This window comes from Ananas comosus, linkage group 12, assembly GCF_001540865.1.
Source record: "Ananas comosus cultivar F153 linkage group 12, ASM154086v1, whole genome shotgun sequence".
Classification (NCBI taxonomy): domain Eukaryota; kingdom Viridiplantae; phylum Streptophyta; class Magnoliopsida; order Poales; family Bromeliaceae; genus Ananas; species Ananas comosus.
Genome location: NC_033632.1, coordinates 4,109,923 through 4,390,551, shown reverse-complemented (window position 1 = coordinate 4,390,551; position 280,629 = coordinate 4,109,923). Strand labels below are relative to the sequence as shown.

At 35.7% G+C, this 280,629-nt stretch overlaps 31 protein-coding genes, 1 long non-coding RNA gene, 1 other non-coding gene and 1 pseudogene across 52 annotated transcripts; 19 read left to right on the top strand and 15 right to left on the bottom strand.

Annotated features, from left to right (window-relative positions):
* Nucleotides 399-13,261, top strand: LOC109718379 (F-box/LRR-repeat protein 15-like). Of its 3 annotated transcripts, none has more exons than XR_002218458.1 (17): nt 399-783; nt 1,337-1,598; nt 2,001-2,133; nt 3,144-3,243; nt 3,343-3,558; nt 4,188-4,458; nt 5,630-5,728; nt 5,821-5,909; nt 6,006-6,105; nt 6,382-6,552; nt 7,813-7,965; nt 8,471-8,631; nt 8,983-9,181; nt 10,389-10,500; nt 12,076-12,139; nt 12,591-12,680; nt 12,807-12,858. XR_002218458.1 is itself a non-coding variant. In XM_020244588.1 (17 exons), the coding sequence occupies exons 1-17, from the start codon at nt 545-547 to the stop codon at nt 12,915-12,917; spliced, it is 2,901 nt and encodes a 966-aa protein (XP_020100177.1). In that variant the 5' UTR covers nt 402-544; the 3' UTR covers nt 12,918-13,261. The 3 variants fall into 3 exon arrangements, 2 of the variants coding, with proteins under 2 accessions (XP_020100178.1, XP_020100177.1); XM_020244588.1 differs by having other exon boundaries at nt 402-783; nt 10,389-10,831; nt 12,807-13,261; XM_020244589.1 differs by lacking the exon at nt 7,813-7,965 and having other exon boundaries at nt 401-783; nt 10,389-10,831; nt 12,807-13,261.
* On the top strand, nt 17,871-21,625 carry LOC109718943 (MOB kinase activator-like 1A). The gene is made up of 7 exons (XM_020245437.1): nt 17,871-18,117; nt 19,043-19,091; nt 19,743-19,851; nt 20,203-20,296; nt 20,535-20,668; nt 20,783-20,946; nt 21,288-21,625. The coding sequence occupies exons 1-7, from the start codon at nt 18,092-18,094 to the stop codon at nt 21,360-21,362; spliced, it is 651 nt and encodes a 216-aa protein (XP_020101026.1). The 5' UTR covers nt 17,871-18,091; the 3' UTR covers nt 21,363-21,625.
* Nucleotides 22,294-25,328, top strand: LOC109718944 (stress enhanced protein 1, chloroplastic). The gene is made up of 4 exons (XM_020245438.1): nt 22,294-22,400; nt 22,517-22,615; nt 23,719-23,897; nt 24,997-25,328. The coding sequence occupies exons 1-4, from the start codon at nt 22,361-22,363 to the stop codon at nt 25,099-25,101; spliced, it is 423 nt and encodes a 140-aa protein (XP_020101027.1). The 5' UTR covers nt 22,294-22,360; the 3' UTR covers nt 25,102-25,328.
* On the bottom strand, nt 25,478-27,526 carry LOC109718083 (pentatricopeptide repeat-containing protein At3g12770-like). The gene has a single exon (XM_020244098.1). The coding sequence runs from the start codon at nt 27,512-27,514 to the stop codon at nt 25,775-25,777; it is 1,740 nt and encodes a 579-aa protein (XP_020099687.1). The 5' UTR covers nt 27,515-27,526; the 3' UTR covers nt 25,478-25,774.
* On the bottom strand, nt 27,799-41,159 carry LOC109718085 (2-hydroxy-6-oxononadienedioate/2-hydroxy-6-oxononatrienedioate hydrolase-like). The gene is made up of 4 exons (XM_020244099.1): nt 40,288-41,159; nt 29,497-29,592; nt 28,437-28,504; nt 27,799-28,108 (listed from the first exon to the last, which is right to left on the bottom strand). The coding sequence occupies exons 1-4, from the start codon at nt 41,014-41,016 to the stop codon at nt 27,976-27,978; spliced, it is 1,026 nt and encodes a 341-aa protein (XP_020099688.1). The 5' UTR covers nt 41,017-41,159; the 3' UTR covers nt 27,799-27,975.
* On the top strand, nt 58,511-64,609 carry LOC109718176 (polyadenylate-binding protein-interacting protein 7-like). 2 transcript variants are annotated; one of them, XM_020244219.1, is made up of 6 exons: nt 58,511-58,770; nt 60,128-60,930; nt 62,073-62,382; nt 62,853-62,926; nt 63,112-63,236; nt 64,049-64,609. In XM_020244219.1, exons 2-6 carry the CDS (start codon nt 60,211-60,213, stop codon nt 64,341-64,343), a joined length of 1,524 nt encoding a protein of 507 aa, XP_020099808.1. In that variant the 5' UTR covers nt 58,511-58,770; nt 60,128-60,210; the 3' UTR covers nt 64,344-64,609. The 2 variants fall into 2 exon arrangements, with proteins under 2 accessions (XP_020099808.1, XP_020099809.1); XM_020244220.1 differs by having other exon boundaries at nt 62,856-62,926; nt 64,049-64,595.
* LOC109718179 (protein LAZ1 homolog 2) lies at nt 65,563-71,605 on the bottom strand. 2 transcript variants are annotated; one of them, XM_020244228.1, is made up of 9 exons: nt 71,451-71,605; nt 70,766-70,930; nt 70,299-70,355; nt 69,643-69,751; nt 69,258-69,442; nt 68,628-68,716; nt 67,477-67,726; nt 67,125-67,361; nt 65,563-65,894 (listed from the first exon to the last, which is right to left on the bottom strand). In XM_020244228.1, exons 2-9 carry the CDS (start codon nt 70,913-70,915, stop codon nt 65,673-65,675), a joined length of 1,299 nt encoding a protein of 432 aa, XP_020099817.1. In that variant the 5' UTR covers nt 70,916-70,930; nt 71,451-71,605; the 3' UTR covers nt 65,563-65,672. The 2 variants fall into 2 exon arrangements, with proteins under 2 accessions (XP_020099817.1, XP_020099818.1); XM_020244229.1 differs by lacking the exons at nt 65,563-65,894; nt 71,451-71,605 and adding an exon at nt 65,904-66,048 and having other exon boundaries at nt 70,766-71,271.
* On the bottom strand, nt 74,937-81,270 carry LOC109718177 (UDP-glycosyltransferase TURAN). Of its 3 annotated transcripts, none has more exons than XM_020244221.1 (16): nt 81,093-81,264; nt 80,526-80,559; nt 80,363-80,418; nt 80,128-80,262; nt 79,512-79,660; nt 79,288-79,377; nt 79,136-79,202; nt 78,991-79,051; nt 78,557-78,680; nt 77,738-77,904; nt 77,181-77,291; nt 77,032-77,093; nt 76,733-76,785; nt 76,549-76,624; nt 76,024-76,152; nt 74,937-75,421 (listed from the first exon to the last, which is right to left on the bottom strand). In XM_020244221.1, exons 1-16 carry the CDS (start codon nt 81,207-81,209, stop codon nt 75,398-75,400), a joined length of 1,455 nt encoding a protein of 484 aa, XP_020099810.1. In that variant the 5' UTR covers nt 81,210-81,264; the 3' UTR covers nt 74,937-75,397. The 3 variants fall into 3 exon arrangements, with proteins under 3 accessions (XP_020099810.1, XP_020099813.1, XP_020099812.1); XM_020244224.1 differs by having other exon boundaries at nt 80,526-80,555; nt 81,093-81,162; XM_020244223.1 differs by lacking the exons at nt 74,937-75,421; nt 76,024-76,152 and adding an exon at nt 76,232-76,446 and having other exon boundaries at nt 81,093-81,270.
* On the bottom strand, nt 81,841-89,973 carry LOC109718178 (oligouridylate-binding protein 1-like). Of its 3 annotated transcripts, none has more exons than XM_020244225.1 (12): nt 89,625-89,973; nt 87,464-87,525; nt 87,004-87,106; nt 86,663-86,739; nt 86,515-86,576; nt 86,070-86,157; nt 85,827-85,902; nt 85,704-85,734; nt 84,737-84,859; nt 83,821-83,945; nt 82,842-83,015; nt 81,841-82,469 (listed from the first exon to the last, which is right to left on the bottom strand). In XM_020244225.1, the coding sequence occupies exons 1-12, from the start codon at nt 89,760-89,762 to the stop codon at nt 82,158-82,160; spliced, it is 1,371 nt and encodes a 456-aa protein (XP_020099814.1). In that variant the 5' UTR covers nt 89,763-89,973; the 3' UTR covers nt 81,841-82,157. The 3 variants fall into 3 exon arrangements, with proteins under 3 accessions (XP_020099814.1, XP_020099815.1, XP_020099816.1); XM_020244226.1 differs by having other exon boundaries at nt 83,821-83,906; nt 89,625-89,971; XM_020244227.1 differs by having other exon boundaries at nt 83,821-83,903; nt 89,625-89,971.
* Nucleotides 91,647-93,158, top strand: LOC109718489 (pollen receptor-like kinase 3). The gene has a single exon (XM_020244743.1). The coding sequence runs from the start codon at nt 91,692-91,694 to the stop codon at nt 93,156-93,158; it is 1,467 nt and encodes a 488-aa protein (XP_020100332.1). The 5' UTR covers nt 91,647-91,691.
* LOC109718175 (pollen receptor-like kinase 3) lies at nt 93,946-97,039 on the top strand. Its single transcript, XM_020244218.1, has 3 exons — nt 93,946-95,322; nt 95,940-96,561; nt 96,821-97,039. Coding segments are annotated over exons 1-3 (1,959 nt in total). The 5' UTR covers nt 93,946-93,986; the 3' UTR covers nt 96,822-97,039.
* LOC109718705 lies at nt 97,823-106,464 on the bottom strand. Its single transcript, XM_020245078.1, has 8 exons — nt 105,964-106,464; nt 104,137-104,284; nt 103,690-103,840; nt 102,819-102,944; nt 102,655-102,735; nt 102,325-102,517; nt 101,370-101,631; nt 97,823-98,342 (listed from the first exon to the last, which is right to left on the bottom strand). Exons 1-8 carry the CDS (start codon nt 106,213-106,215, stop codon nt 98,101-98,103), a joined length of 1,455 nt encoding a protein of 484 aa, XP_020100667.1. The 5' UTR covers nt 106,216-106,464; the 3' UTR covers nt 97,823-98,100.
* LOC109718563 (40S ribosomal protein Sa-2-like) lies at nt 108,791-113,351 on the bottom strand. Of its 2 annotated transcripts, none has more exons than XM_020244852.1 (5): nt 113,131-113,351; nt 111,116-111,378; nt 110,635-110,832; nt 110,080-110,287; nt 108,791-109,232 (listed from the first exon to the last, which is right to left on the bottom strand). In XM_020244852.1, the coding sequence occupies exons 1-5, from the start codon at nt 113,258-113,260 to the stop codon at nt 109,105-109,107; spliced, it is 927 nt and encodes a 308-aa protein (XP_020100441.1). In that variant the 5' UTR covers nt 113,261-113,351; the 3' UTR covers nt 108,791-109,104. The 2 variants fall into 2 exon arrangements, with proteins under 2 accessions (XP_020100441.1, XP_020100442.1); XM_020244853.1 differs by having other exon boundaries at nt 108,791-109,226.
* On the top strand, nt 114,830-117,705 carry LOC109718975 (mitochondrial inner membrane protease subunit 1). Of its 2 annotated transcripts, XM_020245491.1 has the most exons (5): nt 114,832-115,077; nt 115,156-115,380; nt 115,485-115,595; nt 116,926-116,982; nt 117,069-117,705. In XM_020245491.1, exons 1-4 carry the CDS (start codon nt 114,973-114,975, stop codon nt 116,968-116,970), a joined length of 486 nt encoding a protein of 161 aa, XP_020101080.1. In that variant the 5' UTR covers nt 114,832-114,972; the 3' UTR covers nt 116,971-116,982; nt 117,069-117,705. The 2 variants fall into 2 exon arrangements, with proteins under 2 accessions (XP_020101081.1, XP_020101080.1); XM_020245492.1 differs by having other exon boundaries at nt 114,830-115,077; nt 116,926-117,705.
* Nucleotides 120,170-120,241, bottom strand: TRNAP-AGG. Its single transcript has one exon. It is a non-coding gene; the product is annotated as a tRNA-Pro (tRNA).
* On the top strand, nt 122,275-125,451 carry LOC109718370. Its single transcript, XM_020244571.1, has 2 exons — nt 122,275-122,593; nt 124,919-125,451. The coding sequence occupies exons 1-2, from the start codon at nt 122,348-122,350 to the stop codon at nt 125,300-125,302; spliced, it is 630 nt and encodes a 209-aa protein (XP_020100160.1). The 5' UTR covers nt 122,275-122,347; the 3' UTR covers nt 125,303-125,451.
* Nucleotides 126,564-137,452, top strand: LOC109718369 (1-phosphatidylinositol-3-phosphate 5-kinase FAB1B-like). Its single transcript, XM_020244570.1, has 11 exons — nt 126,564-127,665; nt 128,128-128,871; nt 129,277-129,430; nt 130,062-130,406; nt 131,216-132,004; nt 132,341-132,672; nt 132,892-133,015; nt 133,398-133,556; nt 133,930-135,384; nt 136,055-136,321; nt 136,828-137,452. Exons 1-11 carry the CDS (start codon nt 127,097-127,099, stop codon nt 137,152-137,154), a joined length of 5,265 nt encoding a protein of 1,754 aa, XP_020100159.1. The 5' UTR covers nt 126,564-127,096; the 3' UTR covers nt 137,155-137,452.
* LOC109718693 lies at nt 137,783-138,943 on the bottom strand. Of its 2 annotated transcripts, none has more exons than XM_020245060.1 (3): nt 138,703-138,943; nt 138,444-138,568; nt 137,783-138,148 (listed from the first exon to the last, which is right to left on the bottom strand). In XM_020245060.1, exons 1-3 carry the CDS (start codon nt 138,844-138,846, stop codon nt 138,049-138,051), a joined length of 369 nt encoding a protein of 122 aa, XP_020100649.1. In that variant the 5' UTR covers nt 138,847-138,943; the 3' UTR covers nt 137,783-138,048. The 2 variants fall into 2 exon arrangements, with proteins under 2 accessions (XP_020100649.1, XP_020100648.1); XM_020245059.1 differs by having other exon boundaries at nt 137,783-138,012.
* On the bottom strand, nt 146,214-149,938 carry LOC109718146. Of its 2 annotated transcripts, XM_020244174.1 has the most exons (6): nt 149,750-149,938; nt 149,473-149,659; nt 148,827-149,358; nt 148,159-148,654; nt 147,973-148,054; nt 146,214-146,642 (listed from the first exon to the last, which is right to left on the bottom strand). In XM_020244174.1, exons 2-6 carry the CDS (start codon nt 149,599-149,601, stop codon nt 146,415-146,417), a joined length of 1,467 nt encoding a protein of 488 aa, XP_020099763.1. In that variant the 5' UTR covers nt 149,602-149,659; nt 149,750-149,938; the 3' UTR covers nt 146,214-146,414. The 2 variants fall into 2 exon arrangements, with proteins under 2 accessions (XP_020099763.1, XP_020099762.1); XM_020244173.1 differs by having other exon boundaries at nt 149,473-149,938.
* Nucleotides 153,431-158,497, bottom strand: LOC109718663 (DNA repair protein RAD51 homolog B-like). The gene is made up of 9 exons (XM_020245004.1): nt 158,305-158,497; nt 157,219-157,363; nt 157,010-157,120; nt 156,796-156,887; nt 155,461-155,555; nt 155,265-155,378; nt 154,496-154,625; nt 154,060-154,181; nt 153,431-153,771 (listed from the first exon to the last, which is right to left on the bottom strand). Exons 1-9 carry the CDS (start codon nt 158,407-158,409, stop codon nt 153,648-153,650), a joined length of 1,038 nt encoding a protein of 345 aa, XP_020100593.1. The 5' UTR covers nt 158,410-158,497; the 3' UTR covers nt 153,431-153,647.
* Nucleotides 160,057-165,302, top strand: LOC109718890 (proteasome subunit alpha type-5). Its single transcript, XM_020245358.1, has 9 exons — nt 160,057-160,215; nt 160,299-160,380; nt 160,505-160,585; nt 162,251-162,364; nt 162,452-162,553; nt 163,176-163,234; nt 163,932-164,034; nt 164,463-164,528; nt 164,982-165,302. The coding sequence occupies exons 1-9, from the start codon at nt 160,202-160,204 to the stop codon at nt 165,072-165,074; spliced, it is 714 nt and encodes a 237-aa protein (XP_020100947.1). The 5' UTR covers nt 160,057-160,201; the 3' UTR covers nt 165,075-165,302.
* On the top strand, nt 172,302-177,548 carry LOC109718698 (GRF1-interacting factor 3-like). 2 transcript variants are annotated; one of them, XM_020245066.1, is made up of 5 exons: nt 172,439-172,535; nt 173,070-173,226; nt 174,091-174,167; nt 175,921-176,005; nt 176,792-177,548. In XM_020245066.1, the coding sequence occupies exons 2-5, from the start codon at nt 173,176-173,178 to the stop codon at nt 177,179-177,181; spliced, it is 603 nt and encodes a 200-aa protein (XP_020100655.1). In that variant the 5' UTR covers nt 172,439-172,535; nt 173,070-173,175; the 3' UTR covers nt 177,182-177,548. The 2 variants fall into 2 exon arrangements, with proteins under 2 accessions (XP_020100654.1, XP_020100655.1); XM_020245065.1 differs by lacking the exon at nt 173,070-173,226 and having other exon boundaries at nt 172,302-172,535.
* LOC109718883 (DNA-directed RNA polymerase I subunit rpa49) lies at nt 178,168-182,288 on the bottom strand. The gene is made up of 4 exons (XM_020245351.1): nt 181,826-182,288; nt 180,417-180,569; nt 179,534-179,851; nt 178,168-178,810 (listed from the first exon to the last, which is right to left on the bottom strand). Exons 1-4 carry the CDS (start codon nt 182,213-182,215, stop codon nt 178,379-178,381), a joined length of 1,293 nt encoding a protein of 430 aa, XP_020100940.1. The 5' UTR covers nt 182,216-182,288; the 3' UTR covers nt 178,168-178,378.
* Nucleotides 184,174-186,949, top strand: LOC109718029 (pentatricopeptide repeat-containing protein At4g33990). The gene has a single exon (XM_020244019.1). The coding sequence runs from the start codon at nt 184,261-184,263 to the stop codon at nt 186,610-186,612; it is 2,352 nt and encodes a 783-aa protein (XP_020099608.1). The 5' UTR covers nt 184,174-184,260; the 3' UTR covers nt 186,613-186,949.
* LOC109718897 (glycoprotein 3-alpha-L-fucosyltransferase A-like) lies at nt 187,448-193,610 on the top strand. 2 transcript variants are annotated; one of them, XM_020245370.1, is made up of 7 exons: nt 187,448-187,842; nt 188,641-188,801; nt 189,481-189,722; nt 190,010-190,114; nt 191,794-191,950; nt 192,638-192,901; nt 193,202-193,610. In XM_020245370.1, the coding sequence occupies exons 1-6, from the start codon at nt 187,468-187,470 to the stop codon at nt 192,897-192,899; spliced, it is 1,302 nt and encodes a 433-aa protein (XP_020100959.1). In that variant the 5' UTR covers nt 187,448-187,467; the 3' UTR covers nt 192,900-192,901; nt 193,202-193,610. The 2 variants fall into 2 exon arrangements, with proteins under 2 accessions (XP_020100959.1, XP_020100958.1); XM_020245369.1 differs by having other exon boundaries at nt 192,638-192,865; nt 193,202-193,571.
* On the top strand, nt 205,784-213,097 carry LOC109718874 (UDP-glucuronate:xylan alpha-glucuronosyltransferase 2-like). 2 transcript variants are annotated; one of them, XM_020245338.1, is made up of 4 exons: nt 205,784-206,119; nt 206,498-206,920; nt 207,145-207,379; nt 212,003-213,097. In XM_020245338.1, the coding sequence occupies exons 1-4, from the start codon at nt 205,928-205,930 to the stop codon at nt 212,932-212,934; spliced, it is 1,782 nt and encodes a 593-aa protein (XP_020100927.1). In that variant the 5' UTR covers nt 205,784-205,927; the 3' UTR covers nt 212,935-213,097. The 2 variants fall into 2 exon arrangements, with proteins under 2 accessions (XP_020100927.1, XP_020100928.1); XM_020245339.1 differs by having other exon boundaries at nt 205,988-206,124.
* Nucleotides 213,942-220,125, bottom strand: LOC109718875 (protein NAR1). The gene is made up of 11 exons (XM_020245340.1): nt 219,744-220,125; nt 219,147-219,229; nt 218,577-218,730; nt 218,035-218,221; nt 217,347-217,473; nt 216,630-216,807; nt 216,477-216,526; nt 215,839-216,010; nt 215,335-215,461; nt 214,886-214,977; nt 213,942-214,456 (listed from the first exon to the last, which is right to left on the bottom strand). Exons 1-11 carry the CDS (start codon nt 219,858-219,860, stop codon nt 214,304-214,306), a joined length of 1,440 nt encoding a protein of 479 aa, XP_020100929.1. The 5' UTR covers nt 219,861-220,125; the 3' UTR covers nt 213,942-214,303.
* On the top strand, nt 221,375-227,657 carry LOC109718877 (uroporphyrinogen-III synthase, chloroplastic). Its single transcript, XM_020245341.1, has 10 exons — nt 221,375-221,643; nt 223,022-223,109; nt 224,121-224,187; nt 224,632-224,750; nt 225,600-225,695; nt 226,026-226,081; nt 226,315-226,400; nt 226,992-227,126; nt 227,291-227,342; nt 227,446-227,657. Exons 1-10 carry the CDS (start codon nt 221,443-221,445, stop codon nt 227,458-227,460), a joined length of 915 nt encoding a protein of 304 aa, XP_020100930.1. The 5' UTR covers nt 221,375-221,442; the 3' UTR covers nt 227,461-227,657.
* LOC109718665 (serine--tRNA ligase, chloroplastic/mitochondrial) lies at nt 228,008-232,885 on the bottom strand. 2 transcript variants are annotated; one of them, XM_020245005.1, is made up of 10 exons: nt 232,576-232,885; nt 231,991-232,145; nt 231,365-231,458; nt 231,140-231,288; nt 230,942-231,034; nt 230,218-230,397; nt 229,450-229,616; nt 228,862-228,996; nt 228,684-228,777; nt 228,008-228,567 (listed from the first exon to the last, which is right to left on the bottom strand). In XM_020245005.1, the coding sequence occupies exons 1-10, from the start codon at nt 232,793-232,795 to the stop codon at nt 228,283-228,285; spliced, it is 1,572 nt and encodes a 523-aa protein (XP_020100594.1). In that variant the 5' UTR covers nt 232,796-232,885; the 3' UTR covers nt 228,008-228,282. The 2 variants fall into 2 exon arrangements, with proteins under 2 accessions (XP_020100594.1, XP_020100595.1); XM_020245006.1 differs by lacking the exon at nt 232,576-232,885 and having other exon boundaries at nt 231,365-231,465; nt 231,991-232,140.
* LOC109718536 (dolichyl-diphosphooligosaccharide--protein glycosyltransferase subunit 4A) lies at nt 234,171-237,397 on the top strand. Its single transcript, XM_020244801.1, has 2 exons — nt 234,171-234,308; nt 237,112-237,397. Exon 2 carries the CDS (start codon nt 237,112-237,114, stop codon nt 237,223-237,225), a length of 114 nt encoding a protein of 37 aa, XP_020100390.1. The 5' UTR covers nt 234,171-234,308; the 3' UTR covers nt 237,226-237,397.
* On the top strand, nt 237,669-242,689 carry LOC109718535 (SEC12-like protein 2). Of its 2 annotated transcripts, none has more exons than XM_020244799.1 (10): nt 237,669-238,492; nt 238,602-238,696; nt 239,091-239,241; nt 240,028-240,119; nt 240,240-240,339; nt 240,422-240,497; nt 240,904-241,008; nt 241,133-241,268; nt 241,770-241,837; nt 241,936-242,689. In XM_020244799.1, the coding sequence occupies exons 1-10, from the start codon at nt 238,184-238,186 to the stop codon at nt 242,013-242,015; spliced, it is 1,212 nt and encodes a 403-aa protein (XP_020100388.1). In that variant the 5' UTR covers nt 237,669-238,183; the 3' UTR covers nt 242,016-242,689. The 2 variants fall into 2 exon arrangements, with proteins under 2 accessions (XP_020100388.1, XP_020100389.1); XM_020244800.1 differs by having other exon boundaries at nt 237,692-238,492; nt 240,904-241,024; nt 241,152-241,268.
* On the top strand, nt 244,761-252,053 carry LOC109718695 (pyridoxine/pyridoxamine 5'-phosphate oxidase 1, chloroplastic). The gene is made up of 14 exons (XM_020245062.1): nt 244,761-245,124; nt 245,212-245,250; nt 246,046-246,213; nt 246,314-246,419; nt 247,053-247,219; nt 247,637-247,879; nt 248,213-248,301; nt 248,434-248,484; nt 248,914-249,004; nt 249,708-249,812; nt 249,889-249,959; nt 250,593-250,688; nt 251,012-251,065; nt 251,807-252,053. The coding sequence occupies exons 1-14, from the start codon at nt 244,777-244,779 to the stop codon at nt 251,850-251,852; spliced, it is 1,674 nt and encodes a 557-aa protein (XP_020100651.1). The 5' UTR covers nt 244,761-244,776; the 3' UTR covers nt 251,853-252,053.
* On the top strand, nt 268,566-269,287 carry LOC109718488 (annotated as a pseudogene).
* On the bottom strand, nt 273,429-275,638 carry LOC109718066. Of its 3 annotated transcripts, none has more exons than XR_002218363.1 (3): nt 275,289-275,638; nt 275,014-275,192; nt 273,429-273,443 (listed from the first exon to the last, which is right to left on the bottom strand). It is a non-coding gene; the product is annotated as an uncharacterized LOC109718066 (long non-coding RNA). The 3 variants fall into 3 exon arrangements; XR_002218362.1 differs by lacking the exon at nt 273,429-273,443 and adding an exon at nt 273,450-273,820; XR_002218361.1 differs by lacking the exon at nt 273,429-273,443 and having other exon boundaries at nt 274,897-275,192.

The following is a 280,629-nucleotide window of genomic DNA, read 5'->3' as shown; positions in this document are numbered from 1 at the left end:
ATTAATAAAAACAAAATAGAGGTAAATAGGCCTGGTTTATTATTCTTTACAATTTCTTTTCCTAACTACCATGCCAAATTGAAAAAATAATAGGCTTTGAAGAACTATAGTGTAAGGACTAATATATGAAAAGAAATAAAATTGAGGGGGTCTATTTGAAAATCGATGAATATAAGGGAGGGGGCCTCATACGTTTTTCATATATCATCCTATTTTATTACCGCATCTTTTGTAAAAATTCTAATGTTCTCTATCGTTTGGTTCGGATATAAATAAGAATTAACTATTATAGAAATAAATATAAATATGAGATAAAAAAAAATAATATTTGAATAAAAATTAAATTATTTTTAGAAATAAAAATAATTTTAGATAGTTTTATATAGAAAATGTTATTCATATCCCTATCCCTGAACAAACGCTGCGGCGAATAACAGAAACCTCACTGAAGCCCCGGGCGATTAGGGTTTATTCGAGATCAATTTGGGCGGAATCCTCGATCGCCGGCTAGGGTTTAGGGTTAGAGCTAGGGCTTCTTCTTCCCATGGCGGATGGGCGCATGAAGGCGATCGTGGAGGAGGAGGAGGAGGAGGAGGAAGAGGCGTTCGCGCGATTCCCGGGGGTGCGGCTCTCGTCGCGCACGTGCGCAGGCGAGGAGGGGGCTCCTTCGCGAAAGGTGGTTGCGAAAGGTGAGATTTTTACGTTTGGGGAGAGGAGAGAGTCTGACGAGGCTACGGCTTGGGATTTGAAGCGCAAGCGGTTTGAAATGTTCAACCTTGGCCGGTGAGCGTCCGCAAAGATCACACTTTTGTTGTCTCTGTTATGGTTGTTTAGTAATTGTTTTGATTTTGCCCTGTTCATTTTGTGTTGGCTAATTTTGATGTATGATATTGTTTTATTGCATGACTTGTCGTCTTTAATGTCTCTGCTATTTTTCACAAGTTGAAAACTTGATGATGCATTACTTGAAACATATCAGTTTTGTTTCGGTTGTGTGTGAAATATATCAATTACAATGCAATTATTGCACTTTTCTTGCTTTTATTATGGCTATTTTGTTACTATATTTGATTTTCCACTCTTCTTTTGTGTTGCCGGTTTTTAGGTTGCTTAATTTTGATGTTTGATATTGTTTTATGCATGTATTTGTGATAACTTTTAATAATTTTTCACAAGTTGGAAAACTTGATGCTGCATTATTTGAACTTAGATTATTTTAGATTTATCTGTGTATGAAACATCTCAATTAGGATAATACTAATTTAGTCGGGGCCTGCTGTGTTCCTTTTTCCGATTTGTGAAGTATTTTTTTTCCATATTGTGTTTCTCCACACAGAGCATGCGAGAATACAGCTGCATCCTCCTCAGCTGCTGAAGAATCTCCTTTGCCAGTGGCTAGCGAATACAATTCTCAGAGCTCATCAACTTTATCAGAAAACGAGGCGACGTATATTTTGAGTCAATTTTCAAGACACTTTTGTCATGGAAATACTCAGGACTCTAAGGATAGAGGAGGTGTTGGTAAAGACAAGTCTGATAATAGAGATGTTGAGGATGTTAAGATTCACACTTATATGATGGATGATATACTACACAAGGTACGAGCACAATCAGTCTAGATTTCACTACTGGTCCTCAATCTGTTGATTGTTACCTCTGCATTTTCCTGTCCATTAAATTCCTTGGCGAAATTGGATAGCAGTTTCCACATAATTGCCGTATGAGAAGTCCATAATACACGTTTGTGCTAATTAGATGACAATTACGTGGATATTTTTGGTCAATTTAATTGAGTAGTTTAGCCAAAAGGATAAGATAACAAATTTTACAAAGTGGGGGCCCAAATGTAACAGTCAAAAGATTTGGGACGAAAATGAAACAATTTTGATTCCTGCTGCAGTTTATCCTATTTACTTCAATCAATATTTTTCCAATGTTCTTCTTAATCAGTTGTTTGATTGAACTAGAATCCCAAATTGATATAACATATGTTTCTGTAGATCTTTTCTTTTTTGGATCAAAAAAATCTATGTAGAGTTGGTGCAACCTGCAAAGAATGGCGAGCAGTTAGTACCCACGAGTATTTTTGGAGGCGTTTGAAGTTTGAGAACACAAGAATATCTCAAAAGAATTGTATGTTCTCTACCTGTTGCTTTTTTTATTTTGTTCTTTTACTTAAAGTAGAACTATGTATTATGTGTAGGACAACGGGTAACTGATTGGATTTGCGCATGGAAATTTAATTAGCATGCACCAATTTCTAGCCATATTAGAGTACAACATGTGTTGATTCTTGCCTTTAGAGTGTATCCACTACAAGTTGAGAAGAAATGATGTATTATCTATTACATTGCCCTCTTAATTACCTCTTAGAGACACCATGTAAAATGAATCTAGAGGTGGCTTCATTACCAATTTGAATTTGTCCGTGACATTCACCCAGGCATAATTGTGATAATAATTGTGAATGTTGATCCTTCAGTTACGCTAGGCTTGTCTATTTTTTGTTGTATGGTTTTGTCTGTAATATAAAGATCATGTGGATAATTAGAACTACTTGTATTTTGTATATACTTCTTGGAGATTCTGTTGCTTCTTAGCTGTCAATCAAATGAACAAGCCATAAACAAGAAGTTTCTCTTGGCTTGAAAATTTTCTTTGTTTGTTTTGGTGGATTGCTTTGTTAAATAATATCTTTCTTGCTTATTGGTGAATGACGTGATTATGCTTTAGCACATAAGAAATGCATATCGTAAGTTTATTATGTGTTAGTTTACTTTGATTTTAGTAAATTTTTATTATAAGTAATGTTTTCCAATTTTTTTCATAGTAAGAAAATATATACATGCATGTGAAACATACCTAGTCAGGTTATAAACAAAGTGATTTGCTGTGACGAAACTGATTATTTTTAGTCAATGCTTAGAATTTGAGCTAAGGTTTATATTAGGTTGTTCACTGTGGCATCTTTATCTATCTTATTTTCATCATTGTTACTTTCTGAATTGGTAGCTGGGAAACACGTCCTATTTTCTTTTTTCTAGCCAGAACCTTTATAGCCTTTTGACAACTGAACTTGCTTATTCCTTTCATGTAATTTTGTACTTTGAGATATCTTCATTTTACCTGATTGCCTATTGTAGTTGCTATCATTTGCCACCGCTACCGCAATGCCACAGAATTGAATTTGTCAAATGTTCCAAATACCTGCATGCTTGCAAGGGAAGCAATGGCTTCTTTGAGGTTATTCTCCTCTCCTTGCCCTTGTTTTTCTTTTCTTTGTTCATCTTGCACTCAATCAACTTGGTGCCTTTGACATATGGCTTTTAAATTTCCTTTCAGGCATCTTGAAACATTAATCTTGGAGAGAGGAGTATTGAGTTACAAATTTTTTCATGCCTTGTCGGCATGTCCTGCATTGTCCACTTTGAGTATTAGCGAGGCGACTATTTATGATGAGGACAAAGGGATAGGCGACTACGAAAATATATTCATACATCATGATAGATTGCGTGACCTTCGGATTCTGAAGTGCTATCTGGTCTGCGTTTCTCTCAGGTGATGATATTTCCTACTCATTCTAAAAGAAGAGATGTATAGATATACCCCTGCAAAATCGCACATACATATATACATATATACATGAATACATGCATGGATATGTTCATGCTGAAGCTGATCTTTCACGTCTCACTTAGAATAACTTAATCTTAAATTGTCCTTTAGTCTAGAAAGTGCCCCTCTTTAGAAACCTACTTCTCTATGGAAAACCTATTTCTCCCTTGAATTGGTTGACTACCCAACTAAAGATATGGGGCTCTTTTTTCATTTGGAACTACATTGTCGAGACTCGAGAGTCTATATGGAGAGATGGATTTTACATTGTTGAATATTTGATAAATTGTTTTCAAGGGATATATATGTATATCAAGAATTTAAGTGCCGCGGCACGCGGTCGTGCCGAAACTTGCCGGCACGGTACGACACGATGCATGTCGGGCCGTGCCCATCAGCATGTGGCAGGGTGAATACTGCCCATATTGATGGGCACTTAAATCCTTGGTGTCTAAGTATGGGTGTGGGAGTGGGGGTGTGTGTGTACCCCATCGTAAAATGTAGTCCTCTTTAAGGCAATAAGAAATATAGTCCTCTTTCGAACCTTATTGATTATTAATATATTTGTACAGGTGTTGTCGGCTTCAAACATTATCTCTGAAACATAGCACTATGATGCGACTAAAGCTACATTGTCCTCAACTACATGTGTTGGATTTATCATCCTGCCGCGACCTTGGTGATTTTCTCATTCGATCGGCAGTTATGACTTGTCCATTGTTGGCATCTTTAGATATGTCGTCTTGCACTTATGTTAGTGACGAAACATTGCGTGAAATAGCTTCTGCGTGCCCCAATCTCTCCGCTCTTGATGTGTCATATTGCCCTAATGTTTCATTTGAGGTCAGTCTTGTTATAATGTTGTTCTTTTTGGCTGCATAATTATATATTTGTGTAAAATGTATTCTAATAACAAGATGATTCATTAATTTCATGTTGCTAATGTAACAGTAGCTTGTTTTAAAATCAATATGGTGACGAAAAGTTTTTCTTTTAATTGGGGGGCATAGAGAGGTGCTCGCAGGGCATTCGACTGAAATACGAAAATTTAGAACTATGCGTTTTTATTTTATTCTATCATTAAACAGATGTTGATCACATGGTATAATATGGCTGAATAATTATATGATGCTACATGGTGATGGTACTTTTAATGTCACCAAAGACATTGGATTTCTTCTCAAAAACCTATAATTTTGAATATTTAGATAAATATTGTGGGAATGAAAGGTCGGGTTGAAAATGCCAGTTTTCACGAACTAGTGCTTTTCCATGAAATATTTATGACGCGCATTGAGCACACCTTTTGACTAGTATGTATATGCTCTACAACACAATTTTGATGATGGAATTGAAATCACCGTCGAACTTCATGTGCATTTGAAAATGTTTTACATAATAATTGAACTGTAACAATTTAGTCCTGAAGTTTGTTATACATAACAATTGAGACGTTTGTTAGGTCCATCGTCTAAAAGTATGCTGTCTTCGGACTATAATTAGATTTTTGTTTGTTAAATTGAAACTCTTAATTCTAAATCGAAACAGGGGTCAAACTTCATGGGCGAAAATCAATTTCACAATTTTGGGTTAACATTGAAACTCTAAGGGTGCAACGAGAATCAGGGTCAAAATTCAATGTGCTATTGTAACAATCAAAGTTTTGAGGACAAACTTGAAACCCTGGTTAAATTTTAGTGACCAAATTTCTGATTAACCCGTATCCCTGCAGGACCTGAACTGTCATATAGGCCTTTTGAAAACTTAGTCTCTTGCATGCATGCATTATACTTGCAAATGATGCGCTTCTTGAAAAACTTTAATAAAATACCTACTCTCTCTTGTGGAATGGATCTCTCTTCTGGTAAGAACTGCATGAATATATGTGAAATTTCAATTTTACAGTGATATATATGTAACAGATGATTTTGCAAGGATATGTGTGTGAAAGCCCCTATCTTGTTTTGCATTATTTTCTACTTGATTCTAACATATTTCTTATTTTTGTTTGTAGTCTGTGAGACTTCCAATGTTGACAGAGTTGAAACTTCACACTTGTGACTCCATAACTTCTGCTTCAATTGGCGCAATATCTCATAGTCATATGCTAGAGGTTGGATCCTTTTCTAATTTTTCTCTTGTTTAAAAGGATTTAAATTTATAATTTTTCTAAAAAGTTAAATTGCACTTCTATAACCTTTGCAGGTACTGCAATTTCATAATTGCGGTCAGTTATCATCTATATCGCTTGATTTGCCACACCTCAGGGATATTAGTCTGGTACACTTACCCAAGTACAAACTAACCACCTTTGTTTCCTCTTGCTTTTACAAGGCTTATTCTCATCTGCGTCATCTCATGCTCGTTTTTTTTTTTTTTTTTTAAAATAGATTTGTTTATTTAAATTTGCGGAGTCCAAAGCTTGCATCCATTAAGGCTTCCAGATGTTCGGCTCTCCAACATGTCACCATTATATCGAATGCACTTCAGGTCAGTTTTTTTTTCCCTTTATTCTTTTTGTTCAATAACATTTTAGATTTTAGTGCTAATTACAAACTTACACTTGAAACGCATCAATATGTAGCGTATACCCCTTAAAATGATTTAGTTTTTTTGCATAGCGAATTTTTTGTTCCGAACTTTTGAATGGCATCCATTGAATCATATGTTCTTTGGGGAGCACTTGTGTAAATTTTGCCATGGTTTTCTTTTTTCTTTTTTCTTTTTTTTAATGTTTTTGAAGGATGGTTATAATTGATTGTACAGAAACTGGTACTGGAAAAGCAAGAAAGTTTGGCTACTCTGTCATTGCAATGCCAGAACTTGATAGACGTGGACCTTGATAATTGTGTGTCTTTGACAAATTCAATTTGTCAAGTTTTTAGTGAGGGGGGTGGTTGCCCAATTCTCAGATCACTGGTTCTTAATAATTGCAAGGTTTGTGGATCGAACTTCATTAATCTTTTGTGTTCTTAAATATTAATGTTTTGTTGACACTATTCAGATTTCTTTGATAGATGCCAACTAGAAATTATGATGTGTTCATCATAAAAGCATCACAAAACATCGCTTTAGTAGATCAAAATGTTGTAAACAATGTTGTAAAACCACGTTTTTATGATTATTTACCTTTTTGTATTTGTTTTGATCTGTTCATGAAGTTGGTAGCTATAGAAATTGACTTCTTAAACTGAAACAAAAACAATCGAAATTACCAAAACTGAAACTGTTCGAGATCAAGAGGGAACCCAAAACAAAATCGATATTTCAAACCTTGAGAAGCCCAACTAAATTGACCAATAAATCATTTGTAGCATTAATTGTTCTTTGATCTCTCTGATAGATTTCTCACCTAGCATTAGAAACTGAAGCCCATAACTGAAATTCTAAGAGCGTTAAGCGGAGTTGAAGCTGAAACCGGTACTTCATACTTATTCATCAAAAGTACTAATCTGCAAAAGCTATTTTTAAATATACATCTTATTTTTGAGTGTATAATTTATGTCCTCCTGTAAATATCATTTGTGGTCCAGTTACTTGCAGAAAATAACTTTCCATACCTTTTAGTCTCTTATTTTTGTTCTTGTATGCTTATGGGTGTTGTGTATTTTTGCATGTTCCTGCTCATGCAGGCAGTGTATTGGTGTGGGCTTTCATCCTTCTCTTTGATGGATCGATTTTTTGTTTAGTGGATTTGACTACAACGATTGGAAACTTTTGCCCTTTTTATTATTTTTTTTTCTTTTTACCTAGTTAGAAGCATCAATTTTATGCATTGCATAAAAGGTTTTAAGTATCCATTGGCATGGACCGTGCCCACTGTGCCAACAAGATATCGGTATGATACGAACCCCATGCCAATGGCACGGCTCAACATCCTCTTTTCTTTAATATTAGCAAGTAATTATATTAATAAAGTACAAAAGATTTGATAAAGATATATAGTAAGCAACTAAAATAAATTTGTGCTAAAGAAAATAAATATTTCTTGTTAATAATGTGTCAGTACATATGTATTTTTGAGACAGGCACACATCGGCACGATATGACACGCAGCGTGTTGTACCGTGCTAGCAATCTCTCGGCATGATCTCGCCCACGGCACTTAAATTTTCGTTGCCTATCCTTTCAATGTGCTATGTTATAGTGTTTGAAGTATTGTGAGATTTCTTGCTAATTATTTATCATGTATCTCAGAGCTTAAGCATGGTGGAACTCAACAGTCATTCTTTGGTCAGTCTTTCGCTTGTCGGTTGCTCTTCCATGTCTGTGCTTCAGTTGTCATGCCCAAATCTTCAAAAACTAAATCTCGATGGCTGTGATCTTCTTAAAAGAGCTTCTTTTTGCCATGTAAGTAGCTAAAGTCATTTTATATATGCCATTAAAAATTTTGTTTTCATTCTTTATTTCTAAGTGCAGTTAGTTATTGGAAAGAATTTTTGGTGGTTGCTTTGTGAAACATGTAATTTTGGCACGCAAGTCCTGAAGACTAGCTATTCTATTTTTATCTCAGTTTGGAAGTCTCTTGTGCTTTAGCAGCTAAACTTTTTTATTTTGTGTGCTATTTCAAGTTTGTTGGGACATATATTTGTTTCTCTCTGTCTGTTCTTGCCTTTCAATCACTGAGTAATCCCACCCACTACTATCTATAGTTACAGACCATAGTTGGAATAGAAGGAAAAACTAGTTTGTTGCATTTAACACAACTAGTTATCTGGTGCTTTAATTGGGCCCCTTAAAATTTTCCTTGTAAAATTATTATTTTTGCTTTTTACTATGATTCTGTCTAATTTCTTTATGTAAGAAGTTACTCTAGCTTCTTGTTCAGTTCAGTGATGAGCATCTTGCTTTGTAGGTTGGTCTTGAATCACTTAATCTTGGAATTTGCCCAATGTTAACTTTTCTACAAATTGAAGCTCAACAACTGCTGATACTGGAGCTTACGGGCTGTGGCATGCTTTCTCAGGCTTTGGTTAATTGCCCTCGTTTGACATCATTGGATGCCCGTTTCTGCAGGTTGGGTTCTTTCTACATAATTTTACACACATATCCCTGCAAATTTCTCTGTTAATTTATATACCCTTTCAAAGTCTTATATATAAACTCTGAATGTTTACTTTCTACAAAAATTCCCTTATTTCAAGTTGGGGGATCATCCAGTGTATGTGGAAAGTTGGTTTTGTATTAGGAGAAGTTTCTCCAATGAGGGAACTTTTCTAGGTACAAGGGTATGCATGTAAGAAAGCAAGTTTTTGGAGGGCACATACGGAAATATTCAGATTTTGCAGGGACATCTATGAAATTAGATGATTAGTATGTAAATATCTCTTTGCATTTAGGCTGATTTTTTTCTCTGTGCTTGTACAGGGAGATTAAGGATGGTTCATTCTCCAGAACAGCAGCTTCATGCCCTAATATCCAGTCCCTAATCCTCTCATCATGCACATCCATAGGGGCTGATGGCTTATCTTCTTTGTGTTGGCTCCAGCAGCTGACTCTGCTTGATCTATCTTACACACATTTGATGAGTTTGCAACCAGTTTTTGATAACTGTTTGCAGTTGAAGGTACACGGCTTGCTCAATTTTTAAAGTTCGGCTCCTCTTTGCTAATAGAAACCTAATGTTCCTATAATTCTCTTGGTGTAAGAGTAAAATGAAGAAGGTGTCAATAAGGATTTAAGTGTCCATCGGCACGGCCGTATTCACTGTGCCGTATCGTGCCAACAAGATATCGGCACGATACAGCCCTTCTGCCGATTGCATAGCTCAAAACCCTCTTTTCTTTAAATTATTAAATAAGTTTCTCATAAAGTTCAAAAGATTTGATGAAGATACACAATTAGCAATTAAAATATTTTGTTGCTAAAGAAAATAAATATTTCATGCCATTATGTGTCGGCACACATGTATTTTTTGTGATCAACACGCATTGGCACAGCCGAGCACAACCATGCATACCATGCCATCAAGTTTTCGGTATGACTCCATTCCACAACACTTAAATCCTTGGGTATCAGTTAAATATTCATGTTGGTACTTTGTGTAGTCCCTCCTTTGGTTGCTCAATCTAATTTGCAATTTATGTTTTACTGTTCAATAATCACCCAAATACCGATAAAAATATTGCCTTCCACCAAAGAGGAAACATACTGGACGTAATTGGGAATCATATAGTCTTAGTGAAATGGAAACTTAAATTGCATCAACTGTGTATTTATTGAGTGTGTATGTATTGCTTGCATGTGAATTGCATTTATTGTTTGTGAACTATCATTATCACCTTATGCGTTTGATGGTGATTGTGGGTTAGTTATCCCGGTAAAATTGTATAATTGTGCGTGCTTCTATCTAATTTTTGTCAAGAATCGCTCATTTGTATTGTTTCTTTAATCATGGCCATTTTTATGTTCTCAAAGATACTTTTCCCTCTGTGTCAAATCTTTGTGCTGATTTACGAACTACAAAAGCCCTTTAACTGTAGATAAATTGGAAGCAGTTCACTTTAATTTTAACTGCTCAACTTATGTTCTTTGATTTGAGAAAATCAAACAACACATTACTTGAATACAATTTTTCTGAGCAACACCTTTCTCGAGGGTGCAAATTTTTAGATAGCTGAGCACCAGGGAAGTGCTTTTAAACGAATAAACTTTGCCTTTTAATTTATGTAGTTTAATGCACGGAAATGTGTACAATTAGACATGTGTTTAGTTGTGGAAATGGAAGTTCAAAAGTTGCGTATGTTGTGACATCCACTTTTTCCCACTTGCAGATCTTAAATCTTTCGGCTTGCAAGAACCTTGCTGATTCATGCTTAGACGCTCTATACAAAGAACATGCCCTTCCGTCTCTTCGCGAGTTGGATTTATCGTATTCATCTGTTGGTCAAACTGCTATATCCCATCTTCTTTCTTGCTGCACGAACTTAGTTCATTTAAACTTAAACGGTTGTACAAATTTGCGTGATCTGGTTTGGGGCTCGAGCAATTCTCACTCTTGTGAGGATCTTGTCGAAATTTGTCCGTCTAATTCGATAACTAAGGAAAATGAACACTTGCTTGAAGTTCTTAATTGTACTGGTTGCTCGAAGTTGGAGAAAGTATTCATACCTTCAATGTCGAATTGTTTCCATTTATCCAAACTAAGTCTTAAATTATCCGTAAATCTGAGGGAAGTGGATCTCACATGTTGCGCTCTCCGCACTCTAAATTTGAGGTTAGAATTCTTTAGAACCTTTTTTTATCTATATCTTGGTAGTTGAGGCTTTTGCATTTATATACATATGTGCAAAATCATCTGTTTACATATAAATCCCTGTTGAATCTGAAATTTCCATATGTTCCCATCAGAGTGTACTTTCTTATGAAATTGTCCTTATTGCAAGTTGGTGTGCCATTTAATTGATGGGCTTTAAAAAGAAGGTAATATTTCTAAGTACAAGGGTTTATATGTATTAAGATGTTTAACTTTTCGAAAAGAACTATCTGTCACAGACACTTCTATAAGTCTCGCGTGTCCGTGTCGGATATGTGTCTGATGTGGACGCTCCTTGGACGCTCGTTCAATGCCGATCCATAACGTATACAACTAAAAATATATATACATATTTTTATTTCACTTTTTGTATGCATATATAATATAAGATGATAAATATTTTAGCTTTTCGATGAATGCATACTTTTTTTTTTTGACGATATGAATAAGTTAGGTATGGTAGAGAATTTCTTTTCTTAAAATATATAAACTATTAATGAAAATTTTACCAACTTTCATTCGTATGAGAAATATAACAATATTTTACCAAAATTAATTTTTTATATTTAATAAAAAAATATTATTATATTAATAATATTATATTTTATTAGCGGTGTCCATGTCGTGTCTGCGTCCTAATGTTTTGAAAGCTGCCGAGTCACGGTGTTCAAGTCGTGGCGTGTTCTGTGTCATTCAAGGTTTTAAGTGCCCGTCGGCACGGGCCGTATCTACCTTGCCGTACCGTGCCAACAAGATACCGATACGATACAGACCCCGTGCCGATGGCATAGCTCACAACCCTCTATTCTTTAAATTAGTAAGTAATTTTCTCAATAAAGTTCAAAAGATGTGATAAAAAGACATAATAAATAGTTAGAATATTTTGTTGCTAAAGAAAATAAATATTGCATGCTATTATGTGTCGGCACACAAGAATTTTTTTGACCGGCACACCAGCACGGCTCGGCACGCACCTTGCCGTACCGTGCCGGCAAGTTTCCGGCACGATCCCGTGCCACGGCACTTAAATCCTTTACTGTCAATGTCCGTGATGCCTAGGAAAAGAATGAATGAAAGTTCAGATTTTGCAGGGATATATATATGTAAAAAGATATTTTGAAAGGGTATTGATATAAATATCCTCTAGTGGATTTATAGCTGATTCTCTGTTTTTTTATTTTTTTATTTTGACTTTTGTTATGTAGTAAGTGTAGCTCCTTGGAGATTTTGAAGCTTGATTGTCCAAGACTGATCAACCTTCAGCTTCAGGTAATAATTTCTGATTTCAGTAACAAGAAATGTCTTCAAACATTAGAAACTTACATACAACTGGGTATATTCTCTATTTATATACATTAAAAGAATTTAGATTAAGATAAGATTAGACTAGTATTATGAGGGTTCAATTGCTGTTAAATCTAATTTAATTCTAATGGAGTTTGAAAATGAGAGCGAGTTCAATATTTTCAGATGGATCTAATCCAAATCATTCAAACTCTTTAGATATCTAACTGATGGTGCAGAGGTAGGAATCATGGGAAAGGAGCTCTAGCGTAGTTTATTTATTGTTATTTTGTTCTTCGTTTTTTACCGTTGGCACTTCATCAGTTTTAAAAACCCATTTGTTACCTAACAAGAGCATTCATTTAAAGTATTAACAGCGCTTTTTCGCATTTTGTAATTTTATTCAGTTTCCCTTTTGTTTAAATATAATTTGCAGGGTTGTAGCATGTTGACCGAAGAGAATTTAGAATCGGCAATTTTGCGCTGTAATATGCTGGTGATCCTTAATGTCAACTGCTGCCCAAAGGTAAAGATTACTGAGGCAATGTTTATAGCCTGGATATTTGTTAGAATTGCGGTTCCTCGCGTTACCCCTTGTGTTTTTGTTTCTACTTTTCAATCTCTACAAATAAGGTTCCTTATCATTTTACAGATAAAAGCCGCGGATTTCGGTCGATTATGTGCGGCGTGCCCCAGTCTGAAGCACATCTACGCCGGCGGAATGGGATCATCATACCAGCGAATAATTCATTATTTGACTTAAAAAAAAAGTCTTGTGAATCTTGTGTCTCCTTCCTATTTGAATGCAATAACAAAAAATTTTCGTGGGTTTCGCAGAATGAGAACCCTTTCAATGCATTCTTATTTTCGAGTTTGTATTTGTATGCAATGGTGTTATGTGAATTTTAGTAGGTGTCAAATGCAGATGTTCGTTTTGCAACTTTGCATGATTACCCGGTCGGCTCTTTATTTTATTTTTAAGAAATAAACTTAGCTGGAAATGTAAAGCAATTAAGTTTTGAACTTGAGCTTCGGGTATCAACAATCAAATCCTTTGCGACCTGTATTATGGACGGTTGGTATATTTATGTAATTTTGTTGGTGTTATATTCATTAGTAATATATGAGAAATTAATCAAATTTTTTGTGGTTAAACACCAGAATAATTTATTGGTCTCTGCTTCAACCTTTTAATGGAGAACATCTTATTTACTCTTTCTTTTTTTGGTTGACACGTTTTTGAAAAAAAAAAAAAATGTTGGTGCTATTGTAGTTATGTTGGCCCCTTTTCTCTGCTTTTCTTAATAAGGGTCTGTTCGGCTTAACGTAAAAATTATAAAAAATAATTTTTCATGAAAAAAAAAAATTGGTAAAAAAAAAGTTTTACGATTTATAATGTTTGGTTTATAGAAAAAAAAAAAAAATTTCATCAATATTTGTTTAGTTGAAGGAAAAAAAGTTCACACTTATTTGATTCGGCAAAAAAAAAAATGACTGAAAAAAATTTTATGCAGCTTAGTTTTCGTTTTTCGCGGAGAAACAACTGAATATGAAAAGTTCAATTATTTTTTCAAATCCAAAAAAATATTTTTACATTAAATCAAACAGACAAACCCCCCTAAACTGCACCATATTTCGTTAAATATTTGGAAATGTAAAAAATTTTGAAACTTTTTCCGAATAGAAAATATGAGTTTCTAAAATCTAAAAAGAGAAAAAAAGAAAAAAAAAAAAAAAAAAGCTCTTAACTATATTTTGATACCTATAAGCATTTTATAGACAACATTTTATTACACAATACTACATGTAATTTACAACATATATCTACAAAATGTTTCTGAACTGCTGTGTCTAAATATATATATATTTTTTTTTGAGAGATAGGTAGCACGCTGTCCGTTTCGTTTATTTCATTTAAAAATAAATTTAGCTGGAAATGTGAATCAACTAAAATTCGAACTTCGGACCTCCGCTACCAACCACCAAGCCTTTTGCCACTTGCTCTAACGACTCGTATATCGGATTTGGCAATATGCTATCTCAATACGCCATTTAAGACTAGAGATGTCACATCGTAGAAATAATAATATAATTTTAAATAATAATGTACGTAACTTATCTTGAGTTGACTATCCAACCTCTCAGAAATTTTTGTTGATAAGTAACCTAATATTTTTAATAAATTTAGATTTATTTCTGTCAGGTTTATCTTTTAATATTTTATTAGTTAGACATAAGATATAAGTTTAAATCTTGTTCAATTATTGCTATTAGGATTTTGATTTATGCCTATATATAGACCGCTGTAAATGTGCGAAAAATTATTCATCGTCAAAATTTAGTCCAAAAAATATTTAATAAAGTTTTTAGTTTAAGTCGCTACAATACTCTTCTCCTGTTATCCAATCTTTTAATATACTTGATTTAAGTCCGTCAACAATACCTGACTTCAAAAAATTGAATACGTCGTTAATTCAAATTTTTGAAAGCTTAGGTAGCCGACCTAAAATAGTTCATAGTTCTGATAAGTTATGTATATATTTACCAAATTTTTATCCTCAATTTTATGAATCACCACAAAAAACCCCCTAAAAATAGATAAATTATTACCCACCCCTAATATATCAGGTGAAATTCAGAGTACTGAGAATGTGAATAGATATGGAAGGCTAATTTAATGCAGTGCATGAGATATATATGTATGAATGTCATTATCCTTTTTTAAGAACCAAACACTTCCTTAGCTTCATTTTCTTTGTATGAACTCAAAAGTTATCTAATTCCACACATTAATTTCTCTCCATTATAAGAAGAAGAAGAGACAACATCAATTAATTCCTAAGGATTGGGTTGGCATGCACATAAATTAAAGTTCATGTACATTAATTGGAGCTCATCATCATATATTTGTGTCTCAAAGATGCATGTGTGGACCTCATATTAAGGTGGCATTGCAAGTGTGATAGTGACCTAGCATCATCTCAACCAATGGGGAGGGAGGGACCAAATTGGCCCACATTGATCTTATGTTTGATTTTTTTTTGTGTGTGTGTGTGTGTGTGTGTGTGTGTGTGTGTGTGTGTACAAGTATTTGTTTGAGCATAAATTAAAGTTGCTACAAGTTTCAAATCACAACTCACAGCTCACAAAAGGCTTTTGCTCCAGTCAAAAGAAATGGATAATACTTTGGCTGAAATCCAGAAGGCATATGATCTGTAAATGCAGTCTAGAAGTTGTTTCTGATTTGAATAATAATGTAAGGTTATTTTTCGACTCCGTTACAAAATGTAGTGCAATTTGATGAAATAGCGTTGCAGTAGCATCATTGGGAAAAAAAAAGAAACACTTTATTAAATTCTGTTAACACTTAAGGGGCCGTTTGGTTGGATATAGTTACAAAAATAGTGTAGTTGGAAGTATATGCAGTTGTAAATGCTGCAGTCATAACTACATCTAGTCTGTTTGGTTTTATGCAATTGTAATTGCTGCAGTTGGACCTTATCGTGTATATGCAACTGCAGCAGTTGTGTCTAACTGCACCAAATCGAACAAAAAATTAATAGATGCATGCATTTTCAACTGCAATGCAGTTGGAAATGCATGCAACCAAACAGCCCCTTAGTGCAGTTTGATGAAATGCTAAAACGCTTTGTTAGCTTTATGATTTCACCAGAAAAATGATCAAATCAAAGTTTTTGCTTTCGGAGCTTAATTAGAATCTCATTTTTTTTCCCATGCTTATTGGGTGTAGCTCTTCGAAAAAGTAGATGCAACGCAGAATAAATATTCCTAAGTCCATAAAACTAATTTGCTAATAGATTTGGCTGCGAAGTTGATTTATCACCTACATTTTCAGACTCATTCTAAGTTGACTTTCGAGGTCTTCAAATAACCAAACATTTCGCCTTCTCAAATGTTACTTGTTTGCGTTACTTATTCAATCAAATTTGAGATGCATGTTTCTTACATAACTTAATAGGTCCATTTTATATACCTCTTATCTTTTGGTTTTTGGCTTCTTAGAAAATTGTGAACAACTATTTTTTCAGAAAAAAAAATCATAGAAAACATTCTTTCCATATTTTTTTTTATTTCTCGGATAAAAAAAATTAAAAAAGGAAAAAGAGACCTTTTTTATAAAATTTTAAAAAATTTGAAAAAATTGTGAGAATAAAACGGCCGTAAAATATAAAATATTTTATGAAATCTTTTTTGGAAACCAAATAATAATAAATATCCACTTTATTTGCTAACATTAATTAAAAAAATTGGTTCTTTTTTTTTTTTACATTTAAGTCGTACAATCCAAGTTGCCATTTTGCATCCAGACCCATGTATCACAAAACATTAAAAATAAGGACAAATGAATAAACATAAAATTTAACCAGTAGATTCTACCTACAAATTAAAATATAGTTTCAGAATATAAATAATTCATAGAACCATGTTTTTTAATCTTATAATTGACTTTTAAAACCTAATCATATGTAATACATGGCACACATATTTTTAAGAATAATTGAGTAGAGCTCCCTGCAAAAATATTAAATAGTAAACAAATCCTTATAAAACTTAAATGATCAGATTTGTCCAATCATAAAAAAAAAGTATATAATTTATATTATATGATTTGTAAATATATATTAGAGAAATATATTTACAAATCATAGAATTTTAGAAAGAGTAAATCTTGATAATTTAAATTATGCAGGAATTTATCTGCTATTTGATACTTTTGCATAGAGTCGTATAAAATTAATCCTACTTTTTAAGACCAGTGGGATCTTATTGCAGATTATAAAAATATTTTTAAAAAATAATATTTAAATAATTTTATCCGACGAAATGCTGCATAGAAAAATATTGTTAATAACTTTTTTCTACAGCAAAAATAAAAGCTCTGATTAGAGTTTTTATTTATATGGATTTTAATTTTTTTTAATTTCTCACAACACTAAAAATTACAGTGTTTTTAGATATTTTATAAAAAAAACAACAATCCATCACAAAATATTAAAAAAATCAGGACAAATAAACCAAATAACTTCATAAATAATAAATAACACAAGTAAATCATTTTACATTGAAAAATATAAAATTAGCTGGCAATGGATGGAGAACAACCATGTTTTTTGAGGAGAGAGAAAGAAGAGAGAGAAATTGGCAGGGATTTGAACTTTTCTCTCTCTTCATTTCCAAGTTCCAACCTGGCATTTTCTCTCTCTTCCCCATTTTTCTCTCTCCACCTCTTCCAACTAGGAATTGCCAATTGTTCAGATTCCGAGCGAATTTTCAAAATCCGAATCCGAAACACCGAACTCGAATACAACGTATTTTAAAAATTCATATTCAAACTCAATAACTAAACGAAAAGTCGAAATCCAATCTGAGCTTAAAACAACCACTTCTCTGAATTTTTCAAATATCATATCAAATATTTATTATAAATATTATATATAATAATATAACATCTATTCGTGTTCGGATCATATTTTAATTCGGATCAAATATAGATAAAATTTATATCCGAACCCAATTCAATTTGAAATTTTTATTTTCATATCCGTACTGAAAATTATACCGGTTAGTGTAAATCCGCCTCATTCGGATTCGGATTCGAATTCGAATAAAATTTTAGATATTCGTACCATTAACATCCCTACTTCCAACAATAAAATGTATATAAGTGGAGAGAGAGAGATAAAACCTTAAAAAGGGAGAGAAAGAAACAGAGGCATAATCCAAAGCAAGAGGGAGAATAAAATCTCCCACTCTCTCTCTCTTTTTCTCTCTCTCTCTTTTTTAAAAAAATTCTTTGTTTATTCATTCATTCAATCATTCTCAGGAACAAGAGAATAATTCGAAAAAAAAGAAGAAAAAAAACCCACCTTATTCTCCTCCTCTTATTCCCCCTCCTCTTATTCAATTCACAGAGACATGAGCCTATTCGGCCTCGGAAACAGGTTGGTTTTTGTTTTTTATTTTGAAATTTGCATTAATTTCTCTTCTTCTTTTTTTTTTACAAGAATTTTTATTCATTTTATGGTAATTTGGTTGTGTTTTTATTGGTGGGGTTTTTTGGGAGGGTAATTAATGGTAATTTTGATTTGGGTAATTGAGAGAATTGAGCTACGCTACAAAATTTGGGAATTTTTTTTTAATGAAAATTGGGCATTTCGTTGGTTCTTTTCCGGTTTTAAATAATTATTCGATTTGGTTTAGTTGAGAGAATTAAACTATGAAATGAAAATTGGATTTTTTTTTTTTTTCTATGCAAGGTGGTAGAAAATAAAATGATGCTTTTTAAAAAAAAAAAAATTATATTTAGGTTGGAAATAATTATTTGATTTGAGTTTGTGCGAGAATTAAACTCTGAAATTTAAATTGGATATTTTTAATGAAAGGTGGTTTTAAAAAGACGATTTTTTTTCTTTATTTCCTTCATAAATTGTATGATTTTTTTTTATTCGGACATTTTACTGATTTGATTTTGGTATTTTAATAATTATTTCGATTTGGGTCGTTGAGAGAATTGAGCTATGCCATAAAAATTGGATTTTTATACGAAAATAGGATTTTAAAAAGATGTTCTTTTTTTCAACTTTTATGTTTTATTTTAATTTTAATTTGGACATTTCATTGATTTTATTTTGCTATATAATAAGTTTTTATTCAGGTACTCGGGAGAATTAAACGATGTCATTGAAATTGGATGTGAAAAAGAGATTTCTTTTTTCTTGATTTTATGTTGAAATTTGAAATTTGGTTTATTTGGGCAGTTCATAGAATTAATTTATCCTATATAGGTCATCAAAAAATTGCATCTTTTTTTTGGTTTCATGTTTTTGGTCTTTTATATGTTAATATATATGTATAAATTTTGAACAGAAACCAGAAGACATTTAGGCCTAAGAAGAATGCTCCATCAGGAAATAAGGTAATTTATTTTCCTCAGAAATAGTATCTATTGTTCTAATTTTATTAAAAAAATAATTTATGCATTTAATTTTTGTTGTTGAATTTGAAATCTGTTTGTATGCCAAGAAATTTAGAGTAATTGGGACAGAAAATTATAATAGTCGAACTTTAGCAATGATATTGCGATAATTTAAATGGGTTGTCGAAGTTTTACATCGTATGGTTTTAGAAATTACTGTTAATTTGAGAAGTAGGAGTCAGATGTCTGGCAAACAAAATCCAAGAGCTTTTGCTGAGGCCAGTAGCCGAACTGCGTTTCTGTGCTTCTTCTACTACTGCGATAAAAAGTTGTTAGTGCTTATTCGAGCAACTCTATTTAAAATGCACTCTTCGAAGAGCGTCGTTCGAAAACACCAAAATTCAGAAGAATTTAGTTTTCAGAGATTTACTACTTTGCAAAAGCTAGAGAAACATAGTAATCTCTTAACAAATTTTCCTTTCGAGGGGAAATCCAATGAGCTATAATATGATAAACGACATTACCTTTCGACTTTACGACAAGAGTAGTAGCTTAATGTTTGTTGTTTTTTTTTCCTGCTAGTTTCATATGGAACTTAATGCAATTCTGTTGCTTCTTTTGCTGATATTATTTCTGTTCGTCGTCGCGCAGGGCGCGCAACTTAAAAGGCATATCGACGCTACGTTGGGCAGCGGGAACTTGAGGGAGGCGGTGCGGCTGCCGACTGGAGAAGATCTTAATGAATGGCTTGCTGTTAATAGTAAAATCTCTGACCCTTATTTGTCCGTCAGAAGAATCTCTTTTTACGGAATTCTACGTATTTATCATGCAAAATTATTTATTTGCATATACAATCCTGTAAAGTTTTGTTCAAGAGCTGCGTTTCTATTTTTCCTTTGTATATACAAGGGCGTAAATATGGAAGAAATTAAATCGTCATTTATGTAAATATCGAAGAAATTAAGAAATATACGAACTAGGATGTTGCTGTCCTTGTGACAGGGATGTTTGTAAGAAGACTCATCATGTTTCCTCTTAGTTGCTATTATAAACAATAAAAAGAATCATGTTTTTCATAAATTAATTGAATTCGGGTTTAATTGTTCCTCAGCTGTCGATTTCTTCAATCAAGTGAACATGTTGTACGGCACTCTGATGGAGTTTTGCACCCCAACTACTTGCCCTACAATGTCGGCAGGACCGAAGTACGTCATCTAACCTCTACAATCTCCTGATGTTTAAAATGAAAATTATAGATTTAGGTTTTATTTGTTGTTTTATGTGCAATCGTAGACATTCGGAGCTTCTTTTCACAGTTATAGGAGATTTTACTTTTCTACGTGTGTGTATCCTTGCAAATTCATTGATTTAAAGAAGTTTTTTTTAAAAAAAATAGGGGCTTTTTTTGGTATTTTATATGAATATTGATGTGAATGTCGACAGGTTCGAGTATAGATGGGCTGACGGAGTTCAGATCAAGAAACCTATTGAGGTTTCTGCACCAAAATACGTCGAATACTTAATGGATTGGATCGAAGCTCAGCTCGATGACGAATCCATATTTCCTCAAAAACTTGGTACTAGAAAATTAGATCATTTTGACATTTCGTAACAAACAAATCATCTTGCATATACTCTTCTTTTTTCTTTTATTTTTTTCTTTTTTACTCGACAAAGTTTTCTGTTTTCAGGGACGCCTTTTCCTCCGAATTTCCGGGACGTCGTGAAAACGATCTTTAAGCGTCTCTTTCGGGTTTACGCTCACATCTATCACTCGCATTTTCAGAAGATCGTGAGCCTCAAGGAAGAAGCTCACCTCAATACTTGCTTCAAGCACTTCACCTTCTTCACATGGGTAGGATTCGCGATCTTATTTTGTGTTACGCTTTCGTACTAAGCTTTCAGAAAATTTCCTCGTGAATTACTTGACCTAATTCAGAAATTTCGGCCCTATCTTTTTGTCTCTGTCGTTTCCGATTAGATTTGAAACTTATAATTACTATTCAATATGCATCTCATTGATTCTTAATGATGTTTCAGTGCCAACGATTATTAATAAGACCCTTCATACCAGTGACCTTTTTTTTTTTTTAATCATGCTAAATTTTGATCTTTTTTGCGCCTTGAATCAATAGTATTTAATGTTTCAGGATCTGACTTTCTGCGGATTTTTCTTTTTTGATTGTTTTTGTGCAGGAATTCCGATTGATCGATAAGGCGGAGCTCGCTCCTCTTAATGATTTGATCGAATCGATAATTCTCGCATGTTGAGGATACCGACTTATTCAGAGGGCAGGGCGGGGCGAATGCAGTACACAATCTTTTGGATGTAGAAGAGTGTTTTAGTCGGAAATCGAAGCCTGAATAGTGCAGAGTGGTTTTTTTTTCTTTCTTTCTTTTGTTGTTGTATTTTTTTTATTTTTTTTTTCATTCTTTAAGGTTTGTGGGGGTGTGAATTATTCCTTGCTTTGATCCTCAATTGATTTGATTCATACTCGAAAACATTAATTAACTGTTGGCCATTTTGCTGCTTCTGTTTGACTCTCTTATCTTAACTGTTTCATCAAGGAAAATTTTTCTTGGTTTGCCTTTAATTGCTTGAAAAGTCTGATAAATACATTTAAGTGGAATTGCTCTGCAAAGAAGAACTGCATCTTAAAGAAATGCTTTTTTTTTCAGAAAAAAAAAAAAAAAAAAAAAAAAAAAAAAAAAAAAAAAAAAAAAAAAAAAAAAAAAAACTTTGTTGGAGCAGAGCTAGACAGCATGAGAATCACAATCCTGAACCAAAGGCCTGTGCTGCTACTGCACAGGTCTTGTGTGAATGGATTAGTGACTGACAGCCATTGAGAAAAGAGCAATGGCTTGGCTACCACTTACTGCCTACTGATGCCATGTCAGATAGTAATTGATTTAGCTTTTTAATAAATTAATGACTCATCAACAAATTTTATTTATGAATTGCATTGCATTCTTGTGTTGGATGAAAGGGGCCTACGATGGTAACTGTTCTCGTGAAATTTTTGTTTACTATTGTTGGTGAGTAAGCTGAGAATATCAGAATATCCATCACTCACCACCCAGTCTCAATCTTTCTCCTAGAGAGAGAGAGCCTTTTCTTCTAGAGAGAGAGAGAGAGAGAGAGAGAGAGGGTTAAGGATAAGAAATAAACTCACGTGCGTCTCCTCCCATTTCTCCCACAAAATTCGAAGCATCAAACAAACCCACAAATCTGAAGCTTCTGCTGCTGCTGCTGCTGCTGCTTCTTCTCCATGGCCCAACAAGCTCTCCTCCGCCCCTTCTCTCTCCCAAGTATCTCTCTCTCTCTCTCTCTCTCTCTCTCTCTCTCTCCACTCCCATTAACTCCTTTCTCTCTCTTCTCTCTCTCTCTCTCTCTCTCTCTCTCTTCTCTCTCTCTTTGATTGTAGCGAACGCTGTGGCGAAACCCACCAAGCATGGCGCTTCTCCAAGGCCCCGCCCCACGTTTTCCACTCTCGCTGGGACCTTTAAGAGTGGCTCTCCCCATGGTAATCCTCTTCCCTAATTTTTTTTTTCTTCTTTTTGTTCTCATTTTCTTCAATTTTAACTGGAATTCTTAGTAATTTCAGTTAAAAATGTTACCTTTATGTTGTGTAATTACGTTTTTCAAGCTAAAAACTCGATTTTTTTAAATTTTTTTGTAGCGTTTTTGTGGTTTGGGTGTCGATTTGATACCTAAGATAGCTGATTTTGCTGTTTTATTATTTTATTTTTGCTGTTCTTCAGGTGAAAATTGTACTTTTTCTGTCGTGTAATTTAAGTTTTCCGAGCTGAAAAACTCAATTTTTGCTGAGAATTTTGGTGTTTTGGATGTGATCTGGTACTGTGCTTAGCTGTTTTAGGTTCTTTTTTTTTTTTTTTTCCTTCTGAATTTTCCCATTATATTTGGGGGTATCTGTTCTAACTATGAATGATATTAAAGATATTTAGTTAAGGAATTATAAAAGCGGTTTTATTAGCTAAATTTTGATACCATTAATAGTGTTCTTTGTAGAATCTTTAGTCTTAAATTAGGCGAGTAGCTGTGTGTTTGGGATTGAGGACCATCTAGCGCTATTAGGCAAAACGGAGTTGGGGCGAAAGAGACATGCTTCTCTATTTTCCGATGGGACCATAAAAAATATATCATAACCAACTTATTTTGGTATGCATAACATAACATTACGTATGGAAACAAACGGTACTATGTTGTACCTCATTACTGCATGTAATATACTTTTTTCGCAATCCCAAACTGAGCCTCTGTGTGACCTTGACTATCGAATAAATAGTGCGACTAGAGGTAGAGTTTATTTAGCACGAAGTTCATGCTTTTGTTCATAACAATTGATAATTGAATATTGTAGTAGCTATACCGAGAATTTATTGTTGTCAATCTAATTAAACCATGAAATACTCTAGTTTGAAATAATATGCAGGTTCTTTATACTTCTTTCTTGTACTTTCGCAAGTGAATTAAACACTCATCCTAAAACTTTGGACCCTTTTATCTTTGTTTCCACCTTAGGTGGTTCCGCTGTAATCTTTACCCTTTTTATATCGTTCTACTTTGTTTTGATCTGTAGTGATTCTTCTGTATGTTTATATGCAGTCTTTTGGATTACTTTGACCAAAAGGAAAATTGAATCTCGGGCGGCATCTATTTCCATAAGGTGTGAGCAGGGCGCGAAGCAGGATAATGGTTTGGATGTGTGGCTTGGTCGTCTCGCAATGGTTGGGTTCGCGACTGCAATAACTGTCGAAATAAGCACCGGGAAAGGTCTACTAGAGGTACATCTCTTTGAGATACTACTGTTTTTTTTTTTTTTTTTCCCTTCTGATTCAGCGAATGGCCATTTCGAGCGTTGAATCCTTTGGATGCATATTATGAAATGGAATAAAAAATGGAAGAACTTAAATCCTTTATTTACAAAACAACTGGTGAGTTTTCATTATCCTTCATTTACTTGACCGCCCCATCTAACTATGGAAAAGAAGATTCACATTGTTTGATATATAATCGTTCAGCGCATCTCGACATACTTACCATGTTTGTTCAGTTGCCAAATGGTGCATTTGAATACAGCATCTTATTTTTGCGCAGAAGCTTTGTTCACATATTATCAGACTAAAGACATTTCAAGCATAACTCCTTATTGAGTATTGATTCCCAAATATGTTTCCTAAGTGAGTGAAATCTAGGACCTCACCATAACTGAGTTATAAAGTTGTTGCACCTACAAGTGTCTTGACATTTTTTTTTTTATTTTGCATTGAAACGAAAGTTCTCGACAATTTTGGGCCCAGGGGAACCTTTGAGTTGAGTAGCCTTTCTAGGCTTTCTAGTATGTTCGCTGCTGTCGAAACAAGTTCGAGATCCACTTTTGCTTTCACTTTTGCAGCGGGAAAGAACTAAGTTTACTCGCTGCACTTTTCACGAAGCTGTTTCTATTCAGTTAAAAGTAGAGCAAAAGTAAAAAAACGGAGAAGGATTAGCATTCTCATTACCTTACAATCCTCGATAGTAGTTTCTCACTGCCAGAGATTTTCTTCCGTGCGAACCATCACTTAATTACTAGTCTCTTGCTTTCCACTGTTGGAGTGATTCTTATACCTGTTACTTGATTAGTCATGTTTTCCATCTCGAGCAATATCTGGTGATTTCATTTTGTTCTGTTCTTGTGAGGTTAAGCATTTCTCGATCACTCATTTTAGCGTATCTAATAGTCGATTCGAACTTACAGTTTAATCAATTCATCACGATTTGATACTTCTCTCCAATATTATATCGGTACCCCAAAGTTTTCCTCGCTGCAGTATCTTTAATTTCTTAATCGCTACACCGATGCTTCCGCCATCGGCTCGTGAGTTAATCAAATGTGTTCTACAGAATTTCGGGTTCACGGCACCGTTACCTACTCTAGCGTTGGCGGTTACGGCGTTGGTCGGAGTTCTCGCAGCATTCTTCATCTTCCAATCTGCTTCTCGAGAATGAGCAACTCTTTAAAGTGTCATGTATGTGTTTCATTCTCAAAGGTATTATTCTACACACACTTCAACTGGAGTTTTTGGTTTTCTTTTCTTTTTTAGTGTCTTGTGTTGGAAGGAGCATGTTTATTTGGAAACAGATGCAAAATTACTAATCTCTCAATCTGTGCTGTTACAAACTGTAATTCTAGTTTTATGTATAATCGGTAATTACGAATTCAGTTCCTTTGGTTTCGATTTCGTACTTATAGTTTAATTAAGATGATGACTTAAGTCCCTAAAATCTGCTCTGCATAACATTTAAGTTTGGAATGGTAAGGATAATAATATGGAAAAGATGAAACTTTGTGGGTGAAATTAAAATCCCATCAAAAATTTTGAAATTTGTTTTCAAGTTCAGGGACTAAATTTATATATATCACACTAAAAGCTAAGAGCTTCGGAACTTATCACTACAAAAAGAGAGACCTCTATCTTAACAGCGACTCCGAAAAGGCGAACCTTAGCCATGAAGCACTTGGTAGAACAGGAATTCCAGGACTTCTGTTGATACACAAAGGTGAATGAGCTTCTGAGCCTCAAAAGTAGTATCTTCGATCTAAACCTTTTGCTCCTGCTTCTGCTGTAGCGTGAAGCTATCAAGAGGATTTTAATCAATACTTTCTCAAACAACTCTTCTGTTATCTTGTAATCGGAGCATTTTGAGGCTTCCTCTCTATACCAACCAAGCTACATCCCGCGATCTTCTTCAACTCCATTTCCTCCATCATCTTCCTCAACTTCTCTGCATCTTCCCACCTGCCATTCTCCGCGTACATGTTCGACAAAATTACATAAAAGGTCACGTCATTATAACCCGACCGGAAGAGCTCTTTTGCCACGGAATCGGCCATCTCGAGCTCCCCATGGATTCTACAAGCACCCAGAAATGCCCCCCAAACACCCGTGTCGGGCTCGATAGGCATACATTTTACGAACTCGTAGGCTTCGACCAATCTCGCTGCGCGGCCCAACATGTCCACAATGCAAGTACAGTGCTCCATTGTTGGAGTGATACCATACTCCTTTCTCATGCTATAGAAATGCTTTAGGCCTTCTTCTACGAGACCCGAGTGGCTACAAGCCGCTAACACCGAAGTGAAAGTGAACGTGTTCGGCCTCACCCCTTCCGCTTTCATCTGTGAGAAGAGTTTCAGTGCTTCCCGCGGAAGCCCATGAGAAGCATAGGCTCTTACCATAGCACTATACGAGACCACGCTTCTCGATCTAAGGTTATCGAAGGCCTCTCTAGCTAAGTCCAACTTCCCACATTTCGAATACATGTCGATTAACACATTACCGACTCTCACATCGGCTTCTAGCCCATTTTTCCTCGCGAGCTCGTGAAGCCATTTTCCAGTGTCGAGAGCTCCCGAAGAAGCGCAAGCGGAAAGCACGCTAACCAATGTCACGGAGTTGAACTTCACCTTCTCCGTAAGCATCGTTCGGAAGAGCTTGATCGCCCTAGTCCCATCGCCGCTTTGCTCGTACAATGCTACCATGGTGTTCCACGAAACCAAACTTCTCACAGACATTCCGTCGAACAGGGACCGTGCAATCTCAATACTCCCGCATTTGCCATGCATTGCGATCAACGCATTCATCATGGAAACATAAGAATCTAATCCCAATTTAATTGCAAACCCATGAATCGATTCCCCTGAATACAATCCTTCCAATCCTTTCAACACAGGGAGAAAACTCACAAGCGTGACCTCGTTAGGCCGTGTGCCCGAAGCAACCATAGACCGAAACAAGCCTGACGCCTTCCCAAAAAGGCAGTTTTGAGCGTACGCGGCAATCATGGCGGTCCAAGAAACGACATTTTTAAACCCCATCTCGCCGAAAACCAGCTCCGAATCGGGAACCTCTCCACTCTGAGAGTACATAGTGACCAAACCGCTCTGCACGAAGTGGTTCCGATCGAACCCGTGCTTAATCGCGTTGCAATGCGCCTCCTTCCCCTCTCGAACCGCCGAGAGCACCGCGCAGGCGCGGATCACAAAGGGGAAAGTGAAGCAATCGGGCGAGAGGCCGATGCCGTGCATGGTTTTATAGAGCAGGGGGACCTGGTCGCAGGGGCCGACGTCGGTGTAGCCGCGGATGAGGGTGTTGTACATGAAGGAGTCTCTGTGGGGGGAATCGTCGAACAGTTGGCGGGCGTAGCGCATGGTGGGGGAGAGGAGGGCGGCGAGAGAGAGGAGTTTGGTGGTTAGGGAGAGGCGGCGGGAGAGGCCGTCGGTGAGGATGCGAGCGTGGAGGAGTTTGAGGGAATGGAGGGAGGAGATGGAGTTTAGGAGGGAGGTGTAGTAGAAGGGGAGGGAGTGGGAGGAGGAGGAGGGGGTTTGGCGGGAGAAATGTGGCGGGAGGGGTTGGGGCATGAGTCGACCGTTGGAGGGTTTCAAATTTGAAAGTTGGGTTAGGGTTTTTGGACCAATTGGATTTGGATTTGAGGGTGGTGGGAATTGGAGATTTTTTATCTATTATTCGCAAGAAAAAAATTGAAACCTACGCTGCAACATTTTTTGATGAAACTTTTCATTGATCTTCTCAAATTACATGTGAATAGCTAATAAAATCTACATGCATAATTGACACTGCTACATTGCGGGGCGGATACACTTAATGGTCCTTTCCCCGCTAAATTCTAATAAACCCCAACAAATATGTGAAATTGCATAAATATCATTTCAGAAAAGGCATGCAGATACCAATTTCATAGGGATTTTTACACAAATTCGTGTATTTGCAGGGGTGTACATGCAGAAGAGAAAAGAGCTTCTCTAATTTTGATAAATATTAATGTATTGCACAGGTTAGATAAAAAAAAAGTACTGCAGGATTAAGCTGATCTGCAATTGTTCGCATCCAGAAGGAACTGCTCGATAAGGCGGTTAACTTGAGCAGCTTTTTCCAACTGCAGCGCGTGTCCGGCGTCTTTGATTATCTCTAACCTCGACTTCTCCCCCAAATGCCTGTTTGAAGAGTAAGAATCGATGAGTTTAAGGTTTTTTAAAAAAATGGCTTTTTTATGGACTGAATTGCAAAAATCCTCTGACATTTTCGCAATTATGATTCTTTTCCCTCCTAGTTTTAAAAATATGTACACTAAACCCCCTCAATATTGATGTAGTTTGTCATTGATAATTAAACAAGTATCTACTAAAGCTCAATAATCTTACAATAAATCTAACTGATTAAGTAGTAAGATTTTTTCAAAAAAGAAAAGAAAAAAAACACTAACAGTGGGCATTTTTGTGAGTTAGGAGATTAGTTCAAGAGAACAGAGAGAACAACACATACTTTTGTAATTTGTGAGCGAGATTGAGTGGAAACACGCGATCTTGATCACCCCAAAGGATCAAAGTTTCCTGGAGAAACAAAGCAGATAACTGCTATTCAGCATTCTAAATATGAGAATTGAGGTGCTCCGAGAAAAAGCAAAATAGATAGTTTTCTCTTTTTCATTTAAATTTCTTTTTTTGTTGGTTTTTGAATACAAGAGTTCATTTAGAATTCGAACAAAATGTGATATCCCAAGAAGCAGTATAATTACACTGCAGCAACTTTCTTGGTAGTAAATGGATATATTTTCTTCCTGAAGTGCAATTAAAATCAAGAAATATAGAAAAGATAGCGGAAATTTCTCTAAGCTGAGTCTTGATTCTCTAATAGTAAAGTTTCTAGTATCATACAATCCTAAAACACAGAATATATAACAAAGATAGTTAAACTCCTTGTAGCTGCTCACTTATCTAATATGAAGTCCTTTTTCGAGTCAAATATCATACGAATGTATGCATGTAATTAAGATTAGGATGAGTAACAACCACAACAAAACATTAGTAAGTCATAATTTATGAAGTTAATTTTTATGCCTCTTTGGCTTCTTTTTTTTAAAAAAAAACTAGAGTAGGTTCTTTGCCCTAAAAACCAAAAGGAAGAAAAAGCAATGATGCATTCGGAAAAAAAAAATTATCTGGAGCTTTTGGCTCTAAAAGCGAAGTCACCAATTTGAATTTCTTGCTTCTATCTCAGCAGAATGCTGTTGGGATATTTCAATAATAAAAGCTGCTATTGCTTATTCGAATTACTCTACTCAGATAGTACTTTTATAGGCGCTCTAGCTAGGCAAAACAAGAACGTAACTAAAGATTGACAGCCGTTTAACCGAAAAAAAGATTATGAAGCAAGAATTGCAACATGGTTAACTAACAAGATGAAGGTGCATGCAACAGAATTGAAATTTTTGGCTCATACCAGAGTAGTTGATCTAAGAATTAGGAATTAATCTTTTCTATTTCTTTGGTTCTTTAGTATGTAAAATATTCACTTGAAAAAGCAAATATATATAAACTGTTACCTGAGTAAGAACTGGGAGGGGGTCCATGCCGGTTCCTTTTTCAAGCAATTCTTTCAATAGTTCCACCCTCTCCTTCCTCTGATCCAAATACATTACCTGCAACATCGTAGTAATTATTATTATTATTATTTTTTTTGAGAAATAGGTAGCGAGTTACCTGCTTCATTCATTAAGCAAAATGAACTAGGCATACAAAGTGGAAGCAGCTTCGGCCTTCGAAAACAAGTAAAAATATATATATATAGTAAGAGGAAGCGAAAAAAGAAAGGGGAAGAGGGAGAAAGCAGAGAAAAGAGAAAAGTAAAAAGTAGAAAACTAAAAATAGATCATAGTAGCTCGTTCTAAGCCTTCGTTAATAGATTAACACGAGTCAGAGACCGGGTAGCGTCAAGGGGTGCTGCTCGGAAAGTGGAGTTGTTTCTATCCGTCCAGACGACCCACCAAATTGCCGACAAAAGGGACAACGTAGCAATTATTGCATCAGCATTCAACATCCAAATAGGAAACTAACACGATCGTCATACTTAAAAAGGTAATATTGCATGGACTTTTAGCTTTTCAGATTTCCTAATTTGTTTTCTATTTTAAATTGAAATGGTCTAATGTAAATTTTACAAAATTCCATTAAGTATCTACCTGCTTTTAATTTTCTCTTATTTATTTCAAGTATAGACGTAAAGTCTCAAAACTAGACGTGAAGAAAAAAGTTGAATATAGATATAAAAATATCATTCTCTGATAGCTTAAACTTTTAAAGACAAATAGTTGTTCATGAAATTTGTTGCAAGATCATGGGTTAAATTTGAAACCTTGCGCAAGATTGTTCCTATAGATTAGCAATCTAATGACTCTGACATCGCCAAAGTTGGCTTGATGCTTGGTTTGTCGCCTTATAATTATTTGCCAGGCTAAGGCCATTAAGAAAAACGTGTATCAACTATAAAACATATAATGTTGGATAATGATTAAAACTTATTGAAAAAAAAAACATATTTTTTATTTTTTCTGCATTATAACTAAAGTGAATTATAAATGTGCACTATGCCACCATGACAGAAACCTAAATGGGGAATCTTAGCACCACTGCTGCTCCCATCCATATACTTAGAGCTTGTTCAAATAATCAAATGGCTAAACCACTGCTATTTAGAGCAGTTGATTGGTATTCTTTTTGCCGGGTTATGAGGTAGTAGGTCCAAACCCTGCTTCAAAAAGGGAAAAAAAAAAATGCATGCAAACTATTTTAAAAATAAAAAATATATATGCATATACTTGAATATGGGCTGTAGGGAATCAAAATACAATCTCATGAAGCCCGAGTAGACTTAGAAATACAGTAGGAAAAGCCCCGATAAGAAGTGTTCAGAACCTTTTTGCTCAGCTCTAATACATAGTATTATTTGATAAAGTACTATTTGAATAATTTCATTAACAAGATATGTTACGTCAAAAATTACTATAATAAATTCTCTTTACAAATACCATTACAGATCTCCCATAATATTGCCTTATGTATTATTAATGTATGGTAATTTTGTATAGTAGTTTGGAGTGCGAATACGAGTCTATCAAAAACCTCCATCACAGATGTCAACACTTCAATAATATATAAAAACAATAAAACTAAGCTACTGTACTATTAATAGCATGATGTCATTGGTACTATTAGATTTTTGACTCTTGGATGAAGGGATGTACAGTTAGGATGATAGTAGTTCCTTAGGATTTGGTGGGTGAGTGAGTGGGTGGTAAAATAGTATGATCTAAGAGATAAAAATGATCAAAGAATAAATTTAACAGTTGAAAATTTAGTAGCACCAAATGCTTGGTAGTATTGATAGCATAGTAGCCGAACTCATATATATATATATATATATATATATAGAATTGTGCTGGTATGCTTATGGAAGCACGGAGGCTCTCCGTGCTTCTAAGTCGTTTTTGATGTTCGCACTTTCGAATCGACGATCGCTCCGTTAGAGTTGATCTAAGAGTATTTGAAGTACCTAGAAAATAATTTTGCGATTTTTCGATATCATTTGCCTAATAATCGAAGGGCTCAAAATCAATAATTTTAACGGCCGTGGTGAGCCGTTGCAAGTTTAACGATGTAGAAATATCCAAATCATATGAATATTTTGATAGAAAATTCTTATATACCATATAAAACAAAGATGAATAACTTTGATCTAAAATTTTAATGCCATATCATCATATTTTATAAGATTTTTATTTTCAGCCGTTGATTTTGAGCACTTCGATCACTACGTAAATGATATTCGAAAAATCGCAAATTTTTATTTTCAAATACTTCAAATACTCTAGATCAAAGTCTAACGGAGCCGATCGTCGATTCGAAATCCGAACATCGAAAACAAAGTGAAAGTACGGAGCCCTCCGTGCTTCTAATAACATCCTAGCCGCTCTCTTCTCTCTCTCTCCCTCTCTTCTCTCTAAATATATATATATATATATATATATAATATAAAGTATATATATATTATATATAATAGAGAGAGAGAGAGGAAAAATGTTTAGTGTGCTATTGAAGCATAGCAGCCACGGACTCTCTACATATATAAAGCATAGGAAAAAAGCTCTCTCTCTGAAGCTTCATAGTAGAAACTTCCAAATTTTTACTAATAATCTACCATTGAATTTGCATAAAAATAGAGGTAGCATTGAATCTATTTCTCTCGAAAGCCACGTCACGTGACGTGTTCACGCTCTATTTATGAATGAAAATTTCTTGGGTACTTCTACTTAAAAAAGGCAAAAAAAAAAAAAAAAAAAAAAAAAGTAAGCAAAATGGGCACTCAATTTTAATGGTACATCCCATCCCATTCCAAAAATCGTGCCAGCGCAGAACAGTGTTGATGCTTTTTCCTCCTACCCGACAGATACTAACGGCCGCTTCACTACATGCATGATGCAACATCCACACACATAAGGATGCAAAAAAGGGTGGGTCTGTTTCTCAAAAAAAAGAAAAAAAAAAAGAGAAAGGGTGGGTCTGGGTGCAGGAGAGTTCCTGCATCTGTCTCTCCGTTTTTTGTGTCGGCATGAATTCAGGACGTGTTAATTTTATTTTTAGGAAAAACTTCAAATATCTTTATTGTGGTTTTATTTTTTTCACTTTAGTATTTTGTGGTTTAAAGTGTATTAAATTAGTATCCTGTGGTTTCTCACTTTATCACTTTAGTAATTTATGATTTAAAGTGTATCAAGTTAGTACTCTGTAGTTTCGCACTTTATCACTTTAGTATCCTATGGTTTAAAACCACAGAGTACTAACTTGATATAAAAATAAAACCACAACGTACTAACTTGATACAAAAATAAAACCACAGAGTACTAACTTGATACATTTTAAACCACTGGGTACTAAAATGATAAAGTGAGAAACTACATGGTACTAACTTGATATATTTTAAACCACAGGATACTAAAATAAAAAAGTGCGAAACCACACGAGGGTTTTTTGAAGTTTTCCTTTATTTTCATTTTTGATTCCTAGTTATTGCTTCATTTAGGGTGGATCGGGACGAAAGCAAATCAAAAAAAAGAAAAAATTTTCTGTCTCCTACCTCCTGCTCCAGTTACATGGTGGATCAGAACAGTTTCAGGATGAATTATTTTTCTACTTATTTTTCTACTATTTTTTTTAACTTACCGTTTACGGATCGGGACGAAAACTCAATGATTCCCTGATATGAAAACGAGAAAGCGAGACGAAACGAGAAGGCCTACAATGTGGCACTTATGTAAGTGGTCCCCTGTTGTATCAATCGACACATAGGGGCTTCTCAGTAAAAACAAAAAAAAACAAAAAAACCACAAAACAAACAAAAACAAAAATATTTTAAAAAATAATAAATAACTAAATAAATAAATAAATAAAAAGTGCACTTGGCCTTCGTTGGGGCAGCAGCATGCGATCCAAAAGCCGGGCCTAAACATAAAAACTCAAATAAACCGAGTCAATGAGCCAATTTGATTTTACGCTATACATATAGTTTAAAGGTAAAAATATATATAATTTATTTGAACTATAGACTTGGTTTGGCTATTCAACCTTTCACAATTTTGATTTCACCGTCTAACTTTTCAGTTTGTTTGATTTCAGCCAATCAACGGTACTTTGAGTTTAAAATTTGAATGTGGCATTTATTTTTACAGATAAGTTAATATATTTTATACAATTCTCATAATTATAAATTTATTGAAACAAATAATTATCTTGCATTTTGAAGTCAAAATATTATTACCTTATTTAAAATCAAATAAATTGAAAAGTTACGTAATAAAATCTTTAAGGGTTAATTTCATACAGATCCCTACAAATATAGTGAATTACAAATATATTCCTATAAAGTTCAACTTTTATATATTGTCATTGTAAAAATTTTAATGATTTCAAATATATTTTTCTAATTTGTTACCGTTAAAGTATTGTTTATTTTATAAGTACCATCTTACTATCACAAATATATTCCAACTGTTAATTCAAGAGGAGTAAAAAAGTTAATTCACCTTATTAATTAACAATGTTTAAGTATTTAACCTATCGTTAACTAAATTTTTCTAACGGATTCTAACGACAGGGACATATTTAAAAACATTAAGATTTTTATAGGGATAACATGTAAAAGTTAAACTTATAGAAATATATTCGCAATTTACTACATTTTATGCAATTAACCCATTGATTTTGTTAATATTAGCGTAAAATCAAGACCCAATTTTCAATTGGATCCAAATCCGAATACAATACGTTGTTTGTACGTAATTCACATCCGAATCAGATCCGGACATAATAAATATATTTATTCCTAATGATCGTGCGAAAGAATTTCCAACGTGCAAATTATAAATTGTAATAAAAATATATTTTTTAATATGATTATTATTTAGATAGTACTGGATTAAATAAAATCCCTATTTCGGAAACGGTTGAATATTATTCTTAATGAGAACTTTATTTATTTATTTATTTTCTACTAGTTCTACTGTGTTTGGCTGGGCTAGACTTAGTTAAAGTAAAATTTATTATTATTATTTTTATTCTACTTTTCAACCATAATGGTCAAACAGTAGGAATGCCGATGAGTGCGGATACCCAAAATATATACGAATTCAAATCTAAATCCAAATCTAATCAAGCTAAATATACTGAATGCTAAACAGATATAATTTAGAATATGAATATAAAAAAAAAAAATCTAACATATTCAAGTTCGAATATAAATTTTGCATATATCTAATCCAAACCTGAACTTGACGCAAATCCGAATAGATTTTATATTATATAATATATATGAACATTTAATACAGTACTCAAATTTCTATTTTAAAATTTTAACTTTTAATATGATATATTTTAAAATATAGTAAAGCAAAAATAATTATTTTAAATTTAAATTTTGAATTTTTGGTCGGATTCGGATTAGGATATAAATGTTTAAAATTTATCAATTTCGGGTTCAAGTTTGAATTTCGGGTTCAGATTCAGATTTTGCACCGAATCCGAGCGTTGACATCCCTACTAAATTAAGCGAGGGGGACAACAAAAATAAATAAGAAATATAATATTATTTCCATCTAGCAACTTACGTTAGATTGCAAATAATATATAAAAAAATAGTAGTTTAAGATCATTGATCCGAATCTTAAAGCCACAGCTGGCGGACAACTCCCACAGTTGTCGTGGCAACCCATACGTCCAACCAAACACTTATTTTTTTATTATTTAAAACTATATCATATTAAAATATAAAATATTATTAGTATAAACTATAATATAAAATAGTTAAAAATGTATAGAACTAATAAAAATTGTAAATCATTTTGAATCTGTTATCCAACTTTTGAAAATTTTATTTTTGCTATCCAATCTTTTAATTTGTTTGATTTGAGTTAATTGATAATACTTTGACATCAAAATATAAAGTTTAATATAAACAAACTACTTACTTTAATAAATTAATTAATAATTACGAGAATTGGATGAAATATATTAACTAAACTTGTAAAAATAAACAACGTATTTAAATTTTAAAATAAAGGTATTATCGGCCGACTCAAATCAAAAAATTAAAATATTATATAGTAAAATTTAAAATTTTAAAAATTTGAATAGTCGATTCAAAATGATCTGCACTTTAAATAAATGTCCCACTTTTTTATCTATAAAATAATGATAGTACTAAATATAATAGTGAAGTTGATACCACCATCCACCGCCAAAAATAAAATTTTTTATATGTTGGGAGTGGTCGTCCAAGACAATATATTTATAAATAAAATTTCAATTATATAAAATCAAATAAATTATTATTTATAAAATAAATTATTTGTAACTATAATGCAAAGTATTATATTTAATTAAATAAAATATATAAAATAATAATTGTAAATATTTTTACCTATATTATTACTAGGGATTCAAATGGATCCGGATTGGTGAAGCTTCCGCCCTAATCCGTCCCGAATGAGACAGTAAGTAGGAACAAAAAAATATAAAAAAATATAACTCGTCCTGAATCCGTCCCGTTCCGCTAAGTAAATAGAGCGGGAGGCGGGAGACTCTTTTCTTCCTTCAATCCGTTCCAATCCGTCAAAAATACGCTCCCGCCCTGAGGAGATAAGTAAGAGCAAAATAAAATAAAAAATAATCCGTTTTGAATATGTGCCGTTCCGACAAAAAATGAACCCTTCCGCCTCCGAATCTGTCGGGTTTGCATCCCTAATTACTATGTATATATTTATTTATAATTTATATCTAATCAATCAGTGAATAGAAAATCAGCACTTTGCTTTGTGGAGGGACCTGGACCTGCCAAGTGCCAACATTACTCTCTAGTCGCTTACAAGCGTGGCTACTGGAAATGAAATTATAACCAAACCTTTATTAATAATGTAACGCGTGAAATTGACCCTCTTGTGACTTGTGAGTCGTATATTTTATTATTATTTAATAGTAAATAAATAATATAATATATTGGCTAAAATAGTGATTTAAACCCACAAACTCCCAATATAATTCTAGGTCTACTATATATAACCAGGTGATTTCGATATAAGTAATCAAAGAAAAGTGAGCTTGCACATTTTTTTAGGATAAAAAATATATAAAATTTGTCAGAATTATAAATTATTTTAATTTAACTATTCATTATTTTAAAATTTTAATATTAGAATTCAATCATTTAATTTGTTTGATTTAAGTTATTTCGTAATTTGTTTAATATAAAATTTAAGCCGATTATTTTTTTTATATAAATTACATAAAATATATTAATTAAATTTATAAAAAAATAAATAACATATTTTAATTTTAAAATTAAATAGTCACAAACTAACTCAAATTAAATAAATTAAAATATTAAATGGTAAAAAAAAAAAAAAGATAGTTAAACTAAACAGTAAGTTGTAACGCCCTACTTACCGAAACTAGTTATTTCAGGAATAGGGTTAAGTTCAGAATTAAGATGGGGTTAGAATATTTTTTGTGTTTGATTGGGAGTTGGAGTTAGTTCAGCATAGTAAAAAATAGAGTTTAGTTGGAGTAGGTGGGATCATAGTTAGTTATTTCGGATTCGGCAAAAATTCGGTACGGGTATAATTCGGATAAAATTCGTCTTCTAATTTTTAAATTCGTTGAAAAATACGGCTAAAAAACGGATTTGTCAATTATTCGGATACGTGATTTATACGGATATTATACGTTCACCAATTAAAAATTCGGGATCAACAATTCGGCTATATATTGAACATATAATAATTAATATACTACATATATTATTATTATAATTTTTATATATAGATTAAACATATTCATATATTAATAATAAACATATATTAATAATATATAAGATTTATATATTTAAAAATATAAATATATAATTACCAAATTTATAAATAAAATATTATATAAATATTTCTATATAAAAATAAAATAATCTATAAAATAAATAAATATATATTTATAAATAAAAATATATATATATAATGCTATATATAATACATAAATATATTATATAAATAAAATTATATATATATATATNGGATCCGCCGCCGCGGCCCTTGCTCCCGACGCCGGCGAGGGCTGCGGAGGACGATGACGACGCGAGCGGCGAACGACGCGAGCGGTGACGAGAGTGGCGAACGACGGGAGCGGCGACGACACTACACTCGGCCACGAGTCCGCGACCGCCGTCTCCGATTTTTTGGGCGAATTATTGGCGAATCGCGAATAATTATTTTTAACGAAGAAATCGCGTTTTTTTTGAATTTTTCGAAAAAATACGGGACGCCCCGTTTAATTCGTATATTAAAGAGTACGCGAATAATTCGCGTATTAAACGCGAATTAACTAACTAAGGGTGGGATAAGAATAATAGTGGGCTATTATGAATAAAAAATAATATTTGGTTGGGGTTTGGTGGGTTAGTTAATCCCACCCAAAATGGACTATCTCAGGTTAGGTGGGGTTAGCTAACCCCACCTATTTTTGAGGATGTTCGGAAATAATATGGGGGTTAAGAGATTATTCCACCCCCTTAATCCCCATCCAAACAAAAAAGAATCACTCATCTTAGAACTGTTCTAGCCTTAGAGCGCTTAGTTTTTGGGCCTAACCACTGCTCAAAATATTATAATCGGATTAAGAGTTTTACTTCTATTATATCTTAATATATAACTATTTTGGATCCCACATTCTCTCCTCTTTAAGTCTTGACGTCCTCGCTTCACAAATATCAGGTGACACTCGTCTTGTTGGCTTTAACCAACCTTGTGGGGTCCTAGATGTGAGACTTGTCTCCCTACCTATAATCGATCTTGTGAGAGAGCCGTACTTTACCCACAATAGTCATCCGAATGAAAGTATTGCTCTTTCCGCTGTTATAAGCTGACCCGAGACTTATCTCACACTTTCGACAGGTAATTGACTCATATACCATCCGTGACGTCTCTTTTTAAGAAATCATTCATCCTAAAACTACTTTAATTTTATCACGCACTCTCTCAAATTTTTGAATCTAATCATCATCTAAAATATTATAGCCAAATTAAAAATTTTAATCATAATATATCTTATATATAAAACTATCTGCAGTCTCACAAAAATCCTGCGCCGGTGAAACAAAGCATGCTGCAGAAGAGAACAAAACAACAAGCTCGTGAACGTGGGAGAAAGTGGCAGAGAAAGTGTTGAGGGGACAAAAACAAAAGACACTATAATTTTGTGAGAGACAAAAATCTGAAGAAAATTTGTTCCCTTCACCCTGGAAAGAAAAATGCTACATATAAATTTTCCATCTTACTGATTTTAAGATACGTAATTTTTTTTAAAAAAAAATACTTACTTATTAAAAATTTAGTATTAAAAAAAATTAATAAGACGTAAATATATGGTATTTGGATGCAAAATTTACGGTTACTCTACAGAAATGCAAGAGTGAAAAAAAAAAACCAGTATTTGGATGTAAAATTTACGGTTACTCTACAGAAATGAACGAATGGAAAAACAGAAAAGGAATCCTCACATGCTCTTCGATCACTCTTTTACGGTTTATTCCATTTTTAAAAAAATTTTAGTATTAAATAAAAGGATAAACTTCAATTTATTTTTGTGTTTTAGAAAATTTTTAAGTTTGCCGTTTTAATATTTTGTATTTTTATTTTTATTTTTACTTAAAATATTTACTATCAAATAGTATTATAAATAAATTTTTAATAATCATTTATAGTTAAATATTATTTTTTAAACTAAAATATGATAAAATAAAAATAAGTTAAATCACATGATAATCAAGTATAATTTTTTAAGCAGTCAAACCAAAGCGAATTAAAGTTTACCCTCAAACAAAAACATAATAAAACTAATATAATATTGTGTAGAGCTTTTATACTTCCAAACGCATTAAAAAAATTGGCGTTTTTGACCTTTGAATAAAAAGTTGTAAGATTAAAATAATAGTTGTTCCTATGGTTTAGTGATCTTTTTAGGAAATTAATATTAATACTAAAAATTAGAAATTCTTAAAAAAAAGGTTAATTTCAAATACCACTATTGTGGTTTTGCACGTTCTCACCTTAGTATCCTATGATCTAAAATATATTAATTTAGTATCCTGTAATTTTATTTTTTTCTCTTTTCGTCAACTGCTCCATTAAAATTTCGTTAAATTATATACAAAAAAACTCCAGATATCTTACTTAGGTTTATCGAATATTCGGTTTAGTATTTTTTAGTTTTAATTTTGTCACTAATTTAACGAAAAAATTTTAGTAAAAAATAACAATTTAAATCAGAGGATAAAAATTAAAAAAGTACAAAACTATAGTAATGGTATTTTAAATTTTTCTAAAAAGAGAAAAAAAAAATTCTATAGTTGGACTCTATTCAATAGTGTTTAGAAGAAGGTCCCGTAAGATTACGATGAAAAGGTGACACTAAAAATAGGAGTCGCTCAAAAGTAAAAAATTTTTTAAAAATTAAAAGAAATAGAACAGGTTTGAGCGTGAGATTTTTTTTTTGAGAAATAGATAGCACGCTATCTGCTTCGTTTATTTTATTTAGAAATAAACTTAGCTGAAAATGTGAATCAACTAGAATTCAAACTTGGATCTCGAATACCAACCACCAAGCACTTTGCCGTTTGAACGTGAGATCGTTCTATGGATGATGCAGTTCGGTTCACTTTCAGTTCGCTTTAATATTCGCGCGTAAGATTCAGAAGATGTACTGCGGCGAGAATGGAAGGGAGAGAGGGTAACGATAGGAACCTGGATGAAGTCGCGGAGGAGGAAGTCGGGGACCCACTTGGGGGGGCGGTGCATGGACCGGCGGAGGAGCGTGCGCAGGTCCTCGGGGCGCTGAGGGAGCAGCACCTCGCTCACGTCCCTCCCCTCCCTCCGGGCGAGCTCCCCCCTCTCCTCCGCCCCCGCGCACACCCCCGCCGACAAAATCACCACCCTCTCCACCGCCCCCTCCCCCGCCAACCTGTACGCCACGAACCCCCCGTAGCTGATCCCCACCACCGCGTATCGCCCCACCCCGAGCCGCGCCATCGCCTCCGCCACGCACCTCGCTTGCTCCGCCACCGATCGAGAATCAGGGGTTTCCGATTCCGATTCAGATCCGGGTTTGGATCGGCCGAAGAAGAGGAGATCGGGGACGTAGAGGTCGAAGGAGCGGGAGAGGGGCCCGATCTGGCGCTCCCACTGCCACTTGGCGTTGCCGCCGAAGCCGTGGACGAGGACGAGCGCGGGGCGGGGGGGGCGGAGGCGGCGGAGGAGCGGGGAGGGGATCCAGAGGTGGAGCGACGGGGCGGAGGGGCCGGCGCCGAGGGGGACGGAGCGGGGGACGAGGTGGTGGCGGAGGAAGAGGAGGGAGAGGAGCGCGTCGCGGAGCGCCACGAGCGAGAGGAGGCGCCGCGCTCGGCGGAGGAGGAGGTGGCGGAGGCGGAGGAGGAGCAGGGCCACGACCACGCGCCCCGATCGGAGGATCTCCATCCCCCAACCCCCCACCCAAATGCCGAGGTACGCGCACTACAAATTAGGGTTAGGGTTAGGGTTTGGGGATTCGATCCTCTGAGCGTCGGGGGTGAAGTGGGGGAACACGCGCGATCGGGGGAAGCGGCGGAGTGCTTTTCCCTTCCGACGCGCCGTGTTTTCGTTTGTGTGTGTGGAGGCGCTTATAAATAGGGCGAAATGTAAGCTTAGCCCCCCGACCGATTCCAATTTCGCAATTTGGTCCCATCGCTTCACGCGTAAAACATTACATATAAAACCCTTTCCTTAATTTCCAACTCTCACGTGCACGTTAAACAAGCAGAGTACATAGTGTCATTTTATTAGAAATTAACTTTTCTAATTTTTTAAATTTTAAAATTAATAATTTTTATGAACTACTATAAAGTGAATTTTAAACTACGTGATCACTATGAATTTTAGATTTTATTTTATGGTACCGATCACCTGTGGTTCTAATACATTATCATTTAAAATGACGATTAAATGGACAATTTTATGAACCGCCAAATATATTTAAACTTTATATGAAACTTCACTCACGAAATATTAAGAGGAAAAAAAAAATCAACTTGTGTCATAAAATAATATTATTAGCCCTCACCAATTACAAAACTTACTTTAGTTTGTGTTAAATATAATTAAATTTTAAATAATAATATAATTAAAATGTTCTTTCGTAGTGAAATTAAGTTTTTTTCTTTTTTCTTTTCATGGTTAAGAATTAAGAGAAAATAAAGTGCTCGAATTTTTAATTTTTCTTTTTTCTTTTTTTTTTTCTATAATTTTGTTTTGTCACCCTCTCTGCCAACAGCCACAGTGTCAGCGACGACGCCGCTAAGGACCTCCGCTCCGAGCCTGTAGCGCCGCAGTGACTTCCACGGTGTCGACGTCGGCACCGGCGAAAATGCATCGTCGTCGGAGGCGACAGAGAATGAGAGAGAGGGAGAGATGAGAAGGGTGGGGAAGGACGAGAGAGGCGTCGTCGTCGGAGATGGTGGAGAAGAGTCGGAGAAGAAAAAAAAAGAAAAAAGCAAAAAAAAAAAAAAGTCGCGGCGCGGCTTTGGCGGGGTTGGAGGCAAGGAAGGTGAGGGGTGCGTGGACGAGGGCAAGGGCGAGGGCGAGGGCGAGAGAATGAGGGTGAGAGACGAGACGGACCGTTTCTGCCTCCGCTCCGCCTCCACTCTGCCGGCGAGAAAAAAAAAAGAACGAGAAAAACGAAGAAGAGAGAGAAAAAAGAAAGAGAAAAAGTAATAAGGGTATTTTAGTCAGTTTGCTGAAAAAGCGGACCGAATTTGCAAAAACGAAAAAGATGGCCCGGTTTTGCAAAAGCCCAAAATAAGTGAATTTTTTATGCAAATTGGCCTTAAAAAAAAAAGTTAAACCACATAGGGCAAATTGTAGTTTACTCCATAAACAATTTTAAATACATAAGGAACAAACTGCAATTTACGGATAGTGCAGGGACTACTCACATATTTTACTTGATTAAATGGAAAATGATATCCATTTAAACTACATGATCACTATAAATTTTAAATTGTTTAGATTTTATTTTATGATACTCATCACCATTGGTTCTAATACATAATCATTTAAAATTACCAGTAAATGGACAATTTTATGAACCGCCAAATGTATTTAAACTTTATATGAAACTTTACTCACCAAATATTAAGAAAAAAAAAAAAGTTGACTAACGTACTAATTACGTACGAAAATAAATAAAATATTTTTTTGTCGTTATTTTTTTTTTTATCGTCCACGTAGTACAATCTAACTGTAATTCCAAAGGGTCATATCAATATGAGTGGCATAAAAATCACGTTCATTTGATGGAATGTGCGCAAATTAAATGATCATGTTATAAAAAAATAATAAAAGTTTTATATAGTTGAAAAATATAGAGTCAGTTTTAATTAATGCTTTCAATAGCGCACGAATAGAACATATAACCAACTTTTTAGTATTTAGATACAATAATACTACTGCACCCACCGCGAAATGCATATCCAAGAGTTGAAAATTTGGTATTAAGTACTATTAATGTGCTATTAGAAATAGTCCGACTAGATTTTAAAATATATATTTTTGATAAAAATGTATAAAATTTATCTGAATTATGGATTGTGGATGATTTTAAGTCAGTTATTTGGCCTTTCAAAATTTTAATTTTACTGTTCCACCTTTCTACTTCTAGCTACTATAAATTTATTAAATTAGTAATCAGTTTAAATTTTGAAACTAAACTGTCGTTGACTAACTTAAATTAAGCAAATAGAAAGGTGGGATAATAAAGCCAAAATTTTAAAATATTTGATATATAGTCGACTCAAAAGGATTTATAATTTATAGGAAAAACTTCAAATATTATTACTGTGATTTCGTATTTTTTTATTTTAGTATCCTATGGTTTAAAGTATATCAATTCAGTACTTCGTAGTTTCTTTTTCTCTTTTTATTATTTCCCCCACTATTTTTTTTATTAAATTAGTGACAAAGCTAAAACTAAATGATATTAAAATAAATATTCGATAAACTTAGGTGGGATATCTGAAGTTTTTTATATATAATTTAACAAAATATTAACGGAGGGAGCTGACGAAAGAAGAAAAATAAAACTACAGGATACTAAATTGATACAATTAAAACTATAAAAATGATATTTGAATTTTATCCTAATTTATATAAGGCCAATAACTTAATGCACGTTTCCACCTATATTTGTGTTTTCAAAAGATTTATTAATTAAAATATTCTCGTTTTGAGACCACAACAATGTCTTTCTCAGTGAGAGATGATGGAATAGAGGTCGTGATATAAATGCCATGCACGCCCGTGTTGAATAAGTCATGCAAAGTTGATGATAGTTAGGCTCAGAGCGAGAGGAGGAATTCTATACTGTCACATTTATACCATGTCAACAATAACAAATTAATTATATTTTTTTTCTTTTTAAATAAAAATATAATAAAAATATTTTTTTTATAATCATGATGGAATATATACCTCTAAAAAAAATATTTAATTAGCTTGTTACACTATGTCACCAATATACCAGTTGCATTCTAAAATTTTTTTTTTAAGAGAGAGAGAGAGAGAGCACTTAAACTTCGCCAACGCAGTGAATCAATCACATCCTATTAATTAAAGAGCTCCAATCATCCAAATATTATATTACATGTTATCACTCATATATAATATATATATATATATATATATATATATATATATATATATATATATATATATATATTATATATATATATATATATATATAATGAGGCTACTATGCTATCGAAAGTACAGAGCCTTCCATACTTCCAGCTCATTTTCATGTGCGACTTTCGAATCGTCGATCGGCTCGTTAAACTTGATTTAGAGTATTTGAAATATCTAGAAATAAAGTTTTTGATTTTACGATATCATTTGCCTATGAAGCGAAAGGAGCCTCAAAATCAAACGACTGAAATAAAAATCTTACAAAATGTGATAATATGATATTAAAATTTTTAAATCAAGATTATTGATCTTTTTTTATATAGTTAAAGATTTTCTATCAAAATTTCACGTGATTTGGATGTTTTACAGCCGTTAAACTTCGCAAAACGGCTCACTGAACGAACCATTAAATTTGTTGATTTAAGCCCATTCGATTTCACTGCAAATTGATATCGAAAAATAAATTCATTTTCTAGTATACTCACACATACTCTAGATTCTAAGATTTAACGAAAGCCACGACGATTGAAAGTCCACAAATCGAAAACGAGCTGGAAGCACGAATATAAGAGTGAGGCTACTATGCTATCGGAAGCACGGAGCCTTCCACTGCTTCCGCTCGTTTTCATGTTCGACTTTCGGAGATCGTGATCGCTCCGTTAAATCTGATCTAGAGTATTTTGAGTATCTAGAAAATGAATTTTATTATTTTTCGATATCATTTGCCTAGTAATCGAATGGGCTTAAAATCAACAAATTTCAATGGCCGTAGTGAGCCGTTTGCAAGTTTAACGGTGTAGAAACATCCAAATCACGTGAAATTTTGATAGAAAATTCTTTATACTATATAAAAAAAGATCAATATCTTTGATTTAAAATTTTAATATCATATTATCACATTTTGTAAGATTTTTATTTTCAGCCGTTGATTTTGAGCCCCTTCGTTCACTAGGCAAATGATATGGTAAAATCAAAAAATTTATTTTCTAGATATTTCAAATACTCTAAATCAAGTTTAACGGAGCCGATCGACGATTCGAAAGTCGCAACATGAAAAATGAGCTGGTACTCTAAATCAAGTTTAACGGAGCCGATCGATGATTCGAAAATCGCAACATCGAAAATGAGCTGGAAGCACGGAAGGCTCCGTGCTTCCGATAAACCCTAAACCCTAAACCCTAAACCCTAAACCCTAAAGCACGGAAGGCTCCGTGCTTCCGATAGCATAGTAGCCTCACTCATATATATATATATATATATATATACACACTCACTCATTCATATAAAAAAAAATTAAGAAAAATTAAGAGTCTAGTTGAATTTTTTGACTTGAGTGCTTCAATCAAATCAATTCTGATATAACGCTAGCTTTAATTAAGAAATCGAAACCAATTCAACAAAAAATTAAGTTATAAGAAAAGAAAATGATGCGCATGTGACTGCTTATTCGAAATCCTAGTTTTGTGATACGGCGTTAGAGAACTCGATTTAGCTAAAAAAACTAAAGCTTTATCACCTCAACTATATATGTGCTAGATTTATCATCATCGTTTTTAAACTAGTTCCAACCAATACTTTTTTTTTTTCTCTATATAGCTAGTGGTACGTACAAATTAAGTGTTGGATATTATTAATTAGGCCCATGTGGGAGTTTGAAGTGAATCTCATTAATAATGTTGATGCTACTTAATACCAAAATTAATTAGGTCTTTGGCTTTTGGATCTATGATTGATGTAAACCCAAGATTGTTGCCTAGTTTTTATAGAGACATAAGATTTAGCAAGTTTAATGCTAATATATAATATTGTCCCAGTGTAATCCTAGCATTTATTGGGCATGCACCAATTTTATGAGCCAAATAAACAAGATAAATTCGATTAACCCATTGTCACCTGTGACTATATATATATATATATATATATATATATATATATATATATATATATATATATATATATGGGAATAAATACTGATGAAGCAGCTAATTACCGACCGTCCCTAGAGCAAGTGACAAAGGGTTTGGTGGTTGGCATCCGAGATCTAAGTTCGAATCCTAGTTGATTCACATTTACAGTTAAGTTTATTTCTAAATGAAATAAACGAAGCGGGTAGCGTGCTACCTATCTCTAAAAAAAAAAAAAAAAAGACGATTACAATTAGGGGTGAAAAACTCGGATTTTTAATAAAATTATTTTCGCAGCCATATTTTTCTTCATATACAAATTTGGGTCCGAATGTATGTCGGTACTAAATTTTCATTACCATACCTGTTTAAAACATATTCGAATTCAGATGTGAGTTGGATTTGTATCTGAATAATGATATATTCTATATGCATATGTAAAAATATACTAAGATTAATTAGAGTAAACGTGACACTCCAGAATTTCGAATAATTCTATATATAAGATATAATATGATTAAACCTCTTAATCCGACTATAAATTTTGAGTGGCAGCCATGTCCAAGAAGTTAAGATGGGTTAAGCATGCTAGAAATAGAATAGTTTTCGATTAGATGACCCCCTAAAAAATGGGGCGCCGCCACAGCAAATAAGAAATACAATGTAATTAAAAGTTTACACCCATGTTCAAATTTCGCATACTTATATTTTGTTTAATAAATTTTAATATTTTAACAAATATAAAAATAATTTTAAAATAAAATTCATAGTAAAATTAATAAAAAATATTTAGAAAACTATTTTATCCTCCTAAGATGTAGTATTCTTGGTTTGAGTTCGTGAAGGTAGGATGGTCATTTTTGTGGTAGATAAGGATTCTACCTACCCCTATGCTTATCAACTCTATTTATGAGTACACATATCAACTTAATTAGCTGAAGAATTTCACTTCTCTAATTTTCTCTCTCTCTAGCTTGAGCCATACATGGCGGAGGTCACGGTTGGAGTTTGGATCGACGTTGACTTCGCGCCGGAGAGGCGGTTCAGCCTACGTGTGTCGTGTAGCGTCGTTGGAGGCCGGGAGAGCGCAGAATTTCTTCTCCTATCGACTTTTGCCGTTGGGGATTAGCATTCGAGGTGGATTAATGTTATACTTACCGGATTATACGGATTTTCTTCTAATTCTATCCATTGACAGCATGTGTTTTTAGCTCTGTTTAGTATATTTAGTAGCTCGATTTTTGGATTTGCATGCTTTTAAATCTGAATTGGAGTTTAAAATATTAGCTAAATTATACATGTTGGACTTAGAATTGAATTAGGAGAAAACTATCGATTCTATACCGTCATATTCTGAAACTACCAGATTTAGCTCTAGGAGCCGTAGTTTATTTGTATCGCCGCAGTTTGTAGGCGGTGGATATCCAGAATAGTGTAGAATGCATTTACGCTCCTGCTGGGATGTCGAGCTTATTTTTACAGTAGTGTTTAGCTTGTTCCGGACTGTCGGGTGCCATGGAGATTGACGGTGGACCCAGTTTGCTGTTTTTGCATCAGATTGTGCCGAGAGCACGTGAGTTTTGATAGTTTGACCATTTTGTTTTGACTATAGCCTGTGAAAGTCTGATTGAGCTCGATAGAGACACACTTGCATACTCGGTTGGGTAGCGCCCACGAGTGCCACTCCGGAGTTTGGCTTAGTGTTTTTGCGTTGATGTCGGTTTGTCCTGTTTGAACTTGCTTTCCACTGACGACCTAGCGTAGTGGCAGACGACCTAGCGTGGTGGCAGTTATTGTAGTTTCGACAGGCAGGACGGGTGTATTCACAGTTCCTAGTGAGATTAGGTCAGATATTGCATTATTCTGCAAATAGTTAGTGTTGAATTATGATAGTATAGTGACATATACCTATAGATTGTTTCCAGTTTCTTTACTATCAGTAAAATTTCATTCTGTAGAGTTAGTGGGCGAGCCGTTGAGGTCAATAATGGTACCCACTGAGGACTACTTCTTTTTGCAGTAATTCTCACACCCAGTTGGTGACTTTTTGCTGAGCCTTCTGTTACGGCTGCTGCTACTGCTGAGACTGATCGTGGAAAGGGTATTGCGAGTTAGAGCTCTTCCAGTTTTGCTGCAGAGCTAGAGGAGTACCAGCTACAGATAGTTGTAATTTTTGGGTTCTTTTACTTACAGATATTATAACATGCTGGAGCGAGTATTTTTGTATCTGGATACTATATATGTATGTATGTTGAACCGGTGTTATTTATATATGCTTTAGTTTTAGCAGCTCTATACTACTTGTTGTAATGTTGTATGATTACAGCTACAGATACATCTTTCGCTTCGTATACAGAAAAAATTTCTATATATACGACGGGTCTGTTAACGTGCCAGGAAAAATAAGTAATCCGGGGCGTGACATAAGATATAAATTATCATTCCTCTTATCTCGATAAAAATAGTCAAGTTTTTAAGAAATCATATTCGCATCCACATTCTTTTTTATTTTTTCTCGAATTTGAATTTGGATACAAATATCGGTCTAATGCTAAATTTTTGACATTCATACTCGCTTCCTATCGAATCTGGTGTCGGATTCGAACAGAGTTTATCCTAACCACTTTCACCCCTAATTATAATCCAACTAATCAAAAGAATAATTTACCTTCATATATGATAAACCGAGCAAAGCAGGATCATTTAAGTAAATTACTAATTATAGCTAGTAGCATATAGTTGAGTCTTTACATTTATTTATGAAGGGGCAATTGCTTATATACTCCTGAAAAATTTTTCACTTTTCAATTTACCCCTCTTAGAAGGCTAATATTGAAAATATTCTTTCTACGTTCCAACCTATTTCTAATATACATCTAGAGTTAAAATCTGTTAATGAACTATGTTATCTCTGTAAAATTACTATTTTGCCCTTTCAAATTTACTCCTCCACCATCACTGACTTTCTTATTTGCAAAGTCAGAGACACAAAAAGTATTTTGACTTTTGATTTTTTCAAATATACCCTTCTACTGTCACCAACATTTTTTATTTGCCCTTAAATTAAGGGAAAAATTGGCATTTTAATTTTTTTTAACTGTGGTTGATATTTAACTCACGTTTAACCTAAGTTAACTTAACAGTTAACAGGAGATAACTGCGAGAGTATTTTGCAATAACGGTAGAACATATGAGGAGTATTTTAGAAAGAAAAAAAAAAGTTGGAGTAAATCGGATATTTTCAAACATATGAAGGGTATATAGGCAATTATCCTAATTTATGAAAAGGCATTTAAGATTGACCGATAAAATAAGAGATGAGGATTTAACCTAGTTAGATTATAATGCAAAATACTCTCGCGATTCCATATAAAAAAGCTTGAGTAGAACCCAAAAAAGTAAGTTGGTATATAGGCAGAGAAACCCTCCTCATTATATAAAAAAGTTAATAATAAAATCAGGATTCTAATTTGCATTCAATAATAAGTCTAAATCAACTTGAAAGATTATGAAAGAACTGAAAAGAAAAAGTTGAAAATCAAGCAAAAACTAAATTTGAATAGGGGTAAATCAAAAAGAAACTGAGTCATAAATTAGTAGGAACAAAACTCTCATACTATATTATCCAAAAGATTAATAGTTTTGATCCATAAAAGATATTGAAACTTGGTGTGGACTAATGTGAGGATTTATAAAGGTTTAAATTGAAACTTTGACATGTCACTTTCATTTGAATAAAAACTTAGTAGCTTAGTTCTAAAATAACTCATGCTGCGTTGAAAAAGGTGCATAATTATCATATGATATTTTTCATTTGCATCAGTTTGTGTGTTAAACTCTCCACCTTATTTAGTGCCCTACAATTTTGAGGCAAAATTGTGATCCACAGTGACTAGTGGATAGAGTTACTTAGTCAAAATTGTGATCTACAGTGATTTATGGATAGAGTTATTTAGTGCCCTGAAAATCCTGTCGCGATCTGTCTCAAATAAGGCCGTAAGTATAAGCCAAAAATAAGAAAAAAATAATCTGTTTTAAATCTACTCCAATCTGTTAAAAAATAGAGCGGGCTGTCACGGTCTGAGCATTTTTGTTCGCAAAGCCCGTGCGGTGCTCGCCTTCCTGCTCGAAGATGAGCAGGCCTTCGTCCCTGTTGCTAGTCCAGACCTTCGCGTCCTACGACTAAATATGCAAAAGAAAGACACAAGAGAGAGAGGCAGAGGTTTACTAAAAAAAAAAACTAAATACTTCACTACTTAGAAAAAGAGATTATAGCATACATAGACACTCCCTCTCGTGTGTTTTGGTCTTAGCCAAACCCCACTATTTATAAGCCTATGGATACAATAAATCTAGCCACATAATTCATTCACTAACCTACTCATAATGAGCCCTCATAATAGCCAAAAGCCCAAAAGTCACACCATAACTCATGACAGTTTTGCAACCCTTGAATTTTTCACAGCATGTTGGGTATGGATCTTCTTGACAATCTGATTCAACCAATTTTCGCTAACAGAGTTTGGCCAGGGACCGGACTGCCATAGAATTTTTCTAAGTTCTTGACGGGGCGTTGAAAAACTCCTTGTTACTAATATGTTGGACAAAAATATAATAAAATTCAACTCGCACTGAATCTATTCCCAGAAGCCAAAAAAAAGGGCGGGGTGGGGTGGGGTGGGGAAGAACTCAAACAATCATTTCAACTCACAAAATAGGCTTTGAAAGTAGATTTTTCACAATCATTCTTTTTCTTTTTGTTTTTATTTTTGTGTCTATACTCTATAGTGCTATTGCAACTTAATAAGTGATAAGAATTATACTAGGAATTTCTTGGAGCACACCAAAATAAAGTCAAAAGGTTAACTTCTATAGTATGACATTTAGTTACTGATTTAATTTTTCAAAATTGATGATCGTATCTTTCGATGCATCTGAGATACTCACCGTAGCAGGCCGGATCATCAAGGCTTGCAGCCGAGCTGGCCGGGCCCACGTGCCGGCAGTGCTAGGGATGTCAACGGATCGGATTTGGGACGGATTTTCAAAAACCTGAACCCGAAAATCCAAATCCGAAACAATTATTTCTCTTTCAAATATTTCAAAATATGTTACATTAAATCTAAATTTTTAAGATACAAATTCGAATATAATATCAAATTTTTATATACATGTTATATATAATGTAAAATTCAGATTCGATTCGAGTCAAGTTCGGGTTCGGGTTCGGGTTTGGGTTTGGGTCGGGTACAATCAAAATTCATATCCGTATCCATATCCGTCTAGTTTTTATTTTTTATATTTTTATTCGAAACCATATTCATTTAGTATCGAGTAAATTCCCTCTGTTTGGATTCGGGTTCGAATAAAATTTCGGGTATCCATACCTATTGACAGCCCTAAACAGGGCCAGGCCGGGCCCCCACGCCCGCTGCCCAACGGGCCGGACCAACCCACCCACAGGGAAGGGGCGTTCCCCACGCCCACAACGCAGCGGGCCGGGCCTGCAGGCCTGCACTCAAACGGACCGGGTTTCGCCTGCATCCAAGCGTTGTGTGTGCGTGCGTGTGTGTGTGTGTGTGTGTATTGATGCACAACAAATAAAAAAAGGATTAATTGCAAATAGCTCCCTATAAACATAGCGAATTATAAGTATATTCATGCAAAACTCAACTTTTTTATGTTCTTCTTGCAAAGGTCTTAATGTTTTCAAATATACCCCTGCCGTTAGCGGGCTACATATTAACAAATTAATGATATAGATAGAAGCGATCTACTTCAATGATTTGTAGATGTTTAACCTAATCATGGGACTTGATTGTAACAATTCAGAAAGTTCGAGTAAAAAATTATAACGAATTAAAATCTACGGACCGCAATATCACCGGCCTTATAGTTTGAGGGCCAAAAGTATAATTTACTCTTAACAGTATATTTACAGAAGCTCCAGTTAAGCCACACAGATGTACTGATTCAATGAAGCGGGAAATATAATTTGGTAGCTAGCAAATAGTCCAGCTGATGGGCTGGGCGATGTTGCAGTGCCGTTTGGCCTGACTTCTAAAATAGACTTTCTTCAAAGCAAGAAGATTTCGATAATGTCCAGAAGTTGAAGAGAAATAAACTTTTGAGATCTAAAAGTAGGAGCTTTGCTGTATCGAGATTTTATCAAAGGAGAAGTTGTGAGTGCTTTTTTTTAACTAGTCCTGCTTATGAATAAGTCTAAAGCATAAAAATACACTTTTGCTCCTGAAACTATGAGGTCTACGACATTTTGGTTCTCAAACTTTAATTTATTATAATTTTTGACTTAAACTTTCTAAATTATTACATTAAATCTTATCATATAATTTAGTTTACTAAAAGCTGATGCTTCGCCAATGTGGGAGTAATTTGGCAGTGTTCTAATTGATAAGATGACAATAATTAAGATAACACCTTATTTTTAATTTAAATGTTGGAATAGATATAAAATTTACAAAAATATATATATTTTTTAGTGTTTTAAAATTTTTTTTTTTTGAAAATAAAAATACTAAGGGATGAGGTATGTTTTTAAATTCTATGGTTTAAGAGGTTATAAAATTCTATTTAAATTTTTAATTTCTACCATGTTTGATTTATACAATAAAATAAGAGTAATGCTTCTATACTTTTTTTTTTTGGTTATCGTTCATTCACGCGTATTCAACGACTCAGATTTAGTTTTTTTTTAAATTGTGACCTACAATAGCAGGTCACTTTGGGAGAGGTACCGGTTACCAGGTACCTCAAAAAAGGATATTTTTGTCTTTTAATACATGGGCAATTTAGTCATTTTACATCTACTATATTTTCAAAATTTTTATTTTTTCTTTGTTTCCTTTTGCTCTCTCTATCTTTCCTTTCATAATTTGGCATTTCATATAAGGAAAATTTCAAATGATTTGACAATATGATCATTGAATTTAAACTTTAAATAGTAATATAAAATTTCTCTAATTTAAATTTCACTTTTAAATTTAAAATTTAATATTATATTCAAATTTATATTTTAAAAATTTAAGTTTCATATAAATACTTTGAAATATGGTAAACAGAAATAATTGTTTGAATTCTAGTCTTCTGGTTTAGGTTTGATTTTGGGTTTCGAAAAATTGGTCAGTTTTGAATTTGGATATGGATTTTTGAAATCCGTCGAGTTCGGAAATAAGTTTTGTGATTGTTAGTCAGATTCGAATTCAAATTCCTAACTATTTTTTTTCTCACCAATAATTCTAATCTTTTTAATTTATATGTTTAAAATTATATTTAAAATATTTATTAGCTCTAACAGTTAAATTATCATTCTGTTTAAAATATTTATTATCTTTACCGGTTCCAAATTGTTCTTAATGTTATTCGGTTCAATAGGTTAAAATCAGATTCTTGATAGAATAGGTCAAAGTCTGATCAGTCAAATCAATCGGTTCAATCTAGTTTTTAAATCATTGAATTTAAAATTTAAATAGTAATATGAAATTCCTCTAGAGAAATCTAGTTGTAGAAATCTTACTCTCTAAGTTTTTTATGCATTACGTTTTAAACTGGTGCGAATAAACTGTATTTTAAATCTTGGTAGAAATTTAGTTTTTAAATAGTAATATGAAATTCCTCTAATTTAAATTTCACTTTTAAATTTTAAGTATTTAATTTTTAAAATTTAAATTCATCGTATTTAGAAATAAAACTATTTCTAAAATTTCTATAATTTAAATTAATGCATAATTTGAGAAACACTAAAACATTTAAAGTAGATTCCTAAATTAATGCCTAATAATTTCATAAATTTGGTTAATCAATTAATTTCCTAAATTAGTACTAATTAATGCATAAATTTAGGATCTCAATTAAAAGTTTCTTTAAATATTGTATTATTTAATTACCAAACTAACCTTGAATAAAATAATCCTTTTACCTGCTAAGTATTAAAGTTACATTTTTACCCTCTATTAATCAACGGTTAAGATCTTTTTTATTTTTTTTTAAAAAAAAGTACCGAATCATTTCTCATAAAATAAATATAAAATTTTATAATTCCGATGTCCTATTCATAGACATCTTAAAAATAACATCCATATATTTACGAATGATTTCATATTTTTAGAAGCATACCAGTCTCACTCCCAGAAAAATAACATCCATATATTTTAAGACCTGACCCAATGCAGTAAAGTAGGCCTAATCTAACTCGGGTTGGGAAATCAATAAACCGAACCAATTCTATTGGAGTGAATAAACTAAGATAAGCTAGGTTCTAGTTTCGGACCCGTTTGGTATTGAAGGCTATTTAATGTTATTAAGCGAGCGAAAAATAAAATCTAATAAAAGCAAATTCCTTCTCCACAATTGGTTTGTAATTTATAATATTTTTTTAATTACACTTTCTCATGACATATAAAGCACTCTTTTTGCAATCTCAACCAGAGCCTTATATTTTTGTGTTTGGTTAGAGGATAGAAATAGGGCTAGGCTTTTATCCCCCTTTATATCCAAACACTAAGTTTTTAGTCGAGAACAGTAGTTCTCGGTTACCTATAATAATCGATTAGAACTATCCCCACTAACACCTCCATTTTCTATATAAAACTACCTAATATTTTTTTTATTTCATATTATCTATCCAAACGCTATTTTTTTTATCCTCGGAAATAATCCAATTTTCATCCAAACGCTATTTTTCTTATCCCCATACTTGTACATATCCCTGTAATAGCTAGTTCTTGCTTATACCTGAACCAAACGGTAGAGATTATAAATCACAAATCACTCATTCTCCTTAAAAAAAAAGAAGAAAAAAGAAAAAATATATATGGAGACTTCCTCTATTTTAATTTTTTTGCAAATAGGAGCATGAAATGTCAATTTTGACACAAAAAAACTATTAAACTTTATCAAATTGTTCAATAAACCCCTCTTCTCACGTGAGTATACTAATTGCACAGCTGTTTTGATCGAATATCATGCACTTAATTCTATAAAACTTGAATATATAAAAAATTATTTTTTTTATTTTGATAATTAAGCATAACGATCAAGGAATAAGTTGAACCGAATTTTAATTTTCTATTACTTTTTTATATGTTAGAATGCAAAAAATAATTTTTTAAATATTTTTAAGCTTTATAGAAACTATATGCAATATATAAAATCAAAACGATTGTGTAATTAATAACTTTAATTGAAGAGATGGGTCAATTAAACTGTTTGATAAAATTGAAAAGATTTTTTTGACTAAAATTGAAAATTCATACGTCTATTTTGCAAATGAGCTTCAGAGATTTTTCTATATTTTACCAAAAAAAAAATATATATATATATATAACTTATCTTAACTATGAGCCATTTTATTTCGGCTACTAAATTTCAAAATTTTGATTCTAACATCTAGTTTTGAGCTTGTTTGATGCTAGGTAGGCTTAGTTTGGTATTGAGGCCTATCTGTCGCTATTAGATAAAGTGAAGTTAGAGTAAAAGCATATAAGGATATATTTATGCGTTCTCCGGTGGGACTACAAAAAATATATCGTAACCAACTAATCATGATATACAGAACACAATATCACGTAAAGAAACAAACAGCATATTTTTTTATCGTAATTTCTCGCTGCACGTAACATAATCTTCCTCCAATCCCAAACAAATTTGAATATGTCTTTTATCTTTACGGAGTACATAAATTTATTAATATAAATAATTATGTTAAATCTTAGGTTTCATTTGGAATTAGGAGGAGATTGCGTTACGTGCAGTGAGAAAGTACAATAAAAAAATATGCTGTTTGTTTTCTTATGTACTATTGCGTTCTGTATATCACGATGAGTCGATTACGATATATTTTCTGCGGTCTCATCGGAGAATGCAAAGCATATCTTTATATGCTTTTACCCTAACTTTATTTTATCTAATAACGTAAGATACTATTAATTATTATAAATTAAACAAATTAGAAGGTAAAATCGTAAAATAAAAATTTTGAACGGTTGAAAAAGCTGATTTAAAATAATTCATAGTTTCAATAAAATTTGTAAATTTTTATCAAAAAAAAAAAAAATCCAGGGTCCACTCATCACCTTGGTGGCTTGGTGGCACCCACAACGCAATCACCGCACACAACCCTTCCAATCACGTGACACTCACGTGCGTAATCTTTCGGAGGGGGGGCATCAGGGCACGGGACCCAGCTTTTGATCTCGACCGTCCATCTCGCGGAGTCGCTCACGCCTATCATCAAAGTACAGCTCTCATGTTCCCTGGACCAGTCCCTTTCGCTCTTAAGAGGCGGGGCCCACATGTACTTCCAAAACTGTTCGCGCCCCAACCAAAGCTTCCACCTAGGTGTGGTGTACCACGTCAGCACGTACACCGCCGTGTTAGCCAAATCTATTGGAAAATTGAGGAAAAAGCTTTAAATACCACCTCTGCAGTTCACACTTTCTCACTGTAGTATTTTATAATTTAAAGTGTATCACTCTCATACACTCTATAATTTTATTTTTCTCTTTTTGTTATCTCTCCATTAAATTTTTTCGTTAAATCAATAACAATATTAAAACTAAATGATATTAAAATAAATATTCAATAAACTATAGGTGGAGTATCTGAATTTTTTTGCATGTGATTTAACACTGACGAAAAGAGAAAAATAAAATCATAGGGTACTAAATTGATACACTTTAAATTATAGGGTACTAAAGTGAGAAAATGCGAAATCATAGGGTGGTATTTGAAGTTTATCCGAAAATTTATGTATGGATCATTGGCTTTTAAAATAAGAACAATTGCTTATATATCTCTGAAAAATTTTCCTGTTTAGAAGATTAATATAAGAAGTATTTTTTTCAACATTCTAAATTCTTTCAAAGATACTTCTAAGTTAGATTCTATTAGTTAACTATATTAGAAATAACCTTAATTTTTATAAAATTACTATTTTGCTCTTTTAAATATACTCTTCTATAGTTACCAATTTTTTATATTATCTTTAAGTTAGAGACTAAAAAAATATTTTGACCTTTTACCCGTTCAAATATATATTATACCATCACTAATTTTTCTTATTTATCCTTGAGTTAGGGTCAAAAAAGATATTTTGACTTATTTTTAATTCTGATAATAATTTTATCTCAGATTTAACCGAAGATAACTTAACGGATACTAACAGCGGAGTTATTTTTGAATAATATAGAAATATACGAGGAGTATATTTGAAACAAAAAGAATGTAGGGGTATATAAAATATTTTAGAAGTTTTGAGGGATATATAGGTAATTATATCTTAAAGATAATTGCAAAATTAATTTCTTTTTTTTTTTTCATATTCTAATAATTAAGGGTTTGTTTGGCTTCATTGTTTTTTCTCTTTTTTTAAAGCTGTGTAGGCGTCAGTAAAAATTTTATATAATATAAAAGAAAATACAAAATTATTTATAATTCTTAAACATTTATAAAGTATTTGTTTGATAACAAGATATACGAACTCAGAAATAATATTTTTTTGCTTTTAGTATTTTTTTTGAAAAAAAATTGCCATAGATTACTTGATGAGAATACATTGCAAGCTAACCAACCATGAAAATCTAATTTGAACATCATTTAATAGAATTTTAAAATATTTTATTAGTAAGTTTTTGTCTTTTGAATTTGATACGTATATTAAATTCATCAAAATTTATTAGGCAAGAAAGAATGAAATTATAGTAAAAAACAAAATGTATATGGTGCTTGCAAAGTAATCAGTAAATAAAAAAAGAATAAATTTAAAAATGTTGATATTATATTTTTGAAATTTCTTAGAAAGATGCTTACCAAGATATCAAAAGATAAAATAATTACGAACTCTTGTAAAAATATCTAAAATGTTTGGGACCTTTACATAAATATACACTGCAGAGTTCAGATTATTTGTTGCGTGACGGTGCAGGAGATGGCGTGGTACACCATGTCGAGCCAAAGTTTTTTCTAACTCCAACAGGGACCGCATAAAAGTATCATGCGCAACTACAAATCCACCGTCCACGACACCCTCCCCACTCCATCTCGTCCGCTTAAATCGCACGTATCCGTACGGAAAAATAAAAAACATATATACCTCTTTTTGTGCACCCGACGTACGGACGGTGGGATTCGCCCCGCCAGTTTGATCGGACGGTGGATGCGCGTTGTGTGTCCGATCAACTAGCCAATTATATAAGGCCAAGGGTCAACCAAGAAGTAGAGAGAGAAAGAAGAGATAGAGAGAGAGAGGAGAGAGAAAGAAGAGAGAGAGAGAGAGAGGAGAGAGAGAGAGACAAAGGTGATCGCAATCGAGAGGAGAGGAGAGGCGAAGAGGGGGTTGAGATCTTCTTCTTCTTCTACTTCTCTCTCTCTCTCTCTCTATCTCTATGGAGCTCCTCATCGTCGTCTTCGTGATCGCCGAAGCGATCGTGGAGGAAGCGATTAGGGTTTGATCTCTCGGTCTTTGGAAGCGGGAGGAGTGGGAGACGATCGGAGGAGGCGAAGGAGAGGTGCTCCGATTCCCCTTTCTATCGCGCTCTCTCCCGCTGTATGGATCGGGTCTCCTCCATCTACGCTCTTATCGATCTCCGGAAAGGTTCGGATCTTCGAATCCCGTTGCTTCTCTCTCCGGATCTTGTGATTTCCCCCCGTTTTTGGGGGTTTTGATAGGTGAATTTGGGGATTTTCTTTTCTTTTTTGTAGAATCTTGCGTTCTCATCCTTTTTACGTGTTTATGGTTGTTCAATGTGTAGATCTGATGAAGTAGATGCCTTTTTTTTCTTCTTTTTTTTTTGATATCTGTGGACACAGGATAATCAGAAGTAAATAAAATAAGTGGTGAAATGAGATTTGTTCCTTGTATCGGCAAGGGTTTCAGTGTTTTTGAGTAGTTCTACTCGGTCATCTCGTTGCAATTTGTAGTTTGATTATTGGGAGATACTTCGAATGATTGCTTTGAAAGCAGAATACGAGAACAGCTATAGAGTATTAGGATGTGATTTGAGAAAAAGAAAAAACTAGTGAATTCTTGATTTTGGTTGCCGAATTATGTCTCTTGTTAGTTGCACTCTGTGCTACCAATTAGGAATCTCTAGTGGTCATTATCATCGTACATGCAGAGATACCTGGGCAAAAAGTATTTTGTTTGATCGGTATAGGATTGATGTACTTTTTTATTCTTCTTTTATCAATATATATGAAGGAAGTTAATTTCATTGTTGTCAAATGAAGTTGGCAGTTGAGCCAGTTGTGGGAGAACTATTTGAGCATGATTACCTCTATTGTCTTAGTTTAAACGTGGTCATATATGTTGAGTGATGGGCCGTAGGAAGAAATGAAAATAAAAGCTTGGTAATCCCTAAAGCCAAAACATGCGCATGAGCTTGACACTGACAACAATTGGGCATGTAATTGCATTTCAACATTTATGTTCGGTCTGAGTTGCTAAAATATTTTGTAATTGTTAGAAAATGGAAACTAGGCTGGAATAATACCACTTCTTGTGACAAAACGACATTTCTGTTGCTAGTACAAAATGCTGTTTTACTTAGCTTCTAAAACTGTTTCTCTCCATGAGAAGAAAAAGTCCGAACTCTTGTACACCCCAAATGTGGAAGCTCCAATTTTAATTTAAAGTTTTGGTTGAGGCTTCTCAAAGAGCAGTCAAACAACACTTATCTTGGAGCGCCTTTATCAACTAATATGAAGAAGAGAAAGCAGGACAAACTGTGTTTCCTCTCCTCTTTTCCTACTATATTTGCATGTCCTATATCACCTCATTTTTCATACTGTGTCATTTTTTACGAGAAGGGAAGTTGTAGAAGGGAAGTTGTAGAGATACAGGTCACTTCAAAAGGTCATGCGAAGAACAGTTTGTACTTCTGGAGTTTGTTGTACCTCCCATTAGTTTTCAAGCTCTAATTTGTTTTACATTCTATGGATATGGTTTGCAGGATTGGGGTGAATATCCTCTCTACAATGTTCTTTTTGCTGGAAGGCATTGTGTGTAGCAAACGTCATTTTACGTAAGATAAATATGAATCTATCTGTCAACAGCGCTCCTAACAAGGAGTTAAAGTTAGATTTACCTAGCAAAGCTACTAAATTGAATCCGAATGCAGCAGAGTTTGTTCCTTCGTCTCTTAGATCTACCCAAGGAAATGCCAAAAGCCCAAGTGCAACCAAATTTGATTTTCTAGCAACTTCAAAGAAAGCAATCGTAGATCGATCGGAGTCCAGTATCTCAAATGGTTCTGAAACATTTCAACTCCCTGATGACATTACTCCAGACTTCAGAATTATGGTGGAAGAGTCAGATGGAAAGGGGAATCTTTCACTGAAAGGATTGTCAATACATGAAGGCACTAATGCATCAAATCACTTGCTTTCCACTGCTGACAAAGCATTGACTTTTCTTAATGACAATCTCAGCTTTAGGGATAAGATCGGATTTTCTCAATCTACCTATGGAGAAGAGCAATTGTCAGCATCTATGATGAACTGGGACGAACCATTAAAAAATGGTGGACTGCATAGCATGAATGGAACAAAGGTGAATCATTATAATGGAGACTCTGTAGCTGATTCTGTAAATGACTTGATAGGTGGAAGTTCACTTGTTGAGGACGCTGCTATCAATCCACTAAAGTTTTTGTCATCAAAGTTTCCTGGTTTTCCCGTTCAGAGCATTGCAGATGTTTATTACAAAAATGGACGTGATTTGAGAATAACTGTAGGAGTTCTTTCCTATTTGGAGGTATATTCTGTTCTATCTGAGTTGTTGCGCGTATTGCAGTATTTGTCTATTGAATGTCTGATACATTAAAATGTGGTTATTTTTCCAAACATGTCGTAATCTAACTTGTGTCCTGCACTTTATGAACAAATACTAAATGTAGTTTGACTAAAACAGTTAAGGGTGTGTACAGAATTTGTTTATGTTTAGCATGAATTGGACAAACGCACATAGAAAGCTCAAATTATGTGGAGTTTGCCAGCTGGTATGTGCAATCTTTTGTTTTCCCATGCAAAGTGTTATTACAAGAATCATGCAGTTACCAACCGTCCCTAGTGTGGGTGGCAAAGTGCTTGATGGTTAGTACCCGAGGCCTTAAGTTCGGAGCCTAGTTGCTTAACATTTTCAGCTAAGTTTATTTCTAAAAAGAAAATGAAGGAAGCAGGTGACATGCTACCTTTTTCTCTCCAAAAAAAAAAAAAAAAAAAAACAANTTTTTTTTTTTTTTTTTTTTTTTTTTTTTTTTTTTTTTTTTTTTTTTTTTTTTTTTTTTTTTTTTTTTTTTTTTTTTTTTTTTTTTTTTTTTTTTTTTTTTTTTTTTTTTTTTTTTTTTTTTTTTTTTTTTTTTTTTTTTTTTTTTTTTTTTTTTTTTTTTTTTTTTTTTTTTTTTTTTTTTTTTTTTTTTTTTTTTTTTTTTTTTTTTTTTTTTTTTTTTTTTTTTTTTTTTTTTTTTTTTTTTTTTTTTTTTTTTTTTTTTTTTTTTTTTTGGTTATTGGCTCGATTTATAGTTGCTAAAGTGATGACTCATTTTCGTACGGCCAATCAGCCCTCATTCATAGCAAGAATTCTTTTATAGTTAAATTGACAAATGGTAAAATTTCTACATATTTAGATTAGAAAAGAATGTCAAGGTTAGTCTGACTTCCAACTTGAACTATTACAAAAATAGGGAATAAAATTGTTACGAAGCACATCACCTGTTTCTCATTTAACATTTCTTTTCAAGAGTTTGATAGATTGCATTTGGTTTCTTCTAGAGAATTTCCTTTTTTCCTGATTACAGAATGTAAATTCTTTGTTGTCTTGTTTACATCATCGCATTATAAATGTCTTCTAATTGTATTAAATGAATAATAATTACATTATTTTAACAATAATAGCAGAATCAAGTTGGTGGCACTTTTGTTCAGAGCCCGCAATCGAAGTCCTTTGCATCTCCAAGCCTTGGCATGCCGGATTTTCCTGCACTTGCAATGACAAATACCCAACATGGTCTCGCGAAGTACAGTAAAGAAGATGTTACATATAAATCTCCAAATATAACAAGAGGTGATTTTAATTTGGTTTCGTCCTTGGGAGAATTGGCATCTCCACGGGCTACTCAATGGAGGTATAAGAGAGATGGTTCAAATGATAATGGTGTCGGCTCGAGTAGAAGCTCTCAGCTTTTGGCTAGCACATATGGCGGTAATGGTAAGATAGTTTCTGGTGATAAATGACAAAACTTCAGCAAACTCAGGTGCCTTCTTTGTAGCTCAAGCTAAAGAAGCAGTGGATCATACCCTTGAAACACCAGTTTCATTAATTTAATATCAACCTGTTCTTTATTTAGAAATATGCATTATGCCCTTGAAAATTTATGTAGTTATAAGTGTGTAATAAAATCTTAATTTTCATATATGCCCTGTAAGAAATTGTTTTATATTATAACCTTGTATTAATAAAAAATACGTAGGTAAAAGTTACATGACAGAACTGAATGAAATCAACTGAGTACCCAACTTAAGATAAAGGTGTATTTTTTTTTTTCCGGCTAATAATCTGCACTCTCAGGTATATGAATGGAAGTTTAGATTTTACAAGGGTTTGTATGTAGGGATATGTATGTAAAAGAGCGCTGTTTTTCAGCTACGACTTATGTTCACTGTTGGTTTTGAGTTTAGCAGCAAACCTGTACTTAGAATCAAGGGAGGACGCCCGTGATTTCTCACACCTTCGAAATGCATCTACTGAGCAGGTACAAAGGATCGTCCGAGTGTAATGACCTAATAAATGCATTTCTTTCAGGGGGAAAAAACCTATGCGATATTTCGTAGGGAAATGAATTTATAATTGGAAATGTAACTGATGATATATGAAGAAATTGAATAGAGATAATCAAATTTCTTTTAAAGAATTTATTTGAAGCAATATTGTTGACAGGCGAGGCAGGCGTATTTGATTGGCAACAAAGCATTGGCCAAAGAACTGAATCTGAAGGACCAGTTGTACAATCTTCAAATGAAAGCAACTCATGATAAAGCTAGAGAAGCAACTACATGGCAAAGGTGAGTCATTTTTGTTTGCTTATCTTCATTTACCACGTGTATGTATGTCGGATCTTATTGACTTGCTCCTGGAAAATATAATTTCTGTATTTTCCTACCAATCACATGGTTTGCTCTCTTTCTCTGTGTGTGTGTGTGTGTGTGTGTGTGTGTGAGAGAGAGAGAGAGAGAGAGAGAGAGAGATCATGCGCTTACCTTTTTGAAGTGATACTGAAGAATTCAAGACTTCCTTCTGAGTAATTACTAACATATTCTGAAAAATATTGATTTTTTCCAACAATGATAGCATAGTTCATCTATCCACTTCACCCACTTGGTCTTTTACACTGTTGGTTATGAATTGATAACACACATAAACATGTGTCTTGTCAAAGTTTGCGCAAATAACAAGGCATATTATTTGTGTTTGCATATTTGCTTTTTCTTGGGCATCCATCTGGATTCTTAAAGTGGCCTCTCTCTCTCTCTCTCTCTCTCTCGTGCGCGTTTGCGTACATTGATACTGGATTTTTGATAATTCTGTGTTAGGAACTCAAGTTGATTACTCAACCGAAGAGTGATGCTACGAGTACTTTAGAATGTACCTAGAGTGTTGTTTATTAGTTGACTTCGCGTATGTTGCAATTAGGGAGTGATTTAGCTTTTTGGAGGTGACATCCGCATCATGTGCTGTCTCCAAAATTCAAAAACTAAATTACTCCATACGTGACACCTGTCCAAATCGAACCCATGAACAACATTCTATGGTACATTCCAAGGCCATGCGAAGCATCAATTCTTAAGTGAATGCATGCTTGTTCTATATTTCGTAGGAACCTGCTCTTGCCCGACCTGCACGTCTACAGCAAGAGCGTGGAGGAACCATCGGATCCCTTCATCGATCTCCGCGGCCTTCATGCAGGCGAAGCAATCCACGCCCTGAACCACGAGCTCAGAAACCTCAAGAGAGCCGCACGATTAGCCCCCAGGAAGCTGGAGGTGATGATATTGGTTGGATCGGCAGCAGGGGGTCGCGCCCTCTCTGCGGCCGTGGAGCAGTGCCTCTCCGAGCACGGGCTTCACCACACACCTGTGCAACCGGGTGTTCTACGTGTGGTGATGTATTAACAATCCATCGAAGGGATTTACGACACCAAAAAAAGAAAAAAAAATGAAAGAAGAGGGGGAAGGAAAATGTGGAAAAGTTAGGTAGCACACTTTGGAACTTTGGAATATAGTTTGTATTTTTTGTGTATATTGAGGGGAGGAGGAAGATTTAACAGGTAGTAGTCTCCTGTATTAGTATATTACATTTTGTAACATCCCGCGGAATTCCGCATGCTGTTCTTTCATAGTGGCGATATACATTTTGCAGAAATCCGCCTGCCTCTGTGCACACGCCCGCGTATTTGTNGTATTTGTAAGTCTGTGGATTGCATCTCTCTCTCTCTCTCTCTCTCTCTCTCTCTCTCTCTCTCTCTCTCTCTCTCGCAAGTTTGTGATTGCGTCTCTTCCTCTCTCTGTCTCTCTCTCTCTCTCTCTTAAGTTTTGTTAATAAGTTTGCAGATTGCATTGCGTTTGGTCAATGAGGAGTGCGTTTATGCGACGAGCCAAGTTCTGCAGCGGCTCTCTGAATAGTAATTTTGTGTTTTTGTTCTTTATAGTTAGCTGGAGAAATTGCCCTTTTGTTGTTCGTAAATTAAGACAACTAGAGCCTTGTATATGCTTCTATTTCCTTGTTTTTATTTTGCTTTAACCACATATATCTTATCTTTGTTTAGGGGTGGTCAAATGAACTCTCACAAGGAACTATAATGTCTTTGTAATCGGTAGTTTATTAACCCATCTGATATAAGAAGTAAATTCTGTTTTCTGATATTAATAGAGAGGTCCAGAAATGTTCAGCTTCTGATACACGCAATCGCACAGATTTGTTTGTGAAGAAAACGAGCTTGATCTGTCATTATTACTATTTAATGCATCAATTGGCGCAGATGCATTACGAGAAGATTGTGCCATTCACTTGAATCCTTAGTTCGTTCGATCAAGAAACACTCTATGCAACTAATCGAATCAAACAAGAACAACACATGAATCGATCCAACACCGCAGGCCCCGATTAACATTCTATAGTCACACAAGCGAAATATATACAGAATCACATAATTCCCCTATCCTGTTCTAATTGCTTTATCAGATTAAGCAAAAAAAAACTTGGACATATAACACGCCAAACAAAATCTGGCTACCACAACAGCAAATAAGAACAAAGAAAATAATGCAAAATTACTTAACAGTTATCCGTGCTACATTTTTACATTGCACTCATATATACTCTAATATATTATATCAGCATAAAGGTCTAGTCAAAGTCTGCGCGCCGAGCATTTATTCTTTTCTCCTTTTGTCTTCAAATCTGCGCAAAGTCTCCCAGAAGAGAAGGCTCAGCAGCGCTTATCATCTCCTCAAATTTTCAGCTTCAACTCTTGTATCGGAACTGACCATACTACATTTACCGTCCACAACATTCTCCGTAATGTGCTCATCAAACTCAATTTTGGGCTCTTTCTCATTTTCGGGCCCCAAGGAAATGTGATGAAAGGTTTCCTGTATCTTGTTTACGCCCTTCTCTACAGGTTCTATTGCCTGTGATATGGTAAATGCTACATCCTTCACCACCTAGCACAAAATGAAAAAGTGCTTTCAGTAGAGCTATTTATAGAAGCCCTAATAGCATTTTAATTTAGATTTTTTCTTAATTCATAATCAAAATGAAGCTTTTGGTGCTCAGAAGTTCGTTTCAGCTTTTGGTAAATGCTACATCCTTCACCACCTAGCACAAAATGAAAACGAGCTTTCAGTAGAGTAGAGCTGTTTAAAGAAGCCCTAATAGCGTTTCAATTTAGATTTTTTCTAAACTAATAATCAAATTGAAGCTTTTGGTGCTCAGAAGCTCGTTTCAGCTTCCTAAAGCAGGAAAACTCATTGGTTTGTCAAACAACTAGCTTTTGGTTTTTGAGTAAGGAAGCTAATTCCAAAAGCCCGGCAAATATAGAGATTCAATGCTTTATGGAAAAAATGCGAATATTTACAAAAAAGAAAAAACTTTCCACCGTCATGTTTCTACTTCATTTACCGTAGGGCGTCTTGCGAAAACAACTGTAGTTGGGTAAAATGTATGGTCATCCCCTCAACAATAGGCCATTTCGCAACGGGATTCTGAACTTTATTTTTCTGAATTGACACCCATGATTTTCATTTGTTCTAATTCGGGTGAAAGTTTGTTAATGAAATCCAAATCATCTTCAGCTAAAAAGTAGTTAGAGCCAAGAAATTTAATGGAATAGCTAACTGATTTAACGACATCGCCAACTGATTTAACGAAATCGCCATCTCAATTAACTCAAATAACTCAGTTTTTTTTTTTTCAAAAAAACAAAGTAGGTAAGGTGTCAATCAAAGGAAAAAGAAAACATTCAAGGTTTATTCTACGTGGCCTAGGGTGTTTCGATACATTTTCACCTTACAATTAATTAGACTAAAAAAAAGGAAAAGTGGACTTCTACATATTGGCCTTTATCATGCTTGTAACACAAATATCGTGATACTTAATTACCAAACTTGAAATGAGCTTTGGCGTCTCCACGCCCATTTCGCTCTACAAGCTTTGCAACATAATCTATTTGTATATACACCCCTTTTTATGTATACCCCCCAGAAGTGCAATATCTCATAAAATATCCTTCCATGTAAGCTGTATCTATACAAGTCTTTTCACCAAGGGGAACGTTATTTTCATCGGTAGAAGCATATATATGCAAGAAATTAAGCTTATGAAGAGCATACTTTACAGTAGCATGTGTGCGCGCATGCATGAGAGAGAGAAAGAGAGAGAGAGAGAGGTCTTACATGTCCACCACCGCCAATAAAAACATCGTGGACGCTCTCAGTGATACTCGTCCCGGGCGCTTCCATGCGAGTCTTTTTCTGCTCAACAATAGCCTGGTTTTCCTTGTCGTCTTCAGCTTTAACCGTCACGTCAGTTTTAATTTCCTGGGAAGTTACCTTCCCATACTCTGAGATCGGGAGATAGCGATATGGTCCTGCCGAGAAAACATGGACATGGGCTACAGCTGCAACAGCCATCTGTTACAAAAGGTGTAGAACCTTTTACAAAGCCAAAAGTGATAAGCGCGAAAATGTATTCAAATAATTATCTACAAGGTACAAAAAATTGTTTTCAGACCAACAAAGAACTTACTTCGATGCAAATAAGGAAATCCTGAATCCCATTTTGGATCTTTCCCTCCTTAGGTAGGACGCCAAAGTAGCAAATGATCGCAATGCCGACACCTTGCCACCAAGTAGCAAACACAATGGCCTTGAAGCTTATGAATTTCTCCAATGGTCTGATCGGTTGCAGGCGCTCGTGAGTCACATCGTAGAATTGCACTAGGCAGAACAAAGCCCACATCTGGCTAAAATTTATCACCACAGCAATATAAGGGTACCTAAAATGGATAATACAAATTATACTTGAACGAAATAAATACAAGGAATAGTAAACATCCTGAAATAATAAAAAGGCAGAGAACCACTTATAGCTCTTACGAAATAGTTGAGATATTCGTAGGGGAACATAATATCCCTGAAATACACTGAATTTGTATAAAATAGGGCCTTATTAACAAGGGGTCTTTAAATATTTCTCTCGGTATACATGTATTTATATTTGCATGCTCTAAAGATAAATTTTTGGAGTACTTACTGAAGTCGAAGAAGTCGGATGTGAAAAGTGGCATATATGGTACTTATCAATTTAACAAAGGCTGATGGAAGAATTACTGGTGCCGATGCTAGAGAAGAAAGAACCGACTGATAACCTTGTGGATGCAATCAAGGACGTAAATATAACAATGAGGTCGAACTGGATTTTGATATTTTAATTATTAGCTGTTTAGATTTTTCCAAGGCGATGGCAGATGGCTCATGGAATTTTCTGGTGATCCAAATTAATTGACACGTTGGAAATAAAGTTTCTGGGACAAGAAATTCTAAAGAAGTTCCTGAAACAAGCACAAGTATCAAATGCAATTTTAGTGAATATATATATAGAGATGGATGAGCAAGTCACTTGGATCCTCTGATCTCTAACTTAAAAAGAATGAAGATGCATGAGGTTGACACACATTGAAATGGAACAAGATGGTTAAGATTCACCTGTTGGGGTACTAAGAAAAGATATGATATGAAGTAATTACATTTTGAGATTGGTTTCCATAGATGACAAATTGTACACTTCGAGGCGTATATGTATACATACATGTACTTGAGGGAAGGAATATGCAAAACCGAACAAATACTATTAACTGTTAAGCAAGAGCAGCCTCAAGGAGCATGGGTAAGACTTACCCATAGTACCACTTGAACTCCCCGTCTCCATAAACTCCGACAAGTTCCAACAACAATGCTAAGAAGGCGCATACTGTCTTGAGAATCATCTAAATATCTTGAAGAACTCAGAAATAGTACTATCACAGAATGAATGAGTCGCACAGTTGGCTTCTGAACTTTTTTGGAAGTTCATTTTTGGTTAAGCACCTTGAATTTTAATAAAAGATACATCCCAGCCATTTCCATCATCTCTCGTTAAACGAGATTGATGCCCTACTGACATTGGCACTGGATATGCTAGGATGGAAGCCACAGTGGCTTAGGAAAAAACTCAAATTAGATAGCAAAGGCAATAATAATATGGGATGTTTCTCCTCATTGAAAGGGTTGAACTATGGAAGAGAGGGCCTTCAGCGCTAAACTTTTTGCCAACAGAGCGTACTTGGCATCGATGTCAGCAGCACTACCAGTGCCGTTAATGAAAGCTGACAGCAAGGGCCTAGATGGACCACTTATAAAAGTTGTGTGTATGCCATGCCTATTTTTATGGGTTAGGGGCCTAAGTAAAAACTTCTGAAAAAAGTTCGGGAGCCGATAGTGCCATTCATCCATCCCAATAGTAGACTTTGCAGAAGGCAATACACTTACATATTGTACAATGCCGAATTTTATAATTGTATACAAGTCTTTTCCTAGCAAGGTCGGATGGCAAAAGAAATCACGAAATCGCCTCCGTGGATGTTTCTGTCTTGTTCCTCCCTCTTCGAGCAGTTGTTCATTCAGCTGTTTCTCTGCTGCAGCTTCTAGCAGTTCTACAACTCTTCTTTCACCACCTAGAGATATTGACTAGTTTGTTATACTAGAAAGTCTTTAACAGTGAATTTAAGGATAACTAAGTCCCCAAAAAAACAAATAATAATAATGGTTAAAATGCGTGTGGGTAGTCCACATACTATCCTGATATTGCGCTTGGTTCTTGAACTTTTCATTTAAAAGAAAATTTGGATGTCAGGTAAAAAGAAAATTTGCTTACCAACACAGGCAACCAAGTAGCGTCCAAAGCAATACAATGCAAACGCTTCGTAACAATTTCTTAAGATTTCACAGATGATAGAGAATCTTGATTGCCACAGTGAAATTACCTAAAGAAGGGAATATGTTTACTAGATAGTTAGTATCAGAAGAAGAAAATGGATTTAAAAGGTGAGACATGTAAACATTTATTGTAGCATTATTACATTGTACTACCATCTATAACACATACCACGTAACAGATGGTGGAACATTTGCCATCAAATATTCCCAATTGCCTATATAGCGTTCTTTTAGTAACTTTGCACTTGAGATGAATTATCTTTATAAGAATATGATGATAATTAAGTTAAATCAATGTGAAGTTGCAAATATTTCATAAATACTTCAGAAAGAAAAAAAGTCTACTAGCATATATTGTTTATACAACAGAACTGATCTTCTACGCTTTACTGTGTGTGCGTTGTGGAAAACGTTTCTACTTCTTACTTGTTTTCTCTTTTCCTTGTGGGTTTCAGTTAAATTACTCCACAAATTTATCAAGTCACACAATATATTATACCAACTGCTGAACATAAAATCTAGATTTTCTTTTCCTCTGCAATAATTACCGACAAATTAGAAATCTTTCAAAAAAATTGGCTAGCGAGTACTTACAGACTCGGCAGCATAAACAGGAACCATGAACAGCACTCCAATGATCCATTTTTGTTCCTGAGGGGTGGTGGGAAATTGATTCGTTTAAATATTCAAAAACATTTTGTAGCAAAAATTTGCATCCATGAATTGAATTTTCTTTCTTTTGTTTTCCCGGAAACACAATGGAAATGTCACCGTACCCCACTTGGAATTGAGAGGGAAAAATATATCCCCAAAAGAAGTTAATTTCCGGAAATGCCAATTCAATGGGGTATGATGGAATCATGCTATCCGAACTTTCGGATGTTATCTCAGCTTCGACGGAAAAGCTGTCAGAGCTTCGTCAACCAGCTCTACTCAAACAACACTTCTGCAAAAGCTCGAGCTAGACCAAACAGGCCTCAATTTTTTTATTTTTTTTTTTCACTTTTGAGTGATTCAGAAAAAATTGTAAATGAAATGAAACCAATTAATAAAGAACTTACCGCAGGATTACTGTAATGCCTCAGATGTTGCAGTATCAGCAAAACAGATAAGAAAATAGCAATTAGGGCGAAAACTGCGCCGATAATCACTGCCGGCGAGTGCAGATTCTTGTAAATTCCTTGAAAACTCGATATCCGATTGAATGCCATTCGACAAAAATCACACTGTCTCAATTATTCCACAAAACTTGTGCATAAATTCAATTGTAATCATAAGAGATATCTCACAAGTATATCATAAATTGCTAGATCAATAATCTTTTGTGTATACAATTAGCAAAACCCTAATTAATGCACTATATCATGCAATTGCATGATCAAAACCCTAATTCAATAATCACTTCTCTCCAAATTTGAAACATACCTTGAAAAAATTTTACTAAATAATTGGAATAATTCGTAGTTAATTCCTAGTTATGCGATTACAAATGTAACGAACTACAAATTGGAGCCACTGATTTTCTTTTTTCCCCCAAAAAAAGACTTACATTTAGAAAATTATCGTAGGGATTCTTCTTTCTTTCTTTTTTTTTTTTCCTAAAGTTAAAAATTTCACTAAAGTTAATATAGAGTAATAAAACAACTAGATAATTAAAATTTAAAATTTAAATTTAGGAAAAATGAATAAATTTAAATTTAGGAAAAATTTAAAATTTAAATTTAGGAAAAATGAATAAAAATTTACCTCTAAGAGACGTTGCTATCGAAATCCCTTCACGTTTCTTTCACATTTTACAGCCCAATTTCAACGAAGAACTGTGAAACCAAAGGGAGAGACGTCCCTATATTAATTCCTATGCGAGGCGTGAGATCACCGTACACGTGGCTTCTTGGAGCATGCACCGCAAACCGGGCGCGTACGCATAGAGAGTAATGAGCGGTGCTTCGGATGGTTGTGGCGTGGGAAAGGGCGCCGCTGCTCGCCACGTGGCGCGCCGGGTGGTTTACGTGGCAACGATCGAAGAGAGGTGGGTTTCTTCGTACCTCAAGATTAGAGATGGAAGGGTTTTTTTTGCAAATAGTTTCCTGACAAATTTTATTTGCGAAAATAGTTCCGTCCGAAAATTATTTACAAAAATGGCCCTGTCCCTGCCACGCCAGCGCCACATCAGTGCCACGCGGGCAGGGCGGGCCCAGATGTTTAAGTTGAACACGGTGAACCTTCACCGTGTTCAATACAAGATTTTTGTATTGGACACGGTGAATGGTTCACCGTATCCAATACAAATACTCCAACAATGGCTAAATTAGAGGTATTTGTATTAGACACGGTGAACCATTCGCCGTGTCCAATTATTTGTATTGGACACGGTGAATGGTTCACCGTGTCCAATACAAATATTTCGATTTTAGCTATTTTGTATTGGACACGATGAATCATTCACCGTGTCCAATACAAAAACTTTGTATTGAACACGGTGAATGATTCACCGTGTTCAACTTAACCATCTGGCCCAGCCCGGCCCGCGTGGCGCTGATGTGACGCTTGCGTGGCGGGGCCAGGGCCATTTTTGCAAATAAATTTTTGACAGGGCCAAATTTAAAAAAAAATTTTGTAAGGGAGCTATTTGCAAAAAAAGCCCGAGATGGAAAGATAGGAACGTCAACGGTCGAATTTGAGGCCGATTTTTTTAATAATCGGAATCCGACGATCAAATCCAAAACACAAATTCAAATTCGAATTCCGAATTTTATCCATATTCAAAATCATATATGTTCAATATTAATTAAATATGTATTATTTAAATTCATATTCATATAAACTATCGGTTACTCGTATCCATTGACATTTCTAACCTGAACTCGCGCCACCGTAGTTCGACGTCGGCGGAAGTGCGGGCGAGCTGGGGGGAAGGAGTGTCGCGGCGATGTTGGGCCGGTGGAGGAGGAGGAGTACGAAACGGGAGGAGAAAGAGAAAAAAAAAGCGGTGGATGAAAAGAGAGCGAAGAAGAAGATGTGAAAGAGATTTTACAATGCCAAGATGCACGACAACATAGAAACGATGGAGGAGAACAAGGGTTTTTCAAAAGTATTTTCGGTATAATTATAAATTATTAGAAATAGACGAAACAGTAAACGATAGAGGAGGAGAAGGGATCTTCACCAATATTTTCGGTATAGTAAATTACAAATTATTATAAGTAGATGGAATAATGAAGAAATCGTGGAGGGTTTAAAATTTTGAGAGGACAAAATGTAAGTTTTCAAAGTCATGTAGAAAAAATGAAAAGTATATGTAGAAAAATTTTCTAAGAGGGTTTAAAATTTTGAGAGGACAAAATGTAAGTTTTCAAAGTCATGTAGAAAAAATGAAAAGTATATGTAGAAAAATTTTCTATATTTTAACCTATTTTAAAATTAAGAGGCAAATACTTATATACTTCTGAAAAGTTTTCAACTTTCTGATTTACCCCTCTTAGAAGCTAATATTAAAAATATTTTTTTTACATTCCAAGTTATTTCAAATATACACTTAGGGCATGTTTAGTTCGAAGTCGGAATCGGAATCGGAATCGGAATCAAAATAAGCTAAAATCGGAATCAGAATGACTCATTACCTAATTCTGTTTGGTTTATCATCTGAATCAGAATCGAAATAAATCATTCTCATTGTCGGCATTTGATTCAGGTGGATATAAAAAACGTAATCAAATTAATATACTAACATTATCTTTATAATATATTAATTTAAATTCAAATTAAAAATTAAATATTAAAAATTTACATCAAAATTTTGAAATAATGTCAAAATTTTAAATATATTTTTTTAAAAAAAATTAAACTTTGAAGTTGAGTGCATAATTCAAAATATGAAACTAAATTTTGATTTATTCAAATTCAAACTTAAAATTACAATTTAAATTTTAATTTGAATCCATAAATTTAATTTAAGTTTGAAATAAATTTGAATAAAACTTTATATAAATTAAAATTTAATTTAAATTCAAATTCATAAGTTAGATTCGAAATACTTGATTAAATTTTAATTTTTAATTTAGGTTTAAATTAAAATTTAAAATTATATATTTAATTTTTAAATTTTAACTCATATTTTAATTAAAAAAGTTGAAAAAATAAATTTAATCCGAATAAATATCCATTCCGTCCGGATTCAACTTTCAATCTTGCCAATTAGGCCTGATTGAAAAAAAAGGTGAGTGGGGAATTCCCATTCCACTCGGGAATCAGAATGGGACTCCCGCGTACTTAGTGTTAAATTCTGTTAGCGAACTATTAGTAATAGCTCTTATCTCTGTGAAACTATTGTTTTGTCATTTCAAATATACCCTTCTGATCCACCATCACCATTTTCTTATTTGCCCTTAAATTAGGGACAAAATAAGTATTTTGATGTTTAGTCTTTTCTAATATACCCTGCTATCATCATCAATTTTTCTTATTTGCTCTTAAATTAAGGACAAAATAAGTATTTTGATTTTTAGTCTTTTCAAATATACCTAGCTATCATCATCAGATTTTTTTTATTTGCCCTTAAGTTAAGGGCAAAAGAGATATTTTGATTTTTTTTTAACTTTAGTAGATAAATATTTAACTCACGTTTAATCTGAGATAACTTAATGTGATAAATGTAGAGATATTTTTGAATAACGGAAGAATATATAAGAGATATATCCAAAAAAAATAATAATAAATTAAATATTTTCGAAGTTTTGAAGGGTATATAGACAATTATCCCTAAAATGGAAATCTAACTCAATATGTTTTACCATACAACTCTAGTTTGGGTTTTTTCCGCATTCGGATTGAAATTCAGTTTCATGATTTTATCTTGGATTCGGATTTGGATATCCGATATTGTTAATATGTTGCATTGTGTATCTCTTTTCTGACAAAATTTGATATTATTTTCCTAGAATTCGCGATTTTTTTTTTCGTAAACTTGTATAAATTGTAGTCTTGTAGATAGCCAATTTGCATAAAAAGTTTACTGAATTTGTATTTTCACAAAAATATAACTTTTTCAAAATTTTATATATTAGATTTAAATTTTTAATAAACTAATCAAAATATTCTTATGATCAAATGTCTAAACAAAAAACTGTCGTCGTATTACCTCCGAACCATTTTTTGTAAACATAAGACATAGCATATCCAACCGCAAAAATAAATCACCATTGTAAGTTAAAATGTACATCCTAACAAATTATGGCAGTTAAAACTTCATGAGAAAATAAAATCACTCTTACATCCAATCACACAGTAAATCCTCACGACGCTAAAACCAGACTCTTACATCCAAACAAGCCATGAAAAATTGTGTTCTAATATATTCACCAAATTTCAAATATATATGCTGAATTTATGAACTCAAACTAATAACCTCAGAACCATGTATTCTTTTCACAATTCCATCACCGATTTTCACTGTATAAACCGCTTTATATTTTCAATCACACACCACATTTTTTCGGGAAAAAAAAAAAACATCACAACTCCATCGCATTTAATTTATAACTTAAAAGAACTCACAAGTTATTATATCTTTTTAGCTTGTACCTTACAATTTGAGCGCAAAGAACTTAATTTGCTCAAGCATCTTCTTAATTCCCTTCGAATCATCAAATGGCCATTAAACTTCTTCAGAATATTTTCCGAGTTTTCGAAAGTAGTCATTGGTGTTTCCTTGAAATAACCTGCAAGAAAAGTTGAAGGTAAGAGAACAGGATAAGGATTTCATGATAGTTTAGAAAACAAATGAACTATATTAGAAGTAGAATTGAAATATGCAGCTCTTTTCTTGAGAAACCCAGAGGAAGAAATATTGAAGAACCAAGACATGAATTAGAATTAAAATGCAGAAAACGCCCCCATAAATATCATGATATAATGTTAACTCCCTGAAATTTTATATTCTATATTTTACCCCATTGACCTACAAGCAAAAGAGAGAAATACCACCAGATGAAATACTGAGGCAGCCAAATGAAATATTGTAGCTCGGAGTATTATTTAGATTTGAATATTTCAGGGGCACAAAGCAAAAATCGCTTTGTTTATACGGAGGGTTTACTGCAATTTCACCTATAAATTAAGTACTCTCTTTATGAATATCATCACTCCTCACAATATACAATTGCCCCATCTTATGCTGCTCTGGAAAGAGAAAATTTTTGAAGTTCAATTTGTGATTCCTGCATACCGTGCAAGATCAAAAATTTGTACAGAAAAGTGCATCTAACCATGCTATGAATCTAAGAAATTGCATCATCATGTTAAAATTGTGAATTATATTTACTTGGTTTATAAGTGGTAGTGCATGCGTTTCCCACTCAGTAGACCATCTACCGGAGTAACTTGTAGCCAAGGCACCATCTCTCAATGATTTCAAGGCATCACATTTTTCTGGAAAGCCCTTGAAAAGCATCTGCATTACATTCCCAATAACTTTTACATTAAATCAACAAGACAAACCATATAAAAGCAGAGTTGCCAACAACTCAGTAATATAAAATAAAAACACAGATGGCAAATTGTATATACACCACTCATGATATGCAAGGGCTGATTACAAGAGAAACTTAACAGTCGATTTACAGACTGCAGTCTAATTATTTTCTTTTGATGTACCTACACATATACCTCTGCAAAAATCATCTATTTAAGAAATCCTTGCGAAATCCGATTTTTTAACAAATGCCTTCAAAACAAACCTTCGTACCTATATACGTAAAAGATGATTATGCAGGAACATATAGATGTAAAAGCCCCTTGACTTTTTATGCCAGATGAAAATGAATCAAAGAGCCAGTAAGAAGCTTACCAAGAATTCATCAGCAAGCTCAGAAGGTGACGAGAAGAGAAGCCCATTTTTCCCAACTTTTACAAGTTCTTCGATGCTTATACAGAACACACAAAAATAAGACTTGGACAATTATTAAAAACCATAATAAAGAATAGTTATACCGACTAAAAATTTCATAATACAAATCCATGCGACGACATACCAGGAGAATGAAAAAGCACAAACTGGCAACCCACATCCAAACATATCAACAACCTGAAAACAATGTTTCAGGTAAGCCTCTAATTCTTCAAGGGTCAATTAGGGGCCTATATATATATATATATATATATATATATATATATAAGGGCATACGTGTAAGAAATTAAAATTTAAAGGAATTATATGAAAAATCAGATTTTGCAGGGATTTATATGTAAATAGCTAGTATAGCAGTGGAATATGTATAAATATCTGCAAAAGAAAAAACAAAGAAAAAAGATAAAGATAAAGATTGCTCACCTTCATGGGAAGGTCCAGGCCAGATGAGGAAGTATGCAAGGATACGCCTAGATCTGCTGAACCTGGAAAATGTCTTCCAAATTAGATGGTCTCATAGGTAAACATAAAAGGATTACGAAATGCAATTTCTGACAAGTGGGTATGTCTACCTAGTAATAATGGATAATCCTCCGCCGATAGCCACATCGTTCGAAAGGCCACTCTCCTCAATTTTAACTTCTTTATCTGCTCTTCATATTTTCTCCGTTCAGGCCCTTTACCTATAAAAATGACATTATTTAAAAAGCATTGTACTAATGGTAATATTTATACATTAAATTCAACCAAAGCTATCCAGCACAAGCAAGTAAATTGCAATGGGGATCATCAATCACAAAGTGTAGCTTCAGTTCAGTCCCCAACCTTTCAATTATTACAATCAGATCCCTAATCTTTGCAAGCCATTGTAATCTACATCATTTCCCTTAGTTAAATTGGATCAAAATGCTCATGTGATTGTTCAATGAGTTCAAAAAGTCATGTGATAATTAGATAACAATTATGTGGATATCACCATGCAATTTCATGGAGAAACTTAAGAAAAGGAATAAGATTGCAATGAAATGAGAAGGTTAAGGAGACCAAATTGTAAATATTGGAAAAAATAGGGAGAGCGTTATACTAGGACGGTAGGACCCTTGATGCAATCAAATACCAAAAAATACACCTGTGATAATGAACAGTAATCTCGGGTAACAATACTGTTTGCCATTGTTAATATCAATCCAGAGCTTTTCCTCATCGATGGAATCATCTTCATTCAAGGATTTAGCAACACGCCTATCGTACATAACAGCAGCTTCTAGAAGTATACCAAAATTTTCATCTGGAGTCCTGAATTAGATAGAAGAATTTTGGTCAAGCGGTTCAGCAATTATTCCAGGAGCACATACTATAATGTGATTATGTCAAAGATATGCAAAATGGTCCCTGATTGAATAAGCAGAAAATTGTCTACTTTTATTTATTTCTGTTCTTTCGCATAAGATAGATGCAAGAATTGCCTTGTTTCTATTTCTGGGCAAGTTCATCTAGATAATCTTGCTTGCCAGTCAAACATACTTCAATTTTGGTATGCCAGTCCTAATTTTGGTATGCTTAAGCTCCAATGCATACATTAATATTATATACTTGAAAAATAAACTCCAAAATAAATTGTTTAAGTTATTGGTTCTTCACATGTGCTACCTTTCTCTCCACATCTCAAACAAAAAAGAAAAAAGGAAAAAAGAAGTTATTGGCACTTCAATACATGGGTTACTGAAGTGCGCCAAATAATAGAAACCATAATCTGCAGTAGTGAAGTATAAAACCACAAAGAATGCATAATGGCCACCCAACAAGCACAACCTTAGTGAAGAAAAAGAAAAGCAGATCTCATGTAACAGGTTCATATCCAGATTTATATCCATGTATTATTGTAAATAATAAAGCCATATTAGGTATTGCCGATCAAATTATAAGACCTAGATCAGAAATAGCTCACCAACTTGTGCTGCTGACAACAAGAGCAGGCCTGTTTGACTTCATGAAAAAGCCATCACCACTCTGAGCGGTAAAAAGAGTATTGTGTAATTGATTGGAAGAACCACTATCTCGGCCTCTTTGCTCTGTAAAGAAGAGAAGAAGCCACTTAGAAAAGTCACATATCAGTAAATGCTAGTTTGCTTGCTTAAGCTTCTGCACAAGTGCTTCTAGAATAAAATTATTCAAAGCACTAAAAAGCTTTTCAATTAAAATCTCCGACATGGCTCCTTGCAGATAAGCTTTAAATTGGAGCTCGTACAACTGGTGCTTAGAATCTCAATTTAACTTCGAGCGATAAACAGAGCTCCAAATTATTTGTTAGAAAGACCCTCGGTATCTAAAAGCTGCTGCTTAATGAGGTAGAGATACAAAGCAGTTATGACAATGAATTACCAGAGATGCAGTCACGAATTTCTTGTGGATTACAGATATCATTCTCCAACCTAGTAAACAACTATGACATGTCTTAAGGTCACACAATGAAAATAGTAAAAGAGAAGGACCGAAAAGAAAAAAAAAAAAAAAGTCAATGGTTCACCTCATGCTTCTCCTTGAGTGAAGTGGGATGGAAAAATTCAGGGGGCTGATCATAAAGAACTGTTGCGCTGACAATATAAAGGAACACGGTAAAATAAAAACTAACATGAATTTTCTTTCATGAAAAGTAAACGATTGACCAGTCAACATTACTTGATTCCCCAATTTTGAGCAAGTTCATGTTGCATCGCTTTCGTGACACAGAAGGAACCATTTGCCATCCTCCCAAAAAATTTTTCAAACCTACAAATTTTTGGAATTCATAAAGATCCAATATTATTAAATAGCTAAATACCCAATAGTGAAAGAATATATAGATGAATATATTCAGTGAGCCAGAAAATATTAGGAAAAAAGGGAGAAGGACCGCTTACTACCATAGATAGATCTTCACTATAATATGACCTCTTCCAAGAGACAACCCAAGCAATGAAAATCCAAAGTTGTGCCAATCAATGATAAACTCAGATTTCCTTAACCAGCTACATAATTTGACTGCAGCCAATGTGGGAACAGATGGCGGATTCTGAAGATTTAGAAACATTACGTATAAAAATTATATATTCTGAGAGATGACTGCATGGTGAATACACCTAAACATAGGCAAATGCACAAAGATTAAGGACAAGAACATTATTACTCGTATCAACAACTGCTGGCGTATCAATATAAGCTCAATCCTATTTTGCTAGGAATCTATTTTATTTTCATCGGATTTGGATGAAACTCAACAAGTAACCACAACACACCACCAATGCCTACTCAGACTAAGAGTAAGACAAGGAAAATTAAACAAGTTAAAACCAAAATCCATGAGTATCTATTTTTATAGTTTGCTTAATTGAAGTTTCCCGCAAGTTTTGAGCTACCTAGTGCAACCCACTGTAGTCCAAGGTAGGAATTGGTTATTGAACATCATAAAAATACACAAGTAGAGCTAAGATAATGAAATACTAGTAATAAAAACAATGTATTACAGAGAAATAGACTCACCTGAACAAAGAAAAAATCTGGACGAGGAATTTTGAAACACAGAAACCAAACCAATATAACAAACTGGATCGCAGCTTTAAGTATGAGTGCCAAGGCGCCAGAAATTTTCGATATTCCTTCTAGGCGTACTGATTTCTGAAAAGGATCGCATTTTAATAACAAAGGAAGTGCACAGAAATGTGAAGAGGTATGCCAAAAGAAAAAGTTAGATGGTAAACTGGTTAATAACCGATACCATTTCATGAAGATGAATCAATGGGTTGCTTTTTACGGCCATATGAGGATCACTACCTGTTTATTTATACAATGTTACAAGAGAAGGAAAGAAAATTACCAATCAGGTCAATGTCAACTGGAAAATTGACAGTAGACAACTTGATTACTGCTAAAAAAAATACCTCCATTGGCAACAATGTCGACATCTAAATCTGCCTATAAAGATAACCAAGTTAGTAACCAGCAATTATATCAACTAAAAGAAGATACCCTAAACACCAATTTTGCAAGAAGATACCTAAAACATGACGAACACTATAACACGACAAAAAATAGATTTTGCACAAACAAATAGATTCTATAGCCGAAGAGCAAACTTCTTATTTTTAGTTTTTTTTTTCTTTTTTGTTTTTTAACGTCGAGGGCTATAAGTACAATATATATGAAAAATTGAAGTGTTCAAGTCAAATTAGAGGACAAAGTCGCAATATGATGAGAATACAGGAGCTACACCTATTTCCATACATCATATCCAACAACAACAACAACAAAGTTGCCATTTCTCTGATCTCGCCTCAACAATTTACTTTGCACGCCCTCTTCTTAGTAGATTATCACCGCAAAGAGTAAGTAACAAACTAAAACCTAACAAAACGTAATCTACGCACAAATCTCAGAACCCTACACGGAGATCGTGGCACTTTGAATCGGAGATATGAAACTTAAACCCTAATTCTCGGGTAAAGTACCTGCCGGGCGAGGGAAAGGGCGTGGTACTGCATGCGGGGGCTACGGCCGATGTCGCCGAGGACGACCACCGCCACTCTCCCCCTCCTCCTCCCCCCCTCCTCCTCCGCCGCCGCCATTGCCGCCACCGATCAAGCCGAATCGAGGGAGAGGTCGCGAGAGTTTCCGAAGAAGAAGGGGAGGCTGAAGAGGACGACGAGGAGAAACGTAGAGGCAGAGTCAATAATGCGACCCTGTAACGGACTTTCTATTGTACCCGGATCCGGCCCAAATTTGGCTACGGCCCATGGACCGTACAAACTACTAAAACCCAGGCCCTGTCCACCTATAGAATTTGATTTAGCTCATTTATATTTTGTCACCCAGTTGTTTAAAAATTATATTTTAATATTTTATAATTTCATCTCTATTTTTATTTTAAAACTATACTATCAAATAAAATAATAAAGTAAAATTTGTATAATTAAGTAGAACTTTTTAAACTACAGAATAGCTAACACAATTTTTTTGATTTATTGGATGATAAAATTAAACTATGCTAAACCACACGGAGTGAGCACAACTCCGTAGTTGTAGGAAAATGTGTATTACGACAAATTTACAAATGCTCCAAAACAGGCATCAAAACAAGCATTTATAAATACGAACGCTTTTTCAAAAAAAAATAATAATAATAATAAATGCTCTAAAACTATAAATTTACTACAAGTTTCTATGACATCCAAACAGGCCCTTACTCCACCCCACAGAAACATTACAAAGAAAAGCATTTAAAAGTAACAAAGAGTAATACAATTCAAAAGAAACATACATAATGATGGAGAAAATGTAAACATAAACAACATCCCCAACAAGAAGCATATATCTCCTTCGCAGAACACTCCTTGTACGTTGCCGGTACAACAACACTAAGCACGTGCTCGCGCAGCACGTGCGATACAGATAATCGTTCTCGTAATCAAGCGTATGGCAGTAGAAACAAACACAAATACAACTCGACAGAAAGTTTTCGATAGCAAGGGGGGTATATAAGTTAAAAGGGGCACGCAGGGCGATCGCGTGGGCAATTAGTAGTACATGAGTTGCTGCGTGGCGCTGACGTTCTGGAAGCCGCCGTCATAGATGGCCTGGCTGGCAGCTCCGGCGGGCCCTGCCATCCCCATGGCGGCTGCTGCAGCGGCGGCTGCTGCCTGCTTCTGAGCGTGGTGCATCAGAACGGCCTGGCTCGAGCCCATCTTGCTCATCGCGAGAGTGCGCTCGTAGGCTAATAGTTCGGCCGCCGAGAGGCCTCCTGGGAAGGAGGGGCCGGTGGCGGCTGCGGGAGGGGGCAGCGGGTTTGAAGCCGTACCGGGTGGAGTTGGCTTGCTTCCCCATGAACACTGAGAACAACAAAAGGAGTCACGAGATTATCATCAAAAGGTACATCATACTTGGCAAAAGAAACCAATTAGGGAATTTGGAAACTGGCCCCTGAATTGGATCTGTTTTTCGGATTTAAATTGTTATATCAGCATATATGCTTTAATTTCTGAAAATTCAATTTGGTAACTAAATGGTTTGTATATCGATCTTGCTCTTCATCAAGACCATATTGAGTATAAAAAGTTAAAGAACCACAAAACCCGCAACCTTTGAACATAGGCGTCCACGTTCCCCAACCAAATCCTAAATTTCAAACTCAACACTATCATAAACATATAAAGAACATGTCCTATTTTACATTTATGGTAAAGTGAAGGATTTGTCGGTACCTTCATTGCCTTTCCGCCTAGAACTCGGCCGTTCGACATCTGAATAGCCATGGCAGCTTCCGCATGGTTGCTGAATCTCACGAAACCAAACCCCTTGTCACGCTGAATGCGGACCTCCTCGATAACACCAGCGCCAATACTGTGGAAATAGCGGTGTAGATCAAGTTGAGTGACCTGCCATTTGTAAATACTGAAAGGTAAGAATCAATAGAAGTAGAAGAGCGATACTTCCTCATGCACTCCTACAAAATTATCCTTTTACAGATTATTTTCAAAAGTACCCTCAAAAACATCAAAATTTTGTCCATACCCTCGAGAGTTTAAAATTACGCAGCACATACTCTAGAAAGATACATAAATACTTCAAAATATCCTTTATCGAATGACATTTACAAACTCCAAGTGCTCTACAAAGAGACGCTCATAATTCTTTCAAGGATTTTAAGGGCATTTTTATAGCATTTTGATACAAGAAAATTTATGATACTGCCAACTAGTGGAAGGCATATATGGAATTACATTCATCACAGTGCTAATAAACAAGAGACATTTGCATTTATACCCCTAGAAAATTGTCCACCTAACAATTTCGAATTCTTACATATATGGCATTCCAATTACAGAGATGCCCCCATTTGGGTGGGGGAAAAGAAAGTAATTTCCTCCGATGAACTAGATGACTACCCAAATAAGGACAGGTTATTCATGAGGTAATACACTTTAAGTGGCATATATCAAACGACTTTATTAAGGTTTATGCATAGATAGAAGATTTCACAGGAACATATATGTAAAGAGACAGAGCAAGGGAGGTGCATAGTATTGCCAGTTAGCAGTTCATTAACTGTTACATCCTGAAGGAGCAAAAGGGCATCACAAGCAAGATACCCATGTTAAAAAATACATATATTAATAAGCTTGAAGTGTGTATGTGTGTCTGTGTGTGTGTGTGTGTGAGAGAGAGAGAGAGAGAGCTTGCCTCATGAGCAAGGTTGCCGACATAAACAGTTGTATATTGTGGGTTATTTTCTGGGCCATCATCATTCGCATTCTCTTGGCCATCTTCTGCCCAAGAAAGATATTTGGGGGTAAATAACCTTTTGGCTGAAAAAAAATGAAGTTAAAATGATTTATGAATTTATTTAGATATCTCAAATAAGATCAGGAGCTGTATAAACTCGGACAATTCAATTCCAATTTTCAAAGAAGTGCATGCTCAACTAAAGTAATGAAAGAAATTGGAAATGGGGTCGAGTTCCAATTCTTCAATGCTACTTGATTTCGGCTGAGAGTGGCAAGCATCTTCCTAAAGCATAATTTTCTATAAGCATGTCGTTTTTGGGAGGGCAATTTCACGACCAATTATACTAACATACTGTTCAGGCATAGATGAAGCAAATCAAATATCCCTAACTATATACTATATAGGTTTCAAACGTTTTAAAAAAACTGCGACATAACTCAGAAAAAAAAAAGGAGCCAACAAATTTATCCAATCTTTCCTGTATTTAAGCAAGAATTGTTAAGATTCATAGCAATCTGGGCTACAAGCCGAGTAAATCATTAGTACCTAATACCTAAACAACAAAGAAACACAGAAGTACACTATGTACAGGAAGGACTAAACATTAGACGCTAATAAAAACGAAAATCTGCTCCAAAACTATCACTGAGAAAGCATCAAACATGCAGATATGAGGAAATGTAAATGAATCACTATTTTTTTAAAAAAAAAAAGAGAAAATTGAAGACAAGCTATTGATCCACAAATTCTAAATGACTACAAAGAGAAAAGGAAAATATGACAATTTACTGGTAGGTAGATCAGACACAAACAAGTTCTGCTAACTTTGTGTAAATATAACACAAGCTTATTTAAGTCCGCAAAGAAGCACCTGTTGAACCATTAGTCAGCTCCACCACACTCTTGGAGTCTGTACTTTGTTTGTCTTCATTATTAGAGCTAGCACCCTTTGTCGCCCAATTGCAACGGATCTGTCGGCTCCCAAGCCACTTCCCTGTGAGGAACACAAAATGTTGACTGTCGGACTAGGCACCCCTCAAAGATTGAGGCAGTAAAGGAGTAATGAAATGTTGACCAACCGAAGCTTTTACTGAAGTGTTGTTTGAGTAGAGCAGCCCAAACAAAGGAAATTATTGCCTTGACTAACTCCACCATGGAGCAGTATTTTAAATTCAATCTACATTCTTAATTCTAAGCCACTGGATGTATCTACAGTATTAAAAAGGCCTCTACATGATAAACCACAAGTTTCAAGTATCACCTTTCATATGCAATGAGCAATGCTTTCATACATAATGAGAGCATTGAATTTTGAGATTACATGATCCCTGACAATAGATATTTAAAACTTACAATTCTAAAAATATACGACTATTAGATACTGAAGAATCACATCTAGCGGTTTACATTTGAATTTCAACTCCTGTATGATTGATAATGTGGTCGAATAGAAGGTCCATGCTTTTGCAAATTAAAATGCCTTAAAGAGTTTTGCCTCAGTAGAAGCAGGTGCTTCAAGTTACAGCATCAACTTCAGGAGCACAAATGCTCATTTACTGCTTCCAACCATAGTAAATGCTCTAGATATTTTGCTAGTAATTTATGGAAGCTTACACTTTCTAGAGTAGAGAAGGCATTCCATGGACAGGCGAAAGTGGCACGAAGCTAAATTCCTAGTATCGTACTACATTTGGATCGGCAAATTCCATATAACCAAAAATAAGAATCCAAAAGGACGAAGAAAAGGAAGGAAGAGCAAAAGACCAAAAATTATCTAAAAGCACAGATGTATTTTGAATTACAAATTCAGCTTTCCAAGCTAAAGAAATAGAGCTTACCAGTCAAATCATTTATAGCACTTTGTGCATCCTGCCAAAAGAATATACAATTGTATGATATTAGGGAGTGTTTAGATAATTAATTACTAAAATATCAAGTTTGCAGTGCATTCAAAATCTAACCTGCTGATTCCTGAATGAAACAAATCCAAATCCTCTTGAACGCCCTGTTTTTTGGTCCCACATAACCCTAGCATCGCTAAAAAGGGGAGGAGAAAAAAAAATGACTTGAGGGAAAAATCAAGATGACAGATTAGTAATAGTAAATTTTAGAACAAATGAACTTAATCATCATTCTACAAGAATTGATTTAATAGAATAACTCGATTAGCAACATATGGAAGAAGTAGGCCATTTAATGCTTACGAGCAGCTAGGATAAACAGAGAAGCATGCATATAAGGTAGCATCAGTGACTTCAGGGGCAAGATCCCCAACAAAAATGTTGAAATGCCCTGTTTCCAGAAAAAGGCAAAAATGAAAATTTACTAGCCAAAAGACAAAGTCGTGATAATAATACAATGTACGGAAAGTTTCTAAAATTAAAGACCCTTTCACAAAAGCAGTCCATTTCTATTTCATTTCATTCCTGCAATTCGATTTCACATACATCCTTTTTGCAACTTTGGACCAAGATATCTATTGCCCCTAATTGGAATCATCAGTGCATCTTTATATTGGAATGTCGAATGAGGGTTTTCTAGCCCATGAAAAGAAAAGAAATTTTGGCCCAAAGTATCAAGAATGAGAAAGGTCTGAAACTACAAAATTGAAAAAGAAGTGGATCTTTCACCAAAATCCCTAAATTGAACCTGATGTATCCTCTCTCTGCCCACTTGCATATGCCCAGTTAACTTTAATAGGCTGACCAAACCTGCATTTTTGAAATTTTGAAGTGTAATGGAAAAGTTGAGATCATAAGGCAGCGACAGGAAAAAATATATATTATATTCAGCTTACAATTGCCTCCCATTAAGCGTCATAATAGCGAGTGCGGCAGATCTGCGGTCATAATAGTCAACAAAACCAAAAGATGACTGCAATGATACAAGTCAAAAATTATTACAAAATTTATCATGGAAGCAACATAAAGCAAATAGTGCAAGAACAGCAGAATAAGAAAAAAGAGCAGTGAAATAAGGTTGAAGCACATGCAAGGATTCAAATGTACATAACAAACACTAAAATCCCTAATTGAAGCACATGCATATACAGATAATAAATGTAGTCTTTTTCACACTCTATGGTCCAAAGTGTAATGAAATTCAAGTACACAGGAGATTTGAAAAGAATAAATTAACCTTTTCTTTCCTAATGAGCTTGCATCCTTCAACTGGACCAGTACTCTGGAAAACCTCTTGGAGTAGTGCTTCAGTTACTTGAACATGCACATTGCCAACATACCTACATTTACCACAGGATAATAAGCAAAGAATAAACAACTACTGGGAAAACACACACACACACACACACACACACACACACACACACACACACACACAAACAATGCAAAGCCCATCTCCATACATAATATAGCAAATTTATAAATTCTCAGGTGATAAATGGTCGAAGCGACTTGCAACATTATCAATAAGCTTATTGCCATAAAATGGTATTTCAGGCACAGAAAAACATTAAACGTCTAATCATACAAATACTGCATACAGCTATGCATATCCTCGCTATAGGTATACAAGGATTCCAAGCAAAATGATCATTCTCATATCAAAATAGGAAATAAGGTTAAATAACAAGACTTACACACTACGACATGTAGTTGGATCAAAACCAGGAGGCAGATTTCCACTCAGGATTGGCTCTATCTGCAAAATAAAAGTGTAAAAAAACAAGAAAAGGAAAAAATAGCCCCCACATAGCATGCCTACACCACAGAAAAACATAATTCAAAATTTCATAATGGCCTCATGTAAATGAATATAAGACAAGTGGAAGCATTAATATAATTTCATTCTTCCTATATTAGTACAAGCAAAGTTGTACTAACCTACGGTTCACAGTATGCACAGAAGTAGTAAATATATATAGATATGAAACATCTAAAGCCCAAGGAGAAACCAAACAAATAAAAATTGTTAAGGGTGAACACCAAATACCCAAGTAGCAAGAAGACAAAAATGTGATAAAATGGAAGAAGCAAACAAGCAATAGCCATTTAAAGATAAATTGTTTTCAAATGTCGCGAGATTTTCCACCAAACTTCCAACTTAAATTTAAGGAGCTTCAAATGTTGCATATATTAATAATTTTCACCAGCATTACTGTGAAATTCATCTTTCAAAAACGTAATAGAACCTACCAACTCACCAAAAGAAGGAAAAAAAAAAACTCTTGTTTATATTGAATCATATAGTGGCAAAAATTAAAGGAAACTCCAGAACATCAAGCAGTAAAACCAATAAGCAACTTAATGCAACTTCCAAGAGACATAATTCAACAAACCCATCATAAATCCATCCCCAAAAGTCCCTAAGAGTCCTATGCCAAAAGAAAAGGAAAAAAAACAAAACAACAACAACAACAACAAAAACCAAAACAAAAAAGAGAAACTGATAAGATACACCAACTGTAACAAATTGCTCTGCAAAACCAAAGATGATTGCATGCAACAAAAAAAACAACAAAAGACTCAAAGCTGCTACTTGCAAGTTGCCTAATTTCAAAAATGCATAATAAATCCACCCCACTATCCTTATCGCGACCATCAAACATCCACTTAAAACAAACAGGAAATGTAGAGAAAGCATAGCTTTAAGACGATCTAATAAAACCGACAGGTGCATAAAAGCATTTCCTTGACACACAACTTCACAAACACGTCATAAGTTTCACCTCAAAGCCCTTATCGCCACTTCTAAATTCCACTTAAATCACATCGGAGACACCAAGAAATGCGAGAAAATGATCAAAGACACAAAATTGAGAGCAATAGAAAGCAACAAGCGCCTAAAAGCTACTTCCTTGACACCAAACTTCACAAATCCATCAGAAATTCACCACCAAAACCCTAATCGCCACTTTCAGAATCCACTTAAAACATGCTACGGATAGAAAAACCTTGAAAATGTCGATAAAAGGAACTAAATTTAGTAAATCACACCGCAAAATCCAATAACATTAGGGCGATTGAATGCAATAAAAAGCAAAAAGCAGCTAAAAGATACTTCTTTGACACCTGATTTCACAAACCCGTCATAAATCCGCTGCGAAAACCCAAATCGCCACTTTCAAAAATGAAAAACCAACTACAAACACAACTGAAGACCTTACAAATGCAAGAAACTAATTAAAGACACTAAAATTTAATAAACAGACACTCCAAAACTAAGTAACTTTTAAGAAGATTGATTGGAAAGAAAAGCAACATGCAGCTAAAAGCTACTTTCAAACCCATCATAAATCCACAGCATAAAGCCCAGATCGCCACTTTCGAAGCCCACAACAAACACAACAAGATACCCTAGAAACGCAATAAACCGACTAAAGACACCAAATTTAACAAATGACACTGTAATACCAAATAGCTTCAAGAGGATTGAATGCAATGAAAAGCAACGAGCAGCTGAAGTTACTTCCTTGACACCTAATTTCACAAACACTTCATAAACCTGCGGCGAAAACCCTAAACGCCAGTTACAAAATCCACTACAAACACAACTATAAACCCTAAAAACCAATTGGTTTAGGACGATCGAATGCAACAAAAGGCAACAATCGACTAAAAGCCACTTCCTAAATATCTAATCACACCAAAAACCTTCACAACTCCACAGCGAAAACACTAATCCACCCAAAACAATCTACAGGCCAATAAAACAAAAAGGAACCGATTAAAGGAACCAAATTTAACAATTCGCACTGCAAAATCGACAGCTCCTAAGACGATTCCCAACAAGTCTCCCACCTGAGGACCCGCCAGGAGGCTCGGGTGCTGGTAGAGCGACTGCTGCTGCTGCTGCAGAAGCAGCGCCTGCTGCATCAGCGCCTGCTGCTGCTGCTGCTTCAGCCGTTGCTGCTGCTGCTGCTGCTGCTGCTGCTGCATCGTCCCTACAGCTCCAAGCGACAACGATCGAACTCCGATCGCTAAAAGAGGGATACAATTAGGGTTTCGCACGGCTTTCGACGTCGATCCGGAGCCGATCGAGGGAGGCACGAGTCAGGGTTTCGAAGGGAATAGGAGCCGAGGAAGGAGCCCAAAAAAAAAAAAAAAAAAAAAAAAAAAAAAAAAAAAAAAAAAAAAAAAAAAAAAAAAAAAAAAAAAAAAAAAAAAAAACCCTCGAAGCCGAGGGGGGGAAAGGGCGAAACGGGAGGACGAAGAGTGGGGAAGAGAGAGCGACGAGGGACCGAAGCGTCTGGAAAACGAGTATTTATTTTATTTTATAATATGCGTTGAGGAATTTCTCGCGAATTTTCGCGCGATACGTTACATGTGTGTGCCCACCAAAATGTATTGGGCCGTTTATGGGCCGTTGATGGGCCTTGTCTTTGGCCCAAATATATTTTGATAGGATGAGGAGAATTTAATGCTCTGAAGACCGAGAGAGATGTAGTTTCCACGGGGATTGAATTGTAATACGTAGGATTCTATACGTAGAACGAACAGAACTTATTTGAGCTATGAATTATTTTAAATAATTTTATTTAATTTAAAAAAAAATTTAATTTTATCATTTAGTATTTCAATTTGTTTGAATTGAGTCGGTCAATGGTACTTTAACTTTAAAATTTATACCTAATTTGAGATTGTGCATGTAACATCGCTCTTTGAATTTGCTCCCCTATGGTACTGTGCATTTCTATTATGTCCTATCTTGGTTCAAAAAGTTTTTTTTTTTTGAGAGAGAGATAGGTAGCACGTTATCCGTTTCGTTTATTTCATTTAGAAATAAACTTAACTGAAAATATAAATCAACTAGAATTCGAACTTGGGACCACAGCTACCCTGGTTCAAAAAATTGCACTTAGCTTTTATGTGGTTTAGCTCATGTTTACTTTGTTAGACTATGGTTCAAAAGTTGTGCTTCATTATCCTATGGTTTTGTGCATCTTTTACTTTGAAATTCAGTGATTTTTTAAAAACTTTTACTTTGCCGCTTCATTTGACATAAAAATTTTTTTAGTAAAATAAAATTTAAATAAGAGAGGAGCAAAATATAAATTTTTAAATCACGAAATAGTAAAGTAAAAATATGCTGCTATACCAAAAGGGGAGAGGCGGTTAATTTCAAGTTTACCCTAAAATTTAACTTTATGCATGAGTAAAACGGTACGTCACGCAATATTGTTATTAGTGAATAATATTGTCGTATAAAAAACTATTTTGAAAGATTTGAACTTTAGCTAGGCACCGTTTGATTCGGATATAAATAAGAACTAGTTATTAACAGGAATAGTTATAAGTATGTGGATAAGAAAAATAGCGTTTGAATAAAAATAGGGTTGTTCTCGAAGATAAGAAAAATAGTGTTTGAATAGATAATATAGAATAAGAAAAATAGTGGGTTAACTATATATAGAAAATGGAAGAGTTGATGGGAATAGTTATACCAGCTTATTTTAGATATTCAAAAATTACTATTCTCGAAATAAAAAATTAGTGTTTGAGTATAAAGGAGATAAAGGGTTATTCTACCCCTTATCCCCAATCCAAACGGGCCCCTTAGGAGCATATTTAAAAACACACTGTCAAAAACACCAAGTTAGTAAATAATAACCTTCCCCCCTCATTGACCTGGTCAATTGTACCAATAATGCCAATTAACATCCTCTTAGGCCCTGTTTTTCTATTCTTAGCTTTTGTTTCACAGCCACCTCTCTCTCTCTCTCTCTCTCTCTCTCTCTCTCTCTCTCTCTCTCTCTCTCTCTCCTAATTGCATTGTAGCAAATTAAAAAAAAGAAAAAAAAAATTCCAACAAACAGAAAGCTAGAGAAAAAAAAAGGACAAAAGATTGAAATTAAAGAAAGCCCGTCAATGAGCAGCGGCGGCCCCAAGATTCATCCACGAATGGCCGCTGCCGTCTCCTTCATTCTCCTCTCATCTACGCTCCTCCTCCTCCTATCACTGCTGCCGGATCTTCCGACGGCGGCGGCCGCTCCTCCCTCCGACGCGGCAGCCCTCCTCCTCTTCAAGTCCTCCTTCCCCAACGCCGACGCCACCGCCCTCTCCGCCTGGTCGTCCTCCGCCGCCGCCGGCAGCCCTCCCTGCGACCCCTCCTCCCCCTGGCCGGGCCTCGTCTGCTTCCGCGGCATCCTCACCGGCCTCCGCCTCTCCGGCCTCGGCCTCTCCGGCTCCTTCGACCCCGCCGCCCTCGCCCGCTTCCCCGCCCTCCGCTCCATCAGCCTCGCCGGCAACTCCCTCTCCGGCCCCTTCCCCTCCGCCTCCATGTCCCGCCTCTACGCCCTCAAGTCGCTCTACCTCTCCCGCAACTCCCTCTCCGGCCCCCTCCCCACCTCCCTCTTCTCCTCCATGCCCCACCTCAAGAAGCTCTACCTCGACAACAACGCCTTCTCCGGCCCCATCCCCGCCTCCCTCGCCAACGCCACCCGCCTCCTCGAGCTCCGCCTCGACCACAACCGCCTCGACGGGCCCCTCCCGACCACGCTCCCCCCCTCCCTCAAACAGCTCAACGTTTCTTACAACAGCCTCACCGGACCACCCGTGGAACCGTCTCTCGTCGCTCGGTTCAGCGCCTCGGCGTTCCTCGGAAATCCCACCGCTTTGCCGTCGGCGCAGAATGCTACTACTACTACTACTACTACTACTACTACTCATGATGGCAGAAATAATGACAACAACAACAAGGTCGGCGGCGTCGTGATCGCCGTGCTAGCGTTGCTGGCCGTCGCACTCCTGCTGGCGATAATCGTGGCGCGCAACCGCCGCCGCCGCGACCGCGTTTTCGATACTCTCGGCGTCGATACATCCGCCGAGACTGCACAGCTGGAATCCGCTGTCGCTGGCTCCGCTGACGTAAGCCATCAGAAACAACTGCTGCAGCAGCGCGGCTCGTCGACGCAGAAGCGCTCAGGGTCGAGCCGCGGAGGCGGCGGCAATGCAGCAGCGGTGGCAGAGCTGACGATGGTTAATGAAGAGAGAGGTGTCTTTGGCCTTCCGGACCTTATGAAGGCCTCGGCGGAGGTGCTCGGAAACGGCGGCCTTGGCTCCGCGTATAAAGCCGTGATGGCCAGCGGGCTGGCCGTCGCGGTTAAGAGGATGCGTGACATGAATAGAGTCGGCAAGGAAGAGTTCGACGCCGAGATGCATCGGCTCGGGCAGCTCCGGCATCCGAATATCTTAACGCCGTTGGCATACCACTACCGCAAGGAGGAGAAGCTCATAGTTTCCGAGTTTATTCCGAAGGGCAGCCTCCTCTACCTCCTTCATGGTAATTANTACTTTGCCGCCTCATTTGACATAAAAATTTTTTTAGTAAAATAAAATTTAAATAAGAGAGGAGCAAAATATAAATTTTTAAATCACGAAATAGTAAAGTAAAAATATGCTGCTATACCAAAAGGGGAGAGGCGGTTAATTTCAAGTTTACCCTAAAATTTAACTTTATGCATGAGTAAAACGGTACGTCACGCAATATTGTTATTAGTGAATAATATTGTCGTATAAAAAACTATTTTGAAAGATTTGAACTTTAGCTAGGCATCGTTTGGTTCGGATATAAATAAAAACTAGCTATTAACAGGAATAATTACAAGTATGTGAATAAGAAAAATAGCGTTTGAATAAAAATGAGGTTGTTCTCAAGGATAAGAAAAATAGCGTTTGGATAGATAATATAGTATAAGAAAAATAGTGGGTCTATATATAAAAAATGAAGGAGTTGATGGAATAGTTATACCAGCTTATTTTAGATATTCAAAAATTACTATTCTCGAATAAAAAATTAGTGTTTGAGTATAAAGGGGATAAAGGGTTATTCTACCCCTTATCCCCAATCCAAACGGCCCCCTTAGGAGCATATTTAAAAATTCACTGTCAAAAACACCAAGTTAGTAAATAATAACCTTCCCCCCTCATTGACCTGGTCAATTGTACCAATAATGCCAATTAACATCCTCTTAGGCCCTGTTTTTCTATTCTTAGCTTTTGTTTCACAGCCACCTCTCTCTCTCTCTCTCTCTCTCTCTCTCTCTCTCTCTCTCTCTCTCCTAATTGCATTGTAGCAAATTAAAAAAAAGAAAAAAAAAATTCCAACAAACAGAAAGCTAGAGAAAAAAAAGGACAAAAGATTGAAATTAAGAAAGCCCGTCAATGAGCAGCGGCGGCCCCAAGATTCATCCACGAATGGCCGCTGCCGTCTCCGTCATTCTCCTCTCATCTACGCTCCTCCTCCTCCTATCACTGCTGTCGGATCTTCCGACGGCGGCGGCCGCTCCTCCCTCCGACGCGGCAGCCCTCCTCCTCTTCAAGTCCTCCTTCCCCAACGCCGACGCCACCGCCCTCTCCGCCTGGTCGTCCTCCGCCGCCGCCGGCAGCCCTCCCTGCGACCCCTCCTCCCCCTGGCCGGGCCTCGTCTGCTTCCGCGGCATCCTCACCGGCCTCCGCCTCTCCGGCCTCGGCCTCTCCGGCTCCTTCGACCCCGCCGCCCTCGCCCGCTTCCCCGCCCTCCGCTCCATCAGCCTCGCCGGCAACTCCCTCTCCGGCCCCCTCCCCACCTCCCTCTTCTCCTCCATGCCCCACCTCAAGAAGCTCTACCTCGACAACAACGCCTTCTCCGGCCCCATCCCCGCCTCCCTCGCCAACGCCACCCGCCTCCTCGAGCTCCGCCTCGACCACAACCGCCTCGACGGGCCCCTCCCGACCACGCTCCCCCCCTCCCTCAAACAGCTCAACGTTTCTTACAACAGCCTCACCGGACCACCCGTGGAACCGTCTCTCGTCGCTCGGTTCAGCGCCTCGGCGTTTCTCGGAAATCCCACCGCTTTGCCGTCGGCGCAGAATGCCACTACTACTACTACTACTACTCATGATGGCAGAAATAATGACAACAAGGTCGGCGGCGTCGTGATCGCCGTGCTAGCGTTGCTGGCCGTCGCACTCTTGCTGGCGATAATCGTGGCGCGCAACCGCCGCCGCCGCGACCGTGTTTTCGATACTCTCGGCGTCGATACATCAGCCGATACTGCACAGCTGGAATCCGCTGTCGCTGGCTCCGCTGACGTAAGCAATCAGAAACAACTGCTGCAGCAGCGCGGCTCGTCGACGCAGAAGCGCTCAGGGTCGAGCCGCGGCGGCGGCGGCGGTGGCGGAGGCGGCGGCAATGCAGCGGCAGAGCTGACGATGGTTAATGAAGAGAGAGGTGTCTTTGGCCTTCCGGACCTCATGAAGGCCTCGGCGGAGGTGCTCGGAAACGGCGGCCTTGGCTCCGCGTATAAAGCCGTGATGGCCAGCGGGCTGGCCGTCGCGGTTAAGAGGATGCGTGACATGAATAGAGTCGGCAAGGAAGAGTTCGACGCCGAGATGCATCGGCTCGGGCAGCTCCGGCATCCGAATATCTTAACGCCGTTGGCATACCACTACCGCAAGGAGGAGAAGCTCATAGTTTCCGAGTTTATTCCGAAGGGCAGCCTCCTCTACCTCCTTCATGGTAATTAACTAACTAAGCCTACCTTTTTGTCTTCCAAAACTTTGCTAAAACACTGTCATCTATTCATCTTAGAGGGGGCGTTTGATTAGATATACTGCATATAGTTAGAAATATAATAGTTGTAATTAATTATATATATCATATTTGATTGGATGTAATAGAAAGCACTGTAATTATAAATAATTTATTTAGTCGTATGTACTTGAAAAAAAAATTCAAAAAAATTAACATTTTATATATATGATAATAAAATTACCTGAGAACTAGGCTACTATGCTATTAATAGCACCAAGTTATTAGTGCTACCAAGTTTTTGGCCATTGGATTAAGAGATGTGTGGTTAGGATGATGTTGACCCTCTAGAGTTGAGTGGGTGGTTGGTTGAATAGTATGATATAACGGGTGAAAATAATCAAAAGGGTAGATCTAACGGCGGAAAACTTGGTAGCACCAAGTCCTTTGTGCTATTAATAGCATAATAGCCGGACTCGAGAGAACTATATATATATATATATAGCGAGTTAGACTGGTATAGTATCAATAGTACGAAGGCCTACGTCAAGTGTGCTAAAATTTATAAACTATATTGAGGTACTAAAATAATAACTAGTGTTCAGGGGACCGAGGGGCGGATCATAAGGCGCTGAACTGGCCGACGCGGCTGAAGATCGCGCGGGGAATTGCCCGCGCGATGGCGTATCTCCACGCCGAGCTGGCCGACCTGGAAGTCCCCCACGGCAACCTCAAGTCGGGCAACGTCCTCCTCGACGCCGACTTCCAGCCGGCCGTCGCCGACTTCGGCCTCCTCGGCTTAGTCAACCCAGCTCAGGCCCCGCTCGTCATGCTCGCCTACAAGTCCCCGGAAGCCCTGCAGCACCGCAGCCGCGTCTCCGCCAAGTCCGACGTCTACTGCTTCGGCGTCGTGCTCCTCGAGCTCCTCACCGGAAAATTCCCCTCGCAGTACCTGAACAACACCAAGGGCGGCACCGACGTCGTGCAGTGGATGGCGTCGGCGATATCGGAGCGCCGCGAGGCCGAGATGCTGGACGCCGACGTCGCTCAGTCGGCGGCGGCGGCGGCGGCGGGGAGAGCGGAGGCGGCGGTGCGCCTCATGCGGCTCTGCGCGGCGTGCACCGACGCCAGCCCGGAGCAGCGGCCGGAGATGCGGGAGGCCGCCGCGCTCGTCGGGCAGCAAGCCGGCTCCAATGAGCCTCCGGCGGCGGCACCGAGGACAGAATGGTAATTTCACTTATCGGTTTCGCATTTCCGCGCCACTAGTACATTCAAAAATAAGACAAGGTAGAGATTTTTAAATCTTTAATTAATAATATAGTGAAACAAGAATCGATAAAATTTGAAAAAAATATAAAATATTATGTGTATTTTTTGAATGTACAAATAATAGTTCTCTTATTAGAAATTGTCTATTTTTTTTTATTTATTTATTAAGCCATTATCTTCTTCTAACTTGTGTGCATTGCTTTTGTATATTCCGCAGAATGAAATGACAGAAATAGCCTTGCTAACATGGGGGATTTACATTAGTACCAGAGAAAAGGAAAGAGCAAATGGCATGACCGGTGGGTTTGTTAACAATGCAATGTGGTGAGATATGAGTAATCTTTGCATACCAGGGGTTTTCTTTTCTAATCGGAAGATTAAGAGATCCCTCCACCCTCCCTTGTATATGGCATTTTTACACTGTCCATTTCCTTCTTCTTCTTCTTTTTTTCTTTTTATAATTTTTTTTTTTTCTTTTAGGAGGAGATAGTAGTGAACTCTTTTCTTTTATTTTTCTTCGTAATATTTCTCTTAGATTAAGTATAATAACTCATAAATTGCGCTTTGAAATCTGTGAGCCGTGACGACCACTTTAAAAAGGGACTCCAAACTGCTTTATATATTTTTTTATTTTTTACATTTTAATAGTAAACATCACAACATTTTTTTTGTTTTGATTTGAAATCCTTCCCTCAAATGAATTAAATATATTAATAAAATGAGCAATGCTAAAACCTTAGAATTTATTTATCTTATCAATATCTCTTTTCTTAATATGGAAAATCCAAAAGAATTACTTAAACCATAGAATCATGAAATGTAAAATTTATATTTTATAATAGAACATACAGAGCTTTTTCTTTTTGCTATTAAAATAAAAAGTTTCCTCAGCTACCAGCTATTTAGATATTTCAGAGTTTGGCTTCAAATTAATTTCATGCCTACTATACACTCAAATGTTGACACAATTGAAACATTGACCTCCACAAAATAGAACCCAAAGCAAGGAGCTTCCCAGGAGTTGAGTCTCAATCCATCTGTCAGGTGTCACTTTTATTCTATCCAAGAGTTATAATCATTTCCACTAGAATTTAATTTTTTTAAAAAAATTTAGTAGTAAAAAATACCCAGTAATCATTGGACGAAAGCAAAATTAATACACGACAGTACAGTAGATCGAAAGTTTCCCAACAAGACATTGTTAAGTAGCTCTCCACTGAAGTTTTAACCGTTTTGCGTACGTAGAACACCGATAATCTTAATTGTCTGGTAAAAACTGCAAAGGTTCATTACATCAGTACCTATAGGGCATTTCGCTGCATAAAAATACAAATCGATTTGAACTTACAAGTAAAAAAGAAACAAAAGGCAAAATGAAAATGACAAAAAAAGAAGGGGAAAAAAAAAGGAGAAAAGAGTGGGTTATATCTTTACAAAAAGAACCTACCAAATTACACAGAAAACTAAAACCGAGATTCGTCGCAAAGAGATCGTCGGCTAATTGGACCACACATGTATCAACCCATGCTTATTTCCCGTGTAGATCTCGTTCCTGTCCTCGTCGTAGAACAACGCCGTGACGTCTTCCAGGGCTTCTCTTACGGTGCTATGGACCGAAGAACGGCCCCCTTCCCCTCTTCTTCGAGGGCTGATCGTGAGCGTCGGATTGCTGGTGGAGATTTTCGCGATGCATTTCCCCGTCAAAATGTTGCTAATATTGATTGATCCAACAGCTGAAACTGCAGAATGTCAAAAGCGCATTCGTGTTAAAGGATCTTCACAAAGCTATACCATAAATCTACGATGTAAAGAAACAATGATAGGGACCCACACTAAGCTCTAGGCCATTTCTCAAACTTGTTACCAATTATATTAACTTTCGACAATCTCAAACTTGTTCGAACTCACTAGTAACAATGGCTGGATTATTACTTGTCTTCACACGTCGCGAATACCCACAATTAATATAACCACCTAACCAAGTTCTTCAGGGATTTTGTAGAAGTTTTCATAAGCATAGGATGATAGGAATTTTCCAAACAACTTCCCCGGACTAGCGCTTTTTCTCCCAGCTGGTCCGCAAATTTTGATTGCTTGGAACCAAGCAAAAACCAAGAAGGGTGGTGTCAACTAAAAAAGATAAATAAAGTTGGAAGTGGGGGTCTGGCAAGGTTTCCGAGCTAAGTTTATCAGTTTCTGAGGTAAAATGCAATACCCGCTACTGAACTTTTATTTTCAATCCAATGCTGCACAGGATGCTTGAGCACATGATATGAACACCATCATTTAAGACACGAAATGACGAGGGTGCACAGGATTGTATCACTTGAAAGGACTTCGGGCACCTAGTTGCCAAATTTTGAATTTGAAGGAACAAAGAAAAATAGCATGGAAGTTCAAGAACTAGTATCCATAGTGTCTTGCATATCAATGTCTAAAAATATGTGAAATGTATGTATATCCCTGGTATTTTTATAAGTGCCCCTGAAAGCCTTGCTTATTTGCACGTGCCGCTGCTGGGGTATCTACACAAACACTTTTTTTTTTCCATATGTAACTCTGGCAGCAGAGGAATGCAAGTAACTACAATTCTAATGGCACATAAAAAATACCTACTTCACAGGGATATTATGTAGTTCCGTATTATGCGCGCGCGCACACACACACACACACACACACACACACACATATATATATATATATATAATTGGGCTGGAATACTATTGATAGTATTTGGCCCTTTTTGCTATCAAGTTTTTAATCCTTGGATGAGAAATTATAGGGTTAGGATGAAATCAGTCCCTTAGAGTTGAGTGACCCCCCTAGGATTGAGTGGTCCCCACTGGATTATAATATTTAATCCAATAGCTAGAAATGATCAAAGAAATTGATCCAAAGGCTAAAAACTTGATAGCAAGATAGGGCAAATACTATATATATATATATATATAGAGTAGGGCTACTATACTCTTATGAGTATAGAGCCCTTCGTACTCGTAAGTTGTTTTCGATGTTCGGGCTTCCGAATCGACGATCCACACCGTTAAACATGATCTAGAGTATTTGAAACTTCTAGAAAATAAATTTCGTGATTTTTCGAAATCATTATAAAGTCCATCAAGCGGATATAAAATGAACGGTCAAAATCGAACGACGTCCTAAAAATGGATGATCGGATCCTTCAATTTAATATCGGGGTTATTGATCTTTATCCAGGTAATGAAGAGAATTTTCTATCAAAAATTCAAGCTATTCCGATTCTTTTACACCGTTAAACTAGCAAGTATCACATACCGGCCGTTAAAAATTGTTAATTTTGTGAGCTATTGATCGTAAGGTAAATGATATCGAAAAATTATAAAATTTAAATTCTAGAAGTTTTAAATGCTCCAGAAAATGTTTAACGGTATGGATCGTCGATTCAGAAGCTCTATCATCGAAAACGACTTATGAGTACGAAGGCGATCGTACTCATAAGAGTATAGTAGCCGGACTCTATATATATAGAGCTAGTCTTCTATACTATATATAGTACCGGGGCTCCGGTACTATAGTCTCGTTTTCAATCTTAGGGTGTTCAAATCAACGATCCACACTGTTAAAACTGATCTAGAGTATTTAAAGCTTTTAGAAATAAACTTTTACATTTTTTCGACATACTTTACTTTATGATCAAACCATTTCAAAATTGTCAATTTTCAATGGCTACTATGGCGAGTTTGGAGTTTAACGGTGTAGAAGAATCTAAATTTCTTCAAATTTTGATAGAAAATTCTTTAAACTATCTAGATTAAGGTTAGCATTCTTGATCTTGAATTTAAAAGTCCTATGATCAAATTTTAAAGATTATTCAATTTCCACCGTCAATTTTGACATAATTTATTTACTAAGTAAACGATGTCGAAAAAAACTAAAATTTTATTCCTAAGAAATTCATATACCCTAGATCATATTTAACGGTGTGGATCGTTAATTTAAACACCCTAAGATCGAAAACAAGACCATAGTACCGGAGCTCCGGTTCTATAGATAGTATAGTAGCCTAATTCTCTCTCTCTCTCTCTCTCTCTCTCTCTCTCTCTCTCTCTCTCTCTCTATATATATATATATAGAGTCTGGCTACTATACTATTATGAGTATGATCGCCCTCGTACTCATAAGTTGTTTTCGATGATAGAGCTTCCGAATCGACGATCCACACCGTTAAACGTTATCTAGAGCATTTGAAACATCTAGAAATCAAATTTCATAATTTTTCGACATCATTTACCTTACGATCAAAAGCTCACAAAATTGACAATTTTTAACGGCCAGTATGGAATACTTGCTAGTTTAACGGTGCAAAAGAATCCGAATAGGTTGAATTTTTTATAGAAAATTCTATTCACTACCTAGATAAAGATCAATAACTCGATCTTAAATTGAAGGATCCGATCATCCATTTTTAAGACATCGTTCGATTTTGACTGTTCATTTTATGCCGCTTGATGGATTTTATTATGATTTCGAAAATACGAAATTTATTTTCTAGAAGTTTCAAATACTCTAGATCATGTTAACGGGTGGATCGTCGATTCGGAAGCTCATCATCAAAACAACTTATGAGTACGAAGGGCCCAATACTCATAATAGTATAGTAGCCCTACTCTAATATATATATATATATATATATATATATATATATATATATATATATATATATATATATATATATCCAAAGGAAAACAAAATATCTATCTCAAACAAGCAGAGTGTGTCAAATTCACCTTCATCTTCACGCGCTCCTTCAGCTTTGCAGTATGAGATGATCAGATCCTGGTCGCTTGTTATATAGATGTTATTTGTACTACAATCAGGATGCCAAAGCAAATTATCTTCAAAAGAAGTCACGAGCTCCCCGCGGAAATTCCACACCGCGACCGTTCTGTTTCGAAATGTTAAGAAAAGATGGTTCTCGTACAGGAATATAAATGCCGAAGGAGTGGAGAACTCAGTCCTGCTCACCTCAGTCAACTCTGAATTCCTCACCTTTTTTTTGGGTATATAGAGATTGTTAGTAAAACAGAAGTAGATCGTACATATAGATATTTTGCATATTTATATCCTGCACTCATCTATTTACTTATACAGTTTCCATATAGACCCTTGAAAATAGAGTAGCTTAGAGAAAGATACGTTGATTAATCATCCAATTTGTGGGAGTTGGTTTTGTATAAGAACTTTTCAAAGAGGAAAATTTTCCGCAAGTAAAGGCATATATGCAAAACAAAAAAAAAAAAAATTCTAGAGCGCATAAAATTTGTAGAGATATCTATAGATATAGATATAGATACAGAGATAGCGATAATACTCCAAAGAGATACAGGGATCTCTTGGACATCTACCCCAATGAAATTATTTTATCTGCATATATAACCCTCCACAATATAATTTTTTACGCAAGCCCTTCAAAAACTTATTCCATACAATTTAGAAAAATGCACCCATGTAAAACCCTTTTCTGGTAGAGAACCAGCTTCCCTTCATGAATCGGATGACCCTGATTCAACATAAAATATTTTTTGCAAAAGCTGCATTTTGAAGTGGTGAACATAGAAATTTAGTTATTACTGGGGCATATATGTAATAGTTGAATTTGCAGGGACTTTTGTGTGCACGGTCCAAAAAGATCTGGTGTAGAGTTAGGAAAGAGATTAATGGCTAAAAGCTAGAGTTCCATACATCAAGGATCTGGAGGTTTTCATTTTCTTGCTTGACCAGAAGCTTCTCATTGAACTGCTCGATAAAGTCAATCTTTTTGTTACGGTGCAACAAGTGATTGAAAGATTTCAACACTGACCCATCTTCAATCGAGAGTATCTTCAATGGAACATAACTAGGTGATCTATCAAATATTAGCAGCATTATTCCAGGACTGCTCGCCGGCCAAAAGAAAAAGGAAAAAAAAGGTTCAAAAGATGAGGGTTAGGGAAATTTGGAAGAGTCATTTAAGCCAACTCTAGGTTGAAATTACAGCATCAAGAACAGTGGAAGAAATAAAAAAAAGTTAACCTGATTTTTATCTCCTGCACGTTCTTATCAGATATTGCATACAAAAAGGAGTAGTTCTTTAAGTCAAAAACCTTGTAGATGCTGCAAAATATTGAGAAATATAAATTAAATTAACAAAATGAGCTAAATGATGATTAGAACTAGCAGAGCTAAAGTTTGCTCACCCATCCTGGGATGAATAAGTTAGTACTTTTCCATTTACATCGTCAAATTCGACGAAACCAGGCCATTTAAGTGATTCAGTTTCAAAAAGAGGGTATCCAGCATCCAATCTATTCCTCTTGATATACCTGACAAAAATTAATAATAAAATGTCAAAGGCGCATCTCAAACAATTAGTAAGCTAAAGGTTCTGAATGAGCACTCCAATAGCAAGAAAACTATAGATCTTAATCAAAGTTGCTACACAAATACCACAGTAGAGCAGAAACTGAGATATTTAAATACATTGCTGTTAAAGCAAAATAATATAGTTACAATATCCCGGGATTTCAAATTTTTTCTCTTCAAAATCCTAATTTACTACACACATGTGCGCATATGAATATCCATGTACTTCAAAAAAATTTGCCCTCTTGACAAAACTTTCCTATTAAAAATCCAACTGTTTCCCATAACTTGGATTACTTTCCCAACTTCAGATATGAGCATTTTTGGTAAGAAACTGTGCTTCTATAAGGTTTATATATACAAAATTCTGATTTTATTGGAATACAAATGTAAATATATGGTCTTACAAATGTAAATATGTGGTCTTAACAAAATGTAAAGCACCAAAAAGAAAATGAACTTGGGTTCCAAATATGGTTATAAGCCCCTGGCATGTGCCAATCTGCCAAAGGATACTTGGTTGCATATTTCATCTATCTGCTATAAAATGTTTGTGTAAAAATGGCATAGTGAGCAGTGACAAATCAGAGCAACTACATTATACTACAAACTTTAAAGCATAAACAAATATGGATGAAAGAATAAAATTTTGCATAGAGAATTCACTAGCAAAATCAAACTTAACGGATGGATTGAAGTTCTTACTCTATTGGAGTTGTCCTGCACTTTAAAGAACTGAAGTTGTCCGAAGCATAAACTGAGACTGTAATAAGTGAATCATTGTTCTTGTTATAGAAAAGGCTTCTAATCACTTCATCCGGGCTAATATTCAAGAAACATAACCGCTTGTTTGTAGCTGCCAAGAGAAAAAAAAGATACCAATTACAGTGAAAAAAAGGTGCAAGGACACTCAAGTCTCAACTAGAAACACATTCCTAAACTTTGTTTTTTGAAGTCATCCCTCAACTAATATATTGTTTGATCTCACAATAATTTCAAAATATTCCGTTAGAACTCAGAGCATAACAGATTCTGCAATATTCTGAGGGAATATTCTGTAAATTTTCCGACAGAAAGCAAAATGCAGAAGTGATGCCGCAGAATGCTTACTTCGACAAGTTTTTATAGTATTGGTAGGGACATAATGCTTACTTCGACAAAAAGCAGCACATAATCCTGACTGCGCAAGGGCAAAAATAGCATCCTTTGCTGAAACAATCTCAATGATTCTAGATCTTCTTGCAAGAAATTGTAACTGCACAAACAAATGAACACTAGGATCGTAGGTATCGAACTCTTCCTGCATTAAGAAAAGGAAAATAGCACCATTAAAGACCAATCAGTTTAATATACCTATTCGTAAAAGGTAAATAGCAATACCCTTTTCCAAAAGTGATTCGTAAATTACAAGGTGATGTTTTTCACGCTCTCATTCTACCTGTAGAGATTTAAAGACGGTCCATTTTAGATATCCTTCTCTTGCAAGATAGGATTAACAAGGCATGGTTTCGAGCAAGTAAACTTAGCACCCTTTATAAGTAACTTATAATTACTTATTAGTTTAATAGGGAAGAAAAACAAATAAGCCCTCTAAAAACTTTTAATTCAATGTCTACGGAAAAAGAAGCCTGGCATCTACATTATACAAATCTATTAAACTCCATGTAAAACAGCAAATTGTACGACAAATCGTTGGTATGGCTGTGGTAAGTTCCAGGGTAGGGTTTAGGGGAAGGCTCTTCAGTTGTTCAATGTGAGTCCGAGTCAGGAGTTTTCGGGGATAAGGCTAGAGGATGACAAGTTCTCATTTGTTAAAGGAAAAATCTAAGAAAAATTAAAAGGTTGTCGTCACTCCCCCAAAATCTGCTCAAGAAATAAAAACAGATCTGTTTCCCAAGAGAAATTTCAGACGGTTGCTACCCAAGTCCATCTGCCTATGAACCATAAATAGGTCAGCCATTGATCTATCAAATTCTTTTATAGCCTTCTGAGCTTTATGTAAATGTAACCCCATAGTTTGGATAAAAGGGTCTGATATAACAAACAGAATAGAGAAAAACAACTGCACAGGGCCCATTCCTGGGACTTAATCTGTGATTCATCAAAGTATACGGATCTTTACACTAGTCTAATCATTTTTATCCTTCCATCAACTGTAAAAGGGGGCATCTTTAAAAAAACCTGCTCGAAAATACCTATATCAAACTATTACTGATTAATCATAGGTAAGAATGTTGATGACTCGTAGGTAAGAATGTACAGATATTGCATAAAATATAGTGCATACTGTTATAGGTAATGAAATTTCAAAATTTCATTTTACTCCCATATCTATCATAACTTATTTAACTCTTTCAACAAAATATAAGACAACAAAATTGAGTATTCCTTTTACACAACAGCAAAATAGAACTTTTCTGATGGAAATTTGTAATATTCGGACAGACCTTAAAGGTGGCATAATTGTAAATCAAAATAGTAAGAAGTCGAGGCACCTACGTCGAAATGCACCATAATTTAAGTGAAATTCTTTAGCTAGCTAAACAATTTAAGTGATGAATGCTAATTCCTGCCAACCCCTGATTAATCAATCTTTTACATGTATATGTTGCAGGAATATCATTCCTAACACAACAATAAAGCCCTAATGGCCTAATGCCAATACATCATCCAAATGGACCTTGCTAGCCTAATCCAGCCACCAAAATTTTCAGATGAAAACCCAAACCCTAATGTCAATCCCCGCCCCCCAAAATCGTCCCTTCCAATGTAAAATGCCATCAAGAAGCAGAAAAACAAAGCTATGCTACCAAAATTTTTCTCAAAAAAAAAAGAGAAGAAAAACAAGCATAATATCTCAGGATTACGGCGAATTCCGATAATTCGAGAACCCTAACTCCCTAGCATCTCAACCAAAACCCTAATTTCGAGGGAAAAGGAAAGGAGGGGAGACGAGGGAAGGGAGGCGAAGGAAGGTACCTGTAACTGGATGTTGCGGAACCTCTCGGGCGCGTCGGAGGCGGCGATTCGGGCCACGCGCGATCGGCCTCCGATCTCGCGGCAGAAGAGCTTCCTCACGGAGTTGAGGCACCCTCCCTCCCGGCGCTTCCGCCTCCGGGAGGCGGCGCCGCCGCCTACGCCGCCGCTTCCGGAGGCCCCCACGTCCTGGCCCCGCCGCCGCGCCGTCACGCGGAGGCGGGAGCGTAGCAGGGAGCGCTTGTGGCTCTCCATTTCCCCCACAACCCTCCGATGGGAGCGAGAGCGAGAGAGAGTGCGGCGTCAATGGAGAAGGGAGGTTCGTATAAATCTAGGGTTAGGGGGTTAGTGTTAGGGTTAGGGTTTTGGGGATTGCACGGTTGGAGATGAGGTGAGAGAGGAGAGGTGATCGGAAGAAGGAGCTGGTTCGAGACTTCGAGTCGCTCGTCTTCTGAGAAGGACCTTTTCTTGGAAACCCCTCTACTGTAAATCATCTTTGAAATCGGCCTTCAACCTCTCTTTTTAGAGTAAACTTCAAATACCCCCCATGGTTTCGTACTTTTTCACTTTAGTATCCTGTAGTTTAAAGTATATCAAGTTTGTACTCTGTGGTTTCTTTTTTCTCTTTTTATTATCCATTTCACTGATTTTTTTTCGTTAAATCAGTGACAAAGTTAAAATTAAAGGATACTAAAGTGAATATTCGATAAATCTAGATCAGTATTTAAAGTTTTTTATATATAATTTAATAAAATATTAACGAAAAAGCTGTCGAAAAGATAAAAATAAAACCACATAATACTAACTTAATACACTTTAAGCCATAGGACATTCAAGGGAGAAAATGCGAAACTATAAGGGTGGTATTTAAAATTTACTCTTTCGTTTATTAAGATCCTTCCACATCTTTTTTATTTCCATGTTTTCCTTTTCTTTTTTTTTTAACTTAACTCAGTTAAAATTTTCATTAAATTTGAAGAGTTTGTTAGCTATTATCTGTTGATTTGATTATTTGCTAAAATATAATAAAAATTACTAAATTTGATAAAAAGTCAAATTGCATAAAAAATTCACGTATTTTGCCATTTTTTTAGATTTTATATATTAGATCTGAATTTTCAATTTCTGACCAAAATATCCTCTTCGTCTCTCTTTGCGCTTCTCTTTCCTACCTGACTCACACCTTTATATCTTTATTCTTTTTTCTTTCTTCTTTCTTTCTCGTTCGTTCTTTTTTTTTTCTTCTTTTTTTCTCATTCGTTTTTCTCTCTTTCCTCTTCGTCTCCCTTATTCTTTTTTTCTTTCTTTTTTTCTCTCGTTCGTTTTTCTACTTCATCTTCGTCTCCCAGATTCTTTTTTTCTTTCTTTTATTTCTTTCGTTCATTTTTCCACTTCATCTTCGGCTCCCTTTTTCTCATCGTCCCTCCTTTTTCTTCTCCCGCTTCCTCCCCCTTCCTTTCTCTCCTATCTAGTCCACACATTCGCTGCAGTGGAGGGCATGATCATGAATAGTGACAAGAACACCGCAAAATCTGAGAAGGACAGGAAGGGAGAATCTATTCTTTTCTACATTAAAGGAGGGTTTGGGGGGTCCTAAGGTGACACGTGTCACCCCCAAACCCTCCTTTACTCTCCCCTCTCTCTCTCTCTCTCTCTCTATATATATATATATAATTTTTAATTTTTATATCAAAATTTAAAATTTTCATACTTTCAAATTTTAAAGTTTTAAATTTTATATTTTATATTTTAAATTCTAAATTTCAATTTTAACTTATAATATTTATTTCCAATTTTGTAACTTCAAAATTTAAAATTTTAAATCTCTAAACTCTATGATTTAATTAATTTAATTTTATTAATAATACGCGTAATAAATTGCATAATAAAATCTAACATGATAGATTTAATTTAAATCACGTAAAATATTGTTGTATAAAAAATTACATAATTTTAAATTTCAAGTGAAAAATTTAAAAAATATACTGACAATTTCTTCTACAAATTTATTTCCTTCTATCTATTGATTTTTTAAAAATTATTTTGAAGATTTATCTCTTTATAAAATAAAGTGATGTATAAATTACTTGCACATATACCAATTTTAATGACTTTTATTTAAATAGATTTAACTATTACATCTTTTTTATATAACTTTTATTTAATTAATAATTAGACTTATAAAACTATATAAAAATATTAAAAAAATAAAATTTATTGTCAAAATACTTTTAGATCCGCAGCATCGCACGGGTATTTCACTAGTGCGCCATGATAGACGAGGGAGAAGGCACAGTAACAAAAATACAAGAAGTGAAAATAAAAAAAATAAAAAGGATATAAAAATAAAAAAAATAAATAAATTTCTCTTCTCATATAAAGACTACCATTCGGTGACCACTACAGAAAAATCAAAAAAGTAGAAAACACTTATTTGTGATGAAATTTCACTATTTAAGACAAAATTCCACTATTTAAAATTATTTAAAACTACACCACATATCACAAAAATTATATTATTCGACACTACATTATAATATAAAACAAAAATTACACTATTTAATAATAAAATTTTTCAAAAAAGTAAAAATAAAACTATAAGACAGCAAAATATAATTTTTTTTAAATACAAAATGACAAAATAAAAATAAGCTAAACCATAATACTGGTAATTGAAATTTACCCGTCACAAAATGTAAGGATTTGCTAGTCTGTTCAACAAAACAAAATAGCTTCTCTACTCCACAAACAGCAACCGCAGATTCGGCAAAAGAAGAGAAAATTGAAATTTTACTTTGCAGACCTCAAGAACAGAAAAGCTCAGGGTGAGTTATTCTACGATAAGGGCTTTTTTTCCCGAGTAATTTCGGTTTAAAAATAAATAGTTTATCATCATAGTACACTTCAACTGCATGAAAAATCTGGCTACAATCCATGTTTTAAAAGAAAGCTGAAGAAAAATACGAAAACCAGCATAAAATACCAGCACAGATATAGTAGGTATCCTGGTTCTCAGAAATACAATAACAAGACTACTGAACAGAATCTCCAAAAACTCGTTCTCAAAAAGTCTTCTCAGAAAGCAACTGCTCTATATCTCAAGTTAAACTCATCCGTTCCCTACGAAAACAACCCTCCCCCTCCTTACTCCCATCCTGTAGGTGCAGGCGGAGCGGCCTCCCAACCGGATGGAACAATAGGCGCCACAACGCCGTCGGTCGCCACCGGGGCCGCAGAGGTGTCCCATCCATCACCAGCCACCGGAGCTGTTACTTGGGGGAAAAAAAACAAAAAAAAAGGGACAAGATGATTAGGCATATCTGAGGCATTGCTTTCATGTTCGTAGAGAATTTCTTACAAATAACTAAGTTTGAGCCGGCAGTTGATTGCAGCAATTTCCAAACTTTGGGTGGGAATGTGCATTGTGTTTATGGTTCAAGAGGGTACGACATATTTTCCAACAACTTTCGAGTTGCACCAGGAGCAAAAACTTCAAATAAAAGCTCTACTTGTGGGGCCTACAAACATATTTCGGCTTCTCGCAACAGTCAAAGCACTAGACCTTTCCCACTTAACATCTAGCAAAGTTAAAGAAGTTGATCCCAATGTTTCCTGGAACAGGATTTGCAGTGATGTGTGGCACAAGTACGAGAACATGGTTTGCTAATTTCTTAGAAATGCAGTAGGAGGGGAGTAGGATTAGTCGGAACATTATTCTGGAACGTGGTTCATTTAGAACGTCAATACAGATTGGCATTGATAAAAAAGTCAATAACTACCTTCATTACCTAATAATTCTTTATTCATTAAAGAACAGATTGGTTACTCTCTCTTCTAATCAAAGGCGCTTCAACTTTTTTTATATGAGTATGACTCTTTGACATTATTCTATCTAGTAAAACATATTTCTTACAGGTAACTAAAACAATTAGATCTAGAAAAGTTGAAGTACTTATCTACTATTCTGATTCACCACTTGTTGTGATCCGGATTGAGAACCCAGCACAAATCAGTACGTGCGATCCGGATCACGGTAAGACCCCAGCAACTGTGGTTGATCCAAAATAAAAGAGCAAATGCGAGCTTATATAATCAAAGAAATAATTAAGGGATTCTGACCTTGAGCAGCAGCCCATTCAACACCAGCCACAGGAGGAACAGCTGGAGGAACAGCTCCCACTTCGGAAGTCCACTGGTCGGAAGCCCACTGATCAGCAGCCCCCACGCCAGTGTAATCAGCAACTGCGCCGTATTCAGGTGCAACAGGAGCCTCCTCCTCTTCCTGTTCCTTGGCTTCCTCAGGGTCTCTGTAGAAGAACAGATCAACCTGCACATACACCACACAACAAGAGCAACTAGAAAAACTCAGGAACAGCTTCCATCTTTTTATTGAACTTTTTGCAGCCAATAGAAAGAAAACCATTATTTTTGGGTATCACAGCACTTTCTTTTGTTTTTATATGTTAGCGCAAGGCATTGCAGCTCATCAAAAGAAATTTAAGTCCAATCGTCCAAAAAGTGAAATTACAATATCAACTAAAAGGTGGACTGATAAAAAAGTGAAATCAAAATATTTGAAGTTGAGATGCCCATTAAACATACGATAGTTCAGGTAAGGCCCATACATATTTACCAAAAAGGTTTACTAAACCATGTAATATTATCATCACTTACCATCACCTCCCATTTACGTCCAGGAAGAATGGTACCCCTCATCTGCAGAACCATCCTCGCCAACAGCCAGTATAAGCAGCCAATACTGTTCCTTCCTTTATTATTTGCGGGAATTCCGATATCAACATATCGCATTGGAGAATCAGTGTCACAGAAAGCAATGGTGGGAATATTCCCCAAGGCAGATTCCTTGATTGGCTGTTCAAAATTAAATGCTAAAAGCAATTAATAGAGATTCTGCTAAAATTTCTCTACAAAATTGTCTTCTTATGTACATACCCCTGGAAAAGTCTAGCTCTCATATATAACTGTCGAAAGATCACTTGCTTACAAAAATACACTCATCTTACGCGACAGGGAATAGTCCATCTCGTCGGATAAACTTGTAGGGGTAGTGTTTGTGATTTCTCACATTTGCAGGGGCACATATGTGAAAGAAGCATAACCAAAAACAAAAGCTAATAGCAATGATGTCTTTTACCTGATGGTCAGTCCTAGGATCAGTGAGAACAAGAAGGCGAGGCTCGCAAAAGGAAGTTTGCAGCTGATTAGTGAAGGTTCCGGGAGTGTGCCTTCCGGCAATAGGGTGGACGCCAGTGTACTGTGCAAACTTCAAGACAGCTCTTTGACCGTACGGCCTTGCTGATTGGACAATGATATCCTGGGGGTTCTCAATGGCAACAATAACCCTAGCTGCCAGTTGGAGTTTCTCCCAAGTTTTCCCAAGGTTGATAATGTAAATTCCTGAGGTTAGGACCAAGCAATGTAGCTTGTAAGTTTTACATCCATCATCTCATAAAGATATTTCCAAATTGTATAAGCAAGAAGTAGAAGCGAACTACAATCTCCTTTCTTCAAAAATTCAGCATTCAGCTCACCAATCATCCAAAACAATGACTCATACAACAAAAAAAGAGCAAGAGATAAAAAAAATATCACTCGATTTCTAGTATACATCCCTGGTTTTCATTGAATGATTTGGTCAAATACTTTGACACAACTAAAGCACAAACTAATGTATATTTCTTCTCTATTATGGACAAGGCTCAGAATCGAGGCACGTAAATTCTCACATAACAAAGGCATGCAGAAGCTCTCTTTAGTGTAAAAGACCAAAGAACAATAAAAAACAGTTTGATTACATTGCTTGAGCTGGTATTTTAGCAATTTATTAAATTTTAGCATCAAGAGACCATAACTATCTAGACCATGCCTCATGGAAAAGCAGTAAAAATAAAAAGGAATCCCATAATGCAGTCGATGTTCTTCCACTAGTAGTAATCACAGCGGCAATTTCTATCCCTTTGGTAACATTTAACTCTTATTTTTTGGGTTTAAAACTGCCATTTGTGCCAATCAATCACAAGTCTACTTATATATAAAGTTTAAGGTAAAAATGTATGCAGACCCCTCAAGGCCTCAACCATGGACCATTGAAATGGCCCCCTCAACTTTTCCTCTTTCTCTAACTGATCCTCCTAACTTTTGATTTGTTTTTTTCTATTTGAGTGATTTTAGTAAACTACATTGGGGGGATTTATTAAATTTATCGGTGATGCCATCAAATTTAGTGGCTTTAATCACTCTTTAGCTAATAAGATTGAACTACTACATGCTAATAGAGCCATTAAATTTAACAAAATTTTCACATTAATAAACTACAAGAACTCAAATAAAAAATTAGAAGGGGAATCAATTAAAAAAAAATGAAAGAGCATCTTTCAAAACGGCAGATAGTTAAAGGACTCCATACATCTTTAACATAAAACAAGTTGTTCTCAATCTACAACTTCCATCCATCATTATAAACAGGGAGCAACATCACTAGCATGATTCACACAGTAAAGAGGTTGCGCAACATAGGATACTACGTATACAAATTCAAAGCTTTTGCAATCTACAACAACCCTATCCCAGGGAAACCTCAATTATAATCCAAGGCAACTAAATGCCTATCATATGCCCTAGTTCACAAATCAAATTTCCAACATAAAAGCAAAATTACATACAAAGCCAAGCATCAATAGCATGAACTCAAAGGTATAACTTGGCACAGTAAAGAGGTTGAGCAACATAGGAGACTACATATACTTTCAAAGCTTTTGCTATAGACAACAATACTAATCCATGAAAACCTTAATTAAGACCCAAAGCACCTAAATACTAATCACATACCCTGGTCCATGAATCGGTTCTCCAACATAAAAGCGAAATAGCACAAAACACTAAAGATAAAGCATCAATAGCATAACCAAGGGTACATGGAGGCTACGTAGTACGTACACATGCAAAATCGAAGCTTTTGCAATCTAGAACAAACCAAATCCATGGCAACCTCAAGTAAAATCCAAGGCAACTAAACACAAATCACATCTCCTAGTTCACGAATCAATTACGCAACATGGAAGCGAAATAGCACAAGACCCCAAAGATCAAGCATCAATAGCATGAATCCAAGGGTAAAATGATGGGTTAGGATTAGGGTTCGGGGCATACCATCGGTCCTCCGCTTGAAGACGTAGCGCTCCATCTGGTAGTCGCAGTTCTTGGTGCCGAGGTGGACGTCGGCAGCGAGCATCATCTGGATGTCCTGCTCCTTCTGCGAGAGCACCCGCGTCGCCGCCATGGCCGCTCCTCGCCGCCTCGGAAGGAGGACGAGGGATGCGAGGGTTAGGGTTTCTCGTAAGGGGGAGGCGAACGAGAAGGTTCACTGAAACCGTAGGCGTTGGTACTTATCTAGTGCGTTAGCTCGAAAACCCTAGCCTTCGAAGAGATCGGTGGATTAGAAGGGGAATTATCATGGACCAATCTGGTAGACCGGACCAGTAGAAAGACAACACGTGTAAAATAGATGGTAAATTCCAAATAGCCCGCCGTAGTTAGATATATTTCCACATAACCATCTTGTAATTTTAAAAAGGTTATGTTATTACTTTATAATAATATATTATTTCTGTTCTACTGTAAATATATATTATTCACTAAGATAATGAATTATAATTTAATTTTTGGAAATGTGAAGTTAATAAGGATGTGTCTATTAAAAAAGTTAAAATTAAGGGGGTGATTTCAAAATAGCCTATAGTTGAGAATGGTCTCCATACAGTTTTCACCAAAATTAAAGGACCAAATATACAAAAATTCCTTTGATATTTTAGCTTATATTTCAATTATTTCGAATGTTAAAAATTATGCTAATTTGTACTCTATATTTTATCAATGTGTCAAACAAATATTAAGGATAATCATTGAATTTATTTATAAATTTTGCTAAAATAAAGTTTATACAGATAAACTTTAAAATGAGTTAACTAGCACCGCCTGTGAACTTACTTCTGAAAAAATTTATACCAAATTCTATCTTTTTTTTTGTAAATTTTAGACTTATTTAAAATACTAATATAGTGTATACGTATAAAACTTAATCGAACTTTAATTATTTTCCTTTTGACTATCTAATTTTTTAAAATTTTAATTTTATTATTTATTTTTAAATTTTTTTGATTTGAGTCATTCAACGACAAGTAACTTTGAAATTTGAATACATCATTAGTTTTAAAGGTTTAATTAATATATTTTATATAATTCTTGTAACTATAAATTTATTAAAATAAGTAATAATTTAAATTTTAAAGTTAAAGTGTTGTCGCGTAGCTTAAACTAATCAAATTAAAAGATTGGACTGTAAAATAAAAATTTTGAAAATTTGGATAGATAATCAAAGAAAATACTTTAAATATCACCCATGTGGTTTCACAGTTTCTCACTTTAATACTCTGTGGTTTAAAGTATATCAATTTAGTACCCGTTGTTTTATTTTTCTCTTCTTATTATCTATTCCATTAATTTTTTTCGTTAAATCAGTTACAAAGTTAAAACTAAAGAGTACTAAAGTGCATATTAGATAAACCTAGGTGGAGTATCTGAAGTTTTTTGTATATAATTTAACAAAATATTAACGGAGGAGCGGGTGAAAAGAGAAAAATAAAATCACGAGATACTAATTTGATGCACTTTAAATCGTAAGATATTAAAATGAGAATATGCAAAACTACAGTGATGGTATTTAAAGTTTACTCTAAACTAAATGGTCTAGTTTACGTAATTTTTATAAGTTTTTTTACTTATCTATATATATGAGCGCTTCCATCATTCCATGTTCGCAAATCTCTTTCTTGTATCGTCGAAAAATTTGAAATACTAATTACGAGACACTCGAAGGGGTTTCCTGCAATTTTACTTCTCTATAGTACCCGCACTCCGTTCACAACCAAATTCCACCCCCGGCGACATACACCACCACCCGCCCCTCGGCCGCCGCCGCCGCCGCCGCCGCCGATGTCCCTCGGGAGCCGCGCCGCCGCCGTCTTCGGCGGCGCCGCTCTCGCCAAGACCCTCTGCGCCGTCCACGTCGTCAACGCCCACCTCTGCGGCGTCGCCTTCGTACTCTCCCCCTCCCCTTTTCCCTCTCTCTCTCTCTCTCTCTCTCTCTCTCTAAGAGGACGTCATCGTCATATACAGGTGCTGGGCCCAAGCATGCTCCCGACCATGAACCTCACCGGCGACGTGGTGGCCGTGGACCGGATCACCGCGCGGTGGGGCTCCGTCGCCGTGGGGGACGTCGTCCTCCTCCTGTCCCCGGAAAACCCTAGGAAGACCGTCGCCAAGCGGATCATGGGGCTCGAGGGCGACGCCGTGACCTACCTCGTCGATCCCGCCAAGGGCGACGAGTCCAAGACCGCGGTGGTGCGCTATGTTTCAATCGATCGATCGATCTTGTGATTTTTCGGCTAAAAGTTTGGATTTTGACTAGTTTTTTTGGTGATAATTTTGGATTGTTTCTTTTGCAGGTGCCCAAAGGGCATGTTTGGGTGCAGGGGGATAACATTTATGCTTCAAGGGATTCGAGGCAGTTCGGGCCGGTGCCGTATGGATTGATACAGGGCAGGATCTTTTGTAGGGTAAAGAGGACTCCTTTTGAATCGATTATGTTGTTGTTACCAGCTTATTGCTTTTGATTCAGTGTTAATTGGTATTATGTGGGTTTGATAGCTCAATTTGATGTGGAAGAATGAAATTTAAGTTTCGTCGTTCGTTTAGAACATGATTTGATGTGCTGGTCATGATGTAGATAATGTTTAAATCACCCATTTCATTTGATTTAGCCACCATGAGACTAAAAAGGGGTGTTTTTCTTGAATATTGAAGTTGGACGGTAAGCGTAAGGACGGATGTTTAGAAGTGCAAAACAAACTTCCATATTTTGAAGTTTAGAGAAGATGTATTGCTTTTTGGGTAGTGACAGATTTTCTTCATTTACTTGAGAATCTGAAACTAGAGTTTTAAGGAGCGTCAAAGTGTTACTAGTGGGTGTAGAAGAGTTTGGTGGCTAAACAATCCTAGTGACTTAGTTGATTTTAAGTTGGCTCATTGTTAGAGTTCTCTTATATCTGTATGTTGTTGCTTTCATTTCTTATGTCCATAAGACAAGCTTTGCTATTGAGTGTATGTCTGTTATTTGTAATTTAGTCATAGGAGATGATGCTCTCAATGTTGTCCGTATTCTATTGCTACGATATTCCTCTCTTTGATCTCCGTGGATATAATTCTGGTAGCTCGTCTGACTATAATGAGCATTTCAAAAAGCATAACGGGCTTAATCCTTAGAATGTGCTAGACTCCAATTTAATTAGCAAGAATAAGAAACTTAGCAATATTGTGCAGTTCTTTATTTGTTTTCTTAATGAGCATTTTATTGTTCCATCTATTGTCTAAGCCTGTTGCCATTCCACAAGTATTCCTAATGGCTTACATTGTTGTTTTGTCAAGACAAAGCTTGACGCAGTACCGCCAAGTTCTTATAGTCCACCTGGTGAAAAAAGAAGACATAAGTGACTGCTGGCAATTATACCACATCTACCACTTAAAACCTGAATTTGGGATTTGTGGTTAGAATGCATGCTAAAGTGAGTGTACAAAAAGTCATTCTGTTGAACAAGGTTTAGAAGAGCCAATTGAATTTTCTAAGAGAACTTTGAGTCGATTTTAATTCCAAATGCTTGGAATTTCTGTAGCATTTTGCATTGCAGTTGGACTAATTTTATAATGTTTGTTCTTCAATCTTCTTATGCTTATTCCTTGTGCTTGGCATAAGCATTTCAACTTCATTTTCTACTACCACATAGGTCATAGTGTTTCTTGCATATCTGGTTATTTACGGTGTGTCATCTTACGATTTGTGGGTTTTTTTCTTTACCCCTTCTGACATTATTTAGTCGTTGTCTTGTCCAGATCTGGCCACCAGAAAGTTTTGGATTTATCGGTCAAAAGGCGTAGCTCGGTAGAAAGGTAATCCCCAAGTTCTTTAGTGTATTATTAATTTGCTTCAGGCTTCTTGTTGGTCATTATCTATTCTAATTCTTCCATTTGCACAGCTCATTTTGCCAATTTGCTTCTATTAGTGCCATATACAAACATGTATGTTGGTATAATTGCTGCTATCTTACAATCACCGCAGGCAGGACCGACAGACCTTGTTTTTGCAATGAGTCCTGCTTTGACATGAAGTTTCTTTAGTGACTGTAACCTTTTCTTTCTAATTTATGTACGGCAAAGTTGCGATAGCTTGATGCACCTCCCTTCAGCCCAAACAAGCTCTTGTGTTTTTGTTGCGTTTTATTTCAATTGTCTCTTTCGTTACCCCCCGCCAGAATTCGTCTCATCGAACCCAAAGGTCGGGTATCAATCAAGGTTGGGGCTTGGATCTATCCCCTGATCGATTATTTCTCATTGATTCTAATTTTCCGACAAGAATCTTGTGAACAAGAAAATTTTCCAATCGCGGTTTGGTCTTTAATCTAAAGGGCTAAGAGTCTGTGACATGCTTCTATGCTGTACCTTCATCAGGTTAATTTATTTTTTCTCTCTTTTTTTCTGATTGAAACTGTATGATTGTAATGTATAATCTTTACTTTTGCTTCTTCCTTTTTTGTTTTTTGGGGTAACAGTATCAGTTTGGACTTGTTATTCTGAAGTAGAGAGTTTTGGTATTGATTTGTTTTTCCCTGTTAATTTAATTCTTTGTGATTGACTGAAGTGATAGTAAGTTTCAGTTATTTGTTTTGATTGTGAAGAGTATCGCCAACAAAGTAATGATAAATGTTATTCTCTTTTTGGAGAAGGAAAAATTGTCATGAACACAGTGAAATAGCATGATTGTTTGCTACCAATGTGGTTCAAATTCATTATTATTTGTGAGGATGTGATGTTCGAGAAGTGTGAAATAATTATACCTCAAACTTGGAACCTTGGATGCCAACCGTAGAGATGTCAACGGGTTGGGTTTTTAAAAACTCGAACTCGAACCCGACTCCAAACCCGAGACCCGAACCCGAATCCGAACTCGACGGATTTTAAAAATTCATATCCAAACCCAAACCCGACCAAAAATTCAAAACCCGAGCCCAAATCCGAAAATTTGAACCCGAAACAATTATTTTTATTTTCAATATTTTAAAATATATTATATTAAATCCAAATTTTTAAAATATAAATTCAAATATAAAATCAAGTTTATATATATATATATATAGTCCGGCTATGGTGTTTGTAAAAGCACCAAGCACTTGGTGCTTGTGAATTTTTTACCGTTAGATCTATGACTTTGATCATTTTTATCCATTAGATTATACTATTCAAACAACCACCCACTTAACCCAAGGGGGCCCACATCATTCTAACCATATATCTATTAATCCAAGGGCTAAAAACTTACAAGCACCAATGACTTGGTACTTTTAAAAGCATAGGGGCTCAATTCTATATATATATATATATATATATATATATATATATATATATATATNGGGACACCAAAACGTGAAATAGTGAAATCATGGTACACCAAAATTAAAACATAGTTCAATTATGGGACACCAAAAAATTTGGTATCCCATGATTTCACTATTTCACACTTTAGTGTCCCATGATTTCACTATTTCACGTTTTGGTGTCCTATGATTGAACTATGTGAAATTTGGTGTCCCATGATTTCACTATTTCACTCTTTGGTGTTCCATGATTGAACTATGTGAAATTTGATATACCATGATTTTACTTTTTTACACTTTGGTGACCTCCCAAAAACTTCAAAAAGGAAATAAATTAAATTCAGTTGATCGGGGTAAAATTGAAATTTTAAATTTACGCAACAAATAGAAATGTCTAACTTAATCATTTAAAATACATTAAGAACGTTAATATTTAAATAATTAAGTTTATTAGTGGAATTTAAAATTCCAGTTTTCATGACAGCTGATTGAGTTTAGTTTATTTAATTTTTTAATCTATTATTTTAATTTTAAAACTTTCTGGACTATCGACAAAGTTTTATTACGTATAAAATCTATTTAAAACATACAATAATAGAAGAAGAAGAAAAAAAACAGTGAAAATATGAAATAGTTTTCTTATATGGAAGACTGTAGCAGCAGCGTCGGATCGTGACTGACATAGATCGTTTTCGACTGATTATCGAACTACCAACCAATCCCTACAGTTACTCATACCTATAAGCTTTAAAATAGGCTTAGGCTTGGGCTTACTTTGCCTATATAAACTACCTATACTTATACTTAAGCCTATACCTATATTTTTTATCTTTGGGCTGCTTATACCTAAACCTGTACCTAAAACTATACTAAAGTGATAAAGTGAGAAACCACAGGGTACTAACTTGATACATTTTAAACCACAGGGTACTAAAGTGAAAAAAATTAAAACCACAAGGAGGGTTTTTGAAGTTTTCCTTTAAATAAATTGAAAGATTGAATAATAAAATTAAAATTTGGAAAGGTTGGATAGTCGATTCAAAATAATTTACAGATTAGATAAGTTCTATACATTTTTACTAAAAATAATATTTTGAAGTTTTTAATATTTCTTGACAAACTCTAAAATGTATGAACTTCAACTATAACTCTATTATATTTAGAAGCGTAATTAATGTTTAGAAAAAAAAATAGAAACTAATAATGATAATATCAAAGAAGGCCTTATATTTTCTACTCTGTTACCAAATGTCAGGATTCACGATAAAAAAAAAAGGGGGGGAAATGTTTAGAATTATTTAAACTATAAATCATTTTAAATTGACTATCTATTTTTTTAAAATTTTAATTTTGCTATTAAATCTTTCAATTTATTTGATTTCAGTTAGTCAATGATATCTTGACTTCAAAATTTAAATGCATCATTTATCTTTACAAGTTTAGTATATTTTATACTAATTTTGCCATTATAAATTCATAAAAATAAATAAAAAGCTTCAATTTTGAAGTCCAAAATATTAATAACTAACTCCAATAAAAGAAATTAAAAAAATTAGATAATAAAATTAAAATTTTAAACAGTTGCATAACCAATTCAAAATAGTTTGCAATTAAGATAAATTTGGTTTGGTTTATTTCCTCCCAAAACTAACTAATATGAAAAACATAGTAGCTTTACTTATAAAAGTGTAAATAAAAAGATTAGGGGGGCATTCCGAGAATTGAACTCGGGACCTCTCGCACCCTAAGCGAGAATCATACCACTAGACCAAATGCCCTTTTGTTAAAAATTTTACATTATTTAAAATATATTTTAATTTTTTGTAACCCTTCAAGCTTAGTGTAAGAGGATTTATTTTGTGTAGGGATGCAGACGGGGTAGATTTGGAAACGGAAGGGGTCCCTAACTCCTGCTCGGTAATATTATCGTGTCGGGACAGATTTGAGATGTGTTAATTTTAATTTTATTTTTGGTTTCCACTTATCGTTCTACTTCAGACGAATCGAGCGTGGAGCGATTAAAAGAAGAAAGGGTCTTCCACCTGTAACTCCATTTATTTTGTGAATTGAGACGGATTCAGAACGGATTATTTTTTTATATCCTTTTAGTTCTCACTTACAGCCCTATTCAGGACGAATCTGGACGGAAGCTCCACCAATTCAGATCCATTTGTGCCCATAATTTTATGTGTTTACAAATGGGACTAGTGCTCTTGGCTTTTTGGATATTAACATATAGACTTTTTTTTTTGGGCTAAAATACAGGAAATTTTATTATAAATATCTGTTTTTTTTTCATTTTTTTTCTTTTTGACTTTTAAAAATTTATATTTTACTTTTTTAAAATTTTACAAATATTTTTAAAGGGATACGACGTTAATGGAGAGAGCAAAATAACTAAATTACCCTTCTTTATGTAAGAAAATTTTAATATATTTCTATGATTTTGAATGATATTTTTAATATAAATTATAAGAAATAAACAGTATAATGATGGCATCCTGATAGAGGAGGGCTAAATGCAATAACTTGAAATATTGAAAAGATAAAATATAAATTTTTAAAAGTTAGAAAAAAAAAGAAAAATTTCAACCCCTCCCCCCCTAGTTTTGTAGTTTCTCACTTTGCCGCCCTGTGGTTTAAAATGTATCAAATTGTCCCCTGTGGTTTTGTTTTTATCTTTTCGGTAGTTTTTTCGTTAATATTTTATTAAATTATATACAAAAAACTTCAGATACTCATCTAGATTTATCAAATATTCAACTTAGTACCCTTTAATTTTAACTTTATCACTGATTTAAGAAAAAAATAATGAAATTGATAAGAAAAAGAGAAAAAAGAAAGCAAAGGGAAGCAAATTGATACATTGTAAACCACAGGGAAGCAAAGTGAGAAACTACGAAACCACAGGAGAGATTTTTGAAGTTTTCCAAAAAAATATAAAGAATCAAATATTTATAAGATAATTTTCTGTAATTTAGCCATTTTTTGTGTGTGAGTTTTGACATAGGCAACTACAATGAAGCTTAAAGTAAGAATCATAATCTCTCTCTCTCTCTCTCTCTCTTTAATCTTACCATCTTAAATATAAAAAAGACAAAGCACAATTAACAGTATTAGAGAGATTTTAAACTGTCCTTAACACAAAAAGAAAAAGGTTTTATGGTTGGTATTTAAAGTTCTAATTTTGAAGTTTGATTGTTTCACATATTTGACTAAGCTTATTTCTAAAAACATAAAACTGATAGTATACTGATACTCTTTTTTTTAAAAATAAAAACAATATTAGAAAGATTAATCGCACATGCACATGTATATTTTTACACTCGAGTAGATTGAAATAAACGAATTAAACTAATGTTGAAAACCTTTATAGCCTAATAATTAGTTACATGGAGTCAGCAATTAGATCTCGAATTAAAATTCTGTTATAGTGTTAAATTTGGATCGCATGTATCAAGCCCACAACATCATAAAATAAATAAGTCAAATCATACAGTCACACACAAAAAAAGAAAATTTGGTTCCTCAAAAATTTATAAAAAATTATTTTTTAAAACAAAAATACTATATTTTATAAAATTTTAAAAACTTTAAAAATATTTTTTTAGCCAAAAAATTGTTTTCTAAGATAAATATTTCAAAAACTCAAACACCCTGTGAAGGAAAAAAGAGAGAGAGAGAGAGAGAGAGAAAATAAAAGGTACCGAATAGCAATATCGATATATTAGAGGAACTATCCATACATTTTACCCTTGTTATGTCCCTATGAAAGAGTAAAAATGTGGCCTTTTCGACGACGCTCTCTACTGCGCCTTCTCTAACCCCAATTCGCCGCCACCTCGTCCTCGTCCTCGTCCTCCGCACCTTCCCCTTCTCCATTAATGGCGAAAGGCGACGAGGAGGAGGAGGAGGAGGCGGAGGCGATGCGGGGGGAGGGCGCGGAGGAGTACTCGGCCTCGGCCACCGTCGTCCCCTTCGACCCGCCGCTCCCGCTCCTGCGCGGCCCCGTCGCCGCCGCCGCCGACGACGACCCGGCCGCGGGGCCCTTCGTCCTCGCCTTCCGCGACGCCCGGAGCTGGAGATTGGCTTATCGCGCCGCGGAGTCCAAGGTCCGGGAGCAGTGCGAGGTTCGTTCGTTGTCTCCCCCTCTCCCTCTCCAAAACCCTAATCGCTTCAAACCCTAGCTGGAGAAAATGGAAAACCCCGAGTTAAATGCTTCTGTTTTTGGATGAAAAAAGAGTTCAAATCGTGAAAACTTCAACTTTTTTTGGTAATTTACATTTTGACCCACTAGCTTGTCTTTAATCTGATGCAAAGTTAACTCACCAACCTTTTCTCCCTTCCAATTTCTTGCTATGGATCTCACTAACCATACGCCAATTTAAAATTTGTGGGCCAAATTTGTTTTTTTTTTTTTTGCATCAAATTAAACTTGGTAACGTTAGGTAATCAGGGAGTTCTTTTATATATATTTTGATTTCACCATGTATGATATGTTGCCCAAATTTGCAATCGGAGTATAGCTTGTGGGTTCATTTGTGCCAAATTGCAATGGGAAAAATTGGTGGGCTCTTGTGATTTTATCCAGAAAAAAGAAAAACAGAAAAGAAGATTTTTTTTTTTTTTTTGAGTTTTTGATGCATGTGTTCATGTTATAATTGACAAGTTCGGTGCTTGCTATATCCTTTTCATTCCCACTTAGACTATAACTCTAGTTTAGTAACATTGTTGTTTTTTGGTCCTTTTTTTTTAAAAAAAAAGAAAAAGCTTTCCTTTTAAACACAAATTGTATGATCAGAGACATCGGCGCATGAACTTCTGTATCTTGTCTTTGTTTGTTAGCTCGCAGTGTGCCTTGGCCGGATGAGGAAGGGCATGTTCTTCGAAAGAAACACACGGAATGAGAAAATGTACTACATTGTTTCTGTCTCATGTGCCAATTAAACCCTACAGATGTGTAGATTACGAGCAACTCGTCATCCGCCAACGCATGTCCATCGCATAGAATTGTTATTAAAAAGGAGCAAAAAAAAAAAGAAACACCATCGGATGAGGACTAAGCTTTTTGAATTTTCCTTTCCTTAAATTCTTTGTGTTTCAATTTTATTTCTGCAGCTGGCCGAGCTGTGTGGCTCTAGTATTGCCAGTCAGTAAGTTTATCAGCTGCACAGATGAAAAGAGCGCAAAAACCAGCTCTCGGCTGCTGAGCATTAGTAGTCGGGTTTGACAAGTGCGCTACAATCCATTAAATTACTCTGTTTTTCTTGATTTGTCATGTTATGTAAAACAATCAGGAAAATGAATAAAAAGAAGGTGTATATAGGGAGAGTACGAGACTATTCTTATTTGTATGCTGAAGTTACTTCTTCTTAGCTCCAACCCTACTAAATCAAATAACAGATGATCTTGATTCGTTTTTTTTTTTTTTTTTTTTTTTTTTGTCTATGTTGGTATTAATGCAAATCTAAGCATTTTAAGATCTTAATTCACTTGATAAATTGATTTTTTTTTTCGGAGATTTTAGTAATTTAGTCTTCTTCAAAAACTTTATTTTAAAATTAGATATGATAAAATTTTATTTGTAAATATAGTCTCTGTAGGTGGTGAAAGTGGTGAATGGTTCACCGCATTCGTCAATTTTTTTTATGGAGAGAGAAAGCGGTAAATAATTCACCGCTTTTAAAATAACTTTTAATTTTAAGTAGAGTTATGAAAGCGGTGAATGATTCACCGCATTTAAAATAACTTTTGTTTTAAATAGAGTTATGAAAGCGGTGAATGATTCACCGCATTTATAAATTTATTTTTATAATTATTTTTTTTANAATAGAGTTATGAAAGCGGTGAATGATTCACCGCATTTATAAATTTATTTTTATAATTATTTTTTTTAGAAGATTATTTTTATAATTGTAAAAATTGATAGGATTATATATAAAAAAAAAATTCATTTTTTTCTCTGTTTGACGAATGATCTTGTTTAAAACCTGCTGCATACTTCTGTTGAATTAAAACTCCGTTTCTTTTCTAGTCCCTCTCTTTTTCTCTCGTGTACTATGTTGCTCTTTCACCCTTAAGTTCAAAGTTTCAAAATCAAATATAAACACTTGGGTTTTTGGTATAAATCTGTTGAAACAGCTCATAGCTGTGTGCGCGCATGCGCACGCACTAGCCTGCATGCACGAACAGGCGGACCTGCGTGCATGTGTGCATGTCTGTGGACGAGCTCAAAATTGTAATCCTGATTCTTGAATAGTGGAGCTTGCAGTAGCAACACCACCCCTCCTAGACCTACTTCCAAGTTTATCACAATATGCAGGAGAGTTCGATTGACTTGTAAATTCTAATTACTGCATGATTTTTATCATTTTTTTCTCACTTCTTACGACACTCTTGATTATTTCGATAAATTTACACTCTTGTATTACTCAATTTCATCTCTCATTCAACAGGCTGGTGCGCGAGTTGGGTGCTCAATCACTGCCTCCAACAAATGCAGGCCTCCATGGTGGAAGATCCTATTCGGGAATTCAGCGGCAGATTTTGCAGATAGAGAGCGGTGCGAAGAGCGTGAGATGGCTTTATGTCTCGCGGCGTCCAAAGAAGCCTGTATTGAGTTCGCAAAGGAGAAGTGCCTCCCGCCCTTCAGAGATGCGAGGATCGCCTCGGGCAATCTGCTACAAAATTCAGAATTCGTCCTTTGGGGTAGCGAGGATCCAGATATCTCATCGAATTCTGAAACCTTAGAGGGATTTGGTTGCAATCTTGGAGCTACAAGTTATAGAGGAAGTGTTCTAATGATGAGTTCATCTGCTGGAAATAGTGGAAAAACATGAAAAAGCCTATATCCTGATAATGTGATTGTTCTGTGCAGTGTGTAAATTCTAAATTAATCACTTGTAAAATAATTTGTACTTGAGAAAAGGTGAATAATTTTGCTAATTGTTTGAATTCTCGAGCTGCTGATTGTTATGCTTCAGGGGGATTTTTCTTTTTTTTTTTTTTTTCTTTCAAATTCATTCGTGACTCGTGAGCAACTTTTTTGAGTAAATCTATTCTAAGCAATGAATGGTCCTCTCAACCACCTCTAAAGATAGCTAGGATGCCCCTCAACAAGTGTTCAAAATAGTTAAATTTAAAAGAGAATTACTATTGAGACTAAACTAACTCTCATATTAATTGATGATATAATGTAGATCAAAAGACTCCCAAGTTTCAAGTCCTAAAAGCCAAGGCTTCAATTTTATTTAATGTTTCTAATTCTTCAGTTGAAAATTTTTTCAGTAGATTGTAGACTAAATAGAGCAGGAATCTAAATTGTAAACATTCAAAAATTCTACATTCAAAAAACTTTTCTTTTGCAGTAAAATTATCGGTGGTATATAAATTAAAATCGTAAAAGTTCGAATAACAAGGTTTTGAAAATTTTATAAGATTATAAATTTTGCAAAATTACTCACTCGACAAAAAAAGATCACAATAAAATAGAGAAAATTTAAAGTTAAAAGAAGTCAAATTTGATCAAATTATTTTATTCTCATCCTGATCTGATAGGAATAATGCATTTAACAAAAAAGTCTGAGTTAAAAAGAAAAAAAAAATCTTTTTCCTATATTATCAAATTTAGAAAAATAGAGAAAATTTAAAATTCGAAGCACGTGTTTGACCTACTTTGACTTCGGGTACACCAAACATTTAATTTTGCTTTATGAAGAATTTTAAATGACAAAAAACCCCTCAATGTTTAGACACATAACATTTTTAAACCACTCTTTGTGCTCAAAATTTGTTAAATTCTGAAAATATGCCTATAATTGTTGAGTTTTTAGTGAGGATGTATAAATTAAACAGTTTTTAATGAGTTATTAGAGTGTTTCGAGAATCATAGGATGTTTGAACCAACATTATTTAATTTAAAATAGAACTTGAATTTCCCGGGTGCTGATCTTTGTATATGTATAATTCTGGTCCCAAAATTATAAAATATTTCGTAGGGATGACGTTGTAATTATTTTCTTTAGAGAGTAGCGGTGTGAAAAAAATGGAGAAAAAGAGAACGAAAAGGAACCGTTACCGGTGTTGGATCGTTAAGCGTTATTTCCGCTTATTCTGTTCTAAATTCTCATTTCAAGGGTCTTAATTTTTTCCGTAAAAAAAGAGAAAAAAGGGGGAAAAAAAAAGGAGGAAAATTGTGGGATTCTTCAATGGGCACAAATTGAGATTGTTCTAATTTCGCCGAATTGTTCGGATTTTGGTCGAATCGGCGGAACGGAAGGTAATTTGGGTTTTGTTCATGCACATCAACTGTTTGATGCTGGGTCTATATGAATGATGTGCTTATTTTTTATTTTTTGGGTATATTCATCATTTATTATTGAGTTGGTGGAATGTGAAATCAAAGGAAATTGGCCCAAAAGAGTTGATAAAAATTGTAATTTGGTGGAAATATGATGCTGGTTACTAGAAATTTTGGTATAATGTTCATCAAAATGTCGCCTTGTGCAAGTTTCTCAACCTCAAATTGGTGCAATTTGATTCTTGCTTGGGCTTTTGCTGTATCGTCTTCATTTGGTGTGAGGGAGATGATGGGAATTTAAAGTAATGTGTTTTTTTTGAAGGCTCCATCTTTGATGGAAAGCCTTGATAGAGCATTCTCTGTTTTAATTAGTACATTGAGGTCATGGATGCCTCGTCGATCCGAACCGTCCAATGTGTCGACGGACTTCTGGATGCCCGACCACAGCTGCCGGGTTTGCTACGAGTGCGATGCCCAGTTCACTCTCTTCAACCGGAGGCACCATTGCCGCCACTGCGGGCGGATTTTTTGCGGGAAGTGCACGGCAAACTCTGTCCCAGTTTTGTGTTATAAGGATCCAAAGGGTAGGAGGGAAGAGGTGGAGAGGATCAGGGTTTGCAACTTCTGCTTTAAGAGATGGGAGCAAGAGATGTCGGCAATTCAGAAGGGAATTGTGGATTGTGTTAGTCCTTCACTTTCTGCATTGAGTTTGGATAGTACAAAGTCCACCGGCCCTAGCACCATTCTTGGGTCTCACTTAATTAGAGGTTATGAGAATGTGCCACACATTTCTGGCTCTAGTCCTGATCTATCTTGTGAGGTCAAACATTGTCTCGGTAAGCAGGTTGCCATTGAGGGAAAAGATTCTACCTCTTTGGATCAATTCGTCTATTGCATGAACAGGTATGTCTTAAACTTGCTATGTCATTGTGGTAATTGCGAGAAATCTCGAGCTTTTTTTACGCTAGGAAGCTAAAATTAGCTTTTGCGATTTGAAGCTTCTGCTTCTCCTGCTGTAGTGACAGGTTATTGTGGGGACTGTAGTGAAAGAAGCTGTTAGCTCTTCTTCAGACTACATTATTTAAACAACTCTTGTGCAGAGAATCCAACGGTCCCATGTTGACTCTTAAAACATAAGATAAAGTGATGTTCTTTTTGTTTAGTTTCTAAAAGAATGGTTTTGAAGTTTGTGCAATTGCAAACTTGTCTATTGGTGTAAAGCATGTTAACAGTGTTTCTATGCTTGTTTTTGGATTTTTATACATTTAAGATGTATATTCATGCAAAATGAATGTTGTGAATATTATTGTACAACAAGGAAAAGATGAGTTAATTTACTGTGCTTCATTTTTCATTTCAATGCAGGAGTGAATATGATGATAATTATGGAGAGTGTGAAGTGTACAATTCTGATTTCGAAGCACGGTATTTCCAGCAAGTTAATGACTACTATAATCAAGTGGAATTTTATGACCTCGACCCATGTTACGAGACTATCATAAAGCATAGTTCTGAGGAAAATATAGTCTCCAATGAGATTTCCTCTCCATTAAATGACACAGAATTTAGCAGCCCTCTAGCTGATGACAACAAGTTTGAGGATGAAGTTGAATCCGTTAATAACTACTCTTGTGATGCTTCCTCTTCCATATATGGAGCGGAATGTCCGGATCTGGAGCCTATTGACTATGAGAATAATGGACTTATATGGCTTCCTCCCGAGCCGGAAGATGAAGAAGATGAGAGAGAAGTTATTCTATCTGACGATGATGATAATGACGATAATGCAGGAGAGTGGGGTCGTCTTTGTCCAGCAAATAGCTTTGGCAGTGAAGAAATTAGTGATCGAGATCGATCTAGCGAAGAAAATACGAAGGCGATGAAAAATGTTGTATATGGGCATTTTAGGGCTTTGATAGCTCAATTATTACAAGTTGAGAACATGTCCATCGGTGAAGAAGATGAGAAGGGAAGTTGGTTGGAGATTATCTCGTCTTTATCCTGGGAAGCTGCAAATTTCCTCAAGCCAGATATGAGTACGGGTGGCGGAATGGATCCTGGCGGTTATGTTAAAGTCAAGTGCTTAGCTTGTGGACAACGCAATGAAAGGTAAGTTTTTTCTTTATGTTAATTTACTTGTTAAAATTGTTTGGTCTATTTTCAAAGTGCAAGATATCAACACTTCCTCTTCATGATTGGTGTACCAATAAATATCTAACACCCTGTTCATAAATTAATGGGGGTAAAATTAGGTTTAAAATTTTTGGGGTGGGAATGTAAAAATCACAATAGTAGAGTGGTTTCATACATTTCAATTTTCATCGCCTTTTTTCTGTAAGAAAAAGAAGTAGAATTAGGTTCTGTTCTAAATCCTGATTTGGTTTGTCCTCGTTAAAGTTCGAAGTCGATTGGATGATGCTCTATTGTTTTCCATGTTTATTTTTTTTTTCAATTAGTTGCATATAAAATCAATCCGGCTGCATATCTCATATTTGCTAATTTTTCTTGCCTTAGCATGATTGTGAAAGGTGTTGTATGTAAGAAGAATATGGCTAATCGACGTATGGCATCAAGGATAGGGAAACCTCGGTTTCTAGTTCTTGGAGGAGCTCTTGAGTACCAACGTGTGACAAATCTTCTCTCTAGTTTTGATACTTTGCTCCAACAGGTATTTTGACCTATCATCCGCTTTTTTAGTGTTAGTTTGGCCTGGCTTTGTGAAATGCTTCTCTACTTGGAAATGCTATAACTAAACATTTGGCACACAAAAGATATCTGAAGCTTTTCCCATGGAAAGAAGCCGAAATGACCTTCTAAATGCCAAAAGTAAAAGCTTGAATTTGAAGCTTCTGCTTCTGCTGCAGTAGAAAACTTTTGGAAAGGATATCAAGATGCAAGAAACCAACCTTACAGTTTTGACTCTATCCCCATTATCTCCTCTTTCAAATCCAATCTTGCATTTTACTTGTCTCTAGTACACCCAAAAATTTAGGATAATCATTGTTCATGGAGGCAAAACAGCAGGAAAACAAGGTAGTAGATGACATGAGTTGTAGTTATTGGAAAAAAAAGAAAAAAATGTAATGAGTTTGATGAATTGTTCAATAAAGTACCAGTTTATGTAGACGGGGGAAAAATATGTGGGTGTCTTTTGTTATTTAGTTGTGAAAATTTTGTAATCTTCGCAATAGCTGTACTCAACAGCACTTCTGCAGAAGCTCAAGCCAGCCCAAACAAGTCATAGATGATCTTGCGCTTACTTTATTGGCTTACTTAGGACACTATGCATGGTTTTCCAGGAAATGGATCATTTGAAAATGGCAGTTGCAAAGATAGCTGCTTACCAACCTGACATACTTCTTGTAGAGAAAACAGTGTCTCGCTTCGCCCAGGATTTACTTCTTGAAAAGAATATTTCACTTGTTTTGAATATCAAAAGGCCCATATTGGAGCGTATAGCTCGATGCACTGGTGCTCAGATAGTTCCTTCTATTGATCATCTATCAACTCAGAAGCTAGGGCACTGCGAGTTGTTTCATGTGGATAAATTTGCCGAGCATCATGAGATTGGAGGTCAAGGACCCAAGAAAACACTGAAGACTTTGATGTTTTTCGAAGGATGTCCTAAACCGTTGGGTTGCACGGTAAGTGATCAATATGTTATCCTCTGCTGCTATGATTCTTCCTACCTAATATATACGCTTGTGTGTAATCTGCAACATCTGAACTGTCATATTTGCTCTTCAAAAACTGAATTTTGTCAGACATACGCCCGTTTAGTTACAAAAGGCCCTCTTCTGAGTACCTCTTTCTACAAACCTACTTGATGGATAATGTTTTCTTTTTCCTGCCAGACATTGTGACTTAGAGGGGTATATATGAAAAGACAGATTTTACAGGGATATATGTGAAGAGATAATTGCTGGGAAATTTGTGTAGAAGTACCAATTGTGTTTTGGAGGTTAATCTCAAGAACTTTCAAAATGAATAATAGTCTGTTTAGTTCAATCAGTTCTTTGTTTTTATGTTCACAATTTATCCTTATGTGAGAAAATTACTGAGATTGCCATGTATTTACAAGGTGAAAATAATATACTCCATCTTCTCTGGGAAAAAGGAAATGAAACTGCTTTATCTTGTCATCTGCACTGTTTGTTGAACTTTTAAGAATTTTCTATTTCATGTCAGCATGGTGACTTGTCTCTGAATTTTTACGGGTTTTGGCTATGACTCCTTGAAGATTCTTGACATGAAAATCGAATAATTATTTTCAAAAGATTGCATTTCACAGCCATTGTTTTTTAATTTTTCTTATTCACACACTACTTGGTGCAGCTTCTGGAGCTAATTTCATATTTTCCCACTTTTTTTTCTTCATTTATTTTGATTTTTTTTTTCCAGTTGATTGATCCTTCAGCAATTTTACACAATGTTATGCATTTGGTTATTTTAGGTTTTACTTAGGGGCGGTAACATCAACGAGCTGAAAAAAGTCAAACATATAGTCCAGTATGGGATTTTTGCGGCTTATCACTTGGCTTTGGAAACATCGTTTCTTGCTGATGAAGGTGCCTCTTTACCAGAACTTCCATTGAAATCTCCAATAGCCGTTGCACTACCTGATAAGCCTTCGAGCATTGACAGATCCATCTCCACTATACCTGATTTCACTATCCCTACTAAGGAAATTCAGGAAAGTAGTTCTCAAATACCCAATTCATCAAATAACTCCTCAGCATCAAAGTCTGCTAATATAATGGGAAAATCACAGTTATCCTCTGGAAACTGTAGCTCCAATATTAAAGAATCTTCTAATGAGTGTGTTGTGGGACCTCAAAATACACCATCTATATCTTCTTCTTGTACATTAGGGTTAGTCTCCAAGTCCTCCCCTGAATCTCAGGTCATTAAAGAGAAAAGTAAATTAAGATTTGGAGATTCTCAAGAGAATGGAGGCAATTTGATCAATGGAACGCATCTAGAGAGCGACCGTGTGGCAGAGGAGCAAGTTGAATTGACCAATTCACCAACTTCAAGGCAAGAAGTTGATCAAAGGCATGAAAAATCCATAAAGGAAGAGATCCAGCCGCCTTCCGATCATCAGAGCATTTTGGTTTCCTCATCCACACGATGTGTGTGGAAGGGGACGGTCTGCGAACGTTTACAACTCTTTCGAATTAAGTACTATGGCAACTTTGACAAGCCTTTGGGGAGATTTTTGCGTGATCATCTGTTTGATCAGGTTATCATTTTTTTTCCCTTCAAATTTTTCGTACCCATCTAAGGCCAGTTTGTCATCTAGAGCTTCTGCAGAATTGCTATTTCATTAGAGCTTTTTGAAGAATCTCTAACATCAGCTTCTCACTGGAGTAGAAGTAGAAACTTCAAATTGGAGCTCCTACTTTTATATTCAAAAGCTAATTACATGTTCTTGCCACAATAAAATCTCCAAATGTTTTGTTTCCAAATAGTTTCTAGAAACTCCTGTTTTGGGGGTAGAAAAGCAACCTCAAAAGCTAGGCCAAACAGGCACTTACCTGCTTTTTTCCGACTGACGCTAGCTACTTTTCCATGTTAGAGTTATCGGTGCCATTCATGTGAAATGCCATCAGAAGCCCACGTTCATTGCTACACACATCACCAAGGCAGCCTGACAATATCAGTTAGGAAGCTTCCAGATTTTCCATTGCCAGGAGAACGAGATGGAAAAATCTGGATGTGGCACAGGTGTTTACGATGTCGTCGTAGTAATGGATTTCCCCCAGCAACCCGAAGGGTAGTTATGTCCGATGCTGCTTGGGGTTTGTCTTTTGGTAAATTCTTGGAGCTTAGCTTTTCAAATCATGCTGCAGCAAGTAGGGTAGCTAGCTGCGGCCATTCTCTTCACAGAGACTGCCTCCGATTCTATGGGTATTACTTTTCACAATGAGACTTCCTGTGTTCAATTTTCCTCCCAGGATATAGTATTTTGATAGAGACTTTCACGTCTAAAATTATTGTTTATATATGACCCCGGTAATATTGGAATTTTCATATACAATTCATCAATTTTACTGGTATGTGTCGATGCTAATTTTACAGGGTATGCATGTATGTTCTTCTCTAATATTTCCGTTCTTGCATGATCAGGTTTGGGAAAATGGTCGCATGCTTCCGTTATGCACCTATCAATGTTCATTCTGTTTATCTTCCACCTCATAAACTTGATTTTAATTATCAGCATCAGGAGTGGATAGAGAAAGAAGCAAATGAGGTACATTGCCTAAAATAATGCCAAGATAGTCTGAGATTTTGATTTTGCAATTCTGTCCCTTCTTTTTTTTTTTTCATTTTGGATCTTTGGTCTGAAATATATTTTCATGGGTCGAAATGTCCCTCACCGAGATAGTGAATACATAAATTCATCACATTGTCGACCAGCGGCATTAAATCTGGCCATAAAGTTTGCAAAAACAAAAAGAAATGGACCAAAGTTGTAAACTCATGAAGAAGGTGCCTCTTTTAGCAAGAAACCTCATAATGAAAGTAGATCACATTCACTAGAAACGTCTATGCCTCTATGGTTACAGGTGTAAATACTGTATCACTTTTTCTGTAATCCTCCGTAGATTAACTATTTCGACTAATTATAACAGGTTGCTGATAGGGCAAAACTTCTTTTCAATGAAATACAAAATGCTCTGTGCCAAGTTGTGGAAAAACAGACTCTCAATGGTGGCTCAGAAGTTACAGAATTTAGGCAGCATGTTGTTGAACTGGAAGAATTGCTCCGAAAGGAGAAGGCAGAATTTGAGGTTTGTGTCACTTTCATTTTTCTCTCCTTCTATTCCTTCTGGGAGTTTGCAAAGAAATCTACTTTTCATGTATTTGCAATTTCTTCCCCACTTCTTTTTTTTTTCTTTAAATGCTTGCAACTTTCAGTTAAAACCTCATTTCACAGACTGGAATACTCGTAACTAACATTCCGAAGAATCTACCATGGCACCATACTTATCAACATGCGCATTTCGAACCATGAAATGATACTCCTTATTTTAGTCTAAACTTGCAAAAGACATATGTATTAACTGAAATTGTAAAATTGGAAGAGACTTATACTGTTTTCCTCAATATGGCTTTTCCAATTTTGGACCCTCATCTCTCCTGATAATTCTCCTTCATTCTTAGGATTCAATGCACGCAATACTGAAAAAGGAGGAGGGGGAACCAGTCATCGACATTCTGGAGGTTAATAAGTTAAGGAGGCAGTTATTCTTCCATTCATATTTATGGGATCAACGATTAATATTCTCCGCCAGAATTAACAATAGTCTTCAGGATACGCTGAGTAATTTTCCTCACAGAGATAAGGACAAAATGGGGAATGCCGAGAAACTAGTAGAGACAAATATTGCAAGAGAAACACAAAATTGTCTTAATGGTGATGATGTTATTTTTGAGAGTAAGAAAACTGAGGATAATAATGATAATAATCATCGTGATGTAATTTGGTCGAAAGTGACAGAATTCGATTCTTTACAAGGAATAGAAAGGAAAAATAGCCTCGCTACTAGTGTTAGTGTGGGCGAGCAATCAGTTCCTTTAGTATCTGTTCTCCCAGCTCGGCGAACCCTCTCAGATGGGAACTTTCCAATTATGGCAAATTTATCCGATGCCTTCGATGCGAAATGGACAGGTGAAAGTAACATAACTCTGGCCGATGCGATTATTTTGGATTCTTCGTTGTCTGGAGATGCTGCAGCTGCTGGGAAATCACTTTCAGAGAATTTAGAAGAACAAAGTGGTACTGAATTGACTCAGTCGTTCACCTCTGTTTTGCTTTCCAAGCTGGGAGACAGTGCAGAGGACTTCTCTAGTTGGATTGGGATGCCATTTTTTCATTTTAATCGTTTGTTGAACAAGAATTTGGGTACTCTCAGGTTTAATGCTCTCAGTAAATACACTCCTGTGTATTTTTCCTTTTTCCAGGAGTTAGAACACAAAAATGGGCCAAGATTTCTTCTTCCTGTAGGAGTCAATGATACCATTATTGCAATCTATGATGATGAGCCAAGTAGTATAATTTCTTATGCGCTGTCCTCTCATGAATACCATATTCAATTATCGGATGAGAGGGATAGAATGAAAGACGGGGCCGATGCTTTATTATCTGTGGCAAGTAATGATTTGGGGAATTTTCTTCAATCACAATCAGTTGACGAGCTCTCTGAATCTTCCAGAAGTTTCGGGACCATAGAGGGCTCTGTAGGATCGGACCTACTAGGATACACAAAAGCAATGCATGTTCGGGTTTCTTTTATGGACGAAGGAATTCACGGGAAGGTAAAGCATAGTGTGACTTGTTACTACGCGAAGCACTTTGACAATTTGAGGAGGACTTGTTGTCCATCTGAGGTTGATTTTATTAGGTCTCTCAGTCGTTGCAAGAAATGGGGAGCTCAGGGTGGGAAGAGCAATGTGTTCTTTGCGAAATCTTTGGATGATAGGTTTATCATAAAGCAGGTCACAAAAACGGAATTAGAATCTTTTATTAAGTTTGGTCCTGAGTATTTTAAGTACCTCTCCGAGTCGATTGGTACGGGGAGTCCTACATGCTTGGCAAAGATTGTCGGAATATATCAGGTAGCATATGCTTTTAGAATTTTCATCTACCAAACTGCTTTCTCAATTTGTTTCATACCTTTGTCGATTAGTGTTTTGATGTTTGAAGATTCTTTTTGATTAATGGTGTAGAATAACTCTAGATAAACTAATTACATTCTGTTTACCCCCAGAACATGTCTAAGTTGATGACAATAATGCTTTGCGATATACTAATTCTTCAACATTGAATAGGCCTTGATTTTGTCAAGGTTGCTGCATTACCTCAAACTATTATCGAGTTCACTTATAGAGTGGAAATTAATTTAATATAGCACAAAATTTTCTATCTAAGAAGTAAGCGTGTCATCTTAAGTTAGAATTTATAGGAAAAGTAGATCATTACAGTTGAAAACAAAGGACACCAACATGATATAGGAAAAAGTTACTTCTTCGTACTTAGTAGCTGAAATGCTGTATAACTTGATTTCCCTGACTCCTATAAATTTCCATGAAAAAGGGCATTTTAATAGTTTGCATCAGAACAAGTATATGCACAATTCACGTTTCCGACCAAATAATTTATTTATTGTGTTCCTGTTTCATTTTTCTGACTGTTTTCTTCTCACATTTTCAATAACTCTATTGCGCTAAAATGTGCATCTTCAAGTTGACAAAGTCATAACCCATTTTCTTGTTTTCATCATTCCAGGTAACGTCCAAAAACATGAAAGGTGGGAAAGAATCGAGAATGGACGTTCTGGTTATGGAAAACCTTTTGTTTGGGCGGCACGTGACGAGGCTCTACGACTTAAAGGGCTCTTCGAGGTCACGATATAATCCCGACTCAAGCGGTAACAACAAAGTCCTTCTCGATCAGAACTTGATAGAATCAATGCCTACTTCCCCGATCTTTGTAGGGAACAAGGCAAAACGGCTTCTGGAGAGAGCTGTTTGGAACGACACAGCATTCCTTGCAGTAAGAATTGATTTTCTCCGTCATAAACTAGTCACTCTGTCAGACTCAGCAAAATTTCTTAAATGACATTGCTTCTTTGATGTTTCTGCTCAGCTATCTGTTGGCACAATACTTAATATGTGTTTCTGTAGGAGCGGAGTTGTACTGCATTTAAATTTTAAAATGAGTCTTTACATTTGTTTTTCCGTAAAATCATATATCGATGTATATGCCTTTATAAAGTCTGGATATTTACAAAACTTCAAAAAGCTCTGAATATTTGCATATTGCCCTCAATGGTCTAACGTCTTACAAAAATACCCTTATCTTAAGTTGGGGAATCAACAAAGTAATAGTGGGCCATTGGTACATATCTAAGAAATTAAACTTCTGAAAGTAAATTTATACTTCGCAGGGATATTTACATAAATTGATAATTCTGGAAGGTTGCAAATTAAAAATAACGGTTCATAATCTTTTTATGTCTCTAATATTCTTTTTATTTTTTGTGCCAATTGCTATTGCAGTCGGTCGACGTAATGGATTACTCTCTACTGGTTGGAGTCGACGATGAGAAGCACGAACTTGTGTTAGGAATCATCGATTTTATGAGACAATATACATGGGACAAGCATCTCGAAACATGGGTCAAAGCTTCTGGTATTTTAGGAGGCCCCAAAAATGTCTCCCCAACTGTAATTTCTCCAAAACAGTACAAAAAACGGTTCAGAAAAGCCATGTCGGCATATTTTCTCGTGGTCCCGGATCAGTGGTCGCCTCCGTCAATCTTACCTAGCAAATCAGAGACTAAAAGTGACCGAGATAATGAGGAGGACACTGCCATAACATCGTAAGATGCTTCTGTAAATTTTTGATATTTATGGAAAGGCCCACATTTTAGGGGCTTTCTTCATATAGCTCTTTTTTTCCTCTTCAATTTCTCTTTCATTCTTTCAATTTTGTTTCATAGCCCTATCTTTCCATTCTTTTTGCCCTCCTTTATATGTATCTCAATTTTGAAGGTTGAGAAATCCTATTTATGTATGTTTAAAGCATAAGAATAGTGTTAACTAAATGCCATACATACACATGGAAATTTATATCATGAATAAAGTGTAGTAATTATGTGGTATGAACTTCAAATAATCAAAATTCAGCTTCTTACAGTTGCTTATAAGCTGATTGAGCAAGGTAAATGATTCTTTTTCTTTTTTTTTCTTTTTGCTGTAGTCACCAAATCCTTTTGAAATTCAACATTTGTTTCATGAACTTCGGAAAATTTGATACAAATTCATTTGGAGCCAGCAATATCTTCCAAACATATTTGGCTGTCAGTTGTTTTCAATAATTTGCAACACACATGACATTTGTGCATATTTTAATCTAGTTTATGCTTGGAAACAATGAATCAACATATTTTTCATGTGAAATTGGCTTTTATTTTGTAGATATTCTACAAAACCTTGCATACACTTTATGACATGAGAAATGATCAGTTTCATACAATGATTAGGAAAAACATATAACCTTTTTGCTCTCATTATATTACTAGAGACAACTTGGGCTATTCACATACAACACATAGTAATTCAAATTTAAATATTTGGAGTTTTTAATTCTTCCTTTGGACAGCTGCACTCTGTGTAGATTGAAAATCGGCGTCTAATATTTGAGGCAATTTCTCCATCTGGCATTCTGAAATCTGAGGCTCTCCGATCCATCAAAAGCAAAAAAAGAAAAAGGGCCAATTAAATTGAATATCCCTTGCCTTTTTTCAGAGGTTTTGGTTTTGTTCTCAATCTTTCAATTTTTACAGTTCGGTCCCTTCGCCTTCTCATTTCATTGCAACTGTATCATGTATCATGTTCAGAAAGATTCTTAATCAAATTGGATGGAAATATTATGTTCATATTTCTATCCATTTTGCAAAAACAAATTTTAACCAAAAGGATAATATTATGAAATGTGGGGGTGAGGAACTCAATTGTATCTGTAACAATTAAATGGTCGCGGATCAAACTGAAACCACTCTCAAAGGTTGAGCATCCCCAGTGCGAAAAGAAAACAAAATTAAAGTTACATTATGTCCCTAAAATCGATTGATTGTTGCATCTACTTTTATAATATTCGAATGTTGTTTTACCTTTGATGATTATCTCCTCCTGAATTTTCTCTGCTTAATCGAGGACCTTCGTCGAATCCTTCGCAAATTACTTCCCCGTGCTTGTCTCTGTAGCATACTATTCCCATCTGTTGGTTTTCGAAAACCTGTTACAGGCATCGAATTATTTAGAACTTCTATTTTATGATTTTTATCTCTTTTTTTTTTTTTTGTTCGAATCATAATAACATCTCTTTTCTGCTATTAACAAACACACATAGAATAGGAAAAAGAAGCATACCTTGTTAGTCACTGCAAAATGTTTGATCGAATCATTTGCTTTATTGCGTTGTGTATGAACACTGTGGAGCTTGAATGCTTTGATCATAGTTTTTGAATCCTTTCTTGGGGTGAAAGCACTTGGGGTGGAGCATCTAATAGCCATGGAAACAAAGTTCAAAGAGAAACAAAAAAGGAAAATAATTATTTGAGGATATGGAGTGTTTGGAAGGGAGAGTGATTGATTTGTTCTATGATCAAAGATTAAGTATTAGGTTTATAGTAGAAGTGTGTTAAGATAGATACATACATATTTACAAATGTACCCCCATATATTATCTGCAATTAAGTGGTCCCTCTTTGTCTAATGTGTTTTATCCTTTCTCTTAGTTAATATTATTCTTGTAATCTAGTGGTTTCTTTGTTGCATCCCACAACCTATTGTGACATAATACAAAGTGGTGGGATAATGTAAGTGCCCAATATGAAAACATCAAATGATAGAAGCTTGTGGAATAAGAGGCATCTATTTTGATGCACTTTGTTTATGATTATCTTGAAATAAGTTCAGAATCTGCGAACACAAATGTTTGAAATCTTAGCCATGGTGGAAAAAAAAAAAAGTTGTACATGAACCATGGCAATTTAGCATTTTGCTAGTCACATTCTCGATAACACTTATTAGTGTGTCTGTAGACGGTTTGAGTATCTACAAAAGTTTTAGCAGCGTTATTTGAAAGGACATGAATATTTTTTTTTCCTTGTTGAAATACTTGTAGCAACTTTTCGTGGTAGCTAAAGCAGAAGTTTGCCTGTCTTCTTGGGTTGAAAAATTTCTTTAGCTTCTTATTACAGCAAAAATTTTCAACTATTTATTTTTCAAACACCTAAAAGCTATTTTTTGGAAGAAACTATTCCAAAAGTCATTATTGTATAGATGCAATGGACATGATTCTACCAAACTTTTTTTTCTTTTTTTTTTTGTGGGGAATAGCATGATTTTGCCTACTTTCGGCAGTGTAACATCAAACATAGACAACTTATGAAGGGTGGTATTAGATGCTCTCTATATTATAGTGTTCCCATTTGCTTCATTATTATCCATGTAGTGAATTAAGCATATAATTTGGCCCCATTTGTTATTATCCATGTTGTGAATTAAGCATATAATATATAGCCAAGAAAATATTGGCTAAATTACCAAAAACACATTTGCTCTTCTCTCCATGTCTTAATTATCTCTCTATATTTTTTTATAGCATTTGAATCTTACTGTCTCAAGTAAGTCGACATCTCCAAATTTTGAGGTAAACACACATGTCGTGTTTGGCCCAAATATAGGGCACAGTTGTTTGATAAAGTGTTGTTTCAATAATACTGGACTCCCGATAGGTTCTCCTCCTAGCATTGTCAGAAATTTTAAATTAAAGTTTTTTCTTGTAATCTTTGGGATCTCTTTTTTGTTTATCACAAGCTTTAAAGTTTTTATATTTGTATAAGATATTACTAAAAATAATTAGGTTCTGTTTGGATGTCACTTATTCGGTATAAAAAATTTCTAGTATGATATTGAGTGGGAAGTTTAATTTTTTTTTTCTTAAAAGATCTTGCTATACATTATTTGATTGGATAACATATTTCACCTATCAAGTGACTTATCTTATTCTGAAAAAAATGAATTAAGGGTGAAAATAATATTCGTTCTAAAATTTTGATCACACTCCTAATGTAACACTCCAGGACTTGGAATAGTCCCACATTGGATGTTGAGCCCATGGTGCATGGATATGTAAGGCTGGGTTTTTACATAACTAATAACTGTGCTATAATATTTTGGACTAAGTGACAATATTATTGTGCATGCATCCCTTAAAATATGAGGACACTAGAGAATTAGCCTAATTTGCTCTTGAAGAAGAAGGTAAAAATATATAATACTTGAACTATTGACTATTTTAGATTTACTGTCCAACATTTCAATTTGTTTGTTTTAGATTAGTTAACGATATTTTAACTTTAAAATTTAAATATATTATTTATTTTTATAGATATAGTTAAGGGGTTGTTTGATTTTATGTAATTACATATGCAGTGTAATTAGAAATACATGCAATTGAAAATATATACAACAGCTGTATGTATCATATTTTGTTTGATGTAGTAGAAAGCGCTGCAACTATAAATAGTTTGTTTGGTTGCATGCAGTTGAGAAATAATTTTTAAAATTTTATCATTATATATGTATATATGATGGTGAGATTTTCTCCAATATGAAAAAAAAAATTTATTTAAAAAATAATTAAGTTAAATATACCTTTTGTTTAAAGTTACTCTCACCAACTGCTGTAGTTGGAACTGTGGCTAATTTGGGTATAGTTCCAATTATTGTAGTTGAACATTCTCCTACAATCCCTACTGCATTACATACGTCAAATCAAACACCGAATTTATATTTATATGCAGTTACAACTGTATGTAATAAAATGACCCCTAAAATTCTGAATATCTTTTCAAGCAAGTCATTATGTGCGCATAAAGGCGTTTTACAGCAACAGATCGTATATCATGCATGAAACATTTCAAAAACAATTATTCTATTACTTCCCTTGACTATTTCAGTATTGGAAATAAAAAATTCCAATATCAATATTTTTTATTGAATTGAGTCTCCTTTACCCTCTCAAATTTGTTGTTAATCTGCTTATCAAATGATAAAACCACAATGGCTCCGTTCGTTCGAATTTTTCTATTCTTAGAAACTCCACTTTGTCTAAAAATAGTCAATTGTTTATTATGTTTGACTTGGTCATAAATTTTCAGATAATGGAGTGCGTTAAAAATGAATACAGATGGGATCACAAACCATGCAAAAAATTCATAGATAATTGCATAAGGTATGTTAGTGTAGTTTTATCCAAGAGCTTTATAATTAAGGATCATCTTACCATCTACATTTTTAAATGATATTTTGGATTATCATATTGCATATTTGCAATATCCAAATCATCAGTACTTTGTTCATCAAAATCATCATCATATCCCAATTAAAGTTGAGCATTAGCTTGAGATGACTCTCGTGAGGTACTCACAGATATATTAGGAACAAATAAGCTGCAAATATATATTAATAATAAATACTATTCTTTTGCTATTTGCTAATAGATAATCAATATTCTACTATTGGACTATGCAAAAACAAGAAAAATTTAAAAAAAAAAAGAAAGATCTCAAATTCAAACTTTTTTTTTTTTATCCTAATTGTGATGCAGTACTGATGTCAATTGATGATAAGGAAAGCTTTATATTGAAAAATTTAAGCAGTCGGTTGAATCATTATTATAAAACAAAAAGTTCATTATTTAATTTAACACTAGAGATTTGTGGCCAGGGATGTCAATGGGTATGGATACCCGAAATTTTATCCGAATCCAAACCCGAATAAAACGGATATATCCGATGGATATGGATATAGATATGGATTCGGATATTGATATAAAAAATAAAAATCCGACGGATATGGATTCGGATATGGATTTTGATTGTACCCGACCCGAACCCGAACCCGACCCGAATCCGAATTTATTTTATATTATATATAATATATATATATATATATATAAATTTGATGTTATATCTGAATTTGTATTTTAAAATTTTAAATTTAATATAATATATTTTGAAATATTGAAAAAAGAAATAATTGTTTCGGGTTCGGGTTCGGGTTCGGGTTTCGGATTTTTGGTCGGGTTCGGGTTTGGATATTGATTTTTAAAATCCGTCGGGTTCGGATTTCGGGTTTGGAGTCGGGTTTGGGTTCGAGTTTTTAAAAATCCGCCCCGAATCCGACCCGTTGACATCTCTATTTGTAGCCTACAACCACTTTTTATGCGCAAATATTTTAATAAAAATTAATTTTCTTCAAACTGTTAATAAATAGTTTTAAAAGACTAAAAATTAGAAAAAATTATTAGAGCACCTGTAGTGCTATTCTAGCTAATTTAGCAATCATTCAATATGAATGAATCTTCGAAATTCCATAATTTTTTTTTCAAAAAATATTTTTTTTCTAATTTTGTATTTGATATTTTTTAAACAAAAAAGATAAAATTAAAAGAATTTTTAAAATTAATCATTTTTAAATTTCTATTATCTATGAGCTATAGTTATATTTTACTTTATATATAAAGAAACATACCACTATGTTAATTAATGAGTGTATAAGCTATATATTGTTAATATTTATAACTATTTTTTTAAATCTTATAATATTATAAAAATTAATTGGGACCAAAAAAATTAAAATAAGATTGTACTAAACCGCGCCATTAGAGGCCATTCGTACCTATCAGCAGTACACTTGTCAGCACGAAAGCTTGCTTGTATCATACCATATCAGACAAAGACCCGCACACACTGTGCCAAATAATACTTTAATCATTGCGTTAGATAGTTATAAAAAGTGCTAGTGAAGTAGCGGAATCATTACGTACTCCTGATCCCCATAAATATCGTGGAATGGAAAGTATTCTCAATCTCATATTTAATGAAAAACATCAGCAGTGCATTAATAAGAATATATTAATTCTTACCTATTATTCCTAATATAAGTGACAAAGAATTTAATGATTAGTTACCTAAGTTTAACGCCTAATTACTTTACATTTCTAACTAATTTTTTTTTAAAAAAAAGACAATAATTTTTCAATTTCTCACTGTCGTGTCCGAATTTTTATAGGCTCTAATTTGGCCCCTATGGATATGGTCCACACACTTATTATTTAAAATCTTTTTTCTTATTTGTAATATAACTTAAATTGTTGTTTATTGACTAAATAATACTGTATACTTTATAAAATTAATATTAAACTATGAACTAAGTTTAAAAATAGAAAAATAAAAATTTTACCAGCATGCTTGTGCGTTATGATATTGCCCAATTAGGGTCGGGACCAAGAACAGTTCCAGAACACCTGGTTAACTAAAATTAGCCTAATACGATCCAAAAGAACCTTTTCTAATTAAAAAACTATCTTTTAGGATACGGAAAACTTCAAAAACCCTCCCTGTGGTTTCGTCGTTTCTCATTTTGCCCTTCTGTGGTTTAAGATGTATCAAATTGCCTCCTGTGGTTTCGTTTTTATCTTTTCGGTAACTTTTTCGTTAATATTTCATTAAATTATATATAAAAAACTTCAGATGCCCATCTAGATTTATCAAATATTCACTTTAGTACTTTTTAATTTTAACTTTATCACTGATTTAAGAAAAAAAAATAATGAAATTGATAAGAAAAAGAGAAAAAAGAAACCACAGGAGAGCAAATTAATACATTTTAAACCACAGGGAGGCAAAGTAAGAAACTACGAAATTACAGGGGGGGTTTTTGAAAGTTTCCTTTTAGGATATTTTTTAGAAGACCAAACACTGCCAAATGACTTGACAATAAATTTCAAAATACCTTAACTTTTATGCAAAAATTCTTAAAGTATTATAAATTACATCTATCAGATAATTAATTTTTTTATTTTTTCAATTAATTTTAATAAGGTAAAGACACCTTGGCCTTTTTGACAATTTAAAAAAAGTCCTCCAATTTTTATTTTTTTAGTTAAAAAATTATTTATAGGATAACAATCAAAACTATTAAATTTAATTGAACTTTTCAATAAAGTTATTAGAATAATTTAACTCTTCTTATTAATAAAAAAGTTATTTTGTATAATGTACATAAGCCTACTTTATAGATTTTTTTCTTAATTATAATTTTTATAATGCACATATAATTGTATAACAGCTCAATAGTTTCATATCGGATGGAAATAAAATTGTGTTTGGTATATAAGAGGTCATGAACACTAGTAATAATAACTAGGCTTAAACATTTTAGGCCAGTGATTTGGACCCAACAAATGTTATAAATTGGCTGAAACACTATCTAACTGCCGTGAAGCACGGATTCTGCACTAGTATATTTTATTTTATTTGTCAAATACTTTACTGAAAATAAATTATAGCAGAAAATAAAAGCTGAAGCATAATTGACACACAAAGGACAAAGCATACCCTTCCAAAGTTAAGGCCTATCACAAAGAATGACTAGTGATGCTCCCCCTACTATGGACTATCTAACATCTCTCTCTCTCTCTCTCTCTCTCTCTCTCTCTCATTGAAATGTCCACTGTAGAAAATCCCAATTCTACCCCAGCAACTGCAGCAGAGCCTTCCATGGGCTGCAGCAGCAAAAAGCCATTTCCTCCCACCATTTTAATTGGCTTTTCAGGACAAAACCCCCACATGGGTATTTCTGATCACTCCCTGCCTCCCTGCAACCTCCCAACACTAACACTGTTCCTTTCCCTCTACTCACATTCTTTTGTCACCTCCCCTGTTTCATTTCTCCCTCCCAAATTCAAATTCTCATTAAACTCTCTCTCTCTCTCTCTCTCTCTCTCTCTCTCTCTCTATACTTTTATTATAGGAACACCAAAAAGATCCACCCAATGCTGAGTTTTATCGCTCTTCTTTAGCAGCTTAAGTATTATCTGAGAAAAAAAAATAATTTTTCATATAGTAATAGGGCAGAATATACTGAGTTTGAATCTTCCTAAATTTCTAGTCTAATTTTTTTTTAATCTTTTTAGAGTACATGTATTGTGATCGTTTGTCAAAATATACCCATACATGAAAACAGTATTAATGTCTAGTAGGTTAAGATTGTAGAAAAATAAAGAAATCATTTTTCACCAAGTGTAAGCTCAGTTGGTATCAGATGTGATATCTGAAGTGGAAGAAAGTCTTCTCTTTGTTACGTTACGTATAGTATTAAGAACAAGCGAAATCATATACTATCAAAGTAAATCTCTCTTTTTTTTTTTTTTTACTTCAAATTCTTGTAATGCTCTTATTATAATCCCGCTAACATGATACGTGAAAATGTGATTAAGTTCCAATATAATAATAATGTACGGCAATAAGTCTGAAAAAAATTATCGTAGTAGCTCACATTTCCTAAAAGCCGACACATCAGCGACATTTTAGGATACATTTTATGTACCTATAGCATAATCCATCCATAACATGATAGGTGGAAATGTGATTATGAGGCTTGGTACTTTGTGATGCTAATTAGTTGTATAACAAGGAGGACCACAAGGTCTTTTGTGCATTCAGTCAAAGAAGTGCAAAATTTGGTAAAACTAATAATTGTTGCTTCCTTGGTAAGTGGGTCTTTTGAAATTTTGAACTTTGGGCTTTGTTTACATAGTTACTTGGAAGCATTAATAAATGACTTGCATGGTGCACAAAACATGATAATATTATTATTATAAACATACACCCCCAATATAATAATTTGTCCATGTATGTCACAATTCTAATACAAACAAGTCTTAAATTTTCAAGAACTCATTTTCTGCAATTTTCTCCTAATTTTGTTGCTGCTCCTCAAAGAGAGTTTGTTTTTAATAAAGAAATCATCTTCTTGGGTTCATGTATTTAATTGAACAAAACACAGCAAATTGCATCATTTCCTCATCAATCCAACAAATCACATGAATTAAAAGAACCCAACACAGCCATTATGCTTTGAACAACACACAGATAAGCCAAATAAATCACTGTAATGGCAACTGGATCCTTCTTTTGCCTCTTTTGGATTCTACAACAGCAAGAGAACCAAAAAAAAAAAAAAAAGGTTGGGGTTTTTTTTTTATTATTTTGAGTAAATTTTCTTCTTTAGAGGTGGTGGTGGTTGTTGTTGTTGTTGCAGGGAAAGCAACCACAGGAATATTGCACTGAGAGATTAGAGCTCCTAATCTTTTGTGCATAATCTGATGCTTTTTGCAGCTGCTGTGTATGCTGTAACTGCGCCGAAGCTCTCCATTCTTCGGCTTTTCGATGAACAATCGCCATCCTTTTCATCAGCTTCTCCTCCAAATTTGATTTCATTTTCTGTATTTTGACCTATAAATACAGAAAAAACAAATTTAAAAACCAATCTGAATCAATTTAAACTACATAGCTACTAAATATGAACATGAGGCTACATTGCATGATAACTTTGCGGGATTCGTATCGTCAATAGACAATATGTAAACATTAAATAAACAATTTAGAAAGTGATGTTGTCAAAAATGTGAGACTTTTAAGAACGGTCGGCAAAACACTTTAAAATTTGCGTATCCTTTATGACAGTAAATTTTGTCATATGTTCTCTACCAACAATAATCACCACATTGATGAGAATTTTATATTGAGTGTAATGTAATGGCAGGTACCGCAAATTACTTGCTGAAATTTGAATTCCGAGAAATGCCAATCAATTAATATCAACTATTGGGACCTTCGAGGCGAAAGTACCGAAAAAAAAAGTGGGTTATCGGAATGGATTATGTTTATTTTACACGTATCGAAGGCTTTCACATGGCCTACTAACAACAAAAACATCCTTGACTTTTGGGAACACTAATCCAAATTCATGTTTTAAAAAAATAGAATTAAACGTAGCTAAAACAGATTAAAAAGAGTTCAATTGCACATGTCTGTCGCAGAGGGCGTAACTTGTGATAAAGAAAAGATCAAAGGACAGACACTACCCCATTCTATAATCCAAATTCAAAACTTCGAAACAAGAGATCATGTACTTAAAAATAAGCTACTAAACTCACCCACAGCACTTCACATCCCCAGAAACACTAATAATTTACGGAGCATCGTTTGTTGGTTTCGATCTCCATCTGAGAGTTTCAATTAAATCAATTATGCATCGTCACCAATATGAAACATTCAAAAGATCAGTACCAGTATATTCCCCTTAATTTTTCAATACCTAGAAATCTTAGATAACGCGATCAAACACCCCCTTAAAGTAACATTTCCTCTATTACAAGTATGAGATTTTGATACCTAAGTTTTATAGAGGCCATGATATGATGCAATTTAAATGACCCAAAAATACTATCCTTCAAAAAAGAAACCAACTACAACATTATTACATCTCAGTGTTGGGCTCCAACACTGAATGACTATTGTTTAAAGACATGAAGACTTGGAATATGAATCAATTAGGCATTCCTTTGTAATGACGGTCATCGGTCCCTACGTTCTTAAAGAAAGTCACGACCGGTAGAACCATTGTGAAAGCTGGTAAAATCGAAAGTTAAGGAGCTCAGGATGTGCATCCTTGTCTAATTATATCAAAATTTGCAATGAATTCTAGAGTTAGTGTTCATGACTAAAAGCTATAGAAACTTGAAATCTAGAAAGGGAGAAGAAAGCCCACTAAATGAATTACCTCCAGTTTTCTTGACTGTGCTTCAGCCTTCGCATTCTGAAGGTTCACCCAAGCCTGAATCTTCGCCTCTTCCCTTTGATACCTAATCAAGAAAATCACAAAACCACGACACCAAATTGTTACTAAAGAAAAAAAACATAATGCAAATTTTCATGTCAATTAATGTTGTGCTTCTTAATTCATCACCTTATACAACTCTTAGCCCTCTCCTCCTCCTCCCATGCCGAAGCTCTAAACTCGACACCACTCTTCCTCCCACCGCTTATTTCAAAATGCCTCAAACTCTTCGAGATCTCCTCTTCCTCCTCCTCTCTCGTGCTCCAATTTGAGGCCACCGAATCGTATTGCAAACTGAGCTCAAGCTTCGCAAAGTGGCAATCTTTTAGTTCAGAAATATCTAAATTAGGATTGTAAGGCACCAAAAGCCCGGACCGACTAGCCGGAGTGTTATGTCTAGCCGGCGAAGTGCTCATGATAGGAGTGTGGCTTCTCGAATTAGTCGAGCTTCCGAGAGGAGTCATTTCGGTTCCGACTTCTCTACGCTGAACCGGCGCAGAAGCTACTTCCGTCGACGCATCTTTCATCGGTGCACTGTATGGACTTTTGAACAAAAAGCTCATTTTTGCGGGCTCTGAGTATTGGAAACTGGAGGGGATTGGTTCCACATTGTCTGTGAACTTATCTGCAGTAAAGTTTTGAAATTGGGTTCTCAAATTACAAAGATGAGAGACAATAAACAGTTTTAGTTTCATTTAGACCTTAAAACAATAACTTAGGTACTTACATGTAAGCATTTTAACAGGGCAAGAAAGGAGTTATAAAGTGGGAAAAAGTAAAAGTTTTTTAGTTCTAACCTTTCAAAAGCACTTCTGCAGAAGCTCCATGTAAAGCCACACTTGGATCCAAGGGCACAAGTTGCCCATCAAAGCTTGAAACAGAATTTCTGAAACCCTTCTCCTCACAAACCCTAACTTTCTCAGGAAAGCCACCACCTTTCTGATCAAAGCCACCATTTTGCTTAGAAATCTTTGATGGGTCTGAAGATTTAACCAAGTGGTGGGCAGGGGATTCATGGCATGAGCTGCTGATCAGCCACTTCTCTGCATCCTCCCACTTTGATGGCACACCCTTTTTGGAAAGATAAGAAGGGGTGAAGTGGAAAATGGGCCTCCCTGGAGTGGGAGGGGCCTCCAATCTCCTCCCTTCCCCTCTCCTCCTCTGAGCTGAGGACTCATTCAAGCCTCTGCTGTTGCTGTTGCTGCTGCTGCTGCTGCTTCTTGGAGCAGCAGCAGCCATGGGAAAGGCCCTCACAAAATCTGAGGTCTCCTTGAGGTTGAGCTTGCACAGTGGGTCACAGAAGCTTGAGTCAGCTTCTTCTGATGAATCCTGGGGAGAAACAAGTGGGTGCAAAGAGAAATCAGTTACTGCATTGGAAATGTGTAGGGGAAAAAAAAATAACAAACAAATAAAAACAATTTAAAAAAAAGGTGAGATTTTTACCATCTTGGCAGATTGGAAAAGAGATGAGGGTTGCAAATAAGTTGGGGTTTTGAGGTCTAGTGAAGTGATTACTGATTTGGGGCTTGAGGAATCTCTCTTCTCTTCACCTGCTTTTCTGTGTTGAATCATGCTTTCACAAGTAGAAAAAAAGCCTTGCTTTTCTCTCTCTCTCTCTCTCTCTCTCTCTCTCTCTCTCTGAAAAATGGAAAATGTCAGCAATGCAGCAGATAGAAGCAGATAAATGGCTTCTGAATTTAGGAGCTAGTGGCTCTTTCACCTCCTTGGAGTGTCACAGCAATAGCATTGCTTTTGTGGAAGTAATTAATGGAGAAGCACTTTTGGAGGTGTAGTTTTAAAATAAAAAAAATTGGGTTGGGCTCCTATGGTTTCTCCTACTAGAGTTGCTTTGACTAGGTAGAGAGAGAAAAGGAAGGAGAGCAAGAGCTTGTAGTGAGAAAAGGAGAGCCCTCCAGGAACTATTTGTATTTGGTTCCTGGGAAGCTTCTTGGTTTTTAAATCCTTGTTTGGTGGTCATGGGATATGTGGTCCATAGATAATAAAGATCCTAGAAATGAAATGCTATGGACACACCAAATTGGATCCAAAGTTTTTTTTTTTTTCCTTTTTTTCTGAGAGTGTTTCTTCTGCAATAATAGTGAAATGTAGAGCTGGTCACAAATCGAGTTAAGAACATTCAAAGTGATTTCAAATAAAAGAAAGATGGTATAGGAAAAACTTTTCTTCAAAATAGAGTGAAGAGATAAGTTCTACAAACTTGCAATTAATTAACGGTTTCTTTTGATACAAAGAGTTATCTAACGATATTATACGAACAGAAGTTGAGGTGAAAGTATAAAAATATATGCTTTTTCATTGTATGAAACACAATCTCTCTATAATCTCGAACACAACCTACAAATCTAAGCGAGGAAGGAAATGCCATTTGCTCTCATCTAGTTTGTCAACTATGTTTTGGGTACATTTTCAGATGCCTGTAGGATTAGTGAAATAATAATAAGATTAAGGGGCAGCCCTGTTCATGTAAGTGTTGATTTTCTCCCTCCCATGCTCTCTTGCCTCCATTACACACTTGTATCATTACTTCCATCTTATTTTATTAAGGTCATCAATTCCACTGTGCCCCAGCATGCAGAGTATAATGTTATGATGATGTAGAACTCTCTCTTTATTAAAGGGATGGTTTTTGTACTATGTTCCTGTGATAATTTTGTCTCTATACTTTTAATTTAAATAATTTACTCCTTAAACTTTCTTATAATTGTGCTCTTAGTTTCTAACATTTTTTAAAAAAGGTTAGAGTGTTATCATAATGCAACATTTAACTATGTTTAAAATATACTAAAATAAATGAATTATTTACAATAGAAGAATCAAATGATTATTTTATACAAAAGATAGGTTGTGAGAATAGAAAGAGCGGTCGGATCATTCGCGCTAACCATTAATTCCAAAAACTCAAATTATTAAAAATACGCATCCAATTTACTTAAGCGTACGGACATAACCCTTATGGTCGATTATGATTCGGTCCAACCAGTCTCACATCATTTCAAACATAACTCGACCTAATCCAATCTCCTACCATTTCGAACATGACTCGATCCAATCTACCCTACTGTTACAGAAAAAAAATTACTGACTCCTTTAAACCAACAAAAACTATTCATACATTTGTAACTCTTGTTGCATACTTGCATGCCCTACTACATTGAAGTGACCTTTGTTTTGGCTTGGTATGTATATAAATATATATATTTTTTTATATATACATATTTGGCTTGGTGCACACAAGGACAAGGGACAATGTGGTTTCCTGTGCCTAAATATTTCAATGTGCTCACCAAGCCCAAGAATATGATGGACAGTCTGGACTGCTGAACAACACCCCTTTGGAACTGGAGAGAGATTCTTATCCAGACTTTTGTCTAGCTTATTAGTGCTATGCTTCACTAGGCTAGTTAATAAGTTGGCTAGATTATAAAAAACCTATCTCACTTTAATTCTGTCTCAATTATCCTTCTATATTAAAAATTGTAAAAATTACTATCTTATATTTTGTTATAATTTTAAATAGAAAGTTGGCAAATTAGGCTATAAAATTATACTAAAATAAACTAGCCTGCGACGTTATTTCACATATGACCATATATCAAATTTACAACCCAAAAAATATATAAAAAAATTATTTTGCTAATATTATCATAATTGAGAGCTTATTAGGCATTTTATTCAATTTATATGATTTTATTGCGTTATTTATAGATAAATGTACCTGTAAATTTATTTTTACAAAATTTTATAGCTAAATTCAAGAATTATCCCAAAATAACTGGATCTGTTTGAGACAATAAAACAGTGTAGGGAGATAAGTGATGCAATTTTTTATGCAGAGAGTAATTAAGACAAATGCTACAGTGCAAAGGGTGCTTTTTATAATTTATATTAAAAAGTTAGGTGAAAAATGTATAGAGAACCCTCAGCAATAGGTCATTTTTGAAACAGGTCCCCCTACCTCATTTTTTTTTATTTGCTTGTTCTTAATTTTGAAGACTTTTGATTTCATTTATATGAAAAACCCTAGACAGCCCCCTAAAACTTCAGTTAAAGAGCTAAAAACTTCGAACTCGAACCTGAAACCTTCGATTGTGGTCAACGTAAGGCGGTTTCCAGTATTAAAATTAATGACTTCATTAGCTATCAGTCGTTGCTGTTGGTTAATTGAACTTAGAGTTTCATTAGCTAATACAAATTGAGGACTAATTAAATTAGGAATTGTTTGAGTAAGCACAACAAGCATACCCAAAAGAGCTTGAAACCCTAATTTTCTAATAAACACACACTTTGGGGTTCGAACCCCTAACTTACAAACAGTATTTTTTTTATCAGAAACCAACTATTCTATGCAGTGATTGTTAACATGGTATAAGTTGGGCATCTAAAACATTTTCAGGTTCAAGGTGCTTGATTTTCTTTTCTTTTCTTGTACTTTTACAATATTTAAAGGCACATTATTTTATTATTATTTTTTACTGATGTAGTCCATGCCTCCATGGGCAGATGTGGTGGACAATGTGGTACCCCAGGAATAATGGGATGATGATGATCACACTACAATGAGGCAATTCCCCATCAAAATTGCACTGTATTCAGATATAATGAAGTTTGTTCCTCATGTTCTAGAACTTATGTACTTAGCTGCCAAATAATCCCTAAATTGAACAATATCCAAGTTAATATTTTCATTCCTTAACTGACCGTCCGTTCCTAAAGCAAGTGGCAAAAAATATGATGATTGATATTCGAAGTTCTAAATTTGAAACTTAATTGCTTTGTATCTTCAACTAAATTTATTTTTTTTTAAAATAAACGAAGCAAATAACATACTATCTTTCTTACTAACGAACACATATTTTGACAGATGCAGTTCGGAGTATATGATTTTACTATCTACACAATACACTATGGCTTAAATTAGTACTTTTGTAAAAATACTGTTTGAAAAAAGTAATAATAAAATTTTCAATTAGAAGTGCCAACAACTATCAACTAAAGCTTCTCATTTTGGGACGCAAAAAGCTCATTTAAGGTTCCTGCCACAGCAAAAACATCAAACATTTCATTAATTAAACATCCGGTAACCAAACCAACTTACAGTATAAAATCAACCCAAAAAAAAGAACAAAATTTGCAAATTTATAGCATAAAATCAACCAAATCAACTTCTTTTTGAGGCAGCCAGACCCACCTAGGCTCAAGCTAAATGTTTACAAATTTGCAATCCTCACTTACATAACCACCATAGTCATTAAACCATTTAAGGACCAAATGAACATTCAATAAATAGATACACTCTCAAGTCCACAAAGAAATATATATATATATATATATATATATATATATATATATATATATATATATATATATATAAAATAAGCATTAGAATTGATAGATTCACTGTTACATACAGCATTGGAAGGCAAAACATGATAGTTATCAATTTCCATCCATGTAAACCCCACACTTCCACATTCAGGAATCTAAAACTTTTGGCAGGTTATAGGAAAGAAAACCAAGCTTAAAAATTAGAAAAGAAGGCACTAAATTACATTGAAATTGAACATAACCTGGCAAAAAAAGCATCGCGAAGTTATCGATCAGTCCTTTACATCTGTAACACCTTCTGACAAAATTTGAAACCTTGCTTCAGCTTCAGCCAAGCATGGGGAGCTTATCACTTTACAAATTCGCTCCTCCCCTCTTCCTTTTCGAAGAGCAAGCCTGATAATATCAAATAAATTATCAACTTATTCAAACAAACAAAAAAAAAGAAACAACATAATTGTTGAAATGATGACAGAGGGAAAAAGGAAAAAAAAAAAAAAAAAACACTCAGAGAACATTACGATTTGCACTTTGATCACTTAAGCTATCAAAACCTACATGTACCACCTCGATCGATTAGGCATTGATATTTCAAGAGAAGAAAGTGCACTCGTGGTATTATTAAGGGGCTTTCTGCATGTTAGCCAAGTTAGAAGAGGATCATTATCACAGAAAAAGGAGGACCTTGTTGTAGAAGCATGGGCCATTATGTTTCCACCAATAGGCTTTATTTGTGGCCCAGCAAATATTGCCGAACCATCCACTTGAGCGACAACTTGATTTGTGATAACCACAGCTACTCCAAACTACATCAAGCAATACCGCGAGAAGAAGTCATAATAATAGTAGTAGTAATAATAATGATAGTAATAATAGTAATAACAATAATAATAGCAGTAGTAATAGTAGAAATAGCAATAGACACTTGGAAGAACCACAAATTACTGCTTCAAACTAGTACATTTAGTATCCCTGCAAAATAATTTATAGACATTAAGTTCTTGAAAAATTCAGCCTTTTGAAGAGATATATACATAAAATATAACTTTACATGTTTGTTTGTGAGAATATATCTAGATTTTGTTGGGTGAAAAAAATTGGCATGACTGATAGATTATACCTCATCTGCCAATTTCTGCAGACTCCTAAGAAATTTTGCCAAATGCATTTGCCTGGCTGATAATTCTCCCCTTCCCGAAAAGTCGGTTCTGTAAAGAGCTGTAGCACTGTCGACTATCATTAAAGCAAACCTACACAAAAAAAAAGAGGCTCAAATTTAGTTGCACTCAACAACACCAACACACAAAATTAGTCATTATTTAATTTCGCCCATTCTCATAACATTTGACTCTACAGTGAACAGAAAGATAAACCAAATAGGCTTTACAAGGAAAACACACATATCAAGAGCCAAGATATTCCAATATTATTTTGGGGTTAATTACAAATTTATGTCTACTCTCTGACACAACACCACCTCAACATCTTTAGATTTGAAACCTCAAAAGTGAAAATATTGTCATATTGAAAATCTAGTGAGATGATGCCACCACAGCATCTTCTTTCAGATGGTGGACTAACAAATGACTTAAATTTTTTCATACAACAGACATTTAAAGACCAAATCAACCATCGAGATTGAAACTTTTTAGTAACTAATCTCTGGGTTAAACTTTGATGACTAAATTTGCAACAAACCCTGAATAATGAGACAATGTGTTCATGCTTGCTGCACAAAATTCGAATCACGATACAATCATAAGAATAAAAAATGTTAGTGACTCTCTGATTTGATTTCGTGTGATTATGAACAAAAGAGAAAAGTAATATAACCTTTACTACGGATAGACATATGAGCAAGAGATGAATAAAAGTTAAAGACGACATGCCTGGTCTCCACCATCATTGAAGCTGCTTCCAGCAAAAGCCGAGACTGATGATCAGTATTATAAGCTCTAGCGTAAGCTACATTCTCTAGAACATCAGCGCCATTTAATCCAAACCTGTAATTCGCATGAGCTCCTAATGTTAATAATCATATATTAGTTTTTCGTCTCTTAATTTACTCTCATGGTTCCTTAACACCTGTCAGCAATCTGTAGCAGTCTTTGGGGCCTGAACGTTCCCTCAGCATCGATATACATAGCCTTTCCTTCACCACCACCTTGATCTAACGGAAGCTGAAAGGTAAAATTAATAGCAACTTCAGTAGCTTTTTCAGCAAATGAGTTTGAATTCATTTGCAAATTACTGAATTCAAGTGATTGAGATACATAGTTGTCATCTGTTGTTTGCTTACTATCCTATTTTATCAGTAATTTTGTTTAGGTGCCTTGTCAGAGAGAAAATTTTTCTTATCTTTAGAGACTCAAATAACCACAAATTGGACATCAAACTAAAAATCCACCTAAATTAGTGCAAATCAGTACAAATTATGAATAAATGAGCATCCAAATGAGAAAATTGAGAAAAATGAAGTGAAACACAATCCAAACAGGGTATTATGAAAGGAAATTGCAAGGATGGCCAAGAAAGGGCTTTTTTATAAAATGACCCTCTAAAAAATTGTAATTGGCAAAATAACCATGTAAAAATTTTATTTGTAAAACTAACCCTCATTTCGCCACGTAAGCGCCACGTCAAAATTTTCTTATAAAGACGGTAAATCGTTCGCCGTTTTCTCTTATTTCTTTTATTTTAAAGACGGTAAATCGTTCACCGCTTTCTCCCATTTCTTTTAAAGGCGGTAAATCGTTCACCTCTTTCTCCCATTTCTTTTAAAAACGGTAAATCATTCACCGCTTTTCACTTTTTTACTGTTTCTATATCCCATATAATCTTAACAACTTTTAAATCCTAATAATTTATCCATATAATTTCATATAAAAGCAGTTAAGATTATATGAAATTATATAGATAAATTATTAGGATTTAAAGGTTGTTAAGATTATATGTAATTTGTTAGAATTTTTATGTGGTTGTTAGGATTATATATGGAATATAAAAAATAACAGTAAACAAGTTATGGGAGAAAACGGTGAATGATTCACCGCCTTTAAAAGAAATGGGAGAACGCGGTGAACGATTCACCGCCTTTAAAAGAAATAGGAGAACGCGGTGAACGATTCACCGTCTTTAAAAGAAATAGGAGAACGCGGTGAACGATTCACCGCCTTTAAAAGAAATTCTGACGTGGCGCCGACGTGGCGAAAAGAGGGTTAGTTTTACAAATAAAATTTTGAGTGGGTTATTTCGCAAATTTTAAAATTTTAGAGGGTTGTTTTATAAAAAAGTTCCCAAGAAACACACTGTAACAAATTAATACAAAAAAAAAAAAAGAAAAACTGAAATGGCTGAATACATCAAGAAGCACATATTAGCAACTCCACTGACTAGATTTAGTAGGGCTGATAAGCTCACCTGGCAAGTAACACATAGGGTATGGCACAACTGGGTCTTTCCAGATCGGAACTCACCATATATTTCAGTGATGGACCCAGTTTCTATTCCTCCTGTAAAGAACATGAGCTCTTTTTCTTTCAGAAAAAAGGTACAAATACTTTTTACAACTAATAAATTCCAGAGTTTTTATTTCTAGCGGAAAAATCATGTAATTTATCAACCAAAATATTACCTTCCAAGATTTTATCAAGCTCCCTCGATCCGGTTGCAATTTGGATAATCTCGAGCCTCTGTGCGTGGAGTTGACCAGCACTAGTAAAGCCCAAGGGAACAAGCTTTGAAGCTGTGAATTGAAAATTCAAATGTCTAATGAAACAATTCATTAGTAGAAGAGAATTATGCACTCTCAACCAATACAAGGCAAATAACACATTCACTCGCCTGCTTCAATAATTTTATCAACTTTTGCATCACTTATCCCTTTGATTTGCAAGAGATCTTTTCTTGGAGAGTATGCGACGGATTCGACAGTGCAGAGACCAGCATCTTTCAGCTTTTTTACATCCAAAGCAGCTATTCCAGAAGCCTTACCAATTTACGCAACAAAAGAATACGTTATCAACTATAGCACCAACTGCAGTTGAAGAATCACTAATAGTGACCAGATATGTTGTAACCAAATGCAAATGCTAAATGTTCAAAATTGTCGAGTAAGGTAACGGAGACTTAGATTCTGTATTTTTTTTTTTTTTTGAGAGATAGGTAACACGCTACCCGCTTCGTTTATTTCATTTAGAAATAAACTTAGCTGGAAATATGAATCAACTAGGATTCGAACTTGGGACCTCGGGTACCAACCACCAAACCCTTTGCTACTTACTCTAGGATTCGAACTTGAGACTTAGATTCTGTATTGATTTTGACCTTGCTATGAAGTGTTGCCTTAGTAGTGCTTTTAGAAGAAGTATTAAATTAAAATACTCCAGAGATTCTCCAGGTAGCAGAATTAGAAGAACCAAATTAAGGCTTCATCTTCTGGATCTAAGAATCTCATTTCTACTTCATGCTGCAATAGAAGTGCCAGTGTTTTTTTTTTTTTTTTTTCTATTTGCAAAATGCTGCACTAAAAAGGTAACAGTAGCAGAAGCAAAAGCGAGGCCAAATAGGCTCTGAAGAAATACCAACCAGAGTGAAAAACTAAGGGATACCCATTTGCACCTGATGGTTCATATACAAGAAAATGCTACAAACTACCGATTTTGGCGTGATTTGATAAGGAAAGAAACAAAATTTTTAAGGTCGAGAAGGGGGAAAGACTGAGAAACCAATCAAACAGGAAAAATTAAGGGATGCACATTTGAATTGGACCGTCCTGGGATAAGAAAATGCAGGGAAGGCTCGGTTTTGATGAGGTTCGTTGAGGAAGAGGGCGAGCTCTAGGGTTTTAGTATCTGAAAAGGACAAAAAGAAGAAGAAGAAGAAGAAGAAGAAGAAGAAGAAGAAGGGTTTTTTAGGTGGCTGATTCACCTGGAGGTGTTCGATGGGGAAAGGGCCGTGTTGCGTGTCGCCGATCTCCTCTTGCTCCGCCATTGTTTGCTGCTTCTGCTTCTGCTTCTGCGCCGCAGCCGCCATGGCCGGGAATCGGAGAGAGAGAGAGAGAGAGGCGGAGGGAAAGATGAGTATTCAAACAATTGTGGAGCGCCAAAAACAAAAATATAAAATAAAATAAAAGCTAAGGTAAGATGAGTGGCCAGGTGGGTTGAATATATCCGAGGGAAACTTCCTCAGCACACCACCGTGTAATAGTAAGATTTAGTTTTGTATTGAAATTTATCTGACTTATTAGGTAAAACGGAGTTAATGTATCTATATGAAATATAATATTATGTGCGAAAATAAATAGAATATTTTTTTATCGTACTTTCTCACTACACGTAAAGTAATTTTTCCACAATCTCAAACACGAGGCCTTAATTTTTTTTTTTTGGGAAGCTTCAAATAACCCTCTATGGTTTCGCGGTTTGAAGTGTATTAAGTTAGTACCATGTGGTTTCGCACCTTCTCACTTTAGTACCCTGTGATTTCAAGTGTATCAAGTTAGTACTCAATGCTTTCGCACCTTCTCACTTTAGTACCCCGTGGTCTAATATTTCGTTAAATTATATACCCTGAAAACCGACCGTCCCTAGAGCAAGTGGCAAAGGGCTTGGTGGTTGGTACTTAAGACCCAAGTTCGAATCCTAGTTGATGACTTGATTCACATTTCCAGCTAAGTTTATTTCTAAATGAAATAAACGAAGCGGGTAGCGTGCTACCTATCTCTAAAAAAAAAAAAATTATATACCCCGAAATAGATAATAAAAAAAAAATTATATACCCCGAAATAGATAATAAAAAGAGAAAATTAAAACTACAGGTACTAACGTGAACCACAGGGTACTAAGTTGATACACTTGAAACCGCAGGTACTAAAGTGAGAAAGTGCGAAACCACGGGAGTATTTAAAGTTTTTTTTTTTTTTAAAGATAAAGTTTAATTTAAAAGCTAGGGGTAGGGGTTGATCTACGCCGTGCCGGATCATGACGGCCCAGATTTTTTGATCTTATCGGGCCACAAGCCCAGGCACCATTCTTTGGACTATGGCCCAGCACGGCCGACACCGCTGCCCAGGCCCTGTCGTGTTGGGCCGGGAGACAGGCCGTCCTATCTAACTATACTTTTTTATTTGTTATGTTTAAATTTTATTTTTTTAAATTTTTACTAGTGATTTTATAAAATATAGTTCTTTTATTAACTAAATAAGTTTTTGATGACTTTTTCTAAATAATTATTTTGAAACTTGAATAATATAAATTAATATTTTAAAAAATAAAATAAAAATTAAAAATTTTGTTAGGAAAAAGGCACAACAGGGAAGTACGACATTTGGATCCGAATTGGATGGCTACAAGCCATGAAGCATAGAAGCGATGATTTTTTTTTTTTTGAGAGATAGGTAGCACGCTATCCGCATCATTTATTTTATTTAAAAATAAGCTTAGCTGAAAATATGAATCAACTAGAATTTAAATTTAAGACATCGAATACCAACCACCAAATCTTTTGCCACTTGCTCTAGAAATGGTCGGTGTTAATTGTACACCAAAAAAAAGAGTGTAAATCATACACTTTATTCATGTTAGGAACTGAGTGAGGACGGAGTGTGTACAAATAACATTTACCTTTTTTTTTAATTTAATGACGACAATACCCTCAATAAAATTGCTTTTCCCATCCAACTCCCCACCTCTCCTTCCTTGTTTCCCAAGTAGTACTCTGCCGCAGCATTATATTTACTAAAACACCACCAGATCCAAAACACCACAAAACCCCTTCTCCTCCTCCCCCCCCACTCCCCCTCTCTCTCACACACATCGTCTTCGAGATGTTCCTCACGAGGTGAGTTCTCTTCCTCTTTTTTCTCCGATTTAATCCGTGTATTACTCGATTTTTGATCTGGGTTTTGGGGTTTTCGTTCCCAGGACCGAGTACGACCGAGGGGTCAACACCTTCTCCCCCGAGGGGCGTCTTTTCCAGGTCGAGTACGCGATTGAGGCCATCAAGGTGGGATTTTTTTTTCCTGACGTTTTTGTGATTTTTATGGCGAAACACGAATTGGGCCTTTGGATTCTTGCTCTAAAGTTGGTGTTTTTGCGATTGTTTGGTTGTTGTGGCATTGTGGTTCTAGTTGGGTTCTACTGCGATCGGATTGAAGACGAAAGAGGGCGTCGTGCTCGCCGTCGAGAAGCGTGTTACTTCTCCCTTGCTGGTATTTGATCTCTTGATTTGATCAATTTGTTGTTCCATTACCTTATTTTTTGATTCAATTTTTGTACAGGTATGCTTCATATGAAGTTTTCGTTGATCTTTGTACAGCTTGATTGTTTTTTATCTCTGAATAAATTGCACTACTAAGTTCGTATTATTGCGCGAGTTTCCACTTTGTTCCCAATTAATTTGTTGCATTAGGCGGTTCGAACTTGTGAAATGCAATGTTTGCGAATTTTGTGTGTTGAAACTAGGAACTCTCTTTTCTACTAATTTCACATGCTTGGCAATTGATGATGAAGTTGTTTGTTCCTTCTCGAACAAGTGTGACAGAGCTTGGGTTTTAAGACCTTCTGTTGTGCATTCTTAGCTCGCCTTGGTGGTTGATCGGAATGATACGATAATCTCTCCTTTTGCTTTATAGTTCGTAGTCACGAATAGAGTTCAGTTGACGAATGCAAGGGTTGCATCACCGGAACTTTTCTTGTAATATACGGTCTCAATGCCACATCAACTGTGCTAAACCACATCCAATATTCTTGTAAATACAGTCTGAACGACCCAGGAAACTGATATGAACTGCCCTATATTGTGCTGACCTGATCGATTGGTATGACATTTGGTAGGTCAACCATAATATATTTATTTAATACCATTATGTCGTTGGTTGAAGGATTAATTCAGCATTGAGGAGCATTGTTACTCTAAATTTCCACACAACACATGTGAGCATTCATGCACACAGAGATAACTGATCGATTGGTATGACATTTGGTAGGTCAACCATAATATATTTCTTTAATACCATTATGTCGTTGGTTAAAGGATTAATTCAGCATTGAGGAGCATTGTTACTCTAAATTTCCACACAACACATGTGAGCATTGTTACTCTAAATTTTCACACAACACATGCACACATACATGCACACAGAGATAACTCCTTACGAAATGTTGCAATGTTACAGTTGGAGCATACATGCCCTGTTGATTAATTAAGTTGGGAAATTGACTTTTGTGAAATGTTAAATTTAGTAAAGTTTGGACACTGACTAATGAAATTAGTCATGACCAGGTAAAGCCTTTTAAACCTGTGATGCTGCTCTTTTCCAGTTCTTGTAGAATTCATTTTTAAGCAATTCTCTGGGTAACCATCTGTGAGATATTAGGCCCTATCCTTCTATTGATTATTCTATTCTGAAATTTAATGACACTTGGCGTGCCTTCTTTTCTCTTGACGAATTAGTAGAATTTGCAATTATGTTCCGAATTCATATTGAACTCAAAAGAACACACACTCCGTTACAGTCCTCTTACTATCGTAAATTATTAATTTATGAGACATTTCTAATGTTCCTTTACTGTGCATTTGGTTTTATGTTTTTAGGAAGTTTTTTTGCATTTTGTGATTGCCATCCTTATATTTGCTTGATTGCTTGAGTGCTGGGGCGACCTTTGTCACATAGAAACTTAATTGCTGTTTTATTATCTACTTGTTGTAAAGTGATGTTCACTTTGAGAGGGATCAACTTCTCTCTAGAAGTTTTGCTTCCTACTTTTAGACATACTATCAATTTTATTCATTGGGATGTGATTCTTTAATGTGCATTACGGCTGTGAATGTGGAGGTTTAATATTTGTTTCACTTATTTTCATGAAATTATTAGGAACCAAGCAGCGTTGAAAAAATCATGGAGATTGATGAGCACATAGGTTGCGCGATGAGTGGACTGATTGCTGATGCACGGACTCTTGTTGAACATGCCCGTGTTGAAACTCAGGTAATCTTAATGTATTTATATTGTTGGTTATATTTGTTGTTTCTCCAAAATGCTCAATCTATAGCTTACAAAAAAATTATTCATCAGAATCACAGGTTTTCATATGGTGAACCAATGACTGTTGAGTCAACTACACAAGCTCTTTGTGATCTCGCTCTCAGGTTTGGCGAAGGAGATGAAGAGTCCATGGTGAGCGTCATTAACTCGTCATATATAAAAAAATCTTATGTGCAAAAAAGGATTCTAGATGTGGATAATCAGGAGTTTGCTTATCCTTGTCGTCTTACTCTGTAGATATTTTACCATCATCTCTCTCTCTCTCTCTCTCTCTCTCTCTCTCTCTCTCTCTCTGGTTTGTTAACTTTGGCATTTTTTTTCTTTTTTTCTTTTTTTTTTTTTTTAAACCAAATATGCTAAGTTGGATTGGCTGAAGTAATAGACAATAGGTAAGAGGCGGCTCTCAAATTGAGAACTGAAACTCTTCGAGATTGGAATTAAACATTCTTTCTTATTGATAGCATCAAAATCATACTTATATGAACTGTCATTTTATCATTCATTATTTATTATCATTATGTTATTTGAATTTGTAAGTGGTTATATTGATCCAAAGCCTGAGTAATGCTAATAGCTATTTGTCTGGGAGTTCCTTAGGCTAAATGAGTTTGTCTTTTGAATTCTTATTTTCTTCATAGTGGGCATAATATTTTTTATATTACAACACGATAGGCAAAAGTAGTTTTAGATTGTTATTGTTAAATAATGGCCGATTGCTAATTATCCTCTCTTTTTTCTTGTTTTTTTTTGCCAGTCACGACCTTTTGGAGTATCTCTTCTCATTGCTGGTCATGATGAAAATGGTCCCAGCTTGTAAGTAGTGATTCCTTTTGCTGACCTAGAAATAATCATGGTTTGCTACTTTGAATAACTCTGTTCAAATAGTGCTCTAGTGCTTGTGAGCAGCTTCTCTACTCAATGAAGCAGAAGCTAGGTGTTTCTGAAGCAAAATATCTGGAGCTTTTGTTGTGATATAATTTTTAAAAAAAGAGCTTCTAGCATAAGAGTAAAACCTTCGATTTGAAGATTTTGCTTTTGGCTGCAGCTAGAAGTTTTTGGTAGACTTTGACGGAAAACCTATTGGTACTTCTTCGAGCAGCTCTACATATAAAGCACTTCTCCTGGAGCTCGACCCTGGCCAAAGAGGGCACTATAGCATGTTTACTTATTCCATATTAATCTTTTTTTTTTAATCACCTTTTACTAATTTCCTAATGAAGGCTCATCATTTGTTTGGTGGGTAGTGGATGCCGTGGTTTAAGTTCCATTATTTCCCAACACTTAATGGGAAACACACTGTTGTACTTAAAATTTCTCTAGTTAGATGATGATTACTTTTGAATGTTGTTTTTACAGCATGGGATTATGCTATACTCTGGTGTGAGATGTGAAAAGAGTGAAAACCATAAATTTTCTCAGTATCTAATTGATTGATGGTTTGCAAAGGACATAAAGATTGTCTTTGGCGATATCTACACTTTTACATATGGCTAAAGTCTATGTTGCGCAGGTATTACACGGACCCATCTGGCACGTTTTGGCAATGCAATGCAAAAGCAATTGGGTCAGGTTCTGAAGGTGCCGATAGCTCACTCCAGGAGCAGTACAACAAGGTAACAGCAAACTCGATTAACTAGGTTCTAGGTCTCTGCTGTCTGTTAGCTTCCATGTTTTTATTCGACTCTCATGTTGCTAAGATTTAACCTGTTTAGATATGAGTTTTGGGATCGATTACATTTTAGTCCCACAGTTTAATACATATTTAAATCACTATAACTTAGAATTGCAATTACAATGCTTGCCTTAATTTAATTGCACTCACCAACGAACTTGTTCATTACTGCTTGTTTTGGAAGCTCTTTAAAGGAGGTGACAAATCAAGTATGAGAACGGATATAACACAATGTTGGGTTCGAAAATCATGATTTAGATGTCCTATTCCGATCCAAACTTTTAGGATCAGAAATGTGATTTACCTTCTCTCTCTCTCTCTCTCTCTCTCTCTCTGAGGGAGCTTTTGATGTTGTAAGATACTGTGCAGGACTTGACCCTTCAGGAGGCTGAAACAATTGCTCTTTCTATTCTAAAGCAAGTGATGGAGGAAAAGGTATTTACTCTCAATCAAGTCTTGCTTTTTGATTAACGAAAGTTCTTTAACCCAAAATAAAAACTCTCAAAATATGTGTCCTCCTGTTTTTTTCTTTTTCCGTTGTATAGGTGTGTGCGCGCATGTGCGCTCGTGCGTGCACGCACATGTTTGGATGTTAAAATGTACAAACCTTTACCTAAACTACAGTGGGATTTGAAATTCATACCTGTACTTTCGAGTTTTAGTTTTACTTAACCTTATCGAACTGCTGTTTCCATCAGTACTGTTATAAAAAGATTGCATCGGAAAGAATTGTGTCTAAAAAGTTAAAATGTACCTTGTTTGTTAAAAGTTTAGGGACGCATTTGAAAATGAACTATAGTTCAGGTAAGTTCTATAGGAATGTACTTTTATGTTTTTTATATTTGTTTCCTGATTTGTGGCTCAAATAACTTGTGCTTTGCTGTTCAGGTGACCCCAAACAACGTTGATATTGCGAAGGTCGCTCCGACTTATCATCTCTACTCCCCGTCGGAGGTCGAGGCCGTCATTGCCCGACTTTGATCATGTTGTCTTTCTAATCTCTTTCGTCTCCTTTCCTCCTCTTTTTTATAATCCATTTCCATAGACCTTACTTGGTGTGAAACATTTAATCCGCACGGCTATGTGGTGGAAGTGGAATCAATCTTGTTACTCTTGAAAACTTCCAATACACAATGGGCTCAGACATGCAATTTCCTGATTACTATTGTGTGTATGTTATATGAAGACCTTGTGATGGATTTTTTGACATGTGTACTAATCTTGGTAGAGTTGCAATTTTGATTTAATTTGATACAAAGTTTGTTTAGTTTTGGAAAAATTTAAGATTAAACAACATAAAACTAAAATTTTCCCCTTCTTTCTCTGAATTTCATTTTTTGTGATCTCGTCCTGTCAACATATATGCATTAGCAAATTCTTCGAAGATAACATAAATAAAGCAAAAGTATCAGGATTAAAAAGTAAACAAAATATTAAAGAAGTGATTTTATCTTTGAACCCAGTAATAGTTGGATTTAGAGGCTCTAACTAATGTAATGCTTGTTGTTGTTTAGGTCAAGTTGACACCCTGATTCAAAGACTAGTATTAGACTAGTTGGTTCTTTTTCTTTTTGCCTTTTTATTATTTACTAGTTAAGGACCCGTGTTACGCAACGAATTCATTTATTTTCTTCATAAATAATTAATAAATAATTAAATATAATTTTTATAAAGTAAATAACAATATATTTTAATTAACTAAATAAGAAAGTTTTAGATATATTTTCACATGCCATCAATTATATCAAATATGCAAGCTTTGATTACAAATAATAATGTTGATCTTAACACCCGTTTAGGTTTAGATTGTAAATTCATATGTTTATGTTTTAATTATAATAAAACTTTAAAATATATAATTATTTATGCCTAATTTTTAAATATTTTAGATTGTATGTATTAAATATTAATTTTAATTTTATAATTATTTAGATATAAATAATCCATTTTTTTTATAAAACACTACAATTAAGTTTTTTTAAAAATATATTTAATTACAATAATTACATAAAATATACTAACTAAATATATAAAGCTAAGCAATACATTCAAAAATCATTAATAATAAATTTAAATTTAAATTTTAAATTTATATTAAAATTTATTTTTTGTATGTGGCCAATAATACTCTAAAATAAGAAGAGTTAGAAAAGGAAAAAAAAATCAAAAAAGAGAGAGAGATAGGATGGGTCCCACAGGAAAAAGCAAAAAAAAAAAAAAAAAGGGCTTTTTTTGACTGACAAATTTTATTTGTAAAAATAGCCCCGTCCAAAAATTATTTGCAAAAATGGCCCTGCCCCTGCCACGCCAGCCACGTCAGCGCCACGCGGGCAGGGCGGGCCCAGGTGTTTAAGTTGAACACGGTGAACCATTCACCGTGTTCAATACAAAATTTTTGTATTGGATACGGTGAATGGTTCACCGTGTCCNAATATATAATATTTTTTTATTATTATCTGTCTAGAACTTACAAATAAATAAATAAATTAATTAATTAAAGTAAAAATACTATTTTTGTTGATTCTCAAAATAAATTATTATATATTTATAAATAAAATATTAAAAATTATATATATATATATATATATAAAATCTCAAAGAGGGAGAGAGAGGTCCACTGCTCTCTCTCCCTCAGGCGGTCCACGAGGTGATGCTCACCTCGTCGACCGCGTGCAGAAAGGGAAAGTGAGCCCCACCCTTTTTCTTTTTCGGCTCGCGCCCGCCCCCTCGCGCCCCTCGAGCCTGCCGCCATGTATCGACCCGAGAATCCTTAGGTTCCCAATTCATAAATTTATAAATTATTATTATCATTTTTTCTAAATAAGATAAAGCATGTGGGCCACCTGTGACTGTGTAAAATTTGTCCTTTTCCTACAGTATGAGATTCATTGAATATATGAGTTTCCTTTGGAAGAGGCAAATATAATGGTCCTGGTATTCTTTATTAAACACTTTTAGCTAGCTTTTGCTTGTGCTTTTAACTATAGTTATCTCTGTTATAATGTGTGATGGAAAAAAAGAAAAAAGGAAAAAATATTGAAGCTTCTAATATGGCAGAGAACAGAACCAACATTAAAACCTTTAATTAGGAGCTTTTGATTTTATCGTTGTAACGACCCAGCCCACTAGCAATAATATACTTAAGTCCAGTTATTATTACTATGATAACTCCTTTTCCATCCGATGTGGGACTATTGGGGTGTCACAGACTCCCTCCGTTGAAGCCCTGACGTCCTCGTCAGTCCAATCACACACACAGCCTACCCTGTGAAGGCCCTGACGTCCTCGTCAGTCTAATCACACACACAACCCAAGATCACCAGGTAATGTGAGACTCGTCTCGCTAACCCGTCATCCAGACCCTGGCTTAGCCGAGACTCGCCACACATGTCCAGCTGGTAAACCGGCTCTGATACCAAATATAACGACTCAGCCCACTAGCAATAATAACTCGTTGGGCCCAAACACCAGCCTAAAATGCTTAAGTCTAGTTATTATTACTAGTATCTAAGTCTCTTATAAATCCAGTAACAACTCTTTTTCCATTCAATATGAGACTATTGGAGTGTCACAATCATAAAAAAAAGCTTTCGGAGAAATTTTAATATATTATTTTTCATAATAATATAAAATAAATATTTCATCAAACAACACTAAACCCCATAATAAGAGGACAATACTGGCCCTTCATTCCTATCTACTGTTTTTGCTTTTTAGTCAATTCCAATAAAAAGTATAAAAAACACACAAGCCCTTTCTCTTGTACTGTGGCCTGAAGCATAAATTCAAAACCTTAAAAAAGACCCAAAATTAGAAAATTCAATTTGAATTTTTGATTTTGCTGCATTAAAAAAAATCTATCAAGAAGAGAAGTAAATTTTAACACAATATATTTTTCTAATAATACTACTCAAATAACAGTTCATCATATGACGCTAGATAAGTTAAATCCTTATCTCCATACTAGCCCCAGGATTTATCTAAAAAATTGAAAAATAATTTGATCTATCAAATTGAACTCAAATGAAACCCAAATTTATTTTCAAGTTAATTTTCTTGTTTTTTAAATTATTTTTTTCTTTATTCCCAAACCACCCACCTAGACTAGGTTCAAAGATTGAGTATGGTAATAAATACATAGCATAACATAACATGCTATGATGTTCCAGCTCCACACCAGCAATATAATTAGTGTATTCTCAACTTTTTTTGAGAGACCCTACATTATAACACTTATACCATATCATTTATTCCCAGTCAGTCATATCTCTTCTTTTGAAAGCAAAGTATAATATATATATATTTTAATAACTATGATGGGATATGTAAATTTAAGAAGAAAAATTTGATTAATTAAAAATACCACATCTTTAATATAACTGATATATTCTAGATTTTTTTCTCTCATCAACATAACTCCCCACCACCCCACATGTCCCCTCCACATGATCACTCACACTGGTGACAAAAACAATCCCCACCCCACCCAATATCCAGGAATCAGCACTGATTTCAAAGCACACCAATGGGTGCATTTTAATTCCTTGGGTTGGGAATATGTTCATCCCCAAATCCCAATTTCCTTCCTAGTACATCCATAATGTGCATCTATTATGGATAGTTATATGCACATAATGTACATCCATAATGTGCATCTATTATTTTCCTTCCTAGTTATATTCAATAAAAAAAAAGATTTTTTATTGAATTTAAAGATATATATATAATCTCATAAGAGATGACCAAGTTAATATATTTATCATTCGGGTGGCTATTTAAAAAGAACTTTATGGTGGCTAAGAATTTAAAGTTAATTGATTGATTTTACATTACGATGCCTTCTACGTTATCTTTTTTTTAAAGATTTTAATATTAAAATATTTAATAATTATTGAATAGAGATAAAATGAATCGGAAGCGCTCCAACAAGGTTGGGCCTTAAGTTTTATCCGACCCATCAACCAATAGATTCCACTATGTGCCAAGAGCTCGAGGAAGACTAGTATGTCACACTTACATCACATTATAAATAATCAGTCAATTATATTTCACTTTTTAAGAGAAAAATATGTCAAAAATATTTTTCTAATAATCATGATGGGATAGGAAAATCCAAAGAAAATATTCTGATTGACTGAGGACGTCACATCAGTAATATAAACTGGTACATTCTAGGCTTTTTCTAAGGGCTCAGTTATTTTAATCCAAACGTTGTGGGCCCCATCTCTGACACACACACACTGGGCGTGTTTGGTTCGCTTTTTTTTCACCCTGGAATCGGAATCGGAATGGATAAATTCGTTTGTGGGTGTTTGGTACGCGGGAGTCCCATTCCAATTCCGATTCCCGAGTGGAATGGGAATCCCCCAATCACCTCTTTTTCAATCCGGCCTAGGAGGCCGGATTGAAAGTTGAATCCGGACGGAATGGATATTTATTCGGATTAAATTTATTTTTTTAATTTTTTAATTAAAATATGAGTTAAAATTTAAAAATTAAATATATAATTTTAAATTTTAATTTAAACCTAAATTAAAAATTAAAATTTAATCAAGTATTTCGAATCTAACTTATGAATTTGAATTTAAATTAAATTTTAATTTATATAAAGTTTTATTCAAATTTTATTTCAAACTTAAATTAAATTTATGGATTCAAATTAAAATTTAAATTGTAATTTTAAGTTTGAATTTGAATAAATTAAAATTTAGTTTCATATTTTGAATTATCTACTCAACTTCAAAGTTTATTTTTTTTAAAAAAATAGATTTAAAATTTTGACATTATTTCAAAATTTTGATGTAAATTTTTAATATTTAATTTTTAATTTGAATTTAAATTAATATATTATAAAGATAATGTTAGTTTATTAATTTGATTACGTTTTTTATATCCACCTGAACCAAACACTGATAATGGGAATGATTTATTCCGATTCCGATTCAGGTGATGAACCAAACAGAATTAGATAATGAGTCATTCCGATTCCGATTCCAGCTTATTTTGATTCCGATTCCGATTCCGACTTCGACTTCGAACCAAACACGCCCACTCTCCCTGCTCTCAAGTGATGCTATAGGCTTTGTTTGATTTGGACATAAATAAGAACTGCTTATTTTATGTACAAGTAGGGGTGTCAATGGGTATGGATATCCGAAATTTTATCCGAACCTGAACCCGAATGAAACGGATATATCTGATACTAAATGGATATGGATTCGGATATGGATGTCAAAAATAGAAACTTGACGGATATAGATTTGGATATGGATTTTGATTGTACCCGACCCAAACTCGAACCCGACCTGAACCCGAATTTATTTTGTACTTTATATATATATATATATATATATTTGGTGTTATATTTGAATTTGTATTTTAAAAATTTAGATTTAATATAATATATTTTGAAATATTGAAAAAAAAAATAATGGTTTCGAGTTCAAATTTTCGGGTTAGGGTTCGGGTTCGGATTTCGGATTTTTGGTCAGGTTCGGGTTTGGATATGGAATTTTAAAATCCGTCGGGTTCGGATTCGGGTTTGGAGTCGGGTTCGGGTTTGGGTTTTTGCAAATCCGCCCCGAATCCGACCCGTTGACATCTCTATGTACAAATACAAATATAAGCAAGAATTAGACTAATTTTATGTTTGGACGAAAATTAGGTTGTTTTCGGAAATAAGAAGAATAGTATTTGAATAGATAAGATGGACTAAGAAAATTTACATAGGTTCTATCCAAGCAACACTTGGTGAAGTTGATGAGAATATACGCCGAGGAGAAAAACACTAAGAGAAGAGTGCATTTGCACTGGTTATAGAGTCACGGCATTATTTTCATCAAAACATTACACTAAATAGGTTAATGTTATACCATTTACAGCCTCTTTTAAACTACTATATTCGCGGCAACACAAAATACAGATAACAGTTTGCACTTTTTTAGATATGATAATAGTTTGCACTAATTGTTTGGCCGTGTGGTATCTCTTCGTAAATAAACGACTTGTCCTCCTCCTCCACTTCCTAACCCTAAAGCCAGCTCCTTTCTCCACGCTTCTTCTACTTCTCTTCTGTAAATGTCGAATGTGGCGGAGAGTGCTGGAATAAACTGGCAGGCTTGTATGGAGGAGGGCGAGGGGTTTACAAATAGGGTAAGCAGCACGGGACGCCAGTGAAAGGACCGCTTTATGGTTTAGGAAGAAGACTAACTAACGGGGGAGAGGGTGGTAAGGAAAAAGATTGACTGACAGCGTTGCATTATGAGCAGCGGAGGTTGCATTGGTACGTGTCGCATGTTGCACTGTTAGAAGGATTGTTGTATTATCTCTCTTCGCGTTGCACCATTATGCCCGTTGCCGGCCGTGTATTATTTCCAATTTAGCTTATTTTTAAAAAGCCGAATAACAAATATGAGGGCTGGCGAAATAGCAGGGCCAATTCGGTTTGTATTCTGAACTAAGAGGTTGCGTAATGCAGGCGCGGGCACATTTAATGCGCCGACAGCCGTCGTACAATACAGTATACGCATCTGAGCGAATACGACTGAGGCGGAGAGAGACAAAAGATATTTTTGTCAGATGGCAAAAAATTTGGTCCGAATCTACAAAATCGAAAAAGGCACTCCAGTTTTGCAAAAATCACAAAACTAGTGAATTTTTTATGCAAATTGGCCTAATTTTATTTATTTTAATTTTTATTACTACTAAAATAGAGTATATATATTTAAATTTTGTTCAGTAGTTTGATCTCCATTTGTTAATTTTCAATTTAGTAGTACTCTCATAAGAAACAAAATAGAATCTAATTGTAGTTCAATTTGATTAGTTTAGTTTGTAATTTTTATCTCTATTTGTTTACAAATTTATTATTTTTATTAGTAATTTTATTAAATTTGATAAAATTATTGTGAAATTCTGTAGTTATCATCCAAACAGAAATAAAAAGTAAAGTCTGAACTCCTATAAGATTTTATGGAACCGTAGAAATAAAATTTGTAGAATTTTTCAACTGGCTTTTCAAACAGGACCTAAAAGTCATTAAACTACAGTTGGGGGTACATTCTAGGTTACCCATAGCAACACTCCTCTCCATAATTTGGAGTTTTCCACTCATCACCTCTTCCTTAACTTACCCAAATCTACCCCAAATTGTCCACCAGCGATTCCCAAAATCCCCCAAAACCCCCCCAAAAGTGAAGGGTAAGCGCTCTCTCTCTCTCTCTCTCCTCTTCTCCCACCTTTCTCCTTGCTCCCTCCCCAAACCCCTCCTCTTCTAGAGAGAGAAAGAGATTTAGAGAGAGAAAGCTTGAGAGTGAGAGAGAATCTTAGAGAGGGAGAGGGAGAGGGAGAGGGAGAGGGAGGGAGATGCAGCAGCCGCCGCCGCCGCAGGCGCCGTCGCCGGCGATTCCTCCGGCGAACATCACCACAGAGCAGATTCAGAAGGTGCCCCAAAAAAAAATTTACATCTTTTTTGCAACAAAATCCGACCTTTGTTATGCCCAGTTTGGTTACTATGTTCTTGATTTTGCTGTGCCCTAGTGGTTCTAGGGTTTGCTTTCCTGCTCCAAGTTTCGTCGTTTTTGATGTCGTCCCCGTTCGTTAATTGTTGGATTCCTCTGTAAAGATTGAATCTTTGTGAGTTGGTATGCGTGGTATCTAAATTTGCGGAACCCTAATATTCCCGGAATATTAGGCTCTCTATATTTAAGTTAACTTTGATCATTAGATGTAGTAAACATTGGGAAATGTCCTTTTTATGGGGCAATTTGGTTATTATGTTCTTGATTTTGCAGTGCCATAGTGGTGCTAGGGTTTGCTCCTGCTCAAAGTTTCGCCATTTTTGATACCTCTGTTAGTTCATTACTTAATTTCTCCATAAAGATTGAGTCTTGTGAGTTGGTATGTGTAGTATTCAAATTAATTTGGGCAACCCTAATGTTTGCCCTAATATTTGTTTTCCCCCCCCTCTTATTTAAGGATTAAGGAAGCTTTGTTCATTAGATGGAGATAACATTGAACTCAATCCCGTCAGGAGTGTATTGAAGACGACTAAGTTCCTTGTGACACTGAATTGGCTAAAGCAATGTTATGTTGTGAAGAGACTGTTGAGTTGGCGAAAACCCCGCTCGGACTGGTTCAATTTGTTTTTATTTAAAGAACTTTGAAATTAGAAGAGAACTTGTTTACTCTCATTTTGGATTTTCAATATTTATTGGTATGCGGATATAAATATGTAAGCTAATTTGAAATATCGGAGAAGACCCATGCATTCCCCTATTATTATAAGTTTATCTGAGCTAGAATATAGCGGATCATGTCAAAAATAAGATCAGACTCTTAAAAAACACATTGATATGCCCCTTTTCTTTTCTTTTTGAAGCAGAAACAACAAAGAGGCCTCTATGTGTTGATTACTTTGGTCTTGTTACATGAATCATCCTTTTTTAGCTAACTCTATTGTAGCTATTCTTTTCCATATGAAAAGGTCTTATCCTGCTGTCTACATTACTCCCATGTCTTTTTTAAGAATTCCTCACCCCTGCGGTGCCTTCATCTGAATTGATTACTTGTAATTATGTGAGTTTTGTTGTACTTTCTCAAACTATTTTCTGGCATGGATATCTGTTGCTTACATGCACTTTTAATAAAAGGAAGTGGAAATTAAAGTAATTGGTTCAAATGGTTGGCATATGAAGGATTATATAGCCGATAACAAGTAAAGTGCAGTTTTTGGTCTATGGCAGTGATATATCCTTTTCTAGTTTTTTTCTAGTTAGTTGGCTATTCAATAACACCTAGGGCCTGTTTATATTAATTTCTAGGGCAATAATATATCATTTTCCCTTTTTTTTTTTGCCAAATATTAGGATCATATGAAGTCTTCTATCTATTCCCATTGTGGTGGTTCTCTATTTAGTCATTTAATTTTATCATTTTCTTTTATTGTCTGCAATTGGTTATTTGTTGCTGAATTCTATGGTTTCTTTCTGTGATGTAGTATCTGGATGAGAATAAACAACTTATTTTGGCAATCTTGGACAACCAAAATTTGGGAAAGCTATCTGAATGTGCTCAGTAAGTTATTAATTTGGTATTATTTATTCCTGTAATTACTTTTGGCTGTTTTTTTTCGCCCTCAAAATCCATATGTGCTTTTGCTTTCCTTTGTTAGATACTTGCTGTGAATCATTTGATTGTGTTATATGCTAGTCATGAATGATTTATGAAAACATGATGTTGCAATGCCAGTCATTGGTGGATGAAGATCATTAGGAGAGAGGAATGTAAGTGATGTAAATTGACTTCAAGCTTCAGTAAAAGCGATAAAATGCGTTAGAGCTGGATGGATTTTCTTATGCTTCGGAAGTAGGCTTGTGTTTTGCCGAAGTGGTTCAGATATTTTTCAATCAAACGGAGTAGAATTGTTAGTGGTAACTAGTTCTTTAATGTTTTAAGTTAGGTGCAACGAGCATAGAGGAAAAGTATTCTATTTGAGATGGTTTACAACTTGAGGCCATAAAGTATCATGCATCTATGAGTAATCTAATTCAAGTAGAACTTGATTCGACAAAAAATTGCCCTAAACAAACCTGAATGAAGAATAAAGGCCATTTAGCCAGCCACAAATAGTTGGGACACAATATTTGTTTTTCTTGTTGCTCTTAGTACTCTTCTCATTATTCCTTTCTTTTAATTTTTCAGTTCTTGATTTTGTTTCGCTGTAACAAATTTTGTTATAATGGATATCAAATTGAACGTGCTTGTCGTATTTATACAATGCATATTTTACTCTTTCATAGTGCTTTGTATTTTAGTTAAAGCTTCTTATGTTTTGTTTAAACTCCATGGCAAGAATTAAAGTACCGTGGTACGGGTTTCCGGCACGGTGCGTGCTGGTCACAAAAAATACATGTGTGCTGACACATAATTACATGAAATATTTTTTGTCTTTAGCAACAAAATATTCTAACTGTTTATTATGTATCTTTATCAAATCTTTAAAATTTTATTGAGAAAATTATTTACTAATTTAAAAAATAGAGGGTTTTGAGCTGTGCCATCGGCACGGGGGCTGTACCGTGCCGATACCTTGTTGGCACAATACGACACAATGGATACGGCCCGTGCCGATGGGCACTTAAATCCTTGCTCCATGGTATCTGTTAGGTTTAGCTACTTATCCTTGTTTCATACTACTTTTACAAGGAGAAAATCGGCTGATATTTGTTATAATTGAAGATGGATGTTTAAAGTCAATGTATACATTTATGATGATCGTAACTATCATGATATGTAATTTGGGGGAAAATGATGGACAAAATTAATGGAGTGCTTTGTTGGTCTGATTTTCTTATATGGCATAGCAATAAATAATCAAGTAGTGTTAAATGATATGAAACAATTGTTGTTCCCCAACAGTTCAAGCTGTCAGAGAAAGGTGCTTCTAATACATGTATATATATTCAACAGTATTATTTCCATCAGCGGTTTGGTATTCACTAGTGCTACGGGCTTGTTTGGTTGTGATTGAACTTTTAAAGAAGTGCTTTTTGAGTATAGCTTTCAAAAACATCAACAGTGTTTCCATACAGCCCACAAAACTCCGTTTGAAACCAAAGGTAGAGGCTTCAAATCGGAGCTTATGCTTTGGGGACTTTGGAAGCTCATTTTAGTATGCCATTCAAGCCAGAAGCTCCAGACTTCTTTATGCATTACTTTGCTCCGAACTTACAAATTTTAGAAGTGTTATCCCCTAGACTAAATTAGCTTGAAACTCTCTTGGAAATTTCTAAAAGGTGTAGAAATGATTGCTCAAGCAATTCTTCAGGTACCAAGCTCAGCTACAGAAGAATTTACTATACCTTGCGGCAATCGCAGACGCTCAATCGCAGTCACCTTCCGCTCGCCCTCAGGTTAGCTAATCAGTTATTCACCCTTTTATCAAAAGAAATATTTACATCTACACCCTTGCAAATTATCTATATATAAATATATATACATATTAGTTCCTGAAAAAATCTATTGACAAAATACAACCACCGAAATCCATCACGCCTACCTCCAAGTGCAATCTATTACAAAAATAAAATCTCTGAAGAACATAAATGAAAATTCATATTTATAGGATAAATTTACATCACTGGTCATTATACTTGTCGTGAAGTTCCATTTAGGCCACTAAACTTTTAATTTGTTGCAACCAAGTCACTGAAATTCGGTTCTTGTTTCAATCATCTCCCTCCATCAAGCTCCATCTAGTTTTCGTTCCCGATTGATGGCATGGCATCTGATTCAACTATCATATCTTTTCTTGGAGATAAAAGTGGAGACGATGTGGTGCAGGTTCAGTTGTTGTGTCTTCTTAAGGATGTAAATATTCAACAATCATGTCATATTTTATAAACGATGTGGCAGCTAAATAGAGTGCTTCATCGTCGGCATGGTAACTGATTAGAGATGATGTGGCACCTGAATTAGCTCAGCTTTCATATTATTTCTTCAAAACCGATCGATGCTTGCAGCAATCTGATAGAAACGAATATTGAAGTTCTCTTAATTGAAGCAAGTCGAAGTTTAGTGACTTAAATGAAATTCATAGTAAATTCAGTGACCAATAATGCAGACCTTTTTCTTCTTCCTGCTGAAGTTTTCTTTCTTTTTTCTTTTTCTTTTTTTCTTCTTTTCTTTTCACTTTGCAGATGATGCCCCAAGGGCCAATAATGCCGCCACAAGGAAGCGCATACATGCAACAAGCACAAATTTTCCCTCCAAGGGCTCCTTTACAATTTAACCCTCAACAAATTCAAGAACAACAACTTCACCCCCCGCCAAATGTGATGCCTTTCCCGCCCCACATGGCCATGAGACCAAATAATGCCATCAACGGCATACATGCCATGCATGCCGACCCATCCCACGGCGGCAGCAGCGGTAGCGAGCTCCAGCCGCCTGCGGGCATGGGAAATAAGCCAGAAGCCGCGGGGGGAAGCTCGGAGCCTCCGGCTTCTGCTGGCGGGGAAAGCCATCGGAGCTCGGGAGGCGAGAGCGAGAGCGGGAGCGGAGACGCAAAGCTACGCGAGAAGGCGTGAGAAGATGCCGAGTAATTTGTTTTTGATGAAATGGTTGTGTACTTCTACCATGGCCCCAAAAAAATGTATGTGAGGATCATTTATGCCCTTTTATGATCAGTGGCTCCGTACCTCTCGATGCATGATGAATGGTTGTGGTTTTAACCCATTTTAATTATTCAGGATTGATAATCTTTGACTTTGTTTTATTTCGAACAATACTGAAATATTATAGTGGCGAATTTATGTAGTGTGATCTAATCTTAACCCTCCCTAGTTAATGTAGTTTGATTTGTGGAGTGTGACTCGAGTGTAATATATTTTTGTATCCTCCAAAGTGGCTGGTGTTTCAAGAAGCTGCTTCCTATATCTTTGAGTAGTAAAATCATTTCATTGTTGCTATTTTGCTATTTAGCCAGAGTGCTTCAATTTGGGACAAGTAGTTTCTTACACAACTTTGTAAGATATCTTTACTGTGAGTGGCTCTTGGGTTTTGCCTTCTTGAACTGCTCTGAAATGGTTTTATGTTCTTGTCATAAAAGGTCTGCCCTGAAGATTCTAGTAGATTTTGGTGGGACAAACATGTTACTGTTGCTTCTCTGATCAATGATAAGTTCTACTCAAACAACATTTTTCGAGGAGGTTTATTTAGGCCAAATTAGATGAAAGGCCTAAGAATGTGATTATCATCTTACCACACCTCTTAAAATACAAACTGTTTTTAGATATATACCCATGATACCTGTAATATGTTAATTTTGAGGAGTCTCTTGGCCGAAAGAGCTAACAACCGAGTTTTCTGCGTTTTAAACTAACAAGAAGATGAATATTTTTGTAACTATTCCAAAATTTTTAAATTTCCCTTGAAAGGAAAAAGGCCCTTTTGCATAAAAGGACATAAATTATCTCAAGTAAAATTTCCTGCAAAAGAAAGGGCATTGATACAAACACCCTGAATAATTAGTAGTCAAATAATTAGCATGCCAACCAAAAAAGCAGCAGCAACATCCACACCCAAAACAAGCTAATAATTTGGCCTTCATAGTTACAGAAAAGAAATACTCCTATTTGATGCAATCTCACAATAAATTCACACAAAGTTTAACCTCGGAAGGTTCAATTACAAACAGATAGCCATAGGGCATTAAATCTCCTACTACAAAAACTCTCCCCACATTTATAAATTTAATACTCGAAAAATGATGCACAACAAGATGGTCACCTTCTTCTCCTCCTCCGTAACTCGGGGAATTTAAGAGGAACAGGGAGAGTAACAAGACTTTGCTCCGAAAAATTCTCCCTAGAAATCTTGCAGCCTAGCTGCTGATAATATGGCCTAAGAGTTTGAATGGTCATTTTTAGATCCCTCGCAACATCGGTCGGGTCGGTCTTGAAGTTGTCCACAAAGAGCGTGAGCACCAGTATGTAACCAATAAGAAGTTCATTCTTTTGCGTCGAGAGTAAATGGGATTCCGGGTCAACAAACATCCTTTGCAATCTCTGATACGTAATGCGTGGAATCTTGGAATGGTCGGCGGGTTTACTATGATGCTTAGATTTGCATCCAGAAGAGCTTAGCCGTTCCCAGAAAGATTGAAGATGTGTGATGTACGATAACATGCAAGCCAGTTTCTCTTTTTCTTCCTCATCCTGTGAATAAGTACATAATGGTCTTACACAATGAACTTAAGAAATAAGGAGAAGAATCAGCAATACTGAAGATAATCATAGCTCTAGTTAACTAGATATAGTGCTTTGCAATGTGTTAGATAACTATACTGATACAGTAAGGGCATGAACTTCGTTGGGTTCTACTTTTATCCTTAGCTTTTCTTGTTATCTAGATTAATCAACAGGGTCATTTCATTTGCTTTTACACTACACAGAAGATAATCATCAGTCTAGTTTATTAGCTATTGTGCTTTGCAATGTAGTAGATAACTATAAGGATTTGGTATCAGCATGAATTTTGTTGGGTTTTTACTTCTTTTATCCTCAGCTTATCTTGTTATCTAGAATAATGAAGAAGGTCATTTAATTTCCTTTTAGATTATGCAGATACCTGTGAATACAATGGATAACTATAATGATAAAATATTATTTTTACGATTATGGGATACCCAGGAAGATACTGAGGGATAACACAATTTCATGGTTTGAATGGAATAGTAATTCCTGCATTATGCTTTAATAAGCCGGTCTGACTAAAGGTGTGGTCATTTGATAGAATGAAAAGAATAACTAGCACCACTATCCCCCTAAAATCAAATTGAGCCACACATTAAATATATGAGTATATAACCAGATAGTGGCAACATAAGCCAATAAAGAAATAGAAACAAAATTCTTCGCATTACATCATATAAAAATTACCTGAAGCTCCCTTAGTTTGTATAGACGATTGGAAACAAAACTAGGATAAGGTTTCAAATCCAAATCCACCCCAGAATGCAAGGCTTCCAATATGTCCAAAAGATAGGCTCGTTCACCTTTAGGAATAATCTCATCTATTAGATATGCTCTCTCTGGTGTATCCGCAGAAGGATTGTGTGGTGGGATGTTCCGAGGAGTTGATTCTGTCTCCTGATCCGCAGCATTGTTATCCACGTCAGCATCAGTCTTTTCATTTTCGAGATGTTCATAGGCAGAGGGGTCGTTCCTTTGTTGGTTTAATGACATCCATTTCTTATCCTGTTCAGAACAAAACCTCTCATTATATACAGCATTACAAAACTAAATATTTCGATTATGATCTGCAGTATGATATCATGATGATCTAAATGTTGACAAAGTGATGTATCTGGCAGCTTGTCGAGGTGCTGAGACCTTATGGACCGTTTACTCACACATGGGGCAATTTTTGAACAATAAGGAATATAAGTACTTTGGTAAATTCCAGCATAACGTACACTACATGAAGGGAACATCAGCAAATTTCACATGGGAGATATAAAATTGCAACTAAGCACCTTTTCAACGGGTATATATGCAAAAACCCTGGGTATATATCCAAAAGCCTCAGAGGGAGAAACCGTTCTACTTTTTACGTACATCTAAAAGAAACTTGAGCATTCTGAAGAAAAGTACTGCACTGTCCATATAAGTTTCCAGTTATTAAGTAAATATTTTGGTTCAATTCGAATGTACAGTAAGACATATCAAAAATCTAGATGCCTAATAGATCATGAGGGTCTGCGACCTGTACGTATATCCGTAATATAAAATTAAACAATTTAAACAAGATAGCACAGTATACCTTGTCCCTATCTTTCTTTGTTCCATACAAACTTGTAAGATCTTGTATTTTCCGGCCAACCTGTCCTGTAGCCATACTCTCCTCTGTTAATCCCTCGGATGCTTCCATATGAGCAGGTTGGCTCACCGCTAGCCGGGGCTCCAACCTGAAAATCTGTAAGAAACTTGAAAGTAAATGATCCATACTAAAAAGCTATGGAAAAATGTAACAAAGACTGTGCCAGCAACAGGACATGATAAAGGAAAAATATCATCAGCATGCCTAACTAAAAGCAGTTGACTAAGGACTTATTTTGCCAGGCTGAAGCTAGCAGCATTTTTCCAGGTAAAGCTGTTTGAGAAGCCCTAACAGATTTGTACTGATGAAACCTCTAAACAACAACAATCTAAGCAACCAGTATAAACTCCACAATAGAGCTTTTTCCTTCTAGCATCTAAAAGACCTTTTTGGATTCCAACTCCAACAAGAAACTCTAAATGTTTTCATCACCAAACACTTGGCATCTGCTTTTGAGTAAAGAAGTTGCTCAGGAGCCAAGCGAAACAAGCACTAAGAGCAAAGTTTAGCCTGACTGGAAGCTACTTAATGTTTTGATTTAGAAGAGCTGTTTGAAGGAGTCATAACAGATTTTTTTCATTCTGTACCACCAACTTGCTGAAGCTAGAAACAAAAGCTTCAAGATGTAGCTTCTTCTTATCAGATCAAAGAGCCCATACCAGTTGCAAACTAGCTCTAGTTTGTGTCCAAATGCATGGCTTTTGCTTCTCAGGTAGAGATGCTATTAAAAAGTTCAGGATAAACATCCATTAAATACGACAAGAAGACAAAATGAAAAAAATGATGCGTGTGTCTATCAAAAGGACCACTTGATTAACACATGAAATTGATACCTAGCCAGCATAATTATTAGCCTTAAACCACTAAATCCTAAATTCTATACCTTAGATCAGTATCTTCAACTTCGAGAAGCTTTCTCCTATGTATAGATCAAGACATTATAAGGATTTCCATCAACAAAGAGGTTATATGCACTCATTTGTGCATTCAATCATAATACAACAGATAATGCTCCACTATACTTAGCTCATTGGTAAATGAGAGCTAATCCACGAATTATTAGAATAGTTACACAATCGCTAAGTTTCCGAAGAACATGTGACAAATGAAAGTGACTTATACCACAAGGTATAAAATTTAAACCACATAAACCAAGCACCAAGTAAACAATACTACACATTACTAATATCTATATCGTGGATCTCTCGCAAAAAGAAGATCAAACTTTATTCGATTTGCTATTCGTTGCGCCCATTAATCTATAATTCAAGATAAAAATTTTACTAAATATGTTTCCCAAAATAAAAAAAATGACAGCTATTAAAAACGTAAACAATTAATCAAATCCAAACCTTATTGGCGGCAATGGGGACTATCTTGAGCGTCTGCGTCGCCTTATCGAGCACCCCGAGCGCGTACGTACACAGCTGGGGGGCGGCGGCCTCGCCGGCGTAGCTCCTGCCGACGAACTCCACGGCGGAGCCCCGGGGGCTCACGACGAGCTCGAGGCGGTTCGCGCGGCGCTTGTTCCTGAACACACGGACGCTGGGATCATCCGCCGCCGCAGCGGGGGCGGCGGCGCCGCCGCCGAGGGGGTCGTAGCCGGAGGGGAAGTAGCCGACGACGGGGGCGATGCGGTCCCCGGACTCGGCGAGGGCCTCCATGGACACGTCCAATGCCTTCCTCTTCCTCTTCTTCCTCGTCGACGGCTCGGTTAGGGTTTCTACGGCTTCTTCCGCCATTAATGGAGAGGTGACAGCAAGAGAGAGAAAGTGGGCGTCTCTTTGGTTTCGATTCTAGGGTTTTGGAGAGGGCAAAGAATGGTTGGGTTTTTTATGCAGAGATTGGACCGGACTAGACCGGACCGGACCGGTTTATAGTGGTTCGGTCCAATGCGGACATTGGGTCCGGCCGGGTCTACACATGCAAAACAGGCGGATTGGAGAACCTACGAGCGGGCCGTCGGACCCGCGGATCATAAAGACATGAGTAAAATTTATTTATAAATTTTTGGATAAACTTTAAATACCATCTCTGTAATTTCGGACTTTTTCACTTTAGTATTATGTGATTTAAAGCATATCAAATTAGTGTCTAGTGATTTTATTTTTATCTTTTTGTCAACTTTTTTATTAATATTTCATAAAATTATATACAAAATTTCAGATACCTGACCTAAATTTATCGAATATTCATTTTAGTACTATTTAGTTTTAACTTTGTCACTAATTTAACAAAAAAATTTTGAGGAATCGATAATAAAAAAAAAAAACCCATAGGACACTAAATTGATACACTTTAAAAACTATATGATGCAAAAGTGAGAAAGTGTAAAACCATATGGATGATATTTAAAATTTTTTCTAAATTTTTAGATAGTCAATATTTTATCCATATCAGTCCACGGGCGGGCACAAGATTTTCTTTTCCTTTTTTGCTCTTATATTTTTTAAATACAAAATACATATATAAAATTTTTAAAAGTATAACATAATTTATTATTTGAAATATCATAATGTATAATAAATAATATAAAATCTTAAAACATATAAATTATATAGTATAAAAGTATTTTATCATCCCAAATTTTAATAAAATTAATAAATTTTTCATAATTATAGAGTCAATATTATAAAAATTATATATCTTTTAATTAAAAACATATTTACTAATATCCGTAAGTACCGCAGGTTGCCCAAAATACTCGTACCTTAACAGGTATTTATTTGTTTCATTAATAATTTTTTGGATAAAAAAATTAATATCTATACTCATACATTTATAAGTAATCTATGGGTATCTGCGGGTATGTATTAAAATTTACCGGGTCCATGAACTATAAAACGTTTAAAAATTTTTCTATCTAACTTTAGTGTTTTACAATTTTATTGTGTAACTTAAAGCATTTACAAAAAAGTTTTTAAACGAAATATTTTGTAAAGTAATATAAAACTTTACTAAATTTTAAACGATTTTATCAACAGATTACAAAAACTGTTAACCACAGGTAATAATACAATAAAAAATTTTAAAATTTATATAACTATATTAAAAGCATGAAAAACTTAGATAGTAAAATTAAAAATTTTATAAAAGTCTATCTACCTGTCTCAGAATTTGCTTAAGTCCACATAAGGCCTCAATATTTTTTTTTGGGTTAATTTTATATAGATCTCTACAAACATAATAAATTATAAATATATTTCTATAATAAAGTTTAATTTTTATATATTATCTTTATAAAAGTCCTAATATTTTCAAATATATCCCTTTGATTTGTTATCGTTAAAATACTATTTATTTTATAAGTAAAATAATTTTGTTGGCATCATAAATATGTCCCTTCAAGAATCTCAACTATTAATAAAAGATGGATAAAAAGATTGATTCATCTTATTAACTAGTTAGGATTAAGTATTTTATCTATGGCTAACTAATTTTTTTCTAACAAATCCTAACGGTAGAGATATATTTGAAAATATCAGGATTTTTATACGGACAATATATGAATTTGAACTTCGTAACGATATATTTATAATTTATTATATTTGTAGGAACATGTATAAAATTAACTATTTCTTTTGAAAAAAGGGCTTAGGAGTCAATTTTAAAATATCTGTAATATAGGAGTCTCGTTACAATTTTACATTTATTTATTTATTTTTTTAACTTTTTCCCCCTATAAAGGCTCATCATCCTCCCTTCCCGCGCTCTCGTCTTCTTCTTCCTCCCTCTCTCGCTCTCTCCCTCTCTCCCCCAACCCCACCATGCGAAGCTCGGCCCCGCCATGGCCGTTGAGCTCCGCCGCCTCTTCCCCTCGTGTGCGACCACCCTCCGCCGCGCCCGCGCCCTCCACGCCCTCCTCCTCCTCTCCGGCCGCCTCGTCGCCTACCCCTCCCTCACCGCCACCCTCATCACCCTCTACTCCCGCCTCGGCGACCTCCCCTCCTCCCTCCTCTCCTTCCTCCACCACCGCCCTTCCTCCTCCACCACCACCATTGTCTCCTTCAACTCCCTCATCTCCGCCTTCGTCAGCCACCGGCGCCCCTCCTCCGCCCTCTCCGCCTTTCACCGCCTCCTCTCCCACCCCGCCCTTCGCCCCGACGCCTTCACCTTCCCCGTCGTCCTCAAAGCCTGCGGCGATCCGCAGCACGGTGAAAAGATCCACTCTTTGGCCCTAAAGATGGGATTTTGCTCCAACGTCTACGTCGGCGCGTCCCTGCTCCACATGTACTCGCGGTTCGGGCTCCTGGGCTGCGCCCGGAAGGTGTTCGATGAAATGCCCGAGAGGGATTTGGGCGCCTGGAATGCCCTTCTTTCTGGGTTTTGTCAGAATTCGAGGGCGGCCGATGCTGTCGGGCTTTTTGAGGAGATGGTGATCGAGCGAGTGGGAGGGGATAAGGTTACCTTTGCTAGCATTGTTCCGATCATTGCGTTTTTGGAGGATCAGTTGCTGGGGGCGTTGATGCACGTTCGCGCTGTTAAGCTCGGATTGGATTCGTATCTTTTCGTCTCAAATGCTTTGATCGACATGTACGCCAAGTTGGGCTGTTTGGGCGAGGCGAGGCGGGTGTTCGATGAAATGCTTCATAAAGATCTGGTCTCGTGGAATTCTTTGATTTCGGGATACGAGCAATTCGGTAATGTAAGTTTAGCTCTCGAATTATTTCATCTAATGAAAGAAGGCGATTGCCAACCTGATGTTCTGACTCTGGTGAGCCTGGCGTCAGCAACCGCTCAGTGTGGGGACGACAGGGGTGGCAGATCGGTACATTGCTATATCATGAGAAGAGGGTGGGAAATGGATGACATCATTGCCGGGAATGCGATCGTGGACATGTACTCAAAGATGGCGAAGATTGAGGCCGCACGTAACGCGTTCGATAGAATGCCGGTTAAGGACATAATTTCTTGGAATACTTTGATCACATGCTACTCCCAAAATGGGCTTGCGAGTGAGGCGATAGAGGTTTTCGACTACATGGAGAAGTTTGAGGGGCTTAAGACAATCCAAGGAACATTGGCCGGTATTTTACCTGCATACTCTCATCTTGGAGCCTTGAGACAGGGAATGAGAATTCACGGCCGTTCGATTCGCATTGGGTTGGAGTCGGATGTTTTTGTGGCTACTTGTCTTATTGACATGTATGCAAAATGTGGGAAATTGGGTGATGCGTCGCTTTTATTCCAAAAAATACCTAGAAAGAGCAGTGGTCCATGGAATGCCATAATAGCTGGTCATGGAGTTCATGGAGATGGCGAAGAAGCTCTTGAGATTTTCTCACTAATGGAAATAGAAGGAGTTAAGCCAGACCATGTCACCTTTATTTCGTTATTATCGGCATGTAGCCATGCAGGTTTGGTCGATCAAGGCCAAAAATATTTCCAACTAATGCAGACAAGTTACGGTATCCAACCCATAATGAAGCATTATGCGTGCATCGTAGATTTGCTGGGTCGTGCTGGTCGACTAAATGATGCTTACGAATTCATAAAAACAATGCGCGTGAAGCCTGATTCTGGTGTGTGGGGTGCTCTTTTGGGTGCATGCAGGATTCATGGAAATGTCGAGATGGGCTTATTGTCTTCAGAAAAGTTATTCGAAATAGACCCCGAGAATGTTGGGTATTACGTTTTGTTGTCGAATATGTATGCGAAAGTCGGAAAATGGGAAGGGGTTAATAAAGTGAGATCTATGGTTCGACACAGGAACTTGCAGAAAACCCCTGGATGGAGTTCAATTGAGGTGAATAAGAAGGTCAATGTATTTTTCACTGGGAATCAGACCGATCCTCACCCTCAACTGGAAGAGATCCAAAGAGAGATAGAAAACTTGTTAGCCAAGATGAAAGCCCTAGGTTATGTTCCAGATTACAGCTTTGTGCTACAAGATGTTGAAGAGGACGAAAAGGAGCACATTTTGGCGAGCCACAGCGAGAGATTGGCTATTGCATTCGGCATTATAAGTACATCGCCCGAAACCCCCATTCAAATTTACAAAAACTTGAGGGTTTGCGGGGACTGCCACAATGCGACCAAGTATATATCAATTATTACCGAGAGAGAGATCATTGTTAGAGATTCGAACCGATTTCATCATTTCAAAGAAGGGCGTTGCTCGTGTGGCGATTATTGGTGAAACAAGCTAACATTTTGTTCCTTTTGAACAGCTTCAAAAGCGCTTTGTACTCGAGCAAGCTGCAGATAGTATAAGGCTTTGGAGGAGAGGAAATTAAGTATACCAAAATGAAATTTTGTCAACTTTTCATTGTCCAACAGTAAAATTGGATTTCCTGGGGATTAAGAACTTAATCTCCAACCCCTCTTATGTATTTTTTACATTCTTTCGCTCAATTTGTTTGTTAAATTAATGAACTAATGAGAAGTATCTCATTTGCATAGTTTGGAAGGGAAAATTTTGGTGTCATATCATATGATTCGCGTATAATTAAAAACTGTAAATAATATTTTGTGTATTATGGAATATTTAGTGCATGCATTCTTTTGTCTATGTATCTTTTCAAATTATTCCTCATCAAAATCCACCTTTCATCTATCTCATATTTCTAATACAATGGTCTAATTTTCAAATACTGCGTGTCTATGAATGGTAATACTAAAATGTGAGGTTGGATCAAATAGATTTATAATGTATAAATAAACTACTTCAAAAGTTTAAAGGATCATATATCAAACTTAAAAAAGTTTGACGATCAAAATAAAACTTGGGCCAAAAAAAAAAAAAAGAAAGAGAAATTGCTAGCCGATGACAATTTACAATACGTTGAAGTCGGCAAAACTGCTCATCACATAGCCGGTTTAGGATTTAGAAGTCGGCGATCCAGCTTCGACTAGTGCTCAAGATGTTCATAAATTCGGCACCGATACATTAACGTCGCCGACTTTAGTATTATGCGAAGGAAGGTAGTTGCCTATTTAAACTACTCTTTTCTCTCTGTACGCTCAGAAGAGAGAGAGAGAGAGAGAGAGAGAGATGGGGCGCCCTCCTCCGTCTCCTCCAAACCCTAGGCGCCGGCGGTGGGCGCCGGCGCCGACGACGACGGCGGCGACGATCCTCCTCCCCTTCCTCGTCGCCGTCGTCGTCGTCGCCGAGATCGCCTTCCTCTCTCGCCTCGACCTAACAGGGAACGCCGCCGCGGTCCGCCATTGGACCACCTCCTTCTACTTCCCATCCATCGCAAACCCTAACTCCTCGTCGTCCCCCTCCGATCACCTCGCGGGGGCCTCTCTCCTCGACGACGACGACGGCGTAGGTGAATGCGTCGACCGGTTGGAGAGGGAGGACGACGTCCCTTACTCCCGTGACTTCCGAATCAATCCGGTTTTGGTCTCCGGGGCCGAACAGCAGGTTCCTTCTTCTCTCTGCATCGAATCAAATAATCTGATGCTTTTTTTGCTATTTTGTATGCAATAATCCTTTTCGTGTTTGAAAGATTCCTCTTTGGGGTTACATGAGATGAGTCAATTTGGGACATTTGGATAGGCTATTAGCATATAACTGGTGCATATTTAGTGAGTATTTAGTGAGTTGTTGCGATGATCACTTGGTTAACGCTATATTCACCAAAAAAAGTTAGCTATTTTGGGGTATTTTTTCATCTGATATGAACAAGGAATCTGCAGTGTAGATCATGTTTTATTATTTATATTGTTAAGAAATTACTAATTCTACAAATCCAGTCGATAATTGGCTTCTTACTTTTAGTTTGGTTGGTCATCATCTGTCTAGTGCTATGGACATAGTGCCTACTTGGCAAACAAAAACTCTAGAGCTATGCTGCGCCGAGAAGCTGAAATGACCTTCTATGCCCCAAATAAGAAGCTCCAATTTTAAGTTACTGTTTCTGCTGCAGTGAGAAACATTTCTTAGAAGGATTCTGATCGAACAACTGTTTGTGCTCCTTCAAATAATCTACTCGAACTACGGTTTTGCTGAATCTCCATCCTAGCCCGATAGGCTCATTGTACGGTGGAGTATTATGATTTGGTTGTGCATACTATTATGATTTGGTTGTTTGCAAGCCTTGGCATTTTGAACCTTAAAATATTTACTCACACATTTTTAATTCGACAAGAAACAAGATCTTTTTTTGATATTCAAATTCATTTTCTTTTAGTTAAAACATTTTTTGTAATTATTCTTCAGGATTGGGATGCATGCTCTGTTGGCTGTAAATTTGTATTTGCACCAAACAAGATACCTGATGCAACATTCGACCTTCCTCGACATCGTGAAACAGCTAGCATCCTCCGCTCTATGGAGTCATCACAATACTATGCGGAAAACAATATCGATGTGGCACGACGGTAGGTAAGCACACTTCATTACGTAATAGCCTATCTGTGCACTTTAGACGGAATTGCGCTGAATTTCTAATGAACTTTTTAAAATTGAGATGCATTAACTTTGCAATGCTCTGGCTTTTAAATTGATATATGTGTCTAGGAAATATGCGGGTTGCTAAATCAATTAATGTAATGAAATAACAAACACTTTGTGTTAAGTACATAGGATTATTTATCCCAAATCTGCTGCAGCTGACAATTCTGGTTCTCTTGCTAATAAAGAAAGAAAAGCTTGTTTCATTTATTTGTTAATGAAAGTTTTGAAGTTAGGCTTGTCATCACAGATTGCCTACTGAAAATAGTTATTTGATTGAACTTAATTTCCTTATCATCAATTTGGAAGTCAAATTCCTTGTATCGAGTATTTTAATTTCCTTTACTTTTTGTTGTTGCCTTGCTGGTTGAGAGGGCAAAGTCTTGAATAAATAGTTATTTACGTCCTCTTCTGGATACGTATTGTGATAATTGAGTATCTCTGATAAAGAAAGATTTGTAAGAGAGTTCCTGCTCTCTCACTTGATTTGGCCTTCATGGAGATAGATGAATGCTCTTTCTACAATTTGCTGTATAAATGTACACCATATATTCATTTTTCACCTTTTCATTTGACACTAATATTTGTTCTTTTGCTTTGTGACAGGAGAGGTTATAATATCATAATGACGACAAGCCTCTCTTCAGATGTTCCTGTTGGCTACTTTTCTTGGGCTGAATATGATATCATGGCGCCCATGCATCCTAAGACTGAAGATGCCCTAGCTGCTGCTTTCATTTCTAATTGTGGTGCGCGCAATTTTCGTCTACAAGCCCTTGAGATGCTCGAAAAGTTAAATATCAAAATAGATTCTTATGGAAGTTGTCACAGAAACCGAGATGGCAGAGGTATGTACAGAATCCATTTGCCTTTCAGAAATTCTTTATTGGGTTAACTACAGTTTTAATCCTTAAAGTTTGACTCTTATTTCAAAAGATTCTTAGAGATTTGGCTATAAATATTTGATCCCTTCAGTTGTTTTGTATAGCAGTTACGTATTACTACTCTCTCTGAAAAAGGGGGCCACATCAACACCATCATTAGATTTAGTTAATGTTTTACTTGTGTGTTTCTGATTAATATATTGACAAGTTTGTTTTAACAAGTATTAATTTTCGTGTATTAACCATCACAGTCGACAAACTACAAACTTTAAGGCGCTACAAGTTCAGCTTAGCTTTTGAAAATTCTAATGAAGAGGACTATGTTACTGAAAAGTTCTTCCAATCCCTTGTGGCAGGTATGTTCTAACTCTTTTGTATCGGAGTTGTATGCAAGGATAGCAGTGCCGCCCCGTGCCGTGCGGCACGGGGCGTGCCGTGCCGTGCCCCCAAGAAGGGGGCACGGCACAGGGGGGGTCTCGGACCCCCCCCATGTGCCTCGGCACATGCCCCGTGCCGCTCGAGACAGAGCGGCACGGGTGCATGTGCCGCGGCACAGTGCCGCCCGTGCCAGCTTTTTTTTTTTTAGTTTTTTTGGCTTTTTTTTTTTTTGGTTTTGTCTCTTTTTTTTTGGTTCTCTGGGATACAGAGCCTTCGCCCGGCCATCTATATTGCCTTTTGTTCACTTTTCTTTTATTTTTTTGACATTGTGTTGTCTTTTTGTCAACTTTTTTTTTTCTTTTTGGCTGATGCCTTTTTTTTTTTTTCCTTTTGGCTTTTTCTTTTGACTTTTTCTTTTTTCTTTTGTTAAATTAAAAATTATAATTTAACTTCTTATTTAACAATATAAAAGCAAATTTTTAGTTGATAAATCCGATCCATACCGCGGGGGGCTTCGCTTCCACCACAGACATCCATTTTTTCTTCGCAAATCATTTTGTCAAAATTTGTCGCACCGCGAAGTTTTCGATGAATCAGGGGAACAAAAATTGATCTCCTAAACAAATTTTGATTAGATATTTTTTAAAAGAATAAAAAAAATATGGATGTAATTGCGGTACTATTCTCGTTGTTCTAGTTATTATATACTTCCTAATCGAATCAATATATAGATTTTGAAACGTTTTTAGAAAAAATAAAATTTTCTATCATTTTATCTGTTATAATTTTTTAAATTATAAAAAAATTAAAAACAAAAGAATTTTCAATTGTTACAGCAAGTATAGTTGTACTTTTCAAATAAAAAAAAATAAAAACAAAAGAATTTTAATTTATATTCTACATCAGGTATAGTTGTACTTTATATACAAAATGCTTACATGCATGTTAATTGATGAGTATAATAAACTATACATAGCAAAAATTAATAATAACTTGTCTAAATCTTTCAAAATAACATTATAAAAGCTTACTGGAACCAAAAAAACTTAAATAAATTCGTGCCAAAGCGTGCCAGTAGGAGGTCGTGCGTATCTGTCGGCACGCAAGCGTGCCACGTGTCGGCACGCAAGCGTGCCCGTGCCGTACCGTGCCAAGGACGTAGCGGCACGCCCCCGTGCCACGGCACTTTAAACCTTGGTTGTATGTATCTTTATGATCTTTTAAATTTATTTGCTCTTTAATTTTATTTTTGTGTTCGATATTTCTAACATATTCTTCAAATAGTAAAGTTCTTCATTAAACTGAGGCTAGACTTCATTGTTCATTGGCTCAAATTAATGTGCAATATTTATAGAATCTCCAATGACTGTATATTTTCTCTAGAGATAGAGATATTAAAGTATCTGCCCTCTATGATCTGTCTGTGTGTGTGTATGTTTGTTCTCTCCCTGCACGATCTGAATTTTCATATTGACCTTTCAAAACTTAATTTTTTACATACACATCCTCGCACTTACAAACAGACCCACTAATCCCCATCTCTAAGGTTGTTCTTTTAAAAAAGTAACTCCACATAGATTTGAGGAGTATATGTAATATCAATTATTTCGCACAAGTATAAATGTAAAAGCCTTATTCATCTATTGGACTTCTGCAGGAGCTGTGCCTGTTGTGGTTGGTGCTCCAAATATACTAGACTTTGGACCTTCTTCTCGTTCTGTTTTGCATATCAAAGAGCTTAGTGATGTCCCCTCAGTTGCTAAGACCATGAAGTTCCTTGCTTCAAACCCTAATGCTTTCAATCAATCAGTCAGGTACTTCAGCTTCAGTTTGTTTTTTGCTGTGTTAATATAGGGTGCGCTTGGCATTGAAGTGATTGCAATTTGGTTGTAAACCAAGTTTAGTAAGAATAGAAACGTGCGACATGCCAATGAGATTTCCTGAGCAGCGTTGTGCTACATTATCACTCTTTCCATCAAAGTGATTTTTGACCTTTTCAAAGGAAAGTTGGTTTCTAGGAGTTAAGCCCATAGCTAGGTGGATGGATCTCCTCCGCATTTCGCTGTTAATGGCCGGCCAATGTTTTACTCTCAAAGTCTCACCAAACTTGCTTTCAGCTGAATCACGGTTATTTCAACAAAACTTCGGCTTCAAGTTTGTTTGGCCTTGCTAGATGTTTTACAAAATTGTTGTTTAAGTAGAGCTATTCGAAAAAACGCTAACAACTACTTCATTAAAAATTCTCCTATTCACTTTCCATTATGCCTTAACGACATGAAACAATTTCACACCAATTGCACCTTGTATTTGTTTAACTCGTTTCTTTGCCAAGTCACTCTTGATTTTAAGCAAAAACATTACTACTATTTTTTTTTTGTCAAGCCAAAGTATTTCCAAGCATGGTAGGAATTACATTAAATAAATAAATAAAGAAATCTTTGAAGAATAGAAGAACAAGAATGATGCCAAAATTGCCCTTAATTTCTCTTTCGTCTTTTCAGATGGAAGTACGAGGGTCCATCAGATTCTTTCAAGGCACTCGTCGACTTGGCAGCTGTTCACTCATCTTGCCGGCTTTGCATCCATATTGCAACAAGGATCCATGAAAAAGAAGAAAAAACGCCAAAATTCCAAAAACGTCCTTGTAAATGCACGGATAAAAAGGGAACGGTCTACCATCTTTATGTGAGAGAAAGAGGCCGGTTCGAGATGGAGTCCATTTTTCTCAGGTTACTTCAATCCTTCCTGCCTCCACTTATTTAATGGTTAGCTGCAAATTTAGTCCCTAATCTTTGGTTCTATCTTCAATTTGGACCTAGTAGTTTTAAATTGAACCAATTCAGTCCTGTAGTTTGCTCCTGATCTGTATTTTGCCCTCGGAGTCTCGATCTCAAATTCTCAATTCATCCTCAAGTCATAATTGTAGAACTTGATTGTAAACTTGGAAACAACGAGTACAAAGTCGACATCAGGTCAAACTTCCGGGGCTAAATTTATGACTAATCTTTTATTTTATCATGGTTCTACTTACCGAAAGAGATCCAACTCTGTGAACTTTTTCGCAGATCTGAAGAGTTGAGACTAAATGCTTTCGAATCGGCCATTACCGCAAAATTCAAGTCGCTAAATCACACACCCATATGGAAAAACGAAAGACCACAAAGCGTAAGAGGAGATGATGACCTGAGAATATACAGAGTGTACCCAGTAGGCCTCACACAGAGACAAGCACTGTACAGCTTTAAATTCGGCAGTGATGCCGAATTTTCGGAACATGTTGAGAGAAACCCCTGCCCCAAGTTTGAAGTCATCTTTGTATGAACAGCATGTTTCAATTGTTTTGTATCATAGTTTTGTAATTCCTTCTTTTTTTTTTGTTATGATACGAGATATTACTTCACTTTTAAGGTTATTTTTCAGACAATTATTCTCTCTTGTTTTTGTTGACACACTCCAGGCTTTTGATTATATTTCCATTTGATCTATTTTTGTCAGTTAATTTAGTGATTTTTGGTTAAATTTAATGATGATTCTGTTAAACTTAACGGCTTTAATAAGTAAGTACCAGTTAGGAGTTAACAGCTAATAACTAGGGGTACTTTTAAATGCAATAAAATCCCCAAATTAACTAATTGGAATAGCTTTAATAAAACCAACCAAAAGTAAAAAAAATAATAAGTTTAGGGATGTGTTCTCTACCCATGTAAAGTTTCATGGGAATTATTATTATTTAGTAAGGTGGATAAGAAACTCTGAAACTTTTGCAATGGTGATAAACTTCGACATGATAATATAATGTTTGGAAAGCAAATCATCTGCTTGAATCTCAGTGCTTCTGTTGCAGTGGTTAGGTGTCTAAGGGTGCGTATTGGGTGCATCCTTATGCGCCATATGTTCATAATATGGAAATGATCATGGTGGGATCATCTTTCTATATAGAAATTTTTATGCACACAATGTTGTAAAAAATGTGCATATGAGATGATTTAATTTGAAGTTTTTAGTTTTTTTTTTTTTTTTTTTTTTGCAACAGAAAAACCTCTGTCAAAATTCGATTTTTCACTTTCCCTCATATCATTTAAAAATCTACACTTTGTCCTTTTATAAAATGAAAAATGTTCACATGGGGTACGGTGTGAACAGTGATGATAAAATGACCATTTTGCCTTTCACCATTTTGTCCCTCGTCATGTTCACAGGAGAAAAGACCGAGAGTATTTTTTGCATAAAAGATGTATAATAATATTTTATAAACGGAACCCTAACGGATTACTAACGGCAAGGGACGAAGTGAATTCTTTTCATTTTACAAGGAGGCAAAGTGTAGGTTTTTAAATAACAGGAAGAAAAATAAAAAATCAGATTTTGACAGAAGTTTTATGTAATTTAGCTCTTTTTTTAAAGAAAGTTAAGCAGGATCTGTCACGTCCAGAGAGCCTACTTGAAATCAACATGGAGCCACCATGTTGATTATTGCTCGCACACCTTTTACTGTATAATTTATTTTTAAATAATTAATATTATATAATTAAATTTTATATTTAACATATACAATCTAAATTATATATATATATATATTACATTATTAAAATTTTAAAAATTACTGCATCTTTGGTTGCAGGAGAGCTTCATGGTGACAATTTAATTTTTAGTATTTTTTGAAAAATCTCTGCTGAACTGGCATTTTCTTAGAAATTTCAGTGGGCCAAGCAAGTCCTCAAAAGGAGACCACTTTGTGCCCAGCTAAATCAATTGCATTAAATGTGAAAGATCCCTAATACCATACAATTATGAATTGTTGCTGTCACATACATCATGCTTAGATAAGCTAAATCTGCAAAAATAAAAAAACCCTCCACAGCCCAATCTTTCAATAATTAGGTGGGGGAAAAAAAAAAAAAGAAGAAGAGAAAGTGTGTGATTATTTTAGGCTACTCGACCCCTCACTTTGACCAATCCATTTTCCTTTTTTGCTTCTCACTGTTTTTTCTTCTTTTTTTTTCTGAGAAAAAATTAGCAAGCTATTAATTTCATGCATAAAATGGTAAGAAGTTGGAAGAACAGGTGAAACAGCCAAGACCTCGAGAAAATAAAAAGAGAGAGAGGGTAGAGGGGGAGCGTGAGTAAATATATACGGCGAAGAACTTGAGTCAAGCTCAAGCCTCGTCTCCTAAAGATAACATTATTTTTTTCTAGCCAGATTGTCTATCACGTAGCTGAAAGTTTGGTGAGTTTATTCATCCGACTATGGCAGCTAATCTTACTGCAACGTTCCTCCTAAAATCCTGTTACACCATACTCAAGCGATATAATAGGCAAGTCATTTATCGAGCGAAAAAGCAGATACCGAAAGTAGGCCAGCCATTTTTACTTCTCACTGTTACTGATAGAATTCAATGGGCTTTACATATTTGTTCTAATTGATGATCATTTTCATTCATCATCTCAGTGGATAGAATAGGTGGGAATTAGTCTATGTCATATCCCCACAGTAGTTTGAGAGGATAATGAAGCTTATTTATTAGTGATTAAAGTCTAATAAAATAATATTACAAAAAAGATTAAGTAGCCATTCATTGAAGTAACAGGGGAACTAATAGCTTTATCAGTTATCATGATGTTGATAATATATTTCTCTAAAAAGACAGTTTACATAATTTTAAAAAGTTTTTGGAAAAAATGGGAATTGATTTTAGTCTCCCCATTTATCATGTTTTTTTTTTTTTTTGTTTGCTAGCTACTTTGTAAAGTTCATTCACCTTTTCTTTTGTCCACAAAAACCATGAGTGCATAAGGAATTTATAAGAGTTTGCATTGTCATTAGGGCACACACCTATTTATGAACTGTAATATGACTAAAAAAACCTAGCTAATACATCTCATATGCATTGTTACATATTATTTCTTTTATATAATAGATAGATAGTCCATGATTCCTAACCTCTTGGTAGCCAATTTCTTTCAATATCAAAATATATACTTTGAAGAACATTTATGCACCACATGTCAAGAAGGGAATGGAATGATTAGCATTTGGTTTGGTGCACGAACATTTTATTCGGCATATTTTCTTATTGACTAAAAAAAGTTTGTCGTATAATCGTATTTGATAGATTAGGAGTAATGATCAAATGTCTAGAAAATTAACATACTATATTTTGTCTTGAACTTATTATTTTTGAAATAAAATAAGTTATCTCGCAGGTAAAATATCTTAGTTTAAGAGGTTACAACCCGAACTAAAGAAGAAAAAAAGAACCCCTTCAAAATAAATTAGTTTTTGCTAAATAACTTATTTGTCTTTAATATAGTTGTTGCCTCTTAGATATTTCTCTCTCTCTCTCTCTCTCTTGGTTTAAGATATTTCTATGACATCCCTAGTATCTAGAATAGTTTTATATATGATAAATTGGTTATAATATATTGGGCAGTCGCTAGGCTCAAGAACTGTAATTTTAGGATGGATAAATTTCTGAAAAGTAAGGTGTCGCAGTTGGTATCATAGCCAATTATTAGTCGGAAATATGAAATGAGTATCGTTTGAATAAGAATTATACAACGAATAGAGCATGATTTTCAGATGACTGTTGTGGACGGAAGACGGCTCTCATAAGATCGGCTAAGTCTAGTTAGACGAATGTCATATTATTTGGTACTTGTGAATATACTTAAGCCCGACGAGGACACAACTAACAATGTAGAATATCCAATTTTCTTAAAAAAAAGAAGAAAAAAATTCTTATAAACAAAACCATATCCTTATTGGTTGATAAACAAAATCATATCCTTATTGGTTGGATATTCTACTCATAACCGAAGCACATGTGCAGTTGCGAATCTCCACATCCATTGAACCCTTGAATAGTAATTTTTTTTTAAAAAAAATTCTTTTGTTTCTTTCATTAATGAATGAATTAAATAATAGCTCCATGCATGCCATGATTAATTATTTGCTAAACCACCAACTAATTTCAGTTGAGAGATTAATTATTGCTGATCATGCTACTTCCTGTGGCATGATAAACTGATGAGATTCATTAATACAAACACTTTTGCATTAATTGTAGTTATTATGGGAGGCAGGTTTTAGGTGGAATTAATGGAGATGAAATGAATGATTGGAGGTACCTCTTGCACAGATATGATTTATAGTCGTCGGCAAAGTCGCAAAGTTTTTCTCCGCAACATCTCTTCTTTTGTAGAATTTTGCCGTATATTTTTTCTCATTTTTACTAGCACAGATGATAGAGACATTTATTATTTTGAACTAGAGACCGAAATTGTCGCACTTATACTACTCTCGTCGTCGTGAGAAGTCGTTCCGTCAGACATGTCAGATTTAATTTCGCACGAATCTTAAAGCGTTGCAAAGCAGAACCTAATGGCGGAGAAGATTAGGGATGCAAACGGATCCAGGTTGGTGGAGCTCCCACCCCGATCCGCCCGGACGAGGGCAATAAATAGAAGAAAATAAATGGATTCGCGGCGGAAAACGAGATAAATTTTACGATCCGAGACGGATTTAGGGCAGGAAACGGGAAAAATTTTGACCCGTTCCGAATCTGTCCCGAATCTGCCCCGCCATGATTCGCCCCGAATCCACCCTGAAAATCATTTATATTTTTAAAAAATATTTCTAAAAAATAATGTATTTACAAAAAAGTTTAAAATATAAATAAATTAGTATTCTTATTTCTAATGTATTTGAAACTTTTGAATTTTGTTTTGAATTGTGATTGATATTTTTTATTTTTTATAATTAATATTGTTAAATTATATATATAATATTATTAAAAATTATTATTTTATATTTTACAAAATATTAATAATATTATAGTTTTATAAAAAATATTAGTTGGCGAGATGGATTCGGGACGCCGGCAGGAGGCGGGACCGCGGGAGGCGGATTATGGGATGTATTTTTTAACCCGTCACGGATTCGGGGTGGGAGTCCAAGATCCGCCCCGTTTGCATCCCTAGAGATGATTTTCTTTTTTTTTTTGAGAGATAGATAGCACGCTATCCGCTTCGTTTATTTCATTTAGAAATAAACTTAGCTAGAAATGTGAATCAACTAGGATTCGAACTTGGGTCTCGGGTACCAACCACCAAGCCTTTTGCCACTTGCTCTAGGGACGGTTGGTAGAAGATGTTGATATATCAAAATGCTAAGTTGGTATATATTTCTCTCTTTTGTGGTTATGCCAGTTTTTATTGAAGAGACTGATTTACGGTAAAAAATTGATTTGACGTTTTTATTGCAAAGTCCGAAAAATCGATACCGGAGCAAGTACCGAATTTACATCAGTCGGTATTAAAACGAGTTGCAGATCCTTAATATCTGGTATCAGAACAAATACCGGATTTCCAATGCATGCCGATAAGAACCAAAAATATATAAAAGGAAAAAAAAATGCTCTCTCTCTCTCTCTACATATATATTTTCTTTCTACTAAGTTTTCAAGATTTTTTTTTCCATCTTTGCAAAACTCTTTATTTTTTAAAATTTTTTTTTGCTTTTAGTTTGATAAACTAATGAGCTTTTAATGCTAATTTTAATGCTCCATGCTACAAACAAAATGGTAGGTCAGCTGTGCCCCATCCAAATTTATTGGCTTCTTTGAAGAGAAAATTACAAGGAGGAAGGAAAAGAACAAAAACTATCTAATCTTATATACTTTGCTCTAACATTATCATCAAAAAAAGATTCATAATAAAAGTAAAATAAATCAGCTAAAAGAAACCAATTATATATCCACCAACTAATTAATAATAATTAGAAAAATAAAAAAAAAATCCCACTAAACACAACTTTATGGTGGTGATAGGAGACCTACTTACCTACTAAACTTCTTAGTTTTTCAAATAGGATGACAAGTTAAAATTTTTCAAAAAAACATAAAATAACAAAGTTAAAAAAAAAAAAACACACCCAAAAAAAAAAAAAAAAAAACCAAAAACCAAAAACAAAATTAGCTGTCCTCTTTGTACCTCTGAAGTGATAATAATCACTGAGAAGAATTTATTGCATGGACTTGGTCCACTTTGTCAGCCGTGGACCGTCTGAGTTGATCTTAGCATACAACCTATTTTTATTTAAAATTTCGAGATTTGTTTTTTTGTTTTGTTGAATGATTCATTGTTTAAAATCTCGCGACTTCTTTGTTTTTTGGAAAAATTGATTCTACGGGCGATTAGTCACAAATCAATTATATTATACCTATCGAATCAAAATGGTTAAATCGAAAAAATATTGTGGCAATTTTGGACAGAAAAGATAACAAAAATAAGCATGGCATAGGTAAAATTATAATCTATAATCTAGATCATTTTTAATCCTATACAAATTAGCATGTACAAATATATAAATTAAAGATAAACTAAATAGTATAGAGCTACTATGCTATCGAAAGTATAAAGGGATTGGTGCTTCTGATTTTTTAGCCATTGGATCAAGAATTGTACTATTAGGATGATAATGATCTCCCTTAGGGTTGAGTGGTCCTCACTGGATAATAATATTAATCCGATAGTTAAAAATGACCAAAGGGATTGATCCAAGGGCCCAAAATTCGGAAGCACCAACTCTTTTATACTTTCGATAGCATAGTAGTTCTACTCAACTAAATATATACAAACTAAAAGTATCAACATGCTAAAACAAGCATAGCATAATCACATACACATTTTCTTTTTGGAAGCAGGATTCGAATCCTAGTCTTATTTCAAAAAGAAAATGGTAATTATTAACCGACCTAAACAATAGTAGCTGTATCAATTAATTGTCCCGTACGATAGAATTGTACATTACTTAAACGGTACGCGCGCGGCGACCTTGTGGACCAGGTCCATGCAAAAACTTCTCAAATGGGCTACTTATTATTATAAGATTGGTGGATGATGATCAAAACATCATGAAAAAAGGTAAAAGTACCAAAAATACTAATCAATCAATCCACTAATTGTGCTTTTGGATGCTTAATTAATAATTAAGCTGCTTCTTTCAACTTGTATTCACTGAAACTGATCAAACTCATGATCTGGAGATCTATGTCAGATCTGGTGGGAAGTAAAATCCTGATGGCAAAATCAGAATATGGCATTTAAATACGCGTGTTAGATGCAATGGAGTTGCTTTCACGTACGTGTTATGTGTGCAAAGTGGTCGATCGTACACGGTTTTTCCTTTTTCCCTTCCCTTCAAATTAACTTTGTCTACAGAGGATTGAGACTGCGCAACCAACTACAACAGTCCAATACAAGGAAAGCCTATGAATGCGCAACCAACTACAACAGTCCAATACAAGGAAACCCTATGAATTGTCGGTTCATATATATATATATAAGTATATATATATATATATATATATATATATATATATTATATATATATAGAGTCTGGTTACTATACTTTTATGAGTATTAGCTTCCTTATACTCATAAGTTTTTGGCCTTTAAATTTATTCCATTGATCATTTTCACCGTTAGATCATACTATTCAACCAACTACCGACTCAACCCTAGGGACCACTATCATTCTAAGTTGGGACACCATTATTCTAACCACACATCCATCAATCAACAGTTAAAAATTTATGAGTATAAGGGGGTTTATACTCATAATAGTATAGTAGCCTCAGCCTAATATATATATATATATATATATTATATATAATATATATATATATATAAAATTGAGCTCCTATGCTTTTAAAAGTACCAAGTTATTGGTGCTTGTAGATTTTGAGCCCTTAGATTAAGAGATATGCGGTTAGGATGATGTGGGCCCCATAGGGTTGATGGTGGTTGGTTGAATAGTATAATCTAATGGTTGAAAATGATTCGAGAATATATATATATATATATATATATATATATATAATATATAATATAATATATATATATAATATATATATATATATGGAGCTAGAATACTTTTACAAGTATCACCCCATGGTGCTTTAGTGTTTTTAGCCCTTGGATGGAGAGATGTGAGGTTGAGATGATGGTGATAGGTGGTGGTAGGTGAATAGTATTTGATCCAAGGATTATTAGTAATCAAGAAGTAGATCCAATGGCTAAAAACCTAATAGCACCAGGGCAGTGGTACTTGTAAAAGTATCCTAGCTCAACTCTCTCTCTCTCTCCGCCTCTTCCTCTCGGGACTCGTCAACTTCAGGATCAACGAAGGCGAGGTGATTGACAACCAGGCCAATACACCTCATGTCCTATTCATGAGAGAGAACCCAGAATTAAACTAGGACTCACATCATTCTAGTTGCTCGCGGACCTCTGCGTACGTCCCCCTATCGCCCTAAGATAAGAGAAATATTGAGCTACACAGCGATCATCACATCCGACTGATAACTATTACATAATCATATCCGCATCTCCATCTAATATATATATAATATGTATATATATATATATATTATAGAATATAATATATATATGTATAGTATATGTATATATATATATATGTATAGTTAAGCTCATAATAAGTATAGTAGCCTCAGCTATATATATATATATATATATATATTATATTATATATATATATATATATAAAATTGAGCTCCTATGCTTTTAAAAGTACCAAGTTATTGGTGCTTGTAGATTTTGAGCCCTTAGATTAAGAGATATGCGGTTAGGATGATGTGGGCCCCATAGGGTTGATGGTGGTTGGTTGAATAGTATAATCTAATGGTTGAAAATGATTCGAGAATATATATATATATATATATATATATATATATAATATATAATATAATATATATATATAATATATATATATATATGGAGCTAGAATACTTTTACAAGTATCACCCCATGGTGCTTTAGTGTTTTTAGCCCTTGGATGGAGAGATGTGAGGTTGAGATGATGGTGATAGGTGGTGGTAGGTGAATAGTATTTGATCCAAGGATTATTAGTAATCAAGAAGTAGATCCAATGGCTAAAAACCTAATAGCACCAGGGCAGTGGTACTTGTAAAAGTATCCTAGCTCAACTCTCTCTCTCTCTCTCGCCTCTTCCTCTCGGGACTCGTCAACTTCAGGATCAACGAAGGCGAGGTGATTGACAACCAGGCCAATACACCTCATGTCCTATTCATGAGAGAGAACCCAGAATTAAACTAGGACTCACATCATTCTAGTTGCTCGCGGACCTCTGCGTACGTCCCCCTATCGCCCTAAGATAAGAGAAATATTGAGCTACACAGCGATCATCACATCCGACTGATAACTATTACATAATCATATCCGCATCTCCATCTAATATATATATAATATGTATATATATATATATATTATAGAATATAATATATATATGTATAGTATATGTATATATATATATATGTATAGATATATATATATATAGAGCTAGGCTGGTATACTATCGGTAGCACGGAGGCCTCCGTACTACCAAGTTGTTTTCAATGATGCGGCTTTCAAATCGACGATCGGCTCCGTTAGATTTGATCTACACAATTAAAAGTATTTGGAACATAATTTTTTGACATTATTTGACTATTGATCAAAAGGTCTCAAATTTGACAATTTTAATGGTAGATGTGATGTGTTTGTGAATTTAACGGTGTAAAACAATCCAAATTTGATGAAATTTTTATAGAAAATTTTTTTCACTATTTAGAGTATGATCAGTACCTCTGATCTTAAATTTAAGTCTTTTATCATCATTTCGAAAACATAAAGAAGTTAGTGCTTTCGACTTTTTGGCTCTTAAATTAAGAATTGTAGGGTTAAGATAATAGTGAACTCTCTTAGGTTTTAGTAATCCTTAGGAAAGTAATAATAATCCAAAGGCTATAAATGGTCAAAAGAATTGATTAATGGGCCAAAACGTCGAAATTACCAACTCCTTTGTACTTCTAAAAGCACCATAGTCGGACTATATATATATATAGAGAGAGAGAGAGAATTATGCTGAAATACTACTAATAGTATGTGAATAGAATTTACTATCCACATTTTGACAATTGGATTTCTAGAATTCAGTGGTTAGTTGGTAGAATATTAATAATCCAACAGTGAAAAAGTAAATAGTAATTACTATTTATACACTATTAACAACATCTTAAGTTGATCTCTCTCTATATATGTATATAAATATATATAACAATCTTTTTTTTTCGAAAGCTTTAGTTTGTAGAGAACAATATATTTTATGTTTATATTCAACACTCCCTCTTATGTCTGGGCTCGTAAAGCTTTAACTTTCAAAGAATGGTATTTTCTGATATTTATATTTAACACTTCCTCTCACGCTTAAACTTGTGATTTTTTGATAAGCCCCAAACATTGATTTGAATTAAATTAAAGAATATTAATAATATTAGGAGTCTGATGGAATTCGAACTTACAACCTTCTATTATAATACTATGTCAAATTATATGAAACAATCGTTTTTCTTCAAAAGCACAAGTTTTCAAAGAAGGGCGTTTTTAACGCTTAAATTCCACAATAGAATTAAGACTCAAAATTTGCCATTATGTGACGTCCCCTATATAACTATGATCTGACTCCTTCATCGCTTGATACAATGTATCTGTTTTATCAATATTTATTTTAACAATATCGATTCCCAATCATAAAGTTTCTGCAACCATTTGTACATCTTTCAGAAAATAGTAATATGGTTGTCAGTGTGAGAATTGATATAGAACATTTAAGGGTGTACTTAATGTTTTGATGCATGTTATTACTTGGAACAAACATTGCCAAAGCGTATTCACACAATTTCTTTTTTTTAAAGAAAAGCTGCTTATAAGGATAACCTAAGTGACCCAATTTTATGAGGCTTATGTGCAATATTAATTGAAAATATTAGGGACTAAAATGCAAAAATCCCCAAAACTCCATTATGGTTTTGGTCATATTTGTTATAATAAGAAAATAAAGAATCATATCTACTATATCATTCAAAACTTCAAAAATATCAAAAATACTCTTGGTTGACTAAAATGTTTTTATTGATTTTCAAACATACTTTAAACATCCCTAAAATGCTAGAATTTATGGTAATTTTAAAATATATTTTAAAATTTTAAATAGTAATCAGGAGTAAGTAAGTAAAAGTTCCTGTAAATAAACACATATGTTGACCCACATGCATGAACTATATTTTAAGAATCTCCAAATATTCAATAATACTAATAATAATTTATATACGGTATATGTTTTATAAATTGTATTGCATTTATATTTTTACTTACAATTATTTGATTTTAAGTAAAAGAGAAAAAAGTATCATATTTCACCCTATTTATGTTCACTAATGAGAACTTTTTTTATAGAAAATTACGGGACGAAAAATGTAATTACAGGAAAATTGAGGGGCTTCGTTGCACACGGGTCGCTCGCGACTGGAGACACAACCAAGGTGCCCTGAAAATGACATGATCAAATGTCAAGATCATCGTACAAATTATGTTTCGAAACATTTAAAATTATTTCATAAATATTTTTAAAACAATTCTTAAATTAATTATTCTGGGTATTGCGATTGTAGAATACGAACACGACGACCCATAATCACCTAACAAATAAAAAGAGCTAACAAATTAATATAATCCTTCGCATGATCTTATTACAGTTTGTATCTTCTTTTATGTGGAGAAAAAACAACACATTGTGTGGTCCATTAGAGAGCACAACTGAAACATGCTTCCTAATAACTCATTAATTGACACACTGCATCTTTTATATATCTCAAAAAAAAATATTAGGGGGTAATTATTTATATACTTCTAAAAAGTATCCGACTTTCTAATTTATCTATCTTAGAAAGCTAATAATAATGAAAATATCTTTTTTACGTTCCAACCTATTTCAAATATAGTTCTAGAGTTAAATTCTGTTAATGAATTATTAGCAATAGCTGTTATCTTTATGAAATTATTATAATTTTTTTTTAAGAAATAGGTACCTGAGGCCAATGCATGGTAATGATATATACTTTTATTATGTGGAGTGTAAATCTCAGGTTGCTCTGCTCTATCTCTGATCTAAAATCAAATATCTATGATTCTATATATATCATAATAATAATATAATTTTTAAAATTAAAACCTTAAATTGGCATGATAATATGGAACTTCCATGACGTCTCTCCTAGCGGAAAAGAAAAAGAAAAACTTTGGACCCACCGCATTAAAGAGTTCAAACAATATGAGCAAAGGTTAAAGTAAATATATATTTGAAAATATTTGTAAATTTTTATTAATTGCTTTGGACATATTTATGATGCTGAGACTTTATGCAAAAGAAAGGACAAGGGCAACAGGATCCTAAATATTTGAGTGGACCAAAGTTTCAAACAAATAATATTTTTGTGGACCAGAAGCCCTTGGGGAAGAACAGCAGAAAAAGAGTGGAAGATGCACCAACCCCAACAGCAAGGAAAGAAACTTCACATGCCCTAATTTTTTTTTTCTTTTTTTTCCCTTTTTTTAAAAAACATCTCTCTCTCTCTCTCTCTCTCTCTCTCTCTCTCTCTCTTAGTCAAGTGGTAAATCTAATGAACAAGGGAACAAAAATGGACACATGGAACTCTCCAAGTGGTCCTCTCATTTCCCAATCCCTGCAAACATCCCAACCACTACAAATGCCAAAAAGCTTGTATGTCACAACTAAAGAAGGAGACATAGTTAAGAAGGTAGCTAGATAAGCTACACACATTTATATATATATATATAGGCAAATATATATATATAAATATATGCACACATATATGCTAGCTGAGGCCAATGCATGGTAGTTCACAGTTAGCATGGGATTACTGAGAGGGGAGGTGTTTAAGGCCGCGGCGTCGCGAGCCATTGTGATAAAGATCAACATAGCCTTCTTGATCTTCTTCCTCGCCGCTTACTTCGCACTCCTCCTCTTCCAGCCATCGTCGCTCCTCGACAAGAACGTCGCGTCGCTCGTCCGCTGCACCCTCCGCGACTGTCACTTGAGGAAGGTAAGGTAAGGGCCCTGAATTTTGCAATGAGCTTCATGAGGAGATTAAATTTTAGTAGATTTTTACTGTATTTGTTATCTAGCTAGATAGTAATAATTAAGCTACTTTAAAAAGAACAAAAAAAAAAAAAACAAGCTATTGAGAACTAGCGTTAGAATATATATATATCTTTAAGCTTTCTAAGCTTTATTTTGCACTTTAGATGCTCAAAAAGAAAAACTTTTCTAAGCTTTCAAGTTCCTTTTTTTTCTGTCCTCTTCTTGTATTTTCTTGTGCTATGCTTTAGTACTTATGATGACTAACAAGAAAAAAATCAAAATTTTAAAGTGTTTGGTTATGAGGAAATTGAAATTACAAATTTGAATTCAAAATTTACAGGTTGCGACTAGAGGAGAAGTTCCGAACAATGCGATCACGAGCGAGAAGAGAATGGCGAAGGAGATCAACCCCCCGAGCTTCCTCCGAGCCCTCGGGCACGTCGGAGACGCGAAGAGCATCGCGTTGGTGAACATCGGCAACGACGAAGTGATCGCGTGGGGATTTGACGGGGTGGAGAAGAACAAGAGTACTGCAGAGCTGACCGCGGTCAATGTTGACTTCGAGCGGGTCCACCCCAACTTCAAGTGGGCCGACCTGTTCCCGGAGTGGATCGACGAGGAGGAGGAGAACGAGGGCGCGTCGTGCCCCGAAGTCCCCATGCCGGACTTCGATTCCTACCCCGGCTCGGCCGACGCGGTGGTGGCCCGCCTACCGTGTCAGCGGCCAGCCAAGGGTTGGAACCGTGATGTGTTCAGACTACAGGTGCGAAACATTTCTATGGTAAAATTTTGTATTTTTAAAATTATTCTTATTACTGAAAGAACAGATATATTATAAATACTAAAATTATTTTTTGACAGTCAGGATGGACTGTACGAATGCTACTAAAAGCCAGAACTTATTATTGCGATACTGTGCATATGAAACGACTGTCTTTCTCTGAAAACCCTGACGAAGTTTTAGGATTTGATGTCAAAAAACAACAGGTTCATCTGGTGGCCGCGAACTTGGCGGTGAGGAAGGGGAGGCGGGACGAGCGGGGGAGGGTGAAGGTGGTGTTCCTGAGCGAGTGCGAGCCGATGCCGGAGATATTCCGGTGCGACGATCTCACGGCGAGGGAGGGGGAGTGGTGGATGTACGACGCCGATGCCGCGCGGTTGGAGGGGAAGGTGAAGTTGCCCGTTGGATCGTGCGAGTTGGCCCTGCATTTGTGGGGGGAAGGTATGGATGTAAATCTCCAATTAATGCTTCAAAAATTAAGTTCATGATCCTCTAAGTATTAATTGTTAGTGAATCATGCTGATGTTTACTTATGTACGTATTTACGTTGCATGGTATAGATGCTTTAAAAGTGGACGTACATAGGAGCTTCTTGTTTTGTAGTTTTCGATAAAAGTGCTTTTCTGGAAAAAAAATAATATTTTTATTTTATACTATGTGACTAAAAATAGGAAGTTCGATGGAAACTTTTCAATTAAGAAGTTAAATTATTTCAGAAGTCGAGCTAATTAATAAGCCCTAATTTCGATCATGGTATAGTATGAGAGAGGTTAATTTTCAAATTTTAGGAATTCAAATGAATGAAAGGGATGAGTGACTTATTAATCATCATATTGTCAAATATTTGCATCCTCCTATCATTAATTAGAAAGTAAAAGGAAAAGCATTTTTCAGATCATCTTCTCTACTACAGAAACCAGTAATACTCGAATAACAAATTTTGATACAGTATTGTGATTGCGTATGTATTTTATACACAACATCTACTCTATCTTGGCGCGGATCTTAATTTCTTCCTTAGTGGAGAATTAAAGTTTTAATCATGAGTCTTTAATCCTAGTAATAAAATATTTTCTGAATTGTTTAACTGTAGATTCAAACTTAAGCAAAGCACACAAAGTAAATGAGCATGGGCCATGCACACCTAACATAAGATTCCATGTCCTCACAAAATCAAACATGGTTGGTGCATGAGGCCCTCTATTATTTAATAGGAGTGGGAGAGAGGCCACATCTCATTTTTGTGATCACATGCTAACCGTACGTTACAAATTAGCCTTTATTTGAGTCGGTTCATGCTGTTTCTTGTACTGTAGTAAACATATAGGGACCACTAATTTGACTATTGTTGACTGAGCAAGATAATTTTTTCTTTCTTTCTTTTTTTTTTTTTTTTTCTAAATATGTTGTTTGGGGCTGTAGAAATAGTGTATTTTGTGCACGAGAATATTTTCGTAATTCTAAAGGGAGCCTAACGATTACAGGTCTACCCTAAGAGCTGGCAATGCAGCTCGCTGTTGTAAATATGCTCGTGTTTGGCTCAAATGAGCTCGAGATTGAGCGTTCATTTAATAAATGAGTCAAAACACGAGTTGAATTTTTTACGTCGAAATCTTAGCTAGCCAAACATGAGCTGGGATATGCTCGCTAGTGTTCCGCTNATCGAAAACAAATAGGTGGCAACGAAGCCCGTTTGCTACTGATAGTATTTATTCTCTCTCTCTCTCTCTCTCTCTCTCTCTCTCTCTATATATATATATATATATATATATATATATATAGAGAGAGAGAGAGAGAGAGAGAGAGAGAGAGAGAATAAATACTATCAGTAGCAAACGGGCTTCGTTGCCACCTATTTGTTTTCGATGATAGAGCCTCCAAATCGACGATCGACATCGTTGAACATGATCTATATCACTTGAAGTGTTTAAAAATCAAATTTTATACATTTTCAATGTTTTTCTCTTATCCATCGAGTGGACACAAAAATGAATGGGTGAAAATGAATATTCTTTAAAAAATGATGATAGGAGTATTGTAGTCAAGATCAAGAGTATAGATTTTGTTTTAAATAGTTTAAAAAATTTTCTAACAAAAATTCAATTGATTTGGATATCTTTACGCCGTTAAACGAGAAAATGCCTCATATCAACCATTAAAATTACAAATTTTGAAACTCTTTGATCATTAGGCAAATGATGTCGAAAAGATTTGAAATTTGATTTCTAAACACTTCAAGTGGTATAGTCGTATAGATCATGTTTAACGGTGCCGATCGTCGATTTGGAAGCTCTATCATCGAAAACAAATGGGTGGCAACGGAGCTCGTTTGCTATCGATAGTATTCTAGCTCAACTCTCTCTCTCTGATCGTCGATTTGGAGGCTCTATCATCGAAAATAAATGGGTGGCAACGGAGCTCGTTTGCTATCGATAGTATTCTAGCTCAACTCTCTCTCTCTCTCTCTCTCTCTCTATATATATATATATATATATATAGAGAGAGAGAGAGAGAGAGAGAGAGAGAGAGAGAGAGAGAGAGAGAGAGAGAGAGAGAGAGAGAGAGAGAGAGAGAGAGAGAGAGAGAGAGAGAGAGAGAGAGAGAGAGAGAGAGAGAGAGAGAGAGAGAGAGAGAGAGAGAGAGAGAGAGAGAGAGAGAGAGAGAGAGAGAGAGAGAGAGAGAGAGAGAGAGAGAGAGAGAGAGAGAGAGAGAGAGAGAGAGAGAGAGAGAGAGAGAGAGAGAGAGAGAGAGAGAGAGAGAGAGAGAGAGAGAGAGAGAGAGAGAGAGAGAGAGAGAGAGAGAGAGAGAGAGAGAGAGAGAGAGAGAGAGAGAGAGAGAGAGAGAGAGAGAGAGAGAGAGAGAGAGAGAGAGAGAGAGAGAGAGAGAGAGAGAGAGAGAGAGAGAGAGAGAGAGAGAGAGAGAGAGAGAGAGAGAGAGAGAGAGAGAGAGAGAGAGAGAGAGAGAGAGAGAGAGAGAGAGAGAGAAGGTCCCGCGCTTTCGAAAGTACGGAGCCTTCGTACTTGTAAGTTGCTTTTGCTGATGAGACATTCGATTCGGCGATCGATTTCGTTAGACATGATTTACGTTATTGGAACTATCTAGAAGATATTGGTGCTATTAGGCTTTCGGCCCTTGGATAAAAAAATGTACGATTATGATAATGTGGACCTCTTAGGGTTGAGTGAGTTATTGGTTGAATAGTATAATTTAACGGGTGAAAATAGTTGAAGGGTTAAATGTAACGGCGGAAAACTCGATAGTACAAAATACTTTGTGCTATCGATAGTATCCCAGTCGGACTATATATATATATATATATATACTCTTATGAGATAGAGCCTCTTGCACTCATAAATTTTTTACCATTAGATCTACCCTTTAATTATTTTCACCCGTTAGATTATATTATTCAATCAACTACCCACTCAACCCTATGGGGCCCACTATCAACCTAACCGTAACTATTCTCATCCTAATTGCACATTTTTTCATCCGAACAGCCGAAAATTTATGAGTACAAAGGGCTACTATACTCATATGAGTATAGTTGCCCCAGCCTATATATATAACCTATATTTATTTATTGAATTTGGCTACTGTGTTATAGATAGCACTAAGCGTTTGGTGCTATCGAGTTTTTCGCCATTAGATCTATTTCTTTGCTCATTTTTATCTGTTAAATTATACTATTCAACTAACCACCTAGCTCAACTATAAGGAACTATCATTCTAATCAGAGACCACATCCCTTTATCCAAGGGCCGAAAACCTAATAGTACTATGAGCTTGGTACTATTAATAATATGATAGTCTAATTCTCTCTCTCTCTCTCTCTCTCTCTCTATATATATATATATATATATATATATATATATATATATATTATAAATTTCAACAATTTGGATTTTAGGCCAATCTAAATGTAAAGAGACCTCTATTTTGTAGAACCCTAAATTTTAATTATTCGATTAAGATTCTAAGTTTTTAATTTTTTATGTTTTTTAATTTTTCATCTTGTAGTAGGAGTACTAGTAATCTAAATTGTTGTTCGCGAGTCAACTCATATTCGACTTATTAATAAACAAATCAAACAAAAATTGAATTTTTTAGCTCGATATTTCATCGATCGAGCTAATTCATGTTTAGTTCGTTTAATAAATTGCCCCAGCTCACTCACGTTGGACCAGCTGACAGCCCTGCTGCCTACCACCTGACTTTAGGCAGGCAGCGATGGTAACAGATCATAAACATATTCAAAAGACATTGGAAGAATAGGGGAAAGAAAAAGAGAACCTAACCCTAGCTTTTTATAATTAAGCATATATATGTACCTAATTTCACAGAATAAGTTAGCTCAACAAATAGTACGGTCACACGAGAAAATGCTCTTACTTTGTCAGACGCTGCTTTACACCGGTCTTTACGGCTTCGTTTGAAATTACGAAAAAACTATATTACGCGTGGTGAGAAAGTATGATAAAAAATATTTAATTTATTTTCGTACATAATATTGTATTTCGCATATCATAAAGAGTCGGTTATAATATATTTTCTGCAATTCTCCCGGAGAACGTAAAAGTATATCCCTATATATTTTATCCAAATTCTATTTTATCTAATAACGTTAGGTGAACCTCAATATCAAATTAAGCCTAATTTTTTTACCTAAAGAATTTAACAAGATCACACACGTGTGAGGCTCGCATATCTCACTAATTACAGTTTCTTGTTTAATTAGAGAGTGACTGGGGTGGCTGTGCTTATTTTTACTCTTCGCCCCATAAATTAAACAAGAATCAATTTATTTTTCAGTCCAAGCAAAAAGATGCACAATTGAGGGGTTTTCTCAAGGAAAATCATTTAACGCAAAATGTTGAACGTTGTTTGTTTGAGGATTAACATGCAAAAAAAAATGACCCAGATTTTTGTGATTCTCTACCTCAGGGGCTCAGGGCTCAGGCACAAACCGTTTCCCTCCATTTTTTCGAATTCAACTGCCGTTTAAAATTTTGGCGAAATGATGAAGTATGCATCTAATCATCTATCACTCACTCATGAATGCAGGAACAAACCAGGAGTTCGACTCGTCGAAGCTCGCGGCGGCAGCGGTGCCCCAGCGGGAGGCGTACGCGACGGTCCTCCACTCGTCGGACGCGTACCTGTGCGGGGCGATCGCGCTGGCGCAGAGCATCCGGCAAACGGGGTCGACGCGCGACCTCATCCTCCTGCACGACAAGTCCATCAACGGCGCCAAGCTCCGGGCGCTGGTGGCGGCCGGGTGGACCCCGCGCAAGATCAAGCGCATCCGCAACCCGCACGCGGAGAAGAACTCGTACAACGAGTACAACTACAGCAAGTTCCGGCTCTGGCAGCTCACCGAGTACGACAAGATCATCTTCATCGACGCCGACATCGCCGTGTTCCGCAGCCTCGACGTCCTCTTCCGCTTCCCGCAGATCGCCGCGACGGGCAACGACGGCTCCATCTTCAACTCCGGGGTCATGGTCATCGAGCCGTCGAACTGCACCTTCGACATGCTGATCCGGCACCGCCGCGACGTGCGGTCGTACAACGGCGGCGACCAGGGCTTCCTGAACGAGATCTTCGTGTGGTGGCACCGCCTCCCGCGGCGGGTGAACTTCCTCAAGAACTTCTGGTCGAACACCACGGCGGAGACGCGGCTCAAGGAGTACCTGTTCGGCGCGGACCCGCCGCGGCTGTACGCGGTGCACTACCTGGGGCTGAAGCCGTGGATGTGCTACAGGGACTACGACTGCAACTGGAACGTCGACGACCAGCGGGTCTACGCCAGCGACGTCGCGCACCGCAGGTGGTGGCAGCTGCACGACGGCATGGCCGAGGAGCTGCGGGCCTTCTGCGGGCTGTCGCAGAAGAGGAAGGACGACTTGGAGTGGGAGAGGACGGTGGCCAAGAAGATGGCCTTCCCCGACGGACACTGGAGCATCGATGTCACGGATGGGAGGAAGGATGCGTGAGTTTTCTTCAAAATGGACTAATACGATTTTTTTTTTTTTCTTTTCTTAAATAGGTGAAATAGAAAGATTTGTAATATTTTTTGTAATAATTGATTTAATTGTCTCTGTATATGGATTGAGCACTCTGGGATATGAGAGGACAAAATATATGGTTGGTAAATAACATCTGCTGACAAGAAGACATTAAACTTTAAAGCTATGAAAAATGCTTCGACGAGATTAAAATGATCGGAACTTCCCAAAAAAAAAAAAAAACCTATAAATCACGATCTTGCTGATGATAATTGTTGAGAGTTTAATCATTCCCTAACAAACACGCGATTTCGAAGACCTGCTCTAAAATAAGCCCTAATCGACTTTTTCAAATGAATCTCGCTTGCTTGTTCAAGCAAAAATTTGAAGCCACAGAAACCTGAAGAAGAAGAGGGTCTAGATTTATAGCCCAATGTCCTCAAAAGACTCCAAATATTGCAAGGGCTAATTTCGACACTTAAGAGATTAAACCACATAGAATTAGAACCTAAGAAACCTAAACCAACTAGGAAACCAATCGACTGCGAATGTCGGTCGATTGATTGGCCTCGGAATGGAAAACAATGCAGGTTCACAACTCTAATTCCAAGAGCATTTAGCACTCAAACATTAGTAACTTAGATCCAAACTAAAATCGACTTAGCGGGTTAGCAGAGTCTACACAAGATGCCATGTAGTATCCACCATGGGTGCCCATTTCATCATGTTTATTGCTCCTGAACCTACTTTACCACATGCAGAAACTTCCTCTAAGGCACAACATATGAATCAATCAATGCAATGAATTTGGAACCTTACCTAAGGAAATAGAGAAGAAAAAAAAAGAAAGAAAAAAAAAGAAGAAGAGGAGATAACACATGAATCAAAACAAATTAATGGGGAATCTACAAAAGAAAATAAAAGCCAATATATTCGATCCAATAAGAAGCGGATATTTGCTAGTAAAAGAATTTGACTAGAAATGATACTACACATAAAAAAAAGAAAAGAAAAAAGAATGCTCTGTTTTTTTTTTTTTTTTCCCTTTACTTACAAAGAAGACAAAATTATTGCAGTACATTTTACAGCAAAATTGAAAATAAGTACACGAAAGAACTATCATATTCTACGCCATTCATAAAACTGTAGTTAGCAATCCTCTTTCCTATTATCAACCCCTTTTTTCTTTCCTTTCCTTTTTTTTTTTTTTAGCGGAAGCTTGTAGATAACATTACATTGTCGATCGCTAGGCACAAGCTTCAATTTATTCCACTTTATCGACACCTTTAGTTAAAGCAGCTCGAGAGCCAACTGAATCCACTGAAAGCAATGGGGACTTGAAAGAAACTCATCTGTTTCACCAGTTATGCAGCTGAGAGGCAATGCTTTTAACCAGCGGATGGTATTCTGTGTGCAAGTATTTCTTGGCTTTCTCCGAACCGGGCTCGCCAAGCCACTCATCGTATAATCTCTTCGCAATTGGGTTATCGAAAGGATTAGCAACTAACACCTGTTATACACGAGAGAAATTATAGTTTTATAAAACCATTAGAACAAATCTTTGAAGATTTTATAGAAGGCCTTTTGAGTATATGCCCCAGCAAATATGTGAAAGTATGTAAATGCCCCTACAAAGCTGGTATTTGCATGCAACCCTCGGAAAGTCACATTTGTTTGCATTCACACACCCGTCGGGCGTATATATGCAAAATTGTTTTTGCATAAATACCCTCCAGTAAGGGCACAAGCAAATAAACAATGTTTTAGGGAGCATGCGTACAAATCCAACTTCAAAAGCTTATTTGTGCAATTTCTTGTATATGCAGCAATATCTATGCCACAAAAAGAGAAAACAGAAGTGGTAACATCTGGCTGAGTGTAACTTCACCAAAGTTCTTCGAAAAGCCTAATCAATGCGACCGCAACACAAAGGACTTACATCTTGCATATATATATTCTCCAATTGTCGAATAAGATCTTTGGATGATTGACCTTTCTTTGGTTTTATCTGCCCTCCTCCATTAAGACAGCCTGTGTCCGATATTAAAGAGTTATTGGTCATGTCACATAACTTCCACAATTCTATATACAGATAAAATGCAGCTTTAAACTTCAATAATGCAATATTTAATCCTCTTGATATTTTATAATTTAAAAAATTTAAATATTCTAGAAGTGTAGGAAGACAGAGGAGGAAAAAAATAATAATATTAAAGACCTAATTTAGTTTATTATAAAACTTTGTGACATAAAACACATAATGTCCATATTATAAGAAAAATATTCTAACAACAAAAAGCAAATAAAACTTGAAAATCTAACCGAGGATCTATTGTTGATATGTTCAAGTAGCTTTTGAGAAAAATACAAGACTAAATCTGAGGGTACCTGAAGGACATGCCATAACTTCAATAAAGTGGTAATCGCATTTCCCGATTTTAATTTTCCTGACAACATTCTGAAGATTTCGGAAGCCATAACAAAGTGCAAATTTCAACACAGGTTTGCCTTCCACCTGCATGCACATGTAATATGAACGATTTAGTTTCACTTAGTCAAGTTATGTAGAATTATTTGCATATACCACTTCAAACATGCAAAATTGCGTAAAAATACTTTCAAAGAGGGTATTTGGCTTGCATAACCTAAATAAACATATTTGCATCCATGATCCTCAAGTGGTATGCATGCAAAAACATTTTAGCACATTTACCCAGGTAGGGATGTGCACAAATAAACACGGTTTTCAGGGTCCTGAGTGCATAAAAACCAACTTTGCAGATGTATTTGTTACAACTTCACATATTGCAGGGGTATAATCACCAAAAAATAAAAATAAAAAAGATTTTCCTTCATGAAAGTGGTGACAAGGGAAAAAGAGGGTAGTCTTACTTCTAATACTACTTCACGAAAATCCGAATTCCGCAAGGTTTTAAATTCAATAGGACCTTCGATATCTCTTCCAAAGAGTGTTTTTGCAGCGTGGCGAAAAACTGTCTCTGCATAACCTCCAGAACCACCAGTAACCCCATAAAGATACCCTTCTTCATTGACATTCGTCAACCTGGTTTCACGAACAAAACATTATTGATCATCTATATAAACATCTCTAAAACATAACGAAGATGTTACAGAAAAACCTAATAACGAACGAAGAAGAATCAAATCTAACAAATCAACAGATGCTCATAGCAACTTGGCTTTTGAACATCTCCTCTACTCTAGATAATAGAAGCTTGCAACAATCAGTATTTGGCTAAGGAAGATCGTTTTGTAGGATAGAAGCAAAAATTCCGCTTCTAGAATTCTGCTTCCACTGCAGCACAAAGCTGTTTGGAAGATTTTAATGATAATGATTTTTGTGCTTTCTTTATATATCTCTATAATGTTGTTAGTGCTTTCTTCATATATCTTTACTTGAACAATACTCATGCAAAAGCTCCGACTCACATACACTACAGGCCCTAAGAACCTATCATAGATTTCATGTAAGAAAGAAGAAAAGCATTTAGAGCATCTCAAAGACTTACAGTCTGTCAAGTGGAGCTTCCTCCAAGGCCTTGAAATCCATAGACTTGGACTGCAGCAGTGAGACAAGCACTATTATTGTTATCAACATATTCATGAATCTTTCTCACAAGAAATAAATTCAACAAACAGAAGTATTAGAAACACATCGTCACCTGTATTAAATCTAGCACTTCCCCAGTTGTTAAAACTGAGTCTACCTCCACAATTTTCAAACCTGGATTTTCATCGCCATTTTCTGTATTTTCCAATGTGAAAATAAAATCATCCCTGGCAGCTTCTAGCTTTTTATCGTAACAGGGCATTACAGTAACATGATAGATATCCTCTGGCCTATAACATAAACAAAAATGGTGTCAACAAGACAGGGAGATAGGAAAATCAAAATAACAGCAAACTTCTTGAACCAAGTAATATAAACAAAATCAACACTACTTGAACAGGATTGGCAGATTTCTAAATTGAGCCTTCTAGATATATCCTTGCTAAATCATCAATTCACTTATAAAACCTCATAAAATCTGAATTTTCCAGTACATACCCCACTTCAAAGTAAAGTTTCTCACAAAAAGTACACATATCTTCGGATGGAAAGACATCCAATTCATTGACTTTTTTATTATAGAGGGGCGATTTTTTTTTAATTTCAAGGGTTTTTAAGTTTTTGACAAAATGCTAGGAAGGAAAAAAGGCTTCTTCATTCATATGAATTTGAAGAACGTAAAAGGAAAAAAAAAGAGCAAAATTTAAAACTAAGTCATAGTCAAGCATATTGGAAATACAATGACATAAGTGTATTTGATTACCAAAATTTCGTATAACTTGGAACAACTATGTTGCCAAGCATTTATGCAAACAAGCAACATACTTACTTGAGACCAAGTTTTTGAGCTGTGTGGTGCTTGATAGCGGACCCAATAGCTTGTTGAGGACTCTTTACAGAGGAAATATTGGGTAAGATATATGATCCAAGTGTCTTTTCAGCATAGCATATCCAACCTGAATTTAAAAAATAATTTTATATCAAGGAATGACTACATCAGTCTATCATTTTTAGTTGCATGATTCTGACAACCAAGCAATAGCTATGATAAAGGTTGACAAAAGATAGGACTATAAAATAGCAATAGACACAACCACAAGTGTTATTCTAATTTCTGCCCCTATACTATGGCTGTAGAAATTGTACAAAAGGGCCAGATATCATGATATAAACACTTTAGAATTAGAGTGAAAAAACACCACACTTTGAATGCTATACAAAACAAAAAAGGGCTTTTGCATGTATATTCCCGAAAATCATCTATTTACATATATATATTCTGTAAAAACTAAATTTTAATATATGCCTCTTAAAAGTAGAGTTCCTTGCAAAAGATACCCTTAAGGTGTGGGAGTCACTTAACTCATGGGCCCATTTTCCTTCGGGTACATATGGAAGTAATTGAGTTTTTCAAAGGCCATGTGTGAACATTTTCAGATTTATCCTGGGATACAAGAGGGTAATTTGGATCTGTAAATATTTAAAGTTCCTAAAGTAGGCAGTGAATAGCAATCTACCAGGGCATGCAGATGAAAGAATAGGAAGGCTTGATCCGCATTCTTTGCCACCAGATAGCTGATGCTGCTTGTAACGTGAAATGAATTCATTACATGATTCAATAAGGGAAAGATCTCGACTACAACTTGTATCATAAACAGCCTTCACTCCCATCGACTTCAACAGAGTAGTAAGCTTCCTGAATACCTGACAACAGAAAAGGCGACAATAATTGATTATTAAAATCAATAAACCATATAAGAATATTGATGTCTTTTAAAACAAAAATAAGATTGAGCAATAGTAAATTAATAAAATTACATATTCCCATATTAAACAGCAGAATTTGCTGTCCACTGATAACAGAAACTTCTAGGATCAAATGAATACCTCCTCTAAATGCTACTAAAATCAAAAACACATTACGCAGATTTTACAGACACCAAGATGACATTCTTATATACTTTTATCAAGACAAATCACACAAATATGCATGTTCAAAGCATGATGTGATATTCAGCACAGACAAGACAGTACACACATAATAAGCTAAAATTGATACCTGCGATGGAGATAGATCAAAGTATGAAGCTAACGAGGCTCTCGACTGGGGAGATATGGAGACAATAACAGCCTTGTCTGAATTAACATGGGAGATAAACTCATTCAAACTTTGCTTCTCGAGCATCACAGTTTCCGCTGAAGTTACGCAACCACTGAAAATTCCCAGAGAATGAGTAAGTGTATTATCTCTTACACCACAGTTTTACCAGTCACATACAAGAGAAAGTAAGTTTCCTAAAGAACTGCACGCACTGCTACTCTACCTTCTGAAATTTTGTTTTTAAACTACCATTCTACATAGTTTAAGTAGAAGAATTATTCGATTTGCCTATATCTTCCTTCTTAGGCATTTTTAGTGATTTGCAGGACACATGATCTCCTGCAAGAAGAGCTTCTCAATGCAGCAAACGCAGAAACAAAAGCTTCAAATTGGAGCTTCTGCTTTTGGGACACAAAGCACATTTCAGCTTTACACCGCAGGAAAAGCTTTCGACTTTCAAAGTCAAATCGCATAACTGCTCCTTTTTAGAGCAGAGTTGTTACAAAAGTTAGGGAAAAGGTAACATACCTGCATGCCAAGCAGTCCTTAAGTGAAATCTTAACAGCTTCCTCTTGTGATTGCTGGCTGCTAGGTTTCTCTCTTTCTTTGTTCTGCAAACAGTATGACTATATAAGAAACAACTCTAGGAAAAAAAGGGGAAAAAAAATCAAAATTTCAAGAAATAAAGATAATAGCAAGAAATAATTGACTGTAATCGCATCAATATATTCTTTGCAACTGAAAATTTTACTTAAGCGTGCGGCTGCTGATTAAGGAAAACTAATGAAAATTCAAGTAGAAACGAATTAAAGTTCACTTTTTTTGCAACTAAACTAATAGTATCTTTTTTCCTTAAAAGTGATCCCATACAACTTGGACAAATATTATTAATTAAAACTAAACAAATTAATTCAAAATTAATATAAAAGATCACAAATTTGTACAAAATGCAAATCTAATCCATAAAACTAAAAACTATTTAACGCGCCAAACTATCTAAAATCCAAACAAATTCATAAATTCCTTCAAATTCAAGTTTAATTCTTTACCTTCAAAAAAAAAAAAAAAAAAAAAAAAAAAAAAAAAAAACCCAAAAGCAAATTAGGGCTAACGAAATCGAGATACCTCAACCCTCTCGTGCTTCGATTTGATCGCCTTGAGCGAGACGATGCAATCCTGCGACGGCGCGATGAAGTCGTTGAGATCGCCGAGGCGGAGCGCCGGGGAGAACTTCTCCGACATCGCACAGCCCCAAATATCTCCCCAATCCCCTCCCAAATCGCTCAAAAATAGCTCAAAAACTAGGAAAAAAGGGTGTGGACAAGAATCGCTCTTTTTATATAGCGGAGGTAAGAGAATTCGATAATGGATTCTTCTTCTTCTTCTTCTTCGTCGTCGTCGTCGACTTTGTCTCCAAGAAGAGAGGAGATGTGGCGAATGGGGGATTAGGGTTTTCGGGTTTTGGGGAAAAGGAACGGTGCAAAAGCGAGAGGCGGTGGAAGAAGAGAGTGTCGCGTCGGTCGGGTTTAATATGGGTTTTTTCCTAACCCGACCCGATGGGGTTGACTTCTTTGTTCTCACCCTCGCTAAATTACAAATTACAAAAAATTAAAAAATAAAAAGGATAAATTGCTCTTTTGGTCCTCAAAATATGGGCGCCTAACGCTTTAATTCTTAAATTTTAATTTATTATAATTAATTGCTTCATTTTCTGAATTATTATTATAATTAAAGTTCACAATTTAATTTAATTGGCTAAATATTAAGATACTGCTAATATAAAAGTGATTCAGCAGTATTGTGATTGATGATGCGACAATAATTAATATGATGCATAATTTTCATATCAACAAATTAATTTTGAATTGTGAAATTTAATTATAATAATTTATAAAATTTCGATCATAAATTATAACAAATTAAAATTTGGGCACTAAAATGTCATGGGCGAGGATCAAAAATGTAATTTACCTAAATAAGAAAACTGTTAACTAAAAATCTGTTTATCATATTTTGATTATATTATTATTATTATTATTTAATAATAATAAAATAAAATTAAGTTATAATAAATAAATTTTTTAATATTATAATAATATATTGAGTATATTAAAATTAGTGAATAAATTCAAATAACCTTACCACAAACTTATTATATTTTATTATAAGACTTAATCTTTGTCATGTTAATTTTTTAAAAATACTAAAAAACTCAAAACCTAGTACTAGATGATGTAATATATATGCTCTATTTCGGTTATGTACAAGCAGCATCTCTCGTAATTAAATTACTAATTAACTTATCAACAAAAAACTTCAACAATCTTAACCTAATTAGATAATTAGATATAAAGTTGAGTTGGTGATAATTAAATTTTATTACTTTTGAGTTGCACGCTTAGCAGTACTTTTAGAAAATAAGCAATATAATTGGTAAGCTCTAAAAAAGTATATATATCTTATACCAGAATTTATTAAACATTTTAAATTTTTAGTATTTTAAAAAAATGATTAATAAGGAAAAAGATTAATTCTTGATTCTTAGATGAGAAAGTGTAAGATGTAAATCTCTTTTTAGGGAATACACATAGAAGTGTTGTTAGAAAATGACACGACTACTAATTTATGGTATTATTAACAAATTATGCGCCCCCCCCACCCCCCAAAAAAAAGAAAGTGAAATGCTCCTGTCTATAGACCAGGTCCACGCAACAACTCCCCACAGCCCCTTGCGCTGTTCCGTGGACCAGGAGCATAAAACCCTTTCCTCTTCCTCTTCTCACTCCTCCTCATCACATACCCCAACACCTCCCCTTCTCCAATAATGGCGACGACCCTCCTCCTCCTCCCTCCACACGCCCTTCCTCTTCCTCCTTCTCCCTCTTCCTCCTCTTTTGGGAAGAGGAGACCCCCCTTCGCCTCTCTCAAGCTCCGAGCTTGCTCTTCGCCGCCGCCGCCTCCTCCGGAGCCTAAGGTGGTGGTCACGCGGGAGCAGGGGAAGAACGCGAAGCTCATCGACGCGCTGGTAAATTTGCTTTAAGACAGTGTGAATCGAATTGGGCTGTGATTTGTTCCCCCGTTTGATGCTTCGTTGGTTCTAATTTTGGTGGATTTGAATCGTAGAGTGAGAATGGGCAATTGAATTGGGTTCCGATTTGTTCCTCCGTTTGGTGCTTCGTTTCTTCTAATGTGGTTTGGAACGAAGAATGGGATTGGGCAAATGGGTTCGCTTTGTTTTGCCTCAAAATGTGAAATTTGTTTCATTTATTGTGTCTGAGTAGTGTGAGTTGAATTGATTTTCAATTTTTTTCTTTATCTGATGCTTTATTGCTTCTAATTTTGGGGATTTGAATCGTCGAGTGAGAATGCGCAAATGGGTTCTCTTCGTTATGCCCCAAATTGCGAAATTGCTTTCATTTCCTGTGTCCGGATAGTGTGAATTGAATTGGGTTTCAATTTGTTTCTCATTTTATTGCCTCGTTGCTTCTAATTTTTGCGAATTTGAATGGAGAAAAAAAAGGAAGTGGCCTAATGAGTTCTCTTTGTTTTGCTTAAAAATGTGAATTTTTCCTCATTTTTTGCGTCTGGAAAGTGTGAATTGAATTGGGTTTCAATTTTTTTTGGGTATTATTGCCTATTTGGCATCTAATTATGGGAATGGGCAAATGAGTTCTCTTTGTTATGCATCAAAATGTGGAATTGTCTTCATTTCGTAATTGAATTGAAAAAAGGGAATTTTGGTGAATTTGAATTTGAAAAAAAGGGAATGGCCTAACGGTTCCACTTTTTTTTGTCTCAAGATAATGTGAATTGAATTGTTTTTTTTTTTTTTTTGATGAGCAAAGGTGATTATTGACCCCAATTATAATTAGCTCTTTTAGCTCTCATTGATATATCTTTCGCAATTTCTTTGGTGTAAGTGCTTGTTCTGTTTCTCTTTCTTATTCTATTTTACATGGTACTGCAGGAATTTCTTCTGTTTATTTCAAATTGTCAATTACTTTTTCTTCAATGCGTGTGAATTTGAAGCACAAACTAGTTCCTTTCCTTGGCCTCCCATTGTATCCAAGAGTCATCGGCGTGACATGATAATTTTAGGCTATAGCGTTCTTGCTAAGTAACTATGCCACCTTCATTGTATCATAGCTGGTGATTTCAATCCTAGTTTGAAGAGAGAAATTTTCCTTGTTCGGTTTGTAACGTAGTATACCAATCAAAATTTCAGTCAACGAGAGAAGAATGATGGTGCCCTTTTGGTCCTCAATAAATTTTACTAAAGTGCACATTGATTCCTGGACTTATATAACCTACAATTTATTACACGGCGTGTCTTCTCCATTTCTCTGTAAGAGTGAGGTAGTTCTTTATCCTGTTTCCTTTTTTTTTAAAAATTTCTATTATAGGCAAAGCATAGCATCCACTGTTTGGAGCTTCCTCTTATTAAGCACACGCAAGGGCCTGATGCGAATAGGCTCCCAGCTCTCTTGAATGGTAAGTTTCTAAACTTCGTCACCTGTGCCATGTTTCTTTCACATTATTTTAGCGGGGCTATCACAAATGCATTTTTATCAATGCTTCAGAAAATGTCTTGGGTTGGCGTTGAAAGTTTAGAACCATAATCCAAAACAAACAAAATAAAATGAGGGGCCTCATCGAGTTGACTGCAGCTTTCTGCGGAAGTGTTTCTTGAGTGTAGATTTTTCAAAGAGCCCTAAAAACTATTTCATTGAAGATCACCAACCTCTTCTTACTGCAGCTGTAAGTAGAAGTGTCAAATTGAACCTTCTGCTTTTGGAGTTCAGAAGCTCTTTGGCTTCTTGCCACAAGGTTTTAGTTTTTGTTAGTCGAATGCCTAGCTTTTGCTTCTGGAGTAGAAAAGCTTTTCTAGAAGCCAAGCTAAATGAGTGCAAAATATCTAAGACAAAGAAGGGTACTTCACCTCCTTTCATTATCACTGCTTTTCTTTGCAAACTCAACCTACATAAATCATTGACCACAAGATTACTTGTTTTTGAAGCTCGAGAATCCAAACATGTTTATAGGGCTGTAAGTGTTTCTTGTAGTTACTCCATCTATTTAGCCACTGTGTGTTGTTTTGCTGATTCCACTTCGAACTATACTTTCTTTTCATTTTTTTATCTGAAATGAAATCATCAGGTGATTGTGTATGCCAAACACTTAAAATTGTCCATTGCATGGAAAAATACCTCGAGTGTATTCTGGTGAAACTACCAAATATATATAGACAATACATTCGTACTATTGATTTTATGAATCAAAGAGAGGATAGTCATAACTACACGGCAATAATTTGGAAAAAAAAAAAAACTAGAATGCATGAAAATGTTAATGTGAATGTATCATTATTGTATGGCTCGAGGACTAGCTAAAGTTAAAACAGAATTATAAAATCTCATAAAGTAAGGAGTGTTATGCAAGTTTTCTTTTGCACGTAAGATTTTATTAGTATGCATGATTAATAATTTGTCCTTCTTTCTTCAGACGCTGAGTTTGACTGGATTGTTGTAACTTCTCCAGAAGCCGCTGCAGTGTTCCTTGAAGCTTGGAAGTAAGTGTCGAATAATTTTGGATGATCTTCACTAGTTTTCTTCTATGTGTAATAATATGCCTTAGACCATGGTTTGCCCATATACTTCATCAAACTGTGTATGTACTTTGCTATGTTAGTTTAGTTAGATTGAGCTTTTAATAGAGCTCTGATGTCTGGCATAGGTGCATAGTCAGTTGGTCTTTGGACTTCAAATAGATTGGTCAAAAGTTAATGGGGTCAAATTTGTTCAGCAGTGAAATCATTATAGTGAATAATTATTGGAAAACATGTCATTAATTTACAACATGTTGGATATTGTGTTGATATAGTAACAAATACAGTTCTTTTAGCTTGGGTTGCATAGAAAATTGCTATCTGTAACTGTTTGTTCCAATACTTATTTTTGCATGTCAAATCATTGGGATCGAACTTTCTGCTATCAAATGTCTCATGTACTATTAGGGCTGCGGGAAATCCTAAAGTGAAAATTGCAGTGGTTGGAGCTGGTACAGCGAGCATTTTTAATGAAGTGTTGCAGTTTAATGGACAAACTCTTGAGGTTGCATTTTCCCCTTCAAAAGGTAATGCAAGTTTTTTATTTCCAAGGGCACGCTCCTTATTCTGTTCGTTTTTTTTTTTTGTGGAGTCCTACATCTGGTATTTCTAATATATCCTGAAAAAAAATCTATCTAAACGTATACCCCTGTGCAATGTAAATTTTTACATGCATTCTCAAGAGTTCATTTTCTTTTGACAAAACCCTTACCGTGAGGTGGGAAGTCATTCAACTTTTTTAGCGTTAGTGTGGAAAATATGCTTTTGGATCTATCGAAGGTAGAATTGTTGCTTGTGTTTGTGGTTTGTCGGCCCTCGATCCTATCTCATACTTCAACCTAACAATCCAAAATAAAATTAATTTTTTAAAACCAAGAGACTGCAACTCAGTGGACTTGGGCCCTGAAGTAGGAGATATGATGGAGTGTTGATTTCTGGGTGGCGCATGGCATGGTGTTGTGCACCTAGTGCAGGTAATAATTAGTATTATGTAAGATGGTAGACCGTGATTAAACAAAACAAGTAACATTATTTAGCACTGTATTTATTGGCTTACATTGCTCTATATCAGGTAATAATTGTTGCTATTTTCTCTTTATTTGTTTATTTTCTCTTCTTCGCAAGTTATGTTACATACTACCTAATGAAATATGCTTTTACTTTCCTTTTGTTTTTGGTTTCTGTTCTTTTCTTTTTCATATCTTATTTCTTCTCGCATTCAACTGCATAGGAGTGAAGGAAACTCATAAAGTGGCTGTCGTTCAGTACAAAAGAACAACCTTTTTCTTTTTTTTAAAAAAATAATATTTACAGTAATGATAACTCCAGCATTGTTTTAACTTCCACATTAAGTCTCTTTTTTATTTCCTTGTCAGCGACGGGCAAAGTTTTAGCTTCGGAGCTCCCAAAATCCACTCACAAGAGCTGTAAAGTTTTATATCCTGCATCCGTGAAAGCTGGCAATGAAATTGGTGGGTTTTCTGGGTATAGATAATGGTATACTTTCTTCAAAATCTGATATCTTATCTTAATGTATTATTAATTTTTAAGTTTGATGTGAGGTGTTAGTTTATAATAGTGGCATTATTTCCTGAAGCTGTTGACACTTGTTGTTTCTATTCTAGAATTACTGTAAACATACACTAATCTGTTCCTTTGTAATGTTTATCCTTTTTTCTCTCCATCTTTTTCTTCTTTTGGTGCATCAACTAATTGGTGTTTTAGATTTTGCATGATCTAAATAGTCACATGTCCTCAAAACTTAATACGAATTACTCTACAATATTCTCTTTCTGATGCAGAGGGTGGCTTATCAGATCGAGGCTTTGAGGTGACAAGGCTGAATACTTATAACACTGTAAATCCTGAATCTTCTGCATATTAATGTTCTATAACTATTATTTTTCCGCATTTATTTTCAAACTATGCTATTTAACACCCTCCCTCCCCAGTTAAAATTGGTCTTAATCTAGTGTACACTAAATTTCCTACTTCGAGTTTTTCAAAAGGTGCTTAAAATGTTGCATCATCAAACAGATAGGGACATAGATTGATCACTTTGTTGTGCAACAATCTACTTGGTATATGCAGGTACCTGTACAAGAAGTGCACCCAGTGCTTTTAAAACAAGCTCTCTCTGCTCCGGTTGTTGCAGTAGCTTCACCTTCAGCAATTCGGTAATTCCAGAAATTGCACCTTATGATTTACATATTTCTCTTATTTTGCAGCTTTGTCGGAAATACATTGTCAGTCATGTGCAACTGAGATCTGTTCATTGGCGGATATTTGCTTTGCCTTCTTGACTCACAAGACCTGTTATATTATTTGCCTTCATGTATGTGCAAACTGATAAGAACTTGCAAAGTTCATCGAGTCCCTGTCTGGAAACTAGGCATGTGGCTAACAAAATGTCCGGAGCTTCTACTTTAGTTGAAGGCTACAATGAGCTTTTGGTCTCCAAAAGCAAAAGCTCTAATTTAATGCTTTTACTTCATCTGCAATGAGCTGTTGAAGAAATTTTAATGAAAAAGCTTGTAGTGTTAAAAGGACAAAATTTAGAAAAATGTTGTCTAGTAGCTTCAGCTTTTAGAGATAGTAGTTTCTTCACATGACATCCAAGCAGGAAGATCCTAACTCCCAAGTCTTTTTGAGCTCTTAGGTCTCATGTAATTTTCTCTCATTTCATTTAATATCATGTCTTGGGCGTATTAGGAAGTATCTATATGATATATTTTGCTAGTAAGTTGATCGACCTCTTCCTGAAACAGTGCTTGGGCAAATCTTATACCGGAATCAGAAAATTGGGATAATTCAGTCGCTTGTATCGGTGAGACGACTGCATCAGCTGCAAAGGGAATAGGTTTGAAGAATGTGTATTACCCAACTAACCCTGGCCTTGAAGGGTAAGTCCTCCATGATGTAACTACAGATTAGTCATCTGATTTTGGGTATATAGTAGTAGGATATGGTGGACCTGTAAAAGCTCTCTCTCCCTCTCTCTTTCTCTCTAAAACGATATCGACCCACGATGTTTCTGATGGTCGCCTTTTATGTTGGTTTTTGACAGCTGGGTTGAGATCATCCTAGAAGCTTTGATAGCCCAAGACCAGATTGACAAGGTTTATGTTCTATGCCATCTGCCTTGCTATTTCCTTTCTTTTTCTATAAATTTTATTCATTTCTTAGTAGAATTTTTCTTCTGATCCCTTTTTCCTATTTCAGGCCCTAGTTTCTTGATGAGTAAGCACATAGAGGGAAATTGAAGAGTGCCATTGTTAGATGATTGTAGATTTGTCTTGTTTATTCCTGCATCACACTTACCAGAACAACCTCAAATATCAGAGGCATTTATGCACCTTTCTGTTCTACATCTATCTATGTACATTATTTGTAACATTTTGTATAAAAATTAAGAGGTTGTGCTTTTTTTATTAGTGCACAGGTTATCAAGCTGGAAAGAAAAATGGCTGAGTGTGGTTCAGTTCCTGATTTTTGGTTAAACAGATTATTCCCCAACCTTGAATAATTGTATTTTATTTTTTGAAAATGACCCTCAATTCTAACTGCATTTTACAACAAGCCTTAGCAGGTGAATAGAGCAACAACCATTAGATGGCAAGGTAGAATCAATTACCAAAGTATTTTAAGTATTTTTTTATAGAGATAAAAGATAAATCTCTTCCTTTGTAGTAGAATTCAAGATCTGATGAAAACTGGCTAATAAACCACTCAATAATTTGGTCAGAATGTTCATTTGATCTGTGTCAATATAAGCAACAAGAAGGAAATCAACAGCATAACTTTTAAATATTCCCAGTTGCAGTAATGCACTTAAATGGCTTTTCTTCCCCTCTTACCTATATACTCAAATAACCATCTTCCACTGAATTGAAAAAAACGAAGGAAACAAAACCAATAAATAACCCCTTTACTTTATGCGTGTTAGAAAGAATCAACTTTCATATTAGTGCTTAACATCAACAAAAATCTCTATAAATAAAAACAGGGCGGAGCGGGGGAGATGAAAATTTAGGAACAAACTGCCATAAGATCGGAGAATCACATGTGCTTCGGAGAGATGAGTTGAAGACCACCCATATAAGGCCGAAGTGGCTCGGGAATTATTACAGATCCATCCTCTTGCTGGAAATTCTCCAAAAGGCATACTATCATGCGTGGAACGGCGCAGGCGGTGGCATTTAAAGTGTGAACAAACTGCATGGGGGCCGAGCTGCTCCCTTTTCCCTTTTTGGCCTTTGTTGTCGAGAGATCCATAACAGATGGGCGATATCGGATTCCCAATCTCCTGCTTTGATAATCAGTGCAGTTGGACGCGCTTGAGATCTGTTAGGGTTCCAATATGAGTAAAGTTAGCATTTCTTTGTATAGCAATGCATTCTTTTAGGTTAATTACATTAACCTCTGAAATTTGTTCTGCATAACAATTAAGTTTCGCATACCTCCCCATAGCGGCCTAGGCCCGGCATCCATGCTTCCACATCAAACTTCCTATATGCCGGCGCGCCCAAATCACCTGATGCCATATCCAAAACCCTAAAGAAAAAAACAATGGTAAATTACCACAGAGAAAGGAAAATTGATGTATAAAATACACAAAAAGAAAAGATTAGGAAGTACTTGAAATGAAGACCGAGAGACGAGAAAAGATCTTCTTCAATAGAAATAAGTTCTTCATGGTACATGTTGCTGTCCTCTGGCCGGCAGAAGACGAACATCTCGACCTTACTAAATTGATGAACTCGATAGAGGCCCCTGTTCAAGAATAACAGCCCCTGAATTCAGCTTACTGTAAAAACGACGGAGTTTTGACATACATATTCCTGTAATATCTGAATTTTCACATATACTGTCAAATGTGCAGTTTCTTTCACTGTTTCACAATACCCGCGAGGAAAGTTGCTTGCGTTAGGAAAACCTTTTAAAGAGGGCTTTGCGGCAACTACAAGGACATGTTAATGTAAGAAGTTTTAAGTATTTGGCACATATGAGAATTAAGATTTTGCAGGAATATAGATGATAATAGATAACTTCACAGGCGTACAAATGTAAATTGTTAAATTAAATAAAACAACCGTTATTCTCCAATAGCTTAAACTACTAGAGAAAGGTATTTTTGATATTTATGTTTAAAACCCCCCTCACATCTGGGCTCGAGACTTTTTGATATCAAACTACATTATTAGATAGTAAAAGAAGCAGACTCACCTAGTGGCTGTGCCAGCCGCACCAGCTTCAGTGCGAAAACAGTGAGAATAAGCTACATATTTTAGAGGTAAAGAGGATTCCGGAAGAATCGAATCCATATGGATGCCTCCAACAGGGATCTCTGCAGTTCCAATAAGGCATTGGTCACTATCTTCAATTGAATAAACCTGTTGAGGAAAAACAAAAGCACTTATGACAGCTTAGTTCCGTACTTTGAAGTAAATTGTCATAAAACACTCCAAATTTTTTTTAAAAAAGGGACGGCTTACATGCTAGAGCTTTATTAAACTTGTTAACCTAATTAAATAAAATACATCTCTCCACATCAAGCAGTACATCATTGGTATCAAGCAGTACATCATTAGTTTTGAACTCTTTCATGGTAATAACAATATGTTTATTTAGCTATAAGCCTTCATAATAACCGCCTAAAAATGTATTGCCAAGCCAATATATTAAACTTTCTTCGCACTAGTCTTATCATTTTCTTTGGAAAGATAAGTTTTGATAATATCACAATTTTACACCCAATATTACAGGAATCTCCTCCTACAAATATAAATGTTCATTACTGATTGAATTAACAACAATCTCTTTAGAAAATATCTTCAATTATTTAAACTTTTGTGTTGAGTTCACGTGGCACTTAAGATATGCAAGGAAAAAAATGAAAATTGTGCAACTATTTAACCAAGTCAATGTACAACCAGCTTCGAGCTGGAATCATCATCATATAACTTTATAAGAGGGCAGGGTAAAAGCACATACCTGAGTGTTTTGGCCTCGGGGTTGAAAGCCACACTTTTCAACTACAGATGATCTCACAATCTCTGGAGTTATAAGAGGTGTAAAACCCCTTTTTGAGACGTCCGCAATTGCCCAATTAATAAGGGCCATTTCTAACAAAACAGCTTCATTCTTTAAATAATAAAACTTCGAACCACTGACCTAGAGAGAAGACAAAATACAAAAATTTTCAAAAAACCTGCAGAATTCATGCGAGATAAAGTGAAATAAAAAGCCCTATCCTAAGGAAGGGAAGTCACGATAATCAAACTTGGAGCTTGTTTTGGCCCAGCTGGACAATCTGAAAAAAGCTAGTTGAGTGCAGCTGCTCGAAGAAGCACTAATAGCTTTTCTATTTAAATCTCCTCTCTAGCAAAAGCAATAGGTCCAAATTGGAGTTTCTTTGGCACCCAACAGTTCAGTTTAATGCCCTACCACACCAAATGAGCCAGCCTATTTGTCATAGCCAAAAAATTTATTTCAGATTTACATATTTTTGGCCACATTCTTAGGTCCATCAATTCAAGTTGATGATACCAGTAAATGAGCATATGTATGTTCTGTCCTACTACAGCTAATAACTGATGATTAAGCATTTGGGACCATGCACAGAGGTTGTCTTTTTTCTTATTTTACTCCTTCGTCATAAGTACTAAACAACTACAGGGTCCTCATTTCATTACATTTTATATGTATTAACAAGTACCTCAGCTGCTGCATCAAAATCAAATAAATCAAGTTCCTTCCCCAGGCGAAGATGATCTTTGACCTCAAAATTAAACTCCTTTGGACTACCTATCTATGCAATTTCAAAAATAGAACTATATCAGGGTGGTCAATTTAAAGCAAAAAAAAAAGTTGTCAAGATAAATAGGTTAGGAAAAAAAACAGAAAAAAATATCACCGTCTTTCTCACTACAGAACTCTCCTCGCCCCCTATAGGAACGTCTGGATGCATTGAATTAGGTATACACTGAGCTTCCTGTTGAAGCTTATCAGTTAGTTGAACAAGGTCTTCCTCTAGGGCAACGAGCCCTTCTTTTAAGCTTTTTCCTGCAAAAAGACTGAAAAATATGAAAACGAAAAGCCTTGGGAGATGAAATAAATATGCAGCTCTTATAAATTTTACCTTCTTCTACAAGAGCTTGGCGTATAGATGGCTCTAGTTTCCCTTTCATCTTATTTGCAACGATGTTTCTCTCAGCTCGGAGCCGTTCAACCTCCTGCCATCTGTGATTGAAAATTAGAGATTTTTTGCATCGTTTTCTTTTTTTATTATTATCTTTAATAGTATCGTCTACTCCTACTAGATTGCTTCATATCTTCTATCTTCCACACAAGTGCATCTCTGACAGAAAATGGAAGCTTCCTAAAACCAGCCATTTACCTAACAAAAGATCTGTAGTCTTTTTACGTAGTTACAAGTTACAATGAGCTTTTGGTCCATAAAACTAGAAGCTCCAATTTGAAGCTACTGTTCTATGAATATACTATAAGAGAAAGCCACCGAAGAGATTGTTCCTGAAAAAGCTATTAGGCATCTTTGATGAGCTCTATCTAACCAGCACTTCTGCAGAAGCTCCGGGCTAGCCAACCTGGCCCGAAGCAAGAAGCGTTGATCTAATCCTGAGGTAAAGTAATATACGAAACATGATATTTGGTGTAATGAACCAAAAGTGAGGTTTTCTTACATACATATATAATGTATACTAAGCCATTCAGTAAAATTACATCTAACAGAACAAAAGGCCTGACCTTTTGGACGTTAAGGAACTTCTCATAGAGTTCGAGCACAAGTTCTAGGTTAGCAGTGGAGTTCCTATTCTTGATATTGGCTGCGACTGCATCCTTGTTATCCCTAATCCATTTGAAATCTATCGCAGCTCTCCATTGCGGCTTAGCGGCCGTAACTGCAACTCAGCCCCAAAAAATCCGAATTAAATTGAGATAAAAAAGAAAGAGGAAATTGAAAAGTGGCATTTGCGTACGTATCCCTACAAAGTCTAGAAATTGCGCATCCATTCCTCAAGTTTCTTAATTCTAATAAGTACTCGACTAAATTTAAAATTTTGCTTAATTTCCAACTGCTAGAGAATTCAAATTCACATAAAACTCATGAGACTACAAAATGATATAAAAGATATTCTTTTCAAGGACATAATGATCAATTTCAAATAGTTAACTAGCGGAAAGCGATAAATTCGCAAAAATTTACAAGTTAGAGCGGTAAATTTGATCACTTGAAACTACAAGAGTAAAAAATTATGCGCAAATTTGACAAATTTGACAAATTTGCAAGGATATGTATGCGAACTTCCGAATCAGAAGGGAGAAGCGTACCCTTCTGCTCTTCTTGCGCCGCGAGGGCGGCCGTGGGCTGGGCGGAGATCGAGAAGGGCCTACGGAGAAAGCAGCGGTGGCCGTGATGGAAGAGGGGGAGGGCTAGGGTTAGGGTTAGGGTTTTGAGGGTGGAGGAGAGAGGTGAGGGGCGGAGGAAGAAGATGGAGGGGGCGAGCGATGCGGCGGCGCCTCCCAAACAACGGGGTGGTATCATCGACATTGGAGAGGGAGAGAGAGGGGAAGAAGCGGCGGCGGAGGTGGTGGTGGAGGAGGAGGAGGAGAGAGGAGGGTGGAGGAGGAGGAGGAGAGAGGGTGGAGGGTTTAAGAGATGAGGTAGGGATAATAAAAGGCGAGCGCACGTGTGCATTCGCCCGTGTGATCGTGTGGCTGGAAAAGTCGGCGGACTAAGCTGTTCCGGCGCCGGCTTCTTACTGGAAAAACTCGGCATTCTGCTGCTGTTTCGGCGCCGATGTTCGTCTTCGTATTCAGGGGATTATTACCAAAAGAGAATGACATCAAACAAAAAAAAAAAATTTCTCCTGAACAAAGAAAAATATTAGGTATTAAAACTGCCGGAATTCAGGTTGTAAATATATAAAAGATTAAGGATCAAACGCGATTTAGCAAAAAGTTGAGGAAAAGAGTTTTCAATATCGTTATATGATATTTCGAATTTCGTCTATGAATATTTCATTATAAGCATTTGAGTTTTTCCAAATTCACATCGTAAATATAATAGGTTGAGTATCAAATTAGATGCAATAAAAAATTGAGATAAATAAGTTTCACTATTATTTTGATATTGCAAGTTCAACTTTTATCTTTAAACTTTTTGATTTATCCTACTTTAAAGTCTCCAATCATTAAAAAAAAGAATTTTCTTTAGAATACTTACGTCAGTTATATATGTAAAATGAGTTTTTTTTTTGGAAAAATTTCAAAAACCCCCCCTGTGGTTTCGTGCATTCTCACTTTGCTACCCTGTGGTTTAAAACGTATCAATTTACCCCCCTGTGGTTTCATTTTTATCTTTTCGGAAGCTTTTTCGTTAATATTTCGTTAAATTATATACAAAAAACTTCAGATAACCATCTATATTTATCGAATAGTCACTTTAGTATCCTTTAATTTTAACTTTGTCACTGATTTAAAAAAAAATAATAATAAAATTGATAATAAAAAGATAAAAACGAAACCACATGGGGGCAAATTGATACGTTTTAAACCACAGGGTAGCAAAGTGAGAATGCACGAAACCACAGGGGGGATTTTTAAAGTTTTTCCTTTTTTTTTTTACAAAGGCCCGTAAATTTTTTATTAATGGACTTAAAAAATACTATAATTATAAAAATAGTTTTCTAAAAAATTTATTTATAAAATTAGATTTATAAGATGAATGAATTACTACTTTCTAAATATGGTAAATCATTCACCGTTTTTTTAGAGAATTAAAATTATTATTAATATTTTTATATTTAAAAAATTTTGTAGGCTTATTAGCCCAAAAACTCCAACGCCAGTGGGGTAAAGTGTAATATATGTAAATTGCAAGGTACAAGGATCAAATCGCAATATCGGGATAATACAGGGACCAAATATACACTTCAGTCTCTCATTTATTTCTGTATATATTTCTCCCCATTCCCGTTTCCAAATCGTGGCGTCGCGACGAGTCGAGAAGCGATCTCCTCCGTATTGCAACGCGAAGTGGGCTTGCTCGGATCCTCGCGAAGGTAAAACAACCCTAGATGTTTCTCCTCACCGATCTCCATATATCTTCTTAAATCGTTCGATGATCGATCATTTGCTTTCGATTCTCTAGATCTATCTGTTGTTCGATCATGTCTCTCTGATTCTTTTTTTTCAATGCAATTTTAATCCATGATTTCTCGTTTTTTCATGTTGAATCTTATGTAAAATCGGAAGTTTATGCGGCTAAACTTCAGATTTATGATCAATTATCTAATTGTTTCATCCAAGGGCTTAGGGTTTTTAGCATGTGTGGGGGGATCTGTTGTTTGATCTAGTAAATGTGATGCTTGGTGCACGATCAGTCCATGATTACTCATATCCGCATGTTAAATATTTTGAGGAAATAAAGTTAATTTACTAGAAAAGCTCCGGATTTGTGGTTAAGTATCTTATCGTTTCTTCAAGAGGTTTAGGGTTTATAGATAGATGGAATTGCTCCTTCGATGGTTGGATTTCGTTTCTCTGGATAGATATGTTGTTTTATCCTATAGCCGTGATGCTTGTTGTGCATGATTGATCCGGGATTTTCATATCTGCATGTTGAATCTTATGCTTAAGTAAAGTTTGATGAGCTAAAAATGTTCAGATTATGATTAATTATCTAGTTGTTTCATCAAGTGTTTTAGCTTTTACAGCATGTGAGAGAACTGTTGTTTGATATTGTAAATATAAAGCTTTGATGCATTGTGAGTACATGACTTCTCATATCTGCAGCTTATGAGAAGATAAGAGTTAATTCCCTGAAAAGCTCTTCAGATTTATGTTGAACTATCTAATTGTTTCATTTATGGGGGTTTGGGTTTACAGCGTGCCTAGATAGATCTGTTGTTTGATTTTGTAAAATTGATACTTTGATGCATTGTTATTCCATGATTTCTCTATCCACTTGTTAATGCCTTTTGGGACGTATGAGAGAGTTAAATTTTATGTGCTCAGATTTTTAACGAGGAATTTGAGTTTTTAGCACATTCAAAACCCAACATTATTTTTTATAAACAGTATGAAGAAACTTATTGATCTGGGCTGGCTGCACAATTTGGTGTTTTAGGGTTTTAGTTGATAGGTACCCAAGAAGGTTTCAGATTAAAGTGTTGTTACTAATTAGGTTTTTTTTACATAATGGAGAAGAGGTGGTATGAGTAGAGGGAAATTATTGATAATAGACGCTGACATATTTATCCAAAGAGAGTAATAAATTAAATATAGCAAAAAACCTGAGAAGAAGCTAATTTTGTGGGTTTTACTAAGAGATCTAGGTTATCTGATTTAAAGGGTCAAAGCATATTGCTAAGGATTTTGATTAAGAAACATTATTGTATTCTATCTTTTTCAACCTGCTGAAATGAGCAAATTTGTGTCATCGATGCTTCAAATTGATATGTTGAAGAGTCATAGTTAGCTTGGAGGGTCATTGTCCTCATTAAAATTGATACATCCATGAACATCTAGTGTGGAATGAAGGGTGAGTTGAGCTGAATTGGAGCACATTTATAGGCGGTTTGTTCTTTAACATGTCAGAGACTTACAGGGAGCTAGACCTAGAAGATGTCTCCAAAATTTTGAAGTTCTACCTTTCTTGTTTTGAATAGAAGCCCACAGGGTTATCCACACACCCACATAATCACAAATTGAGCCATTGACAAGCAGACGCAAGGTGCAGGGTGAGCGACGAGTCCTAATGAAACAGCAATCTGGGATTGTTTCCACCTTCTGAGGAGTATATAGATTAAGTACGAATAGTGTTTTGTCTTTTTAGTTGAAATGTTCCCTTCAAATACTGAATACTAGAACATGGTTCCTGTTTAAATAAATGCTTGATCGATATTTGAAGCTTCGGCTCATGCTGAACTTCAGTAGAGGTTACAACATAAACTAGCAATGTGTAGGAGACGTGAAGGTCTTTTCGATATCTTCTCACCTATTATTATAGTGCCTTTCAACAAAGATATTATAACTAAGTATCTCTGGAATCGTGAGATTGGATTGGAATTTTGCAATAGGATTCTTGGTGATAAATAATTTTCAATTATCATCAGGTTAAGATTTTACCATCAGAGGCGGAGCTGCTATGAAAAGAAAGGAACTAGTTTTCAGTTTACATGTCTTGTTTGCTTTTCAGAACAAGAAGAACATAACCAAAGCAAAAAAATAAAATAAAGTAAAAGTAAAGAAAAAATATAAAATCTTCTAGAAAATCGTTTTGACCGCTTAATTGCAGCTTTTCTGTGAATTATTCAAAATAGACTATGATTTGAAACTTTTGATGTGAATATTAGAAATCAGAGCGTGTGCATTAAGAGGACTCTTAGACTCTTACCATTTGTGCGATAAACATCTGGAAGTCTGGGTTAACAATTGTTTCACCAGTCTGCATTAATTATCTTGATTAAGCCCTTTTTTATTTGGTAACAATTTCTTGTCTTCAAAATTATTTGATACCCTTAGCTGTATTAAAAGGAATTGGTTGGGAGAGCTACGACTTTATGCCCCATCAAATTCATTTGCTATTAGAGGGATGAAACTATAATACTAAACTAACTTCTGATGAATTGGATGAATTTATTTCCTAATAGGGAGTGAGTTATTACGTCTTACTTATGTGTCATTGTGCTTACAGAAACTAACTTCCCTATGAATTGAGTCTATACAGAAATTCGGATTTCACAGGGTGGTATATAGCCAGAGCTAGGCTGGTTTGATATCAATGCAGAAAAATTCAGAATATGGCTGCCGCCACCAGACCATATTTGAATCAGAGTCTTATGTTTCGTTTTTGTGTTGCAGATGATCGACGACCAAGACTTGGGATTCTTCTCCAATTTCCTCGGCATATTCATTTTCATGCTGGTAATTGCCTATCATTATGTGATGGCCGATCCAAAGTACGAAGGAAACTAATGCCGAAACAGAGGTTATGTTAGCTTTTAGACTCGCTGGAACTTGTTTAGGAACTGCTTGAGAAGATTCGTATGGTGTCATGAACTTTTGAGGGACTTCATTTCTGTCAACTTAAAAATTGTTATAATCTTATAATTTTTACCCCTTTTTGAGTTATTTCTTTTCTCCTCTTTGCATCCGCTTTCTAATAATATTTCATTTTGTGCACGTTGTTGTGCCGGGCAAGATGCATAGGCATGCACATGGCTGTACTGTTCCAGCCAAGTCCTGTCATGGCTTTTCTCTTTCTTTTTTACGCAACGAGTTTTCCGGGTACTCACACACCATTACCATTACCATTGTGATAACTGATCAGATTTTTTTAAAATAATTAATTGTATAATTGAAAAGGAAAAGAAGAAATAAATTAATTTTGTTCCTGCTTATTGCTTATTGGGACATACAGTGTTACCGTGGTAATAGCAGTCCTAAGTCCTTACGCTGCAGGATTTTAACTAAAGTCGGTGGTGAGGCAGGTCAGGTTGCCGACTTTCGAGCTCATTGTAATGCAAATCCTAATTCCTTATGCCACGGACTCTTTTACTTATATACTTGCTTAATTCTAATTTTCTCTAATATTTTTTAAAAAATAGAATAGAAGAGTTAGCTAAAAATCGGTAATTTCATCATTGTAAAAAATACTGATAAATTGAACAAAATTATTACTCTAATCAAAAGTAATCAATTTTCTCAATATAGTTAATAAATATAATAAAAAAAATTAAGCGAATCTAATTTTTTAAACAAAAAGAATAGTTAAGAGTCCTCATGCAAAATAGCCAGTTGTTGAGGGGTTAACCGTACAAATTTGCCCAACTCCTCCGCGCTCCTCTGGGGGGATCTCTTACAACTGTTGTCGAAGAAGAAGAAGAAGAAGAATTGAGAGAGAGAGAGAGAGAGAGAGAGAGAGAGGTCAACAATGGCGAAAGGGCGGCGAGAGATCCCTCCCTGCTCCAAGACCTACGGCTTCCCCATCTACTGCGCCTCCTTCGTCCCCCTCGCCGAGATCGCCGCCGCGAAGAAAGATGACGAGGACGACGGCGCCGCCGATGCCCCAGGAGGTGGAGATGGTGGCGGCGGATCGGGAGAAGGAGGAGGTGGAGGTGGTGGTGGAGATCGACTCGTCGCGGCGCTCGGCGGCGGAGGCGGCGAAGGGCGGAGCGGGGTCCCCAACGCCCTCGTTGTCGCCTGCTTCGATCTCCCTTCCCGATCCCTCTCGGATCAACCGGTAATGCTCTCCACTCTTTCAGTTTGATCCTAATTTTGGGACTACTGCTCGGTGTGGAATTTAGGGTTGGGGTCGAATCTCGAGCTTAGAATCGCTATTGATGATTCAGGTCTTCAGGATGGGGACTAATGCAGATGTTCCGTACAGAATGGCCGTGCATCCTAAAGGGGATGGCATCATCTGCTCCTTTCCGAAGAGTTGCAGGTTCTTTCTCGAAATTAACTGAAAACTTTTGAAGTTACTGTTAATTTTTATGCGGAAATCAAATTGTGTATTGAACATGTCCTAGGGCTTTGTTTGGCATCATCGCAGCCTTTGTAAAAATGCTGTTTGAATTGAGTTGTTCGAAATAGAAACTGAATATTTGAATTGAAGCTTCTTTCGGGAAGGATAAAGACGAAGCATTTATAGGGCAACCATAAAGCAGCGTTACTTCTATACTGCTCAATATGAGGCAATTTGAAGCACTTCTTTTGTCATTTTAAGATACATTAAATCTTGGCAATTCCATTTTATTCTGTAACATTTGCTGTATTGTGGAATTTGATTATTTTAATCTCCGTGTAGTCTTAATTAGCAGAATGATTTAATGGTTTAGGTGGTTTGAATGGGATTTATTAGAAGGTAAGGAACTTCATAATCTGGCCCTGAAATCTTCCGGGAAGATATTGCAACCGCTGGAAGATGTTGGGTTACAATTGGCATTATCTTTCAATGAAGAAGGTTCATTACTTGCAACTGGTGGCGAGGTAGCGAATTATTTTTTGCTGTATTTTTCCCATAGTTTGAATTCCTCAATATAAAGTATCGAAGTTCTCATTTCTGTGAGAAAATGTTCATGAGTGAATTAGTATTTTCTTGATATTGTCAGTTGTGGTCTATTCCAGATGTTTCGTTAACATGTTACACTGTTCTGCAGTTGCCAAAAAAAATTCAGAATTTGTTATTGTTATTGTTTTCTTTTTTGTGTAATTCGATAATGAATGCAATTGATCCAGAATTTACGTGGTTTACTGTTGGAACATTATTTATTATAGTACTTATCATTTTTTTGCATGTATGCTTTGTCCTTGCATGTGTGTATGTGAGTCTGAATGTGCATGTCCATGCACAACAGCCTTTGTGCATGTGTGTGGTTAGTTTTTCGATAATCTTACTATCTATGACTCCATTTCTAATATTCTCTCTCAACTTCTTGTATCTTATTGTGCTTTGTTTGATCTTTCCATTCACTTTCTATCTTCGACCTTCATTTTGGGTGCTTGGTTGCAAATTTCTTCCTTTTCTAACATTATCTCTTATTGCAAGTAATTTGTTTGCTCTACCGTGGACTATTCCCTCCTGCTTTTGTCTCAAAACTTTAATTGTTAGTAATATGACAAATGTTTCCTACGATGACACAGTTTCATGTTTTTATCACATTTCTTCATACATTGGCTGCTGATAATTGTATTCTTTAATTTATTAAGTTTCTTAGTCAATCAACAGCCAGAAGAAAGGATGTTGTAGTAATAGCAATGATATTCTTAATGTAGGATGGACGTTTGAGGGTCTTCAAGTGGCCCAGTATGGAAAGCATTCTAGAGGAAAGTGTTGATAATACAACTTTAAAGGATTTGGATTTCAGGTTCAGGATTCATTTTCAATTGTAACCTATATGATTCATTTTCATTTGTAACCTATTATTCTTTTACTTAAATTTCATGTAAAATTATTTATTTTTCTCATTTTGGTGTATGTTTTGCAGTTCCAATGGCAAGTTTCTTGCCTGTCTGAGGAGTAGTGGTCCTTGCAGGGTTTGGGATTTAACATCAGTAGCAGTTGTAGCAAATCTACCGAGAGAAGATGTAACATTTCTGCTTTATGATCCCTGATGTATCTTAATTACTCTCTTTGGTATATCAAATTACTAAATTTTACACATTCCAGGGAGAGATCTTCGGCTTTTGCAGGTTCTCTCATGGAGCAGATGATAACCAGATCCTTTATGTCACTGCAATGCATGGTGATAGTCTAAGATTTTGAGTGCAAGTCACTGTTGTTATTAAAGATATTTACTTAGATATCCCTGCAGAATTATCCATTTTTATCCTTGTAAAATCTGTGAATCTTTATATACATCCTTCACTCCTATCTACATACACTTGCGCTTACAAAAGTGCCCCTCTTATAAAACCAGGCCTTTTCTAATAAAAACCAAATTCCCCCATCTGTGAATAGATGACTCCCCAACTTTTTGTTAGTTTATTTTGTGTAAAAAGTTCAGTTTGTAAGGTCTGTACAGATATTTCACGTCATATGAGGGTTTCTTTGTAATTAGATGATTTCTGAGGGATATATAATATGGAAAGGCTTCATTTCTTTATTGTAACTTTGCTACCTGATCGAGGGGATGCAACTTTGTTTTGCAGGTGATAAAGGGAGAATAGTATCTTGGAATATTAGCTCATGGAATCGAATTGGGTCAAAGAGTATAGCCCGTGACCCGATATCTGCATTCAATGTCTCATCTGATGGTAAATTCCTTGCCATGTAAGTGATCGTAGATATATACATACTTCTGCATGTATGTGTGCTTGAATGCATGTATATAGATCTAGTGCCATTTGTGTGCTCTATTAGGCAATCTTATTTGCTTAGCCATTTGCACAATCTACAGTGGGACAGTTGAAGGAAGCATCATTATTCTAAGGTCCGCAGATACGCAGGTGCATACAGCAGTTAAAAAAGCGCATCTTGGCATTGTTACCGCATTGGTATTCTCACAAGATACAAGGTCATTATCTCTTTGGTGCATATTATCCTGCTTAATTTAGCTCATCTTTTGATTCATTTGGCTCCACAGAAGGTCCCCTCAGTTCTGTTTAGTAGAACTGTTTGAAGAAGCTGCAACAACTATTTTCATCATTATGCAATACCCAAATGGGATTTTGCAGTTTTCTGTTCCATCCAAAAGCTTTAGAAACTTTTGTCTTTCCTATTTCTGCTGCTGCTTAAATTTGAGAAGCTTTTGTGGAAGCCAGGCCAAAATAGTTAATGTTCTGTGTCCTCAATATACCCCAAAATGTTTGTTTGATGAGTCAATTTCGTATACATGCTAGCCAGTCAGTAGTTCAATTTTTTACAGTTGATACCCATATCAAGTATTACATCCGAAATTTAAGAAGATAAATCAATCAGTTGCTATTTGGACAAAAGCTGGCTGATCAAGAGATCTAATGCTGGTCTTACATATGCTCCATTGATCTGTGGATTTAATTATTTTTCATGTGCTCAGGGCTTTGTTGTCTTCCTCCTTCGACTCAACCGCGAGGGTGACAGTAATCGAGAACAAAAAGAGCAAAGGCACTCTGCATCTATAATTTGATTTCTGTTTTGGTTATCATGCCCTTTTTTTTGTCTTAATAATCTTTAATTTTTTTTTCTTTTTCTATTTTTTGCAGGTCTTAATATGTGGCTTATTCTTTTGGTCATTGTGCTGGCCATTGTTGCTTATCACATGCGGTTCAAAGCGGCCCCTTGAGGATTCTTGTGGAGCAGATTTGCTTCTGAACCTCAAAACCCTAAAACTCTTTTAAAAAAGATAAACTTCATTGCCATTCTATGGTTTAGTGCATTTTCATCTTGCCTTCCTGTGGTTCAAAAGTTGCATTTGACTATTCTAGAGTCTTTTCTTTTTCTTTTTCTTTTTTTTTTTTTTTCGTAGTTCTCGGTCTGCTATTAAAATACAGTAGTGAAGTAATATGTTTTGCAAACAACAAGGCAGTACACTAGAACATTTTACCATTCTATGATTTGCATTTTACTGTCCTGTGCTTTGCAAAAATATCACTTTGCTACTCTGTTTAATAATAAAATTTCACGGTAAAATAAAAATAAAATAGTAATATAGTTAAAGTATATTTTTGCACCACAGAATCCGGGGGAGCAAATTTGAAGTTTATTCGTTTTAAAAAACGGATATCAAATCTGTGATTATTTTCAAAAAGCTCCCTAAGCCGAGCTCATTCTTTCTTGACACTGCACCCAGTTTGTACTCTTTGGAGATTTTGCATATACATCCTTGAAAGTACATGTATTTACGTGTACGGATGTAAATTTCAATTCTTAATGTAGAGCATACCCAGTATCAAATATTGATGCGAATTAAAAAAGATTTGTGACAGAAGAATAGTAGAGGTATAATGTTTTCTTGCATTTTTTTTGTTTTTTTACTTATTTAAACGTGTCAACTGTTCAATTAATTATCTTTTCTAGAAACGAAGGACGCATAAATGGGAAGGTGAGTGCTTGAGTACAATTGAGTGGAGGAGAAAGTAAGAAGAAAGGTTTCTCATTGTTTCTACCAAAATTTTGTTTGATTAATCAAATTTAAAACTTTGCTTTTATTTTAAGTAAAAAGGAGAATGTACATCACTTATTATTCCAATCGTAATTCATTTCAGAATCAACTTGCGTGAACTTTGATTTAGCTTTTCAACTTTTCATTTATTTGATTATTATTGCTGTCGAACCATTTGTCTCATCACAAATAACGTGCTTTACAAATTGAGCAAGGCCGTAAAAAACTAATTGTGCATTTAAATGATTAATTGAAAAAATAATCAAATAATAATTTAAATTAAATGAGTAAAAATAGTACATAATTAAGTCAACAGTAATCTGAAAACTAGTTATTGGCAACAAATTTTTGCTTTCTTCCGAAAATGAAATGGAAGCGTCAAATAACTTTAGCTAAGGGTCTATTTGTTGTTGTAGATCTTTGAGGTTGAACTCGTGACTCTAAGAAAATTGTTGGCATCAGTATTTGCTTTGATACTGAAGTTGCGAAATCGTTTGAACTTCTACTCACAATTGTGCAGAAGATTAGCTCTTTAGCTTTAGTGAGATGAGAAGCAAAGTTGAGTTCGCGTGGTTCACAAATTCTTCACGCTCTGATTTTTTCACTTTCAAACGGCTCTTAATATAGTGAAGCAAAGTACTGAAAGATCAAATAATTAAAATAAACATAGATTAAACAAAATTTATAAAGCAGAGTATTGTCATTTGGGATTGTTGGGAGAATGATTTTACATGCAATGGGACAGAATGTCCAAAATACATATGTTTTTTTTTTATTACCTAATATCATATGCCGTATATCATAATTATTCGACAATATCAACGATATCATATTTTTTTTCTATATAATATTACGTTCTATATATTACGATTAGTTAGTTATAATATATTTTTTTACGGATCTATTGAAGAACGAAAAAGCATATCTCCTCTTACTTTAACCCCAACTATATTTTGCCAGTTTTAGATCAGTCTCAATACCAGATAGCTTCTTAGTTCGGAATAAACAATTTTATATTTTGTTATAAATGCCCACAATTTGAAGTTTTAATTACAATTAATATGCACAATTCGAAAGTACCATAAAATTTTAAATAATTTTTATTCTAAAAAATTAATATATACAATACAGAAACAAAACAAAAATAAAAATTTAAAAAATAATTTTACTTACAACCAAATTGCACAATATTTTATAAATTACACAACTTAGTAGTTAAATTTCAACTTTGAAATTATAAATCATATTTACCTGCTCGTGATTTATATTTCTTTACCAATTAAATGTGGACTTTTTTCGAAAATAATCCTGTAAAATTTCGTATTTGCCAAACTAATCCTGTGAAATTTTTATTTGTGAAATTAACCCTCCTCTCGCCACGTGGACGCCACGTCAGGGATTCCTCAAAAAGACGGTGAATCGTTCACCGTCTTTGATATTTGTTGTGAAGGCGGTGAATGGTTTACCGTCTTCATAAGACGATGAACCATTCACCGTCTTTAGTATAAATCTCTACTCTGCGCAAATCTTTCCAAATATATAATATGGTGTCCTTGATAAGACGGTGAATCGTCGTTCCCCGTCTTCTCGAGGGCACAGAAAAGACGGACTTGAGAGGGCGGAAAGGGGAAAGGGCGAAAAGGAAAATTTTGCACTAAAGGCGGTGAATGGTTCACCGTCTTCTAAAGACGGTGAACCTGGCGAAAGGAGAGCTAGTTTTATAAATAAAAATTTCACAAGATTAGTTTGGCAAATATGAAATTTCACAGGGTTATTTTTGAAAAAAGACCATTAAATGTGGTCACATATGCTAACCAATATTATAAAATTTATTTATAAGTGCAGTATTAATCTAAAAATAAAAACAAACTTTTTTTTTTGTTTTTTTTTTTTAGCCCTTTTCAACGGCGGGCACTTTCCTAAAAAAGGAACATCTACAAAAATGCAATCCCTTCGTGGCAAACCCCGCGGAATGCTCTCGCATCTCCTCCTCCTCCTCACTTCCCCCTCCTCCCCCATCATCCTCACCACCTCCACCTCACGCCCCAATCCCCAAAACCCCACTCTCCTCCTCCGCTCATCATCTCCCCTCTCTCCTCCTCCTGCTTCTCCTCTTCCCCTCCCCCGCGCCTCCCTCCTCGGCGCTCCGCCCCACCTTCGCTCCAGAAGAAGCTTCTCCTCGGCGGCGGCCATGGCGGACGAGCCCGTCTCGTACATCTCGCAGAAGGACGCGGCCGAGATCGACGAGGCCCTCATGGGGCCCCTCGGGTTCAGCGTCGACCAGCTGATGGTGCTCCTCTCCGCCCCGATCCATCCCCTCCTCGCCGATTCCTTCTTNGTTGGTGTGGATTGAGATGTCGTCGTCTCTTTGTTGCAGGAGTTGGCCGGGTTGAGTGTGGCCGCGGCGATCGCGGAGGTGAGGGAAAATCTTCGATCTTTTTGGTGTTTTTACGTTGGTTTAGTAAACCCTAGTGAGGGAATTGGATAAAGTTGTCATCTTGTGTGTTTTGAGCTACTGCATAATGGAACTGAAGGTAGGGTTCTTAGTATAGTGATCGGATTAGAGCATGGGAAGTCTGAGTACTTGTGTATAAATTGATGGTTTAAGCATTTTTTTTTTCCCCTCTGTTTTTGCATTTATGATTGAAATGCCTCTGCAACAGATTCTAAGTATGGATAAACGTGAATTTGGTAATGGCATGGACGAACGAAAATCTCACTCGAGTATATATGATATGGACTACCATTACTCTCAATCCTTAGTTGTTTGGCATGGTTTATCATATTTGTATTAGCATTTTTGGATAAAATGTATTGTTAGTTCCTGAATTTTATCTTATGATGAGCTTTCGCTCCCTACCATAAAAATATCTACCTTTTCTTTTCTTTTCTTTTCTTTTTTTTCATAAATCGACCTGTTAATTCTTCATAAAATAGCTTTCTTGTTAGAGTGCTTAAAATATGGTTTTGAAGGTTCTCTTATAGAGAAACACGTACATCCTGTTAGATTCTTTGGGTAGCTAAGGATGGAGTTGCAATATATGGAGAGGTCCATGCCTTGAAGTGTTTCAGTGAAAAGTTCAGGGAGTATAGCGCTATATTATGAGAGTACAGGGACTGTCCATACATGTTACCTATTGATTTTTGTTGTGTTATTTTTGGTTCTAAACATGTGTTTTTGAACATTCACTCTGACTAACTATTTTATCAGGTTTATAAATTAAGTGAATATAGTCGCGTGCTTGCTATCTGCGGTCCAGGAAATAACGGTGGTGATGGTCTGGTGGCTGCTCGCCACCTCTATCATTTTGGATATAAACCCTTCATTTCTTATCCCAAACGGACATCGAAGCCTCTCTATTCTGGCCTCGTAACGCAGGTACATTGTTTATGTTTTGATGTTATGATATCCTTTCTTGAGCTAAGTCTAATGTTTTCATTGCTCATTGATTCGACTTGAGTGTTATGTAAATTTGTAGCTTGAATCACTGTCGATCCCATTCTTGTCTGTTGAAGACCTGCCACAAAACTTATCAGATGATTTCGACATTATAGTGGATGCGATGTTCGGGTTCTCATTTCATGGTAACCTACTTGTTATATAAGATATGGTTTTTAAGTTTAATTATTTTGAAATTCATGTAATCTGTGTAGTCATGGGATGCTATGTTGATTAATTGCCTATGACCAACATAAGTTATTTACAGTGATTTTTGGCTCTGCCATGAAACCGCTCTTACATAAGTACATGACTTTGATTAAAAATCTTTGTTACTGTGCATGCGTGAAGTTTGTACCCATAATTTTGGTTAGTTGAAGTTTGGGTACTTAATAAATTCATTAATTTTGGTTAGTTGAAGTTTGGGTACTTAATAAATTCATTAATTTGCTATTTTGAGCATTAAATTTTGCATAATTTGGTTAGTTGAAGTATTCTGATATGAGAGCTGTTACAGTTTTGCCAAAATTTATTGCGTATAAGTACACAGTAAGGGTGGCACCATTAAGACATTGGAAATAAAAGATGGAGTATGACAGTGGGGTTTGTCTGCCATGTATGCAGCATCCTGCTTCATTGCATATCCTCTTTTATACTATAGAACTTTAATTATGAAGGAGCAGATAAAGGAGGAAAGACAATTTATCTCCATGAACTGTTAATGGACTCCTTTATTAAATATTGATGCTTAAGTTTTCTGAAATGATTCATGAATGCAGGGACACCAAGGCCACCTTTTGATGATCTCATCCAAAGGCTTGTGGCCTTGAAAGCTTTTGATAATGCGCCCAAAAAATCGCCACCAATTGTTTCAGTTGATATTCCTTCTGGGTGGCATGTGGAAGAAGGAGACATCAACGGTGAAGGAATTAAACCTGAAATGCTGGTTAGCATATGATTTGAAGTTTTATATGTTACATGTTTTTTGGAAAAAATATGCAGACCTTGCATTGAATTATATTGCATTTTGAAATAGGCATCTGAACTTTAAAACTTTTGATTTTACTCCCTAACATACCAGTTATTTTGATTTCAGAAAACTCCATTAACTTCTGTTAGATTATAGCTCAGTCCTAAAAGTCATATAAATTCCATTAAGTAAAAAATATTTTGTTAGAGTATGGAATATTCCGTTTGAAAAGTTAAAAATACTGTCAAGTTCTCGTGTCGAGGTACTTAAAATAAAATTGCACCATTGTGGTAAGGCCTGTACATCTCTGTGTATATTTTCTTTTTAAATCTAACAATCTTAATATCTAAATCATCATCCAAACTTATTTTTTTATTACTTTTGCTTTTCTAGGTGTCGTTAACTGCTCCAAAGCTGTGCGCAAAAAAATTTGCTGGGCCTCACCATTTTCTAGGGGGTAGATTTGTTCCACCAGCGATCATAGATAAGTATGGACTCCGACTACCTCCTTATCCTGGCACTTCAATGTGTGTTAGAATCGGAAAACCCCCTTCTGTTGACATCGCATCACTTAGAGAGAACTATACTTCTCCTGAACTTCTTGAAGATCAAGTGATGGCTGACCCTGTGGATCAGGTATTACGTCCTTTCAACTCGAGATTTTACTGACATACCCCTGCAAAATCACATGTTTATATATATATATATATATATTCCTGCAAAATCCCAGTCTTATAAATGCCCCCCAAAAATTTTATTTCTTACCTATAAGCCCTTATACATTATATGAATGCAAAATTAACTTCCTCATGAATTTTATGCTGCATTTTTTAAGAATACATATGAAAATCACGATTTTATATTTATGAGTGCATGCAGGTAAATAGATGATTTGGAGGGACATACATGTAAAGCCTCCAAATTTCTTTTGTAATCTAAATTTATTTATTCCCTTGAATTTTGCTGTAGTTTCAAATATGGTTTGATGAAGCTGTTTCTACTGGCTTGCGTGAGCCAAATGCTATGGCTTTATCGACTTCCGGCAAGGATGGAAAGCCGTATGTCCTTTCTTTTTTGGTTCCCCCACCCACCCCCCAAAATAAAAGTTTTCTTTTCTCCGGTGAGCTGTTTTTAAGCTAAAAACCTGCTAATCTCATCTCTGTTTTGCCTGCAATGTTTGTGCTTTGCAGTTCATCAAGAATGGTCCTGCTAAAAGGAGTTGATAAACAAGGTTTTATTTGGTTAGTAATGCTTTGATTACCAACTTTTATCATCACCTGCTCAATTAGGTTGTCATGTTCATACTTTTACTACTTTTTAAGGGAACTCTTACTTGATGCTAGGTAGTTTAGTCTGAACATGACTGAAGGCCTATTTGGCCTTGCTTCTACACAAGTTCTGCTGAATAAAGCTGTTGGAAGAAACACCAACAGCTTTTTCATTGATATCTTTTCCAACAACATTTTGCTATGCCATAGCAGAAGGTTCAAATTAGAGCTTTTGATTTTGGATCCAAAAGCTCCTTCCAGCTTCTTGCCAATCCAAAGTTTCCAAACTTTTTGTGTGCTACGCACCTAAGTGCTTCATCTCAGAGTAGAGAAATTTTATGGAAGCTAGCCAAATAGGCAAGTAATGGCTTTTTTTTTAAATTCCGGATTTGGTTCTTTTAGGTATACCAATTATGAAAGCAGAAAGGCCCGTGAGCTGTCTGAAAATCCTCATGCGTCCCTTCTTTTCTATTGGAATCATCTCAACCGTCAGGTGCTTTTTTTTCAATTTTACAATATGTGCATTTTTTAAAATCTTGTTTGTACCAAACTTGTTATTTTTCGAGATGGCGGCGGCACATAATATTGAGAATATGTAAATTTGCTAGTTCAAATTAAACTAACTTTTTTGCTTGTAATTAACTCAATCCTTTCAACTTTGTTTCCATTCTGGTTCTCTTACCCCAACTGAATTTCTTCCTCAAGTGCAAAGACTTGTGTGAATAAATTTCAAAAGATTCAAGTAGGCAAGCAAAGTAATCAAAATATATGTTGTACAAAGCTAAATGGTAAGCATTGTAGATCAAATTTTATTCTCTATGATCCTTGGTTGTGTTGCCTATTGCTTGAGGATGGATTGGTGTCAGTTCTAATTTTAAATTATGAATAACATTTAGAATCATATTATACAATAATCAAAAGGCTAGACAGCTTATGCAAGTATACTCTTCAGTTCATGTAAAGAGAGCAAAATGGGGTAACTGCTAGGTATGTTGACTACTGACTGCATGTCTACTTGATTGCTCATATAAATGTTCAGTGTCATCATCTCAAACATGGCATAGTGGGTGTCTTTGCTACTGTGTTGATATACAGTGCTTATTATATTGAGAGGTACTTGCGTATTGCATTGCTATGAAGGTACATTAGGAGTTTATTCATCAGAAAAGGTAAATAAAATACAACATAATATCCAGGTAAGAATTGAAGGCTCTGTTGAGAAAGTCTCTGACGAAGAATCTGAGAGATATTTCCACAGTCGCCCTCGAGGAAGTCAACTTGGTGCAGCAGTCAGCAAGCAGGTCACATACATTAAATGATAATAAAATACTTTCAGTTTTCAAATCTGGATTGTAAAAATTATATACAAGTTTACAGAGTGCTGTTTTAGCTGGAAGGCATGCGATTCACCAAGCATACAAGGAATTGGAAGAAAGATATTCTGATGGGTCAGTTATAACTTCTTTGAATGCTTTCTTTGTAACTATTACATAATTCCTTGTTGATTGTTACGGTTTAACTCTCGTCATTTGATTATGTGGAATTTTTATTTTGTAGTAACTTGTGTTGGTTAATATTAGACAAATCATGACTTACGGGTTGACTCTGGGCTTCGACTACACTCATATTACTTGAACAAGTATTTAGATGGTCTTCATAGTTTAAGATGTAACGACATGCTAGAGGTTATAATTGTCCAAGATAAATGGGTAACAAACAGTGAAATAATGATAGCATAACTCTTATATATCATACATGGTTATGCAGATGGGAAGCAATTTAGTTTCCTATGCATGTTATCTTTTACTGGCTGTTTCCCATCGCAGAGTCTTTTGCTTCTAATAATATTCTCCGAGGAGAAACTATTCTTCTTCATTGGTGTTTAAAAACATTTGTTCACTCTTCTTAAGTAGACGAGTGACATAATCTCTAGATGATGTGGAAAGATGTAGATTAGGCCCAAAATAGACCCTCAGATGTTATTATCAAAATTCTATCCTATATTTGTCTTTTCTTTTTTCTTTTTTTCCTTTTCTTCTTCTTGTTCTTCTTTTTGTAACACTTATGGGGTGATTGGACAGAAAGGTAATCCCCAAACCAGATTACTGGGGAGGTTACAGATTAACTCCAAGATGTTTCGAGTTCTGGCAAGGACAACCTTCTCGTCTCCATGATCGGTAGGTCTATATTTTTCCAATAACCGAAATGTACATACTCTCCCTGTTCTGTCCCGATATTGTGGCATATGCTATCCCAATATTGTGACTTACTCTGTGAACTTCTCGCTCAAAGCTTTGGTCTCTGAGCTTTTTTCATATATTTTCATTCCATCGAAGCCATTAGAAAAGAAATCTGACAGTATTACCTTTTTAACCTCGTTGCAATATCGGGATTCTACAGGGACTATCTATTCATTCTAACCATTCGAATTATTCGACTTCTGCAAATTGTGAACATAATTACTTATCGGAAACACCTTTTTTTTTCTTTTTCTGCACAGGCTACAGTACGTACTAAGAGAAGTAAATGGAAGCCAAGTATGGCAAATTGAGAGGTTGTCGCCATGACTCGTATCCTCTCTCTCTCTCTCTCTCTCTCTCTCTCTCTCCTGCCTAAACATGAAGAATGTATGTCATGTCCTGTTTTTGTTTGGACAAGTCTAATTAAATTTGGGTACAACCACTCATGGAAAATCTATTTTTTCCATCAGTTGGTTTTTAGATATGGTTGTTGAATTTTGGAAAAGGAAAGAAAATCCATAATTGCATTGTAATGTAAAAGTAGTGATTAGTCATAAGAAATTATCCAATACATGTCCTAGTTGAATTATTTAAGGGCTTAAATGAGAATAATCACAAGAATCAAAGGAGTGCATCATATTATTATTTTGTTGCTGGGGCTAGAATTATTACCTTTGTTTGAAGCTTTAACTGTTACTTGTTATCATTTCATTTTTTTTTTTTCCTGTTTTGTTGCCGTTAATGAACCTTCATATTGGTTTGTTATTTTGTTGATTAAGTTCGAACTGCATTTGCTTTAATCCGATCTTTGAGGCAGTAGAAATTGTTGAAAAATTATGAAAATTTACTCTCACATTTGTTAGAGATAGAATTAACAAATGAACAAAATTAATATTCCCAGTTAATTTCAGTTTATAATCGCTACCTTTTTTCTTTATTTTAGTGCTCAAATCCAGTATGTTGCTTCATTATCTCTTCGACATTGCCCGTAAATTGTTCTAAAGAATGATGGGTGGTTGAGTTACTGAAATATTCTCTCTTCTTTTTCATTGTAGGAAGGAACAACTACAACTACAAACTATATACTTCTCATCTCTCTAGTTATAATGTTCCCTGCTTAATCTGAATCAAGTAGGTGTAGATTCACCACCAAATGGGCATTTAACTTCTTAATATATATGGCTAAAATTATTAAAGGTTGTATGCTCAAACATTTGTATGTCGTGGAAAGAAACTGATAAGAGACTCATAAAAGCCACCAATAATTTTCTGCTTCTCGAGGAAGCAGAAGCTTTTCCACTCCGCAGATTTGAGTGTGTGAATGTTATGGTGTATGTTGACTTGCTTCTTTCTAGCATTGTGGGATGCGCCCAAACATTTCTGGTTAAGATAACTTGTTATTTATCTTAAAAAAAAAAAAAAATTATAAGTTGATAATTCGTAATTTCGTAGCCGATTCAAACTTTTGTGGCTATACAAGAAGGCCTAGGCCGGAGAATCATGATCATCATTCATCAATTAATCCATGAACACGTCCGTCACACTAAACATTCTTAGGGTAATTGCAGTACCGTAGTTTGTAGCTTTGTAGCTTGTAGTAATTTTAATTCTAGTCGTAGTATATTACGTCATTCTGGAACTTAGGTTGGGTTCTCGACCGAGCATCTTCGCCGGCATACTATCTTAGGCCGGAGAATTCCTGATGTTATGCAGAGAGGTTGAGTTTTGAGTGCTAGAGCCGTCATCGGTGGAGGTCGACCTTCCCTCCTGAGCTTTCTTGAGCGGAGGTCGACTTTTGCTTAGGGGGATTCTGATTTAGACTCTGAAAGATCATTCGTTGACGATGCAATGCCGGATTGCTCGGCCCCACCTCTTCCTTCTCCTCCTTTCTCCTCTCCCGCTCCCTCTTCTCCGATTGCGTCCGCTTCTCGCTCTTCTGCCGATCCCTTCTCGTCGCGGTGGAGGGGTTTGGGTTGCGTTTGGGGGAGGGGGAGGGGGATCGGGAGAGGCGGTTGAGGCGGAGGTGATGGTGAAGCCCGAAGAGTAGCTGCTGTGGCTGTTGAGGACTTCGGGCGTACGGGGCGGTGGAGGAGCAACGGCGGAAGCGGTGCTAGGAGATCGGACGGCGGGGAATTGTGGCCGTTGGTGGTGGTGGATTTAAAACAAAAAAATTGGGTGGGAAAGGTAAACTGGTGATGACGTAGAGGGTGAGGTAAGCCAGTCACGTATGGGCCATTTACTGGACCGGTTTAAAAATTATAAAATTCGGTTTCTAAATATTTTTAATAGTGTAGATCAATTTTAATAATATTGATTATCAATTTAAAAGCCCGATCAACCAAAATGATTTTATAGGACAAAACCTTTTATCCTTTTAATAAAATAGTAGCCGGACTATATATATATATATATATATATATATATATATATATATATATATATATATATATATATATATATATATATAATAGTGTAATTGTAACTCCNTTGAGTGGGTGGTTGGTTGAATAGTATAATCTAACGTGTGAAAATGATCAAAGGCGTAGATCTAACGGTAAAAAATTCACAAGCACCAAGTGCTTGGTGCTTTTACAAGCAACATAGCCGAACTCTATATATATATATATATTGAGTCCGGCTATTATACTTTTATAAATATAAATTTTTTTATATTTATAAACTTTCAACCGTTAGATCTAAATCTTTGATCATTTTCACCTATTAGATCTACTATTCAATCAACCACCTACTCAGCCCTAGGGGACTACCATCATCCTAACCGCACATTTTTTTATGCAACGATCGAAAATTTATGAGCACAAGAAATGCAAACAAATCTAAAATGTAAAATTAAAATTAAAATTAAATTTGAAAATTTGAATCTAAAATCAAAATAAAAAATCTAAAATTTTTGTTCAAAAGTAGAATTAGATTTTGAGTAGTAGACTTTAGTTAGCTGTAATTTTGGGCTTCAAAAATTAAAAAACAATGTATCCGGTTGGCTTAGATTCTGAAAAAGTGATTTTTTCGAATAATTTTGGTTTAGAAAATTAAATTTTGTTAAAAGCTATAGAATGTTTCGTTAAGTTTAAATAAAAAGGGATTCTTTTTTACAATGGTTTTCATATTTTGCCATCAACAAAAAATTTTTACGAAACAGCTTTATAAAATCAATGGAGAAAATTCGTTTCTTATTTATATTTAGCCAAATGCTAACCAAAATCATTGTACAAAGATCACTTTTTCAGAATGTAGATCAAACAAGCCATATTTCTCGTAATCAAAATATTAGTAGTGGGAGCTAATTGCAACATTAGACCCTAATCATTATCAAATTTTTGATTTCGGTATCCAGTCCATTTGTAATTTTTGTGCTGATTTTTGTTTTGCTATGAACACAATCACTTTTTCAAGCTATATTTTTACAGAAAAATCTAAATATTTTTCCTTTCTTATAGCAACTGTAACTGTAAGTAAAAAAAATATATTTTTTTTCTGAATATTATTTAATTTAATTCTCTTCACAGGGAAGAGCTGGGATCCTCCACCTCAGTTACCTGAGCATATTGCAGCGTCTGTATATATTGAACTTTAACCTTTTTTTTCTGGCTATTAAATTTTACTACATAGTTTCTATTGTTAAGTGTTTTTTGCTCAAGAAGACTGATCCTGCCACCCCCACGACATTCCGCAACCCCACCACCACTACGGTGGTACGTTCTTGATTATTGGATGAAATTACATAGGTTATAAGATTAAAATTGAACATACGTTTGTACATTGCAATTCCGTCAGCTGCAAATTTAAAAGCAAAAAAAAGAAAGAAAGGTTATAGAATCTTCACCATAATTACAAGAAAAAAGAAATTGTAACTCTATAACTTTTAATATAGTACTTCAAAAAAAATTATTTTAATAATAAAATATAATAATCGTTTAAATATGTTTCTCACCGTGACATCCTCCTCCGCTCCCTCCTCTTCTGCATCGCTCCCTCATGCCCACACATCCTCTGCTTCCTCGCGCCTTCATCTAGCCGACGCATCCTCCTCATCGCCCCCTCATGCCGACGCATCCTCCTCTTCCTCATCATCCCTTTATCTAGCTGACGCATCCTCCGTTTCTTTCTCTTTTGCATCACTCCCTCATCTAGGCGGTGCATCCTCCTCCCCAATGAGCGTGGAAGCCTCCACCCTCGTGCCCATGGGACCATGGCCTGATGAGAGGTAATAAATTTTTTCGTTTTTTCGTACATGGATTGCTTGTTACCTGCCGCTGAGGGGTATCCGTCCTCTTGCTGTATAGAGTTAGATTTTTTCTACTCTTGCGGCTTCGATATCATACTGCCCGGGAACTTACAGATATACACATCGACGGCACATTTATAGAATACTTACTTTTAGTGGATACAGTTTTTGCTTTTATTGATCGTTTAGTATACATTTTTTTCGCGTAGATGATTTCATATATTTTTATCTGTATAGATGGTTTTGTATACTTTTTTCTTTACATTTTTTGTACTTTTTCGTATACTTTTTTAAACTTTTTTGTATACTTTTTATGCTGGTATAGAAATTTTTTTTTTCTATACTTGTTTGAGTGAATGTCATGTCTATTAAATATAAAAATATTTAAACATCGTTCTCTAACCGTTTAAATATAAAGCTGATGTACTTTTTTGTATATTTTTTTAAACTTTTTTTTATACTGGATAGAATTTTTTTTTATATACTTGTATGAGTAAATGTCATGTCTGTTAAATATAAAAATATTTAAACAACCGTTATACTCTAAAAGCTTAAGCTGTTAGAGAATGGTGTTTAAATATTTTTATATTTAACAATGTTAATGTAGCGTTTTCAATAATATAATTTTTAATCTAATTATATTTATTCTGATTAGAAAAAAATATTAAAAAAAATTATTGGTAATCCTTTGTCTCCTGTACCCTTCCGTTTTCCACCGATTCCTATCTTTTCTCTCTCTCTATCCCTCTCTAAATCTCTCTGCAACTCCGCCTCTATTCCCCTCTATTAAGACAAAAATTTTATATTATAATAATAATACCGGTAGTTTAATTTTAATTAGGACCTTAAATATATTATACTTGATCGGACGTAATCACCTGAGTTAAAAAAAGTGTTGATGGAGTGAAATACAGTTTTTATTTATAAATTTAAGGCGTCTAAAATTTAGTTAAATTTGATAGCTCTATCATCTATTACTAATTAATTATTCCATCTCTTTTTAATGAAAGATGAAATTATAATAAAGTCTATTAAAAAATCTATTAATAATTAATTATTGGCAAACATTCATGAGTTTTAAGTTAACCAAATATCTTAAGAAAATACAAAGAATTTATAAGCCAATATTTTAATATAGCGACCATTATCCGCCATTGGTACATGAATAGCTTATTTTTCACATTTATTATCTTAAAAAATGTTGAAAAATAAAATTATTACCCATAATTTAATGTTGTTATATGTTTTGGGTGTTATATATTATTATTTTGTAATATCTGAGACTTTTAATTGAGAAACTTCAAAATTTGAAATTAAATTTGAGTTTTATTTGATATATATATATATATATATATAGGCTAGGGCTATTATACTCTTATGAGTATATAGTCCTTTCTACTCATAAGTTTTTGGCTGTTGGATAAAGAGATGTACGGTTATGATGATAGTGGTTCCCGATTAGAATAATAGTGGTTCCCTAGGGTTGAGTGGGTGGTTAGTTGAATAGTATGATCTAATGTGTGAAAATAGTCAAAGGGGTTGATCAAACGACAAAAAACTTATGAGTACAAAGTGTTCTATACTCATAAGAGTTTTAACTCTTTGATTATTTCCACTCGTTATATTATGCTATTCAACCAACAACTCACTCAACTCTAGGGGGCCCACATCATCCTAACCGTACATTTTTTATCTTATGGCCGAAAATCTAATAACACAAACAGCTTGGTACTATTGATAGTATTCCAGGCTAGTTATATATATATATATATATATATATGCTAGGGCTATTATACTCTTATAAGTATAGCTTCTTTGTACTCATAAGTTTTCTATCATTGGATGAAGAGATCTGCGATTAGGATGATAGCGGTCCTTGGTTAGATTAATAGTGGTCTCCTAGGGTTGAGTAGGTGGTTGGTTGAATAATATGATCTAACAGATGGAAATGATCAAAGAAATAAATTTAACGGTCAAAAACTTATGAGTACAAAGGGAACTATACTCATAAGAGTATAGTTGCCGGACTATATATATATATATATATATAAGAGTCCGGCTGGGGTACTATCGATGGCACCAAGGATTTGGTGCTATCGATTTTTCCACCGTTAGATTTAACCCTTTGATTATTTTTACCCGTTAGATTATACTATTCAACCAACTACTCACTCAACCCTAGGGGGCCCACATCATCCTAACCACCGATTTCTCAATCCAAGGGCTAAAAAATCAATAGCACTAATAGCTTCGTGCTATTGATAGTATTCCAGCCTGGTTCAATATATAATATGTATATAGAGTCCGGCTATGGTACTTGTAAAAGCACAAAGCACTTGGTGCTTATAAATTTTTACTGTTAGATCTAATCATTTTATCATTTCCATCAGTTAGATTATACTATTCAACCAACTATCTACTCAACCCTAGGGGGGCCACATCATCCTAACCGCACATCTCTTAATTCAAAGGCCAAAAATCTACAAGCACCACTAACTTGGTACTTTTAAAAGCATAGGAGCTCAATTCTATATATAAATGTGTGTGTGTGTGTGTGTGTGTGGTTTTGGAGAATCGGATAGAGGATGAGTTTCGACGCGAATTTGCGACCAAATCAGGCGAAACAAAATTGTAATTTTGATGTTTCGGTAGTGCCGGAAGTGCTGGCGTAGTCCGTTCGCAAATCCAACGGACGGATCCCCTGTTATAGCACTAGGATCTAGGAGGAGTCAAAAGTGGCGAAAAGAAAATTTCGCAAAAAGCCTTATATTTGATGTACCGATTCGCGTGAAATCGAACATAAGGGTACATTCATGCGTTTTACTCGCGCTGTGAGGGACTCAGCTGAAAATTATGGATTTCAGTGGACTTATTTGCAAAGTTCCAACACATATACATAGTGACCTTTAGGGTTTTATGGATGCAAAACCCTACCCCTTGCCACCCTTAACTGAGGCCCCAGCCGCCTCACCTCCTTTCCCTACCCTCGCCGCGCGCACCCCGGCCGCCAGCGCACACCTGATCCGGCTATCGGAAAAGCTCCATCCTGCCTCTCCCTCTCTTTTTCCGCCTCTTTCTCCACCTTTCCTTGAGCCTGAGTGAAGAGGGTGACCCGATCCCTTCTCCCTCGGCCGCCTCTATCTCCTTCGGCCTCTGGCGGTCTGTTACCGCCGAACCCGACCCTCTTTGGCCATCACCGGCTAACGTAAGCGGCGACCTCCGCCCGTCGGCTGCACCTGCCTGCCACCGACGACACTTTAGGGAACCCGGATCGAAACGATTATCCGACGATAATCGTATTGATGCGTGACCTTGTGTTTGTTGCCAAGACATCCAAAATGATATGTTTTGAGGTAGCGGGTGACTCGTGGCACGAGTCGGTGAGTTTCGAGATCCGGCGGCATCCCGGTGTAATTTTTGAAATATATGGCGAATTTCAGTGATCGGCTTTAGAAAATCGATTCCGGGGAAAAGTGTGGAGTTTGTGCCACACCCCGGGGTCCCTTTTAAGTAAAAAGAGAGTGGAAGTGCACAATTTTTTTTTAAAAAAAGAACCTTGACCCAGGGGATGACAGATCTGCCAAGTACATTTATAATAGATAGTTTAAATTCTCTAAGTACATTTATAATAGATAGTTTAAACCTCGACCCAGGGGATGCACAAATTTTTTTTAAAAAAAAAACATCGAGCCAGGGGATGCACAAATTTTTTTTAAAAAAGAAACCTCGACCCAGGGTATGACAGATCCGCCAAGTACATATATATGGAATCCACTGTTCATATGGACAGAATCTCCCCTGTATTTGTACGGCGTCGCACAAGTACATTTATAATAGATAGTTTAAATTCTCTTGTTCTCTATGCTCTCGTGCAAAATGTATAGTATTGATCTTTTCTATTTGGATGTCAATGCGCAGATTTTGCTAGACGGATAGAGAAGACTCTATCTGTTTGGTGGGTCTGTTATATGCCCGAACTGTCTAAATTGACGATATCGGGGTGTGACAGTTTTAGGAGATATTTATATATAGCATAATATATATGCAAATTGTAGAAGAGCATGTGAAGTCGTACGTCTTTTTGATCCCTTTTTGGTCTGCCATATGCAAGAAAGCTTTGGGCTCAGGTAGCATGCACTTAGCGGACGGGTGTATATGAGAGAGAAAAAGTGGTATTTTAGGTTTATAAAAGAAGAGAGAAAAGTGAAAGAGATTAAAAAAAAAAGCTCGAGTTAAAGCTACCTTATGCGGAAAAGGGCTCAAGTGGAAGAGATTCCAAGTCAAGTGCAATCTTCTCTTATTTTACCTACGTATTTTCTGTTTGATTTTTTTCTCTCTTTTTTTGATTGTATCGCCTTTAACTAAGGAGATGGGTTGATGGTAAATGTTCAATTTGACGTTCCTGCTACGGAATGCCAACAATTGATACCGAATCAATAGTAATCAGTATCGGAGTGAGCGCCAGATTCTCAAAATCTGATCCGGGGGCATATTCCCAACAATACTGATAAAGCCACTTATAAAATTAATAAGCATTGTATTACAATTAAATAACATCATTTGATTTAATTAAGAAAAATAATATTTTCAAAATATTATAAGAAAAATTAAATTTAAATAGATAAATTAAAATAGTCAATAGTAGAAGTGGTCTCCACAACATTTTTACTTGAAGTAAAAAAAAAGGGTCAATTTAATAATGAAATATCTATCTAAATTCTAAATTTCAATTTATATAACAGAATTATGGCCTTTTCAATAAAAATTTATGAACTTTGCCATTTTACAAAATTGGACTGTCTTTTTGAATATTATAGATTCAGATGAAATTTCTAAGACTCTGATAAAAGTACCTTTATTTTCTCTTTTTTGTCTTCTCCATCTCTTTCTTCTCCCGCTTCCTCTCTCATCCTCCTTTCTCTTTTCCACCTCCCCTACATCGCCTTCTCTCGCTGCTCCTTCTCCGACATTGCCCAGACGTCACCGCCATGCTCCCTCACCACTACCATGCATCAATTGCGCCGCCGGCACCGCTCGCGGCAATAAGGCCCCATGGAGAAAACTTAAGGGTTATATGCAAGTACTGTTGGAAAAATTAGTTCTCTTTTGAAATCTTTAGTCAAATATTTGTATAAACAGTTTTGTTTGAAAACAACTTATCCACTGTTTTTAGAAACGTTGATTAAGAACGAAATAAATAAAAACTATAGAGAATAAAGGATTAGATGGAGCCTGTGAGTCGAGGCGTGCGATTGCACTGTCCTAGAAGCAAGATTGCCCCTCCACGTACGAGGCGCCGGCAATCACTCCTAGCGATACAACGACCTTCGTCCACCCCGTCGGCACGGCTTCAGGGTGGCGCAAGAACGAACCGTCACAGCTTTTCAGAGATCCAGCAAAACAGTGAAGAAGAAGTAGAAGAGAGAAAAGGGGAGAAGCTCAGGCTAGGGTTTCTGTATTTCACTACTATCCCAACCCAGCCACTCACCCTAGTAAATAGAAGAGCAAAAGAAGAGTTCCAACGGGAAGACCACCTTCCCGAGGTAGACGTTGAGTCCCGAGGTGCGACCCTTCGACTGGACCAAATCTGGACCTAATCCAGGTAAGGTCAAAAATAAAATAATAAAATGAAAAGTGTAACAAAAATAAAGTGAACCGGGTTCACGCGCGCCGCCGCCCGGCCCGGCTCGGCTCGTGCTCGTGTGCGTGTATTTAGACGAGAGCTCCACTCTCATCACTTCCCAAGTAATAACAATGAGAATAAAGAAGTATATAAACCAAAGCAAGTGAGGGTCTCTTTCCAATGTGGGACTAAACACCACATGAAAAGAGACCAAAGCTTGGGCTCCCAGGCAAGGCCCATTGACAGTGGGCTGCCCACAAAGTCCAAAGATCAAATTTAAGTTTTAATACATATGGGCTTTTAAAGAAGTTTTAAATCACTTGTTTTAATCAAAATACTAACATTCCCCCACATGATTTAAAACTTCAGAAGAATAAAAACTGAAATTCAAAAATAACTCAAAAAGATGCTGGATCTCTTATACCACGTATTCGGCGAAGGTACCTTTCGGGTTTGAACCTTCACTTAGTGCTTGTCTATGTACATCCGAGGACACAATGGTGGACTTCGCCTTGAACCAAGGCCGGTGAATCGGATTTCCACAAACCGCACACATGGTACAGCTATTTAGGTTCTAAGCGGGTGAGCGCTATTACGGCCATGCGCTAGTATCGTTTCATGTGTGTTTTAGGGAACCGCCCTCTTCCCATAGTTGCGGCCTCACAACTCCACACACTTAGTAGGTCCTCAGAAGGGTGTCTGTAAGGTCACACCCTGCCTCATGGGTCTCGGAACCATTCAGGGCTAAAGCCCTTCCTATCCACTTGCAGAAATGAGCACTGTCGCCATAGGGATGAGGATACAAAAATAGTGCTCCTCACAGCTACCTGTTCGACTTGTTTCTACCCATTGAACCTGCAACAGGTTGGGTTGCCGTCGCCGGTAACTTTCATTGTGGGCTAAGCCCCATCCCCCTCGACGATTCTAGGATCACAGTCCTAGACAATCCCTTGGTGAGCTGATCAGCCAGATTCTTTGCAGATCTCACAAATTCCAAAGCAATTACATTCTCCTTCATACTCTGTCGAATGAACTTATGTCTCACTTTCATAAATCTACTCATCTTAGTCTCCACATTCTCTTGAGCACATTTATCAATTGCAGATCTACAATCACAATGAATACACACTAGTGCTAAAGGTCGCTCCATCAGTGGCAAATCATAAAGAAATTCTCTTATCCACTTAGCCTCTTTTACAGTGGTATCTAATGCTATAAGTTCAGATTCCATAGTACTTCTAGCAATCAAAGATTGTTTGGTTGACTTCCAAGATACAGCTGCTCCTCCTAAAAGAAAAACAAATCCAGTAGTAGACTTTACATCAGCTGTATCACTAATCCAATTTGCATCACTATATCCTTCTAGTACTGCAGGAAAGCCACTGTAATGTAATCCATAAGATATAGTTCCCTTTAGATACCTCAAAACTCTTTCTAAAGCATTCCAATGATCTCTATTCGGATTATGGGTATATCTTCTCAATCTGTTTACAGCATAAGCCAAATCAGGTCTAGTATAGTCTACTAGATATCCCAAAGATCCTATAATCTGTGCATATCTATTCTGACCAATTGGATCACCTCTATTCTTCTTAAGATGTACACTAGAATCATAAGGTGTCACTACAGGTTTAACATCAAAATATCCAAACTTCTTCAATAACTGTTCACTATAGTGTGATTGGCTCATAACAATTTCTTTTGATTCTCTAATGATCTTCATATTGAGAATTACATCTGCTTGCCCAAGATCTTTCATATCAAAATTCTCATTCAGTAATTTCTTCACATCATGTATCACATTTATATTGGTACCAAAAATCAAAATATCATCAACATATAAACACAGGATCACAATCTGTCCATCATATTCCTTTGAATATACACATTCATCAGACATGTTTACATGAAATCCATTTGATACAACTAAAGAATCAAATTTCAAGTGCCACTGCTTAGGAGCTTGTTTAAGTCCATATAAAGATCTCGTCAATTTGCACACTTTATTTTCATGTCCAGAAACTACAAATCCTTCAGGTTGCTTCATATAGATCTCCTCATCTAAATCACCATTCAGAAAAGCTGTCTTAACATCCATCTGATGCACAATCAAACTGTGGACAGAAGCTAAGGCCAACAATATCCTGATAGAGGTAATTCTAGCAACAGGTGCATACACATCAAAATAATCTACACCTGGCTTCTGTGCAAAACCTTGAGCCACTAGTCTAGCCTTATACTTTTCTACAGAACCATCAGGTCTCAACTTCTTCTTAAAGATCCATCTACAGCCTACAGGCTTACATCCTATAGGTAAATCTGTTAATTCCCAAGTATGATTCTGTAGAATAGATTGCATCTCAAGATTAATAGCCTCTTTCCAAAAAGATGCATCTACAGACTTCATAGCTTGGTCAAAGGTAGAAGGAGTATCTTCAACTAGTAGGACACAAAAATCATCTCCAAAAGTTTTCTCTACTCTAGGACGCTTACTTCTCCTAGGTTCAACCTCTACTGTAGGCTCACTAACTCTAGGACCACTAGAGCTACCTACATGCTCAACTGGAGTAGGTCTATCTACTCTAGTCCTAAAAGGAAAGATATCCTCAAAATACACTGCATCTCTAGCTTCAATAATGGTATTATTAGAAATCTCACTAATCTCAGAATTCACCACTAGAAATCTGTTGGTGTTACTATCTAAAGCATAGCCTATAAAAACTGTATCTACAGTCTTAGGACCAATCTTCCTTTTCTTGTTCTCAGGTATCTTAACTTTAGCTAGGCACCCCCACACTTTAAAATAATTCAAATTAGGCTTCCTACCTTTCCAAAGCTCATAAGGAGAAATATTAGAATTCTTGTGGGGAATCCTATTTAAAATCACACATGCAGAAATCAAAGCTTCCCCCCACAAGTTCTCGGGTGCACCTGAACTAATAATCATCGAATTTACCATATCCATCAAAGTTCTATTTTTGCGTTCAGCAACTCCATTAGATTGAGGTGTATAAGGTGCAGTCACTTGATGTACAATTCCAAATTCTTGACAGAAAATAGTCATCTCATTTGAAGTATATTCACCTCCTCGATCAGATCTCAAAATCTTGATTTTCTTATCTAATTGATTTTCAACTTCAGCTTTATAAATTTTAAATCTGCTCAAAACCTCATCTTTTGTCTTGATCAAATAAACATAACAATACTTCGAATGATCATCTATGAAAGTCACAAAATATTTATTTCCACCTCTAGTAGGTCTAGTTCCATCACAAACATCACTATGCACAAGTTCTAACATATCACAATCTCTATCTACTGATTTAAAAGGTTTTCTAGGCTCCTTAGCCTGCACACAAATTTCACATTTACGATTAGACAAATCAGATTTAGGAATCAAATCTAGATGCATTAATCTCTTAACAGTATTATAATTCACATGTCCCAATCTTCCATGCCAAACATCAGTTGAAACAACATTCAAAACAAGTGCACTTTCATTAATAGGGGGAGGAGATACAGATAACTTAAACAAACCATCACTCAAAAATCCCTTTCCTACAAAATCCACACCCTTAGTAATAACTACCCTATTACATTCAAAAACTAACTTAAAACCCTGCTGAACTAAAAGAGAACCACTAATCAAATTCTTCCTAATATCGGGAACATGGTGGACTCCGTGCAAGGTTAGGGTCTTCCCAGAAGTCAGTCTCAAATCCACTCGACCGGTCCCAAGCACGCGAGAAGAGGCTGCATTCCCCATGTTCACCGATCCTCCACATGAGTCCTGATAAGTGGCAAACCAAGAGCGATCAGAACATGCATGAATATTTGCTCCGGTATCTATCCACCAATCAGAAGAACTAAAGGTAAGGTTAACTTCAGCTAAACTAGATCCTAACCTGATAGCAGGGACAGAAGAGTCAGGTCCAGCAGTCAACATATTCATCTGGCGCTCAGGTGGACCGTTCTTCTTCTTCTTGGGTGCAGAAGGCCGAGTCTTGCGAAAATAGCAATCCTTCGCAAAGTGGTTGGTCTTCCCGCACACAAAGCAACCAGAGTTGCTCCCACTCCCATCAGGTTTAGGCTTCTTAAAGTTTGGGTTGAACTTTCTATGATGGAAAGGCTTCTTCTTAAAGTTCCTATGAGGCTGAAAGTTTCTACCCTTATTTTTAGGATTCTCTACTAGGTTGGCTTGGGTAGTGGGTTCAGTAGGTTTCTTATCCTTGGCTCGGTTCGACTCTTCTATCCTAATGGATCTTAGGACATAATTCAGGGAAAGCTCTCTTTGGTTATGGTTAAGATCATTTGCATGGTTAGACCAGGAGGGTGGCAACTTATCTATAAGAGTGGCTACTAAAAAACTCTCATCAAGATTTATACCACTAGATCTAAGCTGCTCAACAATATACTCAAAATCATGGAGCTGGTCAGACATAGGTTTACTATCCACTAATTTGAATTTAATCAAATCTGAAGCTTGGTATCTCTTCTGAGTAGGATCAACCTGACCATACTTATTTTCTAAGGATGTCCAAAGTTCCCTAGCTGATTGGGCACTACAGAATATGTCATACAGTTTATCAGATAGGGTACTAAGAATCCGGTTCAGGCAATGATAGTTTATCACGTTAGGATCTACAAGGGGTACAGTTACAGGTGGAGGTGCAGTTGCATTTTCAGAGGGGGGAAGAGCGGATCCGGCTTGGGCTTGGCTCCTAGTAAACGGTCGGTTGCCCGTAGGCTGGATTGCACCTGAAGGTGCATTGCTATTCTCGACAGGATCCGAGATAGCAGACACAAGCCCAAGTGTGGTGAGCCAGAACCTCATTTGGTTCTGCCACCTCTTAAAATTACGACCATCGAAAGTGAACGGCTTCGCCGAATACGAGTCCTCCATAATGACAAATCTGTTTTCAAGTAATCCTAAAATAATATCACAAGACTGTTCCAAGTTTTACAGATATAACAGTAAATTTTTCTAAACAATGTTTAGTAACAGTATGATCATGCAGATAAATATATATATATATATATGTTAGCAGTATTACAATCTTAATTATCAGCAGTATTTCAAGTAAACCTAAAAAAAAACAGCATGCATATATTTAGGTTTATATATTCCGAATTATAGCAATATCAGTTTCATGCACATATATATTATCCTACAGCCAAAATAGTATTCTACGCAGTAAACTAAAGAAGACAGAAAGAGAAAATAAAATCTTGCTTCTAGAATGTTGGAAAAATTAGTTCTCTTTCGAAATCTTTAGTCAAATATTTGTATAAACAATTTTGTTTGAAAACAACTTAGCCACTGTTTTTAGAAACGTTGATTAAGAACGAAATAAATAAAAACTATAGAGAATAAAGGATTAGATGGAGCCTGTGAGTCGAGGCGTGCGATTGCACTGTCCTAGAAGCAAGATTGCCCCTCCACGTACGAGGCGCCGGCAATCACTCCTAGCGATACAACGACCTTCGTCCACCCCGTCGGCACGGCTTCAGGGTGGCGCAAGAACGAACCGTCACAGCTTTTCAGAGATCCAGCAAAACAGTGAAGAAGAAGGAGAAGAGAGAAAAGGGGAGAAGCTCAGGCTAGGGTTTCTGTATGTCACTACTGTCCTAACCCAGCCACTCACCCTAGTAAATAGGAGAGCAAAAGAAGGGTTCCAACGGGAAGACCACCTTCCCGAGGTAGACCGTTGGGGCTGGTTGAGTCCCGAGGTGCGACCCTTCGACTGGACCAAATCTGGACCTAATCCAGGTAAGGCCAAAAATAAAATAATAAAAGAAAAGTGTAACAAAAATAAAATGAACCGGGTTCACGCGCGCCGCCGCCCGGCCCGGCTCGGCTCGTGCTCGTGCCGTGCGCGCGTGCGTGTATTTAGACGAGAGCTCCACTCTCATCACTTCCCAAGTAATAACAATGAGAATAAAGAAGTATATAAACCAAAGCAAGTGAGGGTCTCTTTCCAATGTGGGACTAAACACCACATGAAAAGAGACCAAAGCTTGGGCTCCCAGGCAAGGCCCATTGACAGTGGGCTGCCCACAAAGTCCAAAGATCAAATTTAAGTTTTAATACATATGGGCTTTTAAAGAAGTTTTAAATCACTTGTTTTAATCAAAATACTAACAAGTACAACGTCCATCTTATGTATGGTGTTACTAGTATTTGTGTATTAATACATATATATGAATACATAGAGAGAAGGAGAGAGAGATTAAGATAGTCGAGCTATTGTGCTTCTAAAAGCACTAATTAAGCAATTGGTGTTTGTCATTTTTTCACCGTTAGATCAACCCCTTTGAATATTTGTACTCGTTGGATCATGCTTTTCAACCAACCACTCCCTCAACTCTAGAGGACTATTATCATCCTAATCACACATTGCCTAATCCAAGGGCTGAAACTTACAAGCACTAATAATATGGTACTTTTACTAATATAGAAGTTATATATACACACAAACACTAGTTGAGTGTAAGTGCAAATGCATAGATCTTGATTATCCATATTTATTTATGACAGAACAGAGGAGAGAAACGATATACATTAATAAACAATATGAGCGAAACGATATACATTAATAAACAATATGAGCGAAACGATATACATTAATAAACAATATGAGCGAAAATTAATGTGAAAGTGCCGGAAGGAAATATTTATTTTATGGATTTAATACTGCCGTGTGTATTTTTTAATACTTGTTTAAAAAGAAAAGGTACTTCCAATAGGATGGAAATATTTATTTTATGGATTTAGAACAATATATAAATATTTTGAAAGCGCGGCAAGAAAATATTTATTTTATGAATTTTATGCTCTCCCGCCAGTATTTTATAATACTTGCTTAAAAAGAAAAGATATTTTCAATGGAAAGAAAATATTTATTTTATGGATTTAGAATAATATATAAATATTTAATAAACAAAAGAAAAGGTTATCCTATAAATTTAAATTTAATTAGTTTATGTAGTTGTTAAATTTAAATTTATAGAAAAATAATTTTTTGAATTGCCACGAGTTATTTGTTAGAGAAAAAATTAAATTAAAGTTTGTTAGTTACATATCTATTCATTACGTATTCATTTCAAGAGTTCCTAATCTTATTCTTACATATTCATTCCCGAGGGTTTTTATTCTTATCGTTATGTATTCATTTCCAATGATTCATACTGTTATTTTTAAATTTCTAATTTTAAAATGAGTTTGTCGACGGATCGAAATTTTAAATACTTGTTTTTATATATCGTATAGATTAGTTGAGTGTATGTACGTAAAAATGCACATAACAATTATTTAATAGTTATATCAAATTAACAGAAATTTTCAGGTCATATTTATTCAAAACTTTACAATCAACAAAAAAGAAAAATTAAAATTTTAAAAAGTAAACTCATATGTTATATTTTAGTAGAAAATAATTGCTATATTTTAATTCAAATCTAAATAGTCCTTGCGGACAATAATTATATTGTTCTATAAAATTTGAGTTGAAATTAATTTTGAATATCAAATTCGAATTAACGATTAACAAATTTCGATTGAACTGGATCAAATTAAAATTTTAAATTTGAATTAAATGTGAATTAAATCCTTGCTACTTCCAGTTTGAGACGTGTATGTAAGATATTCTACAGTAGATATCAAGTATGAATTTTTTTCCGTTTTGGATCGTAATATTTGGGTTTAGAAAAAAAATATCTCATTGAATTAGAGTACGATACGAATTAGAGTAGGATTTGCGTATATAAACGAAAAGTTTAGTCCCGATATGCATATATATAGGGCTAGGGTTAGGGTTAGGGTTTGGGTTTGGGTTTGGGTTTGGGTTTTGGTTTGATCTTAATATTCCTTCGTCCGCGTCGTCTTCTTCTTACCCGCTGCGAGAGCCTCTACTGTCCCCCTTGTAGGGTTCCGGTGATCTCCGTCCCCGAGGGGCTCCGACGATGGCGCGGAACGAGGAGAAGGCGCAGTCGATGCTTAACCGCTTCATCGCCATGAAGCAGGAGGAGGACCGCAAGCGCAAGAAGGCCAAGGCGCGGGGTCCCTACCTCGCCTCGGAGTGCGGCGACCTCGCGGAGGCCGATCGGTGGCGATCCAAGATCCTGCGCGAGATCGGCGCGAAGGTCGCAGAGATCCAGAACGAGGGCCTCGGCGAGCACCGCCTCCGCGACCTCAATGACGAGATCAACAGGCTCCTCCACGAGCGCACCCACTAGGAGCGCCGCATCGTCGAGCTCGGCGACACCTCCCTCGAGGGCGACACCGTCGACGTTCCGAACCCTAGCGGCCGCGGCCCCGGATACTGCTACTTCGGCGTCGCGAAGAGGCTCCCCGGCGTCCTCGAGCTCTTCGAGAAGGCCCCGGAGGCCAAAAAGCCCCACTATCTCTACGACACCTACAGGCGCGTCGACGCGAGCTACTACGGCTACCGTGACAACGACGAGGAGGAAGGGGATAAGGCGGATGAGGAGAGGAGGTCGGAGAGCAAGGAGAGGGAGTTTGTGGTGCATGTGCCGCTGCCCGACGAGAAGGAGATCGAGAGGATGATTGTGGAGAAGAAGAAGAAGGAGCTGCTGAGCACGTACACCAGCGACGTGCTCCTGGAGCAGCAGGAAGACGCCAAGGCCATGCTCAACGTCCACCGCTAGAGTTTTGAGTATTAATTGTATTTTAATTTTAATAGGCCAATTTGCATAAAAAATTCACTTATTTTGAGCTTTTGCAAAACTGGGCCACATTTTTCATTTTTGCAGATTCGGTTCGCTTTTTCAACAAACTGACCAAAATACCCTTATACCTTTTTCTCTTTCCTCTTTTTTTTCTCTCATACTTTTTTTCTTTCTTTTCCCAGAGAGCGGCGGAGGCGGAGGAGGCGGCTTGTCCGGCGCATCCTTACCCTAGGCCCACACACCCCCGCACCTTCCTCGCCTCCGACCCTGCCGAGCCAGCACCGCGACTTTTTTTTTCTNCCACCATTTCCAACGATGACGCCTCTCTCGCCTTCCCCGCCCTTCTCGTCCTCTCCCTCTCCTTCCTCCTCTGCCGCCTCCGACGACGACGACGCATCTTCGCTGGTGCCGACAATATGCCGACGCATTCTTACCATCGCCTGCACACCCCTGCACCTTCCTCGCTTCCGACCCTGCTGAGGCCGCGCAACGACTTTTTTTTTTTTCCTCTTCGACTCTCCTCCATTGTCTCCGACGACGACACCTCTCTTGCCCTTCTCCGCCCTTCTCGTCCTCTCCCTCTCCCTCTTCCTTTGCCGCCTCCAACGACGATGCTGCAGCCTCGGAGCGGGGGGTTTTTAGCGGCATCGTCGTCGGAGCCGTAGAGAGGGGTGACCAAAAAAAATTATAAAAGAAGTAAGAAAAAAAAATAAAAATAAAAAATTATAGAAAAAGAAGGATGAAGATGAAATTGTATCGTTAATTGAAAAAAAATTATGAGTTGCACTACTTAAAATGTAAACTGCAGCTTTAAGATGAAAATTACACTCTTTAAACGAAAATTACACTCTTTGGGAGATATTTACATTATTTCTCCTTTTATTGCACTCTTTCAGATGTAAACTGTACCGCTAAGATGAAAATTACACTTTTTAAATAAAAGTTGCACTGTTTCTCCTCTTATTGCACTATTTCTTCTCTTGTTACACTATTTTTTATCTTAAACTGCACCCATTTAAGAGATATTTATACTGTTTCTCCTCTTGTTGCACTATTTTTTCTCTTGTTGCACTATTTCTCCTCTTGTTATACTGTTTCTCCTCTTAAAGGGTGCAATTTAAGATAAAAACAGTGTAACAGGAGGAGAAATAGTACAATAAGAGAAGAAACAGTGCAACAATAGGAGAAACAATATAAATATCTCTTAAAGGGGTACAGTTTAAGATAAAAGATAGTATAGCAAGAGAAAAAATAGTGCAACAAGAGAAGAAACAGTGCAACTTTCGTTTAAAAAGTATAAGTTTTATCTTAATGGATGCAATTTACATCTGAAAGAGTGCAATAAGAGGAGAAACAGTATAAATATCTCCCAAAGAGTGTAATTTTCGTTTAAAAGTGTAATTTTCATCTTAAAACTGCGGTTTACATTTTAAGTAATGCAACTTATAATTTTTTTTCAGTTAACAGTGCAATTTCATCTTCATCCTTCTTTTTCTATAATTTTTTATCTTTATTTTTTTTCTTGCTTCTTTTATAATTTTATTTTGTCACCCCTCTCTGCCAATGACCACGGCGCAGGCAATGATGCCGCTGAGGACCCCCTGGTTCGAGGCTGCAGCGCCGCAGTGACCTCCACGGTGTCGGCGCCGGCGAAGATACATCGTCGTCGGAAGCGACAGAGGAGAAGGGAGAGGGAGAGGATGAGAAGGGCGGAGGAGGGCAAGAGAGGCTTCGGAGACAGTGGAGGAAAGTCGAAGAGGAAAAAAAAAAAAGTCGCGGCGCGGCCTCGGCGAGGTCGGAGGCGAGGAAGGTGGGGGTGTGCGAGCAAGAGTCCGCTCTGTCTCCCCCGCTCTCTAGGAAGAGAAAAAAAAAAAGAACGAGAGAAAAAAAGAGGAGAGAGAAAAAGGTATAAGGGTACTTGGTCAGTTTGCTGAAAAAGCGGACCGAATCTGCAAAAACGAAAAAGGTGGTCCGGTTTTGCAAAAGCCAAAAATAAGTAAATTTTTTATGCAAATTGGCCATTTTGATATTATTTTTGAATTTAAATTTAAAATTTTGAACTTTATTTTTAGGGACTAAAATGAAAAACGTGCAAAGTTTAAGGAACTAAATTGACATGTAAAAAGTTGCCAAAATAGACGATGACGTGACGATTCCGTTAATTTTAATCTTTTCTTTTAAGGATTTGAATGTAATTATAATAAAATTAGAAGATTAAGAACTCAATTAAAAAAAAAAAAGAAAAAAAGGAAGACTCAAGTAAAAATTGGTACGTACGAAGATTATAGACTACCCCCCCCCCCCTCAATAAAAAAAGGTGCTTCCTTCGTATTGCCTAATAAGTTGCGCGCCACGAATGGCATATTACAACATTTCAACACTCATCTTCTAGAACTCTCCTAAACAGGAGCAAACCTGTTCTGAAACTCGAATTCGCCTGCTCTTAATTCCGTGTTTGGTCACTACATCATTCTGAAAAACTTGTATTCCGTCGCCACACGGCGGCTAACCTTCCGAAACCAGAATGGAAACGGCGTTAGAGAGTCTAGTTAAAAAGCAAGAAAAATAAAGAAGTTCCGATTTTAAGTTGGAAACGGCGTTAGAAAGTCCATTTAAAAAGCAAGAAAAATAAAGAAGTTCCGATTTTAAGTTCAAGAGCCTTTTCGAAATTACCGTGCGTTACTTCCATTTCCGCCTAGTCACACCTCGTCACACCTCTCTCAGGAAAAATTCTAAAATGTACAGAATATATTGATAACGTGGCGTAACAAATCAATCAAATATTTTTTTTTAGACATATATGTCCCATCATGATTATAAAAAATTATTTTTATTATACTTTTATTTTAAAAGAAAAATTATGATTGGTTTGTTATTGACGACGTGGTGCAAGTGTGATAATGTAGAATTCCTTCTCTCTCACGCCGCCAGCCACCGTAGTGGGCAGCTCTAGCTATATGATTTTGCATTTGCAGGGTTTTTCTTCTCTTTTTTATACGGACCTTTGAATGAGCGTGTTTGGCCTGAGTTTTAAAAAGTTATTTTGAGACCTCATTTCGGAAATCTTTGATTTTGATTTGTAGAATCAGTGCATGCTTCACATTCAAGACCTATAAACTGTTCAGATGAATGATAATGAAATGGATAAATCTTAGAGCGAAAAGAAATTCTAAAACTTTGGTCCTCCTAAATGCAAGTGTTTTTGGATTACAAATATAGCGGACACGAGATCAGAAAGTGAGATGATAGGAAGAACTATATAAAAAATATGATAAATTGGAACAAATGTGCCAAATCCCACAAACAATTCAATATTTGCAGATTGGTGTAACGAGAAACCCTAATTTAGTCACAACTAGCAGTAGAAGATTGCTCTAAAGCTCACTGCAAACAATAAAACATAATAAATCCACCATAGTTTAACTGTTGCAACCAGAGCAGTTTTAATTAGATTTTGCATATGAAATAAGCTTTAGAATAAATCAACCAAATAACAAATAGGAACATTTTTAAGTCCATATGTTCGGAGGGCCAAAACACAATTAAGAAGGATATTGTGTTAGATAACTTTGTTGCTATATACACCGATCATCCATAGTGCAAGTGGGAAAGGATTTGATAGTTAGTACTCGAGGTCCCAAGTTCGAATTCTAGTGGATTCACATTTTCAGCATTTTAAGCTAAGTTTATTTCTAAAAAAAAATAAAATAAAACGGGTAGCATGCTACTTTTCTCTCTCTAAAAAAAAGAGAACCTACATCTTACCCCCTTGACCTATAAGCAAAGCGATAAATATTGCACAAGAAATAGTGACAAATATTGCACAAGAAATGGTGACAAAATTTGCGACGAACACTTGTACTTCAATAGGGAAAATATAGGTTTTTGATAGATCAGGATGGAAAAAGCACATCTACGAAGGAGAGAAATTAGAGTTTAAGGGAGACAACAGAAGCACAGCACAGTTGTGGCATTGCGGAAGTTTGTCTTCAATGTTGTGCGACAGAACTGCGTCACATCCTTCCTTCTCCCTCGGATGCAGCCTACATTGATTTCCACACATTCTCGATCACAACAAAGATCTTCAATCTAACAAACTTGTCGTTGGTGGGGCTATGTGCGAACCAAACTCTTCCTAGGCCCAGCCAACAGCCAACAGTTACTATGCAAGTCCCCTCTAAGCAAGCAGACTAAAAAGGCACATTTATGCTTACAGTACAAAGCCAAAGGCATGATAACTACTTTAGATGAACAGCCCCATATTTCACCAACAACTATTAGATTATACATCTTAGTAAAATATATTGAAGTGATGTTCTAATTTTGGTAGTTGAAAGACGATATTAGAAGTTGAGAACAGAAAGAATAACTATAGGTTCTTTCACAAAGTAGAAATTAGATAATAGAAGGCATATGGAAATGACAATTGCATCAAATTATCATATCAGACAGTGTAATCCCAACTCGGACCGAAGCAGCGTGATTTCTCTTAACTGCTGCAACAATCACTTGCTAAAACAATAAGAGAAAAGAAGATGGAGTTAGTGGCAATAAAAGAACAGGAGAACACAATAGAAAGAGAAGGCGTTTGAGGAGAGTAAAACAGAACAAGATGGTTTTCAAGGAGAATAAAATAGAAAGAGAAGGCTTTCGAGTCAAGGGGGGATTTATAACAACTTTACGTCCATATCATTTGGATATTTGGTCGCTCATCTTTTCCCTACTATTATCACCATTGCGCTCATCTTCTTTCCAACTAGAAATTTGTAAATGGTAATAAAATAACTCGACCTTAATAGGAGCACTTTTTAACCCTGCTTTTGGAGAGAAACAAGAATCATATCTGTGCAAGTTGAAAGAAGAATCTGATCTAAATCGCAACTATATTGGACTCCTTTAAGAAAAGAAACCCATAAGACACATCCTTCCTTATGATTTTCGTTTCCAGTTGATCACACTTGGGTTGAAATGGGAAGAACAGATAAGCCGGACAATATGGACAGCAGTCCATAAGAATGCACCAAAATAGAAGACAAACTCTAGCTCTGCCTAAAGACTAAAATCTAAAACAAAATCAACTCGCTGGACCGAATTATGGCATAATTATGTGTATGGAGCTTGATTTACTTGCCTAGATCTAACTAACAAATGTCACCAGAATCTACAATGTATTTTAAAAAAAAATAAAGATGAGTAAGAACAAAAGAACCAAACAGCACTTGGTGCTAGTCTAGGTTCTACTCCAAAAACTAGAAACTTCCAAAATCCAAGCATTGGGCAAACAAAATGTTTAGAACTTTTGCTATCACAAGTAGCTAAAAATGAGCTTCAGGGCTCCAAAAGCAACATCTTTTGCTACAGAGAGAAGTTCCTTAAGAAGATTTTGATTAAACAGCTACTAGTGCTTGTTTAAACAGCTCTAGTCAACAGAAGTTCCAGCTGAATGAAACAGGTTCTTAGCAACAACTAAAGCTTATTAATGTCTTCCACCACCATTGTCTCCAGTATTTATCATTTCTACACAACAAACAAATGTCAATATATATGCTCTTGATAGATTTGTATCATCATTCATGAAGCGAGGGAGCTAGAAAAGCTAAAACCATTAACTTTTTCAATTCAATATTTACACTTATGAAAATTTGCAAATGCAACCTAAGCTTACAAGCCAAACCATTTGGACAAGGAAAGCTTATCATTTTCACCTTCCTTTCTGTACACATTGCTACGAAAAGGGTTGTTGCCGGCGAACTGGTGAACTCCTTTTGCACTAAAAAATCATTCTTGTATTCCTTTTTTTTTTTTTTTCCCGCTGATACCAAGCCTTTCTCCTCTACAAAGTTGTATTGTTTACCCTCTCAAACATCTCTCTTCATACTTTATCCTAAGAAGAACAAAAAAAAGGGGCTATTAGTGCCTACAAAATGTTTGAAAAAAATGGTTGTAACGAGAAACCCAAACTTGTTCATTAGATCATTACCTGTGACTGTGAGTTAGAAAGAACCCTAGATGAAGAAGACACTTCTACTGTCGAATTAACCTCAATTGCATTATCACCTCCGATTTCGACATCTCCAGCATCTGTTCCCTCTTCAATTCCCCTAACTTCCACCTGATTACTCGAATCGGAGCCATCATGATCGCTAATGGTGGAGTCCGAAGAAGATGACGACGACGACGGGGATAGAGAAGGCGATAACGAGGGAAGCGCGTCACAGGGGGCAGTTGACGTGTCCCCGGAGCCACGTGTCGATGCACGCAACGTGGAAGGCGTGGCCGCACTTGGGCAGGAGCCGGAGCAGCTCCCCGTCCCGGAACTCGGCGAGGCACACGGCGGCTGCGGCGGCGGCGGCGGCGAGGGAGAAGGGGGGCGGGGCCGAGGAAGAAGAAGAGGAGGAGGACGAGGGAGGCGGCGGCGAGGGAGGACGCGGAGGCGACGAGGGCGAGGGAGAGGCGGGAGGAGTGGTGGAGGCGGATCGGGGAGGTAGGGTTTTGCTGAGGAGGGGGACGGAGAGGGGGAGGGGCGTATAAGAAGGGGGGACGGCAGAGGTGGTAGAAGTCGCACGCGTCGGAGCACTCGAACAAGCAAGTCGTCGCGTTGTCCGGATAGGGAAACAGCATCCGGGCATGCGGAGCCATGGTGGGAAATCAAATCAAATCAATCCCTTCTTATCACGCTCATCAACTGCTCTCTCTCTCTCTCTCTCTCTCTCTCTCTCTCTCTCTCTCTCTCTCTCTCTCTTCATCTGCTAACCCTAGATCTCCCGCGAATCATCCATGGAAAGGGCTTTCTCGCAACAAGAGCTCGAGGATCTGAGATCGCTCTTCGTCTCCCTCGCGGCGCAGTCGCAGAGCAACGGCAAGTTCGTCTCCCAATCCGTGTTTCAGGTACTAGACCGAACTACTTGGGGTTTTCGCTCCAATTCGATCGANATAAAAAATAGTAACTATAGTTTATATTAGAAAAAACTTCAAAAACCCCCTGTAGTTTTGTAGTTTCTCACTTTGTTCCCTTGTGGTTTAAAATGATTAAAATATTAATTTAGTATAAAAATAATAAATATAATCTATATTTATAGAGAAATATTTTTAAAAAATAAAATTATAATAAAAAAAATTTAATCGTTTCAACAAAACTATTAAACCTTATTAAAAAAAAATCACTCTTTTACAAATTAAGGGGTGGGTATACGTAGAATGTAACTATGAGAATTAATGTATAGATATAGAAGGTATAAATATAGATTTGGACTTAGGAATAGGCTATTTCAAAATAAATTAATCAATATAAAAATTTTTCTTATAGATTTGTAGAGTATTATATCTCACCTGCGAAAAAAATTATTTTATTCTAAAAAAATAATTTTAAGCGTCGAATATATTATTTCACTATAAACAATTTTCATACCAAATAAACTATCACTAAATAACGGACTTCAGTATTCAAGTATAGACAAAATCTTATAGACTTCGGTATAATGGAAAGAAATTTCATGAGAGATAGAATTTTACTGTTATTAAATTTTACTTCTAGATCATATTCAATTTATGATTGGAATAAAAATAGAAAATTAAAATAAATTGCAATGGTAGAAGATGGAATGGCGATCATCAAAAATTATTTAGTTCATTATTGAAAAAAAAAATTTGAAATGGGTAGTTTGAGATACTTATTAGGATTTTGAAAAAAAAAAATAATTAAGGGAGAAAAGTATGATGAAGGGAAAGGAGGGAAAATGTTTGCGAGAAAAACTTTTTAGTGGCTTATTCTGGAACGAACTAACTTAATATTCATTGCAAGATTCGAGCATTAATATATTTTTCATCAGTTTTATTATAAAGTGAAATGAGAATCGAAATTAAATTCCTACAAAATAACAACTATTGAAATTAATGAATCTCATTTCGATTCTAAAGTTTAATATAGATAAATCAAACAAACCCTAAAATTCATGAGAGTGAAATTAAACTAAAAATTAATGTATTTGAAAAGATTAGTACTATAAAAGGATTACTCAAAAATAACTGTTGTATATAATTTATGATAGCATACGTTAATTTCCTAACAAAACTCAAATATAAAACCCAAAATTTAAACATTAAATAATTGGGCATGATTTATAGAATGAGAGTGTCTATTTAATGAAACACGTTAGATTTATATATATTCGAATAGGTGATTCGATTTTAAGTCATTACCAATTAGATGATAAGGGGAGTTTTGGGGATGAAATGGTGGACCGGGTCCAGAAATAAATTGTCAGGAACATGAGGTTGATGGACAACGGATTAGGCACTAAAATGGCGGTTGGGTATTAATTATTAATTAATTGGGCATTAAAATTAGATTATTTTTATGACACGTGGGATTGAATTAGTGGGCTTAATGCATGTGTTGTTAATATCGTGGGTGCGTACGTAGGTGTTTGTGAACCCGGTCTATTTATAATTTGAACTTGGTCTAGTCATAAATGGGAAAGCGATGGGCCACCCGAGATGGATGACGTGTCGTAAGTTCATTGGCTAGAACGAAGGGTCTAGGTGAGCGGTGAGTTAGGCACGAGTAGGAGAAAACCACTCTAACGACTAACCAGGTGCTCGTGTAAACAAGACATTATTTGCCGCACCAGGTGTATAAATATATCTCATACACCGAATCCCTAAAAATCGAGTACAAAGGTTTGGCCAATTTGCATAAAAAATCCACTTATTTTGGACTTTTGCAAAATCGGGCCACCTTTTTCGTTTTTGCAGATTCGATCCGCTTTTTCAGCAAACTGACCAAAATACGCTTATTACTTTTTCTCTTTTCTCTTTCTCTCTCTTCTTCGTTTCTCTCGTTCTTTTTTTTTTTTCTTGCCGGCAGAGCGGAGGCGGAAACGGTCCGTCTCGCCTCTCACCCTCATACTCTCACCCTCGCCCTTGCCCTCGTCCATGCACCCCCCACCTTCCTCGCCTCCGTCCCCGCCAAGGCCGCGCCGCGACCTTTTTTTTTTTGCTTTTTTCTTTTCTTTTCTTCTCCGAGTCTTCTCTACCGTCTCCGACGACGACACCTCTCGCCCTTCCCCGCCCTTCTCATCTCTCCCTCTCCTTCATTTTCTGCCGCCTCCAACGACGATTTATCTTCGCCGGCGTCGACGTCGACACCGTAGAGGTCACTGCGGCGCTATAGCCTCGGAGCGAGGGGTCCTTAGCGGCGTTGTCACCGGCGCCGTAGCTATTGACAGAGAAGGTGACAAAAAAAATTATAGAAAAACAGAAAAATAAATAAAGATAAAAAATTATATAAAAAGAAGGATGAATATGAAATTGCATCGTTAATTAAAAAAAAAATTATAAATTGCACTATTTAAGATGTAAACTGCTGCTTTAAGAAAAAAATTATACTCTTTGAACGAAAATTACGCTCTTTGGGAGATGTTTACACTGTTTCTATTCTTATTGTACTCTTTCAGATATAAACTGTAATCATTAAGATGAAAATTACATTCTTTAAACGAAAGTTGTACTGTTTTTCGCTTGTTATACTATTTTTTATCTTAAACTGCATCCTTTTAAGTGATATTTATACTGTTTCTCCTCTTGTTGCACTGTTTCTCCTCTTGTTGCACTATTTCTCCTCTTGTTTACACAGAAATGGTGCAACAAGAGGAAAAACAATGCAACAAGAGAAGAAACAATATAAATATCTCTTAAAAGGGTGTAGTTTCTCCTCTTATTGTATTATTTCTCCTCTTGTTGCACTATTTCTCCTATTGTTTACACAGAAATAGTGCAACAAGAGGAGAAACAGTGGAACAAGAGAAGAAACAGTAGATATATCTCTTAAAATAGTGCAGTTTCTGCTCTTGTTCCACTATTTCTTCTCTTATTTGCACAGAAATGGTGCAGTAAGAGGAGAAACAGTATATATATCTCTTAAAACAGTGCAGTTTCTCCTCTTGTTGCAATGTTTCTCCTCTTGTTGTACTATTTCTTCTCTTGTTTACACAGAAATGATGCAACAAGAGGAGAAACAATGCAACAAGAGAAAAAATAGTATAAATATCTCTTAAAAGGGTGCAGTTTAAGATAAAAAATAGTGTAACAAGAGAAAAAATGGTGCAACAAGAGGAAAAACAGTGCAACTTTCATTTAAAGAGTGTAACTTTCATCTTAATGGATACAGTTTACATCTGAAAGAGTGCAATAAGAAGAGAAACAGTGTAAATATCTCTCAAAGAGTGTAATTTTCGTTTAAAGAGTATAGTTTTTATCTTAAAGCTGCAGTTTACATTTTAAGTAGTGCAACTTATAATTTTTTTGTAGTTAACGATGCAATTTCATGTTCATCCTTCTTTTTATATAATTTTTTATCTCTATTTTTTTTTTGTTTTTTCTATAATTTTTTTTTGTCACCCTTTCTGCCAACAGCCACGGTGCCGGCGACGACGCCGCTAAGGACCCCCGCTCCGAGCCTGTAGCGCCGCAGTGACCTCCACGGTGTCGACGTCGGCGCCGGCGAAGATGCATCGTCGTCGGAGGCGACAGAGAATGAGGGAGAGGGAGAGATGAGAAGGGCGGGAAGGGCGGGGAAGGACGAGAGAGGCGTCGTCGTCGGAGACGGTGGAGAAGAGTCGAAGAAGAAAAGAAAAGAAAAAAGCAAAAAAAAAAAAAAGTCGTGGCGCGGCCTTCGCGGGGTTGGAGGCGAGGAAGGTGGGGGGTGCGTGGACGAGGGCAAGGGCGAGGACGAGGGCGAGAGAATGAGGGTGAGAGGTGAGACGGACCGTTTCCGCCTCCGCTCTGCCAGCGAGAAAAAAAAAAAAAGAACGAGAGAAACGAAGAGGAGAGAGAAAGAGGAAAGAGAAAAAGTAAAAAGGATATTTTGGTCAGTTTGCTGAAAAAGCGGACCGAATCTGCAAAAACGAAAAAGATAGCCCGATTTTGCGAAAGCCCAAAATAAGTGGATTTTTTATGCAAATTGGCCCAACGGTTTCAAAAGGGTAAATCAAAATATGGAACATAAAATTCCAACCATTTGATAAGACCGACATAATATAAAAATATTGTAATTAATGATACGATAATAATTAAGATATTAAATATTAATTATAAAAATAATATTATCAGATGGTTTAAGCTTTTAGGCCCTGTTTGGTAAAGGGGATAAGCAGGGATAACGAAAGTTATCCCCACTATTCCGCCAAACGGGATAATATTTTACTTGAATATTTTATCCCGGTCAAACCTTGCTATTCCCGGTTATCTCGGAATAGCAAGGTATTTGCTATTCCACCATTTTGGTGGAATAGTGTTATTCCAATATTTAATTTCAAACTTAA

Bases quoted from the DNA above. Each gene is read 5' to 3' on its own strand.
- LOC109718875 (XM_020245340.1), bottom strand. From the start codon at position 219,860: ATGTCGGAGAAGTTCTCCCCGGCGCTCCGCCTCGGCGATCTCAACGAC. The intron at 219,230-219,743 runs GTATCTCGATTT...TACTGTTTGCAG, and splicing joins CGAAGCACGAGAGGGTTGAG to AACAAAGAAAGAGAGAAACC. The intron at 216,808-217,346 runs GTAAGTATGTTG...TTTATGTTATAG, and splicing joins GCTCAAAAACTTGGTCTCAA to GCCAGAGGATATCTATCATG.
- LOC109718874 (XM_020245338.1), top strand. From the start codon at position 205,928: ATGGGATTACTGAGAGGGGAGGTGTTTAAGGCCGCGGCGTCGCGAGCC. The intron at 206,120-206,497 runs GTAAGGTAAGGG...CAAAATTTACAG, and splicing joins GCGACTGTCACTTGAGGAAG to GTTGCGACTAGAGGAGAAGT. The intron at 206,921-207,144 runs GTGCGAAACATT...AAAAAACAACAG, and splicing joins GTGATGTGTTCAGACTACAG to GTTCATCTGGTGGCCGCGAA.
- LOC109718563 (XM_020244852.1), bottom strand. From the start codon at position 113,260: ATGGCGGCGACGCGGGTGCTCTCGCAGAAGGAGCAGGACATCCAGATG. The intron at 111,379-113,130 runs GTATGCCCCGAA...TCCTAACCTCAG, and splicing joins CTTCAAGCGGAGGACCGATG to GAATTTACATTATCAACCTT. The intron at 109,233-110,079 runs GTCAGAATCCCT...TTTTCCCCCAAG, and splicing joins TGAATGGGCTGCTGCTCAAG to TAACAGCTCCGGTGGCTGGT.
- LOC109718705 (XM_020245078.1), bottom strand. From the start codon at position 106,215: ATGGAGAGCCACAAGCGCTCCCTGCTACGCTCCCGCCTCCGCGTGACG. The intron at 102,736-102,818 runs GTGAGCAAACTT...AATATTTTGCAG, and splicing joins ACTTATTCATCCCAGGATGG to CATCTACAAGGTTTTTGACT. The intron at 101,632-102,324 runs GTATGGAACTCT...CCCAAAAAAAAG, and splicing joins AAAACCTCCAGATCCTTGAT to GTGAGGAATTCAGAGTTGAC.
- LOC109718693 (XM_020245060.1), bottom strand. From the start codon at position 138,846: ATGGCTATTAGATGCTCCACCCCAAGTGCTTTCACCCCAAGAAAGGAT. The intron at 138,569-138,702 runs GTATGCTTCTTT...TGCCTGTAACAG, and splicing joins ATTTTGCAGTGACTAACAAG to GTTTTCGAAAACCAACAGAT. The intron at 138,149-138,443 runs GTAAAACAACAT...TACATGATACAG, and splicing joins GGAGGAGATAATCATCAAAG to TTGCAATGAAATGAGAAGGC.
- LOC109718897 (XM_020245369.1), top strand. From the start codon at position 187,468: ATGGGGCGCCCTCCTCCGTCTCCTCCAAACCCTAGGCGCCGGCGGTGG. The intron at 187,843-188,640 runs GTTCCTTCTTCT...ATTATTCTTCAG, and splicing joins TCTCCGGGGCCGAACAGCAG to GATTGGGATGCATGCTCTGT. The intron at 190,115-191,793 runs GTATGTTCTAAC...GGACTTCTGCAG, and splicing joins CTTCCAATCCCTTGTGGCAG to GAGCTGTGCCTGTTGTGGTT.
- LOC109718175 (XM_020244218.1), top strand. From the start codon at position 93,987: ATGAGCAGCGGCGGCCCCAAGATTCATCCACGAATGGCCGCTGCCGTC. The intron at 95,323-95,939 runs GTAATTAACTAA...ACTAGTGTTCAG, and splicing joins CCTCCTCTACCTCCTTCATG to GGGACCGAGGGGCGGATCAT.
- LOC109718663 (XM_020245004.1), bottom strand. From the start codon at position 158,409: ATGGCGGCTGCGGCGCAGAAGCAGAAGCAGAAGCAGCAAACAATGGCG. The intron at 154,626-155,264 runs GCATGTCGTCTT...TTTTTTGTGTAG, and splicing joins TCAATGATGGTGGAGACCAG to GTTTGCTTTAATGATAGTCG. The intron at 153,772-154,059 runs GTCCTCCTTTTT...TGATATTATCAG, and splicing joins GCCCATGCTTCTACAACAAG to GCTTGCTCTTCGAAAAGGAA.
- LOC109718883 (XM_020245351.1), bottom strand. From the start codon at position 182,215: ATGGCGGAAGAAGCCGTAGAAACCCTAACCGAGCCGTCGACGAGGAAG. The intron at 180,570-181,825 runs GTTTGGATTTGA...AGTTTCTTACAG, and splicing joins TCCCCATTGCCGCCAATAAG to ATTTTCAGGTTGGAGCCCCG. The intron at 179,852-180,416 runs GTATACTGTGCT...TGTTCTGAACAG, and splicing joins CAAAGAAAGATAGGGACAAG to GATAAGAAATGGATGTCATT.
- LOC109718944 (XM_020245438.1), top strand. From the start codon at position 22,361: ATGGCCCAACAAGCTCTCCTCCGCCCCTTCTCTCTCCCAA. The intron at 22,401-22,516 runs GTATCTCTCTCT...CTTTGATTGTAG, and splicing joins CCGCCCCTTCTCTCTCCCAA to CGAACGCTGTGGCGAAACCC. The intron at 22,616-23,718 runs GTAATCCTCTTC...GTTTATATGCAG, and splicing joins TAAGAGTGGCTCTCCCCATG to TCTTTTGGATTACTTTGACC.
- LOC109718369 (XM_020244570.1), top strand. From the start codon at position 127,097: ATGGAAAGCCTTGATAGAGCATTCTCTGTTTTAATTAGTACATTGAGG. The intron at 127,666-128,127 runs GTATGTCTTAAA...ATTTCAATGCAG, and splicing joins TTCGTCTATTGCATGAACAG to GAGTGAATATGATGATAATT. The intron at 133,016-133,397 runs GTACATTGCCTA...TAATTATAACAG, and splicing joins TAGAGAAAGAAGCAAATGAG to GTTGCTGATAGGGCAAAACT.
- LOC109718890 (XM_020245358.1), top strand. The intron at 162,554-163,175 runs GTGAGCGTCATT...TTTTTTTGCCAG, and splicing joins AAGGAGATGAAGAGTCCATG to TCACGACCTTTTGGAGTATC. The intron at 164,035-164,462 runs GTAACAGCAAAC...GATACTGTGCAG, and splicing joins TCCAGGAGCAGTACAACAAG to GACTTGACCCTTCAGGAGGC.
- LOC109718535 (XM_020244799.1), top strand. From the start codon at position 238,184: ATGGCGAAAGGGCGGCGAGAGATCCCTCCCTGCTCCAAGACCTACGGC. The intron at 240,120-240,239 runs GTTCAGGATTCA...TATGTTTTGCAG, and splicing joins TTAAAGGATTTGGATTTCAG to TTCCAATGGCAAGTTTCTTG. The intron at 240,340-240,421 runs GTAACATTTCTG...TACACATTCCAG, and splicing joins CAAATCTACCGAGAGAAGAT to GGAGAGATCTTCGGCTTTTG.
- LOC109718379 (XM_020244588.1), top strand. From the start codon at position 545: ATGGCGGATGGGCGCATGAAGGCGATCGTGGAGGAGGAGGAGGAGGAG. The intron at 3,244-3,342 runs GTTATTCTCCTC...ATTTCCTTTCAG, and splicing joins GAAGCAATGGCTTCTTTGAG to GCATCTTGAAACATTAATCT. The intron at 12,140-12,590 runs GTAATAATTTCT...TATAATTTGCAG, and splicing joins TGATCAACCTTCAGCTTCAG to GGTTGTAGCATGTTGACCGA.
- LOC109718083 (XM_020244098.1), bottom strand. From the start codon at position 27,514: ATGCCCCAACCCCTCCCGCCACATTTCTCCCGCCAAACCCCCTCCTCC.
- LOC109718975 (XM_020245492.1), top strand. From the start codon at position 114,973: ATGTCCCTCGGGAGCCGCGCCGCCGCCGTCTTCGGCGGCGCCGCTCTC. The intron at 115,381-115,484 runs GTGCGCTATGTT...TTTCTTTTGCAG, and splicing joins ACGAGTCCAAGACCGCGGTG to GTGCCCAAAGGGCATGTTTG. The intron at 115,596-116,925 runs GTAAAGAGGACT...TGTCTTGTCCAG, and splicing joins AGGGCAGGATCTTTTGTAGG to ATCTGGCCACCAGAAAGTTT.
- LOC109718695 (XM_020245062.1), top strand. From the start codon at position 244,777: ATGCAATCCCTTCGTGGCAAACCCCGCGGAATGCTCTCGCATCTCCTC. The intron at 248,302-248,433 runs GTATGTCCTTTC...TGTGCTTTGCAG, and splicing joins TCCGGCAAGGATGGAAAGCC to TTCATCAAGAATGGTCCTGC. The intron at 251,066-251,806 runs GTTGTCGCCATG...TTTTCATTGTAG, and splicing joins CAAGTATGGCAAATTGAGAG to GAAGGAACAACTACAACTAC.
- LOC109718178 (XM_020244225.1), bottom strand. From the start codon at position 89,762: ATGCAGCAGCAGCAGCAGCAGCAGCAGCAGCAACGGCTGAAGCAGCAG. The intron at 86,158-86,514 runs GTTCAATTTAGG...TTCTGGAAACAG, and splicing joins GCAGAGAGAGGATACATCAG to GGCATTTCAACATTTTTGTT. The intron at 82,470-82,841 runs GTACCGACAAAT...TGTTGTTCTCAG, and splicing joins TAGGCGGAAAGGCAATGAAG to TGTTCATGGGGAAGCAAGCC.
- LOC109718176 (XM_020244219.1), top strand. From the start codon at position 60,211: ATGAATCTATCTGTCAACAGCGCTCCTAACAAGGAGTTAAAGTTAGAT. The intron at 62,383-62,852 runs GTAAGATAGTTT...TTTTGAGTTTAG, and splicing joins TAGCACATATGGCGGTAATG to CAGCAAACCTGTACTTAGAA. The intron at 63,237-64,048 runs GTGAGTCATTTT...TATATTTCGTAG, and splicing joins GAAGCAACTACATGGCAAAG to GAACCTGCTCTTGCCCGACC.
- LOC109718085 (XM_020244099.1), bottom strand. From the start codon at position 41,016: ATGGAGATCCTCCGATCGGGGCGCGTGGTCGTGGCCCTGCTCCTCCTC. The intron at 29,593-40,287 runs GTTCCTATCGTT...ACGATGTTGCAG, and splicing joins TCCTCCGCGACTTCATCCAG to GTAATGTATTTGGATCAGAG. The intron at 28,505-29,496 runs GTAACAGTTTAT...TTGTTTCTCCAG, and splicing joins CCCTCCCAGTTCTTACTCAG to GAAACTTTGATCCTTTGGGG.
- LOC109718665 (XM_020245005.1), bottom strand. From the start codon at position 232,795: ATGTCGATGATACCACCCCGTTGTTTGGGAGGCGCCGCCGCATCGCTC. The intron at 231,035-231,139 runs GTGATATTTTTT...GAAATTGCATAG, and splicing joins GTTCTGTAGTGAGAAAGACG to ATAGGTAGTCCAAAGGAGTT. The intron at 228,778-228,861 runs GTACTTCCTAAT...TTTTTTCTTTAG, and splicing joins TCTCTCGGTCTTCATTTCAA to GGTTTTGGATATGGCATCAG.
- LOC109718029 (XM_020244019.1), top strand. From the start codon at position 184,261: ATGGCCGTTGAGCTCCGCCGCCTCTTCCCCTCGTGTGCGACCACCCTC.
- LOC109718146 (XM_020244173.1), bottom strand. From the start codon at position 149,601: ATGATTCAACACAGAAAAGCAGGTGAAGAGAAGAGAGATTCCTCAAGC. The intron at 149,359-149,472 runs GTAAAAATCTCA...GTTTCTCCCCAG, and splicing joins TTTTCCAATCTGCCAAGATG to GATTCATCAGAAGAAGCTGA. The intron at 148,655-148,826 runs GTTAGAACTAAA...ACTTTACTGCAG, and splicing joins TGCAGAAGTGCTTTTGAAAG to ATAAGTTCACAGACAATGTG.
- LOC109718370 (XM_020244571.1), top strand. From the start codon at position 122,348: ATGGCGAAAGGCGACGAGGAGGAGGAGGAGGAGGCGGAGGCGATGCGG. The intron at 122,594-124,918 runs GTTCGTTCGTTG...CTCATTCAACAG, and splicing joins AGGTCCGGGAGCAGTGCGAG to GCTGGTGCGCGAGTTGGGTG.
- LOC109718179 (XM_020244228.1), bottom strand. From the start codon at position 70,915: ATGGCATTCAATCGGATATCGAGTTTTCAAGGAATTTACAAGAATCTG. The intron at 67,727-68,627 runs GTAAGTCTTACC...TATCCATTTTAG, and splicing joins GAGTTCAAGTGGTACTATGG to GTACCCTTATATTGCTGTGG. The intron at 65,895-67,124 runs GTAAGACCTCTC...ATTTTGTGCTAG, and splicing joins TTATTGGCGGTGGTGGACAT to GTGGTGAAGGATGTAGCATT.
- LOC109718877 (XM_020245341.1), top strand. From the start codon at position 221,443: ATGGCGACGACCCTCCTCCTCCTCCCTCCACACGCCCTTCCTCTTCCT. The intron at 226,082-226,314 runs GTAAATCCTGAA...TGGTATATGCAG, and splicing joins GGCTGAATACTTATAACACT to GTACCTGTACAAGAAGTGCA. The intron at 226,401-226,991 runs GTAATTCCAGAA...TTCCTGAAACAG, and splicing joins GCTTCACCTTCAGCAATTCG to TGCTTGGGCAAATCTTATAC.
- LOC109718698 (XM_020245065.1), top strand. From the start codon at position 172,458: ATGCAGCAGCCGCCGCCGCCGCAGGCGCCGTCGCCGGCGATTCCTCCG. The intron at 172,536-174,090 runs GTGCCCCAAAAA...TCTGTGATGTAG, and splicing joins CCACAGAGCAGATTCAGAAG to TATCTGGATGAGAATAAACA. The intron at 176,006-176,791 runs GTTAGCTAATCA...TTCACTTTGCAG, and splicing joins CACCTTCCGCTCGCCCTCAG to ATGATGCCCCAAGGGCCAAT.
- LOC109718536 (XM_020244801.1), top strand. From the start codon at position 237,112: ATGATCGACGACCAAGACTTGGGATTCTTCTCCAATTTCCTCGGCATA.
- LOC109718177 (XM_020244221.1), bottom strand. From the start codon at position 81,209: ATGGCGGCGGCGGAGGAGGAGGGGGGGAGGAGGAGGGGGAGAGTGGCG. The intron at 80,560-81,092 runs GTACTTTACCCG...TTATCTTTATAG, and splicing joins CCCTTTCCCTCGCCCGGCAG to GCAGATTTAGATGTCGACAT. The intron at 79,203-79,287 runs GTAATGTTGACT...TTATATTGTCAG, and splicing joins GCTCAAAATTGGGGAATCAA to CGCAACAGTTCTTTATGATC.
- LOC109718943 (XM_020245437.1), top strand. From the start codon at position 18,092: ATGAGCCTATTCGGCCTCGGAAACAG. The intron at 19,092-19,742 runs GTAATTTATTTT...GTCGTCGCGCAG, and splicing joins ATGCTCCATCAGGAAATAAG to GGCGCGCAACTTAAAAGGCA. The intron at 19,852-20,202 runs GTAAAATCTCTG...ATTGTTCCTCAG, and splicing joins TGAATGGCTTGCTGTTAATA to CTGTCGATTTCTTCAATCAA.